The sequence below is a fragment of the Rhipicephalus sanguineus genome, chromosome 5 (assembly GCF_013339695.2).
Source record: "Rhipicephalus sanguineus isolate Rsan-2018 chromosome 5, BIME_Rsan_1.4, whole genome shotgun sequence".
Taxonomy (NCBI): domain Eukaryota; kingdom Metazoa; phylum Arthropoda; class Arachnida; order Ixodida; family Ixodidae; genus Rhipicephalus; species Rhipicephalus sanguineus.
Window position 1 is genome coordinate 128,448,278 of NC_051180.1, and position 288,358 is coordinate 128,736,635.

General features: G+C 47.1%; 1 protein-coding gene and 1 long non-coding RNA gene across 3 annotated transcripts; both read left to right on the forward strand.

Moving 5' to 3' along the window:
• Positions 1–11,657: 11,657 nt before the first annotated feature.
• On the forward strand, positions 11,658–40,206 carry LOC119394236 (uncharacterized). The gene is made up of 2 exons (XR_005184079.2): positions 11,658–11,921; positions 39,339–40,206. It is a non-coding gene; the product is annotated as an uncharacterized LOC119394236 (long non-coding RNA).
• Positions 40,207–104,529: 64,323 nt separating this feature from the next.
• LOC119394238 (uncharacterized) lies at positions 104,530–227,940 on the forward strand. 2 transcript variants are annotated; one of them, XM_037661523.2, is made up of 6 exons: positions 104,530–105,211; positions 194,353–194,502; positions 209,653–209,719; positions 210,293–210,376; positions 222,394–222,502; positions 224,260–227,940. In XM_037661523.2, the coding sequence occupies exons 1-6, from the start codon at positions 104,971–104,973 to the stop codon at positions 224,557–224,559; spliced, it is 951 nt and encodes a 316-aa protein (XP_037517451.1). In that variant the 5' UTR covers positions 104,530–104,970; the 3' UTR covers positions 224,560–227,940. The 2 variants fall into 2 exon arrangements, with proteins under 2 accessions (XP_037517451.1, XP_037517452.1); XM_037661524.2 differs by lacking the exon at positions 104,530–105,211 and adding an exon at positions 185,955–186,307.
• Positions 227,941–288,358: the final 60,418 nt, after the last annotated feature.

The window sequence follows — 288,358 nt, forward strand, 5'->3', positions numbered from 1 at the left end:
GTCCCAGACTGCACAGAAGTCCCTCTATGATAGCCGACATAGGGATGCCGATTTCCCTCCGGGCTCTCTTGTTCTACTCTGGCTCCCATCTCATCGTGTTGGCCTGTGCGAGAAGCTTCTGTCGCGATACGTCGGGCCCTACCGAGTCTTGCGCCAGGTGACACCTGTCACCTATGAGATTTCCCCGACCACAAGCTCATCGACTGCTACACCCAAAACTGACATCGTGCACGTTTCTCGCCTGAAGCCCTACAACGGTGACACGCCCTTCTAACCATAACAGGCACCGGGACGGTGCTTTGCCGGCCGGGGTTTTTTGTCAGAAATACGCTCGTTCTTTCACAGATCCCAACTGGATATGAAATGAAATACTCAAGTGGCAACACACTGCGCACAAACCGGCGCAGCCTCCGCCTCGTCACTATCTAGCCCGGTGTGACACGGCTTCATGCTACACCACGCCTCCGATAAGGGACAGCGCCACCGCAGCGTCACCGGAGGATTCCGTCACCGACGGTGGCTTTAAAAGCAAGCTGCCAAGCTCGGAAGTCATCATTCCTTCGCTACCCGACTGAGCGCAGCGTCGGTATGCTCGCCCCGCTGCTGCTACTCCGTTATTAAACAGTTGTTACGTTTTATACTGGGATGCGTCCTTCCATCGACAAGGCATCCCACATCTGGTGACCCGGAAACCGAACAAACCGCACCGCTATGGCCAACACGGAAGCCCTTGCCGCGCTTCGGCAGCAAGTGGAACAAATTCAACAGCAACTTCAGGAACAGCAGCAGCGCATGCAAAACGGACCGCATTCGCCCGGCGATTCGGCGCAGCCTCTTGTGGACTACGCCCCCCAAAGCTCCGTTCTAACGGTCGCTGTCAACGCAGATGCTGCTACCACTGCGGCCGCTACCGACCTGGACGTCTGGCGTGTCTCTGTCAAGCTTCCACCATTTTGGGCGGACTCGCCCGAGGTATGGTTCGCCCAAGTTGAGGCCCAGTTCTCCCTGGCGCGCATCACACAAGACCGGACCCGCTACGACTACGTCGTCGCCCACCTGGACGCCCGCTACGCCAACGAGGTCTGGGATATCCTCGCCAACCCACCAACGCCCAACCTGTACGAATACCTCAAGACCGAACTCATCCGCCGGCTGTCACTCTCGGAAGACCAGAAAGTGCGACAACTTCAGTCCGCAGAACTTGCCGAGCGCAAACCTTCGCAGTTACTCCGCCACATGCGTGCTCTCGCGGGTAACATGGAAGTCCAGGAATCTTTCCTGTGATCACTCTGGCTCCAACGACTTCCACTGCACGTTCAGGCAATTCTGTGGGCTCAGCTGACGCTACCTCTCGACCAACTTGCCGAGGTCGCTGATTGCGTCATCGAGGTCTCCTTGCCGCAGTTGTCGCCCACCATCCAGGCTGTCGCCGCACCGCTGAACACCACCGAGCTTGCGCGCCGTATAAACGACATCGACCGGCAGCTCACCTTCATTGAACAACGCCTGGGTGAAGGTCTTCCAATGCACCAGCGCCGCCACTCGCAAAGCCGCGACTGTAACACCACTTCCTCGCGGCAACCCGACAACAACGGCCGCCAGTGTTACTACCACCGACGCTTCGGGGACAGAGCCCGGCAATGTCGACCACCCTGTTCCGCTGGGCATGCGGAAAACGCCAACGGCAGCTCGTAGAGACGGCCGCAAGCTGCCAACCCAGAGGCCGTCGCATCTTCGTCACTGACCAAATCACGAAGCAGCGTTTCCTTGTCGACAGCGGTTCCGACATTTGCTGCTACCCGCGATCCCATCTTCAAGGTCCTCGTCCGCCGACGTCTTTCGAGCTCAGTGCGGCAAACCGCTCCACCATCAAGACGTACGGCTCGCTCCGCCTGCACATCCAGCTCAGAAACTTACACCGTGAGCTTCACTGGAACTTTGTCGTCGCCGAGCCAATCATCGGCTCAGACTTTCTAGCCCACTACAACCTCCTTCCGGACTGCCACAACGACCTCCTCATCAACGCGACAACGGGACATTCCACACCAGGCCAGCGAACGACCGCCCAACAGCCAAGCATCAAGGTACTCAGTGTTGACAACCATTCGCCATACCACGCCATCCTCTCAGAATTTCCCGGCTTGACGCGCCCCAGCGGACTGCCACGCAAAGTGCAGCACACCACCGTGCACTACATCCGGACCACTTCAGGCCCCCCCGGTTTTCTGCCGCGCCCGTCGCCTCGCTCCGGACCGCATGCGCATAGCCAAAGCAGAGTTCGAGGCCATGCTCTGCGAGGGAATCGCCCGCCGCTCTGACGGTCCATGGGCCTCGCCACTTCACCTTGTTCCAAAGAAGACCGAAGGCTGGCGGCCCTGTGGGGACTACCGTGTCCTCAACGCACGCACCATCCCGGACAGGTACCCCGTCCACCACATACAGGACTTCGCCCATCGCATTTATGGCTGCCACGTGTTCTCCGTACTAGACTTTGTGAAGGCCTACACACACATACCCGTCAATCCGGATGACGTCCCGAAAACCGCAATCATCACTCCCTTTGGCTTGTTCGAGTTTCCCTTCATGAGCTTCGGCCTGCGGAACGCTGGACAAACCTTTCAGCGCTTCATCGACGAAGTCGTCCGCGGCCTCGAGTTCTGCTTCGTTTACCTTGACGACATACTGGTATTCTCCCGCGACGCCGAAGAGCACCACAGCCACCTTCGTCTGCTGTTCCAACGCCTCGATGACCACGGTCTACTCGTCAATACTCAAAAGAGTACGCTAGGCGCTTCCGTCGTCCACTTCCTCGGCCACGAAGTTTCATCTGAGGGAACTCGGCCCTTACCCGAACGCATCTCGGACCTGCAAAGTTACCCTCCACCCACCACCGCTAAAGACCTTCGCCGTTTCCTTGGCATGCTGAACTTCTACAGGCGTTTCTTGCCACACGCAGCCGTCTACCAGGCTCCCCTCCATGACGCTTTGGCTGGGCTACGAGGAAATCAACCTGTTACGTGGACACCGACGTTAACGAAAACTTTCGAAGAATGCAAAGCCGCCCTCTGCACCGCCACGCTCCTCATCCATCCCGTGCCAGACGCTCCCTTGGGACTCTTCACGGACGCATCTAGCTTCGCCATCGGCGCCGCCCTTATGCAACGCGTGGGCAACACCTGGCATCCCTTGGCGTTCTTCTCCAAGAAACTCGCAGCTCAGAAAACGACCCCTTCAACCGCCAATTCCACTGACGAAACCACGACTACCGCCCCGACAAATTTACCAGCCTACTACAGAGAACTTCTGGCGATATACGAAGCAGTGCAACACTTTCGCCATATTCTCGAAGCACAGAACTGCACCATCTATACAGACCACAAGCCCCTTACCTACGCCTTCTCTCAACGTCGCGACAAACTCCCGCCTGTACAGCAGAACCAACTCTCGTTCATTGCACAGTTCACCACCGACATCCAACATGTCAGCGGGAAAGACAACGTGGTCGCTGACGCGCTTTCACGTGTAGCAGCCATCAACTCGGTGCAGATAACAGCGGACGTCCTCGCCGAGGCTAAGACTACAGACGCCGAACTGCAGGAACTTCTCAAGGGCAGGTCCTCACTACAGCTGCAACAAGCCCCCATGCCAGGGTCGACAACAACAATCTGTTGCGACATGTCGACAGGACGAAGCAGGCTCTATATGCCCCTGTCTCATCGTCGTGGTCTTTTCAACCAGCTCCACAACCTCAGCCATCCCGGCATACGCGCCTCTACACGCCTCGTGGCTGGCCGCTACGTCTGGCCCTCCATGCAGCGGGATTGTCGCACCTGGGCGCGCTCCTGCATTCAGTGCCAACGCGCTAAAGTCACCAGGCACGTCACGTCACCACTCAGAACATTCCCTCAGCCCTCTGGTCGGTTTGAGCACGTCCATCTCGACATCATAGGACCCTTTCCCCCGGCTGGCCCCAACCGCTACTGCCTCACCGCTATTGATCGGTACACTCGATGGCCCGAGGCATGGCCCCTCGAGGGAATCACCGCGGAAGACGTCGCCTCGGCCATCTTCACCGGCTGGATTGCTCGTTTCGGCGCCCCCCGCCGCGTAACCACCGACCAAGGACGACAGTTCGAGTCGCACCTTTTCAGGCTTCTCGGGCTGACCGTCGGTTTCGAACGCTTCAGGACCACCAGTTACCACCCCCCGGACTCAACCTGGCTCGAGGCCATCCCAGCCGTCATCCTCGGTCTTCGCGCCACCTTCAAGCCGGACATCCACGCTACACCAGCAGAGCTCGTCTACGGGGAACCACTCCGTCTCCCAGGTGAATTTCTCGCTGCACAGCCATCCAGCACTACGACGTCAGATCCCACCGACTTCGTCGCCCGGCTCCGACGTACCATCGCCGCCTTACGCCCGTCACCTGCAGCCCACCACTGCCAGCCTACACCTTTCGTCTTCAAGGAGCTAGCATCGTGCACGCACGCTTTCATCCGCGACGACACCGTCCGCAGGCCTTTCCAGCCACCCTACACCGGACCCTACCTGGTCGTCCATCGCGACAACAAAAATTTCACTCTGCGCCTGAACGGGAACGACGTCCGCGTCTCGATTGACCGGCTCAAGCCCGCATACATCGCTGCGAACGAACCGAACAGCGCCACTCCATCCACAGGCATACATCCACAGCCGCCGACGTCGCAGCCCGCTCCGATCACGACACGCTCTGGACGTCTGGTACGCCTCCGAGATTTCTACAGACCCTGAGGGCTCTGTACTCCGCGGGGGGGGGGGGGGTGATGTGGCAACACACTGCGCACAAACCGGCGCGGCCTGCGCCTCGTCACTATCTAGCCCGGTGTGACACGGCTTCATGCTACACCACGCCTCCGATAAGGGACAGCGTCACCGGAGGCTTACGTCACCGACGGTGGCTTTAAAACCAAGCTGCCAAGCTCGGAAGTCATCATTCCTTCGCTACCCGACTGAGCGCAGCGTCGGTATGCTCGCCCCGCTGCTGCTACTCCGTTAATAAACAGTTGTTACGTTTTATACTGGGATGCGTCCTTCCATCGACACGGCATCCAACACTCATATCACTTTGCTTCATACAACGTATACTACAAGCTTCGGCGGTATGTAGTATTTAGCGATTGTCATAACAGCCATTATTTGCTGGTTTAATCGACATTTGCAGGCCCTCGAACAGTCTTACAAGTTATGCCCCTTTCAGAAAATGTAGGTATTTCATAAATATGGTACGACAGAAAGTCAGCTGTCACCTCCGCAGACGAAATCTACATTGAGACAGCAATACTTTGTCACTGCTGAAGTTACTTTGAGTATGCTCATTAACGAATTCTTCTTAATTAACCTTTTAATATTATCTTGAGGGCTTTTTTAACACATCTATATGAAAAGCTGTAAGGCGTCACAAACTATGGCGAACTCATTTTATTGAGCTTAGCAATTATATTGTGAAAAAGAACACTCTCGACGGGTTTTGGCAGTCGCCTTCATGTACAGTATAAAGTCGAAAATGATAACATAAGGGCGCTCGAGGGGGCGACGAACGCGGCTGGAGCAGAGATCAAACGAGCCGGCCCATCTCCGTCGCTCGTAGGGCGCATGCGATAACATCACCCCGCTCTCGGGAGGCCTGCTGTCGAAGCAGTGAGGAAACGGGGGCGCGCCCGTCTTGAACGAACATGAAAAGACGCTAGGGGTGGGGGGGGGGGGCGCTCGAGCAGCAACCTCCAACTTTGATTCTAAGGGCGTGGTCGCGATCGCCGGCGCGCGCACTATCTCGACAGCCGCCAATGGGCAGCTCGTATACCCTTCTACGTGCTGCGCTCTCAGCGCGAAGAGATTGTGAGGAAAGGGCATCTGTCCCTGCAGCGGCCGTATTTTCTTACACCAGCGTTTTGCAGAGTTACGCGAGATCGGATCCATAACAGTTAGCTACAAGCCTCACTTCGTATAAGATTACAATTTGTTACTACCGCATTCATTGCTTCGCCCTTGCGGTGAAACTGTGACTTTTTTTAATCTAAGAAATCGCGCGTAATTTTAGACATTCATCACAGAATTTTAGGGCTCTGATCTAGGCGATAGTGAAACTGAGCGCTTAAAAGGAGGCCGCTTTTTAAGTCATACGGAAAGGCCCAGTCAGGAATGCTGGAAAAATTTGAATTAATGCGCATCGCAGCACAACCTGGTCTAAAACGAAGGAGGAGGAGGAGGAGGAGGAGGAGGAGGAGAAGGAGGAGGAGGAGAAGAAAAACGGAAAGACAGGGAGGTTAGCCAGTTCTCAGACCGGCTGGCTACCCTGTGCTGGGGAAAGGGGAAGGGGGAGTGAAAGATGATAGAAAAGAGATGTTACAAAAAAAAAGAAAAAAAAAGAACACTATTACGCTAAACGACACTGCTTAAAGTATGTCTATGAGACTAGTTTTGCGCAAAAAGCTCAATAACGCTTTCAAAGCTTTCTGTGCCGAGGATGGTTTCGGCCAGTGTCCTAAGATCTTTTCCTCCGACAGTGGACGATTGTCAAGTCTATTTAACACTTTGGACAGTTCTTCTCTTTGTGCACTGAAGCGAGGACACTCACAGAGAAGATGGGAGATTGTCTCCTCGCAGCTACAGTTATCACATGTTGGGCTGCTGGCCATTCCAATTCGAAATGAGTAGGCCTTCGTGAAGGCCACCCCGAGCCACAGGCGGCACAGGAGCGTCTCCTCAGCTCTAGTTATTCCCGACGGAAGACGGAGCTGTAGATTCGGGTCCAAGTTGTGACGACGGGCGTTGGTAAATTCCGTCGAGTTCCACTGTGCCAGTGGCAGTTCACGTGCATGGGAGCGAAGCCTTGTTCCGGCGTCCGTTCTTGACAGTGGTATAGCTGCACAATGTAGAGCATCATGGGCAGATCGGGCAACTTCATCAGCACGGTCATTTCCGTAGATACCGCAATAGCCCGGTATCCACTGATAGATTAGGCTGTGGTGCTTCTCAGTGGCGCGGTGATGAAGCAGTCTTATGTCAGCGACTAACTGTTCAGTCTAAAACAAAACAAAACAAAAAAACACGGCAAGTCGCCTGGAATACACAAATGAACCTATTATCCCTTGCGTGTGACCTGTGGTGCATATATGTGTTCATTTTTAATGCATAGGTTAGCGCGAAACGTTCCGTCACCTTTCGCGCTGTCTGCAAAAAAAAAGCACCGCAATGGCTGTCCCTGGGTTTTAAGCTCGAATTGAAAGAAAAGATGTATCTTGCTATTTTTATGCACACATCACGAAAGAAACATATAAGCACCGAATATCCCGTGCAAAGGTAAAACGATAAGCTGCCGCACTGGAATGAATTGCCGCTTTTCCCGACAACTTACTTCCGGGGTGTGCCTTTATACAAATTTCGTCACTTATCGTCGCAACAGTCACAGCACTTTCCTGCATGAAATAACACAGCTGCCACGTTTTCGGCGCTCCGAATGGGCTCGGAGCATCGAAATTTGATTTTGTATTTATTTGTTGGGGTTTTACGACCCCAAATCACGATATGATTATGAGAGACGCAGTAGTGGAGGGCTCCGTATATTTCGACCACCTGGGGTTCTTTAACGTGCACCTAAATCCAATGTGCGCGGGCCTGTTACGACCGGCCATCGCACTTACGAAACCTCGGGAGGACGATGCAGCGGCTGGATGAAGGGACTAGAAAGGAAACTTAACAGCTGTTTATTTCCGTAGTTTACATGACGTACATTTCGTGTCGAGACTGAGATCATTCGCCCATTATAAAGGGTATCTTCTCTCTAGATCCTTAGATGGGGAAATTCCTTTAAGTTGGACAGTTCGATCACATAACACGCACACCACTTCCAAGTGTGCCGCTCACACATGCCCAGGTCAAGGTCTCTGACGGGGGCGTAACGACCGCACTCTCCACTTGTGGCAACAAGGGGTCCTTCCTTGGCCCGCGACGTCCGCAGGGCGTTGGAGCACACACGCCGACATCCGGGAGCTTCAAAAGGTCCGCCGCCGTGAAGTACCTAACTGCTCGTTTAGCGGGAACGGGTCGTCATCCATGCTGACGCCGTTGTCTCCTGAAGGATGATGTGGCGACCTTTTCCGGTCGCCACTGACATTACGGTCTTCTGGTACCACCTTGCTGTGTCGGGCGGCATGGCGCCTCACATAAAGGCTCGAGAGGGCAACGCGCTCTCTTGAATATCTGTCAGCCTGGCAAGCAGATTACCGGAAGCGTCGGTAAAAAGTCGTGTCCTACTGGTCATTGCCGATGACGCACAACCTTGGGTTCACGCACTCGTTCTTCGGTGCTTTCTTTCTGGGAATACAAATACATACACCCAATCACAGGCACAGGAGAGCGCCCTGCCCGCACTTAGGCACAACAAGTCAAAGAAAAATTCATAGAAAAAAAAAACGATTTTCTGTGGAGACGGCACGGACCTTAGTGTCAAAGCCCTTTGATCACACTTCCGCTTTCTCTAAAAAAACGGTATATTAGCGAGAGCTTTACTTAAGTGGATATGACCGCGGGGGTCATTGATCTCATGATTTTTCATGGTCGCAGACGCGTCAGTTCACACGGACTAAAAAAATAAGTTTGGACAACGCACGGAGCTGACTTTAAGCTCAAATAAATTTCAGAAAAACAAAGTTTATAAAGAACTCCAATCATCCGTCGTTAGCTCCTGTGTCTACTGAAATGACTTCTATAAAGATATAAAAATTCCTCAGGTTTTTAAAAGGCCACGAACTCAAAAAAGCGAGAAATAATAATAACCAATAACGAAGTGAGAAACTACATCAGTAAGGCAAACGTATAAATATAAACACCACTAGAGCTAGGCGTATCACGTCAACCTTTATCGCGAAATGCAACTTCGCCCCTATTCTTCTAGCGATATGCATGGCAGGCTAATACATCCCGTGCCTCCCTTTCTTGTATGGTAAGTTTGCATAATTTCAAGTGTGGTTTTAACAAGGTACTTGAACACTACAGGGGCGCTACCAATGACCGGACAACAACCTCAATCAGGACAACGCATAGACAGGTGCGAGTGCGCGAAACCGTCAAAGGAACTGTGGTGCTTGCTGTCTTAGCCTAATATTCGAATACCGTCCAGATTGCCCTCTGTCCTGAAGGTGGCATGAAAAGGGGATGGAATACACAAAATTTTCCGCAGCTGCTACAAATTTTTAGACTGGGTTTCACATCGAAGATGTATATGTCCAGGCGAAGCCAAATTCTTCCGTCTATATTCACGTGAATGCCAGAACCGTGTGGGGGATGGTGAGGGGGGGGGGGCATTGACCTTAGAAAGGATCCCTTGACAACGTTCCATGAGATTACGTCTAACTACAAGCTGGGTAAGAGCCGTTTTCCCCTTCCTAATGCTAGGCTCAACAGAGCCCAAGGAATCACTTTCAGGCTCCTACAGACGGGTACATATCTCTGCCCGCGAAAGTATCGTAGAATAGAGCCGGACTTTCAAGAAGAGTGTCTTCGTAGTGGCCTCGAGAGTTGCTCGCTAACTCACATGCTCTGGCAGTGCACCGCGAACGTGGGGGCGGATTTATGTGACGAGGACTTGTGGCGGCGGAGTTTACATAGCCCGGACCTGGGTCTGCAACTACTGGCTGTCCGGAGGGCCCGGCCCATTGCGGAGGGTCCTCACCTTCCGGTGCCGACCTGGGTGGAGCCGTCGACTGGTTGAGGGGGGTCCTAGGACTTCCTTACACTAGTCCTTCTGGTCTTTTAATAAAGTTCTTTGTATGTATGTATGCGCAAAAACTCCTAGCGCGTACGTGTCACACAAATTGGGCAATCCCCGATACTCACCACTTCTTCCTAAAAATGAAGATGCGAACACACGGGCGGCAAACACCATTTAAGATTTCTTGACAGACGTAACCAATTTTTGAGAAAGAACTGAATGAGCCATCAGGACACCAGTGATAAACACCGGGCCGCACGTTTCAGCTTAGATGGTTAACCATCTCTGAGGAGTGCTTGGAGTGGCATGGCATGGCATCGCAAGAGCTTTATTATGGTCCAGGGAAACTACGGCCCGAGGGCAAAGTCCCCAGGCTAAGTCGGTGGCTCCGCCCGCGTCGGCATCGGTAGGCGAAAGGCTTTCCCGATGGCGTGAGCTCTCCGGACGGCCAGGAGTTAACCTTGGAGGACTTCACTGGTTGATTTTCTTTTGAAATTTTATATCGTTCTGTTCCTGTAAAAATTGTTGAGCGCACGCTTATGAACAGAGTCACAACTTGCCTTCAGCTTACTTGACACGAAATGCAATGTTAACCTGCAGCGTCGATGTCCCTTGCGTCAATCAATTCGAGAGGGAATGCGTGCACGTAAAGGATCACAGTAACACTCTTCCGCGTTCATCACGCTTTTTTGTCCATATGCCCCTTTCAATTTTACAATGAACTCGTCGCGAGGTCAAATAAATAGCAGGTTGAAGGTATCCTCCTTTATTCAACCTGAACGCCTAGCTGATTAGCTACGCGTTCCTGCATCAGGTGATGAGAGCTCTTGATTAGTGTGGCTATAACGGAGCGGAAAGCAATGCCATTCTTAATCAGCTAAGAATGACTGGAAGTGAACTTTAGACAAGACTTTGTCGCGCTAGGTTCATGTCGTCAACAGACGAACGTTAGCACATATTAAGGTTAACTTATTATACTTGAGCAGAAACTGGTTATCATCTGGCACTTCGAACACGACGCTGATTCCTTCTCCTTCTTGTTTAAGTAATTCAACAATGTGTATCAATGCTGTTGAAAAGCTTTCGTTTTGCATAAAAATTACACAGTCGTCGACGCATCTCAATGTTATAATATTCGACTCAAGTTTCCATCAATTTTTTGTTGATGCATGCTAGCATATTTTACTGACTATTGGTGCCACATGGCAGGATCTCCGGAAATTTTTAGTTTTTTTTCCTTCCAAACTGATAATAATATTATCTTTTCACGTACCAAAGCCACCAATGTTTATGAGGCACGCCGTAGGAGAGGGCTCCGGAAGTTTAGACCTTTTGTTGTTCTTTAAGGTGCACTGACATCGCATAGTACGCGGGCCTCTAGCATTTCGCCTCAGTTGAAGTTCGACTGCCGCTGACGGATGGAACCCCTGGCTGGTAAGGTTTTCTCGAAGCTGTTCAGCGTCATTACTAAGCATGAATGGGGAAGCTCCAAAAGACGTCATGCCCGGATTTTGCGTCTTTCTGCAAAAGTCAATTCGTCGGGCTAACCACGGATACACTCTTTACGCACTGCCTGATTGTTAGTCGATCGTCTGTAAATAGCCTTATTTTGACTGATATTTGATAACTTATGCCATTTTTAAAGTCACATAATACACCGGTTCCAGTGTTGACCCTTGTGGAACGCATTTTTGTACAAAGTTTGACTATCTATACCCTCTCCTAAGATTTGAGTTATTGTGAAAGGTCCTCTAGCCCATGATACTCTTTCATTTTTTTCATTTCTTGTTGTGATGAGGTTCGTGACTTCCAAGGCCAACGACAGGTGGTGACATTTGTCTAGGCGAACTAAAGCAGCAGATATAACTGCCACGAATCTGCTCTTTTAAGAAAAAAAATAAACTAAAGTAACATATATGCGCAGCTGACCGTAGAGTAGTATAGTTGTCTATCGATGCCTCGCGTAGCGAAGTGCGCACTTCGCCCTTAGGTGTGTGCGAGCAAAAGGGGAACGGGAGCCAAGCGTCTGCAGCGCACAAGTTGCCTCTGCTGCAAACATTCCGGCATTGCAAACTGCATTCTGGATCAGAAAGTGCGGCGTGGTTACGGCTGTTTTCTGATAAGCGGACCATGAAAGTAATACTGTTTGTGCTGCTGCTGATTTCGGCAACTGGTAAGAGCTACAGTTAATTACTTGTATTTCCTTACGCGTTTGTTTGTCTCTGCTAACTGTACACTTTTTTGTGAATAGACTTATTCTCTAAGAGCTCATTCCCACTGGTGATTGGCAGAGGTTCGACGATAGATCGTGAATGATGACCATGAAGCGACTGACTGTCACCGATGGTCGCACCAAGTGCGGCCAGCCTGTCGCCACACCGATATACCTTGCGACTAGTGTCGCTGCGTCTGCTCACGTCGCCATCACCTCGTAAAGAAACCAAACGTCTTGTTCTTTAGCATCTGATTGGTTTACAAGCTTTTCGGCAGTATTCGCTCGACTGTAAAATCCAGTAATGAGCTAATGACACAAAGCAGTCGCTTTCCGACGAAAGCTATCATTTGTGAGTATTTGCAACCGGTCGCCTCGCGAGCAACTTGGTTGCGCGACTATTTCGTGCAGAAGCTGCAAACGAGCGTGAAGTAGCACAAGTTAACAAGTGTCAACAACGTACGGTTTGGCTTTTATAAATAAAAAAAACTTGGAGTACGCATGCGCTTCGCCTTCAAGAGTAGAACGCGGTAGCGTGATCGGGCCCCGTGCTCATCGCTTTCAGCCGTGCCGTAAGGAGAGGAATGTTTGTTCGTGAACCATTCGTCGTTTCAAATTATCTTAGGATGTCTACTGCAAGGACTGTTGCGAAGTGCCTACTACGCCATAATTCTACATTTTTCAAATTGGCGAAGTACCCGCAACGCGTCCGTAAGCTGCCACGCGCCCCTGCACATCTGCACGCTTTGTAATAGATGGCCAGCTTAAAGCACCCACTCGGTGCGCAATTTATATATTTTTGACGCCTGTTGCGATTCTACGATTCTGCCACGCTATATTGCATGTGTGTAGGAGGCTCGTCCCACTACATGGCATTCTTATAGCGTTTCTTTTTCTTCCTTTTTTTGCGAAGCTGTTTCAAGCAGTGGCGTTGCAGAGCGCGCTCTTGAAAGGCTCATTATAATTACAGCTGAATCGGTTCCCTAGTAGCAACAAACGTTGACACAACGTTGGCGCCACGTTGAGAAAGTTGCTTCAACGTTGTGGCAACATTGCGCGCTACTAGGATTTTTTCCCCCTTAAAGGTCACTTTCCATTATAAAACTTGTGAATAAAGATGTAAGCCATATATGAGAATGTACACTATCAATCAGAGTTAAGCAGTGCAGCCTCAAGCTGCTCAAAACTTCAATGAAGTCTCAGAAAGTGCGGAGCGCTGATAGAAAGGGCAGTGATCCACTTCGCAGAAAAATGCCAGGCAATGGGTACAGAAATACCAACAGTCAATGAAGTCTCCCATGAAAAATAACAGCAGCGTTCTCCCCACCTTCATCAGACCGGAAATGTTTTCGTGGAAACCTAAGATTTCGCGGGTTACGAAAGAAGTGACGTCGGCTCCCTGCGACCCTTCGTCTGTTCTTGCAGGTCAGAGCGCCCAAACATTTTAGATTTCTCTCTTTCTCCTTTATGTTATCTGTTTATCTATCTATGCTTGTGCTGTCGCCCTTCAGAGTTATTGGATCCCACGCCGGACAACCCGGCGGACGTGTCCTGGGAGCGCAGCAGAAGAGGGTGAAGAGAGCACGTGCCGGTTCATGATGATGATAATTTTCTATCTGAGACGCACGGCAAACCTCGAGCACAATATCTCTGATGTAATAATATTTTTGTAGGGTTTTACGTGCCAAGACAACGATATGATTATACATGACGCCGTAGTGAAGTTCTCCGGTAGTGCAGACCATCTGGTGTTCTTTAGCCTGCACTGAGCTCGCACAGTGCACGGGCTTCTAGCATTTCGCCTCTATCGAAATGCGACCGCCATGGCCGGTATCAAACCCGCGACTCTTGACATAGGGGTAACGTTTCTTCGAAATTGATCTGCGCCATTAGTAAGTAGGAAGGGGGAAGTTACAAAGGACGTAATATCGGAACTTTGTGTCTTTCTGCAAAAGTCTATTCTCCGGGCTAACCACGGATACAGCCTCTACGCACTGCCCGATTGTTAGTCAATCGTCTGCAACTAAGTTAATTTTGACGCATATTTCATAAATTGTCTCATCTTTAAATACACGAAATATAGTGGTTCCAAGATTGACCCTTGTGGAACGTACGTACAGCTCCGGGGGTAGCACCGACATCGATTAATGAATACTATTGTCGGAAGTGAAAACAGGTTTGTGTCCATGACGGTAATGCAGTGAAAATTCACTTCAATGAACTTCAAGGGGCCTCGGCAAACCTTTGTTAAATTGAAAGTTCGCTTAACTGAAACATTTATGTTCTATAATTTGTTATTTTAAACCATTAATTTGTCATGCTGCTCATTTGCATGTGAATTTATGCTTGCATAAAACATCGTGAAGAATACAGTAATATTTTGATATATTTGTGCACTTAAAAGTGCAGTGATCACAGCCTGAGTTACTACATGTATGATCAAGCTCTCATGAACATTCTCTTGACCTCAATTCCTTTGCTGTCCAGCAAAGGAGCTGAGTTTCTCCGAGCGTATCAGTGATAAGCAAAACGTCGAGCTTTTCGTCCAGAGATATGCGCTTCCATTCGGCATGCAGTTGCAGGGCCAAGGCTAAAGCTATCGCTGCTGCTATGATCCCGGCTGGCCACGAAACTATGTAGGCAGCCAATAGAGTTCAAGTTTAATGGATGCACTTTTCCTAGCTTGGTAATGAAGCACCGTTGTAAACGTAAAATCGCGGCCTCTGTGATTAGCTACGGTGGCGCGCCTTTGGCGGGCTACTCGCAGATGTCACGGTAAAACTATGGCACAAAAAGTGCGGTTGTACATGTTGGAGTGACTAACATGCATCCCGGGAGGCATTGGATACTGGTACGTAATGTCTTCGTAGAAGTTAAATACGCGCTCCACTGAATTTTGTTCTACTGAAGTGCGTTAGCCATTGGGTTCAATGGCGCTTCGGTGGCGGATTTTGAAAAAGTTCGTACAACCCAATAGTTCGTTTAATTGGCGTTCATTCAAGTGGTATTTTACTGTATATTATTTTCTAATAGATTCGCCTTTACAAAACTTTGGTATTCTAAATACGATCACATGCTTTCTGGAAACCTTAATGAAGAAAAGAAACTTAAACGGACATAAAGTTTCATTCTGCAGGCTGTCTGGGCTGTAATCTCGTTAATAAAAAATAATCACAAATGGGTGTTTTACTCGGCTTTCTGCTTTTCTGGTTGTTTCGTGCGCTTGTTTTCTATACTCTCATTTACAATGTGCGTCATTGTAAAATGTCGACTAGCCGCTGCTACTCTTTCGTATTTTTCATTTCTGTTGTCATGAAGGTCGTGATTTCCTGGGCCGATGACAGACGTCGACATTTGACTAGGCGAAGAAAAGCCACAGGTATAACTGTCACAAATGTGCTCCTTTTAAAAACACAGTGCGGTAAAACAATATATAGGTAGTTGAGAGCAGAGTAATATAATTGTCCGCCGATGTCTAGCGTCGCTAAATGCGCACTTCGCCCTTACCTGCATGTGGTTAAAGGGGTACGTCAGCAAATCAGTATCGCACTCATACTCATACAACGCTAAGCGATTACAGTACACAAGTTGTCTCTGCTGTAACAGTTCGTGCATAGCAAACTGAATTCTGCAACGGAAATTACGTCTTGGTTCCGCATTGTTTTGGGATAAACGGACGATGAAAGTGATACTGCTCGCGCTGCTGCTCATTTCGGCAATTGGTAAGAACTGCATTGACGCATTCGTACTCAATTTGACCTGTATTTGTATTTGCTAACGATACAGTCTTTGTGTGACTAGGCTTCTTCTATAAGGGTTCACTCACGCTGGTGACTGGCAGAGGTCCGGCGATCGAGTGCGAATGACGGGCAAGAAGCGACTGACAGCGACCGATGGGCACGCTAATTGTGACTTTACCGTCGCCACACCGAACTCGTCAGGATTGGTGTCGTTCACGTCTACTTGCGCTCGCCATCATTTCGTTAAAAGCCAGGCGTCTTCTTCGGGCATCTGATCCGTTCACAACATTTTCAACAGCATTCTCGCGACTGCAAAACCAAGCCGCGAGCGCTTGACACAACAACCGCTTTTCGACAAAAGCTATCCGAGTATTTCCGAGCCTTCCAAGTATTTGCAATCGGTGGCTTTGCTAACAACTAGTTTGCGCGACCGCTTCAGCGATGTGAATGAGTGTTAAGAGCACAAGCTAAACAGGGGCTCACAACGTATCGTTTGGTCACTATAACTGAAATATCTAAGGGTGTGCATAGTGAATCGAAGAAGGTTTAAAGGAGAATCACCGTCTGTGGTTAGTTCTTGTGTTGTCTCCTTCAGTTCATTGTGCTTAAATGTGGGCTCATTACAGTTTTCTCGTGTGTACGCGTGAAAAGATCACCTCAACCCGAAGATTAAGCATTGTTGCATACTGGTAATATTGTCACGTGGTCGTGACGTCGACGAAGACAGCAGTCGGCGTTTGCAGGATGAAACTGTTTATTTGGCCGAACTTGTGGCCGGAAAATGAGAACTAGAGCTACAGCAATACACGCTGTACAATGATAGCGGCGAACAGGGCGTCGTCCGTCGATCAACTGACAAGCGGTCAATCGCGTCGGCTTTTATACAGGCGGTATCGAACTTTCCAGCAATATCGCTGGTGGCGGCGTTATCTCTAGACAAAGCTGGAACATTCGCGTGCGGGGCGCAATCTTAACAGAACGATCTACTATAGACGTGAAGCTTCTCGAACAATGCTTCGCGGACAGCGTCGAGCGTTGATAACCGTCCCTGCCGGTCAAACCCGAATACATCAAAACAAGACAAGAAGTGGGCGTGGCATTGCCTCCCTCTGAAAGAGCATCGTCCCGATGCTTCTGAAAGAACATAGAAGAGAGAGAAAAAAAACAAGTGCACACAAAAATAAATTACAATAACAAAGGAAGAAAAATAGAGTCTTCAGGTTCGCTAACGCGCAAAAAACGGCTTAAGGCGCACGACATGGACGACTTCAGGTCGTGCGCGGCGTCGCTGGGAGTTCGTAATGCCGTCCGGGATCACCTCGTAGTCAAGAGCGCCGAGGCGTCGAAGAACCTTGTATGGCCCGAAGTATCGCCGAAGGAGTTTTTCGCTAAGCCCACGTCGGCGTATCGGCGTCCAGACCCAAACACGGTCGCCGGGCTGGTATTCCGCGAAGCGTCATCGAAGATTGTAGCGACGGCTGTCGGTGTGCTGCTGGGTCTTGATGCGCAGGCGGGCGAGCTGTCGAGCTTCTTCGGCACGTTGTAAGTAAGCGGCGGCATCGAGGTTTTCTTCGTCGGTGACGTTGGGTAGCATGGCGTCGAGCGTCGTCGCCGGGCTCCTTCCGTAGACCAACTTGTACGGCGTCATCTGCGTCGTTTCTTGGACGGCCGTGTTGTATGCGAAGGTCACATACGGAAGGATGGCATCCCACGTCTTGCGTTCGACGTCGACATACATGGCCAACATGTCTGCGATGGTCTTGTTTAGCCGCTCGGTCAGGCCATTTGTTTGTGGGTGGTACGCTGTGGTCCGGCGGTGGCTTGTTTGGCTGTATCTCAGTATTGCCTGAGTTAGGTCAGCAGTAAACGCCGTACCTCTGTCGGTGATGAGAACTTCTGGGGCGCCATGACGCAGGACGATGTTCTCAACGAAGAACTTCGCTACCTCGGCGGAACTGCCTCTAGGCAGGGCCCTCGTCTCGGCGTAGCGGGTGAGGTAGTCTGTAGCTACGACGATCCATTTGTTTCCGGTATTGGACGTCGGGAACGGCCACAGTAAGTCCATCCCGATTTGCTGGAACGGCCGTCGAGGTGGCTCGATAGGCTGCAGAAGTCCGGCTGGCCTAGTGGGCGGTGTCTTGCGTCGCTGACAGTCCCGGCAAGTCTTCACGTAACGAGTGACGTCGGCGGAAAGGCGCGGCCAGTAGTACTTCTCCTGTATTCTTGCTAGCGTGCGAGAAACACCCAGGTGTCCAGCCGTCGGGTCGTCGTGCAGAGCCTGGAGGACCTCTGGCCGCAATGTCGAGGGTACCACGAGAAGGCAATCGGCTCGAAGCGGTGAGAAGTTCTTCTTTAGGAGAACACCGTTGCGCAAGAAAAATGACGCCAGTCCCCGCGTGAATACCTTCGGAACAACGGTGGTCCTGCCCTCGAGGTATTCCACAAGGCCTCTGAGTTCTGGATCCGTTCGCTGTCGTTCGGCGAAGTCGTCGGCACTTATGATTCCCAAGAAGGAGTCGTCCTCCTTGTCGTCCTGCGGCGGTGGGTCGACGGGGGCGCGAGACAGGCAGTCAGCGTCGGAGTGTTTCCTTCCGGACTTGTAAACGACCGTAATGTCGAATTCTTGAAGTCGTAGGCTCCACCGTGCGAGGCGACCTGAAGGGTCCTTCAAGTTAGCTAGCCAACACAATGCGTGGTGGTCGCTCACAACTTTGAAGGGCCTGCCGTAGAGGTAGGGGCGAAACTTGGATGCAGCCCAGATGATCGCTAGGCACTCCTTTTCTGTTGTGGAATAGTTCGTTTCTGCCTTTGATAGCGACCGGCTAGCATAACTGATGACCCTTTCCTGCCCGTCAGTCTTCTGCACAAGGACGGCGCCGAGTCCTACGCTGCTTGCGTCGGTGTGGATTTCCGTATCGGCGTATTCGTCGAAATGTGCTAGTATCGGAGGCATCTGAAGGCGTCGTTTCAGTTCTTCAAATGCTTCGATTTGCGCCGTTTCCCACTTGAATGGCACGTCGGTCTTCGTGAGGTGAGTTAGCGGTTCGGCGATTCGTGAAAATTCCTTGACAAAGCGCCTGTAGTAGGCGCACAAGCCGAGAAAACGGCGCACGGCTTTCGTGTCGGTGGGGGGCGGGAAGGCAGCGATGGCAGCTGTTTTCCGCGGGTCTGGGCGAACACCACCCTTGCTGATCGCGTGACCCAAAAACAGCAGCTCCTCGTATGCAAAGCGGCACTTTTCAGGCTTCAAGGTGAGGCCAGAAGTCTTGATTGCTTGTAGTACAGTGTCAAGGCGCGGGAGGTGTTCGTCGAAGCTTGAGGCAAACACAATGACGTCGTCCAAGTACACAAGGCAAGTCTGCCACTTCAATCCAGCCAGCACGGTGTCCATAACGCGCTGGAACGTCGCAGGTGCCGAGCAAAGACCAAAGGGCATAACCTTGAACTCGAAGAGGCCGTCTGGTGTTATAAAGGCAGTCTTCTCTCGGTCTCTCTCGTCGACTTCGATTTGCCAATAGCCGGTCTTGAGGTCCATCGACGAAAAGTACCTCGCGTTGTAGAGTCGATCCAGGGTGTCGTCTATCCGTGGGAGAGGGTAGACGTCCTTCTTCGTGATTTTGTTCAGGCGGCGATAATCGACGCAGAAGCGTAGGGTTCCGTCTTTCTTCTTCACTAACACCACGGGTGACGCCCATGGACTCTTCGACGGCTGGATGATGTCGTCGCGTAGCATTTCGTCGACTTGTTTCTTTATGGATTCGCGTTCTCGCGTTGAAACTCTGTACAGGCTCTGCCGGAGTGGCCTGGCATTTTCCTCTGTTATGATGCGATGTTTTGCGACTGGGGTCTGGCGGATTCTTGACGATGACGAAAAGCAGTCCCTGTATTTCAAGAGCAGGGTTTTGAGCTGTTCTTTTTTATGCTTCGGAAGGCTAGGATTAACGTCGAAAACTGGTTGAGAAGCTTGGTTCGTCGGTGTTGGCTCGGAAGAATCGGCGATGGCGAAAGCCATCGACGTAGCCGTGATTTCTTCGATGTAGGCGACTGTCGTGCCTTTGTTTACGTGCTTATACTCGTTGCTAAAATTTGTGAGCATCACTGTTGCTTTGCCTCCCCGCAACTCTGCTATTCCTCTTGCGACGCAAATTTCGCGGTTAATCAACTGGTGCTGGTCGCCTTCAATGACGCCTTCCAGGTCTGCTACTTTCTGAGAGCCGACGGAAATGATGACGCTGGAGCGAGGGGGAATGGTGACTTGGTCTTCCAGCACATTCAAGGCATGCTTCCCTGGCGGCGTGTACCGCGGTAATGCTTTTTCTGTAGACAGTGTTATCGACTTCGATCTGAGGTCGATGACTGCACCATGAAGGCCTCAGAAGTCCATACCAAGGATGACATCTGGGGAGCAATGCTGAAGGACTACGAAGCTTGCGGGATAAATCCGGTTGTTGATGGAGACCCTCGCTGTGCAGATTCCTGCCGGCGTTACTAGGTGACCTCCCGCTGTGCGGATTTCGGGGCCTTCCCAGGCGGTCTTGACTTTCTTCAGCTTCGTCGCGAACGGTCCACTGATGACAGAATAGTCGGCTCCAGTATCGACGAGAGCGGTGACGTTGTGGCCGTCGATGAGAACGTCGAGGTCACTCGTTCGTCGCCTACCGTTTCGATTTGGTCGCGGCGTCGGATCACGGCTACGTCGGTTTGTCCCGCTGCTTCGTCGTTGTGTCGTCAGGTCTTCTTCGGGCCGTGAAGTTTCGACGTCAGGGCTTCGTTCGGCTTGCGGCGTGTTCTTTAGATGTCGTTGCGGCGTTGTCGTCGGCGGCGGAGGATCTTCGGTATTTCGTCGTACAGCAACCGCACCTCCATCGGTTGCTGCCCTTAGTTTTCTGGATACGGGCTGGGTGACCGGCCTCGCGTTGGCCAGTGTATGGTCGGCGTTGGGGGGAGACGTAGCGGCCTGGCGACGGCGAACGGGAAGGTTGTCGGGGCGTCCATTGCGTTCCCGCGAGGTAGTCGGCGATGTCGTGTGGTCTTTCCCCTCGCTGTGGACGCGGCGCGTCGATGGCGAACCCACGCAGTCCCATCTGTCGGTACTGGCAGCGGCGGTAAGTGTGGCCAGCTTCCCCGCAATGGTAGCAGAGTGGGCGTTGGTCGGGGGTGCGCCAAACGTCGGTCTTTCTCGGCGTGTATAGCTGGCCGGCTGGCGGGCGGTATGACGTCGGTGGCGGCGGCGGTGGCGCCTGGCGGCGGAACTGCTGGGGTGGCGCGGCGTCTTGACGTGGGCGAGGAGGGGGGGCGTTGCGTCGGGCTGCAGCGGCATAGCTCACTGCTTGCGGCTGTGGCTGCGCTGACTCGGGGGTGCCCAGAGACTGCTGTATTTCCTCTCGGACGATATCAGCGATCGAGGCAACTTCAGGCTGTGGTAAGGGTAAAAGCTTGCGCAGTTCTTCCCGCACGATCGCTCGGATCGTTTCACGCAGGTCGTCGGAGCCGACGGCATGAACAGCTGGCCTGTCTTGAATCGATCGGCGATTGTACTGGCGGTTGCGCATTTCGAGGGTCTTCTCAATCGTCGTCGCCTCTGAGATGAATTCTTGGACTGTCGAGGGTGGGTTCCACATCAGCCCAGCGAAGAGCTCTTGCTTTACCCCTCGCATGAGCAACCTGACTTTCTTGTCCTCGGGCATGGCTGGGTCAGCGTGGCGGAACAGTCTGGTCATTTCCTCTCCAAAGATGGCAACACTTTCATTTGGAAGTTGGACCCGCGTCTCTAGCAAGGCTGCGGCCCTTTCTTTTCTGACGACGCTTGCAAACGTCTGCAGAAAAGCGCTGCGAAAGGTGTCCCAAGTTCGAAGAGTGGACTCCCGATTCTCGAACCAGGTCCTTGCTGCGTCTTCGAGGTAAAAGTAAACGTGACGCAGCTTGTCCTCGGAGTCCCAGTTGTTGAATGTTGAGACCCTTTCGAAAGTCTCGAGCCAGGTGTCCGGGTCTTCGAATGACGACCCGCAGAAGGTTGGCGGCTCCTTGGGCTGCCGGAGTAGGATCGGCGCAGGCTGCACGGGGTCGGTCATCGTCGCTGCGGCGGGTGTTGGGACCTTGGGCTGCCTGGTTTGTTCGGGAAGGAGCCCGTGCTCTGGCTGCAGTCCCTTCTGCCTGCGGCTTGTTCGACGATCCGGGTATTCTTTGCTGTCGTCCTCCTCGCGGCTTGGACTTGGGTCAGCGCTTCGCGGGGGCGTCCGGATCATGGAAGAAGCAGCACCTCCACCAGATGTCACGTGGTCGTGACGTCGACGAAGACAGCAGTCGGCGTTTGCAGGATGAAACTGTTTATTTGGCCGAACTTGTGGCCGGAAAATGAGAACTAGAGCTACAGCAATACACGCTGTACAATGATAGCGGCGAACAGGGCGTCGTCCGTCGATCAACTGACAAGCGGTCAATCGCGTCGGCTTTTATACAGGCGGTATCGAACTTTCCAGCAATATCGCTGGTGGCGGCGTTATCTCTAGACAAAGCTGGAACATTCGTGTGCGGGGCGCAATCTTAACAGAACGATCTACTATAGACGTGAAGCTTCTCGAACAATGCTTCGCGGACAGCGTCGAGCGTTGATAACCGTCCCTGCCGGTCAAACCCGAATACATCAAAACAAGACAAGAAGTGGGCGTGGCAATATTTTGAAGGCAAGGCATTGGAAATTTCGGTATTTCAAAAGTAGAGATTTTACGTTTCCTTCACCAAGTTAAATCATAGCACTTACATCTCAGCAACCAATGAAGACGCGTTGGGCAGTGGTCAGTTCGTCGTGAAGGGTGATAAGGTGCTTCATGAAAATGGAGAGTCTACAATAATAATAAATGCTGGGATTTTACGCGCCAAAACCAGGATATGATTATGAGATACACCGTAGTGGTGCAGTCCGGATTAATTTCGATCAAATAGGGTCCTTGAACATGCACCTAAATCAAAGCAGACGAGTGTTCTTTGCATTTCTCTTCCATTGAAATGCAGTCGCTGTGGTCAGGTATCGAATCCGCGCCCTCGAGCTTGTCAGTGCGACAAGTTGCGTGCTAAGCTACCATGGCAGGTATAGGAAGTGTACCATCAATGTAGAACTGATGATGTGAGAGCGTACCACAAGTAACCGATATGCTGCGCTTGTTCGCTGTGGTTGAGTCCGGTTGACTAGGATTAGAAGACTTGACATAGACCCCGAACAGTGCCTTCACATAGTGGCAAGTGCTGCACTACTTGGCGATGAGTGTTCTTTCCAAACCGCTTGTGCCAACCAAAGTACTGTCGAACCCGGTTTTAAAATGCATGTTTTAACGATACCGGTTTTAACAATGTACAGTCGAACCCGACTACATCGAACTCCAGTAAATCGAATTATCGTCTATGTCGAACCATTTCCGAACACGGCAATGCTTTGAAGTCTATGCATAGGAAAATCTACAGTTACATCGAAAGAAAATAGCCTGAACACTACCTATATCGGACATATCGAACCGTATTTGCCAGCGTATAACCAGCTCTTGCAATAACCCCCCCCCCCCCCCCCCCCCGCTACAAAACACCGGAAAGTAAAGGCTAAAGAAAAAAAATGTTGCAGTGGCTTAGCTCGGCTATGCCAGGATAACGTAGCGTTAGCAAAGGTTCACCTAATTATTCTTAGCATTCCTGATTGTCTAGGATTACCTTCATTATCATGCTTACTGCTGCTCCAATGACACACACACGCTATACGTATTATGTGGCACATGTATATTTATTTTGCCAGGCAACTACTTCGGGATCCGATAAGTTAAGCTTCTCCGCTCTTATGCGCCGTTGAGCAGCATTTGCGCTCTCCTTCTCCATGGCTATACCACACTGGCGTACGCCAGTCAGAGGCCCAATCAAGCGGCTCCTGCGCAGTGTCAGACGGCGACTGCACAGCGAAGGCGAATAACTGCGCGCGTTCCGGCGCCAATACGTCTGCCACGGCTACGACGCCACTCCTCTGGAAAGCGCAGACCGGCGGCAGAGTGCGTGGGAGGTGCCGGCTCCGGTGTGTGACATCACTGATCCTCGCGCATGCGCAGCACGGTTCTTGGGAATCCACGCGAAACTGGCTCGGCTAGGCCAGTGTAGCTAACGCTACAAAAATAAAGCCAGTTCCACGCCTGTGCAATCTGTGTAAACAGCGGGGCTGGCAAGCAAGAGCCACCATCTGGCGAACGCAGATTGCGTTCTTTCTTCATCTTTATTCATCTTCTGCTTCTTTCTGTCCAGTTTCTTTCTTTCTTCATCTCTTTCAGTATTTCTCTCACTTCGTTTCCCTCCTCTTAACCCTCACATCACTCCTACTCACCCTCACTTCTCTTTCCCACCCCTTGTTATGCTATACTGTACATGGTTATGCTATACATTCTCACCTCCTCCAATTGGAGCGAAAGCCGTTATCAGATAACAACGGCAGTAGGGGGGCTGTTGTCCGCCGCCACCGCCGGTGTCCGTATAGCCACTGTTGTGCGAAATTAGAAAAAAATGAAGAAAAAAAATCCAGGATCGGATGGTATTTGAACCCGGGCCCTCTGCGTGGCAGTCGAGCTTTCTGCCACAAATCCCCATTATGCTTTTTTTATTTTTTCTTTATTGCACAAAGCCACGTTGGCCTTTGAAACTTCTTTGCAAAGAGACCCTATACAGCCGTCATGTCGGGAAAGTAATCGCGTTAACATGTGTAATATAACGTGGCAGAAGAGTAAAATAATAACCAGGTGTCACACATTCTAATTGCGCAATGAGTGTGTGGTTTAAAGCTTCCCACCCACCACAAAGTGCTCAACCATAATTCTTCATCGTCATCAGCAACATGCAGCATCAACAAAACGCGCATATGCCTCACAGATGTGTAGCGGGTACCTCGCTTGCCCGCACAAAGACGAATAATGGCACATTGGGTGCTTCCCTACTTCACAAAAAATATGATTTGTGGCGTAGTGGATACCTTGCATGCGTACTTGTATCGGTTTCCCCAGCATAGTTAGAACGGGCTCTAGAAAATTCACTCTTCCAGCTTTCGCTGCGACTGTGCTGCGCGCTCCGCGCAGGCCTGGCATTGTAAAGACAATAGTCTTTCTTGGGTTAATTGAACGCAGAAATTTGTCTGTTTAGAAAAATGTATTGCATAAATAGACGCTACGAACACTTGGAAACACTCTCTATGCAAGAACGACATTAACATACACAAATGACTAAACACATGACATGAACACAAATATACATGAAACGTTTCAACAGAAATGTCCAAGTCCACGGGGTGTCTGTCTGTCTGTCTGTCTGTCTGTCTGTCTGTCTGTCTGTCTGTCTGTCTGTCTGTCTGTCTGTCTGTCTGTCTGTCTGTCTGTCACAAAATTCAGCCACACGGCCAAAGTTTAAGCACTTGCTGAACGCTCAGCCATCTTGAACTGGTAGCGGCGTTCATACTTGTGAATATTGTCGATCAAAAAGCAAATATTACGCATATCTGAGGCGCAACATCGATACGTAAGTATTAGGTGGTGTGTTCCTTTACTAGAAAATACATAGATACGTAATTATAAAGACCGTAGTGTTTCTTAGGGTGCGCTAAAAGTGCGACGCTATGCACAAAAAAAGCCCTCTGCCGACGATATGGTGCTGCCACCTGGCAGTGGTCCAGGGTTCTGCACAAGCTCATGTTTCCCGACGCCAGTGCTAGATGGCAGTGGCTAGGCTCTGCCCAAATGGTACGAGAACAGCATCACGGGTGGCTGCGGATGAGACCAGGACATGTAGTACGGCCGGCAGAAGACTGTCGTCTTTCGACGACATTTGCAGCGAAGCACGCAGACACGTGGCCAATTTTTTTCACCTCCCTTCCCTCCTCCTCGCCCTCACTTCCTTTTCCTATCCCCTTGCTAAACTATACTGTGCAAGGCTATACAATGCTTTGCCCTTTATTCTCCCTCTTTCCTTCTTCCTTACCCTCCCTTCGCTTTTCAGACCCCTTACTATACTGCACTATGTATGCCTTTCTAGCTCTTTCTTTGTTTCTGTCTCTTTCTCTTTCTGTTTTCTCTCCTGTTCTTTCGGTCTTTTTTGTGTCAGTTTCTATATATCGCTTTCTCTTTTTGTCTATTTCTTTTTCTGTCTTTCTATATTTCTTCTTTCTTTCCTTTCTTTATCTCTTTCTCTCTTTTTTCTGTCTATCTCTTTCATTCTCTCCCTCTCTCTCTTTCTTTCTCTCTGTCTCTCTCTGTGCTCGTTCTCTCACCCATTCGGCTTATTGCATCCCACGATGGACGATTTGGAGCAGAGGGAGAGCTCACGCCGGGCGCACGTGTTAGGGGGGCGAAGAAGTTGAAGAAGAGGACAAAGAGAGTGCGCGCCGGCCGAATTATCGCGTTGCACGCCCTAGGCGCGGCTGTGCGTCAGGTAGAGGCCTTTCATGTTGATAGTTTCTTGCCGACGCGGCACGGAATTTTTCGAAGCTTAGACAGCACCGCTGTTAAAGTTGAAAACCCTGCGTGCTGTCGTGAAGCCGCGTTATTTGCATTACCGTGAAGAAGTTCCGTAAAGCCAACGTGGACATCGAAAACGCGGTAAATGGTTTAAAAGCTTTATACCGAATTATACGATATATCGAACTAATTGCGTTTCTTTTTTGCGAGTTCTATACATGCGGGTTCAACTGTATTTCTTGTAGAAATGAGGAACGGATGCACTGTCAACTTTTGTATGTTTTCTATGGTAAAATAACGCACTTACTGCAGGTACTCCTATGCTATATTTTCGGTTATAACAACGAAATATGGCTGCTGGGGGTCCCTGCCGGAAATTTGTAGAGCGCATAATCCTTGAAAAGAAAGAAGAAAACAAGAATTCTGAACCGTTGCACCCCCGCCCGCCAACCAAACAGCCGCTGCGTGCCCACACAATAGGGCCAGTTTTCTAGCCTCGGTATAGCCACCCTTGCGCGCCTTTCCCGTTACGCTCACAGCCCTCCGAACATGAACAGGCCACTCCGCACCGCCTACCACCCTCCAAAACACGAATGCAACGCCACAACTGCGCTGACAGCACTAAAGTGAACCAGAAGTATCTAGTTCTCTAGATACTTCTAGCGTTGCTAGCGTTGCCCCGGAAGCAGCCCCCAGTTTGCTCGTTGACCCCTGATTCTGGGCAGTTCTGCCAACTAATTTTGCCAACTGGTTGCGCTTATCTTAGTGTGCTGGTCACAAGAAACGCCTCTTTGTGGCAAACTTAACGGTCTCGCACAAAAAGGCATCGGTGCACGAAAGATTTGGGTTGTCGTGCAGTACACTTACAACTGCGCTGGGCCACGTGCACTAACGAGCAGATAGCCGAAGATGCTTATCATAATAGGGTTGCCAGCGATTAAGTCGTACTGGCGAGTTCGCCGTCTGCCGTCATCACTCCTCCCTGTATTTCCGGGGCTTACCCGTAAAAGGATCGCCGCACTCGTGCTCCGACAATAGCCCCTTCGCATTCTTTATATGCTTCACCGCACACTGAGTTAGCATTCCGGCAAAGCTAGCCTTTAGAATCCGCTCCGCAATGGAAGGACTCGCGAAAGCACTGATTCGAGCCTGCGAAGTATTCGACGAGGCACTCGTGGTGGCTTCAGTTCTTGCAGCTTCAAACCTGAAATTTGAGCAAAAAGTCCAAGAGCTCCGAAATTTCAAACGTTCTTGTACAGTGACTGCATGGGGCTTGTGGCGGTGCCGCGAAAGCGCCAGAATGTTAAAGCATGTCCGAGGAATCGGCACTTGATTGTATTTTTTGTGTCATCCTTATTACAGAAGTGCACTGGCATCTCCCATCATATAAATATGCTTTTCTCAGAACAGCCCGCTGTCCCATTTTCTTATTACTGTTTTTTAAATGCGAATGCATTTCTTAGTCGGGCTATGTAAGGCATCCGGCGTTGTCCGCGCGCCTCTCCGCTCTCACTCCCTCTCCCATAGCAACAGCTGCGGGCGCGCGCGCTTATCCTCGCCCCTAGCAACCGGAGCAGGTGGTGCGGGCGGAGTAGCGGAGAGTCAGTGGAGAGGACGAGCGCGCTCTGGCGTGTGTGGAGAGAGTGTAGGAGAGGGTAGGTGCAGTGCTTCGCCGCTCCTTCTCTCGCCGTTCGCTCTCTCTCCTCCCTGCGCCACCGCCTCAATGCAGTGCGTTTGAAACGCTTTTGTAGCGTTTGTGCTGCCTTGGCACAGCCTGAAAACAGCGAGTTCTAAACGCGTTTGTGCTGCATTGAGGGCGGTGGTAACATCCCTGAGGTGATTACGAACGCACGTAGGAAGCGTTCGTTGAAAGATGATGATGAAAACATTCCTTTATTAAAATTCAAAGAAAACGGGGAGGGTCCATATTCCGGGACTCCTATGGCAACCTCTGCGATAGCCCGGGCCCGCTGGACGAGCGCCCGACAGACCTCGGGAGCGCCTTCGCGAAGGATGCCTTCCCACTGCTCTGGGGTACGGGTGGACCGAAGGATTGGTGGGAGGGGAGGGAAGTAGGCAGCGGTGCACTCTGAGGCGCCCAAAAGGGAGACACTTGAGCGCGTCGATGTGTCCAGCTTTACGCCATTAAAATTACTACGCCGTGTACTCTCGGCGCAAGAAATACATTCGCATTTCCTCACGATTCCTTTCGGGGAGGTGGGGGCATTTTTTTTTTTCATACAACCCTTTTATAACAATTATCGGTTATAGCAGTTATATATCGGTTATATATTCTTATAAGTGGGTTCGACTGCGCACAACTTCGATCAGGTGTCGGAAGTTACATCGCAAGCTAAACTACGAAGTAAGCCATTCTGTAGTGGTAAAGTAAGCAATTCAGTTTTAGCTACGGCAGCTGCAGCGGGCTATTCACAATAGAAAGCGTAACTGACGTAAATGAGCACAAAGCATTTTTTTAACTTAACATCTCGGCCTCCCACGCAATATCGTTTTTCACAAGCTACGCGGGAAGGAAGGAACGAAGAAACAAGCAGAAAGACAGGAAGGTTAGCCAGTTCTTAGAACGGCTGGCTACCCTGTGCTGGGGGAAGGGGAGATGCGAACAAAGCTCCCATGGGGATATAAAAACTTCGTCGTTTAGCACTCCCCATTGAACAGTGTCTGTTTTGTTTTCCTCTGGTCCTGATGAGATTTCATTAGGGCCGTCGACTTCTTTTGGCTGTCATCTTAAATGTTGTGGCTCATTCTAAGCAGCAGCAGTGGTCACGTAGGACAAGGGCCTTGACAAAGTTTTGACAGTTAACTTTTTCTCATGAGTTGAATAAAAAATGGACCCGAGTCAGGTTATCCCAACCAAGCGCGAATTGAGCTTATGAACTAAAGTACTTGGGACACAAGCAAATTGGTATTTTATTGCGACAGCAATTATATGCACATTTTCGGCTGATTTTTGCTGTCGCTGTCCATCGCCGTCATGTCCCGTACAAAGAAAAACAAATCTGAATTTTTTTCCGAAACGCGGAATCGAACGGGCGACCTCTCGCTCCGCAGCGCGCGGCGTTAGACGGCTAGACCACGAGGCGTGCGTCTTACAGCATGGTAGCAGCGAGCTATTTATATGCACCATTTATTTCAGCGTGCTTTCTTGGTCAGCAGCGAGATGGCGCGAAGGGCGTGAGGGGCGTGCTTTAAAGGTCGTCGCCCCGCTCGTTGCGATGCGCGTGCGCCTCCTGCCACTCTAAATGCACTTTGCCCTACAGGGCCTGGTCGCCTGCGCGCGCGCTTATCTTGTGAGGGGGGGGGAGGGTGGTTTGTATGTCTTGTGCTTTCGCCTCGATGTCCGCGCTGAAGTTACAGAGCGTACGAAGGTCACTTCGCTTGCTGCAGCGGCCGCGTTTGCGAAAGGAGCGCACTGTTCAAACAGAAAGAAGTAACAACTGTGAGGATTGTTCGCGCTCGTCCTGTGTATACCTGTGCGTTCGTTTTGTGCGTCCTTCTTTATGGTTGAGCAGCGCGCTTTAAGTGTCGAGCTGTGACACTTGATAGTTCACGCTGGTCCTGTCTGTGTTCTTTCGTGCGTCCTTTGCGCTTGAGCGACGCGCTGGAAATTTTGAGCTGCTTTCCGTTCTTCGCGTTACATTCCAATCTGTTGCTATCGCATTCATTCCTTCGCTGTTGCGGCGAAATTGTGACTTTTTTATTTATATTCATTTATTCGGCCGATAACTTAAATACGTAACACCGGCCCACAAAAGTAAAAATAGTGTAAAAACTGTGGTTTTTACATTGAATACACCAGCATATTCGTAGGCATTAGCAATCTGGGCTGAAAGTACAATGTGAGGCAAACCATGGCAATTAATAAAACACAGTCAAAGTCATGCAGCTTTTATCTTTACGGATTAAGCGCATTGTACAATGGGACCAAAATGCTATGTTCGTCAATGATCTCGTATAGAGCTACAAAGTTAACAAAGTTGTAAAATTATAAAATCTTAACAAGGAGCGACAAAGAAACAAACGCTTTTATCTACCTGCAAACGTTTATTCCTGCTTACATTACAGGGAAGGCTAGAAATTAACGCATATTCTGTTATCCACCAAAGTAAGCTGTAGTGCTTTAGCTGTAGTACTTTAGCTGTATATTGAATGAAGTCACGCAGTGAAAGCCGACATATTCTATCAGGTGTGAACTCAACGTGCCAGAAAAAGTTGTGGTAGCTAGAAATCCTTGAAATGAAGTCTTTTAAACATACAAGGCTATTCTTCTACGCAGTCAACCTTAGCTCAAGACCGCAAGATGGCTGTATCTGTTCAACGAGTCATTCTGTAGATATATCTCCAGAGAGGGAGAAAGATTTATTGTGGCAGAAAAGCTGAGGTCGGCCTGAACAATCCTCTGGCCTGCTACTCAGCGTTAAGAAAGGGGAGGTGGTGGGAAAGAGAGGAGAGAGAAGGTGTTGATGATGAGGAGGAGGAAGATGGTAACGAAGCAAAAGCTTGAAATGTACCGAAACCATCTACAGTCTCTTGTCGAGTTCTGTATCGCGCAGAACCTTGTTCAGCTCTTTCAGAATATCGCGCTGATGACAAGGCGGTGGTCCCAACAGAACTTTTTCTTAAACTTGTTGTTTCGTAGATTTCAGCAATACGGTGGCGATCAGATTTCTTTGCGTGATATATCGCGGGCACACGCACAGGAGATGTTCTGTAGTCTCAGCAGTGCCGGATACCTCGCAATTCGGACTGTCCGCAAAGCCGATAAGGTGTAGGTAACGACGAGTGAACGCCACATCTAGTCGTAATCTGTGTAGTAGGCTTGTACTGCACCCTTTCATGATTGGCGGTATTCTAACTTGCATGTCTGGATCGAGTTCGTGAAGACGGCGGTGACAATAACTTGGTGAAGACCAATATGCTGCAGTATTTTCGCGGAGGAGTGTATATACAACGTGTGTGTAACCGGTCGTGAAAACGGAATGGCCAATAATGTGGCGTTATCGTAAACCATCTTTGCCTCCGCATCGGCATGCTCGTTTCCGTGTAGGCCGCAGTGCCCTAGAATCCATCGATACCTCATTTTCAAGGCTACATCGTGTGATTCGGCTACTTCTATAGCAAGAAGACCATATGGCCCTCGTTTAAGCGCCGAACTTATTACTTGAAGCGTTGGTTTGCAGTCACAAAATATAGTCCACTCGCGAGGAGGCGTGTACTAATTACTTCGCGAATGGCCACAGTCTCTGCCACCGTCGATGTTGTTCGGTTGTGTAGACGGAAGCGTTCGCTGGTTTTCAAACTTGGTATGATGAACGCCGCTGCTAAAGCAGTGGGTGGCACAGATCTGTCAGTAAACGCATGGATAGAATCGATATATTCTGTAGATATGTACGATAACCTTAATTGTTTTAGGCCACGTGAGGGTATACGTGAGTTTTTACCCACTCCGGGAATGGATAGGCGCACCTCAGGTCTTGATAAAGTCTACGCTGGTACTTCTGCAACTATTGCCGGAGCGAAGGCTCAGCGAATGATGCTCTCATGGCGTGAGATGGATTCTGCAAAACTGCTGTCCGGTTGGTGGGTTTGGATCGTCGATAGGGGATGACGATCATGACGGGTCAACAGCCGGAGATATAGTCTTAAAGGTTCGCATCAACGATAACTATCTATGGGAGCTATGCGTGCTTCCGCAACAACTCTGATCGTTGAAGCACAGCGCGGCAGCCCAAGACATGTTCTGAATGCCTGAGCTTGCAAGCTTTGCAATGTACGCCGGCAGGACGGGCGAAAGCTGGTCATAATAGGTAGGCTGTATCGCAGGTAGCTTACGAAAAGTGCCTCATAAAGTTAGAGCAATGACCTTTCTTATGGGCCCCATTTCATGCCTGCAATATATATAAGCATGTGTATAAAGCTACTTAGTTTGGACCTAAGCATCAACACATGCTTCGACCAGGAAGGGCAAGTTTCGGTCAATCATCACTCATCGGAATCGTTGATGCGTTATATATGGTACGAAAGCGCCCTCAATAGCAATCTGGTAACGGTGCATCGCTTTGCGCGTAAATGCAAGGACCGCACACTTCGCAGCCGCCAACTGTAGACCTCGCAAACGCAAATATTTAGAGGTGATCGACACTGCACGTTGTAGTCTTGCACAAAGCTGTGGCCAAATTACCTGCGTATTACTGACGATTGTTGTTCGCTTCTCGTTTCACATTTGTAGAAGAAGGAGGAGGAAAGGAAAAACGGACGGACAGGGAGGTTAGCCAGTTCTCAGACCGGCTGGCTACCCTGTGCTGGGGAAAGGGGAAGGGGGAGTGAAATATGACAGAAAAGAGATGTTACAAAAAAGGAATAGAGAAAAAACAATAATACGACAAACGACACTGCTTAAAGTCTGTCTCTGAGACCAGTTGTGCGCAAAAAGCACAACAATGCTCTCAAAGCTTTCCGTGCCGAGGACGGGTTCGGCAAGTGTCCTAAGAGCTTTTCCTCCGACAAAGGGCGATTTTCAAGTCTATCTAACACTTTGGACAGTTCTTTTCTTGATGCACTGAAGCGAGGACACTGACAGAGAAGATGGGCGATTGTCTCCTCACAGCTACAGTTATCACATGTTGGGCTGCTGGCCATTAAAATTCGAAATGAGTAGGCCTTCGTGAAGGCCACCCTGCGCCACAAGCGGCACAGGAGCGTCTCCTCAGCTCTAGCTATTCCCGACGGAAGACGGAGCTGCAGATTCGGGTCCAAGTTGTGAAGACGGGCGTTGGTAAATTCCCTCATTAGTAATGCCCTAGCCAATAAGTGTGCTGTTGCGCGAACGTAGGCTAATAAAGAACGTTACTAACTCACTCCATTCCATCGCCGACCAGGAAAAAGAAAGAACAGTTACGCTGAAGTACACTTTCAGCCTAAAAACCTAAAATGACTTTTCGTGACTGATATAAAACATCTAGAAGATTGCAGAATGAACAACTGTGCGGCAAAATCAAATGGTGAACACAAAAAGCGCTAGGCGACTAATATATACGTCGCTTCCGAAATTTGCGACAGTGATGTTTCTCTCCGAGCTTCCAGCGTACCTCAAGCGCGCACAGACGCCATATGTCTCAGTTCAAGCCAATGCCTCCGCACGAAATTCGACAACATCGCAATATCTGCTCTATATTCTGCTTTGACGTGAATTTCCTTGGGGCAGTTGCTCCTGACATGATGCATCACGCGGAGGGCATAAGTTCACGTTTCACCGTCTCACTGGTCACTGAACCTGAAGTCCAGAGTAGCGTTGAGGCCAACACCAGTTATCTATCTGCGTTGCCTGCCCATTTCTTTTGCGGCGTCTCTATACAGGCACGCAATTCAGTTATGATCATTTCTGACAATTCAGGACAATAAAAATGTTGAGCATCGCGTTGAAAGGCTAGGCCTTTCGATCCCAACGTGGAAACGGCCCACTTCGGGCTAGGAAACTAGCGCGACCTAATGGACCTCAATAAAATTTTTCCATCTACCCATCCACTACGTTGATTGCAACATTAACAACATGCTATGACAAACAATATTAGCGCCTTCTAACTGAACACATGGTCAAAATAAATGTATTTTCAAGAGATGCACCATAAGGTTTGATGAGAAGCTCAACGGGTTCCTCTGTGTCACTCCTGTTAGTCATTGTTTACATTTTACCAGAAGGTCCCCCAGCTCAGCAACAACCATTGCTTGAACTTTAATCAAATGTTTTAGGACAATTTACTATGCATTACGTATGTGCAAAAGATCGGTACCGGTCCATAATTAATTTTATAAGTCAGCCACTCACAGCTTATGGTTATGCTTATGCACTTTGATGTTTACTCTTCAGTCGTCAATCTCCTCCACAGCTATGTTCTTGATAGATCGTGTCATGTTGGCGTAAATGACTAAACGTATTTGTATAAGGCAACTAGAGGAGTCCCTCAAGGGTCATTATTAGTCCCGCTCCTTTTTTTAAGTATTGTTAATGACTTTTCTTCGGCCATTCAGAATTATTTCCTTTTGTGTGCGGACGACATGACGATATATCAAGAAATTCATACTGTTGATGACTGTAGCATCCTAGAGTCCGTGTTTTTCCTAACTGTGCAGGATATTAGCTGATCCTTAAATACTGCGAAGACAAAAGTCCTGACCTTCACTCGAAAAATCGCAAGCATATCGTTTTTCTAACCTGTTCATTTCATATCTATGTATAAGGCTCTGCGATCAATCCCCTAGGTGTTCTTCTTTTATACAACCTCACATTAAAGTCTCTCAGCAAGTTACGGAAATACAGTAAGCAAATACGGCACGGGATTACGGTACCGCTCGTCCTTTCGCTCTCGTTTTGCTTAAGCCGCTCCCACTTCCAGTGACAGTGTGTCCCCGCCTAAATGACAGGTGCATCGTTAACAATGCGTAGGTTGACAGGCAACAATGAGGCGCGACACCGCACAGTATTTTTGAAAAAGCTTTTGTCGTGTTGAGGTACCTTTACTGGAATTAGGAGCGTCAAAAGCACAACGAGCGAGAAAGCAGGAGCGACACCGTAATATCCTACCATATTTGCGTACCGCATTGCCGTAACTTGCTAAAAGACTCTATTTTTGGTCACACTAAGCGCGTCACTATGCGAATTCTTCGCTCTCTCAGCACTGTTTCTAGAATATCGGCAGAATTTACTCCTGTGACACCTTTCGCGAGTTCTTCACAATTCGTCTTTACCACTTGAACTGGCGTCGATGATATGGCATGAAGTTTATAAATCTAGCAGTCACACGAAGAGGAAGTTGAGAAAAAATTCCTTAGTATATATACTTTTCACTTTGCTAGGACTGACAACATGTACCTTGTTCCAGCACTGCTGAATTGTGGTAATTGTCAATACTCCATCCCCGACAAAATAGCATTCATGCATTCTTTTTTCAAACTTCTTCACTGTGCCATCTTGCCCCGCCATGGTGGTCTAGTGGTTATGGCGCTCGACTGCTGACCCGAAGGTCGCGGGATCGAATCCCGGCCGCGGCGGCTGCATTTTCGATGGAGGCGAAAATGTTTGAGGCCCGTATACTTAGATTTAGGTGCACGTTAAAGAACCCCAGGGGGTCGAAATTTCCGGAGCCCTCCACTACGGCGTCCGTCATAATCATATCGTGGTTTTGTGACGTTAAATCCCAAATATAATTATTATCACTGTGTCACCTTCTGCTCTGAACTAATCAGTTGTATTGTTTTTGAATTCTAAGCCAGAGAGCATGTACCTTTCATGTACTACATACCTGCAACATTCAGCACCCTACAAAATACAATAATGCTTACTTTCTCCATCTCGAACATTTTCATAGGTTGCAGTCAGTGTTATTTATAATGTTTTAGGCTATTTTACCATAGATTCACACAGTGTCCAAGTCATTTTCTCCTGTGTGTTGCCGGATTACCTTACCTGTGTGTGTGTGTGTGTGTGTGTGTGTGTGTGTGTGTGTGTGTGTGTGTGTGTGTGTGTGTGTGTGTGTGCGTGTGTGCGTGTGTGCGCGCGCGCGCGTGTGCGTGTGCGTGTGTGTGTGTGTGTGTGTGTGTGTACGCACGCACGCACACACACACACACACACACACACACACACACACACACACACACACACACACACACACACAGCGCGCGCGTTCGTGCGCGCGCTTATGGAAAAGGGTCTCGAGGTGAAACGCCGGTTTGGAGTACAAAAAAACCACATGAATAACAAAAAAGATAACCGCGTACCTCATGGCTATGGAGGATAAAAATATCCATGTCAACTTTTCTTCGAATCCGCTACCAGGTCTTCGCGCACAAATCTAGAGTTCCTAGTATGCTCCTGTTTCATCTTTTTAAGGCTCGGCTTCAAGATTGTTACATGAACCGGGCGCATCAAAAGCTTCGCCGCTCCGAAGTACCTCACCCCTCAATTAGCGGGACGGGTTGTCGCCTGCGCTGGCGCCGCTGTCTCAAGGAACGTGTCGCGACCGGAGACCATTACAGTCGCCTGGTCGAACCTTGATGTGTCGGACTGCATGGCGCCTCACTTCCCATCTCGAGAGGACAATTCAAGTGCTTCAACGGCTGTCAGCAGGCAAGCAGCCCTTCGGCGCCTTGTTTCAAGACATGGGACGCCGCTGCCCCTTCGACGCAGGTGCCGATCGTACCAGTGGCACTGCGATACTGGGCAACGCTAACTTCTTATAGCTTCGGCTTCTATGTCATACTGGACTAGACCTGCGCTTAAATAACCTTAAATCTCCCCAGATTCTCCACTGGTGAAGAGGGACCTCGATATGTGTCCAATCACGCGCACTTCATAGTCCCCAAACTCCGCCCTAAAATATATTTGCCGCTCTCCTTTTAACCAGAGGCGAGAGTGATAGCTGTGTTCCTCACGTCACCGGCGTCTAAAGAGTTCGTAAAAGACTTACTCCGACTTAACAAAATGACAGACGTTTCGCCATATATGCAGGTGACATTCTTAGTATACAGGGGGATCAACTGAGCGGAGATAAACCAGTCCACTAGTCACATACGTCTTCGTAGAACGTCTTGTAAGATGCCGCGGTTGTTGTTGCAAGCCGATGCGTCGCGCCGATTGCACCACGACTACAGTTTTCCTTTCTCCCACCTTCGTTCACGAGCCAGTGGTCGTCGCGTTGCTTAGGTCGAAGCCATGCCCTGTACAAAGGTGGGCATAGGTGCATAGGTGGCGAAACGTCTATGCCATTTTGTTAATAATTGTTGCGTTAAGTCGGCGTAAACCTTTTACAATCAAGAATTCACCCGGATTTTGAAACATTTTTGCGTCTAAAGAGATGTATGCATCATACACCTGTAATTTCCTCACGAGAACGGAGCGATGTCTTCTTTCCCAGCCTGCACACTGGGAATGCGCGGTACACGGTCATGTCATTGTTTTATACCGCTGACAAACGGGCACTGTAAACTCCCTTACGAGAGGCGACATCTTCCGGACAGAAGTTCACGTGGAGCCACACACGGCAAAAGAGTACCGCCCTCCCAACAATGTTCCATTTTGCTAAAGCAGATTACTCTACTTTTCGAACGTAGATAGTGCTCTCGCACACAGCATGCACCAATCAGCAATGCAGCCTTTCAACGAAGGCTCCCTGGGTGCCACCGAATCCCCTCTGTGATGTTGTAAATATGCGCGACCCCCAAAAAATACACTGCCGAGGCAGCGACCTCACCCTTTGTACGCACGCGTCACGTCGCTAGCGCCGCCATGTTTAACTCGAACATTGACCTTTGCTTCTTAAACAGTGTGGTGCATTGTAGTTTGCACGGTGGACGCTGTCAACAAAAGCCTTAACGAACGTGTGGTTTTGTAAAATGATTTCTCCCCTGCTGATTTACCGAGCAGCGCCTTTTTTTTCTTTTCTCTGACTTTTTTTCTTCTTTTCTTTTGGCGGTGCTTATTTGAGAAACCGGAGATAATCGCGGAGCCCACGACCCACCTGAGGAACTCAGTCTTTTGCCGTGTGTCATCGGCGCAGCTTCTTTCTGCAAAGGATCCTTCAGAGCAACTAAAGGAGCTTGCTGCAAAGTACTGTACTTTTGACCGTGGTCAGGTGTACTAGGTACAAAGACGGCCGTCTCTGTCCGTTTTTGAGCTATCCGCAAGAAAGATATAACCCTTTCACGTTCAAGGCGTCCCGCCGCAGAGGCCTATTTACAATGCCGTCTCTACAGCTTAATCCCGAGCGTCCGGTTAGTCAACAAAAATCACAACATATCCACGAGGTGAATGATGATGAGTGGGGCGAAGCTCCGGAGGGAATCATCGGTAAACCGTGAAACTCTTCCGTGAAATTCGCCCAGTACATCATATAAAGAGTGTGAAACACTGTGTATATATTAAACATCAAACTTTTATTGTACTGTTGGTTTACATGGTCCCTTCATTATCACCTTCTTTGTGACCGGTGAAATGCAGGGAAAGTGTCCGCTCCCGAGCGAAAGAGAAAGCGCGCCAAGAGCGACCGCGTTCCCCGCTCGCCCTGTGAGAATAACCGGCAAGGCTAGAGGGAAGACACGACGCGCATAGCGTTCCTCTTCGCGTTCGACGACGCGAGGTCGGTGGCATGCCCAACGAAAGCCAACGGAACGCGATCATGCAAGTGTTCCGGCTTCGCATCGCCTCATGGTCCCATTTAGCGTCCCAAAACAAAACATCTTGCTCAAGGTGTGCTTTGCGTTTTTCGTAAAACTAATTTCTTTGTCATGTACATTAAGATGAAAAGTTGAAAGCTCACTAAAGTATATCGCCCGCAAAGTATGTCTTTTAGTGTGATTTAACTCTCGCACGGCAGGGTCCTCGCGCCGTTGCCGATAGGCGCTCGCTCGTTGCCGATCCACCTCACCCGTTTCCGATAGGGCGAGGTCGCTACATACTACTACTACTACTACAGAGGAGGGAACGACCCACACCCTAAGGAGCTTCGCCCCTTATAGTTACTCCTTCGCGGTAGCAAAGCTCAGCTTGGGAGAACGGAGTCCGTTAATCAGTGTGTCGCTGCGTCGCAATATGACAATGCGTGGCACTAAGGCTCTGTTTGCAGGGTATTTCGGACGGTCTTGCGCTGCAAAACCACAGAAAGGGCCGCCACGGGTCAGCAATGTCCGCCCCAAAGTGTATTTTCGACTTTGCAAACGAATTCTAAAGAAGATCCTGGTGATTTGCTGCGCAGGTTTTGGTCGGCAGTATATGACAGTACAAAAATATTTTGGGGGGGGGGGGGGGGAGGTGGGCTGAAGCTTTATAACCCCCCCCTTACGCCCCTTCCACAGTTCACCATGCAAGTGAAAAGAGAGACGGGAGATCTAAAGTAGGTAAAAACGCCACAAACGAACATGATACTATACACTTGTCGAGTACGACATACACAATGTCCGCAAGCGATCTTCGTATATTTAGTCATAGGAATCTTGTTACATAGAGCGTGTAGCGTTCTGGGCATGGTCTTGTCTTCAAGACTGCGGTATACAAGTTACTTTTATTTAGTATAACGTACATACCTTCATTCAACCGTGCGAAACTTCTTCATGCTTTGTGCCATTTCTCCTTTGTGATGTATTTTTCTTTTTTTTTCAGAACTCACAAAAGGGTCAGGGACAGAGAGCAGCGGTACGCAATGCACTGATAACGGTCAATGCAATTCCGGCAACGAAACTAAGCGAGTAGCTTGGTTCGCGAATTATAGCGACACATCCTGCTATAATATTTCTGTCGCCGGCTGTCCTGGAGCTGGTATGAGGAGTCTTTATGACTGTTTGACGTTTTGCTTTTATAGCTAATAAGGCGGAATTGCTGAAACTTTCCTCGTCAAGCAATGGAGAATGACTCCTCCATGCCGTATTCTACGTATTCTTCAAACCGCTAGGTTCCAGACTGTATAAAACTTCACATCCAATTTCCATTTTTTGTCTTGCTCTGTTTCTGGGCTTTTTTCATCAGAAACTGACAAAAATAATTTTCGTCGACTACTCATTATTTTGTGTTACCCCTTGAAACGCTTGCGTTGAAGCAAGATACTTTGGTATGATTTTTGCTTCCTCTCATTATCTTCCATTGAAAACTTACGTGTCACAGCTGTCGGCATGCTATGTATGTAGTACATGCAGCTAATGTTTGTGTTGAATCCTTAGTAATACGTCCACCTTTAGTATACTCGCTTTCCTTTTTTTGTGTGTGTATGTGTTCTGCTTTGTTCCTTTATCAAAGAAAACCTTTTTGATTTCCTTCCTTCCTTTTATACATAATTTTTACTGATCGCAAAGCACAAGAGAAGGGACAAAAGAACGAGGACGCCCTTGTCACTTATCTTATGTATTGCGCTCAGTGCAATTAAATGTGGTTTGATCCAACTAGCCCAACTCGCAACTCTATTTTATACCCAAGAAAAAAACGAATCGTATTTTGGCAGTCATATGAAAATAATAATAAATGGCATTATAATGAAGTTATGCTGAGTCATGATGGAATCGGAGGAAGTGAGTGACTTGCTTAAGTAGCTACCCGGCCAACTATACGCTGCCACAAAGAATTAAGAAGGAGTAGGGAAATGAAGACATTTAGTTCTGTATGTCAGAGGGAGAGAGATATATATATAACCCTTTATTAAAAGGTAGAGAATTTAGCCTGCGTATAGAAATCGCTGTTATACTACTCTAGATGGGAAAGGAAAGTGCGCAGAGAAAAAGGGAAGGAGAGAGTCGCGAGAGAATAAAATTTAAATGTTATTAGAGCGAAAAAAAATCAGACGCTGAGCGTTATGGCTCTTGGGCGGGGAAGCACGCTGGTAGGGTCCTTCATTGTGTGCATCGTCCTAAATTTAGCGTTCATTCTTGTTGGTACCCATGGCACAAAAGTGCGGGAGGAGGGGATCTATAAGAGAAAAAAAAAGACAGTGAAGTGATATCAATAGGGAAATAACCGCTCTTTGTCCCCTTCCCTCTAGTAGGCACACCACGAATATTGCACCGTAATGAATGAGCTATTAAAACTATTACTATTAAAAGAATTCAAGACGAGGCGCAATTGTACTTTGGTTTATTGCGTGCCTTTTGTGTCCCGACACGGCACTTTACCTCCTCATTTTGGAATGCATAGAATTGTTACTCCATAAAAAGTCACAGTTTCGCCGCAAGGGCAAAGCAATGAATGCGGTAGCAAGAAAAGCGGCCCGTGATGGACGTGCTGCTACGCTACATAAACATCTGCCCCCCCCCGGCAGCAACTATACTCGCGGACAACTTTTCTTGGCAATGAAGCGAAGGCTACAGAGCCGCAATGCACGTATCCTACCGCTAATGAATGTAGTCCCACAATTTCGTCCGTATTTTCTGCGTGAGATATATAAAATACTCCTTCATTTTCTACATGTAGCTTTTTGAGACGGAACGCAAGCGAGATATTTGTATTCCTTTACTTTATACGCTGTCACTTTGCGTTTTTGCGTGCGTGAAAAAGTCGCGCCTTTTACCCACACCTTAGACGCTAAGCAGCGTTTGCGTCGAAATGCAACGCAAGCCATCACTTTCCACGGCGTTACGAGACGCGCGCCAAACCGGACTGCTTCGCGTAGCAGTGCGTGTGCAGATGCTCCGCCCCGTAGCTTCCCCTTAATTGCCAAGAAAAGTTGTCCGCGCGAGCAGACAGCCGAAGGGCAAGGTTTTCCCTGCGCAAATATTAGAAGAAGCAAGCGAGCTCGCCGACGACTTTTAAAGGCGCCCGCTTAGGGAGCCTTCATGTGCGCACCTCCGTGCCCCCGTCGGAGGCACGGAGGTGCGCACATGAAGTCTCCCTAGGCCCGTTTAGGCCCGTTGCGCTCCTCGCGCCATCTCGCTAGTAATGAAGAAACGCTGATACGCGCCTGCCGTCTCTGAGTCCTGCAAGCGGTCAAGGGTGTGTATATAACGCTCGCCGTTAGCTACCTGAAGGATTTGCTCTTGGTGGCGTAACGGCTAGCGCCACGCGCTACGGAGCGAGAGGTTGCAGGTTCGATTCCGCGCTTCGGAAGCATTGTTCTGAATTATTTTTCTTTGGGACTTTATATATATACATACGGTGCATGATGGCGGCGACGGGGACGGCAGCAACCAGCCGAGACTGTCCATATAATTGCTATCGCAATAAAAGAAGACAGCGCTATCTTGTGCAACTGGTGCAATCGAAACAGCAGCTATACTGTCACTTGCAGTTAGGGCTGAATGGGACATTAAAGCAGAAAGAAAAGTTAGTGCAAGCCCAAGTGACAACGATGAAGAACACGATCACACAAGGGTTTAATAAGGCTTAATAATACTAGATATTACATTGCATTAGTACCAACAATGTGGCTTATCATATTGCGTTCGCATGAGCCAGACAATATGCTAACACGAACGGCAAGTGGCAACGCCACCTCGACGTTCCAGTGCCAGTTCGCCGTGTCTTCATTGATTGTAATGGTACCTGTCTAGGCGTACTTCACTTTTTCTTTACAAGGCGCAGTTAATCGTATTCGAAACGAGCTGCACGCTGAACTTCGCTAGTTTTAATACCTTCATGCGGCACAGATGTATGGCTGAAAAGCCACGCCTACAATTGGGAACTTGCCAAAGATCTTGAAATTTTACATAAAAACGAAAACATATAGAAGTTTAGAGGCAACTTACGCGTGGAGGAAGTAGATATTCGGAGACGTGGGAAATCACAGCATGTCAGTGCACGCTGTGATTAGTAATACGTTGTAATACGCTGTGATTAGTAATAAAATGTGATTACGATTAGTAATTATACTTAGCATGCAATACATGCTACGTATGATTTATGATCGCAATATAGTGCCCCGAAGGGTTCTTGCAAAATAATGTGTAGATTTCCTTCGTTATCAGAGTCGTAGCTAGGGGGGGGGGGGGTGGAACCTCCCCCCCCCCGAAAATTTTCAATTTTGCTTGCCTATATATACACGCACACATACAAACGCACACACGAACATACATGAAGTATGGTTGAACCCCACCCCCCAAAAAAATTTCTGGCTACGCCCCTGTTGGTTATTCAATAAAACGCTGCTACTCTGCTACTGTGTCCGTATCTCTAGCTCTGCTGCAGATTTATTTGTCCTTAGAATGAAATCTGCATCTATCAGTATAAACGAATGCCACACCACCAATCAATCAATCAATCAAGTAAAACTGGCAATAGGGCGAGTTCGTATTGATTCATAACATAGTTGTAAACGTTACAGAAAAAAATAACCGATTACAATTACTTCCTTAAAATGTAATTGATTACAGTGGTCAATTACAGCACCAGAAATGTAATATAGTAATTGCAGAAATGTAACCAATTACTTTGGCGTTATTCTCCTTCAAAATTTTATTGCCGTAACACAATAGCACATGTTCCCTCAAACTACAACGAACTACTGTGGCTTGCATGGTAGAGAGCAGGCTGGAGGCTTGCGTGGAGGCTGGGAGGCTTAATGTGGCTTCTGTGATACGGTACGCAACTAATGAAACCGACAGACAACTAAGCCGAGGAAAGCATACGGAAGATTATTTGTCGTTTCTTAACTGTAGTGTAAGAATTCTCACTTAAATTGAAAATTATTAAAGTGGACGAAAAATCACCTTTTCCGTCGGTGGGATCCGAACACACAACCTTCGAATTACGCATCAAATGCTCTACCATTTCAGCTACGATGGAGGGCACTCCCTCATCCACTTTTTGTGGAGTATTTGTGTGCTTAATACCTGGGAGTATTAGCCAGCGCCACTTGAAGCCCAAGCGGCGAGTGTGGAACACTCTTTCTTTTGCCAGAGGGCGTCGCGGGGCACGTGATCTTTGCATGAGGTGGCGGCAGGCCAATAAGCCCTCGCATGCTACCTAAGGCATCAAATCTGCTGAGACGAAGCCCTCGTTATAAAAGTACGAAAGAAGGGGAATTCACCTTCTTTCGTACTTCTGTGATATGGTGTTACACATTAACACTCAACAGCAGTTGTTCTTCAAAGTTGTCGTCTGGTTCTTTCACATTTCCTCGTTAAGGGGTCAGCTACTACACGGAACACTGTCTGAATGCATGCGCTGGAAGGAATGGCGGTATTATAACGTAGGGACACCTTGCGTACCAGCTCGCAGTTGCGTAACGCTTCGATGCTAGTGTCCATGTCCTCTATAGACCTTTTTTCCGTGGGCGCCGCCATATTGCCTAGCGGGCGGCGCCTTCCCTGATCTGGCAACCCACTGGCATGTGCGAAGCTCCGGGTTTGTATGGAAGGTATGCGTGCGGCTGCAGTTGCAGTCGGTTTTTTTTTTTTTTTTCGTTCTGGCGCGCTGAATTTCGTATCAAGAGATGCGGTCTACGTAGGAAATGAGTCTGTGAGACGTATTGAAAAGGTTTGATCCGTTGAGGATCAATGACGCCGCCGTTAAAATACGGCGGCGCCAACGTGTCGCAAGTAGTCGACAAGGTCTATCCAAATAGGTCGCGAAGCTTCGGGCGAAAAGCGGTTCAGATCCTATTGTCAGCGACATCAGCATGGGGAGTTATGGGAGTAGCGATTAAAGCGCGACTAGGTGTGGTGGGAACAAACACTAATAACAAAAAACCTAATTTCATTCAACAACAAAATAATATTTATATTTTATGACCGAGATTTATTTCAGAATAACATTTATTTAGATCCAGTGTACAAAGAATTCATGAAAATGTATATGCATTATCAAAAATCTTCTTATTAGCGCCCTCTAAAGAATGACACATGCCATTGCTATGCGACGCAGTCCTTGTAGTGTTCGGAAAGGCGCGCGTAAAGTTCGTCTGCGGCGACACGCCCCCTCAGGTGTTCTGGTGTTTCGCACTTGCATGCGTTCTGTCAATTATTTGGTGAGAACTTTATTTTGGTGTGCGCGAAGTTGCGAGGTGCGTTTCATCGTTGGTGAACGTGTTGGCTACGGTGTTCAACGGACAACGGCACGAGGCGGCTAACATTTCACGCCGAGCGCTTTCCTCGGTACTCGCGGAAACGACGAAACGATGTGGTATTCCAAGGATGCAATAGCAACACGCGTACGCCTGGCGAGCCCTCGCTTCTAGATAAGACACCGGGGCAACGGTTCGGAGTAGTGCGCTTGCTGGACTTTCATGAATCAGTATTTCTGCTGCCCGGTTTCCTCCGTGAACACGCCGTGCGTATTATATTTCCTGTTATCGGTGAGCAGATCGCTAAGTTATTTGTCGCGCTACAATCACTATAATTCGCATGTCTTGATATGTTACACGTAAGGTTAATTTATCGGAACAAAAGGCAAAACATAGTGCACGTAGTCTACGCACTTTTTGTACATATTATGACATTCCTTGCTCATTGTGTAGAGTGTGTAATTGCGTTATTGTGGCCATTGAATAAAACTGAAATATCATTATTTTGGCGTGACCAGGCGTCACTTCTTCTCGTTGGAACTGAAGCACACATGCAATGCGCTCTTTAAGTCCCCTGCGCATGTGCGAAGCAAATAAGCAACGCTGCAGACATGAGAGGTACGCTGTTGCCTACATTATTCACGCTGCGGAAGATGACACGAACGCAGAATAAAAGCTCAAAGAATAAAGTTTCCTGGTAAAACCAAGGCGAATTGCATGACGGTACACTTAAACACCGCTGTTTAGTCACGGGTCGATATTAGTTTAGCTAGCGTTGACTTCAAGCGCATTCGCCAAGGGCTTGCCGGCTCGCCGTAGCGCGACCCCTTAGCGATCAGGGGCCTAAGAAGAATATTTTGAGGTCAAATTTCGCGCTAGGGCCAACAAAATGACGTCACTTTTTTACCGGATATTGCGTCACATCCGCTTTATTTTTTGTTCCGCCGGAAGTGTTCCCTCCTCACACAGATGGCGCTAAGCCCCATGAGCAGCTGATGAGCAGCCATTTTCTGAACGTATGGGTTTCTATGGAAGCTTCGCTACCATTTACATTTACCTTGTAGTCGATGTCATATATTTTAGGCACTATCTGTTGTCCGGCGGGACCGCGGAGTGGCAGATAGGCTGAACCTGTCTGCCCCAACGTGGGACTAAGCCGGGTGCGCGGCTTCGTCGCGCCCTGCTGGACCTAATAAAAGTTGTTTTCATTCATTCATTCATTCATTCATTCATTCATTCATTCATTCATTCATTCATTCAGTTGGAAAACCACAGCATGCATTCATTCATTCTGTTGGAAAACAACCCCTGAAATATTTTGACTCGTTCTAGCAGGCCAAGCAAGTTCCGCCACTCTTAGGGTATACAATCAATTTTTTTCTTCGACTGTAATCATTTAGTTTTTTTTTTTTTATTCACGGCGTATTTATGCTGCCGCACCGACTACTGCTCGTACATGCGGCCATGCGTGAGCACGCAGTCTCGATTTCATGGCGCGGCATCTGTTTGTTGCTCACAAACAGGTGCCTATCTTTTTTCCCAACTTCTAAGTGACCGCTTATCACTCGCCCGTTTATTGTCCACTGGTGTGGACGAAGTTGAGAGGTGCTGGTACATAAAAACGATGCTGATGTTGACATGCCGGCGCGCTTCTTTTTAAATGCGAAGCATTTCTTACCGAACTTCTGCGACTTTGAGCGTATCTATCTGTCTATCTATCTATCTGTCTATCTATCTATCTATCTATCTATCCATCCGCCTACGACTTTGTGCTCTCCTGCTCGTTTCGTTAATCGAATGTACACCGAAATTGGTATGGCATAACATGACTGCATGACGAACATGAATGACGAGTCATAACATGAAAATCATGACATGTATGTCATGAACGACATGATATAGATGTCACAGTCTTGGTGCTCTCACGGCCGTTTCGTTAACTTGATATATACCAAAATTGATACGGCGTGACAAGAGTGTATGACGAACATATAACTGACAGGTCCTAACGTGCAAATCATGACACGCATGTCATGTACAGCATGATATACATGCCACGCTCATGGTGCGCTCGCGGCCGTTTCGCTAGCTTGATATATACCAACATTGGTACTGCGCGACGTTACTTTGTAACGAACATAAATAACATGAGTTAACATGAAAATCATGACACGCATGTCATGTACAGCATGACTTACGCGCCACGATCATGGTGCGCTGGCGGCCGTTTCGCTAGCTTGATATATACCAAAATTGGTATCTTGCGACATGACTGTATGACGAAAATAAAAAGCATGAATTAACATGAAAACATTACACGCATGTCATGTACAGCATGACTTATGTGCCATGCTCATGGTGCGCTGGCGGCCGTTTTGCTGGCTTGATCTACCCCGAAATTGGTATTGCGCGACGTCACTGTGTGACGAACATAAATAACACGACTTAACACGAAAATCATGACACGCATGTGATGTACAGCACGACTTACGTGCACGATCATGGTGCGCTGGCGGCCGTTTCGCTAGCTTGATCTACCCCGAAATTGGTATGGCGCGACGTTATTGTGTAACGGACGTAAATAACACGAGTTAACGTGAAAATCATACACACATGTCATGTGCAGCATGACTTACGTGCCACGCTCATGGTGCGTTGGTGGCCGTTTCGCTAGCTTGATCTAACCCGAAATTGGTATTGCGCGAGGTGACTGTGTGATGAACATAAATAACACAAGTTAACATGAAAATCATGACATGCATGTCATGTACAACATGACTTACGTGCCCCGCTCATGGTGCGCTGGCGGCCGTTTCGCTAGCTTGGTCTACCCCGAAATTGCTATTGCGCGATGTTACTGTGTAACGAACATAAATAACATGAGTGGCACGCATTTTCCTCAATGACAGACAAGACGATGTATGCAGCTCTTTGCTGGCTGCTTCGCATTACATCGATTCCCACAATGCGTGGGATCTGGCGGCTTTTCTTTTTTGTTTTAAGAGTCGTGATATTTGATTGGATTTCGGCGGCGATAAGATGAAGATTGTTAGAGAGTTTCTTCTGCCGGTGAGGCACGAAGCGCGCCCGGGCTCGAGCCTTTGATCGGCATCGGAGGTGATTCGCGTTGTTTTTTTATAACTTCGTATACCAGGTGCACTGTTCTTGCGAAATTCCTGCTGTCGTGCGCAACGCTAAGCATCAAAAGTGGCAGTTCAAGAAACACTAGACAAGAGTAACATCGCGGTTTTTTTATCGCGCTTAGAAGAGAATTAGCTATGTGGTATATCATTGCGCGACTTGTCGGACACGGTTCTTGACCACGTAAAAATTTGTCTTCCCGAGGTAATTATTCTACACATGGAGCGACATATATCTTTTCATTTTTTTTTTTACTATTCGGCTTTCATATCGCGCATCGTATACGATACACCTCGCCGTCTTACGGAAGTTGCAACCTCACGACAAAGATCTCGCCACGTCCTTTTGATGAAGTGTTCATTGAATGTTCGGGTTTTACAAAGCTGGTACGAAGCAATAATCAAATGTATGATACCGGTTACCCCGCAGCGAACTGAGGCATTTTTTATCCGTGCTAATACCGGTATACATCAACTGCGGCGATCTCCGTGTTGAGCCGAGCTACGAAGCTAATTGTTAGACCAAACACATCATATTAAAATATAATAATAAAACGAAGCGAAAACAACTCAGGTGGCTACTCGAGTGGTACTTTGATGTTTTGCACTCTACCGGACAGGGCCGTACTTGACCGCCTATGTTTGTTCGCAAATCTGGCCATATCCGTTTGACATTTGACTGCGTGGAACACTGGGAATTCCTGATATATTGCGGTACTTGCCGATTTAGAATATGTAACATAGCACTAACGATGTACAGGCTGTTTCACACTTAGGGGAAAACTCGGAGAGCATTGCAATGTGCTTCGAGTTTTACCCTAAGTGTAAACAGCCTGTACTTTGAAGAGTTTGCAACCACACACACTCCGCGTTTGGTGATGCTCGTCGCATACTTATGCAGAGAGCAGTTTCGTTTTTTCAGTAGTTGTTAGAGCAACCAAAAACGGCACAGTGGTTTCCCTCACCGTGTGGCTGGCGCAGCATAGCCTTAGTCGCTTTTGCGCCATAAAACCCAACATAAACAAACAAACAAGTGGTTTCCCGTTGAGTTTCCCTGGCTGAAATCGCAATAAAAGAGAACAAATTCCGCAGGTCGACCTGAAACACGCAAAAATTATTCGAAAACGCCACTCATCCAAGCACCAGCCCGCACACTGCGCGCCGTCGCGCACGAGCCAGAAAGGAGGAAAACGCTTGTTGCCAGTCCGGTCCTCCACGCCCGATGCAACGTTCTATATGAAGCGTCGCGCTCCGCTGTTGCTAGCGCTCAGGTCAGGCGTTGCAGATAAGGCCAAGAAAAATGTGAAAAATAGGCTTGTAGAGACCATTCCCAATTTTTCGGTCGTTGTGGAATTCATCACGAACACCAACCCACTTGCAGTGTGCATACACCAACGTCAACAGCCATTTCTTGTGTAAATGCGAAATCCAGGTGGATTCGTTGCCCTCTGCGGTTCAGCCAACCCCAGTTTTGTAGTGGGGCCTTCGATGAAGCGTTTGGCGTCAACTGACAGGTACAGCAACGTTTAACAATACCTTCATTGTCTTGGGTTAACTGAGGCCACCAGACATAGCTGCGCGCGAGCATATTCATACGAGTCAGTTCGGGGTGACCTTCGCGACACAGCGTCAATACTTGCTTGTGGAAGCAGCGCGGAGCAATCACACGATTTTCTCGCGTAACGCACTGCGGATCTATAGGTATAGTTCAGGCCGGCAAACAAAGTACGGGGACACTTCGCTATCAGTTACATGCATATGCCCGCCATTTCACGTGTATACTGCAACATTTACAACAGCTGGATCATTCGGCGACGGCAATGGAAACTGCGAAAACGCGTCAGCGTTTCCCATGTGCTGCCTTTACGATACACCGATCTGTAATCGTACGCCGCTAGTGGCAAAACCTATCGTTGCATGCGTGCCGCTGACATTACTGGAGGCTTGCCGTGCGCCAGATGGCTAGCTAATGGCTGATGATCTGAATAAATGACAAAACTATGCCCAAACAGGTACATGTAAAACTTCTTCGGTCCAAAAACCTCAAAAACCACGACCCTTTGGAAAACTGGCTACATGCGAAACTTCTAGGAAAGCTACATGTGAAATTTCTTCGGCCCCAAAACCACTACCCTTTTTCAATGTAAGCATAACCTTGCTCTGCTTTACTGAATGCCCTACACGTAGAAGGCAATAGGTTTTACCTCTCTGCCCATCTTATGTAACAGAACTGCGTCAACGCAATACATGGATGCGCCACACAGAAGCCATATCTCTTTGGTTTAGTCGTAGTATGTCAAAAGATTTTCTTCCGTTAGCCGCGTTTTACACTTGCTCGGTCTGACGTGACCACCTAAAGCATTTTGCTGGGTTTACCACGCCTGATCTTGTGCCCCGGATGGCAGCAAATTCTTCATAAAAGTTAATCAACCCCGCGTAAGCTCTCAACTGTGCCTCATTCTTTGGTGCAGGCGCCTCCGTTGCACCCTTCGCTTTTTTTTTTCATCTGACGCACGTATGCCTTTTTTGTCCAGAACTTGCCCCAAATGCAAGACAGATGTATGAAAGCTTTTTTTATCTTCAATCGAATGCGTCTTTCCTGAAACCGCGGTTTTGTAAAGTAATGTCATGTCCTGCGGGAAAGCACACTTTTCAGTTTAAGGAAACGTTCATCAAATGTAGCTCCTGCTATCAGCATGTCGTCCAGATAGCATATACCCAATCAAATACTTGCAACACGTCATCCATGAGTGCTTGAAAAATCGAAGGTGTGCTCATAATGTCACAGGGTAACCGTGTGCACTTGAATAACCCCAAATATGTGTTGACCAAAACTAGCGACTGCGCCTGGGGATGCAATTCCAGCTGCTGATATGCAGTAGACGAATCTAACACAGTGAAACATTTGCACCCGGTCATTTTTAAAAAGACATCCTCAGTAACGGGAAGGCGGTAATGATCATTTCTAAGGAATGGATTAAGCATCACCTTGAAACCCCCACACAGCCTGGCCTCGTTGTTTGGTTTGGGCACAACCACTAGTGGCGTCGTCCATTCATTCTGCTGAACAGGTATGAACACTCCTGCCTTTACGAGATTCTGCAATTCCGAAGACACTGCTTTTCTAACAGAAAATGGTACCGATCGCGCTTTACAAAAAATCGGCATACTACCCTCTTTCACCACTGATTTAATTGCATTGATCTTGATTAGGCAAAAGGCTAAAAATTACACCATCTCCCGCTAAAGGGAACCATGTGTGGATGCGAAGCAGCGGGGAAATGGTTAGCTTGAGCGGGAGATGGGGTAATTTTTTTTCTTGCGTTCTCGAGCCTGTGCCTTCCTCTAGCTGGCGTAGTATCAGCACTGTCTTCCAGTCTCCATCCAGCTCCCGCTGCGTGGAACTGCCGGCGTCCGAGGTATTCGACTCCCGCAAAGTCGCAAGATCATGTACGTCTGCCTCTCTGCAGTCCATGCCATTGGTGTCGTCGTGGGATTCTTCAGCGAGGGAAGGAGAGCACGAGCGCCCCGCGTCTAGAGCCACAGAAGCAAAGGCGGCCATGGGCCGCTTGTGCCACGTCAAGACGCCGGAGGCGTCGCTGCTGGCTACTCGTCGCAGGAGAGAATGAGGCTCGCGAGAGGGGCAGCGAAGAGGGGGAGAGGGGGAGTGGAGAGGATGTGTCCGGTGAGGAATTGCGCATGCGCAGTAAGGGTGGTCACGCCGCACACCACCACAACCACCGGATTGAACTCCGCCATAAGATGCTTCGCATCTAAATGATCTTAGCATATTTTTCGAAGCAACAAGGCCACTTTTTCCAAGCATACCCCGTGCAAACTAGCCCATTCTAGCTTAAATGTCGACAGCCAGTTCCGCCCCAATCGCATAGTGCTGGTACAAGGTTGGTACCCTCGTTCGTCTTCACGACAGTTAGCGGGAGTTGCTTGTGCTGACCACTGTGCTATACGCCTTGTGCACCGCCTATGGAGGCGCCACTGATAGCCACCTAGCGGGCGCCGCCGACAGTACGTGCGGGAAGCCGAGCAGACGACAGCGCTTTGCACAGCTTTGCTGTGAGGAAATGAATGAAGTTCGCGGCTGCTATTTCCCCTTCGTGCGGGTGCCAGACAACTAATTCTGCACTGGCAGCTGCAGGAAAGGCGCGGGCCTCTACGAAAGTGGACTTGTGCACGATGTTTGTCACGAACGAGCGCTTAACTAAGCGCATGTCGCCGATTTCGAACGACGGCATGAAAGCCTGGCGCCGACGGTTCGTGCGCGACCACGTGCGCGACAGAGCGCGCGCATCGAAAAAACAAGTATAAAAAATTGGCCGCGTATCTGCGTGCTTCGCTGCAAATGTCGTCTAAAGACGATAGAAGAGGCGCTGCGTGAGATATGGACGCCATCTGGAAACACGTTGGGAAACATCAGTGCTGTGTTGCGGGCTGGTAGTCCCGGCGCAGCAGCAGGCGAAGACCGGCGGTGACGAACACGACCGGCGGGGACGCCAGCCAGCCCGAACACGCGGTTTGGCGCGAAGCGCTGAAGCATAAGAAACGTCCGCACTCAACGAGTACTCTCCACACACTCTTTTATTTACACGTCGCCTGGGTGAAAGGAATGCCAGAGCGGCGCCCCATGGCATTAATACAGTGCAATACAGAACCGAAACCGAAACACAGCAATGAGCTCGTGCAGAGGGCACGGAGGAAGTCAAGTTTAACGCGCAGTCGCATTTTCAGTGCAGCTTAAGAAACTAGGTTCTTTAGAATTACGTATGTATGCATTTTCTATTAAAGGAACACACCACCTAATACTTGCCTAGTGATGTTGCGCCTCAGATATGCGTAATGTTTGCTTATTGATCAACAATGTACACAAGTATGAACCTAGTCAGCCGTTCAAGATTGCTGGCCCTTGGGCAAGTGGTTCAACTTTGGCCGGGTGGATGAATCGAGGGACGTGCCGACAAACAGAAAGACAGAAAGACAGACGAAAATTTCTCCGTTTAAGTATCCCAAGAAAGACTATCGTCATTAAAAGGCGCCGGGAGCGCGCCCGCGCGCCTCTTACCCTCTCCGCAGAAGACGCCACCGACACAGCCAACGAACGCGACAGATCGGCATATTCGAGAAAGCAAAGCCGAGCCAGCGGCGCCGTCTGATTCCGCAGACGAATCGGTGAGAGGATCTCGCCCTTTCTCTAGCTTTCGCTATGCTACGCACAGACGAATCATACGCACCTTCCCGAACCCAGGCGTGAGCCGATACAGGCAATGCAAGCGCAGCAAGCGCGCGGGGGCAGTGTCAGGAGTTAGTCGGCGATGAAGTTATGTCGTTCTAGTGATAGCATCGTTCGCTCGACCGCAGAAGACATGTTGTATGATGATCTAGTGCTGTGAGTTAAGTATCAAGAGATGACAGTGACAAGTTTTGAAGAGGGTTGCCGAGAAGACATGTGATGACCGACTGCGGAGGAGAACGAACGTCCGCGTGGAGTAATCGTCATGCCGGTGAATATCAAAGGTGCGTCGCGCAGACCAGCGTAACATGATCCAGCTATGAGGTGCAGCTCGTGGTGAACATCCGCTTTGTTTTGTTTACAAAGGTGACTTCTCAATCACTTCTTGTTCTTTCTGAAGTCAACCATTGCTGCATTTCTGTTTCTGTAAATAATAAATATAGAACTTAGCTTGTAACAGCGCGGTACATGTACCGCGCTAGTACAAGCTAAGTTCATGGATGACCAACTCGCCCGAACTACAACACTTCTTAAATATAGAACGTTTGAGAGAAGTGCCCTGCACGGCGGTCGAACCAAACCAACGCATGCTCAGGCTGATAACGTTGGTCGTCTACCAGTGTCAACATGATCGAGTGCATCCATCGAGCACCGATATGACAGAACGAGAGCATTAGAACAAGAAGCGACGCGTTAACCCGCACAATGACGAAGCGGCTCGTCTTTGCCAACGAACAGCGGCGATCCATTGCTTCCGTCGCTCTTGCTCAGGAGGCCTTGCGGTAAGTGAGTAAAACCGTGTTCCGGGCGCGTTTTTGTAGGTGTTTGAGCACTCCACTCCACAGCAATTGTTATTCGACATCCCTTGAAGTTTCGGCCACCACACATACGACGAACGTTGCTTATTTCACTACGGAAACGTGAACAACGCGGATACACACGTACAACGACGTAAGAAACCACGGCGGCCGTCTGCTTGCTTTCCCGAGAGCAATGATTGAGTTCGCCGCCTATGGCGCTTCCGTCGGCGCGCACTAGGCGTATACCGAAACGATTAGCTTTCCCGTTACCGTCATTGGAGTGCCTCCTAAGTTTTCATAAACTGCATGGCTCTCTGGGTAAGCCGGGTCAGTATTTCTTGCACAGTGGCTCTGGTACAATTGATACAGACGCCCCCGTGTCAATCTGCATACGAACACTTTTCTTTTCTAGCTCTGGGCACATTTCGTAAAGTCTGGTGCGCCGCTCACAGGAATAGATATTGTGCAGCATAAGTTCACCCGCGTCACTGTCCTCATCTGTCGCATTCGCAGAGTCTACTTCTGTCCTTGCACATCTTCGCTACGTGTCCAACACGTTTACACAACCGACAACGATACTTGCGAAATTTGCAGATAGATGTTTCATACCCTGAGCCGCGTCGGTAACAATCTCGATTCCGTCGCCATTGTACCATCGTTAACCATAGCAGTTTCTTCTCCCCAGCATAGTAGGCGTTTCCCATTGTCTGGTTTCCGGCCAACAAATGTGACGGCCCCTCGCGCCACACTGGGCTGAAAGTCCTGGCTTTCCTAGCGGGCCAACTCGATACTCCTTACGATATCGCAGGCATTTTAAGCGGAGCTCCTCAAGGTTTTAGTTGCTCCGGGTAGTGCGAACAGGAATTATCATCATCATGGATCGGTACGCGCTCGCTTCATCCTCTTCAACTTCTGCTTCGCTCCCACAACACGGGCCCCGATTAGTGCGGCATAGAATGCAATAACTGTGTAGGGCGAGTCTGTTACGTGACTCAAAATCACGTAACCTCACGTTACAACTAGTCACGTGACTAAAAACCACATAATATCACGTAACAAGTAGTCACATGATTAAAATCGCTTATTATGACGTAACAACTACTCACGAGACTAAAATCACCTAACATCGACTAACATTTATTAACGTGACTAAAAATTACGTAACATCACGTGACAACTAGTCACGTGGCGAAAATCAATGCAACATTGCGTAAAAACTAGTCATGTAACTAGGAATCACGAATACATCACGTAAAAACTAGTAACGTCCCTAAAATCACGCAACATCGCGTTACAGCTAGTTGCGTGGCATGTTCCCGCCATAAACAACTAGTCACGTGACTAAAATTGCGTAACATCACTTAATAGCTAATCACGTGCCATGTTCCCGTTAAAAACCACGTAGCAGCTAGTCGCCTGACATGTTCACGCCATAAACCAAGTAACAGCTAATCACGAGACTAAAATGACGTAATATCTAGTCACGCGACTGACATCACGTAACAACTAGTCACGTGACTGAAATCAAGTAACATCATGTATCAGCTAGTGACGTGACTAAAATCACGTAGCATTACATAACAACTAGTCACGGGACATGTTCCCGCCAAAAACACGCAACAGCTAGTCACGTGACTAAAATCACATCATCACGGGAAAGCTAGTCGCCTGACATGTTCCCACCATAAACCATTTAATAACTACTCTTATGACTAAAATGACGTAATCTGACGTAACAGCTAGTCACGAGACACTTTCCCGCCAAAACCCTGTAACAGCTAGTCACGTGACATGTTCCGGCCAAAACAACGTAACAGTTATTCACGTGTCTAAAATCACGTAATCACACGTAACAACTAGTCGCTCGACTAAAATCGCGTAACTAGTCACGTGACATGTTCCCGCCAAAACCACGTGACACGGGCGCAGTGTGGTTAACCGATCAAAATAGGAGAAGAATAGCAAAGTCTAGCCATACTTAGTACTACTAGCAAAAGGTTTACATCTCTAGCGAACGCTTGGCATTACTAGCAAAACTTAGCTAGGTTGAGGAATAGCTCCGCTGTTGCTTCCAGCGCCACTTGTGCAAGCTGCGAGCTTTTTTTAGGGGCGTAGCTCCTCTTAGTCTAACCTTGTCCCATGTAAGGCGTAACCGCGGCAGTATCTCCCGATAGTATAATAGATGGCGCTGTCCCATAGAGATGCATGCAAACTGCAGTTGGGTGACGATATACTAGATGGCGCTGTCCCATAGAGATAGAAAATAAATAAATAAGAAAAATAAAGAATACATAAGAAATAAAGACAAAATAAAAAAATAAAAAATAATAATAAAAATTAAAATAAAAATAAAAAGTATTAAAAAATAAAACTGGAAAAATAAAAAAGAAGGAAAAACGGAAAAAGGAAAAATAATCAAAGCGGCGTATCGCTTTGATTACTGCTGGGCGAAACCACTGAACATTTCCCGGTGTACACATGATTGCTTCAGGAGCTTCGCCCAAGCTCCTCATCATTCACCCGTGGATATGCTGTAATTCTTTTTAAACGTGAACTTGCTGTTCTTTAGCAGCTCTGCTTGCGTTTGTCACAAAGTCCTGCCCAAACCGGTCGCTAAGAGCCTGGTTCAAAAACACCCTGAAGTCGCAGGACGTCGCCAGCCGCTTCAGCTCTACCGCGAAAGCTGCCAGCGTTTCGCCGTCTCACTAGAAACGACGAATAAATTTGAACCACTCTACAATTAGAGAGGTTTTTGGGAGGAATTGTTCTTGCAGGGTTTGCACCAACTGTGCGTACGTCTTGTTTTTGCATTTTCTGGTTCCAGCAAACATTTAGAGTTTTGTAGGTTTTCTTGCCTATTGTCGTTATGAGCATGCACTGACGCCTACAGGTCGTCGCTCAGCTGAGAGCGACAGAAATATTTCTGTGTAGTGGGACCAGGACCATACACAACTAAAGCTCGTCGCGTAACCTATAAACGACAGTCCCGAAGTTATACACCTAAGCACAACCCGCAAGTGCATGAGAGCCCTTTTTTTTACCACTGAGCCGCTAAAAGGCTATATTCACATGAGATTTAAAGGGGTCATGAAGCACCCCTTGGGCTTGTTGAAAAAACACATCCTGCGGAAAGCTGACACGGCTATGAACTGCTCTGCCAAATACTACAGTCGTGCGCGCCGCGTAAAGGCCACAAGCGGAGCGCGAAGTTGCCGTTTCCTCAGGCACCCTCTTTTCAAACAGAGGCCGGTTCTCACTCTCGTCGGTGGGCGGGGCGTCTGTCAGTTTACGTCGCGGATCTGTCAGTTTACGTCGCAAGAGACATAGGATGCTTATTGGCCGATAGCCGACGTAAATCGAGAGCGGCGTTCGGATGAGATGCGCTTCTTGCCGCGGGGTGCCGCCACTTGCCGGCGCCGCACTCCTCAGTACACGGTAGCCGCACTCGCGCAAGCGAATCACAGCGGGAGAGCGATCGCGTTTCATGACGCGCACTGACGTAACTTCTTTCCCCCGTGTCATCCCTCCCTGTCTAGCTTCCAGTGCGCTCGTCGGCACGAGAAAAGAGAAAAAGCGCTGGGAGCGTGCGCCAAACACCCGTAACTCCGCTGATTCTTGACGGATTCGAGAAATTTTTGCGGCAATCGATTCGGGAGGCAGTAAACTCCGATACTAAGGTCATTAGATCATTACTTGGAAAAGTGGTTCATGACCCCTTTAATACTTCTCATCTTTAGGACAACGCCAAGTGCACTTTGCACTGCGCTTGAACCACAGAGCGGCACCTACACTGATATAACTCTCGTGAACGGAGGGTACGACGACCACACACAGCACTCTTGACAAGTGCACTCATTGATCTTATTGCAGTACATATACAGCCGATCAAGGCCAAATGCTTCTTTGCGTCGCGTTAGGCATACGTACGAGCGGTTAAAGTTGCACAAACGCAACGGAACAAACCACCATTTGAGGACCCGCATCACGTACGCGCATATGCAAACACAACGTGGCTAGCAGACGACGCATGGAGCAATCCACACTAGGCGCGGTTCAGTCAGAAGCCGCCAGGTGGCGACTCCGCTCGATCTCGCGGCCAATAGCTACCAAATACCAATAGAGATTGTCCAAACTCTCATACATCAACGTGGAATAAACATTCAACTACTTTTGCAAGGGCACGGTTCACTTTCATTTCATTTCATTTTATTTCCTTAAAGACCCCTTTTGAGGGTGTTACATGAAGCGCCACAATACATCGCAAAAGGCTGATTGAGTTACTTATGAAATCCAAGAGTGGTCGAAGCATGTGCCTGTGTTGCGGCTCGAGGTTTTTAAGTTCTGCCGAGAAAGGGTGTCCTTAGAAGTAAAATTCAGGCATGCTTATGAGCTCGTGATACCCTTTTATCACTTGCCTCCTTTTAACTGGAACATTTTTCTGCATAAATTATGCTGGCCCTTTTCAAGCACAGAGTACGAGGGTGCGGTACGACAGAGATAGGCTTTAAACACCAACAGGTGCTACTGGCCCTCACGGCAGCGTATTCAGGCGAGTTTCTTGTCAAGCATGCTATCCTGTCCTTTCTTGTCTAGGCTTCCAAACACTTTCGTGTTTTACTGATTCCTATGATGGAGGAATCAACCACGTTATTTTTATTCTTAGGTGCATTAGAGTGTTGCCTTCCTAGACCTATATTACCGCCCTTTGGCAAGCAAATACCGACATACAACGCAAAGGCGGCTTTTCTGAAAGACAGAAAAGGCTTGCAAAGAAACTATAAGTACGTGAAAAGAAACTGAGTTGCAAAGAAAATATAAGTGGCAATTCATCGCAGTGCGCCGCGGGTAGCAGCATTTTTAGCGGCACCAGAAACGAGCGACACTTTCGCTTCTCTTTCAAGCACTTCCGGTCGAGCATTTACTTCCGGTTTTCCGTATATTCAGAAAAGATCTTGTAAAGAATAAAAGTGGTACGAAATCGTTGCTTCTGCTTCAAGTTACGAGATACATTGAATACACGTGATGTCGGAACGTAAGTTTACTTCAAATAAGGGCCATTTAACTGTTAGCATAATTAATGAGAATTAATTGAGTGAAAATATTGAAAGAGCAGATGGATGTCTCGTGGACAGGTGGTATCGTTGTAGCACCTGGCGGAGCAGATCTCAACGACGCGGCTCAATCTACATGGCCTCCGAGATTCGCTTTGGCAGTGCGACGAAACAAAGTTAACACAAGGAATAGACCAGGGCACACGAACGCTAAGGTGCCACTACGAAGCACCTATGTTAAGGAATAGGGTCGCCTCCAAATTTTTAAAGTATACGCCTTCAAGCTTGTGCTTGTGCTTTCAGCTTCACAATTGCTCATGCCTTTAACGCGCCCTTGGTTTGAAGGTCGCAATTCCAATTAAGGGTGCGTTGACTTCGTTTAGCGAGACTTATGGTGTGCTGCCGATATGGTACAAAGCCATATACTCGTATGTTGACAGACATTGAGGTTACCAGCCAAGAGCTCTTGGCACTACGAGTAGTTGTGCTTCATCTTCGCGTATGTGAATGTACCGCACTGCCAGAAATACAGCTTTATTTTACTCCCGTAATAACTTTTCGCCACGTCCGCCTGACATGCACGGGGGCGCTTACTGTGGGTACAATGTATCCCTTTCACATATAGTTTCCCGAGATGACGTCCCAACATCCTGCAACTTCCACTTCTTCATCGGATCAGTGTAGCCTAAAAGCCTGCTACAGGGAAACTATTGTGGTGGACTAGAATATTCGAATCCGACGGTGTCCAATAAAAGGGAGCTTCCCTTAACAGCATGGGGACAAATAGTCTCTTTAAAGACGCACCGCGATCTGCATGCAGTTATCAAGTCGTGAAGGGCACCTTTCAAGACGGCATTCCAAATGACTAAGCCGGAAAATCCTGGAATAAGGGATTATTCCTTATTACAAAAATTATAAATTTTGTCTGTAACTGTTGAGTTTTTAACACTTAACTATTGATCCGAGTCGGCACAGAGTGCTATATTAAGGCTTCAAAACTCTGCATTTGAGAATTCCCAAGTGTTCATATGTCATGCCCTTTATTTCTCAAGTCCTTGCTGTCGTAAAAGTGATGCTAGTGTTCAAGTGCCAAATCTGACATTGCCGTCGGAAGCCCCCTGTCATCGTTTCAAAGTTTGCCCCACGGATTTGTAATCCCGCACCGAGTGTGCTTTCCTTTAACTCAGCACCCGCACGCCCGGCCACGGTGGTCTAGCGGTTATCGTGCTCGATTGCTGACCCGCAGGTCGCGGGATAGAATCCCGGTCGCGGCGGACGCACTTTCGATGGAGGCAAGAATGCTTAAGGCCCGTGTACTCAGATTTAGGTGCAAATTAAGGAACCCCAGCTGGTCGAAATTTCGGGAGCCCTCCACTACGGCTTCTCTCATATTCACATAGTGGTTTTGGTATGTTAAACCCAATTAACAAAAAAAAGAAAAACACCCGCACGGAAAATCACTAAGGGATTGTGGGATTTTGATTATGGCATATTGGGTTTTTTTTTTTTTTTTCACTGTAAAACGGGTACTTAGCACTGCGGAAGATGCCTTCAGAATTTCTCTTGAAAAGGTGCATGTTGTTGTACTCCCTCTTGGGCTAGTTGGTGAATGTTTTCTATGCCCTGCGTCTGCACCCTCGTACCCCTGCTTGCAAAGGTCCGGCATAATTTATGCAGAAAAATGTTCAAGTTAAAAGGAGGGAAGAGTTAAAAGGGTGTAACGAGCTCATAAGCGTGCCTGAATTTTACTTCCGAGGACACACTTTTTCGGCAGAACTTCTGTAGAAAGAATTCGGCAGATCCCACGCGTTGCGGAAATCGGTTTCGTGCGAAGCAGTCAGCGAGTACCTCTATGCGGTATTTTATGACTTTGAGCCAAGCGTTACAAGGTGGATCGACGTGTTTTTGTAAGTGTAGCAGCTGTATGCAGATCGTGGGCTCACCAGGCACGTCGACAACACTGGCGTTTAAAGGGTAACTGATGGTGCGATGTAATGTCAGCCCTCACGTTATAATTCATGCGTCAGTATTATTGAAACTTAGTGCACGACATGGTGCAATAATGTGAATATCATACGTAAATTTCGTTAGTCTCTTCCTCCGGGATAGAGTAATGCTTCAATATAGCTTGCTGAATCACAGGAATAAACATGCAATGCTTATTATAAGACTGCTATAAAAGCGGAGCCAACACTGGAGCCACTGACGATAATCTGACACGACGCCTGTAGGTAGGAGTACATATGTAGTGTTTATTGCTTTCTTGTAGAATTAGGCCCCGCCGCGGTGGTCTAGTAGTTATGGCGCTCGACTGCTGACCCGAAGGTCGCGGGATCGAATCCCGGCCGCGGCGGCTGCATTTTCTATGGAGGCGAAAATGTTTGAGGCCCGTGTACTTAAATTTAGGTGCACGTTAAAGAACCTCAGGTGGTCGAAATTTCCGGAGCCCTCCACTACGCCGTCTCTCATAATCATATCGTGGTTTGGGGACGTTAAAGGGGTCATGAACCACTTTTCCAAGTAATGATCTAATGACCTTAGTATCGGAGTTTACTACCTCTCGAATCGATTGCCGCAAAATTTTCTCGAATCCGTCAAGAATCAGCGGAGTTACGGGGGTTTGGCGCACGCTCTCAGCGCTTTCTCTCTTTTCTCGTGCCGACGAGCGCACTGGAAGCTAGACAGGGAGGGATGGCACGGGGGTAAGAAGTTACGTCAGCGCGCGTCATGAAACGCGATCGCTCTCCCGCTGTGATTCGCATGCGCGAGTGCGGCTACCGTGTAAAGTTAGCGGACTGAGGAGTGCGGCGCGGTCAAGTGGCAGCACCCCGTGGCAAGAAGCGCATCTCATCCGGCCAATAAGCATGCCATGTCTCCGCGATGTCAACGTGCAGACGCCCCGCCCACCGACGAGAGTGAGAACCGGCCTCTGCTTGAAAAGAGGGCGCCTGAGGAAACGGCAACTTCGCGCTCCGCTTGTGGCCTTTACGCGGCGCGCACGACTGTAATATTTTGCAGAGCAGTTCATAGCCGTTTCAGCTTTCCGCAGGTTGTGTTTCTTCAACAAGCCCAAGGGATGCTTCATGACCCCTTTAAATCCAGATATCATTATGAATTATTGTAAAATTAAATAGCCAGCAACACAACCACAATCGGCGTTGCACCGCCGTTACGCCTGCATAGGCTGTTTTTGCAAACCAGTTTATAGACCTGGCGTGGCTCTGTGGTAGAATACCTTGTGGCCACTCAGAATGCTTGGCTTCGATTCCTGCTGGGTTCCTAATGTTTATCCTTTCCATTCATCGGGTCAACGCTGCCGATGTCGGTTTTTCTTAACGCTCTCGCATTTAAATTACCAATGTCTGTTCTCGCCGTTCCTAGGCAGATATAAACTGTCAATCACCTGTGGCACATACCCGTACTCCGCAGCCCGTGGTAAACGGGTATGCGCCACACGTGCCACAAGGGTTTGACGACGTACTCGACAGGATTTTCACGTTATTGATGTCAAGACCCGTCAGTCACATTTGTCAAATCCTCTTACCCTCCCGTGCCGATTTTGGTCTACACCAAGTTAAGGAGGCGATCATGAGAGCACCCAGACGTAGGCGGCTAGATAGATAGATAGATAGATAGATAGATAGATAGATAGATAGATAGATAGATAGATAGATAGATAGATAGATAGATAGATAGATAGATAGATAGATAGATAGATAGATAGATAGATAGATAGATAGATAGATAGATAGATAGATAGATAGATAGATAGATAGATAGATAGATAGATAGATAGATAGATACAAAGAAACGCTCAATGTGCCAAGGGTTCGCTAAGAAATGCTTCGCATTTAAAACCTAAACAATATCAATCAGCCGATCCACGACATGCGACAGGAGCAAAATATGAGACTGGGTGCCGCAGGAACTCAAAATAAGGGTTATCGCATTGATTGTCCATTTTTGAAATGCATTCACTTAATAATGACATTTCGCGGGTGCAAACTTTCGCTATTGGCTGTGTAGTATCCCGGAATTTTAACGGTAGCAATAATTTGCTCTGTTAAGAGTTGTTAAAAGGCCGTTTAAATGAAAATCATGCAAAGGTGCAGTTTCAGAAGTCCGCTTCCAATACTCCTGCACTACTTCATAAATACTGTTCCGTATTTTACCAGTACTCTTTGTTTCTTCATTTCCATCATATCATTATTTGTAGCTCTCAAAAGTGCTCGTACAAAACCTTCAGAGGTATTCGAAAACGCGCGCTGCAGAACGCGTCTCGACATTTACACTCGCACGAAACAGAGGGCGCTAGTGGTATTCGTTAGGTGGCTGTTTTGCTTCGTACGCTTCGACCTGGTTTCGCATTAGAAATCAGCTAAAGCTGGAATTATTATTCAAGCTGCAATGCATACGTCTCTGCTTTGCTGACGTGAACCTTTATAAATCTACGCAGAAGCGTAGCCAGAAGTCTTTTTCGGTGGTGGTGGGGGGGGGGGGGGGGGGGGTAGGGTTCAACCATCCTTTTTGTATGTTCGTGCGTGCGTTTCAGGGGCGTAGCCAAGGTGGGGGTTGGGGGGTTTCAAACCCCCTCCCCCCCGAAATTTTTCAGTTTTGATTGCGTATATATACACGCACACATACAAACGCAAGTATGGTTGAACCCCCCCCCCGAAAAAAATTTCTGGCTACGCCCCTGGTGCGTTTATATGTGTGCGTGTATATATGCACATGCAAAATCGATAAATTTTGGGGGGGGGGGCGGATTCAACCCCCAAACCCCCCCTTCCTGGCTACGCCCCTGAATCTAGAGGCCGAAGTTTCATGCATTCTTGGAACAGGCATTCACGCAAGATAAAAGAAAGAACCAAGACAGAGCGACCATGCGAACAGAAGGACGAGGAATAACCTTTATTCTAAAGAGAGAGCCGGCAGCGGAGTCGAAAACAGAGTTTATCCCTCTCTGTTGTATTTAGCACTTCAACTATTACCATGAAAGAGCGTATGCTTGGGCATGCTGGTAATTCATGTTTTAACTTTTTGTGCGCTCAAAAAGTGAAACTATTACCAGCGAGGCTCTTTAAGCTTTGCAAAACCCCGGGTGGCGTCATGCACAAAACTGGGCGAGTATGGGCCACAGAAAGCGGGTACGTGCCATTCAGCTCCTAGCATAGCATATCCGTGCATAGTATAGTATAGCAATGGGATGGAAAATGGAAGTGAGGGTGAGGAAGAAAGGAGGAGTGGTGAGGGTAGAGCATTGATTAGCCTTGTATGTACAGTAAAGCAAAGGGAAATGAATGGGGGGAGGACTGATGCCAGGGTACAGAGGAGGAAAAAGAGGAGGAAAAGGAGAAGGTGAGAGGGTAAACCATAGCATAACCATGTACAGTATAGCATTGCAAGGGGTGGGAAAGAGAAGTATGTGCCAAGCAGCTGCTAGCATAGCATAGCCATGCATAGTATAATATACCAAGGGGCAGGGAAAGGCATGAAGGGTGAGGAGAGGTGATGTGCGGGTGAGGAGGAGGGGAGAGTGTAAAGCATAGCAGAGCAATATATAGCAGAGTACAGCAAGGGGTGGGAAAGGGAATTCAGCATGACGAGGACGGAGAGAAGGAGTGGAGAGGGTAAAGTATAGCATAGACATGCCTAGTATAGTATAGAAAGAGGGTGCGAATGATAGTGAGAGGGAGGAGGAGGGGAAGTCACCAAGGACCGCTATTTCCTCACTCTTCACACCACTAGTGCATGGCTGCCCCAATTTTTTCTTCTGCTTCCAAGAACGCCCATAATTCTTACGGGTATATTTTTTATTTTTTTGAAATATGGTTACCGCTAAGAAACACCTCATATATATATATATATATATATATATATATATATATATATATATATATATATATATATATATATATATATATATAGTATGTATGTACACTTGTAGTTCTGTAAAATTCAGAACACGTTATGCGTAATGTGTAGACAATGTTCAAAGTTCTGTTTTCGGCAATAAATTACATACGCAGGTATTCCAGAGCGTTACGAGTTTCTTTCACCAATGGTGGAATATGTAGTCCAGAGTACTACAACGATTACCAATGCCATCATGATCAAATGCAGGCAGCATAAGGAGAACTCCATGAAAAAATTGTCTGCGAAGTGAAATCTGTATTGCAGACTTCGTAAAAAGTGCTCTAGAAATTACTGAAAGCTTCGCGAGACCATATAAAGCTTTGTTTGAGCTTTAGGTTGAACGAAGTTTGTATATCGCGTAAACAAGGCGCGAGTCCTAAGTAAGGTGTAGCCAGTTACGTTTGAAGTGTATGGTATATCCGTGGCCTTCGTAAGACTGCTTATTCGGGAACCCAAGAGCGTCATAAAGGAATTGGTGGTGGTGGTGCTGGTGGTTCTTGCTTCCGGCTTCGAACTTGCGGTTTCGTGCTTCGTGCTTGCGGCTTCGAACACACTTGTGGCTTTTTTTATTGTTGTGTTTTGGCGTTTGTCTCGGATAAAAGAATCGATCGTTGAGAACTTGGTGAGTCGATTTGAATGGATGAGCTTAAACAGGTTAAGGCGGTAAAGTGGAACTGCTGAACTTCGTCTTGCGACAAAGCAAATGCAGGCCACACGGAGCCAAACGGAGCCGAAAGAACGGAGTTGAGACAAATCCGTGCACTACCCATCATTCTCATGCTGGCTGAAGCGTCGTGCGTTGCAGCTCCCATAGACACCAGCGTCAAAGTTCCCTCTAGTGTTTTATTAGGATACTCTATGGCCATAATCCGTGACGTCACGCGCGAAGATTTCGGCGCGATGCCTAAATATAGCACTTTTACCTTGATTTTCTCCTCTATTAATAAACTTATGATGTTGAAATTAACGACCATTAGAGTTCTCAAAGAACACTTTATCAATCTAAACAGATTCATTGTTTCACTTTAGTGCCCCTTTAACGTGCACTGACATTGCACAGTACACGGCCCGGGCCTCTCATTTCGCCTCCATCGAAATGCGACCGCCGCGGCCGGGTCGAACCCGCGACCTTCGGGTCAGCAGCCTAGCGCTGTAACCGCTATACCACCGCGGCGGACAGGGCGAGAAAGAGAAAGAGACAGAGAGAGCAAGGCAGAATTAAACAGAGACGAAAAGGAAGAAAGGAAACAGAAAAAGGAGAAGGCAGGGAGGGTTAACCAGAAACACTTCAGCTTGGCTACCCTACACTGGGGGATCGGGGAAGGGGAATAGAAAGACGAGAAATAGAGAGGACGGAAGAGAAAAAAAGAAGAAAAAGAGAGAAGAGATGCAGTGAATTAACTGCAGCCCCGTCCACACCTCTCGAAGACCCACAAGGTAGCGAAAGCACTCTTGTGCTTTTTCAGAACGACAGGTTTGTGCGAACGCCTCTGACTTGTGGTGCAATCGCGCACGCAGAGACGAAAAAGAGATTTAAAAAACAGAGAGATAGAGGAAAGGAGACACCAAGAGGGGAAGAAAAAAAGAAAAAAGTAAAAAAACAAGGCAGAGAATGGCTTTGAAGTAGTGCAGATAAATATACAGGTAAACAAAAAAAAATCAGGAAAGGTGTTCCTGATAGATGTTCACACAGGCCGGTTGATGGCGATAATCGCCATCAACCGGCTTGTGCTGCAGGGCCGCTTAAAGAGGCCCTGCAACACGTTACCAAATAAGCATCGAATGGCTTCATTAAAGGGAGTTTATTGCTTCACAAATACACTGCGGCCAAGTTTTTTTTACTACTACTTTTCTTTCCTTCCTTCTGTCTATCGCCTTACGGAATGCTCCCTCCTAGCTGTTTCCTTGCTCCATGCCGCGGCAATCGCGCCGTCATCAGGAGAGCAACACTTCAGTTGCTACAGGCAACAACGACGGTTATGCGCTCATGGGCAACAATGAAAACTGGCAACTGAAATTGACAACTCACCTTAAGAGATCGGAGTGCCGTATTGGAAACTGCTTGGTCGCCCAGAAGCCTACGATAGGGAGAACATCATGCATGGGAAAACGGCGCAAAGAAATACGCATGCGACCGGCGCACCACGAGGGTCGCATTTCTACGCGCTCGCGGACGCCGGGTTTTCTTGCGGTCACACCTACGATGCCGATGCCAACGACACTAGTGAGGCAGCGCAACCTTCACTTTGAACATTTTCAAATGCTGCGAAAGGTGTCATTCATAGCCTAACTATTAGAAAAACCCAGGTACAGTGTACCGCGTATAACAAAAAAAAATGAAAACAGAATGCAAGATATGTAAATTTTATTCAGTCCGCTCAGAAGTCTGGTGACCTGTAAAGAGACACAAAATAGCATATAAATAAAATAAAGCGGACTCCTAATACAAACTCTCAACAAGTACATCTACTTTCAATTTGGCAAGCTTGCGGGCAACAACAAAATTATTCTGCCGGTTGCTGCCTTCACATGAAGTCATTGGTAGGCACATTACTACGTAGCAACCTGTAAAAAGTGTTTAAGAAAGGACAAACTTTTCAGAGTGGAGTGAATGCTTTCTCATCGCTCAGTTTACAATGACAGCCAAAATGTTCAACAAGATCGAGATGGTATTTTATGAGAAAATATTTGTAAACACTTTACAGAAGGCTGTTCAAAGTGTATTATTCAATAAAATTGCATTTTCGGCAATAAAAACTGATGAAAAGGTGAGCAATCGAGCCTCAGCGAATGAATGAAGTTATTGCAAATAAAATACGCGAATATCAGGATTTTCTCTTGGCTATGTATGCCAAGAGACAAACGCCAAAACCACGTTGACTAAGCTGCATGGCTAAAGTGAATGTAGGTTGCACATCTGTCACAAACTCTGTTTCACTGTGCCCCGTTAAGGGAGTGTTCCACAGATGTGTAATCCGGTTGTAATGCAACGAATCCTTATGAACACAAGGACAGGCACGTAATAAACATGGACATCTGGGATGCACTGGTAACTGATAAGTCGGGCTTGAGTTATGTAAAGCCACAAGTCATGCTTTAAAGGGACACTAAAGAGCAAAACGATTTTTCTCGCATTAGTAATGCAGTCTTCCACGATACCAAAAACAACACGCTTGCTGCGAGAAGACGCTTAATAAGCGATAAAACGCGCAAAAAGAAAACACAGGTGGCGACGCCACTTTGGAATTTCCGCACCATTTGCCGTGACGTCACATATTTTTGACGGCGCCTGCTTGGGCCTACGTAGTTCCTAAACGGTTAAATCGAAGTACATTGTCCTCTGAGGGGGCCAGAGACTTGACATAACGGGTTTGTGGAAATTTCGTCGAGCCAGTGGCGCCAAAATACGTTAAATGCTCTTTCAAATCTTTTACGTCAAGAATTACAAAGTTCGGCGCGAAATTTAAAAATGAAACCTTGAACTTGGTTTTCTCCGCTAATAATAAACCTATGGTGGTGAAATAAACTGCACAAGAGTTCTACGATCACACTTTATCAAGCTAAGCCAATTCATTGTTTCTCTTTATTGTCCCTTTAAGGCATGACAAACTACCTGAATGAATCAAAACGTTCCCACTACCAGGGTTGCCACTGACTTTCGAGTAAATGTCGCCAAACGAAGAGCATAAAGTCGCCAAAAGTCGCCATTTTTTTACAAATGTCGCCAAAGAAGTCGCCATTCTCGATATGTGCGGCATACCTAGTAATAAAAGTTTCCACTCACGTATAGCCCCGTAGAATACAGTACCATCCAAGACCCTGAAATTATGTTGACGTTTCTCAATGCCAGTCGTTTCGCCCACTTTACCATGGGAGTGCATAGTGCTACTTCGCCGACTAGCCGCAAGATGTGCGTGGTGGCGCAAGGGTGGATGAATAAAACGCTCATGATATCCTACCATCCCTGTCCGCTCGTTTCAAAGGTAAAAGTGTGGTAAACCTTGGGCAAAAACCGTGAAAGCGTTGTTTGTAGACAGCTTTGCGTATCCTTATATGAATTAAAAGTATTAAAAGGTTTATTGAAGGTAACATGACACAATTCTTACAGGAACCGATCATTAATGAGTCTTACACCTTTTCAGTGTGAACTAGTATGATACCGGACGCCACTGACCCTTTCTTATAGTCACCTATATCTACACGCGGCAATTTGATGCGTTATTAATGATCAGGTAGACAGTGTAAACGTTACATAGCAATTGTTTCATTGCACACGCTCACCGAGAACAGTGGAAAATGCCTCAATAAATATTTTTTTATTGCACGAATAGCCACGTATCCGCCTCTCTTCGCTATTCCAAAACAGTCTTTACGAGCTGAATTGGGGGTGCTGCAAAAGGAATAAGTCACCAAGCTATTCAGAACAGTTCGAGCTTTGACGGAAGACATGGTCGGAACAGGCGGCCAACCCGTCGTCTAGCCCCTTCAGAAGCGAGCTTTAGAGAAGCTTAAAGCACCTAGCCATAAACATATAGTCAAACACTGCCCCCTCGCAGTTTGCAAGGCAGTCCGCTGACTTACATTTTGCTAGAATGTCGCTGGGGGACTTTCCAGAACCTCCTGCATCTAGATGAATTGAGGAGATACACACGAGTTACAGGGCGGACATACCGAATGACGCGTAATGTGCACATACTACTCGTGGGTCTAAACCCAAGAAAAATACAGAGAATGTTGCCGCTCAATCGTTGGGAAGACACTGAGCTTAGGTTACATAACTCAGTGGAGACATAAGCCGAAAATCGCCAAAAATTCGCCATGTCGCCATTCATAATTTTAGGTCGCCACGGGCCTCTAAAATTCGCCAATTTGGCGAAAAGTAGCCATCATTGGCAACCCTGCCCACTACTACCCGTTTTCGCCATAATGTCGGCTCACCGTTAAACTGCTTTCAAGGCATGGCTCACAAACAAATCAGCACTTTTCTTCGAAGACTCATAAGGATATAGCGCCGCGGCCTTTGTCGTGCCGTACGGCATTAAAAGACATTTGAAGTCATAAAAGCCCACGCACAAGCTCACGCACTAAGTAGCGCACTTAATACACAACCGACGGGGCATGGCAAGTGCGGAGTATATATGGTACAGTGTAAATCGCACGTGTCTAGTGTCGCCAGTACGGCGCTTCAGGCGCCGTTTTGTGCAAAAAATAGACAACGACGCCGTAATGATAACAAGCATAGTCATACCGCATGCTAGGTCCTTGTGCTGTAATTCAAGCATGAGCGGAAGCTTGCGGCTAACGCGAGGTAGCAGCTGCGGACAGCGCCAATGTCCACAGCCATGCTCTAGACAAGTGTGATCGAGAGTGTAATACGGGGCGGCCACTGGAAGTCCTAGTAATCGAATCCCGACAGGGAGCGATCAGCTTTAAGTCAGGTTATTTATTTATTTATTTATTTATTTATTTATTTATTTATTTATTTATTTATTTATTTATTTATTTATTTATTTATTTATTTATATTGGTATTGGTATACGAACTGAGAGGTCAACCTCAGTCAAAGATGTATGACATGCTACTCGGCGTTGCAGAAGGGCAATGTTTGCAGAGAGCCAGAGAGAGAGATTGCGAGAAAGTGTTATTATATGGAGTTTTATCTTCTACGTATACCTTTTAACATTACCATGTTACCGGAATACCGGTTTGCGTTTACCGTGTTTCCGCAACGCATGTTTTGGAAGTTTTAGCTCCCCTTATGTAAACGTTTTCGTACGTACGTAAACGTATAACTTTACGTTTGCTCAAACCACTAAATGATGATGGCAACTGCACTCAAAATAGATTTAATGTAGATGATATTGAATTACCGCTGCGTCAAAATCATATGAGAGGCTTTAAGCGTGTGCAGTATACCGGTATACGCAAAGGAGAGTAGGAATACCAGGCTACCGGATGATGGTGTCGACATCTTGTGACGCTTCGTGCAACCACAGTAATGGAAACGTTTGTTTTCGCCTAGTGTTCTTGAGGGGAAAATTGTTAAAAAGGTAACTTATTCGTGATTATGCCGCTGCAAGGCATTTACATTGGAAGTCGAATGCACGATGTTTCTGCAATAACAATTTTGTGCCTGCCTGGTTCATCTTGGCCCCGCTAGACGGCGCCACCTATCCAGCTGATTTGAAGCCAGATCGGGTTGCCTTAGAACGCGTAGTTATAAAGCAAGATTCAGTAAAGAAGAAGAACAATGCACATTCTGCGGGGAAGATAAGGAAACGGCGGAGCATGTTTTGACTGAATTTGGAGATATCCACCCAGGTGTACGTTTGGGCACGAGCCTACATGAAGCCTTGGGTTTTAGGGACAACAATGTAAAGCTGAAAACACCCGCGATTGAAATAAGAGACGGTTAGAGTACTAGTGGCAGAAAATTAGAGAGAAAGGACAAAAATAAATATTGGAAAAAAAGGACATTCTGCCGTAAAGGGCGGAGAACTGGGCGGAGAATTTACGTTTTTTTTTCCTGTAGTAAGATAGATTTAATTGAAGTAGAGATATTGGGCCAACATTAAGAAAAAGAAGAGAAAAGGTAAACATTTTTTTTTTAATCGAGCCTGGCGGCACACTTGTCACCGCCCCGTTATAATGAGGTCGCTCATAGCATCCCTCCATCCATCGTCAGGGGCTTTGGCCTCTCACGTTTACGGCTTCGGTATTCTAGGTCGCTCTGGCTTCGGTAATCCGACTGAAACAAGGTGATCGCAACTGGCGCTCGCACTTCGGCTTAATTTTAATTTGACTCGGCGGCTAGAGTCTCCGCAAAGCTGATATCGCGAATAGCCATGCACGAAGGAGGATTTCCGAGATAAGGCCGTAAACGGAAAGCCTATCCGGCGAGTAGTTTACGTTCCGTAATTCCGCAAAGGTATACGTTCCGTAAAGACCCACGCATGCGCAGATTCCTTCTGGCATCCGGTAATACGGTAACGTAAAGAAGTTAGGTACAAGCTAAAACCCCCTAATTATGAGGATGAATATGGTGGTGAATAAAGTTGAATCCACAAATATTCTTCAAAGACTGCAATCCAGACCGCTCTCATAACAAAATTTGATGACAGCTTTCCAAAAGTTGTGTGTATGAACAGCGCACTGTTTTTTTGTTTGTTTGTTTGTTTGTTTTTCACTATAAAGTATACATACTATATTAAGGCGTTTCCATTGTTTTTTAATCACAAATAGCTTTGAGAGTGTCCGATTTGAAACAAGCCCTCAGTCAATGTTACAATACAACCTTTTGAGATAATAGTTCGTGGTTAAGTTTTGTCAAAAATTTCATCATTGATTGTCCTTGCACAGCATACCCGCATGGCAGACGCACAAGACCTGTTCTGCAGTGTCAGGAATGTAGCATTCGTCGCAGTCCGGACTGTCTGCACGGGCGATAAAGTCTATGCAGTGCAGTGAACGCCCCTCCTATACTAGTATTCTGTGCAGGCCGCTTGAGTTACACCTTTTCATTATGAACGGCATCATCATTAGCATATATCTGGGTCGAGTTCGTGAAGACTGCGTAGTGGATGACGTAGCTGCGTCCACTATATTGCAGTATTAAATGCAAAGCATTTCTTAGCGAACCGCGGGCACTTTGAGCGTTTCTATCTATCTATCTATCTATCTATCTATCTATCTATCTATCTATCTATCTATCTATCTATCTATCTATCTATCTATCTATCTATCTATCTATCTATCTATCTATCTATCTATCTATCTATCTATCTATCTATCTATCTATCTATCTATCTATCTATCTATCTATCTATCTAGCCGCCTACGTCTGGGTGCTCTCGCGATCGCCTCCTTAGCTTGGTGTCGACCAAAATTGGCATGGGAGGTTAAGAGGGTTTGGCGAATATGACTGTCTGGTCATGACATGAATAACGCGAAAATCCTATCGCGTACGTCGTCAAAACCCTTTCCTCCAGACACGTGTGGCACATACCCGTATACCATGGGCCACGGTAAGCAGAGGGAGATAAGATTCTTTAATGAAATGCCCGGGGCGGTTAGCCTGGTTTATCGCCTGGCTTGCTACTCCAGGTGTCGGGGGATTATGGTATATACAATGATCACATATACACCATATACACACAAATAGTACATACAGTCACAAACACAAATATATACATAAGAAGAGTCCTTCACAGGCTTTGGTTAAGCTGAGTGTCCCTCAAGAACGCCAACAGCGCTTTTGTGCTGCGCATCGCACAACTACTGTCTTGCCACGGGCCGAGAAGGTGCCGCAGCTCCAAGCTCGAGCCGCGTTGCAAATGAAGTGCCTCCTTCAGAATCTGTCATTCTGCGTCGTAAACGGTATGCGCCACAGGTAATTGACAGTTTATGTTTTCCCAGGAACAGCGAGAACAGATATTGGTAATTTATATGCGAGAGCGTAAAGAAAAACCGACATCGGCAGCGTTGATCTGATGAACGCAAAGAATAAAAATCCCGATCCTAGTAAAAATCGAACCCAAGCATTCTTCGTGGCAGTCAGGTATTCTACCACAGAGCCACACCAGGTCTTGAATCTGCTTTGAAAAAAACACCCGATGCAGGCGTAATGTTGGTGCAGCGTTAATTGTGGTTGCAGCGCTGGCCATCTAATATTATAACAAAGCAATAAACAATACACTAAGGCGTGAGCCCTGGTTAACGACAACTGTGGTTCCAGTGTTGGCTCCGCTTTCAATGAAGACTAATAAACATAACGTTTGCATTCCTATGATTCAGCAAGCTACATTCAAGTGGTGCTCGACCCCGTAGGAGTAAGCTAACGCAAGTTACTTATGATATTCACATGATCGCACCATAAAGTGCACTTCATTTTGATAATACTCACGTCTGTGCTCTAAAGTGAGTGCGGACGTTACGTCAGACGATAAGTTACCCTGTTATCCTGCCAGTGTAGCCGACGTGCCTGGTAAGGCCACGATACGCACACAACTCCTCCATTTCCAAAAACACGTCAATACACCTCGTACAATGGCGTAGCCAGGGGGGGCACACCGGACCCGTGCCCCCCCCCCCCCCCCCCCCCCCCGAAAAATATTTCTGCCTGCGCCACTGACCTCGTAATGTTTGGCTGAAAGCCAAAAAATGTAGCATCGACAACTACTTTCTGATCGCTTCGCACGAAACGAGTTCCCACAAGGCGTGGGATCTGCCGAATTTTTTTCGTGCAGAAGTGTTCAGTGTCATTGGTGCGTCGTCAAGAAAATGAGACGGACATTGGTGTGGCGTTTTTATTGCAATAGCAATTATATAGGCACCGTCGACGGTCTTTGCAGTCGGTGTCGGCGTCGCCGTCATGTTCAGTACAAAGTCCAAACTGATAACATACCCACGTGCATCGTATGCTCTACCCGCGGGTAAACGCGCGTGAGCGTGGATGATGAACGCGGTTGTGGGTGTGTTTGGGTGTGTGTTCGCGCTGTTACTTCCTTAATCTGCAATGAACGAACTCGCCCAAAAAGAAGTATTAATGAAGGTCTGAACATGCCATGTGCACATTTTGCAACAAGGAATATAAAACCAGGGAGAATACCCACAGGCGTGCGCAGGGTTCCCCATCAGGGGGGGGGGGGGCTGTGCGAAGGGTCATCGCAGCGCCCCCTCCCCGTATTATGTCAATGTATGGGGCAGATTTCGCCCCCCCCCCCTTTCTTAGGTGACTAAGGGGGCGCCCCTCCTGCCGCCTCGTGCGCACGCCTATGGGAATACCTCTAATTTAAGGGACTACATGAGGCGGTGCCACGCTAAAGTATTATTTCACGAGGATCCAGGACACTGCGAAGAAGTGGAAGATGCATGTAAGGATGCAGCTGGCACTTCAAGATCAAAGCAATTCAAGTTGGATTTCTTTATTTCTGATATAGGAGCTAAGCATGGGAAGCAGCCCGAAAGGAAAAAGAAGCTTGACAAAGCTTCTTTTTCACCCAGGCCTCCCGCCAGGCGGCGCCACTCCAACTTCTCGGGGCTAATACGAGGTGGTGCTAGACTCCGTTTCCACTTCACTCATTTAATTTTTACAGCACAGCTGTATACAACGACGCCATTCGTAACTCCGTTAACGATTACCTACTCAACAGAAAACTATCAGCATCAAATGATTAAAAAAGCGACGGTGGCCACCCAGACTGATCTCCAGCAACAGCTGGCAAAGTGGGAAAATTAGTTGACGTGAGTGTGACACTGAGAGTAATATGTGATACAAAGACATCGTAACTCCGCGAGTTACCTGATTAACAATAACCTAATTAACAGTAATCCCCGTGCAGTTATGTGCAGCAGAAACTCGGCAACCGCAACTCACAACTGGTCAGAAATAAACAAATTAACAAATAAATAAGTCAATAAATAAGCAAATGCGTAATAAATGTATAAATTAAATAAATAAATCCATCATTTTTTTTTCTTCTCCTTCACTGCAGGGCACCTATACTAGATATCGAAACTTATCTCATGGACAGTGAGCACGGTGTTTGTCTTCGCTCAACCATTCAACCAAGCGTGCAAGGAATATGAATACATGTGCGTGTAGGGGGAAAGAAGGTCCCATATGGAATTTACTAACAATGACCCGATTTAGGCGGGACATTATGAAGACCCACACGTGTGGACACGGACGGTCGGAGAATTACTTTATAGATATTGGATATTTTCGACATATCCTCTTCTAAGTATGGGAACGACCATGCATCTGAGAATTTTATACACAATGCAGACTTTTTCTGGTTTTGTCCTGGCATTTCCAAAGATCAGTGAACAAGACCTTGGCAAACCTTTAGGGGACATACAAAATCTGACCAGTCGCACACTCGCTGAAACTAGGGAATTGATATTTCCAAAACAATGCATGATTTTTGCTTGATCTTCTCGGAACATTCATTGATGATAGACACAGGGCAGGACGGCCCTTTTCTAGAACATCACCCGCCCAACTTTGATGAAAATCAGTGACCTTTATGTTTTGGAAGCACGTGTTTTGCTGCCATTAAAATGCCTTTAAACGGGCTGAACGAGTTCAAGTGCACGAATTCCAAGTTTTATGCCATTCACAACTTGTGAGGCTGCTCTCGCCGAAGTTATTATTTTAACCGCCTCACTTATTATTATTATTATTATTATTATTATTATTATTATTATTATTATTATTATTATTATTATTATTATTATTATTATTATTATTATTATTATTATTATTATTATTAGTATTATTATTATACCACAAATCTTGCTAGTTTCATGACGCAGATCTCCACACCTATTTCTCAGCGAGGACAGGTTGACGTAATCTACTGTGACCTGAGCAAGGCTTTTGACGTAGTCAGCCACACACTGATTATGGTTAAACTTGCGAACTTTGACGTTGACTTGTCGATTGTGAATCTCTTGCACAGCTATCTGCTCAATAGATCTTGTTATGTTGCCATAAATGGCCAAACCTCTTCTTTGTATAAAGTGACTAGTGGGGTCCCTCAAGGGTCGGTATTAGGCCCACTCCTATTTTTAATTTACGTTAATGATGTTTCTTTTGCCATACGTAATTCTTCTTTCCTCTTGTATGCCGATGACATCAAGATATTTAAGGAAATTCATTCAGTTAACGACTGTCGCTTGTTGCAGTCAGATTTGTGTTCTTTTTCCGAATGGTGCAACGGCAATAACCTTTCTCTAAATACCGCAAAGACAAAATTCATGTCTATCACTCGCAAAACATCTAGCGTGTCATTTCAATACTTTGTCAATTCTGTGCCGTTATGCAAGGCTTATGAAATCAGTGATCTTGGTGTTGTTGTTGACAGCGCGTTAAACTTTTCTTCTCACGTTAAGCGTGCTGCTATGCGGGGCCTTCGTTCTCTCGGATGTGTTTGTAGAATATCTCGAGAATTCAGGTCTCCCATGGCCCTACACAAATTGTACACGGCAATATGTCTTCCGCAACTTGAGTATGCGTCCGTGATATAGAATGGCATTGCTCAATCCAGCGGTAACACCATTGAACGAGTCCAGAAAAAATTCCTCAGCATATATAACCATCGCTTTGCTAAAAATGACTCTGGATCTCGTTCAAATACTGCTGAGTCATTATCACTGCCATCACTTCACTGCCGACGAAATCGTTCTGATCTCTTATTTCTCTACAAGCTAGTCCATGGTTTCATATCCTGCCCTGTACTTCTCAATTGTGTTAATTTTCGAATTCCGCGTAAGTTAACCAGAGAGAACAGACCGTTTCATGTACCCGCCTGCTTCTTCCAACACTCTACCGTTCACAGAATACAAAGTCTTTATAATATTAATTTTCTTGATCTTGACGTTTTTCATAGTCCACAATCACTGTTTTTATCCGAGCTTTGCACTGTTTTGACATAGTATGGCACAGTGTACAAAGTCTTCCCTTCTCCGTCTTTCCGCATAGTTGTATATGTGCAATCTAATTTTTTATTCCCCTTCAATATTTCTCATATTGTCTTATTTTACTCCTCCCCTTTAGTGTTCATTTCTCTTTGTCTACGTGTTTTTGCTCTTTTTATTTCTGAAGACTGTCTGTATTGTATTGTTTATTTCATTGATTTTATTTTTGCGTGCGCCTGCACAAAGACCTCACGGTTGTTCCTGGGCACGTTAAATAAATGATTGATTGATTTATTGATTGATTGATTGATTGATTGATTGATTATTATTATTAGCACTAGTAGTAGTACTTGTGGTGGCAGATATCGACCTACTTCAGTGTTACTCATCTTCTCACAAATTATTGGTAATTTCCTAATAAAATGCATGGCAACATTTCTAGAAAAATGTTTGGTTATTTCCAGCCCCCACTTTGGCTTTGCGGCAGGACGGGGCACTCTTGATCTTCTCGAAAAATTCTCCGAGGAACTGCATGAGGCTTTCAAACATAATATGTGCGCTTGTGCCCTATTTCTTGACATCTCAAAAGCATTCGGCGTGATAATCCACTCTGTACTACTTAGAAAACATATCGCCTGGTTTTAGGGGTCCGTTTTAAGACTCACCTAAAAATTAGCTTCGTGAAACTACCTTTCAGTAATAGGCTTTTTGAGACTCGTGTGCCAAGGAGTCTATTTTCTCGCCTCTTGTTTTTACTTTATTAATAAATGATTTCGCCTTCGCTGTTCCTAAATGCCTTGAATTCCAGTATTCGGACGACGCCTTCCTGTTAACAATACACGTCTTTTATCCTAAAGCGTTATCACTGTTATAAGAAAGAATTCTGAACCTGTTACTTGGTCTACTGATAATTACTGCTTTTGTTCAATCAGAAAAGGAAAAAAAAAATATTCTGCTCTAGAAATTCTGTGATATTAATTATCGAAAATTTACTCCTACTTCTGCATTCTCGTGATTGAGCCTCTTTTAAGCGTACTCCCGTTGTATGTGTGTTTTTTTCATGGCGACCTCTCCCGGAACGGTCATCTGGCATACATTTTTGGCAGACTACGAAAGATTGCATGGTTTACATTTCAATATTAGATACATGGCACCCTCTAACATAAACATCCCTATCAGGCATAATTTCGCGTGCAGTGTCCTGCGATGCGGCATCGCATTATTCTCTCCCTGTTCTTCACGATGGCGTTGTCGTGTTGGCAAAATCTTAAAAAGCAGGCTCAGATCAATTGTGTACAACTCTTCATCCACTGACAATGCGAATCTATGCCCTCTACTTTGTGTCGGATCTTTTAAATCCTTTTTCAATCAGAACTGTTGTGTTACGGCACTTCTGATACCATCAGCTCAAATACGAATATATTTCTCCTCGAATATTATAAAGAACTTCTTGCTTTGCTATACCGTTTTGCAAAACGAGATTTTTTAAAGCTATTAAGCTCTCTGTGTTCTTCTGACTTTTAAACAACTCACGGATAGCGTTTTTTTTTTCTGCAACCACAAAGTGTACTTTAGCAAATATCCTTAAATGACTATATTATTTCATTATTTCTACTAACATTTTGTTGATCGTTTGTTCCTTTCCGTGTATGAACTTTCTAAATAAGCTAATCTTTATGTTCATCTTCTGTGGTTGTAATATTCATTTTACTATTTCTAGCTCGATTATTCTTCCTTAATGTGTTTATATCTGGTGTGAATAACCTACATGTCTGTCTGTTTTCCTAATAATAAGCAAAACACTTTTCACAGTACATTCATGCTTGTCATCTCTCGTTCGCCGATGTGCCGGGCCTAGTCCTGCAAGCCGTTTTGGCTTTTATGGGCCTTTTAACAATGATGCATCACTCAGGATGGCAATAAAGACTATTATTATTATTATTATTATTATTATTATTATTATTATTATTATTATTATTATTATTATTATTATTATTATTATTATTATTATTATTATTATTATTATAATACGGCGTGCAGCGATGAGCCCTGCAGCTGCTCTCAAACCGGTTCCGTCTCCACGTGTGCCCCTCCGGGTGGTGACCTCGCCGGGCTGCGCCGCCTCCTCCTCGACGCGTTGGAGGGAATCTCGTTCCTCAGCGACGAGGTATCCCAAGTTCCCAACTACGCGAAGAAAACGAGCGCCTCCGCAAGGATCATTCCCGCGGTGTTGAACAACAAGCCCGTGTGGTCGCCTCCCTTCGTGCAGAGGTCCGCTTCTTGCGTGAGGAGCTGACGCGCCGCACGGCCGCCGTGTCAGTGAAGGCACCTGTGATCCCTCCAGAGCAGGTGACCGTTGGCCGATCTGTGACCTCCAAGCAACCTGCGTACTCTGAACAACCTCTGTCCAAAATTCTTTCATCTTCGAATTCGCCGCCATGTGACGTAGACACGTCCGAACGTGTCAGTGTGTTGCCTGCGACAGCCTCTTCTGCAGCGGTAACTCAGGGTGTAAGAAAGAAGAAACCCGCCTCGTTTGGAGCATTGAAGACATCCACTATATCTGTAGCTCAGCGGCCACAACGGCCACAACGGCCAAAGGCCATTTTTGTTACGAAGCTTAGCCCGGACACCACTGCTGCTGACATCAAAAAACATATTGCTTCATTCGATATGTCTCCCATTTCCTGCCGGCGACTTCAAACAAGATTCCAGTCATATTCTTCATTCTATATCGAAGTTGACGAGGAAACGCTACAACGCCTGAATGACCCTTCGATGTGGCCCCTCGGATGCCTCTTCAAGCCATTTCGTGGGGAGCTGCGCGATGACATGCTTCATCCCTCTGAGCAAGTGACTGGAATCGAAAGTGCCGTGTAACGTAGACATATTCTACCAAAATGCTCGGGGTCTGCGTACCAAGACACTGGAGTTTTTCTCTAATGTTCTTTCGTCTTGTTTTCCTATTATCCCTATTTCTGAAACCTGGCTCGGCACTGAAATTCCCTCATCGGACTTTTTTCCCCCGACTTACACCACCTTCCGCCGTGACCGAGATTTCAGTGAAACCAAACAGAAAGGCGGTGGCGTGCTGATTGCCATTGACAATTCACTGAAATCCGTTAGACGGAAAGACCTAGAAACTATCGAAGAATCGATCTGGCTAGAAATCAACCTTGAGCGCCGTGAAAAATTGTTGATTGGATGCTTCTATTTACCGCCCAGCATTTCCCCTGCCTCGTTTCACGATGTCATGTCTTCTATTGAACTTGTGATATCTTCTCATAGTGGGCACAGAATTATTGTTCTTGGGGATTTCAATGCACCTGGCATTGACTGGAGCACGCTTACGTTTTCTCATTACAATTATTTCACAGAGAAAAAGTGCAGCCTGCTCTTGGGCTTTCTGGCGTTTAATTCCCTAGTGCAACATAATTCAGTCGTCAATTCCAGTGGCAACGTCTTAGACCTGTGTGTGTCAAACGATCAACCCCTTGAAGTTTCCCGCTCCAACATCTCTCTTGTACGTCCGGACAAATTCCACCCACCACTTAACGTAAGATTATCTGCATCAGCCGAAACAACGAGCTACAGCAGTTACGTAAACAAATCTCCAAGATTTGCGTTCAAGCGAGGTGATTACACGGGCCTCTATCATCACTTGTCCACCGTTGAGTGGTCACAGGTTACTGACAAACCTAACGTTGATGACCAGGTTGATCGGTTTACGGAGCTTGTACTGAGCAGCATGCTTAATTTTATTCCCCAGTATACACCTAAACAACGTAAATATCCCCACTGGTTCTCATCTGAACTTATCAGTGCACTGAAGCATAAAGATCACGCACACAGGAAATCTAAATGTTCTCCATCCAGCGAGTGGAAGGAAGAGTTCAGCTTTTTTCGAACTCTCTCTAAACGCCTATATAAACGGGATCATAGTTCGTACATTCAATTCTTAGAAAAAGCGCCTCTGACAGGCCGGCTGAGTTTTGGAAGTATGTGCGTAAACGGTCTAGCAAAAGCGGAGAGTCCTTCAGACTACTAGACTCAAATGGAGTAGAAGTGCATGCCGTCGCTGACTGTTTTGCCACACATTTCTCATCCGTTTATAAGGCCTCAGACTCCAGCACTGATATCAGACAACAGCCCAAGGCAGTTAGCTCATCCAGTGCTTTGTCGCTGGATGAAAATCTTATCAGCGAATGCATTAAGCGCTTAAAACCATCCTTATCATGTGGCCCAGATGGCATCCCCTCCGCCATACTAAAAGCATATGGTACTATATTTGTCCCAGTACTGACTACGATATTTAATAACTGCCTGGACACTTCCACATTTCCTAGCATGTGGAAAACTGCTCGTGTTTTCCCAGTATTTAAGTCGGGCTCTAAGACAGATGTTTCTAATTATCGCCCGATTTCTCTACTATGTGCCACATCAAAGATCTTCGAACTGGCTCTTCACAAAATATTGTCTTTTAGTGTGAAAAACTCACTGATTCCAAATCAACATGGTTTTCTTGCTGGCCGCTCAACTACCACAAATCTTGCTAGTTTCATGACGCAGATCTCCACACCTATTTCTCAGAGAGGACAGGTTGACGTAATCTACTGTGACCTGAGCAAGGCTTTTGACGTAGTCAGCCACACACTGATTATGTTTAAACTTGCGAACTTTGACGTTGACTTGTCGATTGTGAATCTCTTGCACAGCTATCTGCTCAATAGATCTTGTTATGTTGCCGTAAATGGCCAAACCTCTTCTTTGTATAAAGTGACTAGTGGGGTCCCTCAAGGGTCGGTATTAGGCCCACTCCTATTTTTAATTTACGTTAATGATGTTTCTTTTGCCATTCGTAATTCTTCTTTCCTCTTGTATGCCGATGACATTAAGATATTTAAGGAAATTCATTCAGTTAACGACTGTCGCTTGTTGCAGTCAGATTTGTGTTCTTTTTCCGAATGGTGCAACGGCAATAACCTTTCTCTAAATACCTCAAAGACAAAATTCATGTCTATCACTCGCAAAACATCTAGCGTGTCATTTCAATACTTTGTCAATTCTGTGCCGTTATGCAAGGCTTATGAAATCAGTGATCTTGGTGTTGTTGTTGACAGCGCGTTAAACTTTTCTTCTCACGTTAAGCGTGCTGCTATGCGGGGCCTTCGTTCTCTCGGATGTGTTTGTAGAATATCTCGAGAATTCAGGTCTCCCATGGCCCTACACAAATTGTACACGGCAATATGTCTTCCGCAACTTGAGTATGCGTCCGTGATATAGAATGGCATTGCTCAATCCAGCGGTAACACCATTGAACGAGTCCAGAAAAAATTCCTCAGCATATATAACCATCGCTTTGCTAAAAATGACTCTGGATCTCGTTCAAATACTGCTGAGTCATTATCACTGCCATCACTTCACTGCCGACGAAATCGTTCTGATCTCTTATTTCTCTACAAGCTAGTCCATGGTTTCATATCCTGCCCTGTACTTCTCAATTGTGTTAATTTTCGAATTCCGCGTAAGTTAACCAGAGAGAACAGACCGTTTCATGTACCCGCCTGCTTCTTCCAACACTCTACCGTTCACAGAATACAAAGTCTTTATAATATTAATTTTCTTGATCTTGACGTTTTTCATAGTCCACAATCACTGTTTTTATCCGAGCTTTGCACTGTTTTGACATAGTATGGCACAGTGTACAAAGTCTTCCCTTCTCCGTCTTTCCGCATAGTTGTATATGTGCAATCTAATTTTTTATTCCCCTTCAATATTTCTCATATTGTCTTATTTTACTCCTCCCCTTTAGTGTTCATTTCTCTTTGTCTACGTGTTTTTGCTCTTTTTATTTCTGAAGACTGTCTGTATTGTATTGTTTATTTCATTGATTTTATTTTTGCGTGCGCCTGCACAAAGACCTCACGGTTGTTCCTGGGCACGTTAAATAAATGATTGATTGATTTATTGATTGATTGATTGATTGATTGATTGATTATTATTATTAGCACTAGTAGTAGTACTTGTGGTGGCAGATATCGACCTACTTCAGTGTTACTCATCTTCTCACAAATTATTGGTAATTTCCTAATAAAATGCATGGCAACATTTCTAGAAAAATGTTTGGTTATTTCCAGCCCCCACTTTGGCTTTGCGGCAGGACGGGGCACTCTTGATCTTCTCGAAAAATTCTCCGAGGAACTGCATGAGGCTTTCAAACATAATATGTGCGCTTGTGCCCTATTTCTTGACATCTCAAAAGCATTCGGCGTGATAATCCACTCTGTACTACTTAGAAAACATATCGCCTGGTTTTAGGGGTCCGTTTTAAGACTCACCTAAAAATTAGCTTCGTGAAACTACCTTTCAGTAATAGGCTTTTTGAGACTCGTGTGCCAAGGAGTCTATTTTCTCGCCTCTTGTTTTTACTTTATTAATAAATGATTTCGCCTTCGCTGTTCCTAAATGCCTTGAATTCCAGTATTCGGACGACGCCTTCCTGTTAACAATACACGTCTTTTATCCTAAAGCGTTATCACTGTTATAAGAAAGAATTCTGAACCTGTTACTTGGTCTACTGATAATTACTGCTTTTGTTCAATCAGAAAAGGAAAAAAAAAATATTCTGCTCTAGAAATTCTGTGATATTAATTATCGAAAATTTACTCCTACTTCTGCATTCTCGTGATTGAGCCTCTTTTAAGCGTACTCCCGTTGTATGTGTGTTTTTTTCATGGCGACCTCTCCCGGAACGGTCATCTGGCATACATTTTTGGCAGACTACGAAAGATTGCATGGTTTACATTTCAATATTAGATACATGGCACCCTCTAACATAAACATCCCTATCAGGCATAATTTCGCGTGCAGTGTCCTGCGATGCGGCATCGCATTATTCTCTCCCTGTTCTTCACGATGGCGTTGTCGTGTTGGCAAAATCTTAAAAAGCAGGCTCAGATCAATTGTGTACAACTCTTCATCCACTGACAATGCGAATCTATGCCCTCTACTTTGTGTCGGATCTTTTAAATCCTTTTTCAATCAGAACTGTTGTGTTACGGCACTTCTGATACCATCAGCTCAAATACGAATATATTTCTCCTCGAATATTATAAAGAACTTCTTGCTTTGCTATACCGTTTTGCAAAACGAGATTTTTTAAAGCTATTAAGCTCTCTGTGTTCTTCTGACTTTTAAACAACTCACGGATAGCGTTTTTTTTTTTCTGCAACCACAAAGTGTACTTTAGCAAATATCCTTAAATGACTATATTATTTCATTATTTCTACTAACATTTTGTTGATCGTTTGTTCCTTTCCGTGTATGAACTTTCTAAATAAGCTAATCTTTATGTTCATCTTCTGTGGTTGTAATATTCATTTTACTATTTCTAGCTCGATTATTCTTCCTTAATGTGTTTATATCTGGTGTGAATAACCTACATGTCTGTCTGTTTTCCTAATAATAAGCAAAACACTTTTCACAGTACATTCATGCTTGTCATCTCTCGTTCGCCGATGTGCCGGGCCTAGTCCTGCAAGCCGTTTTGGCTTTTATGGGCCTTTTAACAATGATGCATCACTCAGGATGGCAATAAAGACTATTATTATTATTATTATTATTATTATTATTATTATTATTATTATTATTATTATTATTATTATTATTATTATTATTATTATTATTATTATTATTATTATAATACGGCGTGCAGCGATGAGCCCTGCAGCTGCTCTCAAACCGGTTCCGTCTCCACGTGTGCCCCTCCGGGTGGTGACCTCGCCGGGCTGCGCCGCCTCCTCCTCGACGCGTTGGAGGGAATCTCGTTCCTCAGCGACGAGGTATTCCAAGTTCCCAACTACGCGAAGAAAACGAGCGCCTCCGCAAGGATCATTCCCGCGGTGTTGAACAACAAGCCCGTGTGGTCGCCTCCCTTCGTGCAGAGGTCCGCTTCTTGCGTGAGGAGCTGACGCGCCGCACGGCCGCCGTGTCAGTGAAGGCACCTGTGATCCCTCCAGAGCAGGTGACCGTTGGCCGATCTGTGACCTCCAAGCAACCTGCGTACTCTGAACAACCTCTGTCCAAAATTCTTTCATCTTCGAATTCGCCGCCATGTGACGTAGACACGTCCGAACGTGTCAGTGTGTTGCCTGCGACAGCCTCTTCTGCAGCGGTAACTCAGGGTGTAAGAAAGAAGAAACCCGCCTCGTTTGGAGCATTGAAGACATCCACTATATCTGTAGCTCAGCGGCCACAACGGCCACAACGGCCAAAGGCCATTTTTGTTACGAAGCTTAGCCCGGACACCACTGCTGCTGACATCAAAAAACATATTGCTTCATTCGATATGTCTCCCATTTCCTGCCGGCGACTTCAAACAAGATTCCAGTCATATTCTTCATTCTATATCGAAGTTGACGAGGAAACGCTACAACGCCTGAATGACCCTTCGATGTGGCCCCTCGGATGCCTCTTCAAGCCATTTCGTGGGGAGCTGCGCGATGACATGCTTCATCCCTCTGAGCAAGTGACTGGAATCGAAAGTGCCGTGTAACGTAGACATATTCTACCAAAATGCTCGGGGTCTGCGTACCAAGACACTGGAGTTTTTCTCTAATGTTCTTTCGTCTTGTTTTCCTATTATCCCTATTTCTGAAACCTGGCTCGGCACTGAAATTCCCTCATCGGACTTTTTTCCCCCGACTTACACCACCTTCCGCCGTGACCGAGATTTCAGTGAAACCAAACAGAAAGGCGGTGGCGTGCTGATTGCCATTGACAATTCACTGAAATCCGTTAGACGGAAAGACCTAGAAACTATCGAAGAATCGATCTGGCTAGAAATCAACCTTGAGCGCCGTGAAAAATTGTTGATTGGATGCTTCTATTTACCGCCCAGCATTTCCCCTGCCTCGTTTCACGATGTCATGTCTTCTATTGAACTTGTGATATCTTCTCATAGTGGGCACAGAATTATTGTTCTTGGGGATTTCAATGCACCTGGCATTGACTGGAGCACGCTTACGTTTTCTCATTACAATTATTTCACAGAGAAAAAGTGCAGCCTGCTCTTGGGCTTTCTGGCGTTTAATTCCCTAGTGCAACATAATTCAGTCGTCAATTCCAGTGGCAACGTCTTAGACCTGTGTGTGTCAAACGATCAACCCCTTGAAGTTTCCCGCTCCAACATCTCTCTTGTACGTCCGGACAAATTCCACCCACCACTTAACGTAAGATTATCTGCATCAGCCGAAACAACGAGCTACAGCAGTTACGTAAACAAATCTCCAAGATTTGCGTTCAAGCGAGGTGATTACACGGGCCTCTATCATCACTTGTCCACCGTTGAGTGGTCACAGGTTACTGACAAACCTAACGTTGATGACCAGGTTGATCGGTTTACGGAGCTTGTACTGAGCAGCATGCTTAATTTTATTCCCCAGTATACACCTAAACAACGTAAATATCCCCACTGGTTCTCATCTGAACTTATCAGTGCACTGAAGCATAAAGATCACGCACACAGGAAATCTAAATGTTCTCCATCCAGCGAGTGGAAGGAAGAGTTCAGCTTTTTTCGAACTCTCTCTAAACGCCTATATAAACGGGATCATAGTTCGTACATTCAATTCTTAGAAAAAAGCGCCTCTGACAGGCCGGCTGAGTTTTGGAAGTATGTGCGTAAACGGTCTAGCAAAAGCGGAGAGTCCTTCAGACTACTAGACTCAAATGGAGTAGAAGTGCATGCCGTCGCTGACTGTTTTGCCACACATTTCTCATCCGTTTATAAGGCCTCAGACTCCAGCACTGATATCAGACAACAGCCCAAGGCAGTTAGCTCATCCAGTGCTTTGTCGCTGGATGAAAATCTTATCAGCGAATGCATTAAGCGCTTAAAACCATCCTTATCATGTGGCCCAGATGGCATCCCCTCCGCCATACTAAAAGCATATGGTACTATATTTGTCCCAGTACTGACTACGATATTTAATAACTGCCTGGACACTTCCACATTTCCTAGCATGTGGAAAACTGCTCGTGTTTTCCCAGTATTTAAGTCGGGCTCTAAGACAGATGTTTCTAATTATCGCCCGATTTCTCTACTATGTGCCACATCAAAGATCTTCGAACTGGCTCTTCACAAATATTGTCTTTTAGTGTGAAAAACTCACTGATTCCAAATCAACATGGTTTTCTTGCTGGCCGCTCAACTACCACAAATCTTGCTAGTTTCATGACGCAGATCTCCACACCTATTTCTCAGAGAGGACAGGTTGACGTAATCTACTGTGACCTGAGCAAGGCTTTTGACGTAGTCAGCCACACACTGATTATGTTTAAACTTGCGAACTTTGACGTTGACTTGTCGATTGTGAATCTCTTGCACAGCTATCTGCTCAATAGATCTTGTTATGTTGCCGTAAATGGCCAAACCTCTTCTTTGTATAAAGTGACTAGTGGGGTCCCTCAAGGGTCGGTATTAGGCCCACTCCTATTTTTAATTTACGTTAATGATGTTTCTTTTGCCATTCGTAATTCTTCTTTCCTCTTGTATGCCGATGACATTAAGATATTTAAGGAAATTCATTCAGTTAACGACTGTCGCTTGTTGCAGTCAGATTTGTGTTCTTTTTCCGAATGGTGCAACGGCAATAACCTTTCTCTAAATACCTCAAAGACAAAATTCATGTCTATCACTCGCAAAACATCTAGCGTGTCATTTCAATACTTTGTCAATTCTGTGCCGTTATGCAAGGTTTATGAAATCAGTGATCTTGGTGTTGTTGTTGACAGCGCGTTAAACTTTTCTTCTCACGTTAAGCGTGCTGCTATGCGGGGCCTTCGTTCTCTCGGATGTGTTTGTAGAATATCTCGAGAATTCAGGTCTCCCATGGCCCTACACAAATTGTACACGGCAATATGTCTTCCGCAACTTGAGTATGCGTCCGTGATATGGAATGGCATTGCTCAATCCAGCGGTAACACCATTGAACGAGTCCAGAAAAAATTCCTCAGCATATATAACCATCGTTTTGCTAAAAATGACTCTGGATCTCGTTCAAATACTGCTGAGTCATTATCACTGCCATCACTTCACTGCCGACGAAATCGTTCTGATCTCTTATTTCTCTACAAGCTAGTCCACGGTTTCATATCCTGCCCTGTACTTCTCCATTGTGTTAATTTTCGAATTCCGCGTAAGTTAACCAGAGAGAACAGACCGTTTCATGTACCCGCCTGCTTCTTCCAACACTCTACCGTTCACAGAATACAAAGTCTTTATAATATTAATTTTCTTGATCTTGACGTTTTTCATAGTCCACAATCACTGTTTTTATCCGAGCTTTGCACTGTTTTGACATAGTATGGCACAGTGTACAAAGTCTTCCCTTCTCCGTCTTTCCGCATAGTTGTATATGTGCAATCTAATTTTTTATTCCCCTTCAATATTTCTCATATTGTCTTATTTTACTCCTCCCCTTTAGTGTTCATTTCTCTTTGTCTACGTGTTTTTGCTCTTTTTATTTCTGAAGACTGTCTGTATTGTATTGTTTATTTCATTGATTTTATTTTTGCGTGCGCCTGCACAAAGACCTCACGGTTGTTCCTGGGCACGTTAAATAAATGATTGATTGATTGATTGAAATGATTGATTGATTATTATTATTATTATTATTATTATTATTATTATTATTATTATTATTATTATTATTATTATTATTATTATTATTATTATTATTATTATTATTATTCTCTCGGATGTGTTTGTAGAATATCTCGAGAATTCAGGTCTCCCATGGCCCTACACAAATTGTACACGGCAATATGTCTTCCGCAACTTGAGTATGCGTCCGTGATATGGAATGGCATTGCTCAATCCAGCGGTAACACCATTGAACGAGTCCAGAAAAAATTCCTCAGCATATATAACCATCGCTTTGCTAAAAATTACTCTGGATCTCGTTCAAGTACTGCTGAATTATTATCACTGCCATCACTTCACTGCCGACGAAATCGCTCTGATCTCTTATTTCTTTACAAGCTACTCCACGGTATCATATCATGCCCTGTACTTCTCAATTGTGTTAATTTTCGAATTCCGCGTAAGTTAACCAGAGAGAACAGACCGTTTCATGTACCCGCCTGCTTCTTCCAACACTCTACCGTTCACAGAATACAAAGTCTCTATAATGTTAATTTTCTTGATCGTGACGTTTTTCATAGCCCACAATCATTGTTTTTATCCGAGCTTTGCACTGTTTTGACATAGTGTGGCACAATGTACAAAGTCTTCCCTTCTCAGTCTTTCCACATAGTTGTATATACGCAATCTAATTTTTTATGCCCCGTCAATATTTCTCGTGTTGTCTTATTTTACTCCTCCCCTTTTGTGTTCATTTCTCTTTGTCTACGTGTTTTTGCTCTTTTTATTTTTGAAAACTGTCTGTATTGTATTGTTTATTTTTATTGTTCTTTTTTTTGCGTGTGCCAGCACAAAGACCTTACGGTTGTTCCTGGGCACGTTAAATAAATAATTGATTGATTGATTGATTGATTATTATTACTATTACTATTATTATTATTATTATTATTATTATTATTATTATTATTATTATTATTATTATTATTATTATTATTATTATTATTATTATTGTATTGTTGTTGTTGTTGTTGTTTGTCACGGATCTCCGGATAACCGTCGACCAGAAGGAACGGACGAGACGAGAGCGTTACACACACCTATTTTAATTACACACAAAAAGAAAAACACACATTGTTACCCCAAACCACTGCAAACATATAAAACATACCGACACTAAATAAAGCTATCATACAGAGTACAAACAAGTTATAGAAGTCGCTAAACCGTATGAAGCGTTCGTCGCTTAACTCACAGCGTTCTGTGGCGATGCGAGATGAGTCGAGGCGTTGCGTTGGTCACTGGAGTCAACGTCGGTGTACAAGTCGGTGACGAAGGCGTTCCCTGTTGTGGAACGCGAGCTGGCGTCGTGGTTGAAGCTGGGAGGCTCGGAGTCAATGACCTCAGCGTCGACTTGCGCTGGTCAGCATTTCTCAGGAACAGGACTGGCTCAGGCGAGGCCTACGGAGCGGTGCCGTAGGACGAAGCGCTCGGAACACAAGCCGATGACGCTCCCTGGCCTCTGCAGGTGTTCGCGCCTGCCATCCATTTCACAGGACGTGTCCTTGAATGGCCGGTGACTACGGTGCGATGCCGTAGAGCGATGGAGCACGAGACTACGGTGCGATGCCGTAGAACAAAGGGAGCCGGAGCGGCCGGAACACAGGCCGGCGACGCTCGTGCCCGCCTCACGCGCTCACGATCGAACACCCAGGGCCCTTCTGCCCACGTCATCTTCCTCTTTTATATGTTCGACTTCGTTTTTCTCTTCTTCTCGTCGTGCGGTTATACGTCAGGCTAAGCTTGAGGTCTTCCTCTTCTTCTATCACCTTTTCTTTGTCACCTCTGAATTGTGACAATGGCCCCCTTCTTCAAGAGTTTTCTCCGGAAGAAAACTGCTCAAAACCTCCGATGTCTTCAGACGAGCCTCAATCCGACGTTTGCAACTATCAGTCTCATACTGACCCTTAAGCCCCATCACACTCGTCCACCAGTGCCATCACTGTCTTGAATGTACTCAGAACACCTCACTGATCACCAATCAAGGCTCGCAGAACGCTCAGCACAACAGTTTCAGGAACACTACACAAGGCATTTCATGTACTCACATTTCCAATTGTTGCACATGACTATTTAACACACTTTTGACTTTCACCGTTAAACTGTTTGCTCTATGCGCTACGCATTTTGTTTAATCACAATCCCTTTTCTAGCGCATGAGAAGTATCAAATTCCAAATTCGTTTTCTCCTCACGCTGCGCGTCTTTTGCAACTTTCTTCCGCGTCTTTTTACTGTGCATCGTCGCGAACGTTCAATACAAACGCTGCCTTTATTCCTGCTCCTAACGATCATGGAACGCCTCATCCACACGACTTTTCTAGGGTGCGTCCTCACTACGTAACCACGGCCGAGCTTCTGCACAACTCTCTTAGCAACCAGGTATCTGTGATTAATTTTCAGGGCGTTCTTTCTACAATGCTTTGACTGAGCAACACCGCACGTGTCAGCCAAGCCAACGAAACTCTCACTCTCCAGTACTGCTATGTCTTGCGTATGCCCTGTGCTTTTTTCTTCAAGACGCGTATCTTTCAGCGAACTGCTGCTCTCGATTTCTGCGACCCCAGTCAAAGCAGCGACCGTTTCTTGAGGTCCCTGGTCATTATCTTCAGCGTGCCGTTCACTACCCACTTCATTGCTCGATCTACAAGCCACATCTGAGTCCACTTCTTTGTTCCTGCTAATTACTAGACCCTTTCCATTTTTACAGTCTCCACCGTCGCTAGTCATCTGTTCTACCGGACCACAGCTGTGGGCCTCAGGCTCTGTAAGTTCCCGCAGGAACTCTACCCTTGGATTTCCTATGTCCGGTCTATCGTCTGTGGCCTTTGCCAACCTCACTTTGTGCTCTCCACCTTGACCTAAGGCTGTCCGCTCACACCAATGCAAGTTATCATCCAGGTCTTCTCGTCTGTCGTCTAAAGGAGCAATCACTTTTCTGGGACAGACTCGCGTCGATCTTGGAGGTTCTGTCTCTGCTGTGGAGCCCCTATCATATGTGCTCCTCTCACTACCTCGCTCTAAAGTCCGCTGTTTCCGCAGAATTAACTCCTTCTCGTGCTCAATCCTCCTGATTTCACGTTCCTCCTCTTCGCGCATTTTCTCGCGCCTCTACTCGCGTGCCTGCGCTCGTTCATCTCTCAGCCTCTTTGCCTCGCGATCATAGAGGCTTATGGCTTCTGCACCCGACAAACCAAGCTTTACTGCTAACTCTAAAATCTTCGTCAAGTCCATCCTCCCTGCCGAATAGAAATCCGTGAGACCCACAACAAAAAATAAGAAAATAGGATCCTGGCAGGCTCGCCACTTATTTTTGTCACGGATCTCCGGATAACCGTCGACCAGAAGGAACGGACGAGACGAGAGCGTTACACACACCTATTTTAATTACACACAAAAAGAAAAACACACATTGTTACCCCAAACCACTGCAAACATATAAAACATACCGACACTAAATAAAGCTATCATACAGAGTACAAACAAGTTATAGAAGTCGCTAAACCGTATGAAGCGTTCGTCGCTTAACTCACAGCGTTCTGTGGCGATGCGAGATGAGTCGAGGCGTTGCGTTGGTCACTGGAGTCAACGTCGGTGTACAAGTCGGTGACGAAGGCGTTCCCTGTTGTGGAACGCGAGCTGGCGTCGTGGTTGAAGCTGGGAGGCTCGGAGTCAATGACCTCAGCGTCGACTTGCGCTGGTCAGCATTTCTCAGGAACAGGACTGGCTCAGGCGAGGCCTACGGAGCGGTGCCGTAGGACGAAGCGCTCGGAACACAAGCCGATGACGCTCCCTGGCCTCTGCAGGTGTTCGCGCCTGCCATCCATTTCACAGGACGTGTCCTTGAATGGCCGGTGACTACGGTGCGATGCCGTAGAGCGATGGAGCACGAGACTACGGTGCGATGCCGTAGAACAAAGGGAGCCGGAGCGCCCGGAACACAGGCCGGCGACGCTCGTGCCCGCCTCACGCGCTCACGATCGAACACCCAGGGCCCTTCTGCCCACGTCATCTTCCTCTTTTATATGTTCGACTTCGTTTTTCTCTTCTTCTCGTCGTGCGGTTATACGTCAGGCTAAGCTTGAGGTCTTCCTCTTCTTCTATCACCTTTTCTTTGTCACCTCTGAATTGTGACATTGTTGCAGCAGCAGCAGAGAAAGAATTGCTGTAACTTTGTGAAAACTAGAAGAGGTAACTATCAATTCGCGCTATGAAACTGTCCTGTGCTTTCAGATGTGCTACATGTGTCTAAAAATGCGTATTAGTTCCAATGTCTAACAGAGCTGCTTTCCGTCGTGAATGACCGCCGTGACATTATACGACATACTGAGAGTGCAGCAACGACGAGAGGTGCAAATCGTAGGCTACCTTTCTTAGAGAAAAATATGCAAAGTTCGTGATCAGAGTGTGAAGGGGGTCTCGAATCGCTGCATGTACAACTGCACTGCACTAACATTTAATAGTAATTATGGAAATTTTGACCGCTACCTAGGCTAGGGATCCTATGTCACGTATAACCTCGTGATCTCCCTTTGGCATTCCTGTCATATATGAACAAGTCTCCGGGTACGAGCCGAAATGTCATATTTAATCATTTCATCGCCTCGGTTGGCATCTCTCCTGTTTCTTCATTAAGCGAGTCCCATGTGGGCTAGGGAGAACTTGGCTTTGTCCCTCGGTAGCTCGAGTTCTATATGCGCAGTGCACTAAGCTGTGGTCGCACGTGTGGTAGTAGGTCGGTGGAAGTATCGGTAACTGTTTTATGGGCAAAGCAAGGCCACTTCACTGGTCAAAACAGTAAGATTACAGCTAATATACCCCAAGTGGAATGATAAGTTTCTCGAAAATGGTTTGTTTTTATTAATACTACACACATCCGCCAGTATATTACGCTAAAGTTTTACCCGTTCAGGTGGCGAGCGAACTGTGGGAATGAAAAGAAACAGCTAGAATTTTTTTAATGACGGCATCTGGTCTTGCGCTCAGAATCTACAGAACCGGGGTTGGATCAGCTGAAAGTTACAATTCCACATAAACAAAGGAGGAGGTCTCGCATGTAGCGAATGCGTGTATGGGACCTCAAATCCTTGACAGAAGTAAACTATGGTGAAAACTGAATTCGATAAACTGAAAGCGCAGTTTGACAAAAAAGTATCGAAAATATTGTTGGAGCAAAGGAAATAAAGATGTGAGTTTCATTAAATTACGATTACTGTAAGACACATTAATACCTGGAGAATGTCTGACGGATCTTGAGAATTCAATATTACTGGATGTAAAACCAAAAACGTCAGCAGCTAATTTTTATACAGTAAGAGTAGGACTATAGATGCAAAAAAGCATTAAAAATTTTTGAAAAATTCTGACGAGTCCATTGTTAGGCAGGAGTACCGGTAGTAATGAGAAAATACTTCATCGCTGGTGCACAACGAGCCGTCACGTGTGATTCTGCACAAACTGTCTTCATTCGCTCTCACTCCGAAAGAATGCAAATCTTAGCGCATAATGACAGAATGTACAGCAACTGTTAATAAAGCATGCCAATAATACAAAATTATTGGAAGTAGTTGTAAATTCTCACCAAAAATTTAATTTACATGCACGCAGTGTTGTTCAGAAAGCCCCTTACGGATTGCGAGTCCTTTGTAAATATCGACACTTTCTTTTTCAACAGAAATGCTAAGTATATCTTTATTGCGCATTTATTCCTTCCCACATAAACTACTGCATTGCTATATGAGATTGCACGGACATATCACACCTGAAATCCGTCTTAACTATGCAGGAAAGAGCTATTCGCGTAATAACGCCGAATGTTGATATCAGCGGCGACCACTTCTTTGAATACGTTAGTGTATTAAATGTGCACAACCTAGTTACTTAAAATATTGCTTTCATAAATACAGAATTTTTCATGCTAATTTCAGCTTATTGTCAGTGTCCCTTCTTCAGCCAATGCGTGTTCTTCACCTCCAGCGACTTTTACTACCTAAAATAAATACTAATTACGGTCGTCAAACTGGAATTCAGGGGAACTATGCTTTGGAACAGTCTTACTGCCAATCTAATGATAGCCCTGTCTCTTCACTTTTTCCTGGCACAACGAAAGAATTCAATCCATATAAATTCATCCATTCCATAATATTTTGCAGCCATTATTTACACATTTGTTCACCGATTCCTAACCTCTACGTCCGTAATACATGATAAATTCCTTTTGTATTAATTTTATCAATTTATCGCGTCATTTATCCTTATATTGCTAGATCGCAGTGGTCATTTGGTATCATGCCATATTACTGATTGGCATCTGAGTGTACTTGTGATTTTCTTAATAATTCTGAAGTATCCTCGTTCCGCGTTGTGGCCGTTTAGTCTTCTTGATGTACTGATGTCCTTAGGGGCCCTTTAACAATTCTCTTCGGCCCCTAAAAGAGTAAAACGCATTGTATTTCACAAAAGACTTCAACGAAATTGAACTTAAACTTCAACCTTGACCACCACTTAATTTGGAGGTGGAATACCGAGGGCAGGACCAGCCTACCCTCAGGAATCGTGTGTTGATTCGGTTGTCGTGCTATAATGATTTGATTGCTGAACAAACTCGTGGAGGCATGCAGAAACGCCTTGCTTGACTATGATGTTTTGTAAGAGACAGTTAAATGGTGGGTGCCCGAATTCAAAGGCTGTTGAAGGTCGCACAGAAACGAGATATGCTTTGAACGTCCACCGATTGGAAGGTGACGAAAGTGCTCGACATGGTCACAATGGATCTCTGAGTGACACAAAGTAGCTGCAACGCGTCTGCGCATGTTGAACACCCAAACTTTTTGCACAGACATTGCAAAGATGGGACGTAAATTACGATACGCTGAAGAAAGATGGAGAAAAGACACACATTTCATTCACGTCTTAAGGGGTATTCAGACGGGGGAGAAATGCTCGGGGGAGACGAGGGTTTGCAGAACACGTGACCGCGACGTCACGGATTAGCGAGTGGGCGTGACCCCACCCCCGCGCCTCCTAGGGGGAGACGGGGACCATTTCACCGAAAGGACAAACAATCCCCCGGCGGTGGGGGATATAGCGGAATTGCGGGCTCTTGTTTGGTCACATTGTTGCACTTGCTCCTGCAGAGAGCGGCAGCGGGTGTACAGTCTGCAGCTGCATGGCCGTCTGCAGCTCGTCGTAAGCAGCTCGTCGGTGCAAGCCACCAGAGTAGTCTAGTAACACTGGTCTCCCCCTCCGTTCTCCTCGTCCGTGTGAGTGGGGGGCATTTGTGGAGACTTCTCCTCGCGAGCTAACGTCACTTGGCTCCGCTTTATCCCCCGAGAATTTCTCCCCCGTCTGAATACCCCTTTCGGCGCATTCCCATCTTCCTCTGCGGTTTTCCTTTTATATTAATAAATGTAGTCACTCACTCATGCTAAACCAACTCACCCAATTGGATGTACAATGTATCAATGTCGAAATCAAAGGCGTAAATTAGGGGAGGAGTGGGGAGGGGCGGGATAAAGGCAAGGGTGCAATGCGATCTCCCCACTCCCCGGCCGAAAACCTGAACACTCCCATTTACCAGCTGAATTAATTGGAGTCGTCTACCATACTGTTAAAATTAAAGGGGTACTGACACAAAATTTCGCGGCCGAGATAGCCTGCTGGATCGATTTCCGTGTACGTGCGTGTATCATCTGCGAAATATCGACAGCGAATAAAGCTTGGAAGGTATTTTATATGAATATTGAAGTTCGCGTGCGCGATCCAGCATTATAGGGCGCACCTATTGCATTGACACCCTCGGAGGTGACCCGAGGTGACCCCCCTACTTCCCCTACGTAACCGTTGTAGCCGGTACAACAAGTTGTGATGACGTCGTAGCCGCCATTTTTGTTTTGACGCGCTCGCCGCTGCGCTGTTGGTGTCTCAAGGAAATCGTCGCCAACAGACGACAATGAGGAGGACGACGATAACGAGGACGATGATGGCGACGTCATCGCGCAGCACGTGCGGCAAGCGTGCGAATGCGAGGAGACGACGCGAACAGCGCGGAAGTGCGTCACACTTCTGTGTGCTGACGTGATCGAGCGCTGCAGCCGCTAGGTGGTGATAGTTGCACCCGGAGGCTTGTCGTTTTTGAAACCGAAACTGACACTGGTCGGTAATGAGGAGCCTGTAATTAATTATCTGTCGCGCGCTGCAGCAAACGATGTGCCGTGTTATGACTAACAGGCCCCCAGCAACACATTGCAGCAAAAAAACGCGAGGCCAAAATTTTTGTGTCAGTACCCCTTTAACCTCGCGTAACTTATCTTGAAACTTTGATCCCAACAACCCAGCAGTGGTTTATATTGTACCTTACTCTAAACACAGCTACTTCGGCTTACAGGTTTACTCCCTCCCCCACCACCGCTGTCTGGGTTACATTCACCTCCACCTCTGCGCTGGATATTCGGGCAATGTACACCTCTGGTCGTGATGAGACCCTATATTAGTCTAAAAAATTTCCTTACTTCCAAAGGTTTTGTCTAAGTATGCGTAAGCACTGGCGCACCGTTCAAAAGGGGCGACCCACACTATCGCACGACCTCTGTAATGCATCTGTGCGCACTCTAGGGTATTGCATGACATCTGTTAGCGGTTAGTTGGTATAGCATTTAACGTTAAAAAGTGACTGAGGTTACAAGAGATTCCTTAGTGGATGGATCCAGATAACTTAATCCACCTGGAGTTCTTGAACACGGACTGACATCGCACAGTACACGGGGCCCTAGCATTTCGCCTCCATACAAGTGCGACCACCGCGGCCGGGGTCGAAATCACGTCTTTCGGTTCAGTAGCCGAGCACCGTAACCACTGCACCGCGGTGCATCATGCGTGTTAAAACGTGAAATGCGAGGTCACGTGTACAATTGCGGTGTTTAAGTGTCGAATGCATCCAATCCTGTTGGAGTGGAGTGCGCTTAAATCCTCCCTCTTGTAAATGTTTTCGATCGAACTGAATCTGGCCCTTATTGAACTGGATCGAAAACAATAGGGCGCAAGTGAATCCGATCAGACCCGATCCGAGCCCCATCGAACCTCATCGAACGCATACCAACCTTATCAGCCCTTACCGGACTTGTTCCAACCGTTGTCAGACTTAGTAATTTGAAAACTTGGGTGAGTTGACGACGCATGGTGAACCACAGCGCAGCTACTAAGACGAGGTGCAACTATGCCACTATATTTTGCTGATTTATCGTGTGGCTTTCTTTCCATTGCTTCCATGTTGTTTTCTTCTTCAATGCCGCTTATATATGCCTGTTGCTGAAGAAAATAAACCAGTTGTAAGCCAGCGCCTTGTTCGTCCTTCGTTTTTCTCGTCCTTGTCTCGGTAGTTGCGCAGTGGTTCACCACCGCTGTCAGACCTTATAAACATTACCGAACTATATACGACTACACAAATTTTTCCACATATATTTACTACTGAATATATAGCAATTAATTTAGTGACCTTTATCTATGACTGACATTTAGTTATTTCTCCTTCAATTATATCATTCTTCTTCAACTTGCAAAAATGTCAAATTTTTAAAGTGACTGACTAATTATCAGTTAGTTCAGTAACGACTACTTTTTATTAATTGCTTACCGCATCTTGTCAACCTTATAGAATGCGATCCAGTTGCACCAGTTTTTTTTCTATTATCTTCATTAATCATTGAATCATTGAATTGTTATTAAACAGTAATGTTAAATGTTGTCTTTTGATTTCTTCGCTACTGACTAACTAGGAATTCTGCAGTTAAATATTACCCAATCATGGATGATGTGGCCTTTTTTACATCATCACACCACCTTTTCGAATTATCTTCATTACATACTTAACTTGTATACTTTCTCCTCCATTGCTCATTTGAAAATACCCTTGTTCTGTGGTTTTCAAACGCGTCGCGTTAGAGACACAGTATCCTCTCTAATTTGGCCAGGGAAAGGACCAAAGTATGCTTACGGGCACTACAAATCGAACAATTTTAACCAACGTACAGTCGTGTGACGTACAGTAGTTCTGGCCTACGATGATGACGTCGCAATCCTGTGACAAAACAATGACTGCGGCATGCAAGTTGCCATGTTTTAACCGAAATAACACGCTGCCGTCGAAAATATGGCATATCATTTGTGCTTCACTACTCGCGATGTAAAATTTGAGAATTTCATAGAGTTTTTTCAAGGGCTGTGTGGAATTCAAGGACGGGCGATCAAAGCAGACTGATATCTTCATTAATGTAGGAGAATGAGGGCTTGATTAACTGACTTGTTCTTCAAACGGGTGGCAAGCTGTTTTAACATTTTTTTAGAAATCCGCAATATCATTTTCATCATAGGCACAGCCGAGTAATCTTGACGGCAGCGAAGCCATAACTTAGAGTGTACGTCGTGCAAAACGTTCTGTGTGTGTCCCGTTACCATATATATTGTGTCCGCCTATGCTTTTGATCCACAGATTTCTGTTTACACCAAGAAACCACCTGATCAGGCATCCGATAGACGTACTGTACCTCCTCCCTCTTCGTAGATTTGTTTTTGTCTCGGGATAAAAAATGTGATGCCACGAAACACGTCGGAAACGTCACTTACTGCAGGGTTCAATATATCTTTCTTTTACTTTCGTAATGTCCAGAGTCTGTGAGCAGTCAGTTAACTGTATTCTTATCAGAAGACAAAAAAAAAAATTAGAACATGACCGTTTAGAAGGGTCATAAGCATACACTACTTCATGTACTATAGATTTAAAGCAGTTAAAACTCTTTCAACAGCGAGCCTTGTGCAGGCTCTTGTTTCAGTGACACGGGTTCAGCGGCAGAAGTTGTCGTTTTGTATTGTCCTTAACAATCCCTGGATGCGCAACGGAATAAATGCAACGCACGAACAAGACAATTTAAATTTTCTAAACGTATTGCCCCCAATTGCTTTCGCAGTAACACACCTCGGTGTGCAAGGCAGGTTTGCCCCAATCTACTGTAGGCTCAATTCTGGTAAGCTATTAACTTGAATGCCAATTTATATTGGTATTTTTAAGTTAATGTCAACGTGCCTTGCCAATGTAACAATATTGCAAGTTAATGCCAATATGCATGCCAACGTAGCAGAATTGAAAGGTCGCATATCTCGAATGCGGTTGTAGTGTTTAGAATCACGCCAAACAGGGGTAGTTTTCAGTGCAAATGTCGATTTCAATTTCGTAATTAATCTAGCCCCTGAGAAAATAATGTGGAAGTAAATTAGCATAGTTGATTGCGAAATTATCGCTCAAATCTTTCTTGCTGCCAATGCCTGCCTATATATGTAATGTACATTATAAGCGTGAACGAAGGGGGCCTACAGACATGACAGTTCATAAAGCAAAATGTTCAGCATCAAAAGGAGCACCTGGAATGAAGACGCGAGAACTAGTCGCCCTCGCTAGAGCATAACGACACAGCTCCAATAGCATTTTATTAGGGACAGATGAATACACCTATGCCATCGAAATGAAACAGCTGTGTTAGAGGCATCTTTATTGCGCAGCTGCTTTGAAGTTTTATGCCTCGCTCATGTAATTAAGTATTCCTAATAACTGATCACATGAACTCCGCGATTGCGTACACTTCATAATATGCACGACAAAACGGGAAGTTAATCCTCATGCAGCTTGCCATCAGATGTAGCGACCGATGATTCAACGCAATGATTTCCTAAACAGAAAATTACGAAGATAGATAGATAGATAGATAGATAGATAGATAGATAGATAGATAGATAGATAGATAGATAGATAGATAGATAGATAGATAGATAGATAGATAGATAGATAGATAGATAGATAGATAGATAGATGATAGATAGATAGATAGATAGATAGATAGATAGATAGATAGATAGATAGATAGATAGATAGATAGATAGATAGATAGATAGATAGATAGATAGATAGATAGATAGATAGATAGATAGATAGATGTTGTCCACAACTCTCAATATACACTAACATTACCATTACATAATAGAATATCTGTCACGACTACGCTTGCGCCTATAAATGCCTATAGAAGGGGTTGCATATGTACGAACCCTGCCTATCTGCTCATTACGTTAAAAGGACACTAAAGTGAAACAATAAATTAGTTTATACTAATAAACTGTAGTTTCAAAACTCTAGTGTCGTTAATTTCACCACCATAGGATTATTAATAGATGAGAAAATCAATATCAACGTTTCACCTTTAAGTTTCTCGTCGTAATGTGCGATGGTGATGTCGCGGATTTTCAAAGTGGCTTTTTTTTATTTTGGCCGCATTGGCTCAACGAACTTTCCTGAAAATTGGTATGTTAATTCTCTGGCTCCCTCGGAAGACAATGTACTTCATTTTTACCGATTAGGAACTACGTAGGCCTTAGTAGCCGCCGTCAAAGTCTATGACGTCACGGCGACTCGTACGAGAACTTCAAGGTGGCGTCGCCACCTGCTTTTTATTAGGGGCGAAGCTCCTTAAGGCGGCACCCGTTCGTCCCTCGTAGTTGTCGTAGTCGTAGTGCGTAACCAGTCGTAACGCTAGTACCAGATCTTGACCTCCAAGGTGGTGCCGGTGGGAGATTTTTCCTGTGCGTTGTTGAACAATAAAAAATTCGCAGCGTGCGCGTTAACTAAAAGCCGAATTCTTCTGTCTCTCATTCCCCATTAGCAGCCATTCGCATGTCCCAGTAGGAAACGTTAGTAGAAGTAGAAGTGTAAGTGTTAGCTAAAAGCCGACTTCTTCTGTCTCTCATTCCCATTAGCAGCCATTGTTTACCTCCAAGGTAGTGCCTGGTGAGATTTCTCCTGTGCGTGATTAAACAATAAGAATTTTGTTCAAAACGCCGTTGATTGATGAAATAAACCAACGAAAGACGCTAGATGTTTTCTAAAAGCAAAACGAAAAGACGCCAGATGTTTCTAAAGCAAAACGAAAAGACGCCAGCTGCTTAACGAAAGACGCCAGATGTTTTCTAAAGCAATGGTTTTCTAAACAATGAAAATTTACGGCGTACTAGTAAAATTAAAGTGAGCTGCAAGTCGTCATAACTCATCGAACCTTTAGTATAAACGCGCCCGATCTCACGTCGGTGATGATGTACTGGGCAGAATTCACGGAAGATTCACGGTTTACCGATGAACCTCCGCAGCTTCGCCCACTCATCATCATTCACTCCGTGGATATGCTATGATTTTTTTTCCTGTGTTTTCTCGCTTACCAAGCGTTTTCTTGCAGCAAGCGTGGTGTTTCTGGTATCGTGAAAGAGTAATTTACTAATAAGAGAAAACTCGTTGCTCTCTTTAGTGTTTCTTTAAATGCTGTGACAATATGAACTTAGAGTACCAAAGACGAACACAGGGGGCGAGAGTAGCATGTGCGCAATCTAATATTTTATTTATGTATTTATTTACACATACTGCAGCATAAGTGAGTCGTTTGCAGGAGTACAAACATGCGAACATTCACAAGCAAGCTTGCGCGAATTCTTTCAATGGTGGTGAACAGTTGTTTTGCGATAATCAATTACATGCTTCAATCTTACACTTCGTGGTAACGTTCCTCGCTTTTGCCACCATTCTGTGTGTATGTGTTCGAATTGCATTTCCGGAAAAAGAAAGAACAGCTGAAATTGCGCACGTGTTCGTCTCCTCCCATTGTTCTTCTTTGGTCGATTAAGTACAACGCAATAACCAACTAACCGAAATTGAAGCGTTACTGACAATATGAAGCCCGTCAGCGCACACATTAGTCTCATTAAAGATTGATTCCGCTCATCGTTTTCTGTTTTACCGTAAACTTTCACGCTGAAGATCTGATTAATGGATTACCACTAACTAGCCCGAACAAACGCTCTGATCAGTTGTGTTTCAACACGAAACCAATGCCTATTAACTGCAGTGCGAAGACATCGTCAGCCAAAGAGCCTCGTCTGAAAAAGTAGTGAACGAGTTTGCCCCACGCGGTGCTGCGCTGAGATGGCATTTGTGAACACGGTTTCACTGAACTGCTACACAAAACCTCAGTTGTTACGTTAAAATTTTCTTGTGGACTATTCGGTTCATAGTGAGTTAGTAACGTGGTGGGCAAAGTGCGAATACTAAAAAAGTATGGAGAGAGGTAGAGAGATAGACAGGACTGCTAAGTTGCTGTCCTGTCTCTCACTAAAAATCGTGGTGCACTTCACAAAGAAAATCACTGCACAGGCACTTGTCCTTCATAGAAGAAGACAGCATGACGGGGCAATCGCACTTTCTTTTCAGGCCTCCTTAATCGCGTATCCCCGCTTTCTTCTCCATTCTTTCTTTTTTTCTTTTTTACTTTTCAGCTCTCCTGAATTGTCAGCTGCTTTCTTTGCTCCGACCCGGCACGCGCTGTTGCCTCTGTCAGGAGAGGCTAGAGCTCTTGGGAGCACGCGCGATGACATATGAAACCGGAAGAGAAAAACGCAGCAAGACCCCTCCCACGCCCACGCGCAGGCGGAAGTAGACAGAACTGAGAGAGGCGCACTCCCCTTCCTCCACAGCCAGGCAAGGCGTGATCGATCTGAGCAGAGCACCGAGAGCGAGGCCTGTGCGGCCCGCGCAGATTACAGTGGTCATTGCACTGGCTTTTCTTGCTTGCCTCGCGCTCTCGTCTTACTCTCCTCCTCACCGCAGCGTCAAAGCGCTTGCCCCGCAAGAACAATGGGAAAACCGAGAACTAGCAAGGCCGAGAAGTGGTTCTCTTGCTCGATGGAAAGGGGATGCAGCGACGAAAGTACCGAACATTGCAGGGAGGGGAAGGACGTGGGGAAGCGGCGCGGAAGGCAAGATAATAGTTGCCGGAGCATGTGGTTCAGAGAACAGGGTAGGGTGTCTTCTATCTTGCCAGTAGTTGCGGGGTCCCTTGGTTAGCCACCTCCCTGCGTCGCCCTTCATGTATGACTTTTTTTCGTTTGTTTCTTTTGGTCTTTCGCGTTCGACGGTGCAAGCTAAGCTGAGACTGAATGGGCGTCAGCGGAGAAGACGGTGAAAAAGCGGGCGGGTGGGCCAGCAACGTTCTTTCTTTCCCATTGCTAGCCTCCAGCCTAGCGGTCTGAACACATGCGATGTCACAAAGAACAGAGAAAGAAAAGAGCGAAGGGGAAGGGAAGAAGCGAGAGAACTCGGCGGCCAGTCCAGCGGCGTGTCACTGCGGTTTCCGTGAAGAAGGATCATCAGCCCGTCGGGCTGCCGGGTGTGGAGGGAAGGGAGAAAGCCATCATTCCGCCGTGCCTCCGCTCGAGCGGATTGAAAGGGCCGCCCTCGCCGCCGACTGCTGCAGCCATGACCGCTTGCTCCAGGAGCAGCACAGCGCGGCGGACGCACGCAGGACGCCAGCAGCGGCCTCCTCCTTATCGTCTAGTCGCGTCTGGTCGATAATAATAGTAATAAATAGAGAGCGAGGAGGAACCGGGCTTCCTTCCTTCTCTTTCTCCGGCTATGACGAGAGGAAGGGTAAAAGGGAGAGTGGGGCGCAGTGCCGCCTGCAGTGAAGGAGGCAGAGAGCGCGCGCGGGAGAAGCGGCGTCGCCATGGCAACCATTGCCTTGAACGTCGTTAACGTGCGCGCAGGCGCACTGCATCCGCTCCTAATGATAATTAAACGGGGCTGTTGCGTGCGGCGGCAACCGTCGGAGCTGCGCCGCTGCTAGCTGCGACAGGGCGAAAGGAAGAGCCTCGGCGGAGAGCGTCGCCTGCTGCGAGCGCGGCGTACGAAGAGTGAAGCGGCGCGGCAGCAGCAGCAAACGCCGGGCGCTGTCGTCGGAGGCGGCGTCGTTTGAGTGCGGCGCTCGCGCGGTCTCTCTTGCTGCTCGTGTGTGTGTGCGCGCGTGAGTGCGCCAATGGCCGCCGACGCTCCTGCTTCTTGCCTGTGACTATCGTCGACGTCGTAGGGTGGTGGTGGCGTCGGAGGCGAGGCCAAGCGACTGCGGCGCCGCCCTGGTGCTCACTGTGGGCGACGTCGCCGAGCCGCCGCGGCGATCCAATATGGAGCTGGTGCGGCGGTCCAAGAATTTCAGCGTCGCCGAAAGCGATGCGCTCATCACGCTGTGGAGTGACCCGGAGACGCAGAAGAAGTTCGACTCGGCCTACCGGCACTCGGTCATCTGGGAGATGATTGCCAACAAGCTGCGCATGCACGGATACGAGCGCTCCTCCATCGACTGCAAGACGAAGATTAACAACCTCAAGGCGACGTACTTCAAGTTTCGCAGGATCTACAGCGCCGGTGAGTAGAGCGCTTCCGTACACTGTCCACGCCCACTTGGTTCTCCTTACGGAGAACCTCGAGACGCAGCGAGGCGCGCGCGCGCGTTGACGTTTCCCGCCCTGGCTCTTAATTTTTCTCCATTGGGAGCTCAGTGAGAGAAGCGCGGTTTCCGGGTTAACCCTTCGGGTACGCGCCGAACGCGCCTCAGATTGAAAGAAAAAGAAGGGGAGGGAGGGAGAGAAGGAAGGAAAGGAGGATCGGTGAGGGTGCGAAAAAGAAGAAAAGCAAAGCCAGGGTGTGTAGTGGGAAAAACGTTGGGCAGCGCGAGTGAGAGGGCACACACCACAACACGGAACGGCCTCGGTCGCTCGGTGTGTCTCCAGTGCCGATCGATAGCACGCTGGCTGAAGTCAGCCAGGCGGCAATGTTTTGATTTGCAAAGGCGCCAGCCGGGCCGCCCGCGCTTTGCAGGGGGCGTCGGAGTGAACGCGGCGCCACCGGCGTCGCACGCTGCCGTGCGCAGCCGGAAATCTTCCGGCTTTTCCACTCCTCCGCCGTTCCTTCCTTCCGGCCCGTTTGGGCTCGGGCTCGCGCGCTGTGTTTGGGCGCTCCGGCTGTGTTGTCGATGCAGCGTTGGCGATTTCCGGTATCTGTCGCCGCCGTTCGCTGACTTGTTTTTCACTCTACGAGATTTCATATTTTGATACTTGACGTTACTTTCAAAAAATTCAATCCGAGTCGCTCTAAAAAAATTTGTAATTCTGTCGTGTAGCCGCCTGCCCATTTTGACAGTTCGCACTTCTGCGAAATATGACTGAGCCATGCGATACGATTGTTCTTTTCCCGACTGCTGGCCTGTCAAGCGTTTTCGGCGCGACGTTGATCGTGCTTTCGCCATGTCTGACGGTGGTATCGCGTGCAGCAGCTTCAGTCGAGTATGACGCAAGTTTTCTTTTGAGCCACAGTTGTCGTAGTCACTTGGTCGATCATTCAGGTATAGTTTTTCACAGCTCGATTTTGCGCTGTACGTTAACCATATGCGTATCTTTATTTCCGCTGACATTACACGTATTTCCTGCGCAAATTGTCATCCGGTTGATCTTAATATTGCCCTAACCGGGAAGGCTTCGTTACCACGTTGTCTGGAAATGACTGGGCTTCGGCTCATTTAAAATAAGCGATGCTGTAGTTGTATGATATATGCGGTGTGTTCTTGTCTTATTCCTTGATAGTATACAGTGAACATTCCTCTGTTTAAACTCGCCCTTCTCAGACCTAACTGCGAGGCCGCAAAAGTTTTACTTGGCACACTGTCGTTGCCGTGGTAATGGGTCTTGCATTTAATACCTTGTTCTATGACGATTGTTCTGTAATACTTGAATCAAGCACAAACTACCTTTAATGTGCCGTTATAGCGCAAATGAAATGAGGAATTCGGGAACACTGGATGATTGAAATTATCTGATAAAAGGCACAAATCACAATTTTAACAGAACCGTACACGTTTTATGTTGTGTTCGTTTTTTTATAGATTGATATCGCCCAGAGTGCTGGCGGATATTTCAAAAAATCATTATTTTCGGTCGCATGCAAATGGATGGGAAGTTTTGTAGTACGTGACCACAGCTGCCGCTTTTAAAATGTGTACTGCGCTTGTCGAATCGGTGGAAGCCGTCGCATGAATAAACAGACCTGTCATCGGTCCCCATATATTGGCGTCCTTGGTGGAGCTTTTGTTTTCTCAAAGGCCAATGGACTGTTGGTAGATGGCGTCACGGGTGGTGTGTCGTCATCGAAGTTTCTGACAGAAGCTGTACGTATGGGTTTTGTGATTTGTTGACTTCTTTCTCTGGAAGGGGTGAGCGTGCGAATTTGGTCTTTTGCTCTCACGTCAGTGTTTATCGCAGGTGCAAGGAAGTCAAGCGTAAGACAGATTCTTTACGTACCAACGTGTATCGCCATGTGCAGCCAGAACAAAATGCTTTTCTCTCTCTCTTTCTCTTTGTCGTATCTCTTTACGTCACCATATGAGGCTGACTCGAGTATATTGTTTGTGCCTTGTTTTCGTACAACAGAGATGCTTAACCTCTACCTATAGAATTTGTTACTGTTAGTATTTTATTGTATGCTGGCTTTTCAAAATGGTGATGGCTCTCACAATACTCCACCGCCAGAACGACGGATACGCCAACGGTGACAAAAATAAAGACGTCACTAACAGGTCGCTTCGTTTTGAGATTGGAGATCAAGAAAGCGACTGTTTACTCCAGGCACGGAAGAAAATGCATGGTGGGCGTGCGTTCCTGAATTTCTAGCGTGTCTTGGGCGCTTATTGAAAGAGCAGAAACAATACATTGCAGTTCATTCTGCCCTTCGTATAAGAGCCAGTCGATTGTGTGCGTACTACACACGGTTGGGCAGCACGGTACAGCATTGCTAAGTGGTACTTGCATCTGGCCATGTTGGTACAAGTTTACCTTGGAAGTAAGGGTGCAGGACAAAAGACAGACAGCAGTGAAGTCCGATCTTGCTTTTCATTTTTATTTATCGTCTTTGTTCGTGGCATTTCTTTAAGTAATTTTCCAGTGCTTACAAAAGGATATCGGAGTGTTATCGTAGACTTATGTGGAACGCCGTAAGTTAAGGTTTCAGACTAATGATTGCTTGGGGCTCATTAGTCTGCCCACAATTACGGGTTTGTGATCGCTTTCTGCATATCGCTGTCATCGAAATATGCGACCTCAAATCGCATGAAGAATTCGGTCAATATCCAATATACGCGATATATGGCTAATAGTGACCAGAGATGGGGCAGGTTATCCGGAAGGGCAGCATTTAAAGTCCTGGGACTGTCGAAAAGCAGGCAAGTCGGCTAACAGCACTGAAGTTAACTTTTAGAAGGGAAATACTGATATTCAACGAACAACAACTAAAGGAATATAAATCCGGAATACAAATGTACTGTGAAAAGTGATGTCGATTATGGCCTGCGTGGACATGATCGACATAAGTGGAAGAGAGCAAGCTTTGTGGAATGTATGAACATAGAGAATTTATTTTTACACTAAATAAGATTCAACTGAATACTCACCCTGTGTAACCCCAATGGCACAAATAATCGTTTAACAATGTGACCTGTAGGATATGAAGAGGGAGTCCTTGTATGACGGAGCAAGCAGCGCTATGGTTAGATCCGAGAATCGAGAAATCGAAACGGAACACACATGAACCGTCAAGCACGTGAAAAAAGAAACGAAAAAAAAGAAAGAAAAAGAAGAGGCACGTTTGTATTCTGTTCTAGAATCGTAGTAGCTGCGGCATCATCGAAAGCATACGTCAGCCAGCTGGCGTATATTTTCAAACATTTTCGAACAGTAGACGGGTACGTGGATAGCACGTGCATTTTGTTTCGAAGCAAAGCGATGGCAACCGTGGGATCGGCACTTTTCCTGTTTTGTTTACACCACGGCGACAGGCCAGTGCTGCATCCTGCCTTTCACTCTACCCAGCTGGTCCTTATTTTTTCCTGGCTCTTCCAAGGTTTCCCAGCTAATGTTTTCTGCAGCCGGAACCATGCATGCAGGGCCTGTTTGTGACGCGCGACCTTCCTCTAGATGACGCTAACGTGAAGTGGTCTTCCTCGAGTTTATAAAGTAATCTTGAGCGGCGCCGCCTGCGGACTTCTTCCTGCATGGACAAATGTGTGGTATAGTTGCCAGGGCGTCGCTTTACTGAGCCTTAGTGGTGGTAATAATAATAATAATAATAATAATAATAATAATAATAATAATAATAATAATAATAATAATAATAATAATAATAATAATAATAATAAATGTTTATGTGTGTGAGGAGGACACTTTGAATGCTGCTCTTTATCTCGAGGTAGTTTGGCAAGAGCCCTCAGAGATATCTGTATCTGCGCCGGGTTGGTCGTCAACACCATGCAGTTAATGCGCGTTTTTCGCCGTGTAAGCTAAACGAGCCACAGTGAAGGTGGATCTCCAGGGTGCGGGATGAAACGCGAACTGCGATAGATTTGTATGACAAAAGCATCAATTATGAAATACAAAAAACAACTATACTATGCCTAGCCTGAGAAGTAGATTGGCGATTTAACGAAGGTCATTATATTCCGGTGCATTCCGCATGCGCGAGATGATACTGCTTTCAACTGCAACCAATCCACCGGCGTCTGTAGTTCTTCTTGCTTTTTTTTTCTTTTTGAATTTATGTCGCAGCGAAGCAGATTCATCCATCGTTTGCATGATTTGTTTATACATGGTGTCATCCAATTGTGGAGGCCCATTTTTTAGAACAGCTGACAGCGTAGTATGCCTGCAAATTCCCTGATCCCACAACATATATCTATAGATGTGCCATTCTAGGTAGCGCTTTCGTTTCCTTGGAACCCATTCTTTAATAGGTAACCTATATTCTCTATGCATAAATATATGTTCCTTATAGAATGCGTTACGTGTTACTCTCGTTGCTAATGTGTATGCGCTGTAGCAGCTGCCAACAAGAAATCGTAGACTACCAAACGAACTTTATATCGGCATTCGTACTCATGCTTGATGTACTGAAGTGCATATTTCAGTACACTATATGTATGCATAATGCACTTTTCGAAATCAAGGTCAAGGCTGTAGTGTTTCAGTACTGCTGGGGAAGCAATGTTATAGGTGCAAACGCCCTTCCCGTGCTTTTCTCCGTGTGTTATTGTACTTTGCGTTGAGTCATGAGTAACTACATCCTACTTGCGCGCTAACGTGAGCCTTAAGCCTTTGTTGTGGACCTTAGGTGGTTCAACGCGGTGTCACTGAAATTGTAGTGAGTGAGCCTATACGCGGCCGCAGTATACGTCGTGTCGCTGCACTGTCTGCAAACGGCAGGCAGCTGGGACTTGTCCTTCTCGCGACATTTTTTTTTTTTTCTGCGCTGCACTTTCGCCCGTCGTGCTGTCTCAAAAAGTCAAACCCTGTCCTTAAAGAAGGGCTTCGCTACCATTCTGCGCGGCGCGCCGGTATAGCTTAGCCGAGCTAGACGATGCGCGTTCACTCGCCGTGGTGCTCTATAGTGGTTACGGCGCTCGACTGCTGCCCCTTCCTCTGCCCCCAGCCCTCTACTTGTTGTGACCTTCCCTTCCATCCCTCCATCTATCTCCTCCTTCCCTTTTACCCCCCTTCCCCTAAAGTGACGCGGTTGTGGTGTCCTCGACTGAGAGACAGTTATTGTGTCACTCCCCCACCTTTCTATTTTCGTTTTTCCATCAAGAACCTCTTCTGCTGACCCGAAGGTCGCGGGATCGAGTCGCGGCAGCGGCGGCCGCATTTTCAATGGACGCGAAAATGCTTAGGTCCCGTATACTTAGATTACCGGAGTCCTCCACTACGGCGTCCCTCATAATCATATCGCGATTTTGGGACGTAAAACACCTACAAATATTATCATAGGCGTGCGCACGGGGGCGCCCCTCCCCCCCCCCCGTATTCACCCAAGAGGGGGGAACGCAGTCAGCCCCACACATTGACATAATAGGGAGGGGGGGGCGCAATGTCAGCGCCATACATTGACATAATTCGGAGGGGGGGGGGCGCTGCGACGAACCTTCGCCTCCCCTTGAAGGGGAATCCTGCGCACGCCTATGAGTATTGTTAGTATGAGGAGGCGCTCTATTCCCGGCTACGGCGGCAAGCATTTCGTTGTGAAAAAAAAAAAAATGCAAAGGAAGTCGTGCACTTAGATTTAGGTGCAAGTTAAAGTGCAGTTAATGTTATCTTAGTCTAAATCACGAAAAGGTAATGGACAGGGAATGTATTGAGACGCCAGGATAACCGCTGGTCATAAAGAGTAACAGACTGGATTCCAAGAGAAGGCAATCGCGCGAGAGGGAGGCCAAAAGTTAGGTGGGCAGATGAGGTTGAGAAGTTTGCGCGGATAACGTGGCCGCAGCAAGCACAGGACGGGCTAGAAACATGGGAGAGGCCTTGGCGCTACAGTGCGCGTAGTCAGGCTGCTGCTGCTGCTGATGATGATGATAATGGTGATGACGATGATGATGAAAGTCTTGTACAGAGCCATACTTTCGGGCTGCTACAACTTGTGGAGAGATAGATAGGGACGACAGGAAAGGCAGAAAGGTTTTCAAGACTGCTGTGTTTGCTATTCTACACGTAAGGAGGGGAATGAAGGTGGAGTGCAGAAATAAGCAAGGAAAGGCGGGGAGGTTAACCAGAGGCACGTCCGGTTTGCTTCCCTCCACATGAAGAAGGGATAAAAGGGGCGAAAAGAGAAAGAAATTGAAGCAAAGAGGCGGACAGAATCACGAACGCACTCGGGGGAGCACACCAAGTCTATAGGCGGTGCCGCAGACCTTTCGACTTGAAGCACTTCGGCAACGATTTTGTTGCCTTCTACGCCTTCCAGGAGCGTGTCTATCGTACTAGAATCTCGGCTGTCGAAAATCATCTAGAGTTCAGTTGATTCAGAAGCATCCGGAGCAGGTACCGCTGTGTGTCATAGCGAGCACAGCTGCACAGGACGTGTTCAATTGTCGGTTCTGTCCGAAGTGTTCTCGCGACTGTGCGAGGTGGCTTCTGATGAACTGACAGTTAGGAGAATGGACGCAGCGAAGCGCTTTCGCGCGACATCGAGGACTGACTTGAACTTCTTTTTGTGCGGGATCAGTGCGACTTGGCATGCCAGGTTCATACATGTGGGAATGCTACGGGGATACTGACACCCGCGCCGCTCGAACGTTTTCGTTCGTGTTGCGTTGCATCGTATCGCCAAAACGGGAGAAGTCTTTATCTCGTCAAACCTGCTACTAACTACGTAGAACAACCATTCTTCGAGGTACAATAGAAGTGAGGTCGTGTACGATAACATCGCGAAAAAAAATATGGTCCTGTTTGTTTCACGTTAGAAATATATCGGAAGAGAAGCGACACAACTTAACGGTTATCTTTATTTTATTTGTCAATAGTTCCGACTCGTTGAAGAACTGCTGATGAACTGAAAAGGGGATATATATATACATACATACATATATATATATATATATATATATATATATATATATATATATATATATATATATATATATATATATATATATATATATATATATATATAAAATAAAGAGTAACATCAATACAACAGCACGCAAACTAATTTCTCAGTTACGCATGTAGGCGACAGGGCAAGTGACGTCATTCCTACGTCATTTTCTGGCCGTTTCTGCGAACATTTAAGGGAGCAATAAAGAAAAATATATAGAAAAAAAGCTGAAGACACTAAAAGAAGCTCAAAACACTGAACAAAGTAAGAACCTAGCAAGTTCACTGACTTCTTCTTCCGCTAAAGAGATCGCAATGCGCGAAGTTCTGATGTTGATCACGCCACAACATTATATGGATCACCCCTACCGTTCAGGCACGGCAACTAAGAAGGAAAAAAAAGGCGTTAATATCTCTGAGAAACATTTTGACCGAAGTAGTGATAGCGTAGCACTAAATCAGGTATTGTTTTTCAAACCGTTAACATTACCACATACACATTTTATATATATATATATATATTTGATAGGAATACCGCACCGCCGTTATTCAATATTACAGCTTCATCGTTGTTGCGTTCGTGATGCATTAGCGATGTTAATTATATCTTTACGGGGGGTACGGCGTTGCTAGGGCCCTTGCTGCTGCGGTTTTTGTTTGTTTTTGTTTTGTTTTATCGCATTTCATTGTCGAGATTTTTCCTGTAATCATGACGCCGGGCGCGTAGCAGCTGGTGAAATAGGCTGCGCTTGCTGCTGATAGCTGACACGCCTTGGCGCTTCCTTTCCGAGTTTGGCTTAATTGCGCGTCACTTAGCGAGACATGGGAATCGTGCTGCCTGTTTAAGCTCTATTTACGCTGCATTATCTACGGATATATTGGGGAAATAGGCCACGGAAGTGCTTGCTATATCCCATCCCTCGCAGAGCATGCAGCTCCAGCGGCCAAGGAACTTCATTAAAACTCAATCAATCATTGGATTGATTGAGACAACGCATTCATTTGAATAAAATAGAATGAAGACAATGTTGCGGCTCGTAACGGCGGATAGCCAATAGCTGAGAATATTAGCCAACGGTAGTCAAGAATGGCGAACAGTAATTAGCCAACGTACATTAACCAGTGCTAGTCAGCATTAGTCAGCGCTTGTGGTGTGGGAAAAATACGATAATTTAATTCAGTAAAATATGATCGTTATCAGACATGACAATACCTTGTTACATAAAGTAGTTGGGAGTGGACCAAAATGGCGTTGGCTTTAAATAAAACAACTCACACGGTATGCACTCGCCTAAGGCAGGCGAAAGCCATGTTTTTGTCCTCAGTCATTGTACCGATCCTGCCCTGCCATCCTCTGAAAGCTTTATGAAACCTAACGCAACCCTTTGAAACCCAGCGTGGTTTTCCACTGCCTCCAGGATCGGAGGCACCTCACCTGGTTTTGCACTGCCTTTTGCACTGCCTCCGTGATGGGCCCACCTTTGACCAAGCTGCGATCTCATGTGATGGCGTCATCATGTGGCGTTAAGTCACGTGACGTCATAATGATGTTACTAATTTTGGCGTCATGTGACGTCATGATGCCGTCTTATGGTGACGCCATCGCGTGATGGTGATTTTATGCATCACTCGAGGGGTGTTGGCGCCGCCGGCGGGGAACTCCGACGCGGGACGCCGTTCAGTTTCAGCGTTTGGTTAGGCATCTAAGGCTTTCTCCTTAAAAAATAAAAATAAAATACATATAGAAAGGGAAATTGTCGGAGAAGTGAAGCGCGTGTCATAACGTCGGGCATGATCGCTTAAATCCTTGAGTTCCGGAAAGTTGAGCAGAACGACAAGGCTGTTATTTAAGTGTCCGTACTAACTGTAATTACTTCTCGGTTTGTTAAAACACCCAAGAAAGCCTGGGATTATTCGGAAAGCTTAAGGTCGCAGTATGGGGATCATCATGTTTGACGTAGAGTTCACGCTTGTTCAGCGGAATTATATGAATGCTATGGTATATGACTTCTGCGGAACCCCTTGAAGTGAACGAAGGTTCATCCCGGACGTAGACGTATTTTTCGTCAATTGACCAGCGTTCTCTTCTGGGAAGACGTACGAGTTTCCATTGTATTTTATCGTGCTACAAACAAGTGGACTACAATAGTACCTTTTCGAGGAAGCTAGCAGTTCGAGCAGTAAGCTGAATGAATCGCGGGTTGTTCAAAACGGATGGAGCTGAAAACATGTAAACAAGAGAAATGAAAAAAAAAAAAAGGCAATGAAAGCTCCCGCTGTGTGCGTGTTTGGCGGGTTTAGGGCGCTGTCTTCGCCATATAGCATGCGCAGTTAAGTGTGTTTCGTGTTTTTCCCTATCCTCGTTCGCCGCAATATGACCTTTCGTGCCGATTGTAGGCGTTTGTGTTGCGGCTTTTTATTTCCTCGTGTTTCCGTGTTTTCTGTACGCTTGGCTTTTAGAACCGTAAATGCTAGTTAATGTTATTTAAAAAGGGAAACGAGAATGCGAGAGGGCGCGTCTTGCATGGTTTCTTCCTTCCTGCCTGGCCTTCTCCGTCGGAATGTTCGCCATTTTTGAGTTCTTGAAATTTTTTCGCGCTTGTGTATGCGTGTGCGCGGGCGAGTGCGCTCAGCGTCTGTGTCCTAAAAAAAATATCATCAGTGGTTTCGAAAGCTCCTGGTTAGAGAGAGAGCACCAAATCAGTTGCTGCAAATTGATCATCATGTCGTGCCAACATAACATGTTCTTTGCATCCGATGCATGCAGTTCTGAACACGGAAAAGCTCTCGTTTCGCCGAAAGAGAGAGAGAGAGGACACTTTTCGTTTGAAAGCGGAGAGGTGTCCATTAGAAAGTATTGCCAGCGCGTACAAGATTAGGAAACGGGACAGAACAAACAGAGGCAAAGAGTGCCGAGAGAGAGAGAGAATAAAAATAAAAGAAAGGCACGGGGGTTAACCAGGGCTGAGCCCGGTAGGCTACCCTGCACTGGGGAAGGGGGGAGGGAGAAGGAAAGTTAGAGAGTAGGAGAGAAAAGTCACTCTTCCAGCCGACGTATCAGTTCCGCGTTTGACACCACAAACGGCGAATCAGTCCGGTATCCTTGAGAAAACGCAACAGCGCTTTCGTTGCCTTTCGGAACTGTGATGGGCAGCCCGATGGTCCCAATATCGTCTTGACAATGAAACCGCTTCCGTCCAGTTGATTTAGTGCAGTGCGGAGGTGAAGCCTCTCGTTTGCGTAAGTCGGGCAGTGACACAAGAGGTGCTCAATAGTTTCACCAACGGCACAGTCGTTGCACTCGGCGTTGGTGAATGCTACACCCAGACGCCCAGGTAGTAGCCGCAGTTGTATAGATGGGTCGCGAGAATGCAGTCGATGGTGTGTGAACTGTGATGTTTGCCACTTTTGCAGTGTCATGTTCTGCGCCAGCTTACTTAGGTATCGAGCCGCGTCAAAGAGCGCCGAGTTCCAACTAGACATTATTACGGTGAGAAAGTGCGTATATATACTGGGCGAGGGATGGGGATCAAGGCAAGAAGATTCACGCACATCACTGCCACACTTGTCCTAAAGCCCGGCTAGTTAATACTGCGCTCTTAACGCTTCCTAATGGATCTATACCAACTTGTCCAAGCTTCGATTCTTTCGGAAAAGTGTGCTGGTGTAGATGCATTGCAAGTCTGTCGTATGTCCATCGGTAATTAGGAGCTTCTCAGCATCGAATCTGTCACGCTTTACCCGAGTCCTGAGAGTTTTAAGTGTCCTCGTCGAAAGGTTTCCTTCCCCCTGTGGGAAGTCTCACCTAAACGTTCGGTCGAGTCTTCTCTTTTTAGGATCGAAGAGTGAGGTCGGGAGCGGAGCGCGAGCTAAGCTAGCCGAGTCCATACACTATGCAGCCCTGTCAGTGGCGCGGCAACTTAGTACATTACCTCGCGGCGGGGTTTATTCTTTCTTTTTTAATTTAGCGCAAGGTAGCCTTACAGCTGTAACGGTCAGCTAAAGCGGGCTCGGATACGAAGAGCTACGTCAAAATAGAATAAAATCTACGCGACAGACCAGGAACTCGTCCGACGTGTACATATGTACACAGTGTGCACGGCTTCGAGACAGCGTGAAGTACACCGTTAACATTTCTTTTGCCGGCTTCCGGGTTTTCTCGCACCCTCTTGCAGAGCGAAGAGCGTCAAATGATCGGCTCTGTATACCCTCAGAAGCGAGACAGTAGAAAATGCGCGGCACTATAGATAAAAAGGAATGAACCAAAAGGAAAATAAAGAAAAGGAGGACGTGGAGGCTTTCTCTTCTGTACCGCGTGGCTCCGAGCCCAGTCACGATTCTCTCCTGGCGCGCACATATCTCCTGGGACGCGAGCGTGCGTGCGTCCTTTCTCCGAACGACTGGCGAAAGCTGATGGCGCGCCGACTTAAACGTATACTGTTACGCGGGCTGTGCTAACGCAGCTGCGACGGAGGCCGCCGTCTCCTTTTCCTTACAGCCTGCGCCGCAGCGCTTTCTTCTCTACTCGCTCAGAATAATAATGATAGTAATGACGATAATGGTGTTTGGTCGGCAGTGTCGTAACCCGCGCGTCCATCAGCGAAGAAAATCAAAGGATACCCGTGCACTCCTTCCGCGCTGCGCATGCAGCTTGCAGAATGCGTTGTTGCCTCCCTTCCCTCCTTGCGTCTCACGACGACGACGACGACGACTAGCTACGCTACAGGGCCGAGTCTCTCGCATTATTATCCGTCATTATGGCCTCGTGGTTAACGTGCATGCGCACGGTCGTTAGCAGTCTGCTGCGCCAAGGCGGCTTTATTGCTTCGTGGCCCGGCGTTTTTCTTTTATTCGGGCTCGGCGTTTGCATGCATGCAATGACATTCACTGGCTGGTGTGGCGTTTCAGATGCAGTTCCTTATTGTGCAGGCGCACGGCATGACTGCGTTTGTTTCGTGAGCCGACGCTCTTGCGTGCCTTGCGTGCGCTGGGCGCGGCGAGCGCTGCGTTATGTAGGTTTGGCATAGTTAAGTCTAGGAACGTATAAGGGAAGCCAGGTTTGATATACGGGCTGCTCGTTCTGTAGATTTGGGGAGCAGAGTAGAGGCTTCTCTCTTTGTTTTTTTTCTCTGTCTCCTGAGGTATATATATACTGTCATAGCGACCCAGTCAAGGTTTCCAACGCGGGAATCTTTCAAAAGCAGTCATATTTCAGCTGGACAACGGTCCCCAACCTCTTTTGTTGTATTCTTACGTTCACTGTTAGTTATGCGTGCTCGTCGATCGGTTTTCAGCGTGTTGTTTACTGCGTTCAACAACTGGCGATCTTTGTCCGTGTTGAGCCATTGCACGAAAAACTAGTTATTGTCATCATAATTCACAAAGATTGCCGTGTTGGCATTATTCATAGGGGAAAATGCGAACCAGTTGTGATGTTGGAGACCATCATTGTAGAAGATCGGTCTGCCTAGTGGCAATACAACACCTACGGACGAGCAGGGGTGAGATCACTGATTACTGACGTAAGGTCTCAGCCAGCAACAAAACCATAGGTAGATAATGAGATCTCGCTGACGTAGTCAAACGTCTGGCGATCAGTGCTTATCAGTCGCTCCTCGCCAGTGACTGTCCAAACTGTCGCAAGGACACGAAGTGAAGTAAAGCCAAGGTAAACCGGTTCGTTCATATATATATATATATATATATATATATATATAGACTCTTGACAAATAAAGCCTTACGGGACGATCGCTTTTTCATTCAGCGAGTTCTGTTGACGTACTGGTACCTTTCAATTATTCACATTCTAATAAGTGTGTAACTACAAGCAAGAAAGATTGGATGAGGGATGAAGGAAAGGCAGGATGACGTCAGGACGCCGTCGAGCTGTCTCTCGATTAACCAGCGGTTGACTTCCCGTGCCTGCATACTCGTTGCGGACGCTGAACTTCCCGTCGCAATGCGTAGTAAAGCACGTTTAATGAAAGAAACAATAAAAGGACAGCCTGCGCGAGCTCGGCGAACGCAAGACTTACGTGTACGTACACCTGCGTGCCGTCGCGCTCTTGCGCCGATCAGGCGAGACAGCGTGTGTGCATGCGCCGTTCACACACCTCGCGTGAGCACGCACACGTAAGCACATGCGCACGTGCACGCAGATAAGCAGGCACGCAGCGCTGTGACTCGCTTATGCGCCCATAATCATGTTGCAGGTAGAGCCCTGGGTTGGAGTGTATAGGCGGGCTCATGATTAATTAGCTCACGCTGTCATGTCAAAAGCAAGCGAAGATATGCCTGCGGCGGCTGCTGTCGAGACCAGGAAGAATGGCGGCACAAAGCTATAGATACAGAAAAGGGGAAAAAAAAAAGTTGCGCGCAGCTGTTGTACATGAGCGCCTTTGTACTCTCGCTCCTGGCAGTTATGGTTTTATCTTTCCGGTGCCGGTTAAATGAGTGAACTGAACTGCCTTGTCAAGAGAGGCAGTTTAAGGGACCCCTCTCCTGCTCGCGTGTAGGCACGGCGAGAGCGTGCAGAAGAGAGTTCCTCGAAGAGCCCTTGTCTAACTTCTTTTTGTACTTCGCGTAAGCGAGGCATTAAAGTGGCACGCCAGAACGGTGGCAGACAGATATCACACACGCCCACACTCGTACGATTTTTCTCTTCCGTTAAGTGAGAGAAAAGAAGAAAAAGTGTGGTAGTGTTTCGCTGAAAGGAACTAAAAAGCAAGGACAAGCGCATATATCACAGAAACAAAGCCGGCGGCGGCGAGCGAGATAGATTGATAAAAAAGAAAGAAAAAAAAATGTTCGTTATTCTTGCTCTACGCTGCGCGTGTTGTAGAATTCTTGTTGCGTCGAACGATCTCGTTCCAGCTGGTCTCGAGTGTGCGACGGCATCGCAGACAGCCAGCTTTTTCTCTTTCTTGCCTTGCTGCGCTTGTGTGTGTATGTGCTTTCTTCGTTCATGGCCGTTCCAACAGGCTCACAATCGCCCCCCGTCTGTGGATTGTTTCGAAGAACCCATAGAGAAGAACCGCATGCATGGGGCACTGAAAAGAAGGCTTCACTGAGAAGGCTGCACATCTGGACGAATCCCATTGATGCAGCAACGTAACGTCCACAAGTAAAAAAGAAGGCAAAGAAGAAGAGAAAACCTCACAGTGTCCCTTACGCAAATTGACTGCAGCGCATGTGAAGACAACAAACACACAGACCTACGAAGACGAGCGCTGTTTGTTTGTCTTCTTCACATACCCTGCTGTCACATCCATAGGCGTGCGCACAGGAGGGGGGAGGGCGGGGGGGGGGGGGTGCCCCCCCTAATAACCAAAGAGAGGGGCGCGAAATCGGCCCCATACATTGACGATTCAGAGCCTGAATGTCCAACGAGACGGAATGTACAACGAGACGGAATGTCCAATGGGTCACGTGACCGGCGAGACTGAATGTCCAACGAGACGGAATGTCCAACCGAGACGGAATGTCCAACGAGACTAAATGTCCAACGAGTCTGAATGTCCAACCGAGACGGAATGTCCAACGAGACTGAATGTCCAACGAGTCTGAATGTCCAACCGAGACGGAATGTCGAACGAAACGGAATGTTCGATTTAGAAGAGAAGAACTTGTCCTAGTTCGAAATTTGCCAGAAAACTGATTCATTGCGTTAAGATAGCCGGACGGAAGATCGCATTTTCTTTGTGTTTTGTAAATGTTCACTGTGGCGCCGGGCATCCTATTCTTCATTGTTTAAACAGCGCAAAAAGACGAAGGTACGAGAAGGGGGACTACACATGACAGGCGCTGACTGACAACTGTTGGTTTTATTGAGCAGGAAGGAATAAATACACGTAATCCGACTGCGCGCGCATCATCGCATTACAGAGAATTGTCACTTCTTTCAAGCAGGCTAAATTCACAATCATGAAGGCAGATAGATGGGGTGGAAATGCAAACATCATGGTTGTACCTAACGTGAAAAGCTTATGTGATTTCACGAGAGCTTGGGTCAACGTGCCTGAAGATGACATGCGTGCGATTAAACAACGGTTTACAGCCAAAATAACGACAATGAGCAGACAAATGTGAAGTAGGCGTGCCTTTTAAAGTGTTATTGTGCTGGCGTAGTCTATCGTTAAGGCAGACACCCGTCTGTCCAATATATTTCTTTCCACAAGTGAGCGGGATGTCATACACTACACCACATGCACATGATACAAAACGGGTGCGATGATTGACGGAGCACAAATTTCCCCGTGACTGGCCATTCTTCTTCCTGTTTATCGCAGCACATGCTTTTCCAACCTTACCACGAGCAGAAAAAACAACATTTACGTCATAGCCCTTAGCAATCTTTTTGAGCCTATGCGAGAGCCCATGGACATATGGGATCACGGCAACATTCTTTGGCTTTTTGGTGGCGTTGGTGCGCTGACCCGTTCGAGAGGCGGACAGTTTTAATGATTTTAGCAACCTCAGCGAAATGGACGATAGGGTTGAGACAGGAAAGCCAGCATCGTATTCTTGTTCCCTTATTAATTTTCTTTACTGCATTTATCATAACTTCAACTTTTGTTTCATTTATTTTTCTTTCCTATATTTAGTTTTCAGATGTATATTTCATATGTTATTTTATTTCGTTTAAATAAACCCTCACATGCTGCATCACGTCTGCCGGAACGAAGCCCTCGATATGAAAGTGCGACATAAGGGGAATTGTTCGAGGGGCTCTTAAAAAGAAACAACAGCCAATAAGTCAAACAAAAGCGAAGCAGAGGAACATTATTTGTTGTCTGTAACTCTACTCTAATGATACTATAACCCAAATTGAAGGCAATAAAATGGACGAAAGAACACCCTTTCCGTCAGTGGAATCCAAACTCGCAGCCTTACAAATACGGCTACGAGTTGCGCTGGCTAACACTCCGAGGATGAAACGCACATAAATACCCAACGGTGTGGACGACGGAGCGTCCTCCGTCGTAGCTCAATTTTTAGAGCGTCAGACGCGTAATTTGAAAGTGTGCGTTTGGATCCCACCGACGAAAAGGGTGGCACCACTAACTAAATGCTAGAATAGAGCGCTCAACAGAAGGCTGGTGTAGCAAAGTATGCAAACTCGTTGCCCACAATATTGTGGCTACTTTGCCGGCTTACATGTAATCTATTACGTACAATTCGGTTCCTCCGACTGGCGACTCATTTTAATTTTCCGACCGAGACCGAATGTCCAACGAGACGGAATGTCCAATCGAGACGAAATGTCCAACGAGACGGAATGTCCAACGAGACGAAATGTCCAACCGAGACGGAATGTCCAACGAGACGAAATGTCCAACGAGCCTGAATGTCCACTATTGGACATTCCGTCTCGCTGGACATTCCGTCTCGTTGGACATTCAGGCCGCAAGCGTACATTGACCCCAACCCCTATAGTCACCTAAGAGGGGGGGGGGGGCACAAAATCTGCCTCGTACATTGACTTACAAGGGGGGGGGGGGCGCTGCGATGAACCTTCCCCCCCCCCCCCCTCAAGGTGAACCCTGCGCTGCGTACGCCTAGGGTCACATCTGAAATAGAATACCAACTAATACCCAAACCGTGCCTTAGACGACCCGAAGGCGAAAGCCATCCAGAGTGGCTATTTTACCGTGTTTATGTGCGCGTCCAGCGTTCACTAATTAACTATCACTGGTTAACTGTGACTCATGTCGATCTCACTAATGATCTTTCGCTAATTAACTATGACTGGGTAACTGTGACTAATGTCGATCTAACTAATTGTCTTTCACGAGTTAGCTATCGCTGATTAACTTTAATTTGCTTTGGTTACGGGGATATAGTTAGTCTTCATTAAATAACTCACTAATGGCGTTTCGTTATTGGACTTTGCTAATTATCTATCGCTAATTAGTTCTCTGCTCGCTTAATTTGCTTTGTTGGTGATCATATGTCTAAACAGTCATGCTTGCATTCGCTTTTCTATGGTTTTCGCTGTCCTGTACACGCCAGTAAGCCGAGTAGCGCGAACGCCGCCCTTTTTTAAAGCTTTGCATGACGTTTGCTTTGTGACGCTTTGCATGACCCTGTTCTGGTAGATTTCGTGAGAGAGAGAGAGAGAAGTGACGCTCATGCAGTGGTCTCATTGCGCACAAACACCGGATACACTGCTGTTGATGTGAGTATTGAAAGCATGGAAGTCAAGTTAATACGAATATACGAGAGCGATAGACAGAGGGAGGTACGAATGAATTGGTTGCGAGTTCGTACTGCAGGGGTTAATTCTAAAACAGCTGCCAGGATAGCAACTTGCTACCGGTCAGTGAAACGTACAAGCTGTATTACTGGCAGTGTTGGGTCTTCGCCGTGGCAGTAGTAATCGTACGAGTTCGCTATAAAAATAATGTTCTCTTTTCCAATGGTTACAGGGTTTGACATAGAGAACGTGTGTTAAGTGTGGAGGTATTTGACCGAACAGTTAATGTGACCTTTGTTAGGCCCCGAAGACACGGCGAAGCGACCACACCCAAGCCACAGATCACAGACGAAACGAGTCCCCACAACCAATGACGATGAAGAAAACCACATGTTGATGAACATGTATGGAGAACGCAGGTGGGCCTTAGCACTTGAAGAACTTGACTATATATGATTCGCCCGACTCTTGCCCGATCACCACTGAGTGGGTAGGTGCCAATCCTCCCAGGAGCATCAAAATATTGGCAGACATGGATTTTATTGATTTGTGGGTGTACAGCGCGAACACTTGTGCGATACCGTGGGTTGTGATTGCCGTGATCGATTAGTGTCGAGAAAAGCTACGAGGTCTTCGAAATGGAAGAAACGGCGATTGTATTTCCTCGCCTGTTTATACGCACGTTTGTTCGACCTTTGTTCGGTAGCGAATTAAAATGAAAATAGATGCTGGACTCCCAGTAACACGCGAGCCACGAGTGACGTCATTGTCGAGAGCGCTGGAATAAATTTTGCACGCCGCGCAGCACGAACGCAGTGCGTTTGCAAGAGCGCTTGCGCGTTGCGCTGCCTTCGGATCGAAGTTGAGCAGTTGAACTTGCGACATCGGGGCCGGCCACACTTTAAAAAATTAAAGAGAGTCATTTGACTCTTTTCCGTGACTTGCCACCTAGATGACTCTCTTTACAGAGACACGTGAACTTTTTCTGGAGATCATTACATTCTCGTCGAAGAGTCGTGTGACCCAAATGAGAGTTAACGTGTTTCTTTCAAGAGTGTCATGTACATGGCAAGCTATAGGCCTCACTAAAAAGTGTAACACATACCCTTTTTTTTTCCTTAGAGTGCAGTAGAACGCCCCACAATACGAGTGAATAGGCATGCAAGGGGTTGCAGATTGGCGCACTGTCTTCGTCGTGGGGTCGTTGAGGTAAAATAGGCTGGCCAGTTAGCCACAATAATAAAAAAAATGATCGTACTTAAGGAGCTGGGGAGATTCCAAGATAAGTAGAAAGCACAACGAGAGACAGGGAGCGCGGAGCGCACAGGCTAGTGATTGTCGACCGCTATCATCGCAGCCTATCACGACAAAAGATGACATCATCGGATTTCGCCCATCAGTTGAGAGGACGGAGACTAGAGTTAATTTGATTTTGCGAGAGCATGGCGGAAACGCACAAAGTGGTCCCATTGCTCAACGGTCGCTCGGGTGGTTAATTCGATTAATAGCTGCGGAGATGCTCTAAGTCGAGCATACGCCGTGTGCATGCCTGTGTGCGGTGTCGCTTTAAGCTGTATTCACACGACGGACGAAATCGCGATTCGAGCCTGCGGATTGCCTACTACGTCACCATACGTCAGCCGTTCCCGCGTTCCCGCTTCGGTTCGCGCGGAGCGATTCGTGAAACGACGGAGGCCCAAATCACAGTTGGGGTCCTCGGGAAGCAATGCCGAAATCCTCGTTTGTAGCGTGAATTCTCCCCTGTCGTGTGATTGCTGGCTGCGGAGAGATCCGAAAGACGTAACATGCCACGTGACTGATTCGTCCGCGATCACGTCCGTCGTGTGAATACAGCTTTAGGGGCAGGTTCCCCAAATCAGCACTAGAGGCGCTCAGTGGGGATGCTGATGTTCGAAGTAATAATGCTGATCCTCAAGGAAGTGATGGCGGTTACGCTCAAAGTGATGACACACGTGATCTCATCAGCCAATCACATCACTCGCGCGCTGCAGCTTCGCTATTCGACGGTTTTCACGGCGTAGAAACTGGCCGAATTTTTAATTTCATTTCTTTCTTCCAGCGATACGCGTAAAGAAAGCCGAAATATACTCAACATGAGTGAAGTATATATGCTAAGCGTGTCATTTGCATTAACGCATGCCCGTCTGCGCAGTGCATATGCGATAAATTTCGCTTCGAGCCATTGAAGCTGATCGTTTTGCTTTATTCGTCTGCATACGCACAGACGAATGTGCACGCATATGGCTTCATACGTGCCGCCGGTGCATGCGAAGTGAGACGCGCTTTCCGCACGCGTAAACATCCCGTTTCACAGGGAGCATGCGCATCCCCCCGCTCTCGCTCGCTCGCTCGCTCGCTGGGAGAGCAGCGAAAATAGGCACGAATAAAAGCGAACGAAAGCGAAGCTCGGGCAGGAAGCAGGAAACGATCGACCCCGGACGACGCAGCGTGCCGTCGTCACCTTTCTCGCGTCCACATTGAGGTCGCTTTAAACGGCGAAGGTCGACGATCGCGGTTTTGATTCCAGCTGGTGCTCCGCGCGCTCTCGTGCGTCGGTAGCTGCGTGAACGCTGCGCAGACAGGCGAGGGAGGATTTGCGAAAGCGTGTATAGGGTTATATAGGGAATGTTTCGAGAAAGCTCTAAATATCAGCTTGCAAGTATTCAAGTGCGACTGCTCATTCACCGGAGCGGCGTACACGGACGAATGATAAATCGCGGCCCTGTGTGACACGTACGAAATGTTTGTCAAGGCGGTTTCATATTTTTTGGAGGGCCTCTTGTTCTTGTTATAGGACAAAGAATCATGAGTATCGCCTTCGAATTCATATATATATATATATATATATATATATATATATATATATATATATATATATATATATTATATATATATATATATAGTCAAGTAGATCCTCCTTGAGAAGTCACAACGTTGTTTATTTCGACGTTTCAGCCAGAGTCTGATGAAGGCCAGCTGAAACGTCGAAATAAACAACGTTGTGACTTCTCACGGAGGATCTACTTGACTACTTGCAACGCTACGGCCACTCCACCACGATGCCTGCATATATATATGAATGGCTCGAACGCGATTGCGCGTCTTTCACAGAGGATCATGTTATGTGTCCTCATATGACCCGAATTTTGGAAGTATACATGTTCTGTAGCCTTATTCAATATAGTGACGCGACCGGTCGCAAGCGCGGACTGAAAGACAGGGCAGCTCCATTATTTTGTCGTGAAGCTGAAGTGACCAAATTCTGCCCCGTTTCTTTCCGAACTTGAGGGTTTTCTTTTTTTTTTGTACTCTCATAATTTGTCCAACAACGTAGCACACTTCGCAATGGTGCCTGTTCGGACTCATACTCGCGCTGATTGTGTGCGACAGATCGTGTAGGCGCTTTCTGCGGACGTAAGTATTTTCCAGAGCAGCTGCTAACGCGATGACGTAAGCAGAAAACACTTTCATCTACTTCGTCTCGACTTGGATCACGGCATACGGTGACGAGAGCACTGCGATGACGGCATGCAAGAACAGTGCTTAATTAGAATTAGGTGCGCGTTGAATTCTTAAAACCCCACTGGGTCAAACTTATCCAAAGTATCTCACCACGGCGTGCCTTACGTAGTATTGTCAGGTTTTTTCGCAACGTAAAAGCCTGTGATAATATAATAATTTTCGTGGTTTTAAGTCCCAAAACCAATATATGAGGAACGTCGCAGTGGAGGGCTCTCTCCGGAAATTTTGACCATCTGGTGTTCTTTAACGTGTACCTAAATCTAAGTACACGGGCCTCTAGAATTTCCCCTCCATCGAAATGCGGCCGCCATGGCAGGCATTCGATCCGGCGACCTTCGGGTCAGCAGTCGAGTACCTTAACCTATATAGATTGATGATATCTTAGATTGAGGCGTTTGGACGTGATTTGTCGACACCCTCGAATGCAATGAAATCCCCATTCCGCAGCGCACAGCCACATCTGCATTGGCTTTCTGACCATCCTAGATTATATGCATTAAGTGTCAAAGAAACTGGCTTAGCGTGATAGCTCAATAGATATTGATTCTGTTGAGCATTTCTTGATTAAGCATTGAATTTTTCACGAAGCCGAGTGATTTCTTGTCGCCTTCGGACTACACGCAGTGTCAGATTACAGGGATCGCTACACGAACAAAAACCCGCTCATATTGCCGTGACCCTTAAGCAGGTTGGGTACGTCTTACAGAGGTGATTTCGCGAGGTCGCCGTTATCTCACGGCGTGGCTGTGGAAATGAATGATCTCCGAGAACTTCGGTCAGTCTATATGCGGCAGTTCTACACAAATGTAGCCTCTATTCAGTCGAGGGGACGCGCTGAGCTCAACTGGGGGAAATGTTGGAAGAGCAACAAGTCGACGACAGTTTTAGCTGAATCAAGGTGTGTGACCGGGCTAGTTGGTATTCCATAGCTACGTGAACAGCGCGGGAGAGACACAAAGATGAGGATGATATATGTTGTTTTACGGCGCAAGGGCCATTTGATGGCCAAAGAGCGCCAGGACATATCAGATGTGATATCAGAGAACACTGGAGGAGAGACGGTGACTTTTAAGGGCTCGTTTCTTAGTTAGACGCAATAATAATGAGAACTAACAGACAATAATGCCAAAGATTATGCCAAATAGTCCAAACTCTGTTAGTTCTCATTAATATCAGAGAACACTGTTTCATCATCGTATTTCAACTTCTGAACTTCAATCGCGAGCCATTTTGCTCGGACCTTGGGTAGCCGTGTTAATTATTCAAGCGCGACGCGCAGTAAATGGCTTTCGCAGCTGCCGTATAACGTTGGCCGACTCTAAGAAGAAAGCGCAGGTCGCAGCTGCAGCTGTCACAAAACGTGTCTGTCGGCCGTTCCAGTTATAAGCGTGCGTGAACGTTAGCGCGCGTGTGCTGTACGAACAATATGCAGAAGCAAAATACTCCGCATTCTCATAAAGTGCGCGGCAGAAATTTCGTTTCTGAATAAACTTCGGCATATTAGAGGGCGCCTAAACCACTTAGAGTTAAAGATGAAAGAGATGTTTGTTGCTCTCCTTCGCTACCATTCCTGCAGGCGATATCTATTCCTCGCGACTTATTTCTTTGCAATACATCTGGGCAATGTCAGCACCATGCGCTGGGCCTATCAGGATTTCGAGCTTTTCGGCTACACGCTGTTGTCTTCTCTTTCGCAGTCGAAAAACGCTCAAAGCGAAGTGAAATCAGTTGATCGCGCACGATGGTCATACGAGGCAAGGCAGAACGGACGTGCGACTGCATGGCAAAGCAGGGATAGGAGGCAATTCACGACCGATATCCCTCGTATAATTGACCACTCGAGAGCTTCTTTCCTCATGGCGTCACGTGACTGCTGGCGTCAAGAATTGTGCCGAACAGGCGGGAAGCGCCGGGAGACAATAACGCACACGCTCTTCGTGCTTTTTTTTTTTAAGCATTAAGGGTATGTAGATTTGGCTAAAATCAGCCTATTTACTCGCTGGCTGCGATTACCTATCTGTATAAGATATCAGGTGGCGAGATACGTGAGTGGCGCGTTGTATGTGACCGCAGAGAACAAATGAAAGGTCGGAAAAGTCGGGGCTGCGGTGATTCTGCGTAATGGAACGCGCGGATTGCGCAAGCAGCGATACGGGCTTCCCAGAAACTGGATTCACAATTCCTTCGACTGTAAAGCCGCCCACTTCCGTTCGAAAGATACTGTAAGCTCAGGCGCGTTGCCATATATCGCATTCGTGCAATTCTCGACAGACGTCACTTATCGCTAACTCGGGCGCTGCAGAAAGTCGTAAAGGACGTAAAACGAAGGGTTTTGTCGGTTGCGAAGGTCTCGTGGAAAGTCGGGCGCCGATTGGATCCATTCCAGGCCATGGAGTGTGGCATAACCACGAGTGCATGCTACAGCTGGTTTGTCAAACGAAAATAGCGGCATTGCGTTAGAATGTAAACACAACTTAACGTGAAAACTACTGGGGAAGTAGACTTTGAGCTGAGAAACCGCTTACACCGGTTGTCCCTTGTGGTCCGTAAGATGCATTACAAGTGTAAATGATATTTTAAATATTGGAAATACTCCTCCTGCAGTTGTCGCGCTTAGTTTCGTTTGCATTTTGAACTCCAGAACGGGGCAAACATTGATTTAAGGGCTATTCCAAAGGCCGAAAAATAGTGGAACACATGGATCGGACAGTCTGACTCGGTGCTACAGTGGGTGCGGTGCTCGGCTGCGGGTTCGATATTGGCCGCTGCGGTCGCATTTCGACGTAAGCGAAATGCTAGAGGCCCGAGGACTTAACGATGTCAGTGCGCGTTTAAAAAAAAAAAAAAAAAAAAAAACAGATGGTCAAAATTTCCGGAGCCCTCCACTACGGCGTGCCTCATAATCATATCGTGGTTTTGGCACGTAAAACCCCGTAAATTATAATTATTATAGGGATCGGACAAAAACTATCATGAGTCCTACGGTCGCGATCGCGACCGCATCACAGCGTGACTGCATAAACCTTCCTGCAACGAAATCATCTTTAGCACGTATGGCAAGTCCCGGCTGGCTGCGAGCGCTTCTGCACAGAGGCACGTTCCTTGCGATTCTGAGAACCGAGACACTCGTATCTGTATGGCTCGTCGTGAGCTGCAGGACAGGACACTCGTGCGTTGTCCGGCAGTGTCGCCATTTACTCCCAGCTTCTTGCGGCGTGGCCCCGCTAACCTTATCGTCAGTCCTCGTAACGTTTCGGTATACAGCGCTGCTCTTATCATGGCCGTGTTCTTTTGTCCACACGTGCAAATACCTGACCGCCGACAGTGTTTACGGTTGCTCTAGCAGGAAGCAGCGGCAATCTTTATCGCTTTATTAGATTTTTTTTTCTTTCTGAGGGCTGACCTGAACTGCAACGCTACACGTACGTGTGGCGTGATTCCCAAGGCGCCAGCCTGCAAGTCTTCGTTTGAAGGCATCTTCGTAAGCATTGATCCATTTAGTCGGTTTCTCATGACGAAAAATATGTAGTGCTGTCGCACAGTCACCTTTTTTTAGCTGAAGCAGAGGTCCATATGACCGATATGGCCGGGGAAGCGGGGGGCGTGAGGTAGAGGGCATGGGGGCAAGCCGGACTAACGGTGCCCTGAGAATGCGGCACACAGAAGAGCGTTGTGATCAAAATTTGCATGTTTGTTCAAGGTTTATTCCGGCATTAGACTACATGCGCAGAGCAATATGCCGCCGCTAATTGGTTCTGCCAAGGTGCGTTACCCGGGAGGGGAGGTGGAGTGCGAAGTCAATCGTGCGTGTTTCTGACGCAATTAACAGTAAGAAATAGATTCGTTAAATATTACCAAGCTACGGCTGCAACAAGGTGAACTCGGAGACACGTTTACAGTGCGTATACCGTGTAGACTTACTGTTATTATATTTCAGCGACTAAGCCTCGTATCCCATTCGCAGCTCACAGAAGTTGCTTATTTATCACGCGAGTTCTCGAACCGCCAAGAGTGTCGTCTTCCTGCGAGTTCAAAGCTACGCGACAGGGCTTATGAGCTCTTTTTAAATCTGCACGTTTAACAAGCGCGCACCTCATAGATGGGACAGCCGAGTATGCAACATGAAACACGATTACTCGCGGCTGCGAGCTAAGATTTATTGTGGTCCTTATATTTCCTTTCTTTTTCGCTCCCCTCTCTCTCTGTCTCTCCCATCTTTCCACTCCCCTTCCCTTTCCCCCTTTTGTATTCCTTCCTTCCTTCCTATTAATGGTCATCCATTATGTGCGCGAATGGGTTGGATTTGGGAAAGGGTTGTAGCTTGGCTGTCCGCGGTCAAAGCGGGAGACGGCGGCAAAAGAAGGATGAGCTTCGTGTAATTGCGCAGCTGTCGGAATGCATCCCGCTGGGTCGAACAAACGCGCCCGCATTGTCCCCTTGACGTGCTGCCGCGAGGGTGTGCACCGAGGGATCCCGAGCATTGCAGTTTGCGCCGTTTGTGATCAGGTCGTATAACCTCGGAGACGTTGAGTTCGTTGAATGAGTCGGTGTATTCTTGAGCTTCAATGAGATCGCGCCCTTGCGTAAACGTGAAGGGGTGACGTACGTCGACGCCTCGGACAGACGCAGAGTGGGCTGTCTGTGCCGGCGTCACGTTTGTTATTTCCATTATCGCTTGTTTTCATTGACTCATCTGTTTTGTTAGTTATTGTAACATTTAACAGCGGAGCAGTTTAAGCTCGACGTTAGGCCGTGTAGAGCGAACGAAAAGCTATCATCATCATGATCGGCCCTCTAGCTTCTGGCGCATTTCTCGGCCAGCGCTCTCTTCATCCTCTTCATCTTCTTAAGACAGTGCTAATTAAGATTAATGAGTAGTAGTGCTAATTAAGACCTCGGTAAGTAATGACTGATAATCAAGACATTGCTAGTTAATGTATTGCTAATTAAGGTCATGTCTATTAAGTACTCGCTGAATATGAACTGGCTAATTAATAACTTGCTGATCAAGATCATGCTACTTATGGTCTTGCTATTTATGACATTGCTAGTGAAGACCGAGCTACTTAAGAATATACCAAGTAATCGTTCACTTCGCGAAGCCAAGACGACACTTCGCCAAGCAATATAGTTCTACGCGTATACGCTCCATATAGCCAAGCCTTCCAATGCCTAGCCAAACCTAGCAACGACTTAGTTGAGCTTGTAGAAGCCGGCAGAAGCTAGGTCGGCCACGAGCTCTGCTGTTAGTCCAGTCTTGTAACCGTAGTGCAAGCTGCCCACATTATTTACTATGGAAGTTCGAAAAATCTTTGCGAATTGAAACAATGCAGCCGCCTCATCGTAAGTTGAGTGCACGAAGGGGTTGCCGGAGGCAACAACCTCTTCTTTGTGAGACGTCCACTTGCGAACTTCGGCGTGCGCGAAGCTAAGTGCTCTGGAATTGCGTGCACTAACGCCGCAACACACGGATATAGAGACATAGGATTTGTGTTTGCTCATGCTTTTATTGCGATAGCGAATATATTGCCACGCGCGTTTCTTTTGTAACTGATCCGCGGCATGCGTAGCCGCTGCCTTGAGCAAGCCGCGCACTAATGTCTCGGAACCTTCCAGATTGTTTTAGAATCTTCTGATAGGCTTGAGCGCGAAAACGCGAACAGTTGAGTTTATTCTGGAACTAGCGCTGCCCTAGCGATAAGACTCGAATGTTTGATGCCACATGCATCAACACAGACGCACCTAACCGCAGATCGGATTATCGACGGCCGACGCTCTGTTCGCCGCTATCAGTGTACAGCTTGAATTTCTTGTACTTTGCTTCCTTTAATTTAAAATAAATAGTTTCGTGTCGAACACGCCCTGCTGCCTTCGTCAACGTCACGACCACGTGACACAGGGGTTGCTGAGACAGCGGGTTCCTGAGAAGCGCGCGTGGCAATATGGACACTCTTGACCGGCGCACGCGGCCGAAGCAGAGATGAAACTAGCCGGCCGTCTTCTTCGCACCAAAGGCGCATGCGTTAACACCGCGCCGGGTGTCGTAAGGTTTATGTGCGAGTGAAAGCGTGCGAGTGAAAGCACACGAGCGCTGCCGGCAAACGCAGCTCAAGTATAGAGATGACGGGCGCCGTCCGTCGGAGCGCTGCATGGCTCCGGCTATAAAAGCGTACTTTGACTGGCCGGGCGGGTTCGCCCGCGGTCGTGCGCATCGTATATCTTTAGAGTGTATCAGCAGACGGGTCATGATTACATCGCAAAGATTGTGTTGAAACCATAGACAGAACGGTTGTCGCTTCGCTCGCTGAAGGGGCCGCATTTAAGAACACACGTGATATACAATGGACGTGTGACGCTCGGCATGTTTGCAGGAAGGTCGGGATGACTAAAGCACACACTCCTGTAACGGGTGAGGTTCGTGGCACAGACCGAGCAATGTATAGGAAAGATTATCGCTGTTTTCACGAATATGGGACGTTTTGCGAAGGCCCTTGTAAACATTGTATAACAGCGCGTCACGTGAGTTGTAAATTCGTGTATCATTTTTTTCTCCCCTCTAGGAGCTCTAACGGGCGCGGTTTACAGGACTGCGATATCCGTTAGTGGAGAAGGGTTATAAAGGTTACTAAACCTCGTGCTTGTGTGTTTCTTTTTCTTTCTTTAACTTGCCGATTTTCCCGCGTGTTCTTAAAAAAATTCCCGCACTGTAAAAACATTCAGCATGCTACTGCCACTGTAATTTATCTTGCTCTCTCACGTGGAACGAATTTCTTACCGCCACAGGAATAATTTCGCGAAAACATTTCTGTGTTCCACATGCGTACGAATTGGCTGGCATCAAAATTTAGCCCCGAGCGAGAGGTCTCTCCATAAGGTAACGCTAACATCCGGGATTTATCTTTTATAGCCCGTGTATATACAAAGCGTCCAGGCCTTTAGTGCGTGTTCTTTGATGCTCACAGTATATCTACAAGATTTACAGTTGATATTGGTGCTTCCCACGTTATATGAATGACGAAAAATTTTGAATTTTCGTGAGGCATCATACTTTGATGAGCACCTCGGCGTCATCTGTATGCTCCAGCAAAACGTGCGCATTGGGCAAAGTCAGTCGCATGTGCTTATCGCGCCGTGGTTCTTGCGTGATATTTTATGACACTTCCGTGTTCGTATTTTTTTTAACGCTGGTAAGCTATCATTTCTTGCTTACGAAATATCAATAGAGCTTTGACGGAGTCATCCATAAAAAGCTTTTCGTTGTCTCTCTTGTACGCTCATATGTTTCACTATAAACCTTACCGACATCTTTCGCAGCTTCGGGACTATATTCTTTACTGATACCACGGAAATATGTAGGGTATTCCTCCCGCTATTTCAGATCTAAAAAATTCGCAGTCGCTGGGTTTAGCATCAGCGCCTGCTTATTTACTGCATACTGCAGCTTCGTTGAAAACGACACCACGTCGTAAACAAGCCGTCAAAGGTGCAAGAAACAGAGATTGACGACATGTAGCGAGCAATTTCAATTATGCGAGGATCGTTATGAAAACAGAAAGGCGTGGGCCTCACATTCTTCATAAGGACGTGCGTCATTCGTCGCATCATTGTTCCTTTAGTTCGTCACTGCATTCGTACAAGCGACTCAAAATACGTCATAGAAACGAGAGTTAGAGACACAGCGTGACGTATTAGCCGCTACCTGTGCCTGCGTGCAATACGTAAGCGTCCAAGCGCTGGTGACGTCTCTGAGTGTTGTTTAAGACGACGTGGAGAAATTCCATAGAGCTCAAGCGGCACTTACATGGTCTGCGATTAAGCCTCGGCTAAGCGATGTTTCATTCCTATGTTAACGACTCGCGTTTATATAAACGCAAACGTGCTATAGTCAAACTATCTGTTGAAGTGCTTGGGACTTTATAGCGTTTATTCATGGAGTCCATTTCGTTGTTCGAGTCACTTCGCTATAAAGGCCCTCTTCGATGTAAACGTCGCGCACCACAATGCTCACAGTACAGCCGATACATAATTAATACTCCGTTAATATGTAATGACGTATATCGTGCCTGTATTTCTCTGCGCTTCGTTCCTGTGACTTCAGGTCTTCTTGTAGTGCTTCTCACTCTTTTTTTAGAATTTCCCCTCTAAATTTGTAGGCAGTCGTACTTTTCTAAACAACAACAAAAGTATTAACTATCTACGCGCAGGCATAATCATTGCGAATCGTTGCACTTGCAACGCGATGTATTGCCGAAAATGAGGATTTGGTAGATCCCGAACCCGGCTGTTTCGGAGCAATGAGCGCAAAACTCCTAGGCGAAGCCATGCGCTGGCCTGAATTCCCTGGCTGGCTTGACAACCATACCCGCTGTTCGAAAAAGTATCACAGCGAATATTTTCTAGTAATTCAAGTGAACCTATGGCGTAGCCAGAGTTTCGGGTGTCTGGGAACGCGTTGCCTTTTATCGTCTAACGTTGGCTCCAACCCGATTATTTAAATCCCATACCTCCACTTTCGAGTCTACATGTTCTATTCACTTTCTAAGCTCTCTGGCCAAGCGGTGCGCGCAAAAGTACACACCACGTGTTGTTCACACTCGAAGAAAGCCACTAAAACGTGGAAATAGGAAACAAAAATCGAAAAGAAAAATTTAGACACAGTGACACAGAAAAGCCACTTCACTGTCACCGCACCTACTTTACGCCTCTCGGTTTTTCCCGTTTCCACTTTTTAGGTGCTTTCTTCGAGTGCAACCATCTACCATCTCGCCCAACAAGCGACTCCCTTGTAATAATAATATCTGTGGTTTAACGACCTGAAACCACGATATGATTATGAGAGACGCCAAGCGACTCCCTTGAACGCGTGTCCTTTGCGGCCTGTTGAGCTGTTACACGGAGAGATGCACACGAAGAGTGTTACACGGAGGGATGTACACGCTGAAGCGCCGTGACACTTAAGTCATGCACCTCGTAATCATGCCACACTGAGCCATACAAGCGGCGGCGCAACAGTGTCGCAGCAGAACAGTATTTCATAGCCCCTGTAGCTTCAAAGGAAGAGATTGTGATAATGATGATTATGATGTTGATGATGGTGGCAGTCTGCACACGTACAGGGGGGGGGGGGGGGCAAATCGAGAGCTTAAGAGCAGGTCACCGAGTGTGTGGTATATAGAGTTCAAAGAAAACTGTTGACATAAACACGGGTTAAGTTCATCGGCTGTTGAGAATTGGCATCAAATGCCTGAAGCTGACATTACTGCCGAGGTTAAAACGGGGCAAATGTAGCCTGCTTAAGCTCAAGGACGACAGAGTCGCTAAATCTGAGCGGTTGTAAGGGTTGACGTCCTTCGGTTGAATTGCTGCCGAAGCAAGAGTTCATTCGAGATCGTGCGCCTTTATGTTGCCAGAGTATCATCGGCTTGCGGCTAGCACTTGTTGTGGGCTCTAGACCTGTCGAATCATGAAAAACTATCAAAGCTGACGTGGCCACCGTAGAAATTTGCCTCTTGGACAATTTAGTCATGGTTTTGCCGGGGTTCAAGTGTGAGCGAAATACACCTGGACCAGCGCTGAAATACATTCCTCTTGCGTATATTAGAGCCAATATAGAACCGACCGTCACATATATACTGATGGCTCTGTTCCACATGCATCTGCTATAGGTATGTCGATACCGCCGGCGGACGCGACCATCTCTGCCACTCTGAGTCATCGTACTTCAGCAATATAGCTACCGAGTTGACTGCACTAGGGAAAGCTTTTCTGTGTATTTTGTATCAGATACCTCATTCTTGGGTGACATTTTCCGACTCAGTAGCGGTATACGTACTGCAATCTCAGACGTCACCACGCATCCAAGAGCAACTATCTAGTCCTGAACATCAGGCGCATAGGAAATTATGCTTACGAACTCCACCACCAATTTTTGCTGCTGTGGTTATCAAGCTCAGTGCGGAATGCAAGACAACGTTTGTTTCATCTCAGCTGCTCCGGCAGCTGATACACTACAGAAAAGACAGTTGATATTCCTTTCTCAAAGAAGGGACGCGGTGACCCTGGTGCCTGCGCTTGCTTAGCATCTGCACTGATCTTCATGGCGGGACGCAAGGAACCAATACTAACCAATGCACAAAATAGACCGATCATGCAGCTTTTATATGCCGCGAGGTTTTGGCTGGGGCGATCAAGCAAGCATTCACCGGATCGGACTTTGATGTAGCGTGCGCGAAGTGCATTTAACATTAAAATTCGATGGACAGATCAACTTTCTCGTGTGCTCTATGTCCAATTCTCAGGAAGAGTTGAAACACGTCCTGTGTGATTGACCGACACCGCTACTGACCAGAGCGACAAATTCTGAAGACAACATCGCACTTGCAAGGAAGGGGGCTCGAGCTGGAGTTTCGGCACCTTATCGTCCCGCGGCAGAATACAAATTGTGCGCTACGCAGCACTAAAACGCAGCAAACCTAAATGCTGCGTTCTTAAACGCAACAAATCTAAATGAAACACTATCACTGACTGTTTCTTCTGTACATATATAGGTAAGTCACTGCGTGCGTTATTTGTGTGTACATATATGATCACTGCGTAAATATGTAGTCATCACTTGACACCTGTGGTAGCAAGCCAGGTAATAAACATGACTTACATTTTCGAGTATGTCATTAAACATTGGTATCTTTCGCTCTAAACCGGTCATTACTTTATTAGTTGGCGATAAGAAATCGCGTCGAAAAATCACAATATACGAAGTAGCGAAGAAACATCCGAATAAATCCGCATTACGGAGACCCGCTTTACTATAGCTAATCACCTCTCCGGCAACAAAGATGGTGCCTGCTAGGATGGTGACGCATAATAAAACCAGGTGAAACCTGCCGGGCATAAATTATCGGGTGAAGCCGTATGATGCGTACGAAACGCGAGCGCCCAAACGTCGGTCACGTAGACACACGTCAGAGGAAGTGGCGTTTGTGCGACGAACAAGGCAGAGTTTTGCTATGACGCGAATGCTTCGTATAACAGTCGTAACGGCTCGTTTGCGAAACGGCTGCGACTGCTTTCTCGTCGGCGCGTATGTGGAACTGGCAGGCTGGCAGTTGTAGCTGTACCGCGCGTATGTAGATTTTGATGTACGCCGGCGATGCTGCATGCAGTGTGTGCGCGCGTCGCGCGCATGCTGCTCGTATACGGAGTTCACCGGTGCGCTCTCTCGCGGCGTCGAGGGCGCTTGGTGGAAACAGCTGCATTGCTTATTGTTCATTCCTTGTTTTTTTTTTTGTGTGTGTGTATGTGTTTGAAATCGTGGCATTGATGCATTGTATGTTGTTCATCATCACTGCTGTGTGTGTGCGTGAGCGTGTGATCGTGTGCGTGCGTGCGTGCGTGTGTGTGTGTGCGCGCATGCGTGCGTGCGCCGCGGTATGTAGTAAACCTCGCATTGCACTGTAGTTTTGCAATACTCTAGAGCAATCACAGTGGTATCACGGCGGGTTATGCAATCACAGTGTAATACTCCAGTGCGAGGGCGGCGACGTTGCCCGAGGAAAATTCACTCGCTCGGGACACGCTTTCTCACAGCTTTCAATGTTGGCTGCTTTCTTTTTTCGTTGATTGGTTCGTTTAGGTGTTTCCTGCAGGCGGGGTGAGCCTTCCTAAGCTCACTTGAAAGCAGCCTCGGACGCTAACGTTATTCCGGAATGCCTCTACAGCGTGCCTCGTAGCTGGATCATAGCTTTTGGGACGTAGAACCACATACTGTTCTTTTTCCGGCTCATGACAAGAGCATAGGCGATATAGATGCACAGAAGGAGCGGGGGGGTTTCAACACCCACCCCCCGGCTACGCCAGTGGTGCTCGGATAGCATATGTTCACTGTGATCGTCTGCGTACCAAGATAAGAATTATGGTGCACGGTAGTCGGCCGCTTAAGTTATAGCGACACTATCCAACACTAGCCTAATATATCCATCGTTAGGCCTGCATTGGCCAACGCCAGTCGACCTTAGGCATACGTTGCCTTCGGTTGTTATAGAGCGCTTGTGTGTGCTCTTTGGCCGAAGAACGGGAATGAATTCATAAGCTTTCAGCTTCAAAGAAGAAGAAGAGAAGAAATAATAGAGAAGGAGAGGCAGGGAGGTTAACCAGTATAGGACAACCGGTTTGCTACCCTACACATGGGGACAGGGTGGGAGAAGAATATAGTTAGAGAAGGGAGGAGAGGTCGGCCTGGAGAGCCAGCCTCTAGCGTGCTACTCCTCGCCGGGGTAAAGGGAAGCTTCATAGTTACACGGTCAGTGTCCCCATATGCTTAAAGTGCAGCGGACAAATTTCTGAAGCCTTGGAGCGGTCATTATTTGCCTGGTTAAATCGATGGGAGAAAAAGTGTGTTGCAATGATCATATACGTCCATGTTCGCTCGGATAGCATATGTTCTACGCAAGTAGTGGAATTCGCTTCGTATGAACGCATTTGCAAACAAGGCTCGTCAAAGCTTGCTGTTTTCGTTTAATACAGCTGGGTTGCTCAGCAGCAGCCCGCACTGTCGTTTTCGCGTATAGGTTTCGCCTGCTTCTTCAAAAGAGCATCTACGCTAATATAGCAAATCGTTTGAAACTTGGTACGTACAGGTTCGCACTGCATAAACCGAAGTCTTAACGTCAGGCACCCTATCTGTTCAACAAGGCAACCAACCGAAAATGATTAAATCTGCGTTAGCTCCATAGAGTCAGGTATGTCATCTATACCTAATCCGAGCTCAACGATGTTGCCCTAATGCGTGCCCCTTCCCCGCATTATTAACTCGTATTAAAGAAAAATCTCTCAATGCAGTTTTCTATATTTGATCGGTCACGTGATAATAATAATAATATCTGGGGTTTAATGTCCCAAAACCAAGCTATGATTATGAGAGACGCCGTAGTGGAGGGCTCCGGAAATTTTGACCACCTGGGGTTCTTTAACGTGCACCTAAATCTAAGTACACGGGCCTCAAAGATTTTCGCCTCCATCGAAAATGCAGCCGCCGCGGCCGGGATTCGATCCCGCGACCTTCGGGTCAGCAGCCGAGCGCCATAACCACTAGACCATTGTGGCGGGGCCGGTCACGTGATATTAACACCCTTATATACTTACTAATAATATTTCATAATTGTTGGGGTTTAACGTCCCAAAACCACTGATAATATTTCAACTTTGAGAGTATATTTGAGAAGGTTCTTTTATCGGGATTGACAGAGAGAACATCGAAGAAAACTTTATCGCGATCGTTTTCATTGTACGACTCAATACTCACTTGCACATTCGTACTTCTATCTTGGGTCATTTCCTATCATCCCTCTATTCTATCAATTCATTCCGCTGTTCTCTTTCCTGTGGCACTTAGCCGCGCTCCATTTTGCAGCCGCAGAAGAGGACGCCACCTTTGTTTTCCAAACAATTACCGCCTTTCCTCTATTCCTATAGCATTTTCTTACTGATTCAAACAGCGTCTCTTCTTTTTTTTTTTTTTTGTAATTACGCTCTGTGCCGGGTGGAGTAGTTTTAAATTCATGCCGCAGTGTTCAAGAGGCAGTGCGTGCAGTCGCGGCGTTCGCCGTAGACCCTTGTATTCTTCGAAGTCGTGTGTGTATTGCATTGGTAAAACGCAGTGCCGACTTCGTTCTTTGTGATATATACGCACCGCCGCGTTCAGCTTGCGCTTTTCGTTTTCGCCTCCTCCTCCTCCTCTATCGGCCTCGTGCGACTGTTTAACAGAAACCGGCTCCCCTTTTTGTGGTGTTGACCCGAGCACGAACGTCATTAGCGGGCAACGGCGATATTAATTGCACATTAGGCCTGACCGCAAAGTCATCCATTGGCGCCTCTCTGAAGTGAACCGCCGGGCACGATTTCTATAGATGCGTGCACGAGATTCGTCTGGTGATGCCGTCTGTGTGTGTGTCCGTTCGCACCACGGGTGGTCCGTAATAGGCGGATTTGGTTGGCACGAGGTACACCGGAATCGGCTTACTATTATTTTCCACGTTTCAGCTTCTGTGTTGTTTGCCGTATTTTATCCTTGTTATGTTACGGCGCTGGTGCACGGCGGCGTTTTGGCTGCAGTTTCGTTGGTGGCGAAATGCGTTAGCACTCGTGTACATAGATCTGAGAAACTCGAGGTAGTTATAATTAATCGCAGAGATTTTGCTCGCCTCGTGGTTTGTAATGATGTTGTAGTTCCGGCACGTAAAACCGCAGAAATTAATTACTTCTTTGACTTTAGCGCTGCAGTGTGCTCACATCTGTGGAGCAATCGCGATCATGGCAGTGCAGAGGCTTGATTTGACTTAACCGCTTCGCTCTTATTTGCGCTGTATTAGCGGGCGCGGTTCTGTTATTATTTTTTTTTTCGTACTTTCGGGCATTTAGATGAAACGCGGCGCATTTTTGCATTCGTAAAAGCTCTTGCCGTTCGTGAACGTGACCATTCTAATACCCCTGACACACGGCCACTATAAAGTCCTTTAGAAAAGGGGACATCTTCCGGAAAGGCGTTCGAGCGCAGTGACACACGACAAAGGCGTAACTCCCTTCCAGAAACGATCCTTTTCGGAAAGGCAGATCGCGCATCTACTTTTCGGCCAGGAAGGGAGTACTCTCGCACACAGTGTGCAGAATTTATGAATAAAAGAAAACATGTTGCAACACTAAGGTGCCTAGTGACTGTCTTTTTTGCGAGCGAAAATGTTTTAATTTTCAGCAGTAGAACGATTTGTCGAAAAGCGAACGTTTATACTTCATAGCTATACATACTCTGAAACGCCTGCACCACATCACTAGAAAACCGCCATGCCACCATTCGCTGATTCATAACAGGACCACGAGGAAACACGCCTCGCCTTCGCACAGTCAAGAAAAAGTACAGCAAAAGCAGGAACAGCAAAACAACTGTTCATAGTTGCCAGACGAAGTTAAGTTGCTGCTAAAAACGGAAAAAATGAACGGAAATTGCGAGTATGCGCGTTATAAGCCGCCAGACAATAAAAAAAAAGTTTTCATGCTTTAATATCGCGAAATATGATGTACATGTGCATTTTTTGAATACATTTCCTATTTTGTTGCTTGCACAAACAGCGCCATTTTTTCTACAGCGTTTTTCTGAGGAACCACTTAAAGCAGTTGTCCGGTGCCGTGTGTCATCGGCACAACTCCTTTCTGCAAATTGTCCCTTTAGGCGACAAAAGGGGTTTACCTCAAAGTACTTTACTATTGCCCGTGTGTCAGGGGTATTAAGCTCTTAGGGATGAAATAAAAGGCCACGGTTCTTTGTGAATATTAGTCAGCCTGATACGGCGTTTGAGTGTGCGCCATCATTTTGTTGAATACTTCGAGCTGCTTCTTGACTTTCTTGTTGTTGTTTTTTTCCTTCGCCACAAAGGGCTGTACTAGATCCAGCGTATCGTGGTGCCTTCGGGCTAAGCGAGTTAATATTCAGGCTCTCATCTATAGTGGCGTATATCTTAAAGGAAGGAGCACATAAGCAAGCTGCATGCATGCACCCGACGGTTTTGCTCTGCAGCGACGTTAAGAAAACAAGAATGAAACAAAAACCAAGGGGCGGTAATGAACTGCCTTCACACAACGTGCTCGTAGCGGCGATAGAATTTGCATAATCTATCGATCGACACATATGATTGCTTGCCTTTTTTTCTTCTGTCTAGTTTTTGTCCTGTAAGGTTGCCGCGGTCTTTCTTCAACCAGTATCCTTTATTCAAACGGTAATGAACACGTGCGTTTTCCACTCGCCTCATTTCGAGAGAAAGCGCGGAGTTATCAAGACGAGAGAAGCACGAGGAATTAACGTTGCGCACATGAACTTGGACACCTAGAGGAAGAAGTGCGTACTTATTTTTGATAACGCGAATCCACGGTCTATTTACCTTCAGATGGATGCAGCCAGCGGTGCGCACGTGTGGTTGGGGGTAGCGGCACGCTGCCAGTAACGTACGCTCTTAAGACAGGCGACGATTGCGAAGAAGGTGCGCGGCAGATGCCTACATTAGCGAAAGACCTTAGACGACCCGAGGCGTTACCCACCGCTGTTGCCTATAGTTGCCGTTGTGTTGGCGCTGCAGAGCTCTAGGTCGCGCGTCCGATCACAGTCACTGCGGCTGAATTCCGATAAGGACGTAATGCAAAAACCGTCGTGTGTATGTAGGTGCACGTTAAGGAATAATCGCAGGCAGTCAAGCAATATGTAGTACGTGTCATCGTTTTGCCTTTCCACCCTCAATCTGAAGCACCGAGCTGTGACGTGCCTCAGTATTATGAAGCATTTTTTGCGCATGAGACCGTAAGCCGACTAACTCAGCATACTTCGATAATGCTATGATATTCACCAAGTCAGGATCGTAGTGGTCGTTAATAATAATATCTGGGGTTTAACGACCTCAAACTACGATATGATTATGAGAGACGCCGTAGTGAAGGGCTCCGGAAATTTCGACCACCTGGGGTTCTTTAACGTGTACCTAAATCGAAGTACACGGGCCTCACACATTTTCGCCTCCATCGAAAATGCAGCCGCCGCGGCCGGAATTCGATCTCGCGACCTTCGGGTCAGCAGTCGAGCGCCATAGCCACTAGACCACCGTGGCGGGGCCGTGTAGTGCACGTTCACCTTCTGTAGGAGCGCAGGTGTTCAAAGCTGGTAGAAGCGTTATCCAGTTAGCATTCGAGATAAAGAAGCGACGTCGAGGCGCAGTTGAACGCGGTGTGGAGCGGGACGCTGTCGGCCGAGCGTTGTAACGAGGACAGTGACGTAAAACGCGGTCGCTGACCTCCCCCCACTGAAGCGCGCTCATCAGCAGTGCAGTCGGCGCGTCCCGTAGCGGAAGGCGTAAAACCCTGTCTAAATAAACGACAGCGTGAACACCTGAACCAGGTCAGGTTATGCTCCGTACAAACACTTCTCATGTCTAGAGAGCTCCAGAAGCACCTCTGATGATTCAAATAATCGCGTGCGCCTTTTCGGGCTTTGCGAGTATTTTCTTCGCACGCCGTGACGCGAACACGTGGCGTCACTTACGTAAAAGCTGCCGATTGGTCCACATATAGGGGGCAATATCATAGCATGCCCGGTTCATGCCGTGGCGCCCGCCCGCTCTGTCTCTTCTCCCTTGCTTCTCCTGCGCGATCAACCGATTTTATCTGCTGTAACGTGCTCGGCAGTGCATGGACGGTTGGCAGAAAAAGGGCGAATTTGGGTTCGTACATGCAGTGGCGATACCTTCTTCGTGTACTAATTACATTCGAACGAGCATTGTTAACAGGTTTCGCGCGCACTCGTAGTCGAACTATACAACACGGCAGTACCAACGCTCCAGACCATTGGCATGCAGCCAACAGCCTAGCAACCAACACGAGGCGGTTTATAACAGCCTTGTGGGCAGTCGTCATAAAGATAGGACAGGCAGTGCCGGTCGAGTCCAGAGCTGTGGTTGCTTTGAAGTTCTTATGGTAGAACGTTATTTGCATACCTCTTCTCGCCGCCTAGATAAGGTAATGCGTGTCTGCCATGAGGCATGGAGTCATACAGTAATGCATTTTAACGTGTTACTTTTTTTTTTCTACGAACCTGTTGTTTTTAACCTAGGCGTAGTCACGCCCTGAAAGACCAGCGCTAACGAAGGGGCTCTCCGGAGGTTTAAGCTTGCTGACATCATCCTGCAGACATCATCCTGCAGAAAAGCAACGAAAAAAGTCACTCAAACAGCGTTCTGAAAACGTGCCAAGCGTCTCAGCAGGTTGGCTTGTACGAATCAATGGCCGAAAAAAAAAAAAAAACTACTTCTGCGCCACAGCCTGCTGACCTCTGGTTAGTCAACTACCACTTCTCATCCAACACGTTTCTAATGTGTTTAATGAACACCTGCTGCAGAATGTTAGTTGAACGGGGTGTTATAGAGCGAAGCAACTCCGTGCAGGATCGTGGTAGGAAGTAAAGGAATAGTAAAGTTTATCTGTGTTGCGTCTTTTTCTCGCATTCTTCAAATATGAATTTACACCAACTCGCCCAACTGACGCTATTAGTTCACTGTAAGGCATAGCTATACATAGCGTAGTAGGTGCAAGTATTCTGTGCAGTTTGAGCTTCTTGGAACGCCCTAAATGAAGCGCAAGGAAATCGCAGTTTTGCCGCAAGGGCGAAACAATAAATGCGACAGCATCAAATTGGAACGTTATATGAGGTAGGGCGAGCAGTTTACTTCTTTAGCATGCGACCTGGCATAACTCAGCGAAGCGCTGGCTGCAGCCAGTGAATTGAACTTCGTGCTCTCTATTGTTTCAGCGCAAACTTTGCGATGAGAGCACGTGTACGAAGGTTTGGACTGTACGCTCATCCCTGAAAGGTACGGCGCGCACAACCATGCCCGGGCGGTCAGAGCACACAGTGCTTAACATTAACATTATTGTTCATGTTTATCCGGTGTGCATATGCGCTGCGCTGACGTAACTCGCGTGTGTTGGCGCTTGTGGATGTCGTCACACCAGAAGCTGAATCGCTCATACATCTGGAATGCGTCGTTCTAACCAAAGCAGTGTCATTCGCACTTAAAGGAAAGGATCTGCTGCAACACAATGGAGTTTATGCATTTTCCTTGTGAAGTCTACTGTCTCGATTATAGCTGGCAGTATTGCTCCTGCCATCAGCGAATCGCATTCGAAAGTCGCAATTAAGACAATCGCTGTCGCGATGCGATGCTTACATGCGAATCTCTTCCTCAATCCTGTGCCGAGTTCTCTCTTTCTCTCTTTTTCCCACACGCACTGCACAAATCGCGCCTCGAATATCGATCGGCTGAATTGCACACCTTTGCTCAGACGCGGCGGGGGTGCACACGCGCGCTATGCGTGAGCCTGTAAAAGGAAGAAAAAAACAATAAAGGTAAACGAAAAGAAAAGCTTTGAACACACACCCGCGTCTGCCTTTGACGTCAGCAGAGACGACTCGTGTGCACCTGATTACTCAACCGACCACAGCAGCACGCGAGTGGCTTTCCATTCATCGCTTCTGAATGGAGGAAAGGGAGAAGAAAAAAATAATCGAACGGCGCGCACAGGCTCTTTGATGGCGGAAGCCGTGCGGTGAAGTGAGCCGACAAGGTGGTGGCGGAGGAGGTACTTGCTGCGTGGGCCGAGGGCGCGAACCCGGAAGAGGAGCCCGCAAGGAAACAAGAGCGCAGTCGGTGGAGCTCGGGAAGGGAGATTAAAGCCCAGGGCCGGAAGAAGGCAAAGCGGGGGAGCTGGCGTGGGCGGGTATAAGGGAAGAGAAGGAGAGGGGGAAGTGTTAGCGCAGGTCTTACGAAATTCCTGCGGGTATCCCGGTCGATATTGAGCGCCTCCCGTCGCCCCCTAGCGGCATCCGCAGCGCCTTCCCTGGGGGGGGGGGCTTGCGCCGAAGTTTTTGTTTCTCCAGTGTGCGGCATCCGCGTCGTTTTCTCTATGCTTTTTTAAGGAGTACGCCGCTTCCACCTGCTTCCTTTTCTTTCCTGTTTCTTTCCTTCGTCTCCCCTTGTTCTTGCCGCTACGTTTTGGAAGGGACCGCTTTGAACTATGGCGTCGAACCGGGAAGAACGTGCTCCTCTTTGTCCCCTTTCCCCTGGCCGCCGCTGTCGCTCCATTGAGCGATTCAGTTTCGCCGGAAGGCTCGGCGCCCGGTGCTAGCCTGCTGCGGGTTGCCTATATTAAGCGCCCTGCTGACACCAGAGGCCGTAGAAACAGCAGAAGAGCAGTTCGACGGCCTTAAGCCCAGTTTTTTTTTATACATATATAATTTCCCCCTCGCACGAAGGTCGACGCTCTTGCTCTTAAGCGGAAGCCGATGGCGTGTGGGTGGAGGAAGGGCGATAAAAAATATTAAAAAAGACCTGATCGTAGAGCAAACAAAAAAAAAAGCGTGCCGGGGAAGTTTCCGGCTAGGTCGGTTTTGCGAATGGTTTTGATTTGTGACGATACGATTTCATGTAAGCGCAGAGGCTGGAGACAGAGATAGATACGTTTCGTTGGCCCCGCTTCCTGGAGGCACCATGTTGACCTTCCTCTCTGCTTCGAGCCTCCGTACGGTCTACTTGATTCGTACACTGCCCTTGCCATGATGCGATATCATTGTCTGCTCGGAAATAGGTGACAGCATACGAGTTCAAGCGATCCACTGCACCATGCTTAACTGTAAGCTAAAACTGTGTTCTTCGGTGACATTGAAGCAAAATGAAAATAGCGAGTATAGGAAATGTTTAGACCTATATGGTTCGCAGCAGTTGCCCAAGCGTGTTGAGCTTGCTGTGGTTCCAACGTTCACAGTGACTTGAGTATGGACGGATATGTTGGCCCACTCGAAACCGAAATGAGCAAACTAAATGAAATGAAAGCGTGGCGATTATTCAGTGCAACAGTGCGAAGATGATGGGATACTTGAACATTTTCTTTTTTTTTTTTTGTTTAGAACGTAAGCCGTTGGCGCATAGCTAATAGCCATCGCTATTTGGAGGCTAGTCCTGCTACCTGCTTGGTATCACCGAAGTATATAGCTACACGAAAATAGGAAACTGGTATTAAAAATGCTGCAGTAAGTGTGGCATATCTGCTTCCTGGTTCCGAACATCGGTGTCTTGAAAGAACCCAGCTTGCTTGCATGTTTGCTTGCATGTTTGCTTGTTTGTTTGTTGGTTGGTTCGTTGGTTTTTAATGAGTTATTACTACCTACTACCGTTTTTTGATCCTATGAGACCTGCGTCAGGAACGGCAAGGACCTCTAAGCATTCAGTGACATTTCTTGCCATGGAGCAACAGAGGAATACTCGGCGGTTGAGAAAGGAGAAGTGCCTGCCTTACAGTGGCGACGACCGTTAAAGCTTCGCGGCTGAAGTCCGCGTATGTTGTGGGCCCGACCATTTATTTCTGCGTTTAAAAAACGCGCGCACGAGGAAAACGCTGGCAGTTGGTGTGTCCTCAAGACTCCGTGCCGTCAGCGCACCCGAACTTTTATAACCATATATATTTTATTATCAATGCTGCACAGCCTAATTTTGAAACTCATTTTCAAAGTCTCACGCCACCTTAAAGCACAAATGCCAGAATTTATATATATTTTTTAAAGGCGCCGTTAGATTTATGTGCACGTTAAAGAACACCAGATGGTCGAAATTTCCGAAGTCCTCCACTATACGGTGTCTCTCATAATCATATCGTGGTTTTGGGACATAAAAGCCCAACGATTATCATTATATTTAAAAAAGCCCGCCGCGGTGGCCTTGCGGCGGCGGCGCTGCGCTGCTAAGCAAAATACTGTGCACTCAGCTGCGATAAGGGGACGAAATTCAACATGGGCCGTTCGCTCGTTTTTCGTGAAAGAGCGTGTTTGTTTGTTTTTCTAGTTAGGATTTTGTTAAAGAATTCATTGGTGACCGAAGCTACAGACCACAATGATATGCGTCGTATTGTCATATTGCGGTTACGGTGCGTGGGATCGCGGAATTTTATTTCTCTGCGCGCCGAATTATTTTAACTGCTCTAGTAATCGCTGCAAGGAGTTCTGCCTTCGAACTTATCGGCCAGGTTGTCAGGTGTCGCTGACCAGGGCCTTGCGTCGTGTGGAAGGTTTTTGAAGATTTAAGATCACGCTGGTTGTTAATCAACGACACCAACCATGCTAGTCGTGACGTTGCGGTCGTTTTCCGTGTCTAGTAGTCATAACGTCCATTCGAACGACATTAACAGCAGCAATCTACAGACAGCTTTTGACGCACGAGACAAACTCACAAATGTTATATAGCGTGTTGCGTCGCGCATTCATTATAAATCTTTTAACTTGTTCCAGCGAAATATTTGCCAATAAGCGGTATACCTTTTGCAAAGCATAACCAGAACGTCAACGCAATCACCGTTGTTACTATTATGACCCTAAATGCTACATTTAAATGCACAAATAAAACTCACAGGGTCCCTAACGCGTTCGCCTAAGGCGACCCGTAGGCGAAAGCCATCTTATATTCCTTCTCAGTGAATGTATTGGTCCTGCCCCGCCACCCCCCGAAAGATTTCCGCACCTAACGTGGTTTTGCACTGCCTCCGCGATCGGCCCACCTTTGGACAAGGTACATTGTCACGTGATGACGGCATCATCTGACGTTACGTCATGTTACGTCACAGTGGCGTCATGATGACGTAACAACCCTGCTGAAACGTTCCTAAGCCATTCCAATAATTCCATATGTTTCCACATGGAATCCATATGTTTTCCGTATATTTTCCGTATGTTTTCCATGTATTTCCGTAAGATTCTTACGGAAACATACGGAATTGTTGCAATGGCGTACGGAACGTTTCAGTAGGGAAGTTCTGGCGATCAGGGACGTCATAATGACGTCATATAGTGACGTCATCGAACTATGATGATTTTTTCCATCACTCGTCCCCGACGCCGCCGGACGCCGACGCTGGACGCCGAAGGTCAATTTTCGCGTTTGATGAGACATCTAAGGCTTTCGCCTTATAAACCAGTCTGGCTCGAGCGATCGACCTCCTCCATTCCTTATTGTATTTATTGATAAAGGCTTCGCACCCCACAGCAACAGAATGGGCTGTCAGGCTTATGATTTATTTTGAACACCGCGTGGTTTATATGCAGTGTTATCTAAAGCTGCTTATCTAAGCGAGCGTTCTTGTCCTCCGACCTCGTCGCAGTGCCGGCTTTCGAGGCCGGGAATCGAACCTGCGACTTCGTGGTCAGCGACAGCAACTCCGTAACCTTTCGAGCCGCGACGACGGGTTGTATTTCTAATGTGCAACGCGAGTGCGGTAATTTGTCAACGCAAAACGCTTGTTCCATTTCTCAGACACGCTCAACGTAGTCTTGAATGCTAGGGCACGAAAGTTAATCACAAGGTTTCGCTGGTACCGTTTCTTCTTTTTTGTTTTTCCACGTATACCTTGGTCGCTGCACGCCGGGCATAACGAAGTTCTAGAGCCTCGACGCGTGTCATTTGCGAAACACGCTTAGTGACTTAGTGATCATTTGCCATCGTTTTAGGAATCTGTGCATCGTTTTTCTTGGAAAGCAAATTACACCACATTTTTCTGTGACTTCCACGGGGTATGCGAAAGCCCACGACTATCTAGTTGTTGCTTCCGAGAATAAATGTTTACCTAATCGTAAGTTCCTCAGGTCTAATGTAGGTGGGCGGGGCTCTGCGTCCAGCTCTCCACTAGTTGCTTTCGAGAAATAGCGCATACCGCTTAAAAAGCGCCCTTAGTATTTAGACCACGCGGTCTTTTAGTGCTTTGTTTTTTTTTATATATAGGCTCGATGCGAACTCGCGAAGGAGGGTAAAATAACGGGTAGGGATGCAACAAGACAAGAGCCACAAAAGTGGCAATCAACAATCCCCTAAGCACCGCACGATGCACCCGACGAAAGAGTGCGGAAAGAGCGCTCATGACGACACTAAAGACCATCCGAATTACATTAAGGACACGCAAAAGGTGATGCGAAGAAAATCGTTGAAGACATTAACTCCCTGCTGAGGACGGCGCGCGAGTGTAATTCCTAGGTCCATGGGCTCACCGCTTCCGTGACGTGCAGTAAAAAAAAGAAGGCGTAATATCCGAGTTGAGGCCTTAATAATCGCCATCGCTGAAGCACGTAGTTCTTTAGCAGAGGTTGCAATTAAATCGCGCATAAAACCCGCGTTTGTGAGAAAAAAACTTCAAAACTACGGAGGAGGCTTCTTCATTTGAACGAATTGAAGTGTATCCGCAGCCTACAATGTTTCGTATGTCTGAATGCAGTAACTTTCTTTCTACGCATATGCATGCATAACATCAAAGTAAGGCTGCTGATTTTAGTGCACGGGTAATTATACTATATTAGGGCGAAATGCAATGCGACTCAATGCGAATCGCCTACAGCTCCGTTGGGAATAATAATCAATGAGGGTGTGCGCGTCCAGCCGAATTTCAACGAACGTTGATTTCGGAAAAGTAAATTACTATTGTCTGAAAGCTCTATGAAGATTTATTAGAAACACTGCGACTAAGGCCGATGGTGTGGGGATAGCTTGAACCACTAGGCTTTATAGTTAGCACGCTCCCAAATATTAGTAAAGCAGCGTTTGTGCTTTCTGCCAGTATTGAAAGGAACGCGGCCCGGGGTCCAATCGCCAAACTAGTTCTCACTGTGGCATCAGGGTGCATGTACTGAGCCACCGCGGCGTGTATGACCGCTATTTCTGGTATGCGAGGACGAAGCAGTGCGCGAAAAATGGCGACTTAACTGTAAGTCCACAAGTGTTGAAGATTGGACGAGTTGGTTCGTTGTACTTGAACTGGTATAGCGCATTACGGGGAAGAAGAAACGGCCGAGCAGACCGACACAAGCAGACCGACACAATCTTGGCGTTGCGTTAGGGTGTTTTTTGTATGCTTGCGCAAGTCTACATATTTGATGCATTTTCGCAATAAAGCTCAGTTGGAAGTTAGCGCTCTGTCCTCTTGTGTCGGTCTGCTCGGCCATTTCTTCTTCCCCGTAATGCGCTATACCAGTTCAAGTTTAACTGTAAGTGTTGCTAGAATGTAGGAACAGAGAGAGAGAGAGAGAGAGCTCACTATTCATTCACCATCAGAGAGGTTTGTCGGCGCAGCAGTATCGCATACGTGCTAACTATACAGGTGAGGAGTAGAGAGGGAGTGGAAACCGTAGAAGGGGGAGGGTAGACGAAAATGAAAGCGGTAATAATGAAAAAATGATATACTACTTTAACTAATCGCAAAGGAAATTAAAACAGCCCAAAGCTTTTGAACCTTTCTTTTGATTACGGCATCCGTCATGACGCAGCGTTTTCATAATGGTAATCGAGCCTGTTATGCTTACGTTTGTCTGTGCGCGCGTAGTACCGTGCTTGCTAATTGAGATCTCCTGCGGAAATTAAGTGCAATTTATACGGGCAATAAAACGACGGTGCCTCACTTATTGTGGTTGTCTGGTACATTTCTATTCCTAGAAATACTGCCCATAGCGGGCGAGGCTGCGGCATTTTTATTTATCGATTTGTTAATCTATTCATTCATTAGTTACGTTTTCAGGTTCTTTTTATTTTTGTTCTTATACGTGTACTGTCTGTGTACAAGTTAGATCTATACGTGTAAGTTTGTCTTTTATTTTTCCGTATCGAACGTTTCGTTGCGATCCCGCAAACAGAGACGAGCGGTTTGCAAATCCCGTTGCTCGTTCCGCAAACGGCGTCACAGGCGCGATTCTCGCGAATAGCGATTTCTCCGAAGTATGCGTCGAAAGGGAGGGGAAAAAATAGAAGAAATCGCGCTTGATATTCCTTTGTTTCGCAAACACGCGTGCGCCGCATGCTCCGACGGAGGCTCGGACCTGTCGGCCTACATGAAAATGCCAGCGAACGTTGTCATGTACGCGCCGACACGGAGGCGTTGACACCTGCAGCTTATACTGTCGTCATTGGCGACCCCAAAGAGCGCGGCGGGATATTTTCCGGTTAAAGCGACAGGCTCATAGCGTAACCGGCTTCGAGTTGAATGTGTGTTCAATTTTCGAGCAAGCGTAAGAGAGAAACAGAGATTGAGAGAAAAGTTCTGGCTTTAGTCATCAGCTGTCTTTTTCTCGATCACTTAGCCGAGCAACGTGGTTGCTTGCGCTAGACTGTGAGGCATCTTCGAGGGTGCACAGCGCTATTGTAACGGGCTTAATTATATAGCCATCACTAGGCAACGCAAGCGAGGGTTAGCTTATATATGGCGTAAGGTTTCGAAACAAGAAAGGGGGCTTAGCGTTCAATTCCGCTACTAGCAAGGAGCCTTTTAGTATGAAATTACCGGCAGTACAAATTTCAAACACCTATCCATCTAAATTGGTTTAGCGTTGCTGCTGCGTCTCGTAACCTTAGTAAGTACCGAAGCATTCAAAGCTTCTTGTGTCAGCCCACTCGACAACCTCTAAGTGAAGCCTAAACCTCGACAATGAGCACAAGAAGGTGCAAAAAAAAAAAAAAAAGAAAACCGTAAAAAAAAGAGAGAAATGGGCGAAAACATGCGGCGACACCACCTATACACTCCTGCACTAGTTTCCCAAGATATAATTCAATTTTCGCTGCGTGTGCTGGCCAGGTTAGGAAGGTGATATTCAGTTTTAAAGCGAGCAAATACAAGGCCTGTCTCGCAAATGGTGCTCGTTATGCCGATCGGCAGATGGTGCTCCCACCCCAACTCCGTCCCTCTCTAGTACGCTACAATTTCCTCAAATACAAATGATACACCACACTGCCTTTTCCCACACTTTTCATCGTTTGCTTCCACGTTTCAACTAAACCTATGGGATCACGTTTTTGTTTCCCGTGCGCCTTCTCTGGCTTCTTTCCGCTTGGTGATGCCATAAACCGCACAACACTGCCGCTCTGTTCTGTGACGTTGTGTATGTGTGTGTGCTCCCCTTCTCTTTCTGTCTTTCTTTAGTCTTCTTCCAATCTCTCCCGTCCCTTTCCCCTGTACAGGGTAGCATACCGGTTACGCTAAACTGGTTAACATCCTGACATGAATATGTGAGCGCCCGTGAGACCTGTTAACGCGAGCTCCCAAAGCTCTCCAGCACACCCTCCTGTATAGTTTGAATATATAAGCGTAACTAACAAAGCGTCCTTTCCCGCTCAATGAGCCAATCAGCGCGGGACGCTGAACGTTGCAGTGAGACATTACACGTAGTTAGCGCCAGCGGCGGCTGCTGCTGCCGTCTTTCGCGGTTGCGGCGGCGGCCTCGAACAAGGAAGAAGCCGGCCGCGCCTTTCTTTCCAATGTGCGAGCCCCCATCGTGCACGGTGCCCGGCGAGCCGTAAATCAAGCGAGATTTACGCTCGCCAGGCAACGGCGGCGCCTCTCTTGAAGGGCTGCTTGCTTGTACAAGGCGGCGGCGGCGGCGGCAACCAGCGCGGCCGACCGTTTCTCTTTAAACCCTCCGGCGCCCGGTGATAGTTACCGTGGGCAACGCCTTCACAGCGCTTCCTGCGTGTCTTGTTCTGGCGCAAGCGCTCCGAATTTTGCGTCGCTGGGCTGTGACGCAAGTAGGAGGAGGAGGAGAGTTAACAAGGAGTGGGTTCGAGCTAGTTGGTACTGCGTGATCAATTGCGCCCGTCCGTGTCTGTTTCGTCCGTTGTCTGAGAAAATTTTGCGCAAGAAGTGTTGATCGAGGAGGAGAGGCTGAGGAGAGGAAAAAGGCGCTATTTCCGCAGCCCTAGTTCGAAACAAGTATCAGATTACGCCTTACATTGTCACAGTCGTCATCTGGTCAGCTTTGACTGACTCAGAGAGCTTCCATGGCTTATGTGATTGGCTCAGCGAGGGCATCGCCACTGCCAATTTTCCCACCGTCGCCGCGGGCTTTGACAATGTCTTAAATAGGACAGCTTCCGGAAGGTAGACTGTTGCGAGAAGTTTGTGAGTGGTGGAGAGAGTGAGAGGAGAGGAACCGTGAGAGTCCGAGCAGAGAATACAAGTTACCATGGTAAGCATCCACCGCGCCTCATTACGTGGCTTAGGTCGCTCGCACTAGGACACTCCGTCGAGCGAAAGTGGTTTGAAGTAATTTCACACCTCTGCGTGGAGCAGGAGGACCCTTTCCGAAAAGGAGTTTTGCCGGTGACACACGGTATACACTTCTTGGTTTCTTTTAAATCCTTTATTAGGCGTCGCAGCAAAACGTGACGCGCTGCTTGTTTAAACTGACGGCTTCAAGTGACAAGATGCTAAATAATTGTGCGTGCTCTACAGAAAGCAAGAAAAACAAACAAAATAATTATCAGTACGAATCGTAAAGTATAAAACTGTGTGGGGACTACGATACTTGGTTGATATTTCACGAATCCATGCTGCGTGACATGGCAGAGAGCGAGCACAGCAAGCTGCGCCGGAGAAATTGTTAGGTAAGAAACAAAAAAAAAAAGAAAAAAGAAGCGGATGAAGGTTCTCGATGCGAGTAATGAATGTCTACTAACTGTCGCAAACGGTTTTGCGACAAGGTCAGGACCTCATGACTATAGAAGGCGTTTCGACAACTTTTCTTTTGGTAATTGCCCGTAAAGTTCTTCGGATATTTCCTTGGAAAGGATCTCTCACCAGAAAGGGTAAGATAGTCCTTTGTTGGGCGTCACCTCGTGTGAACTCCTTTCCACTAGATGTCCCTTAGTTCAATGAACTGTACGGGATGCATGTGCGTCACAGCCATGGCAGTGCTAGCGAAAAGGGTAGGTCGCCCGTCGTAGCACTTTATCGCCTCATTTACCCATCCTATCCTCCTCCTTATCCTCTTCCTCCTCCTCACTCACATATCACTTGCATGTGAAGCTATGAAAGCGCTTGTGCTTGCGTTTTCTTTATGTGTGTCTGAATGTGTCTTCTGTGCGCTGCTTCATCAATATGGAGGTTCAGCAACTAGCCCATTTAGTATATAATATGGAAGTAACTTTGAGGTCTTGTGCTAACTAATCACTATGCTCTGCTTTACATGGGTTTGTTATCATTATTTTCTTGCTTTTTTTTTCTGCTTTCGTTTCCACGTGTTCCGAATGGAGGCTGTAGCTATCTCTTTCCGGTAATTTGGCGTTTAATTTTGTGTGGTGCTGTACTCTGCGTCAGGCATCAGTTGCAATCTGCGCCTTTCGGTATAGGTGCTTGATCGACAGCGCCGCGGTGTCCCATGCTAATGGAGAATTGCAGCTTTCTCGCTTACGGGCCGACCTTGATGAAAGACTCCTGTGGCTTCGGAGCTTGTCATGTGTAGATTAATTACCTCTCGTAACGCCTCCCGTTTGTTTCGCGTAGAGGAGCAGGCAACTGTTTGAAGCTGATACCTGCAGTACCGCAACGAGGGTGAAATAAATAAATAAACAAATGATCTGTCATTGACGGCTATATTAGGCATTTATGCCTGTAAATGGCTGCATAATTGCCCTCGCTCTGCGATCAATGAGGTCCGTTGTTTTTTTCTTTTTTAGCGACCGCTAGACGATCAAATGAAAGATGCAGCCAAACTACTCCGCCTGCTTAACGTACAGCTGCCGCCAGATGTTCACCCAAACAAATGAGGCACGTCTATAACGTCTCAAACAAACACCCGATGTAGCATCGAATATTTTGCAAGTAAAATGAACTTCGCTGTATACCACAATCAAGGCACCCGAACCAAAAAGCCTCAGAAGAAGCGCAAGTTTGTACGCCGCGTTCAGGTTAAGTGCGACGGTGGCTGCACGTTTCTAGCGCTGGCGGCGCGCTGTAGAACAGACCTGGGTGCAGTGTTCTTCATCACGGGGAGCCAAGTCTAACCGCTGCCCCTAATATTGCGGATATAATAATGTTGGCCACTTGGGGGTTCTCTAACGTGCACCTACATCTAAGTGCAGGTGAATTCATGCATAATAATAGCACAGACTAACGTGTACATCTACCCGTGGCAACAGACACAACAGGAAATTTATGGGCCTTTCTCATTAAAGACCAAACAGGAGGTGTTACACAAGAAAGTGACGCACTTTGCATAGCAGAATTAGCATTTGGTGGAGCACAGTTTATTAGGTAAGCGTCATTGTGTTGAGGAAAACGAAGAGGAGCCAACCGACCGCTGATAGATATGTGAGGAATCTTTCGTCTTTGTCCTTCGCGCTCAGTATTTTTATTTTATTTTTTTCCCTTCGCCCGCGTGCGTGCATTTCAGAGAAGGCCTCTTGCATCACGCCGTTCTATTCTGCATCTGCATGTGCCTCGTGTCACCCGATTAAACATCGCTGACAGTCAGTGTCTGTTGGCGTAGTGCTCTGGGAAAGATGCAGTAGACGTGTAGTAACACAGAACCAAAGCATAGGCATGCATGTGCTTTAAAATAGTAAACTTCGTGGTATGCGGTCGAACAATTTTCGCGAAGGGAAGCGCTATAGTTTTACGGAAAGTCGGCAGAGAACACGAACAGGAAATACGAACTTGGCGCAGTCCGCCCTCTTTCCAACGTTCGTTACAAGATTATATATGCGAGCTGTTTATGAGCGTATACAAACCATAGGCGCTTGATCGAGGAGTGAAATTTGCGAATCGAATACAAATATTATTCGAGAGAAATGGCCGCCGAATATTGCTCATTTGCTTTAACATGCCCACTAAAATATCAGCATTATATATCTAAATCTGGCATGTAATATAGCGGTGTTCGCTTAATCTGGCCAATTATGTACCACGAAAAACAATTAAAAGAATCCCCTGATTATTCACACTACGGGACTTTGTTCATGCTTCGTAGTCAATTCTTGATCTCCGTTCCCGGCGCTGTGCTTTCTGACGTTGCTTTGAGGCCGTAAAGTCGCGCTGCGTCAAAGTATAATGTGGTATTCGTTTATTGGAACAGGTCTCACGTAAAAACAGAGAGCGGGACGTCCTGTAAAAGAATATAAGCACAATATAGCGTGAATTCGGCGAGTAATACAATATATCAGCAGATAAAGTACAGTAAGTATACGTAAGTGGAGACAAAATATGCAAGCAAAAGATACATGGTATATGTATACATATATAACGCGAGCGAAAGCGAACGAAGAGAAAATAATGGAATTAACATCGAAAAACGAACGTGTCGCTTTCATTACTTGAGAAAAGAATAGCTTCCTTGGCCTGGTATAATGTAAGGATTCCTTTCGTTCCATGATATTCTCTCCTTATCTCCCGCCGCCCACGAACAGCTGATCCACCTGATAACGTGGACAAAGCACCGCGCCGACCACCGACGTAACGCGTGAAAAATAAGAATTGGGAATGCGTAAGTATCGCTGCATTATCTGCATTCCGAAAGCACATCGTGTCATGAAAAGCTGCGGTGCAGCGCATATCTCAACCTCCCGCATTTCAAGTCGTACGCCTCGCGCTGAATGAAGCCGTCTCTGAGCGAGACGGCCCGGTTTCTTGCTCAGCTGCTTGCATGCGGCAATGGCCGCTCCCTAGACGGCGGAGGACGACCTTCTGTTATGACTGGGCGGGAGAGCGCGTTGCGAGACAAGCGGCGAGGAGGGCTAGCGCCTTATCGCGACGCAAGCGAAACATAAAAATAAAACACGGCGAGGCGACGTCGGCCACCTGCCTAGAGACAAGCGTTGCCCCCCGCCTCCTTTCTAGCTGGTCTGAGAGACGGCTGCCGCAGCCAAGCGACGCCTGGCCTCGCGCCGCCGCCGACGATGCAGCTGGGCATCTCCCGAGCCAGCCGTCGCCGCCCCGCGAAGCGTTCCTCTTAAATCCGTGCAGCACCGCGGAAGCTGCGCGACCAGAGACGGGTCATTATACTACGCTGTAGGACGTAGCGCGAGCCATTTTCGTCGTTGATAGTAGTCGATGTTCTTGTCGATGCGTGGACGGCGCAATCTTGAACATTTAAGTGCATGGCCCTCTAGGGGCCCGGCTGGTACCTGCACCGCGCAGTGGAGGGCACGATCACCTCGGCTAGCGCGCGATTGCCGAGGGAATTACTGGGCTGCCCGGGCTACGCGCTTCTTCAGCTTTCATGGTAGTGGAGCTGCATTAAGCGCACGATTTAGGATTACACAAAGAACTGGACAAGAACGACATTTTTTTCGCGAGCAGTTCATAGGTTTCCTGTGATCATCCAATCTGCGAATGACGTCAAATTGACAGGATCGTGAAGCAGTCTATTCATTCGCACGGAACCATACGACTTCGCATGCGAATTTATTTTATAGTACGTTGCACTTTTTAAGAGGGGGAACCTCAAAGGAGGTGGCTGCACTCTGACGTCAGAGAACTGCCGCTGCCCTGTGTTGGTAACTCCGCAATCTCGCTAACTGTTCCGGCAAATTCACGATTATCGAAATAAGGCGGACAATGACTTAGACACGGCGCGTGACGCCATTGCATTAAGTGTGCGTCAAATCCCGTGAAACGGCGAGTGAACATTCAAGAACTGCGTAACAGCATATCAGTAACCACTCACAAAGGCGCCTGTGCGCCATGCGATGTTTTTTGTAGTTGCAAGGATGTGTAAGCCGCAGAGGAAAACCGATGCCTTTGTGCTTTGTCGCTGACCCAATTGTTGACAATGGGGAGTCCCAAAACCAGCGTCCTGGAATTTGGATCACCGACCATGACTCACGAAGGCTTTACGCATCCGGCCAGCGTTCAGTCGCTCATTTTCTCCGCCTAAGCTGCCGAAATTTTGGGCATCCTTAAGTATATGCGTTCCCTTCCCATTCAAGATACCAGTGCAGCACGCAGGGTGAATGTGCTGCCATATATGCAGCGCCAATTTCTGACGTGTTCTGACGTGAGCTCGGACCGTTTACTATCTGGTCGTTGACTGCTGTCCTCTGGCCTTTTGCATGGAACGCTCCACCTATTAGTAAAATTATCCGCTCAACCAAGGTTTTACACTACTTACAGTAATTGCTCGTGGTACGCGATTTGCACGGGACTGAAGCTTTCGCAGGACTTCTCAATCATGTCACTCGGAAGCGTACCTCACAGGAATTTACCTCGGCAATCGCTAAGATGTAATCTTGAGGTACCTACAGGTAAAATATTTCCTGCTGAGGCTTAGGGCTGACGGGCAGCTCTACTTTCTATTGCGCTGCACCATTTTACTAGGACGGAGCGCACGGCTGCGGTCCTGGCGAGGCAGCGCCAGACGCTGGCTGACTGGCTGCGTGGCTGGACGGACGGGTCGCCGCCATTCCTGCCCGGCCACTCGCACCACTGTGTTTACCCAGCCGCTTCTTCTCTGCCCTCTCCCGCGGTTTCTGCTGCGGCCTTTGTCACTGCACGACCCATTGTGAAGCGGCGGCGACGACCCGACCGCAACTATGGTTCGGCCCCCTCCGCCTCTTCCTCGGCATCGGCTCGCTCTATCTGTCTATCGGTGTCTCTAGGCGCTGCTGCGCTGTTGCCACGCCGCCGCCTTGTGCGAGGTCGCTTCGAGAGTCTCCATCGTGCTCGGGAGTTTGCTGTTGTCTCTTTCCCCCCTCTCCCCTCTCGTGCGCTGCCTCCCGACGCCTTTGTCAAGCCTGCCGCGCCGCCCGTTGCCTCTGGGCATTCCCATACCTTCGGACGTGCCCCACATTTCACTCGTTGGCTTACGTATGGTTACTGTGCGTGCTTAGAAACCTTATTGCTGCATGGAGGGCCAGGTTGTCCGAGATGCGGGATGTGGCTGTAGCGCTTAAATCTTTGGAGAGGTTTGGAGTGATTCCCTGGCGCCTCTTGCAAGTATTGAAAATGCCACCGAGCGAAAAATAGATATCACGCGTAGTACACGCCATCTTAAGAAAGCTTTCACAACGTACAAGGTATTTCAGTATTTCACGCGGTATTTCAGTGGGTTCGAGCCGTTGCGGTATCGAAGTAAATGAAATGACCAATGAGTTGTCAAAAGCTGGTCATCATTACTTCCAAACTAGTCGTATTCCCATGTGACAGTGCGACATACGAGGACTAAAACGCGAACTGTATTTGCCCACCTGGTTCACAAAGACAGAAAAATCAGTCTTATACGCAATTGATCCCAACCTTGAGAGCCCTCAGCTCCCACGACGTATCGACACCCTCATGCATCGCCTGCGACTCGGAAAAGCAGGCACAAACCACTTATTAATCCTAATGCAGCGTACGCCATCTTGAACGTGGTCGTGCGGTCATGAAGAAGAGGATGTGCATCTTCGGGTGCACACAGACAGCGACTCGAACAGGAACTCCATAATCGGAGCGATTTTTTTCATACTAGGCCAATGGCCATCAATGATGAATCACAAACCATTGAAAGTACTTCAGCCTTTTTTTGTTTTTTCACAAGACACTGATATTTGTGATAATAAGCGGTAAGTGATATAAAACGAAAGTGTGCGTTGTGCTTGCGTACAGGCGGTGTTACAATGAGAACTTTCGAAGCCACCAATTGCAGGTCTGCGTATATATATATATATATATATATATATATATATATATATATATATATATATATATATATATATATATATATATATCTTAACTTTTAGTTTTATTTAACAGCAAAGTGTGAAGGGCCAGCTGTCGCCAAGAAAATGGCGACAACTCCTTCACTTATTTTTATTTCAATAAAACACATCCAGTGCATCTGCTCATATACTGCTCTTCATGAGCTGTCTGTGCCTGGCCCGACGCTCCCGTCTAGTCTGCCGCCCAGCTGCGCCGAATTTACGGTCTGTCGTGTCTGGCTCCGTGAAAAGCCAAAGAAGTTATCTGCGCGCTCGGAAGGTTAGGTGTCTGTCAGTCGAACGCTGTTGTGTCTCCGCTTGTGACGCGAAAGCTATCAAATGCGTATTCACCAAATAAAAGGGAGAACTTCATCTCAGTAGGATGTCATTGGTGACCTGGGAAGGGCAATATAACGTATAGACACGCGATAAATTAACGTTGTGTGTAATTCGAACTTCCGGTTTGTTCGAACAAACATGAAATGTCGGTGTGTCTGCAGTGCTTTCAGTGCATTTTGGAGCCTCTTAATGCGAAGGAAGTCACTTATGTAGAATAAAAATAAAAGGCTGGCATTCGTGATATTTCATAAAGGTTGTATATGCAGCTTAAAGGAGCCCAGCGTTTTTCGAAATTTTATGTTTGCGGACGCAGGCATTGGGATTTTTCTGTACCAGGGCTATGCGAAAGATGTCGATTTCTGTGAACTTTTGACACGGAGCTGACTAACACGGGCGACATTATTACTGCAGCTTTCTATGGGGCAACAAAACGGCCTCACTGTAAAGGAAATCATTTAGGTGAAGTATTCGTTCGGCGTTATGATTTCGGGGTGTTTATCTGGCTAGAAAACGGATGTTTCTTCTCTCTATGTCTGCTTTTTAAAAAGGAAATTAGGGCCAACGTTTTTCTAGTTTCCATCGTCGCTGTAGCAACAGTAGCGCAGGCACTAACAACATCGTAGCGCAGTTAATATGACGTCACAGATTTCAATGTATATTTGCGTCTTCGAGATGTCCTCATCCGGAAAAAATGCCCCCAGGGCACTGCATGCGCACTCAGCCTTGGGTTCCTTCAGAAAGCGGCGACGCCCTTGCTCGTTAACTGCGTGCCGTAATCTCCGGCAAGCCCTGTTATATGGCTCCGTTATCTCACGAGGTCATAATGTCAGAACTTCACGGTGGCGTCGCCACGAAAATTTGGTTTTGCCGTCTATTTTGGTAATATAACATTTCGGACATGTAATTTACCAGTTAATTCTGTATAGTAATCTTTCATATTCCGTTAAAATCAACGAAGATTGAAGAAAAACTCCGGCAACTGGAGTGTTCGATTCTGTTAATCGCTGCGGTTGATTCATACGTGCTCGCGCAACACTTTCGTGCTTATGCAGCAATGTGATTATACTATAGCCTCATTTATAAGCTGGCGACATCAGTAAGCATAGCTCTGTCTTAACGTCAGGGTGCATTTCGACCTCAACTTTAGTATTGAACTGGGATATCATTTTGGTTTTTGCCAACGCTGGTACATCCAAAACTTTGTTCTTTCACGTTATGCACGTGTTTGGTATAGAGATTGCACAGCTTCGAAAATGCGTGCTTATTGAAAGCCTTCAAATCGCTCGAGCTCGCATACTAAATCTCGGGTAGACACAAGCCGCTCAACGATTTCGTTTTCGGAAGTGGCAACACTTTTTCTGCAGTAGCTAAAAAGATGAAAATTAAGGAAAAACAGGGAAGGGGGGTGGGGGATGGCTTCTGTTTCTCTTTGGATGTACATTCATGTAGCTTACGTCATTGCTATACCTCCTTGCCACTCGCTGCTTCCAAGTTCTCTTAAGCTCATAGCGCACCTCTCACTCATAACAAACACATGTTGACTACGTGCTCATCGGTCGTTGCAAGTCATGTTTTCCGTTAAACAGTAAAATGAGTCACCGTTATGTATATACAGAGCGTTCCAACAATCCACGGCTCGAGTGTTATGTTGGGCCTTCGTGACGTCAACGCTTTACGTGTGCGCACACGTGCATCGTGCGTAGCATGTGTACGTGCAACGCGCGGACCGAGTGCCCGTGTTCCCAGCTTCATCACACGCGTCACGCTGTTCTCGTAGTCGTCGTAATATATATATATATATATATATATATATATATATATATATATATATATATATATATATATATTGTTGTATTCCTAATTGTAGTAATGGTGTCAATAGAGAGCGTCTGTTTACAAGATAAAGTATTTTATTGTTTTAAACCTGTGCACTCATTAACCGCGCGTAGGTAGTTCTCGGGTGGTCACTTGAGGTCGAAATCGCAGGTTTTTATTTCGTGAAAACTATTGTCATTGACTGTCCTCATTCGTTGACAGTGTAATCGTTATCACAGTCGGCTAGGCACCATAGGCGCTTGTATGTAGCGCATATATTGTCCCCAAAGTCTACAAAGACTACACTTGAGAGATGGCGGGACCGGAGCGCGCTGTTTAGATCTGTTTTGTGGAGGGCAGGCGCAAAGTGTACTATCGTGTTCTGTATAAGCCGCCACGTGCGAGGTGTAGCCCGGGAGCGACACTCTTAAAAAACGTCAGGGCTGCGCGGAAAGCGCAGCACATCCACAGCGAAAGCCATGTAAAACTTCTCTGCTTTCGCGTGGAGAGGGCCCACCCCCTCTCCACGCGATAAACAGTCGCGATAAACAATTCAATAAATAAAATAAGACTAAAAGCACGCGCCCTGTCTTAATCTATATACACAGAGTGAAACGTTTTGCGCCTTGATCGTTCACCCTACTCTCAGATTCACCCGACTGGACGTGTCTTCCCTGGCCACTTGCTGATGAGTCGTGTGATGTCCACGTTCATTTCTGACCTGACTATTGGCCTGGTGTGCGACCGATGGCGGCGCTGCGAACGGCGCCTGTATGACATCAGAGCGGGGATTCGCGCGCTTTCGTCTGCTACGTAGGCCCAGCGCCGTGTTGAAACCACCGTTGTGGTAAATCTCAACAAAAACGCTGTTCAATTGGTTATCTTGCGTATGGTGACTACTGACGCTGTTCGAACAACCGTGGGACTGCTTTTAACGTTCACTTAGAACTACAACTCTATGTTCTTTAGAACTGCGGCCGCTTGTCGCCGCGGCGAGTGCTGCGCAATGGTGAAGTACTGCTCTGTGCCTCACAGTGTACTTCGTCCGCTCGTGAAAAAGGCGTTAGCTTTCACAACTAACCTAATGACCCAAAGCTAAAGAAGTGCATCGCAAGCTCAGAATGGGAAAGCGCTGCACGCCTTCATCAACCGTGTGCAGCAAGCACTTCGCGGACAGTGACTTCTGCTACCCACCGTACGCGCGACTCTTAGGTAAACTTGTGACCGTGTTTAAGCGCCCCGCCAATACTTTAGGCGTTTATGGCACGCAGGCTATAAGCATAGGCGACTTACACCAGGTGTGGTACCGTCCCACAACCTGCCGCGAAGGCCCCTAGACAAAGAGCCGACGACGCGGCCTCCGGATCCCCTCGCAGGAAAGCGCGCCTCGTGAGCTCAGCTGACCGGCGCAGGATATCTGAGACTACGGCTGCATTTGGATGGCGTACATACGTATTTTACTTATGAAGGCAAGCGCGCGCCTAGCGGTCTGCTTATCATAACATCATAAGCGAAACCTGTTGCCACTGTTTAGTGCACATTCTCTAAAAGTTTTCACCTGAGGCAGTGCAGACGCTTTTTTAAAAGCGGAGCTCTTTAAGCTTTTCGTTAGGCTGCGTGGCGTGAAACTGGACCCAGCTTGCCTTTGCCACGTTAATCTCTGTGGCCCTGTGCGTGGTATAATCAGCGATTAACTATTTGTTATATTCTAATACCCATGTGACGGCGCTGTGCGGTATTAATAGGAACTACGACGTAATATCGTTCTCACTGAACCAACATTACGGGACAAACTGCGATCATGGGCATCGGCAGGGGGGTGTGCAACAAGGCGGCACTTGCGCACTTGTTTGCAGGACGAAAGCAGCGGCGGTGATGCGATCTCCGTTGACGGCCTCGACCGCGCATTCAACAACGTGGCCTGCGTCGTACACTGTCTCACCCTCGATGAGGCGCCGCTACCTTTCACAAGCTTTATCTACATACTTGTAGATGCTGGAGAAGGGCACGCTTACTGAAATATCGAAAGCACCACCCAAACTAATAAGTATCGTACGGCGGAAACAAGATAACGTGCGAGAACACTCACACATAGTTTCACTTTCTAACCAGCAATGCGGCCGGTGGCGTCGGCGCACTCGTCGACCATCCGGGGGATTTCTTGGCCCTGTCGATTGGGCCGCAGCTAAAACAACTTCAAGATTACACTCGAAAACATTCGTTGCAGGCGTTAGTTGACCGTCGCGAGGCTGTTCGTTCGACAAAGTTCCCGCCTGAAGCAGACGATCCGCATACAGGAGCAGCGGCTGCTGCAGCGTGGTTGAGAGCGGAGCCCCCGCTCTGACGTCACACGCGAGAGGGCGCCACTCCAAGATCTCGAGGCCAATAGTCTCTGATGCCTTATAACCGGAAGTGAAATGTATACAGGACGGCAGTTATGTATAGACCAGAAGCTGAAACTAGAAGTGATATAAACTCCGGAAGTAGAGTCCGGAAATGAACGAAAAACCGACAGAATGAACCTAAAGTCACTTGACTGAGCGGAAGTGGCGTAACGGAAGTTAGGAGTGACCCTTCATCCCTGTGGGCAGTGAGGATGGCCGGCGGCAGTGGCCTGTTGGGCAAGAAAGCAGCAGCCACGGCATCGAAAACCTGGAGAGGTTCACGAATAAACCATCCCTTCGAAAACGAGAATAGTTACGCATCTACTATTGTATATATAGGCATGCATGTTATATCGAACAACGCCGGCTTGGTGATGTTTGCATGTGTTGTCATCGCGTGCTGTACGACGATTTGCATGTGCTGCGGCTCATTCAACAAAATAATTGCATGACACAGGCAAAAAAAAAAGGTTGTGAGAGAAACATTTAGTATTCGCTTTGAGTGCAGCAATAACAAAAAAGGGGGGAAATGTTGGTTGCGCACGCATGCAACGTCGGTGCATGTCACCAGCCGTAATGTGTGTGTGTGTGTGTGTGTGTGTGTGTGTGTGTGTGTGTGTGTGTGTGTGTGTGTGTGTGTGTGTGTGTGTGTGTGTGTGTGTGTGTGTGTGTGTGCGGGTGCGTGTGTGTGTGTGTGTGCGGGTGCGGGTGCGTGCGCTGTGAACTATATTTTGACGGTATCGATTTTCACTCGTCCAAAAACTGCGGTGTCTGTGGCTTGCCGGCATAAATAGGAAAACGTCACTGCCTCATTGCTTGGCGTGGGAACTCAATTACATGAATGTTCATATACACAAACAGCCACCGTAATGTAATCTTATGCGCATTTAATCACCAGTAGTTAGGATGCCACGGCGCGCCACTCACTGGGTGCCACTAACGCATATCAAGTCTGCTCTGCTATTTCCTGTTTATATACATTGGACATCTTGTGGGATACCGATGGCGTGATTCAACGCAGAGATCAGTGGCTGTTGAACCAACATGATATGTGAGCTTTGTGCTTCCGTACCGCCTCTTTGTCCTACAAAGTATCAACGTGTAACTGAAATCGTACTTAAAGAATACGACCGCTATTTTCAAGGCAACTACTTCCGGAAAACAGGTTTGTGCGCCGTAGGAGAATGGTACATAAAGTGAACGAGAGAGAAACACGGCCAGAAGAAGAAAAAAAAAAAACGGCATTTATTGCTTTGGCGCTCCTATACATGTTATTGCAAGCGAGATGTATTTCATCCGTGGGAAATCGTTCCATATGGCTAACCTGGTACAGTCGGGCAGTGTTAAAAAAAAAAAAATGAACGCTATTCAATATAAAGGGCAGCGAAATTACGTGGCAGAATGGCACCTGCATTGTTATAATCGTCTTATATATCCTTCTTGAGCTATTTATTGTTGCTGAACGACAGCCTATATGTCCCGGGCTGATAATGGCGCGTTCGACAGGCGAATGTTTATAAAGACACAGCTGATGTCCAAACGCTAACCGTACGCGTTCAGACGCGTGCGCATGCGCCGGTCGAGCTGGGTGCTTCGTCCGCCTCACCGGGAACGGAAACTCCACTCGTCCAGGTGTGTCGAGTTGAATCATCACTTCAGTGCGCCTTACGGAATCGTCTTCAACGTAGAACACGTCGCGTCATACAGGCCGCTGCAAGCGCGACAACGACCGCCACCGAGCGCACAACACGTACAGCGCATTCGCCCAAGCCAGCATGGCGTCTGAATTATGCCTAGTCATAGATGGCGCCACTGCCTGCGCAGTATGGCGGTGTACGCGATCAAACGGTGCGTACCCGCATTTTTGTACTGACGAAGAGTAAAGCTAATCGAGGCATAATGCGCACAAATAAAGGTCCTACTGGAAATAGTTCCACATTGTCGTCCACTGAACTTTAAGCTGTGAGAAAGAAGACACGAATATTTAATTTACCACAGCAAAATGGTGCAAAATGTACCGCTTAGGGTGGAGTCCTGCTCAATTTTAAGCATGAAATGCTTTTAGCTGCCGTTATCGGCGATCTTTAAGTGACCGTGAGCCAGAAGCCAGGGCTGTTATCCGGGCACTAAAACGAGAACATCCGGGCAACCAACCAGTTAAACGTTAAGAAAATGCGGTCTCCGGCACCCAGCCCTTTCTACTGGACTGCACTGCATGCGCTAGTTACTACCCGAAGGAGTTACAAAAATATTTTCCGAGTTCTTAATTTCCTTCATGCGCGAAAGCATTTAGCGGGTTACGTCCCTTCTCCGTTTGCAAACAACCTGTTGGACTGCCACCGGTGGGCGGCGTTGTCCCTGCCTACAGTATTTAATCGTTTACTACAAGCTCCCTGTCGCATTTATCGTGTTCGAAACTGGGAGTTGGCGTGCAAGCAGGGATCCTGGTAAGGGATTTGTTATGTTCAGCACGAGGGCACGCGATATCGGCATGAACTAAGTTTTCATTTTCTAGGTCTCCTACGGTTGCCCTTTGTACGCTCGGGTGACAAAAGGCAAATTCAAACAATCGATGCCTCGACAGCTCGAACGAAAATAACGAAAAAGAATGATTCCATTATATTCGGAACCCTGGAATCCTGCGTCTTCGTTTTCACTCGGATTGCCCAATATGCATATTCACACGGGACCGACGTATGACGTGTTTGTTCTATGCTTGATCTCCTTGGGCTACGACAGGAAGCATTGTCATTTGTACAGCGCCAGATGCATCGGGATGCCCTTCTATTGTGTACGTAGCAGTGGTAAAACACGTGCGCTTGTCGGGCGCTTTCGAGCGCGTCCGCATAAGAAAGAAAAATCGTCCGCATTGCCATGCGTCGCCGTGATGAGCACGCCGCCGTGCGTCGTCCCAGAAAACAGTGGGGACACTTTGAGCGCGAGCTAGGTGTGGATATGAAGGTCAGACCACGATATAGCGTGAACGTGCAGCTCGCCGCCACTGTCAATAACACGACTGTGAATTCGCCGGAACGAACTCCTATGCCTCGTGTTGACGGAATGCGGCATTGTAAACATATGGCTCAACGACTCTCTCTCTTGTCTCCTTCTGTTATTTTTCTTGGAATATTTGTTTTCGAGGTCTTTCGTGGAATGCTTCCGTTATACTCAAACTGCGTCATTGAAGAAACATCGCAGCACACTGCGTTTGGGCGGAAGAATGCAAGAGAAACCACTCCGTGACAGGAGTGAAGCCAGAAAGGGTATCGATCGAACATGTCACCGCCAACGGCGTAGCGCACTTGCAGTGAAAAAACTACTGGTGCTCTATAGCCGAAGAAAGATTTCCCCCCAATACGGTGTCCCTCCGAAGTCTCGTGTTAGGCTGATATTTCGCGGGACATAGCGAAGAGAGATAGCGGTTTGGGGTTAAGAAAGACGCTCATTTCAGCAATCTACAAGGGAGCACGGCGCATCGTCGTTGGGGGCGGGCAAGGGGAGTGAAGGGGAGGGCAGAAAGAAGCATCCACCTTGTCGAGACATGAGTACTCCAGGCCAAGGTACCTTTCTCCCCACTAGAAGAACCGGCGGCTCACCGTAGACACAATCCAGCTTAGTGCCACCCGTATTTGACGCGGATGCCTTAAAGGGGAATGGCTTAAGACGGAGAGTTCTCTTGTCGAGGCTGGCTGTATGGCGTTATGCTCTCCCCTAGTCTTAGTACTTTCTCTATGTGCAGGCTGTCATTACTTGCCGGCTTGCCCCCATTCAGGGAAGTTAACGACGCTATTGGAGATATTCGCTCCAAGGTCGTCGATAATCTGATCTCTCCGACGATTAGACTATCGACGACGAGCAGCCGTGCTCGCCGCTGTCGTTGCACTGTGAGTGCTGCTTCTTTTGCGGCGCAGATGTTCGCCCAATAAGAAGTTCAATCTTCACTCTTTACCGGCTTGAGCTGTGCGTACTTCACCGTCACAACCACGTGAAAATGTATGGCGATCTGGGTGCTGGAAACGCGTCATAGGCGCCGTATTTAAGGCCTCATCTATTGAAAAGTGCAGACTTGCACTTTGCAATATCTATATTTATCTGCTGGTTTTCATTAAAGTCAACACTTGTATATATGGCGCAGGAATGACCTTTCATCGGTCGTTTCTCCTTTGAGTAGCTCGCGCTCTGAGGCGGTTTAAGCGCACCCGTTTCCACCCGAAACGCACGTACAGTGGTCAACTCTCATGTCTATAACGCCGGAGCGCCGTGCTCGGAACTGCATGAGCGACATCTACAGCTTGAAACGGGCCACATCAGAGCATGCGCAGTGTCACTGATGCGCTCGCCGTGTAATTTTCGTCCTTGTTATCGCCGCGGCCGCGACAACTGATTTCGCCGTCAGAAGCGCTGTCAACCGTATAGCGCCTAAAAAAAGAGTGTGCAATCACCGGATCGGCGTGTTTTATACTGCGCACTTATTCTCGGTTCGCAGTATCATATCATACCGACAATGCGCCGGACAATGGATAAACTTATAAGTGGACGCAAATCTGCTGCTGGGACAATGTGACCGCGAACGGCAAATCAACACGCAGCATAGCTTTCATCGCGCGCTGACAACGGTTTGCTTCGCTTCGCTTCGTTTCCTTTTTTTCTTTTTTGTTTTTGTGATAAACTGTTGACTGCGCTTCCAACGGCTAAAGCAGTTGTTGCTTTCGCGGTGATAACCAACGATCGAAAATGCAAGGTAGGCGCATCAGTGGGGCTGCGCATGCTCAGAGGTGCCCCGTTTTCAACTGTAGATGTCGCTCGTGCAGTTCCGAGCACGACGCTCCGTCGTTATATATATGAGAGTTGACCACTGTACGTGTAAAAAAACGCCAGGCCTGCGCTGAAACCGCAGCACAGTCACAGCGAAATCTGGAAGAGCGGCGTTTCTCGAGTCCCTTGTAAGCTCTCTTGGGGCTGTAATACAAGCACACTAGAAGGGTACCCACTACGCCATAAATCACAATTTTTGTGAAGTTGGGAAGCACCTACTAAGCCATTATTCGTCATTCTGCGGAGAAACGAGGCACCAGCTACACGTCTGTAAGGCATTATGTGCACTTTGTTGAAGCGGCGACTGATCACGATGAAGAATTATGGCTCAGCCCTTTGTAATGGGTTGGAAGCTTTAAACGACCCACCAGGTATGTAATTTGCATTGGGTGACGCACGGTCGCTATTTCCCTCTCCCGTCATGCTGTATAACATATACGTTGACGTGGGAGAGAGACGGGGGGGGGGGGGGCGAAGAACTTTACTGAGACCCCGAGGAAATGGATCATGCGCTTATGGGCTTCCTTGGCAACCAATACAAGTGCACTTGCGAGGAACCCACTACGCTCTAAATCATTGTAATTTTACTGAGACCCCGAGGAAATGGGTCATGCGCTTATGGGCTTCCTTGGCAACCAATACAAGTGCACTTGCGAGGAACCCACTACGCTATAAATCATTGTAATTTTTGACAAGTTGGGCAGCAGGCACTGTGCCATTTTTCGTCATTCTACGCAGAGCCGTGGTACCTGCTAAACGCATGTAACGCATTATGCGCACTTTGTCGATGCTGTGCTTGATGACGACAAAGAATTATGGCAGATCCCTTTGTAATGGGTTGGAAGCATTCAACAACCTACTCGTTGCGCAATTCGCGCTGTGTGACGCCTATTTACAGAATTCGCGTTGTGCGACGCTTGGTGCTTATTTTACTCTTCTACCACGCTATATTGCATATGCTAATGTGGTTCCTTCCCGTCATGAAGCCTGCATAGGACCTTTTTGCAAAGCAGTTTTAAGCACCGGCATGACTCAGAGGATGAATACTGGGCTCCCACGCAGAGGGCGCAGGTTCGAACCTCGTTTCATCCTGGAATTATTTCGTTTTTTTTTTTATTTCGAGCGATACTGGTTACGGACACCGGCGGCGGCGGCGGACAACTACGGCGCCAAAAACGGCCGGTGAAATGATCTCATAACAGCTTTCGCTGTAAAAAGTGCACTGTTCGTGCCACAGGCTTGTATTGGCGTTATGCAGCACGCGTCGACACATGCACTTCCCAGGCTATTGCGTTGACGTTCATGGGCGTGAGATCCCACAATAGAACCCTCATTCCCTTGCTGTGTATGATTCTCTGACCGCAGACACATGCCAATCACAAAGCAGTTCAGCATAAGACTACGGTGGCAGCCCATTAGTTTGTCGTCAGTACGTATAACGTTGCGCGTAAAATACAACGATAGCTGCAAGGAACAAACACATACACGTGGCTCTGTGTGTGTTTATCTTCGTTCCTTGCTGTTGTCCTTGTCTTACACCCGCAACGTCACTTGTACTTAAGTCTAGTAGAGCGGCTTAATGAGCCACGTGACTTCAACTATCGCATTTACTTGTGCACAAGCGGAACTCGTTGGGCTGATGTTCGCCAGTATACTGCCTAAGTTATGGCTAATGCCGGTTACTGTTGGCTAACGTTGGCTAAAAATGTCTAAATGGTTTTTTATGTTGGCTATCCGCTCTTTTAACAATAACATTGGCTGAATTCAACGCTAACCTAATAATTGAGTTCTCCAGCACATTTTTTTTCTTATTTAATGTATTCTTAAGCGTTACTTCCAATGAAACCAGCTTCACTACAGCATTTCGCTAAAATGCAAGCTGCGAGCAGTGCTCTCTTGCACGAAACCGCACAGTGTACTCCAATCTCGAAAACCACTAAGCAAGGAGCGCCTGAAAATAGTATTCTAAGCTATACCCATATATGCTTGTACACGTAGCGCATTCTCTGCTAAAATGTCATTGTAGTCCCACAGTTAAGCTCCCAGTGACACACATTGTCTAGGACCTCAAGGCATACTATTTGGTCGACGCGGACACAGAGTTTACATATTAAACAGTCTGAGAAGCCGAAAAGCTCTGGCATACGCGTCAGAAGCTCACGCAGGTGCATATCTAAATGCATAAAACAGAAAAGCAAGAATGAAAGAATAGTTAAACAAAAGGGGAAGCCAGTCTTCGGTATTGGCCTTAGAGAAGTTATGGTTTTGTCGCTTTCCCTGAAAGTCTTTCGGCTCGCTTTTTAAGGCTAAATGACGTCGCTCTGACGTAGTTTTTGTCGGAAAAAGGTCGCGTCGACAACCGGACACGAATGAAAATGGATGCCATGCCGCGCGAATTCGCCAAGTGAGTTGCATTCCTCAGCTGGCATCGCGGTCGAGGCCCTGTGCCGATGCTTACAGGAATTTTTCACGCCGTGCACGAAAGCCTATATACAATTTGAAGGCCTTAAGGGGTTCGCGCTGGCGATTTGCAGAGGTCGCGCGAGCGATTGCGACTCAAGGCGTTCAAGCAGCGACTCGAGGCGATGATAGGTTCTTGAGCCCTACAACTTTCGTACATAAGAAAAATCATTGATTGATTGATTGATTGATTGATTGATTGATTGATTGATTGATTGATTGATTGATTGATTGATTGATTGATTGATTGATTTTCTCGGCTGCTGAGCCAAAAGTCACGGATTCCATTCCGCACGCGGCGGTCGCATTACGATGGAGGTGAAATGCTAGTCCCCTGTACTTATATTTGGGGACACGTTAAAGAAGCCCAGGTGGTCGGAGCCCTCCATTAGGGCGTTCCTCATAATCATATCGTGGTTTTGGCATGTAAAACCCCACATATTATTATTTATTGGAATTGCCCCCAGCTTGCTGATTAAAAGTTAATTAACAAGTTTTCGTTAAGTAGTCATTTCAGGGTAACTTTGGCAGCGGCGAAGCATTTTCGCCGCGGCCTAGAGTTCGTGTTTTAAAACGACAGGTGCCTCATTGTCTTGGCGTTCTTATTTTAAAAAATCTTTATGGTCTAAAAAAAGAAGGAAAGAAAGAAACACCCCGGACAAGATGGTCTAGGATTACAAGACTAAATCTAAAGGCTCATATGCTTAGCTTGAAGTGCGTACATGTATATGTGGAAATGTGAAACGGATAGCAGAAATAACACACATTAAAAAAAAAAGCTGAGCTCGAACTTGAACTCAAATGTAGGTGTATGCGGGTTAGTTTCCTGAACCGACTCAGTACGAATGGAAAGTGCTAGGAGCGAATCGAGTATTTTTTTTTTCAGATGGTTTGGAAATAATATACAGCCTTCGCGCCGTCGTCCATGTTATTATATTCACAGCAGTGTAAAGATTATGTTATACGTGCTGCATTTTAGAAATCATTCTTTATTGAAAACAGAACTGGAGCTTGCGATTAACTATGCGGTTCGTTCGCTTAAACAGGTTCTTCACAGCAACTGGTCATTGGCCAATTAAAGTCTACACGGGTGTTCGCTCTAACAAAAAAAGAAGAAAAAAAGGTGGCATGGCGAAGCGAACTGCGGAAAAACAAAGAACGTATTGTTCGCTTGCCTGGCTTCGTATGGTCGCGGCAGACGGCGCCAGTATTCTGTGAAATATGTTGCAATGAGACGCTTTCGTATTCATTCTGCTGAGAAGACAGTTCCTGCGTGTTTAGCTAGACAGTACATAACGCTGTTCATTTGCCGAAAAAACGCGCTTAACTGACATTTTGTACGTGTTTGTGGTATTCCGCTGGAAAAGCCTGATTCTTTGATCGGCAATGCGCAGGTGTCTATTGCACTGGTAATAAGGTCACGCCGTTAATAGGATAAAGTTCACCGTTAATAGGGTGAAACGCACCGCTGTCTTGTGTGTTTCAATTTTATGTTTGATCCGGTACAGTCGACAACGACATAAGGTATTCGAAAAACTATTCGAAATAAAAAATACCTACGTTTTTAATACCGACCATTCCATTTGAGAAGGGACTATTCGGTTTGGGGCCGAATCGAACAGCTCAGTATTCGACTGCTAGTTTCGAAAGTTTGGAATATTCATTATTCATATTCAAATTAAAAAAAAAAAGAGCTAAGAAAAATACGGTGCGCAGGCACGGTCTCAAGGGTATGACAACGGACAACACAAACATCGCCGTATATAATTCTTTTTTTTCTCTCTCTCTCTCTGGCATGACTGCCTGCGAAACTAGTTCCCCTTTCTTCAATTCTTGCAAGTTTCGAATATTCGCCTCACTACCGCCAGTAAGATGCCTCATTTAACTCAGCGCACCGAAGTTGATCTTTTAGCACCAAGCGCCGCGCTAAAAGGCAAGCCTATAAACGGGTCGTCAGATATCGAAGAGGGCCTCTCGAACAAGCCGTATCCTTTTCCTAGTCTCACCTTTTTTTTTTTCTTTTTTTGTCTCTACTCCGCTTCCGGCGAAACCGCATAATTGGTCTCCCGCAGGACAAGGAGGAGCGGAAGAAGAGGAGCGCGTGAAAAAAGAAAAAAAAATCAATGAAAATGCCGCATGGTTGAGAGCACTACCGGCTCGCCGCGCAGCGGCCGCTGGCGCGACATAAAATCGAAACCTTCGCAACAGAAGCAGCAGCAGCAGTGTCCGCTGTAGTAGCAGCAAGACGACGAAGAGAGCCGACTTCCTGAGTGGAGCTGTGCACGGTGCTTCAAGCGAGACCGAGAGAAAGGGCGCATATTGAAGAAAAAAGGCAAAGCGCAAGAAACGAAAGGAGGTGTCGAGATCGAAGAGCAAAAACCGGGGCGTGTGAGAAAGAGAGCTCCGGGCCGGCGCGGCCAACCCCTGAGATGCGGTGGTCGTCCTCTTCTTCTTCCTCTTTGGCCGAGCGTTTCCGCGCTGTGTGCGGAACCGGAAGAAGGCGCAGTCCGGAAGGAGCGGAGAGCTTCTTCCCCGATGGAGATGTCTCTCTCGCTCCTCCCTTTTCTTCCAGAGGCAACGGACGGTTGGTTCCGCGTTGTATCGATCCGCGTCCTCTCTCCCTCCCACTCGTTTCCACCCCTCCCCCTTTGTCCACTTCACGAAAAAGCTGCGCGCTTCGGCGTTATGGAAGAAGCTGCAGTGAGCGAGCGCCCTCCTGCGGCTCCGTTTCGAAGCGCATTGTTTACGTTTCCGCGCTTGCTGTGTGTGGCCGCAGTTGCGTGCAGTAGATGACACTGTGTTACGGCGCAGTATCCTTCAATAATAATAAAAAAGAACATTATATCATAGAAAAGCATTATTATATGTGTATCTAGCACAACGTGTTCCATTATGCCTAAGGGCAAGCTTTCGAAATTTAACAAAAATTCTGGCTCGCGATATCTCGGTGGGCATCGTTTTTCACGCCAGCACAGTACTTCGCGGTGGCGTCTGTACCGAATTCACTTTTAATTGAACTGAACAAGAACAATAGCGCACAGCAAGTTCTACGATCGGTGCAGGAAAGGTCCGTAGACCAGTCAATGAAACTGCTAAACAAAGATAGGGAAAATGATCTTTCCCTATTCTATATCGCGGCACAAGTACTCTAGCAAACGTCATTTTATCCTACATGAATGCGTGAATGAGAGAGCGCGGACGTCATATGTGGCTGCGCGATAAACAGCCACTTCACTCTCAGAACTGCCGCCAGTTTTGGCACGGCAGCACTGATATCTAGCGCCATGCTTTCTCTACACTCTTATGTACAATTACGTTGCCAGCTTTGTCGAGGGATGGGATGATATCTGAACGATCCCATCTGCCACCGCTCAGCGCGTTGAGAGCCTATGTAGTACGGTTGCCATGCGATGTCACACTCTCGCTCACAGCTATCCGCGGGCCACTGTATTTCGCGTACGTGCTGTATGTAGGCCTCACGTTTGTTTTACTGCTAGTCCAGACCGCTGCAACTTTGCCTGTACGGGGGTCGAGTGGTGAGAGGCAGAGGAAAGGAAAAAGAAAAGAAAGTACACTGGACAGGGGAGCGATTTCTGGCATTTTAACCCCTTTCGTACCAATGTCGCAACGCCCCATATTGGGCAGCCATTCATAGTGGCGTTGAATCTGTTGTTTCCTTGTCTATTCTTTCTGTATTTTGGTTAACTGACAGTTCCATGCGAACCGAGGCCTCGTTAGGGATTGCGTGCATGTGTGACTTTGCGGTGCAGTTGTTCGTATTTCCTTCTCTCAGTCGCATTGTGCATCCCTCCTCGCTTCGCATTGTCCCCAATCGGGTTCATTCTGCGAGCTCATGAAGACCCGCCCAATGTGCGCAGCGTATGCACAGTAGCGCGCTTCTCGCTGCGCACCGCGCTCTCCTTGGCTGCACATGTACACGGGCGCTGCTCCTCAAAAGTGGGCCGCTTCGCGCACGTGTCGTCGTCCTCCTGCTAGAAAAAAAGTAATTGTGACGGGGCCCTGAACCGGCCATGCCCCGATGCTGGCACCTTCAACTGCATGCTGCTTGTAGTCGCATCCGCAACGCCAACCCGCATCTATGCCCCCCCCCCCCCCCCCCCCCCTCTCTCTCTCGCTCTCTCTTCTGCCTTCGGCCCACGCAGTGAGAATATTGCACAGAGTTATGTTGCGACGGGAGTCGACCTGCGTTAACGAAATAGAGAGAAAAAAAATATATGATATCGTGCTTTTTCGTGAGCGCTGTTTCTAATGTTCCAGTTCTTGGCTCCACCAAGAACTGGAACTCGGAGATCAAAAGACACCCCGGCAGGCCACGAAATTAAATTCGAGTAGATAAAAAAAAAAACGTGAAATATTAAGTACGCCAGACGAATTTCAATGCGCATTTCTTCTTCAGCATGATATCGTGTGTGAGTCGTGGTTAAGGCAAGATTCCACTTCCAGCTATACGCTGCGCCATCAATTTGAGTAATCACCGTACGTAAAAGGCATTCTATGATTCGTGTTTTAAGTGTCTCCGTTTCGCTTTGTCTACGTATCGCGAAACTAAGTTACCGACTACTACACGAGCTCTCATGCGCTTGAATTTCATGGTGACTGTACGAGTTGTGCTTCCTGTTTACGAATGGCGAACATTCTTTTATGAGGTTTATGAAAATATCCGAGACGCTGCCAGCCAGAAGATAACACTGGAGGAATCAGTCGTGTAAAAGGTGATTTCTTGAGCGTCTCCGCATGTACTCTGATCGTGTGCCTGAGTCTAGACCCCCCCCCCCCGCAAAAATAAAAATGGGGGACCCTTAAGCTTCGCCTTTAAGAGTTGAACGCAATAGCGAAATCCGGCCCCTGGTGCGCACTTCAACAACTAAGTGCATACTTATTAATGTGTATCGTTACACACACACGCACACAGACACACACACGCGCGCGAGAGAGAATGGTACATACAGGCTTTTGATCTAAAGCAAGAGTCGCATGGCCTCCAAGATGCACGCCGCGCGCTTGCCATCTCGGAGGCCATGAAGAGTCGCACAATGCCTCACAGATAGCAGCACATTATCTAGCGTTTGCTGTTTGCTTGATCAACGCCTCCTCTGGAAAGGCGGCTTTGGCTTGATATGTTTTCCGCTAGATGGACATAGTTGTCCATTTCCTTTCTCGATTTTTCGCTCACGGATGATTTTTCGCTCACAGCCAACGGTGCCGACACCGACGACGGAATTTCTGCGACACGAGCTCTCTAACGCTATCGCGTTAAAATTCCTGGGTACGGGCCTGGTGCCTATTTTATTGAGATGGGAGTTCAGGAGTGAGGAACGAGAGCCCGTGAAATAGCATGCACTTCAATGAGCGTATGATTGTGTGCTTGTGGCATCAGACCATGCCGAGCGACATCGAGGACTGCCAATGTGCTACCCTTGCAGAGTATTGACGCAAATGTCGTCCGAAGGTGTAATGAATTTTATTTTGTGAGCACACGAATGCGGTTGCCCCTATAGGTGTGCGGCACCGTCAGTGCAGAACAGCGTTTGTACAGGATAACGTTGGCAGAGGACAGCGTTCGTGTACGACAACGTTGATACAGGACAACGTTGGTACACGACACCTGTTGCCGCAGGACAACGTTGGCACTGTGCAGCGTTGGTACAGGACAACGTCTGTACAGGGCAAAGTTGATGCAGGACAACGCTCGTGCAGGTCAGCGTTGGTACAGGACAGCGCTGGCACAAGACAACGTTGGTGCAGGACAGCGCTGGCACAGAACAGCGTTGGTACTGGACAACGTGGGTACAGGACGCCACGGTCTCTCGCTGCACGTAGCACTCTGTCCACCAGTCGAAGCTTATACTCAAGGCAAGAGCTGGTGAGCAGTGAAGCGTAGAAAAGAAAAAGCACAAAGCTCGAAGAACCCCTCGCGACAAACTTGTCTGTTTTAGAGGGGTACCGCCAGTTTGTTCTCAACAGCGGACAAAGACACACGAAACTCATTCATACGGCAGAGACCACAGAGCAGGGAAGGAACCAGGCCCGTAGCCAGGAATTTTTTCGGGGGGAGGGGGGGGGGTTGCTGAAAACCCTGACTCTTTGAGAAAAACACCTGTTTTTATTCTTTATTTTCGGTAAAAACACCTACTTCACGAAAATTTCAAGGGGGATGGTGGTGCCCCCCCTCTGGCTACGGGCCTGGAAGGAACATTTTCCAGTACGTGATGTGGAGCTAGGGTGGCGACGTATTCCCGACAAGGAAGCATTGAGTCACATCTGTGAAATGGGGCTATCGGTCTATAAGATATGGACGTTATCGTGGTAGCCGCCACGGTATTTCTGTAAGCTTCCAGAAAGCCCTCTTATCCCGTATCAGTGCGGTGCCGGAGCTGTCAGACACCGGGGCAATTGTTCAACAAAGACGTTTATCCCCTCTGTCGAGTTGCCATAGTGCACGGTACTTCAATCTATCGTGAGGATTATGATTGACCTAATATTACAGCTATGTGGACTTGGTGCCTTCTTCTTCTTTTTTGACAGTAAGAACCATAAGGTGTACCCGTGACGGCATGGTACTATTAATCGATGTAAAACGATCGCTGCGTATGCAGTCTAAGAAATGGTTCGATGTATGCACTCGTCTTAGGAACAGCTGTGTGCTATGGGATGACAATGAAAGATGGACGTTGCAAATGCACCTGGCGAGTGTTTTTTTCTGCTCGCGTGAGCAACATCGTGTATTTGCATCAGCCATTGATGCATCAAACCCGGAAAGTCCAGAGAAATTTGATGCCGGGCCGTTTAACCCTTTTTTGGGAAAAATAATGAATTATAGGCTTAGCTGGGTTCAATAACATTTTATACAAAGCTCTATTTCGGCCCGAATACATGTTCTTTCGTGTTTTTAGTGGCACGAGCACCGACTGACCCTCTTACTTCTCTTCCCAGCGTATCCGGTCGAGCGCTTCCAGTTTTAAGAATATTAACAAAAAGCATTTTAATATAGATCGATGGTCCTGGTTCAGGTTAAGGGCTATATTGGATACATAAGACATCAGACCATAACTTTACTTAACATAAGGGTCAATCAATTGTCACGATAATTGATGAGGATTAATTAGGTTCACTGAAAGATTGTGAGCAGCTGCGATCGTTGCGGCGCCTGGCGGAGCAGATCTCAACCACGTGCATCTTTCTACTTGGCCTCTGTGATCCGTTTCGGCAGCGCGCGAAACACAAAAAGCTAACCCGAGGAATACACCAGGACGCAGAAACGCCGACGTGCGAGGGCCACCGCCTGACACGTAAGTCAAGGATTACGGTCGCCACCGTAATTTTTAATATGTATATATTTTTTTGTCATGGCGGTTCATCAAGCATCAGCCGTGCTCGAATACGTCGTTCGGATTTCGGCACTATATATGCACAATTTTATTTTCGATTCATGGGCGCCGCCATCTTGGACTGATAAGTGATTGTTCTGCCTGCTTTCTATGTCGTAATATGAAATGATCATGGTCATGAAACGTTGAATGTATCGGCCCAAGCGTTTCCGTGCGTGCGAGTTCACCGTAGCGCTGTTTGTTTATTTGATACGGATATAAAACTACAACGTTATCAGTCCAAGATGGCGGCGCCTGTGCGTGTCCGGAAAATGGTGTTATATATACGCGGACGCTGTAGTAGCGCTTCCCTCGAAGCTGTCCGCTCGAATAGCATATGGGACGGAAAAGTACGACGCATGGCGACCACACCATCGTATCATGCAGACATTTTCAGTCACCCGACTGACGACAATCCTCGGAGCCGATTAGCACGAAAGAGGAACGACGTTCTCCGGTTTTCTCGGAGAACCTTCTCCAGCGCTTGCACTTTTCCGGTCTCCCCTTTTCGTGATCTATGAGCTTCCGTCCGCGGCATTCCACGAAGGTCGCTTTGCTCACCGAAAGTGCACGTTAGCCTGTATAGGAGCTCCGTTGACGTTATTCGTTCTCTACACCCTTCCCGACTCCCTTGTCTCTGTTTCATTGTTTTTGTACGGCTTGTGTGTGTTCTCTGTGTTCCTTGGTTCAGCCTTTGCATTCGCTGTGAAGCGAGGGCTGTGATCGAGCGTTGATTATGCCAGGCGACGCGTTCGTCGCGTCGTCACATCTGACGGTTCGCTTCGAGTCCAGAAAAAGAGAGAGAGAGAGAGAGAAAGAAACGAACGGACAAAATTCCATAAAGCCGAGGTCACAGGTCTGTGTCCATTTTGAAACAAAGCCTCGGAGAAGATCTGGAGTCGCGAAAGGAGTGTGAAGAAACCCTTTAAAGTTTAAAAAAAGGTCGCGTAAAAAGGGGTCTTCGGCCCAGGTCTGCGGCATTTAGGCGCGGCACTGCGGAGACGTATACGTAGTGTACGCTGTCGGCGCGCGGTCGTTAAAGGACAAGCCGAGCTGCACTTTCGCCGGAAAAAAAAAAAAAAATCCGGCGATATTCGAAAACAGAAGCTATACCATTCGAGTGAAGGATTAGTCCGGACGACATTCCGTGATGCCGATGGGAGTCGCGCTGCAAATTCTCCATAAAGAATAACTTGTTCGGTGATCAGTTCATTATGACACGAGGTGATACGAAAAGTGCTGTGGTAATGAAACACGTATACGCTTAAAATAATGTTGTTTTTGAAGGAAGAGACCAGGATATGCTGCCATCTTCCGCCGCCCTACCCGGAGCACGGCTGAGTGTGTGTGTGTGTGTGTGTGTGTGTGTGTGTGTGTGTGTGTGTGTGTGTGTGTGTGTGTGTGTGTGTGTGTGTGTGTGTGTTGTGTTGTGTTGTGTTGTGTTGCGTTGCGTTGCGTTGCGTTGCGTTGCGTTGCGTCGCGTTGCGTCGCGTTGCGTTGCGTTGCGTTGCGTTGCGTTGCCACACAAATTTAAATGTATAGCTGGAGATAGCCTGCTTGATCGCCTGGCTTGCAACTCCAGGTGGCCTGCTGAGAACTATGGGGTGTATACAGTGATCAAAATGAGGCACAACACCCATGCAGGTCGGATAACCAATAAGTCAATCAGTCAGTTGAATGAATGAATGAATGAATGAATGAATGAATGAATGAATGAATGAATGAATGAATGAATGAATGAATGAAAACACCGAATGCGTGTTCATGTAAACACGAATTCAAGCTCCTGTCTTCAGGATGTGTGGATTTGAACTCCTCGGCGGCTGGATATGGCTATGGTACCACCGCATGCTGCTGACAGAGAGGTCGCGGATTGTATTCCACACTGCAGTGGCCACATTTTGCCATAGGGACTCATTACAAGTTCGCCAGTGTGCTTAAATTTCAGTATCACGTTAATGAGCCTTGGATAGTAAAAAAACCGATCGCGTGTTCTACATCTGTTCAGCGTCCCTCGTCACCCACTGTTCATTTTTTTTTTGGTCGTTTATTCATATAGCTTAACATTGCAAGCGCACTCGAATCTCCATACGTGTTAGCACGCTAATTGAAGCTTACCCACTGAACATTTATTTTCATTAAGCACGTTTATGCGGCCCACGTTTAATCGGTCGCCAAGATCATTTGAAGCGATTGGTACGCTATATGAAGTAAGGTCCCACTGCGTTGTTTTTTCAGCAGCGCAGCAGGCATCTGCATGCTTCTGTCTGATTCCATAGCGAACGAAGTAACACTGTCGGATAAACTGACCGGCGTCAGCTTTTTGCACATGCTATTGGCTCGAGGGCGCGGGTTCGATTCCCGGCCACGACGGCCGCATTTAGATGGAGGCTAACAGGGGCGTAGCCAATGGGGGGGGGGGGGGTTGGGGGGTTCAACCCCCCCCCCCCCGAAATTTTTCAGTTTTGCTTGCGTATATAGGCACGCACACATACAAACGCACGCACGAACATACATAAAATATGGTTGAACCCCCCCCCCCCCCCCGAAAAAAATTTCTGGCTACGCCCCTGGTGGCTAAAAGCAGAAACACCCGTGTACTTAGATTTGGGTACATGTTAGAGGAACCCCTGGCGTTAAAAATTAATCTCCAGTTCCTCAGTTTCGCGTGAGTCATGATATGGTATCGGTTTCGAAACGCAAAACACCGGAGTTAAGTTTAAAAAAAAAATCGATATTCTGCCGCGCGAGTTTTTCGCTCTTTCGAGTCCTCTTTCTTTGGCTTTTTGGCTCAACCTTTCTTCTCAGACTTATAAAGCAGGTTTAGAAGGGTTCCGCGGTATTCAGAAATCATCCTCCTACGATATGAAAAGCTTATTGTTTACCGTCATCAACACAAACAAGCAAACAAACAAAACTGACAAATTTGTTTTCTTTATTTCGTAGTATTTGCCCTTGTTGTGTTGTCCCATGTGTATATGGCAGGCTGCGTGTGCCACCTTGGTTCTTTTTTGTTTTGCGCAGCTTGAGCGCGCGCGTCACGGTCTGCGTGTGAAGGCATGCTTTGCGCGTATGCCGTTCGTTCGAGAAGGTGATTTATGGGGTAACGTTCTTCGTAGTGTTTACGATACCCATGTAGAATTTATACGGAAGTTCACGTTGGCCATTCGGAAGAACATACGCGGTCCGCGCCCTTCTGGAACGGACCTGTAATGAGTCTTTGCCCGCGCATGACATTTTGTTCCAGTCGTGTTCTTGGAAACTGGGTTCAAGGAGGAAGGAAAGCGGAGAAGGGAAGGCGGGAAGGAGGCAAGGGGGGGGGGGGGGGGGAGTCGTGTAAGGGTTTATTGAAAAGAAAAGCGACTTCGTCGTTATTGGCGAGTCACCCGTTGAAAGTACCAAAAGCTACCGCTATTACCTATATGAAGCGCATGGTAAGCAACGAGAAATCGCGTAGAAAGAGAACGCTGGTGGCGATGCCGTCTTATTGTTCTTGTACCAACGCGTCGTGACGTAATAAATTTTGACAGTCTCTGCTAGATCCTACGTCATCGTTAATCGGTAAAAAAAAAACAAATTACGTCGTGTTACAAGGGAGCCAAAGCTTAGCATAGCAAGTTTCGTAAGATTTTATTCATCCAACGTGGTCAAACAAAGGAAGACTCTGAAATCCACGACGTCGCACCGACATTCAGCTGTTGAAGTTTCGGCGAAAAACTTAGAAATCGTAGTTTGAGCTTCATTTCCTGTTCAATTAATGAACCTGTGATGGCGAAACAACGATTATAGAGTTAGTAAATAATCATTTATCAGTCTAGACGGATTTAATGTTTGACATTAATGTCACTTTGAGACAAATATATGTGTATGCACTGCCTCTGACGGTTCCTCAAGTCAACCATGCACCAGAACAGAACGGGTGCACCAGCTTTTATTTCACAAGTACGCGGCGTGGGCCCAGGAGCGTTTATATGCAACAAAGCTTAAGTTCGTGGCTGCAGGTTTTAGACAAGTGTTGAATACGCAGCGGGTCGTAGTTGCTCCATACATATTATCTCCATTGTATTAACATATTTTCTTATGAGAAACGCAAGGCACGTTGAGGTTTCGAAACAGCGACAACCCATTTGGCTGTTCGGCGTGCGTTCTTTTGTTTTAACGTCTCACTTTTATCGAAGATAACCGACGAATACAAGTGAATGTACAGTCGGAGCCGGGTATTTCGAATCTGTAGGGGATCACGAAAGAGTTTTGTATATAGGTAATTCGATGTATAAAAAATAGGATAAGTTTGCACTAAGTTGCGTGAAGCGTCGCTCAGCGAAGCTGGTTGACCCTCAGCTCGTCGTGCTGCAGCACGGGAATCACAATGCCGGCGGCGATTTGATCCAGTGTGCTTGCCCGAAGAAGCGGCAGCCAAGAAACGGCGACGGCCGGATCCGGAATACGCGCAAAGCTTGCCACTCTGAATGTGTTGAAATCGCTTTCCCTGAGCCACGGTGTGACGAACTGTGGCGGTTGCTATGGCGACGACGGATGCTCCTCGGCGCGGCGGCTGCTTGGCTATTTTTAGCAACGGCGTAGCAGGGGTGTTTTGTTAACGGACGTCTTATCGCCACCTTTAACGGCTTCGCTGTTAAGATACTTTATATACCGAAAATATATCCAAGGCGATTTTATAACTGTTCGATATACACAGTAATTCGGTATATGTGGGTTTGACTGTATAAGAGTATAGGTGATCTTGTTCTCAGAACATAACGGTGTCATGGTGTTTTGCGAGACATTGTGAAAGCGACTGTACGTAACGATGGCATCACGTACCGTCGTCGTTAGCTCTTCGGTGGCTATCCGTTCTTCACGCTGCGATATCGCACTAATAAGTTAACGCTGTAGAACGCACACATCGGGGCAAAGCCGATTGCTCATACTCGTGAGAAATATTATGGTCGTGCGAATATGCATTGTAACGTGTGATCCCTAATTCACAGGTGTGTGCGAACAGTAATGTCCGAGACTGAATCGAACTCGAGTCGAATACTCTTAACGGCCGTTCTTACAATTATTATAAAATTATGTTCGCAGCCTGGTGTTCATAACTTCAGCATTGAAAGCACGACTGGAGCACTACTAACGAATAAGCGGACTTTTCGCATGCACACATCTTTTCACAGAAAGTGCATGATCATTGTAGAGCCACATCCGGGTCCTTGAGAGACGCAGCCCGCCGCGCTTTGTAAGCTGACATAGTTCATGACTATATGCCCTGTGCCCGCATCATGGAAGAAATGTTTCGTACTTTTGCGGCGCTTTTGCGTTTATTTTGGTGCAGTTAGTATTTTGAAGTACTCGTAAACCATTCGAAAAGTATTCGTGTTTATAAAAAAAGCAGCTGTTCGATCCAAAGACTCTGTTGGATACAGCATTCGGAATTTTCGAAAACTCGCGCACCACCGTTTAAAATTACTTCCACTGGATGTTATGTTCAAGCACAGATGGATGACTTGTATGAGCAAGAACAAACACGCGGTCTCCCGAAAACAAAAGGTGCGGGGAGTCCACATACATTTCCCACTTTGCTTCTAATTTACTTGATTGTACTATTCAAGAATATTTACTTACATACGGGAAAGTTCGTCTAACGGGTTCTAAACTGAATTGTCAATGCTCACGTTACGCGCTACGTGCGAGAGGGTTTTGAGATGCCGGTTAATACATTAATACTGCTGTAGCAAAGCACGCGGGCCTGCTCGGGATTCATTAATACATTCCTTCAGCCAAGCAGCTGCGGTAGTGTCTCGTTTTGCGGCGATAAGCGAGCATTTATACGATCATACCGCATGCCTGTACGACAGGCCACCTGAAGTGAAGTACACAAAGCGGATAAATGTGCGACTCGCGATCTCCGTGGAACGCATTCATCGCACCGTTTTGTTTTTCCTGGAAAGGAAAACGAGACAAAATCAGTCGTAGTTCTGAAAGGTCGCGACTTCTGTTGATATTCTTGGAAACATCCGGTATGGCAACGAAGGTTCCGAACTCGCTCACAAGAATCAGTATATATATATATATATATATGGAGAGAGAGAGAGAGAGAGAGCGCCTAGACGTAGTCGGCTGAATAGATAGATAGGTAGATATTCTTCGAGGGTATGCATTTAAGAAATCAGAGTCACAACATTGGGCGTGTGCACAGCCGTAGCATATGCAGCTGCGCCGTCTTCGCTTTCCAGCTTCTTCTACGCATTCTGTCTTTTCTTTCTTCTTCTTCTTCTCCTGACGTCTCTCTTGAAGGATCTGTGTTGTGCCGTAAGACGAACACTCTCTCGTCGTCAAAATAATAACTAGACGTGTTCCAGACGCCGCGAGCCACGACGCGCTGCCGCAAGCTCGCGCGGAAACAATCGACACTTCTTCTTTTTTATTCTTTCTAACTTTCGTACCAGCGTCGGCTCTCTAGTTTCTCTTCGTTATGTGTGTGTGTGTTTTTTTTACTCTCCCTCCTAGATCACAACGTGCGCGCGAAAACGGACACCTGCGCCTGAAACAGCAGCAGCCGCTGCAGTGCGCGCGCGCGCGCTAGAAAAGTATGGCGTCGCCGGCCTACGGCGCTACTCTACGCGACGAACCTGTAGCCGCCGTCGGCGTCGCAACCTCGCTCTCTCCCTCCCTCTCTGCCTCCAACCCAACCCGCCTTCCCTCTGCAAAGCCAGAGAACGCCTCTCCCGTTAGTTCGAGCCCAGAGAGCTTCGGCTTAGCTCTCAATCTTCTAAACCGCCGCCTGCTTGGCATGCCGGCGCGATCCAACACGGCAGCCGTTCTTTCTTGCTCCCACGTCGACGAAGCGCCTCTTCGAAAAGCGGCGCTGTATTGAACATCACAGCAGACGTGACACGCGGAGGCTCCCGTGTTTGCACAGTGCGCGACTTGTGGCGCCTCGTCACTTTGGTCGTCGTCGTTGTCGCTGTCTCGCCGTCCCAATGATGAGCCTGGGGCCTCCTCCTCCTCGTCCGCCTCCGCCTGCGATGATGCACCATGCACAGCAGCAAGGATGCGCGAAAGGTCTGTTGCACCTCGATACCTGCCTGGTCCGTTGAGCCCGCTTACCCGCAGCGCAACGTTCCGCTGTGGTAGGCGTCGCTGTTGCGCGCACTGCCCTCTCGCGGAAGCTGCGCGCGTGTCACCCTTGTTGTTTCTCTTAACCTCCTTTCCTTTGCTCTCTTCCGCTTACATGTCGCGAGGTGGCCGGGAGCCTGTGACGTACACCCGTTGAAGTCGAGGGTTCGCTTGTCGTTTGTAGTGGCTGCAACCGACGCAGTAGTAAGGAAGGAAGGAAACGGAAAGCCAGAAGGCAGGGAGGTTATTGAGAGGCGTCCGGTTGGCTACCCTACACTGGGTGATTTGGAAAGGGGAATAGAAAGATGAGAGAGAGGAGGAAAGGAAAATGAAAGAGCAGTGAGCTTACTGAGAAGTGCTAGAGTACACCACTAGCCGAAGGCGTTCGCAAAAGCCCGTCGTCCTCAAGATGCACAAAACTTACTAGCAGGTGTCTTAGACATTGCAATCGTTCAGCTACCGCGGGGGCAAGTGCGAGCACTTGTATCTAATCCTTGCCTTCGTACGGCCTTGGAGCGTTGCTTACTACGTTTATCCTTATAAGTTCCCGAGCAATCAGTGCTTTCGGAACCAGGGAAGGGGATAAGCCTCGGTGCCCCATGCGTTATTTCTACGGAGTGTTGGGTTCACGATGTAATATTTTGCTCAGAATGAACAAAATGACAAGTCTCAATGTTTCACAATCCTTTCGAAGCTGCAATGACGGAGTTTAGACTAATCTATGTACTATGTCGTGCATCTATTCTCTACTGTACGCACTGTGCTATACTGTGCATCTGTCATCTATATTACATACATGCTTGCTGAACCGCCGTGCCTGCGGCTTCCATACACACCAGATTCAGGGTTAAAGCCTTAGCAATCCTTGTGGGATGCTCTCTGGCAGGCAGGCATACGAAAACGCTCGCGCACACGAACTTCCTGTTAGCATTAACGCGATGTCACAGTTTTCCTTTGTATACCGTGTGTCTGTTACGTCTTTCGACGCTCCTTTCTACACAACTTGTTACGGAGGGAGAAAGGGTTCACTCGCAGAGAGGCAAAGAGGTCAGCCTGAGCTGTACCTTTCTCTTGCCTTCTACTTTACTCTGGTGAAGGGGTACAGGGAAGAAATGGAGAGATGAGTGACGATGCTCAGATAAGGAGGTTCTGAGTGTCTAGCGCAACTCATACAGAGTAAAAGGGAACAAAGGTAGGGGTAGAAGGAAGGACATGACGAGATCGTGACGCCATGGTATATCAACTCGCCCAAATTGCTACTCTTGGGTACTCTTAAGATAAGGAGGTGTGTATATACAAGTACACAACGTCTTGTCACTTCTAAAGCTGCGCGTCAAGTTCTATACCTTGGAAACAAGGCTAGAGGCGCTCGAGCGACATTTGCCATAAAGGCAGAGATGTGTCGCATGCGGTTCGATCATCCGCATGTAGGAACGACATAGTTAGCCTAGATTGGAGCGCACGCGCGTACATATATGTATACTTCGCGGCGTGAAGCTGAACGCATCGATTCCGGCTGACGGCACTCCAGAAACGTGCCGATAAATAGTTCCATGTGAGTGACGTATTGCGAAGCTCAGTGCAGCTGCAGAGCGAACCTGATGCCTCCGACCAAATCAACAAAGTCTGTCGCGGACCTTAACACGTTGTCGAGAACGTACAAGGCGTCGCGTGTATCAATCATCCTTTCATTTTGTTTTATTTTTCGCAGTTGCTGAAGTACTTAATGTTGTTGGGTGCCTACGCGATCTCTGTGCGAATACAGTTGATTCACTTTGGCAGGAAGAAGACGTCATATGCGATGTTTATATTTTTTTGTTTGTTTGGTTGGTTGGTTATTTGTTTATTTCACGCTGTCATCAGTAATGACGCGCCTCAGGCAACAGCCGAGCTACGAAGGAACAGAAGCGCGTTAAACTACCACTGATATATAATCCTGAACTGATAATCGAGTACGTTTCGTAACTGAAACGAGGACGTATTACGAGGACTAAAAGCTTTATTTGGCTCTTATTCCTAGTGCGTTATAGTTATCCTAGGTATAGCACTTACTTGTAGACGGTAAACCGGCGATGGTATTTGGCGACGGCAACCTTCGCAATTCGCCAATAATAGTTTTTTTTTTTTTTTACTGGGTTTATGAGCCGGATGTCAGCCAGTTGCGGGTGTTTGGAATGTCGTGAAATGTGTGAATTCTGTAAAATATGACACCGTATCCGATGGCTGCTGATTATTGTGCACTGGTAGTTCTTTCTAAAACTGCCGAAAATTCCTATGTATAGAACTGTCAGCGAGTGTTAATCCGCGCCGCTCGTATAGCCATGGCGGCGAGTGTTCCACACCCGCCGTCATGGCTACGAGCGGCGCCGATTAACACCCCTAGGTTTAAATGCACAGATATACCCGATTAAGTGAGCAAGGGGACGACCGCCGCCGTAGCTCAATTGGGAGAGCATCGGGAATGTAATCTGAAGGTTGCAGGTTCGCTCCCTGCCGGTGGCAAGTTGTCTTTTTGTCCACTTTACTTTCTTCACACCTTTACCGCAATTACTACAATACACTTAAAACAGTACGATTAACATGCCCAATACGTTCCTCGCCTTCATTATCGGCTGGTTTTTCATTAAGGTTGTGTCAAACAAAGAAGCGAGCCCTGAAAATTTTCTTCGTTCATTCTTGCAATGACTTCATGGAAGACGTTCCTGCGCAAGTCACGTGACTACTCCGCATGGGATAGCGGCCGCAAGCTCCGCTACGGCGCTTTTTGGGGATATTAGACAGTTATAGCTCAGCGCTATAGCGTGATAGCGGGGGTTAAGGGAATAGCGATACCGTGCCGCAAACGTTGGTTGCGGACAGCGTGGTTTAGTTTAGGGGGATAGCGTTTACGTGCCCAAGCTGGGATGGTGGCGTCATCTACCGGAGGGTGAATGCGTTAAAAAAAAGTGAGAATGCTCGCCTGTATTCCCGCACGCAGCAGTAATACTACATCTTTAATAACAACAAAGGTAAATAAATATGAACCACGCACGAAAAGCGAAAATTTTTATGTTGCAGATTTGTTTGCACCGATCTCCTAGTTAGGCCTAGGGCCGTTCGAAATGGGAAGCGATCTCAAAAACTATGCTGAATTATCCGTAATACTCGGGAGTCGAAGCCACCTGAAGACAAGCGAAGCCATTCTACACAGTCCCTTGCTGTGAAAGGAGTGAATCCGTCCACATGAACGCTAAATTCAGTTCGAAGTGGGCGTCTAAAACCGCCGCCATGTTTTACGTAACACTACGTTAACTACGCAAACACGGTAACGCTAAATCTGAAAAATAGCGTGCGTACACGGTAAACGCCACGGGTCGTTTAGTGTACTGCGTATGTGCATTTAGATCCCGCTACTCCGCTAAGCCCCCTATTCCGCTAAGCCCGCTAAACAATAACTGTCTATAGAAATGCGCGTGCGTAGCGCGGCCTAACGAAGAAGGCACACGAAGGCACCGCCATATGCGCACATTTTTTATGTGACCGGTTTTACAAAATATTACAATGCCGACAGTTGCGCATGCAGCAGTATATTACCCCCATTTGCGACAGCCTCGTATGCCCTTTACGTGTTCTGTAACGTGACCGAGATAGGAACCAACAGTCACACTGGTTGTCATCACGAAGGTGACCTTCGCGGTATACTCGACATTTAGGGCGCTTGCTCGCAGGATAGGAAAATTTCAAAAAAGTAATAACCTGGACCGAATTCGCAGTGTGTCGTGTTTGTGAGTTCTGTTCGCCATTAGCGGACTACACCTTTCGCTGCCTCGGACATCGCGTTTTGCCCGACACCTGTTGTTGCGAACAGTTCTCGCGCAAGAACTTCGCGAACGTGGGGAACAGATGTCGATCTTTTGACGCCTCTTATAATTGGATGTGCGTCATTGTGAATGCGCTTGAATAACGCTAGTTGTGACGTACAAATTACGCAGATTTCGTGTCTGTGGACAAGGTTTAATCTCGCGTGTGTAGGCGACTGGGTTAGGAAGCTCGCGTTGCAGAAATTCCGCTGTCGGCGTCGGCGGCGTTGGTTTTCAGCAAAATACAGGCGTTTTCCATGAGCGAAATATCGTGGTGGATGCAAAAAAATAAAGATCTGGGTTCAGAACCGGAACCGAACCCAGGCATTCTGCGTGGCAGTAAGGTGTTACACCACAGAGCCACGCCGGTGTTTGAAACTGCTTAGAACAAAAAAAAAAAAAAGAAGACTATACAGGCGTCATGCAGTAGGAGGAGTCGCGCAGAAACATGTGATAATGCGTGGCTGAAGCGTAGAATCACACCAGACGTCACACACTGGTAATTTAGCTACAAGTTTAATAATAATCTGGGGTTTAACGTCCCAAAACCAAGATATGATTATGAGAGACGCCGTAGTGGAGGGCTCCGGGAATTTCGACCACCTGGGGTTCTTTAACGTGCACCTAAATCTAAGTACACGGGCCTCAAACATTTTCGCCTCCACCGAAAATGCAGCCGCCGCGGCCGGGATTCGATCCCGCGGCCTTCGGGTCAGCAGTCGAGCGCCATAACCACTAGACCGACGTGGCGGGGTATTAGCTACAAGTTTATAAGCCACGAAGCGCCCAGGCATGATTGAGTATAATCATCGTCAGCCACACCAACAGAGTGTGCTGCTGCACACAGGCGTGCGCACGGGAGGGGGTCAGAGGGGGGGGGGGGGGCGGCCGCCCCCCTTTAATAACCTGAGAGGGGGGGGGGCGCAAAATCAGCCCCACGCATTTTCATAATAAGGAGGGGCGGCGCAATGTCAGCGCCATACATTGACATAATTGGGCGGGGGGGGGGCTGCGACAAACCTTCGTTCCCCCCCCCACCCTTGAAGGGGAACCCTGCGCACGGCCTATGCGTCTGCATATGTGCGCATATTGCCTTACGGGTGGGTACTTCGCTAATTCGCAAAATGATGACGTGGTGGGCACTTCGCCCCTCTAACATTTCCTCCTGCCCCCCCCCCCCCCCCCCCCACACACACGCAAACACATACATAATCAACAGCAGCAAACATGCACAAAACACGGCGCATATGTTCCCAGCGTCACTGCCCCCTGAAGAAACTCACTTGTCGTGAGTGCACCCCCTGCCCTCCTCCAAGTAAAAATATCCTGGCACCGCCCTCGCTCATGCTCGTCTTGTGTCTCTTCATTTTGGATCACGTCGTCTTGGGTCTTTTCACAATTTTGCTTGCTAGAAAGTCTCTGCCTTCCGGCACAGTTTATGTTCGTACAGCTTCACACAACTTATGGTTTGTAGCTATATACCGACCTTTTCCGGATCTCATAAATCTTGCCGGGACGTTCGGGCTTTCATTGCCGGGCGTTCGGGCTTTCAACCAACACTGATCGGTGGAGACATATTTTTCTACGGCACATTTACCTATCTTTAAAATGCAAAAGCGTCGCGGAAATGTGCGAACGTGATTGGCTCGCGCATCTTGGCAAAGTACGTTTGGTTTCGACAGCTCGTCCCACGCTAATGAAGAGTTCTGTTATCGCTGACCACAACCGTTTCTTTAGGCGCCGAAAGAACACCGACGCTTTTCACTTGGAACCATTTCGTGTACCATATGTGTGTGATGCCTGTGACTCTATGCTGACGGCGCTGCTCATCACTTCAGCTTTCCAATACGCATTTAGTGCCATGCTAAGCCTTGCTATCGATTTTGTTCTTAGTCTTCAAGTATAAATGCGATTTTTTTTTCATTTTTTTTCAGAGGTGCTTTACTTCAAACGGCGCCTCCACATGTCGCATGGTCGGCAGTTCGAAAATTGCTGCCGCAGGATTAGCAAATAACGTCGTGTAGCGATCATCTTATGGCCGAGACAGACAGGCAGGAAGTTGCTGCCAAAAATGATAACGACGTCTACTGGAGGCTCAGCAGCGTCTATTGTATTTAAATAGCAACTTACACACGTGCTTGCACACCACTGAGCAATAGTCGATCATGCAAGCGTTGAGAGTTGAAGTCCGCGTTTTCTGGAACACACAGCGGGGGTGTGGCACGAAAGCGCTTGTCGACGGTGCACGAAAGGTCCGCCTCCTGCTTTACACCCTCCGCTTGACTTTTTCTTTGTTCTGCGCTTCTTTACGAGAAAATGCTTTTGCGTTCGATGTGTGTTTTGGTTCATCGAGGTCATTTTGCGCGCGAAAAAAAAAAAATTGGTCTCTGTAAACGAACGCCTGCTCTACCGCCTCGCAGAGGAGAGTGGGTAATCACAGGTGTTTCTCCCGAGGTCGCCAGTTTGCAGGCGTTTCCTTTATTTTCGCATAACCGTGTGTTCTCGCGCACTTCTAAGAAAGAAACAAAAAAAAACGATTATGTGTTAGTTTTTTCGTTGAGTTCTAACTTGCCACGTATATGACTTTGTTTGAAGAGACACGTTAACTCTTTTGGGTCCCACGACTCTTCAATGAGAGTATAATGAACACCTAAGAGAGTTCGCGAGTCTCTTCAAAGAGAGTCCTGTACGTGGCAAGTGAGGACTTACAAAAAGGAGTCGAAGGACTCTTTTCTTTTCTCGGAGTGTGGGACAAAATCAAGCAGTAAGCGTAGATTACTTTCTGCAGAGAGATGTGCGCCGGAAAAATGAGGATGTGGGCCTTTATGAAACGGACCGCACCTGTGCCTGGTGCCGCTGCGCGTTGTGTGTACAGTGGGCAAAGACAGTGTCATGAACGGTTATCGTATACCCGGTTTGCAGTTATAGCGCACTACTTGGGGGCTTATGCGCGGGAAGGGCACTCTCCAGTCGTGCTTATTTCACATTATCGCCGCTGAAATGTTCATTAACTCCCGCAGAACGAATCTCAGTGGCTATGCGTTGCGCTGTCAAGCTCGACGTCGTGGGTTCGATGCCGAACGTGGCAGCCGCATTTCGATTGAAACGAAAACTAGGCGAGTGTAATTGGGTTCCTGTACACAATAAAGCAAATGCTAGTTGGTCAAAATTAATTCGGGGTTGGCCAGTATGGTCGGCTTCTTTTCAGATGTTTTTCTTTTTTGTGAGTAAGATCTATACATTTACGAAATAAGGGGAATGGATAGAGGCGCTGGTTTCAATGTTAGACACAACCCATTGAAACCCAACAGGTAACGAACCGAAGAAAAGCGTAGGGGACACTATTTGTAGTTTTAATCGAGATGAAGCAGTTATTGCATAACGGGAAGTGAATTAAAGGCTACGAAAAGAAAGGGAACTCTCCGCCGGTGGGGACCGAACCTACAACCTTCGAAGGAGACTAAGACATAATTAATGTCTTACGCTGGCTTTCATTATGTATACGTCCAAATGTTTCAATCGTTGAAATAAGCCTCGCTTCCTACTTTACGCTATGTTATCGCGAATATTGTGTGGTTGTACGCTGATCACGCACTTTAACTCGACTCGGTGACAGCCATTGTGGCGCCACCGAAACATCAGACAGTCGTGTGCACCTAATGGGCCACCCACTTTTCGATAAGATTCCCGCGTGGGAGCTCACAAGTGGCACGTTATCTTGTTCCAACTACTGGCTGATCTTCGCGTGATACGACGGCGCGTCAGGTTGCGTATGCCCAAGAATGCCCTGCGCCGACACACTTTTTAAGCGCAAATAGAAGGCACGTTTTTTTTTTCTTTTTTTGCGACTTCGTCTCTATTTGCTGTAAGCTCGGTATGTCGTCCTTTCGGTCTCAGCGCTCTGTGTCGCTCCACCTGTACTACATTCATGTTCATCCTGCATGTTGCTGCTTTGCTGCCGGTGGGCACTGCGATGCCGCCTTATCGGCGTAGAGATGACCACTGCAGCGACGGGATTGTGCGTGTGGCGGCGTCGCAGGTTTGCCTTTGTGTCGCCGCGCTGAATAGCGGCACGGCGCGAGAGTCGCTGTATTTATCTTGCGTGTCTTGTCCCCATGGACGCCTCTGACCGGAGCTTCGTTGACCCTGCAGGCTACCCGGTGGAATGGCCCCACTGGCAGAAGCTGCATGCCATCCTGGGCAAGAGGCCCGTGCCCCACTCGTGGAACAACTATTACGACGACGAGCGCACATCGGAGAGCAGAATCAGCCGAACTGAAAATGGGAGCATGCACTACGATGGTGAGTGTGGCCGAGATCATCCTCTCTCTCTTACGTTGTACGCGCGTTAGCAATGCGCGCAGTAAATCGGCCTGTGATTGATTGATTGATTGATTGATTGATTGATTGATTGATTGATTGATTGATTGATTGATTGATTGATTGCCGGATGAGTGGTTCGATGACTTGGCGAATGATTTGTGCACGAAAGTAGGTGGGCCACGTTACCTGCGGCTGCGCGGCTGTATGTGTGACCGAGCGACACTGGCATGTGCTGTTACGGCGGGCAGTGGCACGTAAGCCCTCTACAGAGGCTATGCGCATATGAGTACTCCAAACACAGGACAACAAAGTACAACAAAAGCGTGACGTCAAGGGTACTAAAATGTTTGCTCCTTCGCGGAGTGTGTTTTCTTTTTTTTTTTTTAAGGAAGAGCTTTCTATGGGTAGTCCAAACTTCTAGCTTTCGGTTTTTCCGGGATGGGGATGCAGTCTTTCTTTCGCGACAAATTCCTGGAAAAATTCGAGTGAAGCCAACTGACATCAGGGCGAGCTAATGCGGGAATTTGGTCGCAGTCGTGTTTTTGTTTCTTGAAGCTTTTGTGTGACACTAACTCCTGGCCTTGTCACGCTTAGAGGAACCGTTTCGCTGTTTCACCAGCCACAAACGTGTTATTCCTACCATTCACGAGCCCCTTAGATGCGTGTTTCTCCTATCTTTAATGTCTCATTGTTTTGAAAGAACGCAGCTGTCACACCATATACCACCTGCTCAAAGTGAAGAAATGTGGACGACTATTCGAGCCGCTGCTTGTTCTATCCTGTACCAGTGACGTGGGAAAGCACACCTGCGCCGCCTTTCGTAAACATGCACCTGCTCGGCGTGCGAACCGTGCACGTCTGTGTCATGCGCGCCACCTGGGTGTTCTTGATTACAACCGGCCCCGCCACACTTGCTCCGTGCCGTATCCGTATTATGAGATGATCACGATTTACCCGGAAGACCCGAATTTTTAGCAATCCTCCGGATATTACGGGATTGGACATAGGTCTCCCTAGAAGCAGCCCGAACCCCATCGTGAAAAAAAGAAAGAACGAAAGAAAGCGGTTCTAAAACTTGTGACCTTGTTCTATAGCGTTCGAAACGCCTTTTGTCACTTTCACCGCAGTACACTATTGTCATGCGGAAAAACGTACTGACATTGGGGACTGGCTGCACTAGGTGTCGCGACTCGCGGGACACAGCTCATTTTGTTTCTTGCACACGTCTTCTAATTGATGGTACTAGTGTGGTCGCTGACGTCTAAAAAAGTCACTGGCAATAATTGAAAGCTCCCTTTGATGTTGCTGCGGCACTGAGAAACAATAAATAAAAACTTACGCCAGTTTTCTCTTTTCGCGTCCCTGCATCGTCCCCGCTTCACGAATCTCCCGAATTTCGGGGTCGCCAGGTTGGCAGGTATGCATTCGACAACAGTGTCACTTTGCGTAACCGTAGAATCTCGCGTGTTCTAAGGCTGCAGTGCCGTATCTCGGGATACGGCTCCTGTACTCACAAACCGCACAGTGCCATCATTTGTTGCCGCAGGGCGAATTCCCGTTAAAGAATATATACATGTATATTCGAGATCGTGGCACCATCTCTCTTCAAGTCAAATGTATGTCTGTATTGTAGTCCTGCTGAAGACTGAAGAGTACGCCCGATATTTCAGCAGTACGCGCTGATTGGCGACACTCGACTGGCAAGTCGCCACCTCTTCTCGGGTCCAAGAATTGCTGCTCAATTCGGCGTCGATCGCGTGACCGCCACGCGAAGCCCAGTAGTTTTGTCTCATAATTGTGTGCGTGTGTGTGAAGGGGGGGGGCGGGGAGGGGGGGGGCGAAGCATCGCTATATCACTATATTGCCTAGCTGTGTGTCGGAGCTTCTTCGGGGAAAGGAACTTGAAAAGCAAAATGGGCCGGCTATCTGGAACAAAGGCCGGAATCTTATCTCCACTATATTGGCACAGTGGCGAAGCGAAAATTGCACAATCACTTGATTCGCCTTTTACTTGCCCTCCATTCGTCTTGATTCTCTCAGTCCTCGTTAGCCTTTATTGTCTACAGCGTCATGGGCTCGTTGGAAGACCCCCCCCCCCCCCGGCCCGAACCCCCTGTACTTTTCTTCAGCCTTCAATATCTCTAAAACCTTTCTTACCTTTGGATAGGAGGGAACCGCGTACCTTTGTAGGGTAACGCCGCCCTACAAGTCGCCGCTTCGTGTGCAGTTATTAATACAAGTTTAGACGGGCGTTAGAGGCTTAAAGGGAGGCTTGATTGTGCTAAGTTTTGCTGCTGCGATTTGATGATCGGTGTCTCGAACACAACGGTATCGTGCGTAGTCCTAATTATACCGAGATCGAGACAGTTGAGAAATCTGTCTCCTTCATTATTTTTTTTCTACTATGTAATCGGCATTGTTGCTCCAACTGGATTCTCCTCCTCCTCCTCCTCCTCCAGTGTTTTCTTGCGTAGCCGTTTTGCGTTGCGACGTGGAAAGAGAGAAATAAAAAAGTGCAATTTTCTTGTGCGTCACGAGGAGCTTTATTATGTCTCGCCCTTGCTGCCGTAGGTGTTTGTGAATTTATGTCTCGTGTATGGTCGTCCGTACGACTCTAAATCGCCAAACAGGTTCGTTGCCACACCGGCGCTGACAGGTGCTGCGCGCATTTGTTTTCGATGTGTTCCGGGTCTGAGGCCTGCCCGCCGTACGATTCATGCAGCGAATGTTTGTAGGCGTAGGCGTATTTGTTCTAGATCGGCGTATTCTAAATCCCGCGCGGCTACGGCCGTTTCGATTGGGCTTCATGAAGCGTACTGACCACAGTGGTGTATCGGCGCAAGCTGCTCATTCCCAGCCATATGCTGCGTTATCCGTTTTAATATAAACTGGACGTATCGAAAATCTCCGGTGGTATAGACATCGTACTTCTCTACCATCACTCTTGTTGCTCGGAAGAGGCGGACTCAACTCGCAACACCAGTTGCGGTTCGATGATAGGCAATTAATGATATTTCATTACACAACTCTGTATTTGTTCGTCTTAGGTCATGTGTCTCGATTCAAGGCAGTTGAAATGGAGTAGTAATTTAAAAATGCATTACTCTCGACTGGTACAGTCGAAATGAATGTATTGTAGCGGAATGAAAAGGAATACCGAGTTCCTGGTGCTGTTTTGACAGGAACATAACGTATTGATTGGCAAGAAGTACGTGTCCCCTTGAAGCCATGACCTCTTGAAGGCAATTTAAGGGTTCCTTTTCATATTCGTCACGTCTGTACGTACTCGAAGTATCCTGAAAAAAAAAAAAAGCCTTTACGTGCCATCTAACACTCTTCAGTGCTGGGCTCATTGATAACACTTATTAGCTCTCCCTTTATTAGCACTTATTAATCACATGTGTCTCTGCGCGCATACACACACGCTCTCTCTCTCGCTCACACACACGCACACGCACGCACGCAATCATATAGGTGCCTGAGGTATTGCGCTGAGGAACACCTCAGAGGAACAGCTTCACAGAAATTCCAACATTGCATGCCCGAAGAGAATTTTGCTTTCTTTCATTCTTTTTCTTTGGGGGAGGGGGGGGTCAAATGACGGTAGAAGGCTAGCATAGCCATGCCCGAGAAAATGAATAAGACAATGGCTCGCAAGTGCAGCGAAGCGGAAACGGCGCGTCTTCGCTACTGCAGTTTAATGTGCGTTTTACATCTATCCGAGTTCAGTGCTCGGCGAATTCCGCGAAACGAAGCGAGCTGCTCAAACAAACAACTACAGGCTCTCCTGCTTCCTTGCCGTCACAGTTCAGAAAGAGCGCCTTTCGTGGCATTTAACCTTTCGCGTGTATATATACAGTGGCTGCGCATACCCGTACTGTGTGCGCCACCGCGTAAACCTCTTAATTTGTTTTAAGCCATCAAAAAGTTTAGAGCGATAGCTGCTGTAAGAATGCGTCTCGAGGCTCATAACCTCTGAATGCGAGTCTGTGTCTTTAATCGCGATGTCGCTAGACATCTCTCCTAATGTCCCGATAAATTGCTGTTGTATGGAATTGTGTCACTGGCAGAGCACTTACATTGAAAGCAAGGTGCAACGCAATACAGCTGCACGAAGTGCGGTTTGTAGTTACTACCGGCTGCAATGAAATGCTGTAAACATTATGTCAGGTGCGCAGAGACGAATGCGAACAGATCTCACGCGTTGAGCGCGAACAGCCGCTGTCGCAACTCTGACGTGATGAATACCACAGGCAACCAGCGATGAAGATCTTGGGACCTCTGACTTCAACGCGTCTCCGAAGCTTGAGAATTCGCAACTTTCACGGCCTATAGGTGGCGCGACTTTACATCCAACATAGCGGTCGTTGAGATTATCGGCCTGCTACAAACGGTTTGGAATGCGTATGTTTGGCGAAGAGTTCAGTTCTTCGCGCTTCGGTTGCACTCCGATTTATGTTTTTGTGAAAGCAGGGTTGCGGTAACATATTGTGATAAGTAAAGGAATGTCGGGTACGTGATTGCAACCACATTAGGAAGATAAATATGCACACAATTGTAAATAAAGCAAACACACTCGTCGCGTTGCTTGCGGTGCATAATTGCGCTTTGCAATGCCTGCCGTGTGGCTATCACAATATGATAGTGGGAGACTCAGTAAAGATCTCTCAGTAATATCAGACATTCTCGGACACGTGCTTTATCTCATTTTTGCTTGCATTGCATTCTGCCGCGTAGCTTGCTCAGCTCACCTCAAAGCACGAAGTAATGTAAGTAAACGCAAAATGAAGTGTTGCCCTTCGAGACCGAAGCACAAGAATCATTTGAGGCATGTGCGATTATCCGAAATATGACTTTATTGCGCTTTCTTGATTAAAAAAAAAGAACAAAAAGACAGCGGAATGTCACAATAGATCGACAAGCAGCGAATGGAACCAGCGGCAAGACGCAATTTGCACGTTTAAGAAGTGACGTTCCTGTTATCATCCTACGATTTCGGTGTTTGGGGAAGTGCAATAAATAGCATCGTATGGGGCAGGGACGAAGTAACAGCGCCATCAGCAAGTAATACCGAACAAAGAGTGCTGATGTGAAGGTCACGGAGCCACTTCACAGCCACTTCAGACGTGGAATGATGCGATGGACACTCTGAAACCGGACCTTTTCATACTCTACAGGCAGAGTGCATTCCTAATCAGTTCTGGTGCTGGCATGCACAGCGACCGTGTCGAGCGGAGGAAGGAAGCGCGAGAAATGTGATATGAGGTAGTAAACATATACTCGGACGCAAAATAAGATGCTGCATACATTCATGGGCCTTGGTTATTTGCTTGCGAAGTTTAACCCGCTTAACCACTCATGGCTTTTTGAGGCGCTAGTCTGAAGGGGAGGCTTGCTCTGCCTCCCGCTGTAAGCCGTGAGCATCGAGGCCCGCAGTAAAATCAGTTGCCTTTATATTTTTATTTTCCGTTCACATTGAGAAACCGAACGTGGCACGGTAGTATCGAGACCGTGCGCACCGGCGAAAACGACCCCAAACGAGACGAAACAAGTGGCAACATTCGCTGGCTCCAGCGGGTCCAACATTTCAATAATCTCTGCAGAGCTTCCGCCAGCCACCGCTCGGCGGTGCCACGGTACGTGAAAGTTGCCAATACGGGGCATACCAAGATGCAACAGTGTGTGCGGTCGGCTTTCGGGGTAGAGGAATAAGTTCGCCCGATATGTGCGAGTGTGTGTATGCACACGCACGCCTCCTAGTGTCCTCTAGGAGTAGTAGAAAACTTGATGTGTATGGAAGCATTCAAGTGGAACCCCTGGCGCCCTCCATGTAGTCGCGGAAGAAACTATGCATTAGCATGGGGAATAATTTGTTTTACTACTTCTGGGGTTTGAACCGCGCCCCCACGCTGAGAAGGCAAGTGTCTAGGCTACACACCTACTTCTGTTTTTTGCCTTTATTTACTAGGCACTGGCGTGGTTCTATGCAAGTAGTAATCTACTCACCACCCCCGCTGGCAAAATGTGACTGTATCTTAATTATATGAATGCCTGGTGTTCAAACGATTAGTAGAATGATAAAAGAAAGGGTCCTAGAGAGCCTTAGTATTTTTACATAAGACGGCTTATAGTCTCCCTGGAAAAGTAACTTCTCGGCAATGCACTTGTATTTGAAAGTGAAGCCGGGTTTAAGAGGATTGGTTGTTTTCGAGCAAATCACGAAGTAAAAGACATAATAAGAAAGAGGTCTGACGGTTTTCATATATTCATGCAACATGGCTTATATTGCCCCTGGATAAATGTCTTCCCAGCAATGCATTTGTGTTTAGTAAGTGGTCTACCACCCACCATACAAGGTGGTCAACCACCTTTACCAAATGTAATGACGAAGGAGATTTTTTTTTTTTTTGCATTCTCCGCATTAATGAGCGCGCTCGCCGCGTCCATGAATTGAACACTTACGGAGGCGACTCGGTGGCATCTTGAGGCAAAAAAAATAATGACGACGATGGCGTTCTTTATTGGCATTCCCTTTTAAACGATAGACAGCAACCATACAGCCACCATAGACATCTAGCAGTACCTTCTTTTCAATTCTTGTTTCAATGAGGTGTTGATCTTTCTGTTGTACTCCAGCTTCTTATTTGTTTTTCGTGTATATTATTTTTTCTTTCGTCACAGAAGCTTCTTTTATATGATGAGTTGCTGTCAACACCTGTGACTAGTCCGTTTCTGTCGAGCTCGTTTCTGCAGTTTTTTTTTTGTTTTACCGCTATTCTAGTAGTCTCTTGCTTAACTAAGCTTTGTGTAAATTAATACTTCCATCCGCATTGGAGCTGAGAGCCTCTGAACGATACATGCTTTCCCCAGGTCATGTTGGGTGAATGTCGAAGCATTACATAACATTTCGTTGAATAGTTTCTGGCATAGACGCCCAGTTTTTAGTCTACGGGGGTTGTCAACGCGGACGCAATTTATCTTGGGAAAATGTAGGGGGGAGGGGGGCTCCTATATTGGTGCCTATAGTTTTTGGAGTTCTGTAGAAGCTGACGCATGCCTTATTCCGTTTTCCGTTGCGTAATTTGCTCTGGTATGTTTTTTGACCTCAGGCAGCCAGCTCGCGGGCTTCAAATAACGAAGCGCTGGTCCTTATGAAGTACTGCGCCCTTGTTTGTCATACCGGTTTTTCTCTCTTGATCTTGGTTTTGTCGCCTTGTAAATTTCAGTTGCCTTTTTTTAGTTTACATCCCTTGCATTCATTTCTGCGTCTCTGCTTCTCTGCGTTTTCTTCTTGCGACACCTAGTTGTGTATTTCAACTCCCAATCACAATCTACTTGAAATATTAGGTGCCTCAAGCGCCATATGCTCTTACCGACCAACTACAATAGAGATCTCAGAAGTTTCTACAGATAGACACGCGTCAGCACTCGCGGTGTGCGTATACACTGTTTCGGCGCGGCGTGAGCGGGCAGCGCAGCGTTACAGACCGCAGCTGCTCCACCGTTCTCAACTTTTTTTTCCTGCGGCACCTCATCTCGTTTTTATCTTTAGTCATCTCTGTTCAAATTAGCTAAACTGACTCACGCAGACACCTGCTCCTGCCATCTGTATTGCGCTCCTATTTAAACTCGCCTTAAGCCGCATATGCCTTGCACTGTCTCCTTCGCCGGCTTCCACCTGCTGCCTGGGTCTTTTGTAAGACGATATATAAATATGCGATAATCCTAGGCTTCGTTGCATGAATATTTCGTCATGTACGAAGCGACCTCGCAAGGTTGGATGTATTGTGCTGCTACGTCGTAGCGTGCCAGCAAACAGTAAGACAAAAAGAAATGATTCCGAGTACTAAACAAAATAACAGAAAGGGTCACTTCGTCAGCATCACAGGAAGACCCTTCCTGTCACTTCGTCCCCTGATTACTCGGGGTTTGTTCCTTTTTGTTTTTCCTTACCGTTCGCTGGAATCTTACGGCGCCATAATGTGCCAACTCGTTCAACAAGCCAGTCTTCTGAAATCGTCTTGCTGAACAGGCAAGCTTTTGCATGCAATGCAAGGAACATAGTTGGAGCGTTTGTCAGTACGAATAAAGAAGAAAGGCGGGGGGAGAGGGGGGGGGGGGGGCTAAAGAATTAGCAGGTCCATTTTGTTGCCGTATGTTAAGATGCGAATACTATACAGTGTGGTGCGTGCTTAGCGTATTCTTCATCTGAATTATACAAGCCTGTGTCGGCGCTCCTCGTTGATTCGAAGCGCCAGCGAGTAGGCAGCGATATAATCCGGCTCGGACAGCGTGCATTGTATTACCGTGCTATCTCTACCACGCAGTGCCGCTTCGCTTGCGTCGCTGCTAATCTCTATGTAGGAGTGTGTCGCATACCACGGGAAGCTATGTGATGCAATTCATGCAGAAGCGTAATCCAGCGTGCGGAAGGACCAGTACTCTCCTGCGGCATGTGTCTCGCTGTGTCATCGTTACGAAAATTTTAGACAGCCATGGAAGGTATATAGATGCTCGCATACGACGTCTATACAGGCGATGTGCTTACGAATTAACGTTTGCTGACGATGTTTGGCTATACACCGACTTTCTGAAAGCCGCAAACAGTTAAGGCACGCGTCGAAAATGCACCGAAAGGTGCGCACTTCCTGTCATTTTTTTTAGATGCGAATCGTCTTGTAGCGGAGTTCAAACCGATGATGGTGTGCGGCGTGACCACTCTTAATGCGCATGCGCAATCCCTCTCCACACACCGCCTCTCCACTCCCCCTCTCCGCTTCCCCTTCCCTTTCCCCTCTCCACTCCCCCTCTGAAACGCCGGCTCGACATGCCGAAACGCTGCTTCGCATCGCCTCATGGTGCCCTTTAGCGGGAGATGGTGTGATTTTTCTTTTTGAAACGGACGATTGCACGTGGTGGGAAGTACGAGTTCATAAGAAGGCTGTTTGAGTTAACACAGTGAAACATTGAATAATTTTCCACGTTAAATATCATATGATACGTTCATTTTTAAGCGCACTAAACGAACAAGGACGGTAAAGAACTAAGCGGACTAGCGCTGTGTCCGCGTCGTTCTTTCCCGTCGTTGTTCATTAAGTGCCCTAAAAAAAGTGAATATGAATTACCAGCATGCCCAGGCATAAGCGCTTTCAAGTCATACGGCAAGCTTTACCGATTTTGGAAACCACTACCGCGTAAGTTTAATGCTTCTTCGTGGAAACTTCCAGCGAATAAGGCCGTTCAAGCAAGACGATACAGAATATGGGAAAAAAAATCTAGATTGAGATAGACTGCTCTACACTCTGAGAAAAAATCGATTATTTGGGGAGTATTTCGTCCAGACAACTATAATCGGCATCCACCTCGCGTACTTTCCTCGCGTTATCACCGCGGTCCCGGCACTTCCCGGTCACGAACGGCGCGCGCGTTATCAGCGTGACATAGTATTCCTGATAGGAAAGTGTCGAGAGCCGGGTTTTCAAGAAATAATTCTTGTGGTTTAACGTCCCAAAAGCACGATATGCTTATGAGAGACTCTGTAGTGGAGGGCTGGGAAATTTTGACCGCCTGGTCTTCTTTAACGTGAACCTGCATCTAAGTACACAGGCCTATAGCATTCTCGCCTCCACCGAAAATGCTGCCGCCGCGGCCGAGATTCGATCCCGCGACCTGCGGGTCAGCAGTCGAGCACCTTCACCACTAGAACACCGTGGCAGGTCCTGCTTTTCAAGAAAGGAAGCGCTAGCAGCCAGATGACGATTGTTATGTGGCAGAAATACTCCCCAATACTCGATTTTTTTCTTAAAGTGTGTAGTATATTTTTAGTTGAAAAGCATGCTATCTTGTAAGTGCCTTTCGCAGTCGTGGGAGTTTTTTTCTAGTATGTGCACATACGTGGATTTGGGGAGAAGTAGGTTGGCTTTGCCAGGCTATATCCTCCTATGCCTAACGCCTTCCTTATCATCCGCCTACGCTCCAATGCCAGAGCTTGCCTCCAAGCTATCCTGCTGAGCGCCTTGTCATTGTGAAACAGTGCACATCACTAAACAATTGTCATAGAAATTTGACGCACCAAGCGATGCTTACGACAGCGCGCGCCGACGTGGGTACAAGAGGCCCTGTCAGAATACAAATGAATGAGAGAACTGCGAACCTTCGTCTGCGTCTTGCGTGTTTTCAGCGGAAACGCCTACGAGCGTCAGCGACTTGAGGAAGTGTGGTGTGGATGCGTGTGTGTGTGCGTGGGTGTGCGTTAAAAACAGATTGTTATACACGGCGTACGGCGCTTTTCGACATCGACTAGAAATGGCATTCTGTCTCTTTGATTTCTGCAATTTTTTTTATATTTGTCATTTGTATTGTCTTTCGGAAGAATTATTGTATTCGTTTTTATTGCACACCCACGGTATGCTTCGTTGTTACAGAAAGAAAGAAAGAAAGAAAGAAAGAAAGGAAGAAAGAAAGAAAGAAAGAAAGAAAGAAAGAAAGAAAGAAAGAGAAATGATTGCGGTCCGTTCATCTATCCTTCATGCCAGTATCGCTTGCAGTTTTTATCTGGACCGCATCGCTTTTGTCGCGGCATATAGAAGCCACGACTCTGAAGTGCCGGTTGTTGATGAACCAGCCAATTACGTTCGTTCAATGTTTTGACGTCATTTTGCGTCGATGTGAAACAGCGCTACTTTAGGCGCGGATATAAATCATAGAGCAGTCTGAGCGACAGAGTACAGCCGTCATTTTTATGAAGGGAACACGCGAGCGCGTGGCAGATAGCCTAGCGCCGCCTATGTGGCGCGGTGCAGTGGCGAATATGAAAATAAAAGGAGAGAATGGTGTCGCTCCCGACTACTTCCTACACTCCCGTCACGAACGTGGGTTTATTTTACGCTTTCTTCTTGATATCTATGTTCTGTTGGGGCATTTCAGGCGAACAATCATTACTTTCGATAAGGATTGTTGCTATCGTAGCTTCGGAAGCATTCGGGAGAAACGAAAAGCAATACAAATTTTGGCGCAGATCAGACTTGCACAACAATATGAAGCGGTAAAAGAGAAGGAAAACTGCAAGAAGGGGTGCAGGCAATACACGGAACGGCACCGCTCTCTCCTTTCAGTATTGACATTTCGCCACGGCGCCGCACCACATGTGCGGTACGAGGCTATTCGCCACGCGCTCGCGTGTTCCCTTTCATAAAAAACGCCAGGCCTGCGCTGAAACCGCAGCACAGTCACAGCGAAAGCTGGAACAGCGGCGTTTCTAGAGCCCGTTAAGCTCTCTTGGGGGCTACAATACAAGTACACTAGAAAGGTACCCACTACGCCATAAATCACAATTTTTGTGAACTTAGGAAGCACCTACTAAGCCATTATTCGTCATTTTGCGGAGAAGCGAGGCACCAGCTACACGTCTGTAAGGCATTATGTGCACTTTGTTGATGCGACGACTGATGACGATGAAGAATTAAGGCTCAGCCCTTTGTAATGGGTTGGAATCTTTAAACGGCCCACCAGTTATGTTATTTGCATTGGGTGACGTCCGGTCGTTATTTCCCTCTCCCGTCATGCTGTATAACATAGGTTGACGTGGGAGAGAGACGGGGGGGGGGGGCGAAGAACTTTACTGAGACCCCAAGGAAATGGATCATGCGCTTATGGGCTTCCTTGGCAACCAATACAAGTGCACTTGCGAGGAACCCACTACGCTATAAATCAGTGTAATTTTACTGAGACCCCGAGGAAGTGGATCATGCGCTTATGGGCTTCCTTGGCAACCTATACAAGTGCACTTGCTAGGAACCCAATACGCTCTGAATAATTGTAATTTTTGAGAAGTAGGGCAGCAGGCAGTGTGCCATTTTTCGTCATTCTACGGAGAGCCGTGGTACCTGCTAAACGCATGTAAGGCATTATGCGCACTTTGTTGATGCTGTGCGTGATGACGACGAAGAATTATGGCAGAGTCCTTTGTAATGGGTTGGAAGGATTCAACAACCTACTCGTTGCGCAATTCGCATTATGTGACGCCTGGTTACAGAATTCGCGTTGTGAGAAGCTTGGTGCTTATTTTATTCTTCTACCACGCTATATTGCATATGCTAATGTGGTTCCTTCACGACATGAAGCCTGTATAGGACCTTTTTGGAAAGCAGTTTCAAGCACCGGCATGGCTCAGAGGTTGAATTACTGGGCTCCCACGCAGAGCGCCCAGGTTCGAACCTCGTTTCATCCTGGAATTTTTTTCCTATTTCGTTTTTTTTTTTATTTCGAGCGATACTGGTTACGGACACCGGCGGCGGCGGAGGCGGCGGGCAACTATGGCGCCAAAAACGGCCGGTGAAATGATCTCATAACAGCTTTCGCTGTAAAACGGATCGATCGACCGTCCTCAATTGTGAACCAGCGAACGATGCCAATGGGGGCCCGGGGTTTTGCAGTGTTCGCTAACGACCGGCGTATCACTGCTGAACAAATACTGTGTCAGGTGGACGCGAGTGCAATACGACAGCTAAATGTCACCTCGACATTTTCACGAGAGTACAGAGAAGTGCAGTTGATTATGGTGTTTAACAAATACCAAGTGGTCAGTATTAGTGCAGAGGCCTCCACTACCGAGTCTCCAACAGACCCTGTGTTGGTTTATGTCAATCCCAATCAATCATTTAATCAATCAATCAATCTGTCAACGACACGACCGGAGATCTAGACGCTGGAAAGAAAGATGGTGTTGGAGCCAGCTCAGCTGAGACACGAGCGGTTTACGCGTGTGGGTTCATAGGAAACAAAAGAAAAATAACGGAATGCACTGCGAAATTGTTGGCTGGCCCTACCGAAGGGACACAGTGACACAGGTGAACCCAGACGAACTATGTGTATGCACGGCAACACTATAGTGCCACCGGTACGTCAAATATTGATGGATGACTTGTAGAATTAAAACTGTCTAGAACAGGAGCCGAACCTGACAATACAATAGTTAGATGTTATATAGCTGCCACTAAGCGACCTCCGACGCGGTAATGATATGTAGACAACATGCTACGCTGTAGAAAACTACTTGTATTCTACATTAGTGCGTTACTGTCTTCTTGCATCACCTCTTGCATCACGTGCTGCGTGGCGTCATCCTCAGACAATATACGAAATTAACCCGATTTTGGGTTCTTCAAAGGTTACATCTGCAGTATTGCGCAAGTTCACAGCTCATCATGTCCAGTCACTATCCACGCAGGCCAATTGTTACTCGAACACACTTCGCGTAACGTGGTGACACCAATTTCTGAAAATTGACGCCGTTCAAATGGCGTCCCCGTAGCAAGCATTCCGTGCCGAATGCGCAGCCAAACGTCCGCGCACGGTCAAGGAGAGGACTTATAAGGTTAGAACGTCTTCGTTGTAAGGACAGCTGCGCGCGTATCATCGTGCAAGACTCCGGTGCGCCTTTGTAATGCCTGAATGTTGGGTCTGTCACGACAGCTACCACAAAAGAATAAAGGACGTTGCTTCGGCTCTGGGGTACTTATTTTTATCGCCGATTCAGAAGACAACTCACAGAAAAAGGTGATCTGTTAGCGCTAAAGAGCGTTAAGAAAGAATGGATCGCACTGAATGCTCTCGCACGTTGCTGCTGCTTCTGCTCGCATCATCGCTCCGAACGGAGCGCGCCTTGCCGCAGTCGCTGCGCTCGTACACGTTCTCGAGAGACGACCAGGCGGGGGGTGCGCCGCGCTTATCCCCCCCTCCCCCGCCCCCCATTTTTGTTCGTTCGATCGTCTTCGATCGGGCCGGCCCGCGATCTCGGGCTCGATAATTGCTCGCCAATTAGCACGCCGGATGGCATCGGCTTGCGGCCAGTGCGGTCGATGCGGGCTGGCCAGCTGCCCCGCGACACTCGCCGCTTGCCCAAATGAGTCTGGCCGTCTTTGTCTTTCTTGTTAACGCGAGAGAGCGCTCCCTCTCGCGGCAATCCTCTTTTTTTTCTTTTTTTTTACCGGCGCCTCGCGGTTGCAGTTTCTGTTTCTCTTCTTGTTTCTTTATTCTGCCTTTTTGCTTCCGGTGCAGTGCGCACATACGCTTTTTCTCTACGCAATCTTCGGCGATATTTTTTCGAAGCGTGCAGCGTGTGCTTTCAGTGCGGCAACCGCTTGTTTGTTTGTTTGTTTGTTTAATAGCGCGCGCGCGCGCGCGCGCGCGCGTGTGTGTGTGTGTGTGTGTGTGTGTGTGTGTGTGTGTGTGTGTGTGTGTGTGTGTGTGTGTGTGTGTGTGTGTGTGTGTGTGTGTGTGGACGAGGAGGATGATAATTAAACGAAATACAGGGGTGTAACCAGGACTGAGCCCGGTTGCCTCCCCTGCACTGGGGAAAGTGAAAGGCGAAGGAAAGCTTGAGAATAAGAGGAAGATTACTGCTGATGCCTGCATTGTAGTAACAGCCAGTTTTCCTAGGCAACGGCAACGACAACAACAACAGTCCTGTGCTCAATCAGTCCGGTGGTCTTCAGATATCGCCGCAGCACTTTTGTGGCCTTTTGTAACTGCAGTACGCGAGAGCGCTGTTCCAATGTCTAATTCCTGACGAAAGTATTTCCTTGCAGCTTGTGTATAGTTGTGGGGAGGTCAAGTCTCGTTTTTCAAAGACGGGCAGTAACATAGGAGGTGTTCGACAGCCTCCTCGACAGCGCGGTCGTTGTATTCGGCACTGTCGGACGTTTTAGTAGCAAACTAATGCGCATAGGTGATCGCAACATCTAGGGTAAAAGACAGCACTAGATATATAATCACATCGGAAAAGACTGGCTGAAAATAAAAGAAATACTTATGTCCTCCAGTGATGACGGCTACGTATTTTCTCGTATTAGTAGTAGTATTACGGAAAAGTTTTTTAAAACTTATTTTCGGGTATTAGTAGTAGTAGTACGGAGAAGTATTTTGAAAGACGTTACGTCGCAAGTTTATAAGATCCGTTAGGCTGGATTTGGACAAGAGTAAATGTTTTAAATTCTTCGTTTGGTACGTCACAAAACATGATGTAGGAGAATGCCCCTCCAGGGTGCGGGGTTGAAATACAACCCACTTGTGGTGGAAACATGGACACACGCAAAATTAGTGCGCGTATGTTTCTTATTACATTTGCAGAACCGGAGATTGAGTTCCCAGAGTTCCGTGCCGGTGACTTGCAGTTCCAGAACTTGCAACCGATCAAGTGAGTACCCACACAATTTAGCGAATATCGAAGGATTCCGTAAAATTTTGTCTGATTGTTTCTTTCTGTGTGTTCAAGAAGCGTGTTTTCCTGTTTATTCGGTTTCGTGTTCACTTGGCACACGTTTCGTAGTAACTTCTGCTCTAAATACACAAACGTGTAAGAACAAGGGATAAGGTTGTGGCGGTTTGGATGGTCATCGCTAAGCAAATACATAGCGCATAGACGCACTTAGGTCCCCTCGACTTCTTGTCCGTTGCTCGTTTCTGCGCTGTGTTTTCTGCTTAACGTGTAACAAGTCTTGCTTATCTTTTTTTTTTTGTCATTAGTTACGTGGTCTATGCACAACAAGTGCGTTCACTTGCGCAGGCTTCCGCGGTGCTGAGGAAAAAAAAACTTTTTATTTCCTTAGTTTGATTTTCTCGACGAAGCCTGAAAAATGTTCATGCTATTGCTCGTTATTGATCTATCTTAAGGTGTGCTCAAATGAATCACATTTTTTTTTTCGATGACCAACTGCTTTCTTGCTTCCCGGTCTTAATCTGCTGCTGCCCCTTGATGGTGTACTTGCAGTAGGCTTCCTATCGCACCAAAGAGAGAGCCCATCGAAGACATCACCCTAGAGCCTGAAGTCAGCATATGCTACGATAATGACAAGTGAGTTTTCAGCATGTATTGCCATTCGACTGCGTTGCATTTGTCTGTTGTACGCTGTTATGAAAAAAGCGCTGCGTTTATGCTACGGTTATATTCACAGGGTCGGACGCACTTAAAGGAAACACCTTAGAAGTATTCAGTTTGAGTTTGAGTTCGTTTATTGGTTCCATGTACATCAGTTACATAACACTTATAAAGAGACGAGGGACCCTCTGTTGGAAATTAAAACAAAATTGAATTCTATGATTGGCAGAAGATAAGCGGATGGCTACTTGGCAAAAGACAGTTGAAAGGTAAAATGAAATGATGGGCATATAATAGAATACAAGGCAAAATACAATACACAATACAATACAATGCAATACAATGCAAAATCCAATTCAATACAGTCGAAACATGAAAAATGAAAACAAGAACGGAGAAAAAGAAAGAAAGAACGAAAGGAAAGAAAAAAAACCGCAAGTCAGATGAAAGAATAGCAGTTTATGATGAACTCAATTATCACACGGCGTCGTATAAGGCACATTTGCGCCACGAAGGGAAACTACTGTAAATTATGCCGGATTTTGTGCCGAGGCGTTTCTCCTACAGGTGGACGACCCTGCACTTTGCAATCAAACGGAAACGTCAGGTGCGGGCTATTGCGATCTGTAGCGTTGCAGATTCTGGGACGAGATAATGGTTCCGTCGTGTGATATGCGGTGGGGAACTGGGCACATGGTCTACTCGTGTGTTCTCTCGTTCATTTCCCGTTTTGTTTTATTTCCTTGGTTTGCGGGTCAGTCGCAGCAGTCAGTTGAAATGTTATCGCGCTGAAATTTGCCGTTGTGCACGCGTTGTCACTGTTGACACGGTTACAGATTCACTGTTTGCGAGTACCAAAACTTCATGGTCTGCTTCTCATTAACGATCATTGAATGGCTCAATCAGGAAACTTTATTCCTTTAGAAATTTTTTTGCTGGATGTGAAAGAGATGCCAAATCACGATTTTCACAAATGGACCGTGTTTCAATACTGAACGTGTCATACTTGTGACGTTAATGCAGGATGCGTTTAGAATATTGAACTATTTAAAATATACGCATTTGAGGACGCTTACGTTCTTTGGAAACGTCATTATCAGGGGCACAGCCAAAAACCTTTTTTTTAGGAAAAGAGGGGCGGGGGGGGAGAGGGTTTCGAACCTGCCTGGCTGTGTTATTGATCATTATGACACTGTTTGTTTAGCTGGCCATTAGAAATTACAGTGCCTCTTACACAAAGCCTACGTAGCGTGCTGACACTGCGGGCAAATCGGGGAATTTACACTCTCGATCTTGGGGCCCACATACCTTATGCCAAGCTGAGATAAGGTATGTAGGTTCGATGCACTGACTACGCGGCAACGTTAAGCTACACTTAAAATATTTAGCAAAAGCCTTCGTCCTTATCGTTCCAATGGTACTTTCTAATGTATTATCGGAATTATGTTAATTGCTAGTCAAGGAAAAACAGTTGCAAATATCTTATAAGGTAGGCTTTTCCAAGTTAGACACCTTAGTGCCTAAAGCATGGTGTGCATTCGTGACCTGTGTGTCCTCTTCGCTCTCCGCCACCTCAGTGAAATATTCTCAGCAGGAAAACAGCTATACCGTGTAGCAGGTTAAACTTTGCTGTACATATGTTTCTTTGAGTTCAACAAAAACAAGCGACCATGCGGAATATTTATTACGCACGTAAAGTCTACTGACTTATGACCTCCAGAACTCGAGAAAGGATACAGCCCGGAGCATTCGAGCTGTAAGATTTTTTTAGTGTCCTTCACTTTTCTTCACATCGTATGCTAGGTTCCCTTACCCTTCTCTTTTCTGTGTGCTCATTGAGAATGCGGAATACTTGTTTGTGCGTCCTGGTTTAAAGAAACACTATGAAGTTATAATTCGTCGAAATTGGCCTAGAAAATTTCATACCAGGATGGCTGCACCATCTTTCGCTAGTTCAATGCCCGTGTCGTTTGAAAAATAAATGTACAAAAAAGCAGAACAAAAATGCGAGGAAACTGCGTTGTCATTACGTTGTGTTGTGGGGCACCGCAGGCCCGTGTCGCACAAGTGTGGATTATAATAGCGATCAACAGCAGCGTCAGTGGCGGTGTAAGCCTCACACCTGGGTGGCAGGGGCGTAGCCAGGGGGGGGGGGGGTTGGGGGGGTTCAATTTCCCCCCGAAATTTTTCAGTTTTTCTTGCGTATATATACACGCGCACATACAAACGGACGCACGAACATACATAAAGTATGGTTGAACCCCCTTCCGAAAAAAATTTCTGGCTACGCCTCTGCTGGGTGTCTTTTACAGTACAGCTTCCTATGAGTACACTAGAGCACTAGAGGGAAATATGGCGCTAGTGTCTACGGGAGCTGCAATGCATGACGCTTCAGCCAGCCTGGGAATCGTGGGTAGTACACGGATTTGTCTAATCTTCGTTCTTTCGGTTCCGTTTGGACCCGTGTGGCCTGCATCCGATTTGTCGCAAGACCAAGTTCAGCAAACGTTCAGCAGTTTCACTTCACTACTTGACTTTTAAATGCGAAGCATTTCTTAGCGAACCTCTGGCACTTTGAGCGTTTCTATCTATCTATCTATCTATCTATCTATCTATCTATCTATCTATCTATCTATCTATCTATCTATCTATCTATCTATCTATCTATCTATCTATCTATCTATCTATCTATCTATCTAGCCGCCTACGTCTGGGTGCTCTCATGATCACCTCCTTAACTTGGTGTAGACCAAAATTTGCATGGGAGGGTAAGAGGATTTGACGAATATGACTGCCGGGTCATGACATGAATAACGTTAAAATCTTGTCGCGTACGTCGTCAAACCCTTTCCACTAGACACGTGTGGCACATACCCGTTTACCACGGGCCGCGGTGTACGGGTATGCGCCACAGGTGATTGACAGTTTATATCTACCCAGGAGGAAAAACGCCAGGTGGCGTCGAGCGGAGCAGTTGGGCGTTCTTTCGGCTGCCGCTTTCGCAAATGATTTTTGTGGTTTTTCTTGTGCTGTGCCTCAGGATTTTGCTACGCATCGACGCATAAGCCGCCAAGGATCACGTCGGTACCGGACTTTCCCCGGTAGGTCGATCTTTTAGCATTTTATCGGACTTTTACCTCTACGGCCTCGCCGCGCCGGCCAAGACGAACGACCAGAACGCATTGTTGGCGTCTGCCGGGCAGGACGCGTCCTTCGCTCCTCCGGCTTGGCCGATATGATGGAGGGTGCGGCTGTTGTTATGGAAGGCGACGACCTTCCACCGGAGGATTTTGGAGAAGAGCACGGCTGGCGCTCCGCCGCGGTCAAGAAACACTCTAGGCGCACAGACGCTAGTGCTACAGAGCGTGCCACGACATGCGGCGACGCCGGCGGTTATTTCAATGCAATAAGAAAGGACCTAAACTTGAACAAGGTTATCAAATCGTCAAGAATGCCCCGGCTGCCGAGCGAGCACTGGAAGATTATCGTTCGCCCTAGAGGTGGCTTGGATGTTCAGCAGACGGGCTCGGCTAGACTAGGCCGGGCGATCGCGGTGGCGGCCGGAATTGCGCCTGAGCTAGCCGGTCAGGATGTTGTCTGCCCGAATACAATGCAAAATATTATAGTTATCAGCACGGCGTCCCGGGCGAACGCCGACTCTTACCTCAGGATGAGATGCCTTACATTGGGAATCAAGCAGTATGAGATCAACACCTATGAGGCTGCCCCGCATGCGACATGTAAGGGGGTCATTCGAAAGATTGATATATCAGAGAGCCAGACGGATCTGGAGAAGAGTATCCTCACTGACAGAAACCCTTCGGCTTTGGGAGTGAAGCGCATCAAGAACAGTGAAACGGTGGTTATCGTCTTCGACGGCTACAAGGTGCCAAATTTTGTTTATTTCGGCACGGCGCTGGTCAGATGCTCGCTCTACCATCGTCAGCATGACTGCTGCTACGCCTGTGGCAGACTGGGGCATAGGGCGGATGTTTGTCCGACACCGGACGAAGTTGTGTGCAAGCAATGCGGGATCAGCAATCCTGGTGAGAACCATACGTGTTCCCCGAAATGTGGGCTCTGTGGTGGTCCGCACGCTACGACTGACAAAAGTTGCAAGCAGAGGTTCCAACTTCCTTTTATTGTGCGATGGCGGAGAAGAGAGCGCCGTGCAGAATCCGAGCGCCGTAGCCAGCCATCGGAACCTGCCAGCGCCGACGTGGGTCTGACCCAACACGCTGAAGCCCAGGCGGATGACTGTGACTCGTCGCAACGGCCACGCAGCCCATCCAGATCCAGCGCACGGTCCAGGAGTCGTTCTCGAGGCCGGAAGGATGGAGGCTCTTCTGAGGGCCGACCCCGGTCCCGATCCAAGAGTCGTCGTCGGTCCAAATCGAGGGGCCGATCTCTCTCGAGGAGCCGGACTGGGGACCCGCAAGGAAAGGTCCATTTCCAGGGTGAATCCGAACCGGCGTTGCAAGGTGGCACTTGGGCTGATCGGGTGCGCAGCGGCGGAAGACCCGGCGGAAAGGTAACGGGGGGCACTGCGCCAGAGCAGGGTCTAGAGGAGTTAAACCAACTTCGGAAGGAGAATGCTGAAATGCGCAGCATTATTGAGTCACTGAGAGCCGAAATGGCTGAGTTAAGACGTACCAGTAAATCTCAACCGACTCCATCATCCGCTTCTCAGCTCTCAGGTTCTCCCTCTCCTCAACCCACGGAGGTTCCCATGGTCGTGGAAGCGGGCCCCTCCGGCAACCCAGCCAAGCGAAAGGCTGTTAGCAGTTCAGCCGAGAATGTGCAGGCTAAGGCTAAATCTGAAATTAAGGAGACTCTCAATTCAATTTGCCTTGAGATTCAGAGACTTAATGAGCGCCTGTCGGTGATGGATCACCGTCTCACGGTTATGGACCAAAAGATAGATGCTCAAAATGTAAGGATTCAATGCGTGGAGTCTCAATTACAGAACGCCGACCCTATGGTGCAGAGCCCCGATATCAGAGTAGCAACTAAGGTCCGCCCGGATTTCTTTCACGAGGGAACGCCATTGTCGACGCCATCTCTCGTGGGTATCCAAAGTTCGAATAGTAGCCCTCCTACTGTAGAGAACCTGACCAAGGGGTCAGGGAGCCCCTCTAATGATCAAAATGGCCTCGCACGCTGAATTTCGTATATGGCAATGGAACTGCAGGGGGATCCTTAGCAAAAGGGGCACCTTGCAGCAATTTGTCCGCGCTCACAGCGAGAAGCCACAAGTGATCCTACTGCAGGAGACGCTGTCCGATAACGTAGCCCTCCCGGGTTACAAGGCACACGTAATTAAAGGGGAAGGTAGGGGCATTGCAACATTGGTCAGTAACAGATTCACTTTCGTAACACATGATCTCGGGGTTAGGCCTAGAAAAACGGAGATCTCCTTGGTTGAGGTCATTCCGAGCGCTGCCAACCTTTCCAGTATCTTTATATTGAATATATATAGTAGCCCTAGTGATCACAGTCAGCGTTTTAAGACCATCATAGCTAAGGCAACGAGAATGGCTGGGCTCTCCCCTCTGGTTGTAGCGGGGGATTTTAATGCGCCTTTCCATGCGTGGAACTACCCATATGATTCTGTTAAGGGTAGGAGCTTGTGGCAGGAGACGGGGGATGTGGGTCTAATATTAATGACGGACCCGGCATTTCCTACTCGACGCGGCACATCCACCACCAGGGACTCTACGCCGGATCTAGTCTTCGTCAAAAATGCGGGCTCAGTCGAGTGGGAAAACCTTCTGACAGATTTAGGCAGCGACCACTATATTAACGTCACTAAATTACAAATGGAGGCAAAATATAGAAGAAAGTTCTCCTATCTGGACTGGGATAAGTTTAGAGAGTCACGCACGGCTCGAGCTGAACGAGGGGAAACACCAGAGTCTCTGGAGCAGTGGACAGAGATGCTGCTGCAGGATGTTAAGGCAGTCACTAAGACGATTGAGACAGAGGTACCGACCGACAAAATGGACAGTAGACTTGCGCATTTATTGGAGGCCAAGCAGTCACTGTTGGAACGATGGAAGGGCCAGAGGCTTAATCGTAAGCTTAGGAAAAAGATTGCAGAGATAAATAAGCAAGTTGAAGAACATTGCCAAACATTATCCAGGCAGCAGTGGGATGAAATTTGTAATTCAGTCGATGGACAAATGCGAACGAGGGGTAAATGGAACCTTCTAAAACATCTTCTGGATGAGTCGGGCACAAAATCTAATCAAAGGGGGGTCCTTGCTAAAATACTCCATCTTGCTCAAAAGTCCTCCTCGGGAGCGGAGATATTAGAGCAGCTATCTAATAAGTATCTACCGCTAGCTCCCGATTTCAACATGCAAGCCTATCCGGCGTATGAAGGGACACCGTGTCCTCATTTGGATGAACCCTTCGGAGTAAGTGACGTGCGACGAGCCCTGCATGAACTCAACGGCGGATCAGCACCGGGTCCGGATAGGGTTAGCAATAAAGCACTTAGAAACTTGGAAGATGACTCTGTTGAATATCTCACTGACGAGATTAATAAGATTTGGAAGGGAGGTGATATCCCGGAGCAATGGAAGCTGGCCAAGGTGATACTCATACCCAAGCCCGGTAAAGCGCCGAGTTTGGATAATCTCCGTCCCATCTCTCTCACGTCATGCGTGGGAAAGGTGGCGGAGCACGTTATCCAGAACAGAATTGCGGCTTACATAGAAGACAATGATATCTTTCCTCACTACTTAATTGGCTTTAGGCCGGGCCTCTCCACCCAGGATGCTATGAAAATCATTAAGACTCAAATTTTAGATAATCATACTAGGGATACCAGGGCGATCCTGGGCTTGGATTTAAAAAAAGCTTTTGATAATGTCCGTCATGATTTCATTCTGAATGCAATCTCTGGTCTCAACCTAGGTTCCTCGTTTCATGCGTTTGTCAGATCCTTCCTGAGCAGTCGGAGAGCCATTCTTAAAGTTGGCGATCTGGAATCGGATGTGAAAGTCCTGGGCGATAGGGGCACCCCGCAGGGCTCTGTTCTTTCACCCCTACTTTTTAACATTGCCATGGCTGGTCTCTCGAGGCAGCTTAGTGGAATTCAGGATGTTGGTCACACAATTTACGCAGATGATATCACCATTTGGTGTCCGGGAGGTAGTGATGGCGCTGTAGAGGCTGCCCTGCAGGAGGCAATCGACACTACCGAGTGCTTTCTGGAGGGCACAGGTCTTTCCTGCTCACCGGAGAAGTCTGAACTTCTCCTGTATAAGCCGGTCAGGAGGGGCCCCCGACCGAGAGGCTGGGTGCCACCACTAGAGACCGACATCCACCTCCGTACCAAGAGTGGTGGGTTAATCCCCAAGGTCGCTTCCATTCGAATCCTAGGTATGACGCTGGAAGCGACGGGCACCAATAACATCACGATTCAAAGATTAGCGCAAAAGACAGATAGTGTTATTAGGCTAATTAGGAGGGTGGCTAATCGACGGGCAGGGTTATCAGAGGATAACTTGGTCAGGCTTATCCATGCCTTTCTGTTGTGCCATTTTACATATGTGGCGGCAATGCACGTTTGGAAGAGAGTGGAAAGGGATAAGCTTAATGCGATGATTAGGAGGGGGGTAAAGAGTGCCCTGGGGCTCCCCAATTATACCCACACGGATCGTCTCCTGCAGTTGGGAATTCATAATACATTGGAGGAAATCGCGGAAGCGCAAGAAAGAGCACAGGTAATTCGACTCTCTGGCTCAAAAGCAGGCAGGAGAATTCTCGCGGATATAGGTACTCCACCGGCTCAGGTTGATGCTCTGTACCAAGGGTTGACGAGAGATCAGAAGGAGAACATTATCGTCTCGCCTGTCCCGAGGAACATGCATCCCCAGCGAAATGTAGGCAGGAGGAGAGCGCGAGCTCTGGCCCTTCTCCGCGACGTTGAGGGTCTCCAAGGGGGTGGCTGCTTCGTAGACGCGGCACAATATGACGGCAACAGTGGCAGGTTTACGGTAGTTGCAATTAACCACCAGGGGGTTACCATTAATGCGGCGTCGGTATACGCCCAAACTGCTAATGCAGCCGAGCAGGTTGCCATCGCCATGGCTCTCCTCGATGAAAATCACGAAAATATATATAGTGATTCTAGGTCGGCCATTCGCGCTTTCACTGTTGGTGCTGTGTGTAAAGAGGCCAAAGCAATACTCGGTGAGAGGTCAATTAGAACTCATACCCTTACATGGTTCCCTGCTCATATGGGCTCCATGGTAGGGGGGATTATCAATCTCAATGAGCTGGCCCACTCCAGGGCGCGAGGGTTAACTATCCGCGGCCATGGAGGACTTCTGGGTCAACCTGGAGGATTGGTAAATAGGGATCAACCGACCACGTACAATGAAATTACTTTACATTTCGCTATGAGTAGGAGAGTCTTCCCGCCTCCAGCTCGGAAGTTAAACAGGGCGCAGGCTTTGACACTGAGATTGCTGCAAACTGAAACATATCCTAACCCTGCCTTTCTGCACAAGCTTTATCCTGATGTTTACTTAACTAACTCATGTACGAAATGTGGCGGTTTAGCCACCTTACACCACATGCTCTGGGAGTGCCCCTCGGTACGTGGCACTGATACAGCATCGGCCAGCAAGTGGGGCTCCGCTCTGAGGAGTCCGGACATTCAGTCACAACTTTGGGCTGTCCAGAGGGCCCACGATGCGGCGGTAGGTCTCGGCCTGACTGTCCCGTCGTGGGAGCGGCCCGCCGCGTGCTAAGGCACACGCCTCCGGACTTTGTTAATAAAGTTATTCCAATCCAATCCAATCTACCCAGGAACGGCGAGAACAGACATTGTTAACTTAAATGCTATAGCGTTACGGAAAACCAACATCGGCAGCGTTGACTCAACGAATGGAAAGAATGAAAATTAGGATCCTAGCAGGAGTCGAACCCAAGCATTCTGCGTGGCAATCAGGTATTCTACCACTGAGCCACGCCAGGTCTATAAATTGGTTTGTAAAAACAGCCTACGCAGGCGTAATATCGGTGCAACGTCAATTGTGGTTGTGGTGCTGGCTATCTAATTATACAAGAAAGCAATAAGCACTACATGATACTCCTACGATACAGGCGTCATATCAGATTAACATCTGTAGTTCCAGTGTTGGCTCCGCTTTTATAGCAGTCTGATAAACATTACGTTTGTATTCCTATGATTGATTCACCAAGCTATACTGAAGCATTGCTCGACCCCGGAGGAATACATTAACGAAAGTTACTTATGATATCCACATCACCGCACCGTAAAGTGCACTTAGTCCGCCAGAACGACGCAGTGTCCCCTTCATTTCTTACGAGGCTGGGCGATGGCCTCATGCTGACCGAGGATGATGCCAGATTGATTGACAGCCGCTTTGTAGACTAGGCTACGTAGGCCACATACGCCCAGGTAGTCTACAAATACGACAAACACCATCCACTGATGTTGGTCTACGTAGCACTATCCAGGCCTACCAGCCTCGACGGCCTGTACCTCACCAACGCAAAGGGTGGCTTCAGGTTCCGACATGTCGCCGGCTCTGTCGACAGACAATTTGTCGACGAAATGACCGAGGCATCCACGAATTCCAACAGCTCTACTATACCACACACTTCACTACACATGGACCCCTCGTCGCCACGATCACGACCGGATCCTATAACAAGTCATGACCAGCTGCTGGTGCTCAATGATCACGGTGATGATGCCCTTGTTCAACAACTGTCAAGAACTACTTGCACACATCACACGGGTTCGTGAAACGTGCGTGCGTTCTCGGGACACGTACTCTACATATCAGCTTACCGCTTCTGGTGTTGGTCATACCTACGTTGCCATTGGCAGCGTTACCCAACCGTAAACAACTGGTTATATAACACATATGCGGCTCTTCAACATATATGTGTGCGTATAAAATTTATACAAATCTTTAGCACCATTTTGTAACGTGTCGCTCAGCAAAAAAGTTACGCCACAGTCATCTACCCGCCGCATGCTTCGCATAACATCGACTCCCACGGTACGTCGGATCTGCCGAATTTTTTTAGGCTCAGCAATTCAAATCTGGTCAGGGAGTTCGCAGCGATCCATTCTTTTACCAGAAACAAAACCAAAACACAGCAATAAACACGCGCGTTCGAAGCCCGCAAGCACGACGACTAGATAAATCCATGTACTACCCGTCGTTCCCATGGCGGCTGAACGATCGCAGCGCCAGAGGTTCCTTTAATTAAGCCCCGCCACGGTGGTCTAGTGGTTATGGCGCTCGAGTGCTGACCTGAAGGTCGCGGGATCGAATCCCAGCCGCGGCGGCTGCATTTTCGATGGAGGCGAAAATGTCCGAGGCCCGTGTACTTAGATTTAGGTGCACGTTAAAGAACCTTAGGTGGTCGAAATTTCCGGAGCCCTCCACTACGGCGTCTCTCATAATCATGGCATGGTTTCGGAACGTTAAACCCCAGATATTATTATTATTATTATTATTATTATTCCTTTAATTAATATTGGGAAACTCTGTGGCTTATACTATACACGAAATGAAACCGACGGCAAAGCTGCAGCACTCTGGAAAACGCTCCAACGTCTGAATATGCCTTTAACCGCACGTGTTCAGTATTCTGTCCGATAAGGCAATGTGGCTGTATCATAACGGTTTGAACACCGGTACTCGGCACCAGAGTGTCATCCCCCGTGTCATCTTTCCTTGCTTAGCTTGCAGCGCTCTCGTCGGGACGAGATAAGAGAGAAAGCGCTTACAGCGTGCTACAAATCTCTACAACTCCGCTCGTTCTTGGCGGATTCTAGAAATTTTTGCGGCAGTCGATTCTTGAAGCAATGAACTCATATAATGAAGCCGCTCGAAGATTACCTGGAAAGGTGTTGCAGGGCCCCTTTCACTTTGGTTCTGGCAGCATGGATGGCAAAATTAGGTTCCTTTAGGTACACGCTTGTCCTGCATGTACCTTAATAACTGTAGTGAGAACGATTCGGATTTCAAGTGTTAATGCTGCACATTGCAACTGGATGGCGCTGTAGTGGAAGGCTTCCTTTTAGGCTTTCGTCATATCTGGCAGCTTATTCAACGCCGAAATCTGAGTGAACGGGAGTCTTCAGTACATTGGGCTCGGGCCAGTTTTACCGCGAACAGAATATGCGACGTTTCGCACAAAAATTGTGCGCACCAGTATCAACCGACACTTCGTGCTTTTCTTTGTCTCTACGTAGCATGCATGAAGATAATGATGATGTGGACATAGTTTAAATGCCCGCCAAGCATCGTAAAGGGAAAATATTCAATTTATATTGATCAAATGGAGTACCTAATCAAGCAGAACCGAAAGTGCGGGGGTAAAGAAACGCTGCTTTCTTAAAGACTGCTTAATCCACGGCTTGCATTTATTTACCGTAAATATGTTACTAGCAGTAGATACGAAGGGAATATTTGAAAGGCGGAATTTCGCATTCCGCGCCTGTAGTGCTGTTACGGAGTTTTATGATAACGTCACTGATTTCAAGTTATTTCATATACTTGGCTCGCGTTTGCGCTGAGAAAGTTACAAAAAGTATGTGCAGTCTATGGTTTATTTGCAGCGCAGTTATGTCCTTCGTCGGTAAGCCACTAATGCCGGACGAGGGACGTCTCAATATCATGGTGTCACTGGAAGCAAACGCGGGGATTTTGCTTCGGTTATTCATTATTACAAATTTTTTTGCTTACCAATTGGCTCGTCCAACGGTATGATGGTCAAGGTTACGATATTCCATAAGTAAGCGTTATTTATTGGCGTCGCTTTTGCTGAACATGACTTTTAGTGCCCCTTTATGTACTTACTCGGAAAAGATAGGAAGCCAGCTTAAGCTGCAGCACAGTGTTGGAGCAAGGTTTCAAATGGAGACATGGCAGCTCTTAAGGCTTCTCTTTAGAGTGAATGACATCAATGCGTTTTTCTGTACTTCACTGCAGATGCAACAACAAGCGCAAGTCGCGAGATGATCCCGATGAAGAATGCGATCAGGATCCACGGAAGAAGCGCAAGGAGGACGAGTTGGAGCTCCTGCGAAGAATCTTGAAGGTATGGCTGCTGCTGCTGCATGCTGCTTTGTGAAAGCCCAGAGTTCGCTAAAGTATACTTTCTTATTGTAACTTGACGTTGAACATTACTAATTGTATAGAAGTTACGGCTCCCACACAAAAGTAAGGATGTTTCCAGCCCTTTCCCTTCACTCTTGAGGAGGAACCTCTGCTTGTATGATGTCAGATGGAAAGAGGCGGAAAAGACTTGTTTTGCTGCATCAGCGCGCCAAAATGCCTCTTTGATATGAATTCATTCAATGTCAGTTATTTCTAATTTATATCACCAAGAAAACGCCCAATAGCTTTTGTCTTAGCATTTCTAACTTATTAAGTGCGCCTGCTCTGGAACTACCGTAAGAAATTTGTTGAGCTTTGTTACATTAAAGATACCAATATCTAGTAGGCGTAAAAAGCCTAATTTTCATTCAAACCACGGATCTTTTTTTTTTTACGATAATTGCGATAACAAATGAATCTTCAATGTTTACAACTTTGTAACTCAGCAATGCAACGTGATCTCAACTTTAGAAGATATAAGGCCGGGGATTTTTCACCTGACATTGCGCTCAAAGAGCGCAGTGGGCCATCCCGTTCTGCCGTCTTCCCGTTCCGCCATCTTCTTCTCGTTTGAAACAGCGCGCTGCAAGCATTAACCATTGCGCCCTCGCCACTTCAGTAATACGTGACACTTTATAAAATAATATGCTTTGCTTTATATTTTGAAATATAAATTAATATAGCAGGAGACTCACAGACATCGCGCTGCGAGAAGATTTCTTTCTACGCAATCAACTCGTGCTGTTAGTGGTAGGCCCACATGGGTTCGCACGCGCCATGTTGGCCGAAACTGATGCATTGCCTTTGCTTCGGCAAGCCACGGGACGCGCCTTCTCAAGCAGCAACTGGAGTCAATACTGACATGACGCCAAGAAAACTGCAATGAAATAACTTCATCGTTGTTTCTTGCTCCACGTCGAGCACGGGGGCGTTGTGCCCGCGCGGGGAAGCCAACTTACGGCAATTAGGCGGAAATCGGTATTCCAAGGGAGAATGTTTGGATCCATACATCATCTTATGTCTTCTCATTGCAGATTTACAACTCTTCAAACTTCTTCTAAGTGATAACTTACAACTTAGAACTTCGGTTTGAGAAAACCGCTAATGCAACGGTCGCATTGAAAGTCAGCAAGAAGTAATTGCTCTCTGCAATTCCACTGTGGTATTAGACAGTACACAGTGCTATAAGAAAACAATGAATGAAATTAGCAATTTCTATAATGGTAGCCCTGCACCTGCTTAAATGAATAAGCCAGGTATGCAAAGGTATTACCGTTTGATAAAATCGTACGGGAGTTTATGCAGCACTGTGTGAAGTTGCTGACTGACCGGTAAGGTAGGATGACTTTATACGAAACTGGTTTATGACAGGGAATGCACTTAGTTTTTTTGGGATGATATGTTTTATTCCTATTAAGTTTGGTCAAGGTTTCATTCATACCTGGAATAATATGAGCTCTTGTTTGTAGTATCGATGGGGCTCTCTTTTTAGATGTAAGCACTGCAAATGTATTAAAGTGCGTTAGCTCTTGTTCACTCAATTGCATACACTGCCTTTCCTGTGCTGTAAATAATTTTGCTTAACTTCGAGTATGGTTTGTGTGCTGCATATAGCCATTTCAATACCTTCTAACCTTGGTTGCTATAATCGAAGCTCTATAACAAGCTCTAATCGAAGCCATATTGTTTCATGTGCAGGTGGAGGAGGAGACACTCGAGTTGGAGAAAAAGCGGGCTCAGGAAGAGGCCGAGATCATGAAAGCTACAATGAACTTCCTCGAGGCTGCCACCAGCTTTATGCAGCGCGAGAGAGCAGAAAGGCCCCGTGCAGCGCAAGCAACGCAAGGCCCTTCTTCAGCTCGGCCCCAGACGTCATCGGGCTCTTCCTACTGCAACGGCGTTGGTGGCTTGCCCGTTGTGGGTGCGCCACTCTACACTACACAGCCGTCCTTCTACTCCTCGTCTCCCGTAGACTCGCCTGGCAAGAATGACCCATGAGTTGAAAGGGCATGGCACCGCTCCCAGGGGTGACAAAAAGTAGGCGGCAGTTTTTACATCGTAAAATGAGATAAAAGACTGCGGAGCAGCGTCAGCTTTCTGGCCGCTCAATTCTACCAGCCGCGAGATGCGCCGAGGATGAGGGATATCTGTGAGAGTGCCCTACTCACTCGCCCCCCACCGAAGGCTCCAACGAACAGTGCTGAAGGAGGCGTGTGTGGAAAGATGGTGATGAAGGGTTACAGGTCTCCAGTTATCACCGGTTCTTCTATAACCACCACCACAACATATACATGGTCGAAGAGGGCTTGCGTCGATCTTGTACAGTGACTCTCGCATTTCAGGGACACATGGACAGTCTCTTGAGATGCCTTCCAGTCATACCCATGTGGCCACTGCGGGAAGCAGGGCCAAGTCTGTGCTGCAATGGTCAGGCGAAGCAAATATGGCAGCTTGTGCGTTGACCCATCGAGTCGTGGATGACTGCACATTGTGTGCAACAACGCGTGCTCTGCCTTCCTATTTGTTTGTTTGTTTGTGATGTATGTTTTTGATGACAACTAAGGCATTCATTTGTGTCTCGTTTGCCGAATCAGTCTGCTGGATTACCAGTAAGAGCGTTGAATAGTTCCTGAGTATGCACATTATCCTATGGATATTGCTTCGCTGTGACCATCGTGATGTGACCATGTCAAACTGGAGAGGTTGTCAGTATGATGAAAGTGGGTGGTAACGTCTAGCGTAACTGTACTATGAACATGGGTTACTCTCTCTCAATTGTGCAATGCTGACAGAACTCTCCTGACAGAAACTCTTTAATTAAAATGGTGATATTTCCACTTCAATTGTGCCACTATGTAAGCATGGAGTTCACTAAACATGAGCAGTGCAATTTTTGTAATAATTTATTTGCAGCTGCCAGTTCAGCCCCGATTTCATGAAAAAACGGCTATGGGAATGCAGTATTTTATCATTTAAAAGGCATTGGTTGTTGAATGCTTCTCAAATGTTCCTCATTTTGTTAAAGAAGCAGTTAAATTTCGAATAACACTTTGCCATTCCCATGCAATTCAATTGTTATATTGAATGAACATATGAACTCTTGCTCCAGGAAGAATGAATCGACACTAGAAGATTTTGCTTGTGAAGTCACTATTCCGCCTTCAGTTATGAAAGCCTTTGAGTATGATATGAAAAGGAAAACTGAAAGTGCCCTCCCTTAAAAACGAGCTAAGGATATAGGAACATGCACAGTTTATTCATGCAGCCAATTTTTTTCAGCCTCATAAATATATTATTTCATTGATTTTGCTTGTCGGAAAATGAGTTCCATACTAGTGGTCTTATTTTCACCATTAGTGCTTCGAGAAGTGGCAACCAATGTTTGAAAAGTGTGACATTTTTGTGGATGCATAAATGAGCGTACAGCTTTCAGCTTTCATCTCTTTATGATCACTCTTGATTTGTAAATTTCAAACGTAAGTAATATTTTGGAGATTGGTGAAATATTAGCAACATTCATGAAATTTAAGGCATACCATTAAGCGTAGACTGTACATCAAATGCACCCTGTAGAGGACACTTTTAAAAGTGAATGTTTGTTTTTTTTAACTTCGGGAAATACACCTCATTTCAATACATTTAATTTTACAGGAACTTCTATAGATTCTGCTGAAAAAATGAGTAATGTTACCACATAAACCCGTTTCCGTATGCTGTATTGACACCTTTTGACAGACTGTTTGGTCTCCTGCTGAATCTAGTGTTTCTTGAGAGACAGTAACTGCCACAAGGAGATGCTGAACATGTACATTTTAATCTGGAGTGAGAACTTGTGTATCTATTGGGTAGATAAATATGCAGCATGATTTAATTGATTTCCACAAACAGTTCGTTGTGATTTTGAGAAGACATGCGTGAGAGAAGCTTTTGAGCAATGATTCAATGTTGTTAGGACTGCCAAACTCTTAAGCAATGTCTTGTATAAGCCACTTGCTGCACACCAATCTCAGTGGCTGGCGCTAGGTGTTGTAGGACTCTGGGAGACCGTGGAAAGACTGCCTTGAGTGTGTGGTAGCTTATCTTACAGCCAGTAATTTATATTGGGCATGTCTGCTTCCTAACAGGAAGCACAATGGGATTCTATTTCAGTCCGCCACTCTAGCATACAATGAGAAGTTTGGAGGTGGGGCGTTTCTTTCCTGATGCTCTCAGAATAAACATTATATATATAAATAGCTATACATGCAGTAAATACTTATAGACGATGATGTTATGTGTCTGCTTTAGCTGGTTTTAGGCAATGCTTTTTTCCCCGTGATTGCTATCTGTAGCTTGCTGCTTCAGTGGCAGGCTGCAGTGGTCTGTATCAAAATATGCTGTTGCCATTGTTGTAGAATGCTGTTGACATTGTGTGAAAGAATGACATTGAAAAGTGAAGCCCCTGAGCAGGCACTCTGAGTCAGTCTATTGCCAAGCTACCAAATGTCTTCTTGAGAAAGCCTGTTGACCACATGCTGCCTAATATGCAAAACATATTTCGGTGCAAGAAATCTGCACGCAATATTGCTGCCGTTTCAACAGTTGCATGAAATTTGACAATTTGTTCCGTGAAAAGGAGTTTGTATTACATGTTTCGTGCTTGTCAGCGTTTAACAGCAAGGTCCAGCTTTAGCCTATGTGAAGATGCCCCATTAATATTAGTGTAGAATTTGCTGCCACAACAAGATATAGGTTTTGAAAGTGGAAACAAAGTACCGGTTATCTGTAGTTCTCTTACTAGTTATCATTGTCGCATCAGGTTTTTCTTTCTTTTATATTCGCAGTTCGGAAGCCCACTTTAACTTCTTTTGTCTGGTGGCTTTACGGTCAGCACAAGCCTAAGAATGTTTTCATCTACCTTTGGGGGCATCTATGTTCGATGCTAACAGTTGTGTATGCATGCTGGTAAATGTTTTTAAGGCATTGCAATGAAAAGCAACATTGCATTGCATTTGAAATTTTTTGAAAGTAGTATCTCGGAATAAAACGTGAAATCAGATATGTGGTTGCAAAGGCTTGCAGTATGTTAACAGGATGTGTAAATATTTATTAGAGATGTAATGTGCCAGAAAAGTTCACAGTTAAGAACGGCAATTTCTTCCGATCTTCATTCATGACAAAGCGTTTTGGAGTCTGTATAACCAACTATTTCTTCTGCCCCTGTGAACAATTTATGTGGTTTGAAAGTTGCGTAGTGTCCAGTGGTCGCCTCCAAGTCTGCCCATGCTATTCTTGAAAAACCCTGCTTGCGTCATTGGGCACTAGACGAACTTGCACTTGCGCACACACCTGTATTGCTTGTTTTATGCTTCCAATAAGTAAACAAAGTTCTCTTTGCAAGTGTTTATGCGTTTAGTTGTGCCATTCATTGCATGTGTCCACCACTGTGATATATTTTACCACTCATACATACAACAGTTTGAATGAATGCACAAATTTAGCTTTCTCTCTTTTTCACAACTGAGACAGTTTACACATGGTTAACCCACTCGGAGAACTGTCATTTTGGAAGATATGACATTTTTTCCACAAGTACAGTAAGGCAGAGTGCATCCATAGTTTTTCATATAGTGTAAATTAATTATGAAGTTTTGAACAATTTAGTAAATAATACTATCGCATCTTCCAAGCCAAACATTTATTGAATGTCATAGGGAAGGACACAAGCCCAACTGAGGAAAAGCATATTGAGATTCTTTTGATAGCAGTGAATTGTGTTGGCTTTATGTTCTATTTAGGGGACTGAGCTTACACTCTGCAGACACTGCACAATAAGCAAAACCACTCAGCATTACTAAGTAATTAGTTATGAAGCGGTTCTATTTTATACCCTCTTTTCCTGCAGTCTGGTGAAGTGCAGTTTTTTACTCTGTTAGCTGTGTCCTGTAGATGCACTAGCAAGATGGGATATGTCTCACCAGATTTTGTAGCAGGAAGTTTTGCATCAAGATAAAGCGATAGTTCAACTTTTATCCATGTTAAGGCCTTTTGTGCCAATCAACTAGTCTGTCTATATCACGTCTCTCGGCTTTCTGCAGCCAGGACCAGTGTGGTGCTTGCATGTTTAGATGAACTGGAGATTAAGTAAAGTCGAGGTTTTGACGGAAGCACATTTGGTCGGGAAGTAACATCATAAAAAGTAAAAGAACAACATGGAACACAAAAGAATAAAGAAAATACGTTTCGGCTCTCCTGACGAGAGCCTTATTCACAATCTTGATTACGAAAAAGGCTTTCGTAAGAGATGTTGATACGTAGTTTTCTTATTTTGTGGTCGGTGTTTTTCTTTGAATTAGAAACTGAAAATTCTACGCATTTTAAAATGCCCTTGCAAGAGCATTTTTTGTGTCTGAAGGCACACCACTTGGTCACCACACATGCTTGCGAGGAATATTTAATAAGGGGATAACATATTTTATTATGTATGCCTGATATTTTCCTTAAAATTCACGGATGAAGCATGAAAATATTTATGCTGATATAAGTACTTCAACATAATTCAGTCAGGATCACATACGAGCTGTGCAACATTTCTAATGTTGCACTTTCCTTAAATTTTCCTTGCATTTGATCATAAATATTTCAAACAAATTAGACATATCAGAACTACTGTAAGGCTTACAGAACAAGAATATTCAGAGCATCTCACTTGTATAAACAAAACTTCTAAATGTATGTTCTATATGAATGCAGCAATGTTTTGCACTGTGAATTGCATTAACATTTCCACAGTGAGAGGTAAAGCAATCATGAGTGTGACCAAAAGAAACAAGCTAGTGAAAATACAGATACACACATCCACAAACATGGTCAGGCTTGTCATCTTGTGAATAAGCAAAGGCAGCTCAGCATGTTTCAGAAGTACCTAATGAGGCTGCTTTAAAGTAAAAAAAAAGCATGTGCGATGCAGTCAGTGCATATTACGTTGTGTAATGTGTACCAGCATTTCAAATTTTTACAACATTCATAATATATGAATGGAGAAAAGGCTTGTACTTCTAGTGTTTGCCATAAGCCTTATTAATACAAAGAAAAGTTGATGGTGTGTTGTAACGCTTTAATTGAAGCAAATAGATCATGATGGGCAAGCACAATGGAAATATAAATGGAAATAGAAGCATCAGTATGTCACATACTGGAGGGTATCGCTTATTGATATGGGAAAAAAAAATCTGATGCTTGATGTATTACATATTGCAGGATGTAGCTCGGCGTCTGCCTGATTTCTTTTCTACTACATTGCTCAGGTATCCCAACCAGTGCACTGATTAAATGCTATTGCACATTTACGTCACCACACATACTACAAAAGTGTAGGAGCTCTGTGCATATAAAAGGGTCATTGCATATACTGCATTCTATTGTTAACGGAGGCTTTATTGTTCAATTCTTTAAATAACTGATTAATCTGGGAGCATTACACTATTATTTTCTTAACGTTTCAGTTCTTTTAACCCTTCTATGAACAAAGATAAGAAGCTCGGACGTACCTACCTGAAGTCACGTGGTTTGTTCTATGGATGCCGTAAAGAAGCATTTCTGACGCGCGGATGGTTGTTAAAAAAAGTCTGCAAACAAGCCAGCATCGTCACATTCTTTCCCCAGAAAAAAGTTTAATGCTGCCTGCAGCTGACTTACAGGTGGATGGTAACATTGCTGAAATAAGGGGCATAGATTCAGGGTCTTGTTTCTTTTTCTTCTGTTTTTTTTTCTTTTGTTACACAACGCTTTCTTTGGCTGTTACGCTTTCCTTGGCTTCACTGTCTGTGGACTTCATACGGTCGCGTACGTGTGCACGGTGAAGAACGCAAAACTCAAGCTAGTAAGGATTAAACTCCTTTTGAGCAAAGTACCCAGGGATATTGGTAAAACTGCTGACTATAACACATAGACACATTATGAGCAAAATAGATCACCGTCACTTTTTTTTTCTGGACATACGGTGTATACAACCATACATCACATGGAAGTCATTTCAATGAATGGCTCTTAGGTGGCTTTTCATGAAACAAAGAAAAAAAAGTAGTAAGAATGGCTGGGTCGGCCCATGCTGTTAATGTTTTTAAGGACAACAGCGCAATAATGTAACCTTTTATGAAATGATTTGTGCACCATCTGTCACAAAATGCGTCTAATATGGTGTGATCTCGGCTGCTGACCCGAAAGCCGCGGGTTCGATCCCTGGCCGCGGCGGTCGCATTTCGATGGAGGTGTAATGCTAGAGGCCTGTGTACTGTGCGACGTCAGTACACATTAAAGAACACTAGATGGTCGGTATTCCCTTCACTACGGCGTGCCTCATAATCATGTCGTGGCTTTGGCTCGTAAAACCCCAGATATTTCGATGAATCAGTCAATCAGTGCGTTTATTTTTCACCAAACAGATACAACGGTGAAAAATGGAGAGCCGGCAAAGAAGCTACAGTTAGTGCAGCTTGACTAAGCATTGTCCACCCTGTAGGAGCAGTGACAGGGTAAAAACGAAATACAGAGGTACAAGTAAAAGCAAGTGATAATACAAGCAAAAATCGAATTGAATGACGGGTTAAATATGCAAGCGAAAAACGAACAAGTGATACACTACTTGTATACATTTAGTAATAGTGCATATGGCATCGCATTATTAGCGTCGCATTATTAACATGGTGTAAGCCCCCATGCAGCCGCCACGCCTAAAGTTTCTTTTTTTATCTCTTTTCTTTTTCCTCGCATAGTGCCAGCATATCTGCTCGGTGTCAACGACGGCTGCGCCATGACTCTGCTATCAAACTGTTTCCCGATACATGTTCCTCAATCAAAACGCATATAAAACTTCAGCCTGCTGTGACACCAGAGTTATGGACGTTTAAGTGAGTTGAAGAAAAGAACACTCGCCTTTCCAGAAGAAACCTTGTGCGTGCAGTCCGCGAGACCTCTGATGTGAATCCAGAGTCTGTGCAGTACTCAAGGATTGAAACGCGAAAAGCTAGTTCTAAGCAGTGCACGTACTTTAGTTTCCAGAATCTACAGTTCGTGTCATATCGGCGTAATTTCGACTGGAACACTTCCCTAAGAGCCAACATTAGCTTCAACAGCCAGATTTGGAGCGACTTGACGCGGTTATCACGAACACTTGCTCACAGCAGTCGTTATACTAAGAAAAACGATGTCGCGCTTTATTGAGTGAGTTCTGTACTTATCATTCCTATGAATGTCAGTGAACCACCTATGCCAGCTTTATCGTGAACGCGTATGGTTGTGCTTAAGCATAAAATTACAAAAGAGACAGAATACTTTCACTTGCGGCCACGACGAAGGAACTACTATATCTTAGCCAGGACGAGCGCTGCAGTGTAGCGCCGTCTTATCGACGAGCACCCGTCAGGAACGTTATCAACCATTTCAAGTTTAAGCCTAAAAGGTGAGTGCCACAATTCTTGTGGCTAATGTGATTCTTACAGCGGGCGTGACACTTCAGAAAATCTTTCGTGAAGAGTAAGACTTCCTAAGTGAATCGCATCTTCGTTTCATCATTATTGCGAAGTCTGTATTCGGCTGCCCGTGTTGTGCTCGAATAACTCGCAAAGCGTGAAAACATTGTGGTAGGCCACCTCACAGATTTCTGAGCGAAGCTTTCTAGGTTAACCCTGCCGTTCTGCTGCACTCTGTGGCTGCTGCAGGTGACGAACTCTCCCGTTCACCAGGCACAAGAAACAGGTCCGTAAAAATAACTGCGATTAACAGTATCATCCATAGGATAGCGTGTAACTAAGTTGGGTTATCTAAGTAAGGCAGGTGTTCAGGGGAAGTTGGAAGCGTGAAGAGATGAAACATACTAGAACAGGGTGTGTCGCTTGTGCCAACGTTTCGGCAACTGGCCTCGTATCTGTCGAGGCTGCAACTGCCTTGCCGCACAACTTACTGTGAAGCCGCAGTCGCCGACTCCGGCGTACCTCATAATTATGTGGTCTTTGGTAAGACCACAGAATTTAATTGATTAACGATATTTGCGATTAACGAAGAGCCGTCATATACCCCCTTGTTAAGTATTCGTCTTGAGCTTGCATTGAAGATGGCAACATTGTGTCTTATTGTGACGTATAGGAAAGATAAGTTAATTTACTCCTTAAACGAAAAGCCGTTGTGCATAATTCCGCCTATGGAATTGCGTAATACAACTTCAGGTGACCGTCAGCAATAGGACGTATAGATGCCTTGCACTGACGTCGCTGCAACAGCCAGGTTGGAGCACCAACATGGCGGGACGTGAACTTTGTGACGTCATGTTTGTGCTATGAATACCTCGCATGCTGGTTCCTTCGTTATTCAAGCACAGAGGCCCAATAACGTTCGACGTCGTTATCACACTGAAGCAGGTTAATCCTCGCGTGCTTATATTGCTTTGACGTCATCAAAACCGCCATGTTAGCGCCATGTTGTGCGTCCATGACGTCACGTGCAAGCTATGATTATAGTAGATATGCACACGCTACAGATATATGTAACTTTCCCCGGCTCCTGATGAATGCGACTTTACATTGTGCAAAATGGTTGATTTCTCCTAATTGCTTCGATCTATTTAAACAGGTTTCTGTACTCTTCAAACAGTTTGCGCAAAGAGAGTGGTGCCGCCCACGCGCAAACAAACGGATTTCCGCAGTCATTTATCCTGCTTTAACGTGGCAACGAAAGGAACCAACTCAGCGTACAGCCAGGCTTTTCTATTTACGTCGTCGAAGCAGCGCGAATAGACGTAGGCAAGGAAAACACCAACACACGGAACAGCGCTCGCCATGAGTGTTCGTGGGCTCCTACCTGTATTCGCGCTGCTTCGACGATGCATTTGTACCAACTAACCCAACTTTCTATCCTGTTGTTTTCTATTTAAGATATTACCATGCGCTTCCCCGCTTTGTGCCTTCTGTGGTGATATCGGTGTCATACAACATTTCATCTATGCCTACGCAATTCGACAAGGAATATAAAGTGCTGTTCCACGGGCTGCAAAAGGGTGGTTTTAGGTACTGAAAATGCGAACACGTCGTATTCACCCGAGGGTCTGCGACAACCAGAGTTCAGAGGCTGCTGATTGCCGTCCTTCGAGAGATGGGTCCGGCACTCCTGCTGCCTACGCATGAGTCGCAGTCCGCACGATTGCCGGCTGTGTATTCTAGGGTAACCCAAGGTAACCTTGCATTCTGCCAATTTGAGTGTAATTGAAAAATGTGAGTCAGTTTAGCAATATGGAGCAAGAACAACACAGACATCGGTATCTTCGCGTAATTCATTTTATTAAAACATAAAAAAAAACAGTGCCGTCAAGTGCTTTTTGTACAGTCGGTGCTAACATGCAGACATCAAATAGCACAAATAGGTACCCAGAGGCGCACGTAGTCTTTATGAACAGTAAATGCAAGCTTGTGTACATTCTTGTTTTATGGACTTTCGCATCGAGTCGTGGCTGTTCTTGTCGTCACCACCGCATTTTGAACAACTTATTGCAAACACGCTCACACACAAAGAAATAAACGTTATGAAAATGCGCTCCTGAGGTTCTCTGATAAGCATGCACACAATCTGATCTACAGCCCCTAAATCCCCAATAGAAATATTGGACACAGCGACTTGTCTTTTGCATTTGCGACAGTTCACCTTTGGAAATTCTGTTGTTGATCCTTCGTTGTAATATCTGCTGAGAACTCTTGATCAAACTAGCCACCATTCTTACCGCATCATTCTTTGTGGTAAAAGGAAAATTGTGTCACACGAGACCGGAATTACCGATAGACCACTCTACCGGTTCACGAATCTACAGGAGTGTCTTCCGTGACCGGTCTTGCACAAAAGTCCACAAGGACTCGACGTCGTCTCTCATGACACCGAACGTGTGAAGTCCAGCTTCAACGATCGTGGCAACCATGCGAGCAGTATCTTCTGTCGAGATAGGAACATCTCACCAGCCTCCCTCTTGGGTCAAGTGCGTCGTGTGTCCTGCAGAGTGGGTCACAATGTGGTGGTGGTGGTGCACGGGCACAGGCACGGGAACAGGAATGGGCACTGGATGGGGATGCACTGGTGGCGGAGGGTAGTGCTGCTGGTAGTGTTGCTGTGGTGGAGGCGGCGGCGGCGGTGGTGGAGGGTAGTAGACGGGAGCGTGCCCTCCGTAAGGCACGGGTATAGGAACGATCTGGGGTGCCAGAGCCCTGCCGATGATGGCCAGCTTGGCGAGCTTCTTGAGGCGTAGCATCTGGAAGGCCGACGTGGTCGCATCGCGCCTTCTTAGCGCCAGTAGGAGCGCCAGCGTCACGATGACGGTCCACACACGTCGTCTACCCATGCTGAAGTCCTGGTGGCGAGCAGCCTTGTAAGGCCTGCCTCATACGAGCAATGCCTCGTGCAGCGCGCTTGTGGTTTTGTGGCAACAGTTTTTCCCTCGACGCTGGTGCGAGACATCTTTTTATACTATCTCTGATCGGCGGGCTAGTGTCTCCACCCCACTCTCGACTCTTTCCCAGAACTGCTGCGCCGCCAATTGACGTGCAGTGTGTGAGCACCCTCCTGCTGCTCACGTCATTGTTCCACAATTGTTATTGTGCGTAGTTTCTCGTCTTTCTCTTTTTTTGTCAGCTGTAAGAGAAACAGCTACGGGCCAGTAAAGATGCAGAGGAAATGCCAGTTGGCCAAGTTCCTTGTGTTTCTTCGTGAACCCTGTCCAGAAGGAAGACTGTGCGATTCATCGAGGACCCAGGCGCCCACAGGTTGTCCGAGTGTCTCTCGCTCTCAAAGCCCCGGTCGGTCGTTGGGGACTAAAGCAAAGAAACGTGACAAAACAAAACACACGGATACGATGTTGGGCCAGAAACCAGAGTTCGATGGCTCCTCAGTCAGGACAGCTGGGGTGGTCTTCAACCAACCGCGACAATGGTAACGACCTGCGTTCGGATTAGCATCGGCCGCGCTGCCATGTTTGCCTCCGCTTTACGATGCATCAACGGTGAAGGCGCCGCGCGCTGGGGAAAGTTGCGGTCGACGCCATGCGCAGCGGGCTTTCGGCACGTTGCCCGCCTCGCTGAATTCGAAATCGGGCAGCATCGGCGCAGAAAGGAAGAGTCCGGGCTTCTGCGCGCGCTCGGTTGTTTCGCCGACGCGCGCCTCCGCTAGATTGATGGAGCGTGGGCGATAAAGAGTTCACGTGCTGGCGAGAGCGAGCGAGGAAGCGAACGCCCAGTCGCAGCATTCATTGCTCTCGCCGCTGTCACTACGCCACCCCTAAATTCACTCCCACTTTCTCAACACCCCACTTTCTCCAGCTTCTTAACACCAGCCCACCTCTTCTCTGCCAGGACTCGCATGGCTGCGCACTGAACATTCTCTCCCGTTCATGTCGGAATCCGTGTGCGGCGGGCACTTTCCTTGGCGGCCACGATAATTAGGCAGCCCTTGGACACGCCCTCTGGAGCAAGTCGTCCTAAGCAAGCAAGCAAGCGAGCGAGCGAGGGAGGGAGCAAGCGCGGCATAGTGTTCCCGCAGTTGGGGCTGGGAAATGTGGCTGCCTTTGAAGTGTGCGCCCGCCGTGTTCTCGCGATGGCGTGATTTATGCAATGCAAATGAGTGGTGGCAAGTGAGTGCGGGAACGAAGAAACCGCATAGCGGGTTGTTCCTTCTCCGCACCGCTGTTTCCTTAATTTCTCAGGCCTCTGTGTTCGGCCTGGCCGTGGCCGCGTTCAGAAAGTTGGGCAGTCGCAGTGACCCAAAGTAGGAAGCGGACGGGGTTTTTTCGACAGTCTTAAAGCTCCCTGAAGTCCAGGCGTCATGATCATAAATGCTTGCATTTGTTCCGGCATTAAGATAGCCGCAGAAAGTATCAGCGGAAGTTTTCTGGATACTGAGAAGAAAGAAACGCCGACTCCACGCCTGGCGTCCTGAGCAACGCGAGATCTTTTTGCTTTCTTATTTTTTTCCAGCTAGCAAGCAGTGTAGGATTTCTGTGGTCTCACGTAGCTACTTCAATTTACGTGAGGCTGCGCCTCTATAGTATAGCCTAAGACAAGTGTTGGCGATCGCGAAATTAGGTCAGTACATTTTGCAATGGTTAATTTTGCCATACTTGACGCTGGACTCGCTGTTATCATTGAATGTTGCCATGTTGCTCGCGCTTGCGTTTTCTTACACGACGAAATGACGCTAACACACACAAAAAGAAAAAAAGAAGACGTGTGTGAAACAGGAAAACGCTCGCGACAATGACGTAGTCATAAAATGAGTTGAAGGTTTTTGAAATTTTTGAAGCACCCATTGTTAGTGAGCATAATACCTCATGCGACGTATACAAGTGTATCACCTTTTCCTTTATAACGCGTGCAGTGGTCAACACTCACGTCTACGACGACGAAGCCTCGCACTCGTAACTGCACGAGCGACATCTGCAGTCGTAAACAGGCCACATCTGAGCATGCGCGGTGCCAATGACGTGCCTGCCTTGCATTTTTATCTTTGTTTATCACCGCGGATGCAACAACCGCTTTGGCCGTCGAAGGCGCTCTCAACGGTCTTCCGAAATAAAAGAGCAAAAAAAAAAAAAAAGAAACGAGACGAACCATTTTCGCCACCCGATGCAAGCTGTGCTGCATGTTCGCGGTCTCATATTCCCAACAGCAGATTTGCCCCTACTTATCAGCTGAATAAAGTTTTCTGTGGTTTCGGCGCTGTAGACTCGACAGCGCTTCGGCTAAAGCAGTTGTCGCGGCCGCGGCGATACGCAAGGACAGAAACTGCAATGCATGCACGTCATTGGCGCCGCGCATGCTCAGATGTTGCATTATTGTGTTGCATAATGTTGCAAATGTTGCATTATTGTGTTGCATTTTTTCCCTGCAATTTATGTACGAAAAATGCTAGATTAACTGAATTTGTATCGTACTCACCAGTTGTCCTAGGGTTGATGTTAATAATTGTTCGAGTTTTACGTCCCAAAACCACGATATGATTATGAGGGGCGTCGTAGTGGAGGGCTGCGGATACTTTGACCACCTGGTGTTCTTTAACGTCCACCTAAATCTATGTACAAGGGCCTCTCGCATTTCGATTCCATCGAAATGCGGCTGCCGCGGACGGTACTCGATACCGCGAAATTCGGGTCAGCATTCGAGACCACCGTGGCGGGTTGAGGGTTAACATTGCACTCGATGTCACCAGGAAGAATTTTGCATGATTGTGGCTCAATTTGAGACGCATTCAGCTTAACATATATTGCAACGCGTACTTGCAGTTCGCGTTACCTTCAGTAGCATGTCTGGCAGTTTGAAATTATATTTGCTGTGTATGAGCGGTGTTCGCGATACAGTCATCGGCGCATTGTGTCGGGATTATGTCTGCATACTTTTGCGCGTATACAAACATTGGTGCTGCTGAAAAAACACATTATGTACCTGGGCCTGTATTCCCAAAAAAAGTGTTACACTAAAAGGCTTTCTAAGAGAATATTTCGCCAGTCACGATATGGGACACATCATTAGCGAATCCGCCTGCCCAATGGGAAAACGCACTTACGATGTAGAAGTTTTGTGAATTCGGGCCCTGATTCGTCCCTACTAGACGCGTCTAAGCATCCCTATAAATTGGCAGAAACTAGGGGAAATGTCAGACAGTGCGCAACAATTATTGGTAATTACATCATTTAACCTGCACACGGCAACACCACCCGACATTAGCTATTATTTATCCAAACCCCGCAGACATTGGCCATTACTCTCCAATAATAGCCGGCATTAGCCATATTGAGCCGATACTATAGCCAACAATGACCGTGAATGTAGTACTACTAACTGACAATAGCCGTCAGTGGACAGCGCTAAACAATTGTATTAAGCATTCACTTTGCACTACTTACCTGTTTTGGATCCACTAACACATGCTCCAAACTGTTCGGATTATGATGTAAGACCCCCCTCACATAATGTTCCAATGGGAACCTGTGATGTACTTGAATAATAAATAAATAAATAAATAAATAAATAAATAAATAAATAAATAAATAAATAATTTAGCCAACATGAGCAACGATTGGTGCAGCAGGGTGGAAGCTACGAGGTGTAAAAAAGCCAAATGCTTGTGCCGGAAAACATGGTTCTGTTGGTAATTGCATTATAATTGGAGAAGGCCAAGACAACTGCTCTTGCCTTGCACGTGCTGCGTCACAGCAATACGTGATACGCTAATCACGATTCGTATGTACGTCATAAGCATTTAATTGTATCGGTACTGCCGAAAATTGTGATGACGAAACAACATGGCAGCGCCCATGCAGACGCGATCGCCCGCTTCGATCCTAACTCGCTACTTGTCCATTGTCCTGACGGCAATAAATAAACGGTATCTAGAATCTGCTATCGCTTTGTGTTATTTCACGCCGAGGATGAATAATCAGGTTCGTTTTGTCCTTATTAGAGATCAGCTGTTTGTTCAGCCATGCCCGCTAAGCCATCTCCCCGAGAATTTGAGAATGAATCTTGGAAACAGTGCAAAATAGACACGAATACATTGCTGTCGAAGCGTTAGGACGCAAATATAACGCAAACACAAGCGTCGTCGGTTTAGAATTTACGGGCCACACAGCTGACGACGGCGACTTCATAATTTCGAGGCGCAAAGAACCAGCGTCGACATGTGCTGCCATGTCGTTGTTTATTTTTCCCCGGCGCTACCGTTGCTGCCCTACGCTAAGAGCGTTGGTTGATGCCGTTTGCTCGCGCTAGTCACCCAATGCGTGAGCGCGAACGCTACGGGGACGCTGAGCAGACGACGCGACGCAGATGAATACATCATGAGAGGTGTTTGCTCTTCCCATTGGCTAAGCTGCCCCGTAGCTTCCACAGTGCTGCAATCAGCTTGGGTGATAGAGCGTATATATGGTCGAGTCTATTAAAGTTGTGGGCACTCGTTCGGTCAACACGGTTCCGAATCACGAAGCGTAGACGCGCCTAGCGTCTGTCAGCATCCTGCATCGTACAGCTACAGGCAACAATGACGGTCATGCACTAGTGTCCATGTCGAAATGAAATGTCTCTAAGCGGACCCATTACACCGATTGTACCCGATACTGCTTACGCGACAGCAATAAGATTCCGAAATGCGTGTCTGCAAAATGAAATAGGCAAATTTTCATTGGATCAATTCAGTGACTTCGCACATCTAAGATTTTGCTGGAATAAGCAGTGGTGTGTATCACGACAATTAGAAGTTGCTTACACGAGACTACGCTGCAGCATTCCGAAGTTGAATTATTACTTACATAAAGCTGGACTCAGCGCGTCACCGTTACGTCAGTTTTGCGGTGAAATAGAGACAATAGAGCATTTCTTTTTATTTTATCACCGGTATTCTAATCAGAGAAAAAGACGCCTCGTCGCTCCCCTTCAATCGTTAGGATTACAAATCAATGTTGCGCAAATTTTATCATTTGGTGGCATTACATTAGGTTATAGCCACAGGGAGGTCCACTCTGCTGTGTTTGATTACATACAGGAAACAAAAAGATTACCATGCTAGTGTATATTGGCTTATTTTCATTATTAAATACAACCTGTTCTTACATCCGTCAAACATCACATCTGATAGTCTGACTGTTTGCTCTATGGAATTTTCAAGTATTACCTATGTTTTTTTTTTCTCTTTGAGTCTAAAGTTACAACGTTTGTCTTTAGCTTCATGAGTATATACCTCAAAGATCCTGCCGCCCGGTTCTTGGCCCATTCCCCTTTGTGTGTGAGCGCCATAAGCAAGAGGTCATCATCATCGTCATCATTATTATCATCATCATCATCATCATCATCAATGTGGCAACGTGTAATGAAAGTGACCTCTACAGAAGATCAGATTGTCATATCAGAAACGGCCGATCGCCTACAAGCCCACGATCGAGAAAGCATCAATTATTCGAAAACGGCACATACAACGCATGTGGCTGGCGCACCTTCGTGGGTCTCATTTCTGTACGCACGCCGGCACCGGGTTTTTCGCGTACGACGCCGAAATTTGTCAGTTATAGAAGTTTCGCTTAAAATGAATATCCAGCAGCGCTGGCACCTTAGACGGCACTGGCACCTAGGCGGCGACCTTAGAAGAAATAACGGAAGTAGTAAAGTCACTGCCAGACTCAGCACCGGGCCCAGACCATATAACTGCAGCCATGATAAAAATTACGTTTGATTTATCTCCCAGCACGCCCGTGAGGCGGCGTCGAGGCAAGCCCTTGACGTCCCCTCATGGGAGGCCTAGGCCCGGCCACTTCAACCTGCTGGTTTCTCCTAATAAAGTTTATTCCTCCTCCCTCTCCCATCGATCACTGTAACTTTCTAAATTTTTCTATAGAAAATGCCTGGATTCACCCAGATTGGAAAGTTGCCAAAGTAGTACCGCTGCTTAAAAAAACAGGGCGCTGGTTATGCAATAGCTAACATTCGGCCTATTTCCCTCACGTCGAATCTCGTAAAACTAATAGAGCGATTATTATATAGACATCTTGAAGAATGGATTGAAGCAAAACATATACTGAATGAATCGCAAATTGGATTCCGCCCTGGAAGCTCTATTTGGTGAGCCCATGTGGATTTGGAAAGTAGAATTAAACTTGCACGGCACAAAAAACAGTATGCCGCCCTAGTGACCTTAGATATTGCGAAGGCATATGACAGCGTAGAACACGTCATCTTGATTAGTAAACTCCAAAGTGTAAATGTTCCTGAGTATATAATTGCATGGATACAAAATTTTCTAAGTGGACGCACATTCTATTGCTCGCAGAATGGGTTTTCTTCTCAAAAATACAAACAAACAAGGGGAGTTCCTCAAGGGTCAGTTCTCTCGCCCATTTTATTCAATATATTACTAAGTTCGATTCCTTCGCGCAACGACGTGCAAGTGTATGTATACGCGGATGACATTGCATTCTTTGCATCTTCCAGTGATATACATTCGCTGTACAATATTCTTCAGTCATATTTGAATGAGATTGAAATATGGCTTAATGACCTGAATTTGTCTCTGAATGTTAACAAAAGTGCTCTTCTTGCTTTTCCATTGACTTTTCCCGTGCATATCGCACTAATGTACGGCCAGGCCTTTATTCCACAGGTCGATTCAATAAAATATTTGGGCATAATATACACGCCTAATCTTAACTGGAGCTCGCACATTGAGTACATTGCAGCTAAAGGTGTACGTGCAATTGGATTATTAAGACGAATAAGCAGCACTCGTTTTGGAATGCGTAGAAAAACATTGTTAATGATCTATTGCATGTATGTCCACCCAATATTAGAGTTTGGATGCATTTTGTTCTGTAGGGGACCTGCTTATAAATTACGCCCTCTTCTAACTATAGAACGTGAGGCGTTACGTTTATGTCTCGGACTTCCAAAATTTGTAGCTAATAATATACTTTACCATGAAACAAACCTGCCATGTCTTCAAACTAGGTTTAGAATTTTAACAGTTCAAACATTTCTAAACATATATGCCTCCCAACACAGACGCTCCCAATATGTATTTCTTAGAGAGCCGTCCACATTTTTTGAAAGTGAATGGTCTCGACTACATCGCCCTCAAATAATTTTCGTGCAAAAGCTCCTGGAGCCATTACAAGTGACATTTAGTGAGATAATCTACCCAACCGCACTCAAACACACTGCAGTAATAGAATATGACGACATATTTCCAAAAAATGCTAAGTTATTGCCCATTAGATATTTGAATGGGTTGTTGGAAGACCACCTTAAAAACGTACGGATAAATTCAGTAATAGCCACAGATGCTTCTGTTACTGATGAGAAGGCAGGGGTGGGAATTTTTTCAGCAGCACTAAATTGGTCATTTTCCCTTCGTTTGCCCGACTTCACACCAATATTCCAGGCAGAATTAATCGCAATTATTGTTGCTCTGCGGAAACTCCCAGCACATATCTCTTCAGCAGTTATATTAACGGATTCCTTGTCTGTGTGTACGGCATCAACAGTGCCACAGCCATCGAGCTGCCTAACAGAATTTTACTCATACATGCCCAATCACGTACGGCACGTCCGGTTGGTTTGGGTACCAGGCCACACTGGACTGATATTAAATGAAGCGGCGGACACTCTGGCGGCAGCATCCCTTAAAGGACCGGTCATAAATGTTCTGAGGCCGTCTTCTAATAACAAGATCGCACGATTCCGAAATTTTTGTCTGCAAGAGGAACGTACTAAATCTTCTGTCCTAAACAATACATATTTTCAGCACCTTAGGTTTTCGTGGAATAGCACATGGTGTAGTACAAGGCAATTGGAAGTAACGTTAACTAGACTGCGATGCAGAATACCGTCACTAAATTTTTATTTACACAGGCCTGGTTTCGTTCCTTCCCCTAACTGTAATTATTGTAATCAAGCAGAAACAATAGAGCACTACTTCACAGAATGTCGAAGATACCAAAACATAAGGCAAAGATTTCTAAAACCTCCTTTTCAAAAACTTGGCCTGGAGCTTTCAACATCAGCATTACTCTCCCTGGGGGCGTCGGCACTAGGGCAATGCAACAGGGGCATATATGATGCCATATTCATTTATATTAAAGAAACAAAGAGACTGCCATGTTAATATTATAAGTAGAAATATATCTTTTCATTCCCTTACTTAAATTTCTGTAATTGCTTATTTATTTAATTCTATTATTTAACAATCGTTTAATTAACATTTCATTAAAGAAAAAAAAGAACCAAAATTGCCCCAAAATTTTGTTTCTTTACTATAAGTTATCTTTTCCGCATATTAATTTTAATTTATTTTTTCACAAAGTCTACTGCCGCACGCTTCGTGGCCGATCCCCCGTAGTGGGTGGGCTATTCCCCTAAGGAACCAACCAACCAACCAACCAACCAAGCTGGCACACGCGCGAGCACGTGTGTTTCTGCATGTGGCACGGGCTGCTGCGAGAAAGAAGAAGAATTGCTTCGCCGCATTCACACGCCGAACCGGAGTCTGAGGATTCATCGCGACAGACAAAGTGCCATGGAATGTAAGAGCAGAGCGCCTGTTTCTACCGAAAGACAGAATACCGAGTCCTCAAAACGCCAGCAGCACGGCGGAAGGCGGTCTTCGGCTGAAGGTCAGGGTACAGCCGTTCCCTCGGACGAGGCACTACTCCGTTCGGCTCCCAACGACGTCGTCGAGCCGCATTCTGGTGGAAGTGGGGTTAAGGAAGCGGGCGCCGCTGTCAGTTCTCGCCGGGCTAAGCCAATCGTGGCCTACGTGCGGGACCTTCACGATGAGCGCCCATGCCAAGCGGAAAGAGAAGCAGCGGCGGCCGTTCCGACGCCTCTATCGTCGCGTCCCGCTAAAGGTGTACCGCGTCGTCGCGGCAAGAACTCCGAAGCATGGAGAGAAACGACGTTCTCGTCGTCGGAGTTCGACTTCCCGTCCGAGCTACCACTCCCAAAGCTGTCGTCTCGGCGTGACCAGCGGGAATCTCGGAGCGGCGTGCGGAACAAGGAATACGATAAAGGCGCGAATGGCCGCGCGGACGTCGCCGAGCAAGGTGCGACGTCAACACATCAGAGGGCATCCTCTGCCTTTCACGTAAAACTGCGGGAGCATCCCCGACGGAACAGCGGAGTAGAGGACGTAACTCTCATGGATCCAGGAAAAGCCCAGGTCAACGCGGCACTCCATACAGTTGCAGATGCAGCGACGCCAGCGCGGTCTGACGTGCCCCCCGACGTTTGTCCTCCCGCACTGGTCCAGGGTCAGGCAACGGATCGAGTGGAGTCTCACAAGTTTAACAGCGAGGAGGCACAGTTCCCGCCCAACGACTTAGAAACAACGTCAGGTCATCTTCAGTTCACTCTAGCCAGTCTGAGCTTAGTCCCGCGCGGGATTCTCAGTTGCCAGGTAAAGGTCCGGGCGCACAATCGAGGACGTCCAGGCCGCGGTACCCGGTGGCATTTTCGAGCTACAGCTCGGAGTCTCTGCGCAAGTTGGCTAGCTCGCGGGAGCGTAGGGGCGCCCTGACGCCCACCCGCGACCAGCTTCAGAACCTCTACAACACGCTCATGATGGCCGAGCATCCGCCCCGGAGGGAACGGCTCAGCAGGGAGGCCTTCAGGAAGAAGTTCTTCCTCCCCAAAGGCATGAAGATGGATTTCCCCTCTCCTGGAGTTGCTGGACATCCTGCTGGCTCGTCGTCGAGCATGGCGAGAATGAAGGCAAGTGATGTGCGAATGCTACGGCCCCCTTTTATATAGAACTTGTTTAATAAAACCTTAAACATGAATGGCACAAGAGTAAAAGAAAAGGTATTGAAATACTCGGTTCCAGCAATATGTGTACGTTCTGTTGGATTGTTCTTTTTGTTCTGTCAATATGGATAAAAAAAAGCGGTGCAAAACATAAGTAACAAGGAGAAGAAAACGACGCTAAAAGCTTGCACTTACAACTGAATGTAATCTTGATTTTTGTGTCTTGCGCTGGTTTTTATGCTTATTCACAATGTACCAAATAGCCCAGTTCAACGCATTCTTATTTTTCACTGTTCACCATAAACCCTTCTCACTGTCTAGTAACCTGATTGAAACGAAACTTTTACTCTCCACATGGACGGTATGCCTGGCTCGCTATAGATGTTTTTGTGGGAACACTACTGGGTCGCAGATGATGCACATCTAATTAACTTAAGGAAAGATGTTTGGTTGAGACAAGAAAACACAAGGACGCTATGCTTGATCTCGTCCGACATCACTGTTGCGCTGATATGTTCCAAGTCTGCAATGCCACCAGATCACAAACTTCCTCTCAAATATACTATGTCACTCTTTATGGAAAACATGGACCGCGTGCCGTAACCGAGATATGTGTAAACGAGCAAGGTGCTGCAGCGCCAAACTGTATTTTGTTTTTCATGATATATAGGATTGAGCACGGTTCACTTAAATCGTCCTTCTTTGTATATGCGGCATCATCATTTTATTAACCACACAAAAATGCTAGTGTTCTTTGCACTCGAGGAGAGTAGTATCATTGTACTCCTTAGTCCTTAATTTTGGGGGCCGGTCTACATGAGACAGAAATTGTGCCCGCACAGTTTTTTCTTAAATCTATGCTGCTTCCATATACCGACAACAAATGGTGCTTCTCCTACGTCGAATCATTCATGATAGATTTACATTTGAGACAAAGAAGTCATTCTAGCTGCATGCGTGTTCCGTACAGAGGCAGAGTCAGACCTCTGCATTGCTAATACAAGGGCATAAAGAATCATACCGTAAGAATACACAGTATCCATAAGTAGAGCTTCAAGTGGTAAACATATGCCGGAGTTAACTGGGGAAGCTTAAGATATTCCATTCGCTGTTATTTGCACTTCTGACTCCGACAAGAAGGCGGGAGCGTAAAAACTTCAAAATAAATTGGAAAATACATATCAAGAGTACGCCTGGGCTGGCTTTTGTATTAGTCTGCGAGCGCGAAACAATGGTCGCATTTTACGGCAGGTAATAATACTCTGGTGTTTTACGTGCCAAAACCACGGCATGAGGCTCGCCGTAGTGGTGTGCTACGGAAATTTAGACCACATGGAGTTCTCGAACGTGCACGTTAACCTAAGTACACGAGCCTCTAGCATTTCGCTACCACTGAAAAATTACCACCGTGGTCGGGATCGAACCCGCGACTGTCGGGTCAGGCACCGTAATCAGGGCAGGTATCTGCTTAGCTAACCGACGGTAACTCATCCAATGTCTTGTTGAAACATATTTCGATGTTTTCCGTCTACACGCTTTTATCTCCGCTTGCGCTGTCGAAAACCCACAAAACGAAGTGAATTCAGTGCATGACGCACGATAGTCATGCGAGACAAGGCAGAACGGGCGTGCGATTGCACGCATGAAAAATCAGGGTAGGAGACAATTCACAACTGATATTCCTCGTATACGGACCAATCGAGATCTTATTTCCTCATGACGTCACGTGAACAGACTGCTGGCGTCACGAATGGTACTGAAAAAACGGGAAAAGCCAGGAGAAAATAGTGAACTCGCTCTATGTATCTTCAGAGATTATTTAGGGGCCCTTTAAGGGTAATCCAGCAGCTCAGTGAGACTGTTGACCACATAGCTAAATCTGCATTGCCATATCACATGGGAAGGATGTCTGCGTTGAATTTATCTGCTTGAAAAAGAAAACCGAAATGCGCATTCAGCGAGAACCATTGGGGGACAATTATTCGAATAAAAACGAAACAATAAACGTAAATGACACTGAAATAGCCACTGATATATAGTCCTCGTACGTAGGAAACTCTCAGAAGAAGTTTTTTTTTCTGCAGGATAAGAACCCCGCCAGCCGTGAGTCGTACCTGGAAGAGGTCGTTTCGTCGAGGCTGAAGCGGGCTACTGTGACCGCGTGCGTAGTCTTGGCCATAGTCGTAGTCATACTGGCGGCCTTCCACGCTTTCCACTCGACGCCTCCTGCTGGCCGGCCGAGGGCTCTGCTGTGTGTCACCGATGACTGCCGGCTGCACGCGCTCTACCTCGACTACAACTTAAACGATGCCTTCAGACCGTGCACGGACTTCGATGGTCACGTTTGCTCCAGCTGGACGCCGTCGCAGACGTACGCCGAACTGGGAGCCACGGCTCTCGGTGAGCTGACAGTCAAATGGGTTGGCAACTTGCCGTCCCTCCTGCGACGCGCGGTCGACGCGGACAAGACGGCCGAGAGGCCGCTTCTCATGTATGAAGCGTGCGTCAAAGAACGCGACCAGGCTACGTTGCTAGACGCAGCTTTGTTCGTGGCCTTTCTCAAGGAGCTGAACCTCGGGTGGCCCGAGGGGTCTCCGAGCCAGGTCAGTGCGCTAGAAGTACTTGTCGACCTGGCCTTCAGGTGGCAGATGACCTTCTGGCTCAGTTTCCAGCTCAGGAAGGATGCGTCTCGGGGGGCCAGGCTTTACATCGAGACTGGGGACCCTGACGTCTTGTCCCTGTTCGCCATGAACCACCGCTACGTGATGCAACGGGGCAGCTACGTCGAATACTGGATGAGTCACTACACGGCTCTTTACGGTAACACCACACCTGTCCCGGCCACGTCGCAGGTACGAGAAAGCGCTGTGCAGCAGACGTACATCATCAAGGTACTCACGGACGTCCGGACAAAAAATGCCAAGTTCGTTACTGTCCTTCCAATCGCACAAGTCGCAAACCACAAGGGCAGAATAACGTCGTCCGAGTGGCTGCGACACCTCGGGAAGTATCTGTCCGGAGAGGCCTTTAAGTCCTACAGTGACCAAGTCTTTAGCGACAGCTCCCTGCTCGACGCCATCAACCTGCTTTTCAACACATACGACGACCAGCAGCTCATTCACCACTTTTCCTGGCAGTTTGTCCAGATGTACTTCTTTTTGCTCGAAGGAACGCCATTGCAGATCGTCCACTGGGGCAAGACTTACTCTGCGGCCTATGTGCCCGTGTACTGCGCCATGTACGTGGAAGAGGTCTACAGGTGGGAATCCTACTTAGACGTTTTGCATTTCTTTTAATGCCTGTGAATCGTTTCTTTTTAGGGGTTGAGACTTTGTCCATTACTCTTTCGTTTTCTCGGTGTAAACATTAGTGTTCTTCATTTAATCAGTAGCTTTACTAGCTGCAACATTTGCTATCAGCCAACTAAGCTGTGGATCCATTTTCTTATTTGCTTTAAAGGAAACTACTTAATACAGTGATGAATAAAAAAAGTATAGTTTGAGAATGTCGTTCTTATGTACGCAATACCATCAAATCATGCATATCCCCGGACTGACTGAATGTACCTAAATGTTTGGCTTTAGGTATTGTGGAATATTAGTGTATGATGTCGTCCTTGGGCAAAAAAAATTTTGACAAGGGACGAAATAATGAATGCGACACAGAGTTGTGTGCCGGACTCTTTTCGTCCCTTGAAGAAAATTTTTTTGCGCTAGGACGACATCATCGACTGCCACCTAGTTCGATCATGTCTTTTGATAAGTATAGTGTAACAGAGAGTGCTTAACTCTTACAGTAGGGGTTTGTAAGCTAGAATAGAATAGAATAGAATAGAATGAATAGAAAAAGAAAAAAATCTGGTTTAGTTTCATGCTAATTGTTACCGATTACTTTGTACCTTGTACTGGGATGAAATAAATTTAATTATTGTAAAATTCATGTACATCTGCACAATTGATTCACCATTGGCAAACGCAAGTAACCGAGGCGTAGTATGGACGTGACTATACTTACGAGCGGCCTAATTCGCAAAGCCGACCATATGCAGCGTTATTCACTATGCAGTGTTATTGCAGAAAACGTATTTCGTCTGGCACCATTCATACAAAAGGTGTAGGCCGTACTACTCCTAAGTTTTATTTCTCGCTTTCCTATATCTTAAACGCTCAATATTCTGTGACCTTCTGCGCAGGCCGCTGTTAGCAGCTGTTTCGATCGAGCTGACCATATCTCCGAGCGACATCAGCCGCCTCAACTTCGCACTCGGCAGCCTCATGGACAAAGTAGTGTCGGCGCTCAACGCCTCGCAGCTTGAACCCGAGGCGAAGCGCGCGGCGTTGGCACGGTACCAGTCCATGCAGGTGCGGATATGGCCTCCGGGACGATACTACAACGTGGACGAGATCGAGAGCGCCTACCACTGCTGTCCCAAGAGGAGCGACTCGTTCGCTCGCCACTGGACCGAGTGCCGCCGTTGCCTGCAGCGAGTGGCGGACGCGCCTTTCCACCGCGAGTCGAGCGGCATGCACCGCCTGCTGTCTTCGTCGCCCGTGACCTACGACCCGGTGGCGAACGAGCTCACAGTGGCCGTGAGCGCCCTGGCTCACCCTCTGTACTATCCGCACGGCACACCGGCCATGTTCTACGGCGGCCTGGGCTTTCTCTTCGTGGCGGAGACGCTCAAGGCCCTGGGTCGAGTCCACGTCGCGGTCCTGGCCAGGGTGAGCGCTTACGCTCGACGCGACGAAGGGTAGCCGCACCGATGATCGCTGCTTCGCGGTGCAGGAGAACGACACCCGGGCTACCTACTTCGCGGCCCTCAACGTGGCCTACTCGGCGTTCGCCGAGGACGCGGCCAGCGAGGTCCAGGAGCGACGACGCCCGATCAGCCGGAGGCACAGCGAGGAGAGCGTCTTCTTCCTGACCGCGTGTCGCATGATGTGCCGGACGGTCGGTTCGCAGCCTCCCGGCGCGATCGACTGCAACTCGCTCTTCAGGAACTCCCCCCACTTTGCGAAGGCCTTCGCCTGTCCCCGGGAGTCGGCGATGAATCCTAGCCAGCGCTGCGTTTATTTCGGCGACAGTCGCGGCTACACAAGTTGATGGATTCACCGCGTCGCTTGTGTTCAAACAAACGAACGCATCGACTGTTGTTTTTCTTTGTCACTTAAGCTGGAAAATATTAGCACGCACATAATGGTGTTTATTGGCACGCACAAAAGGAGTGCAGTATATGATTTCGACACATATTTTGCTTCTCAGAGCTTTAGCAAATTTCGTTGTTATAGTGCAGGCCAGTATTGAGAACTTCATGTTTGGCTTATACATACATGTCCTGGTTACATAGATGTTGCTTTTTTCACTCGCTTTTCAAGGAAGGGAAACCCGCAATTTTCGTTTTAACGCGCTTCTGACGTGTGAGTATATGGGCTAATAGGTTGATTTGCGTTGAAAGCATAACGAATAAATATTCGGCAGATACCACGCATTGTGGGAATCGGTTTCATCCAAAGCAGTCGGCGAGTTGCATTTTTGCTGCATTTTTTGGCTTTCAACCAAGCGTTACGAGGTGGATCGACGTGTTTTGCAAGTGTAGTAGTGTGCACATCGTGGGCTTACCAGAAACGTCGATTACACTGGCGTTTAAAGGGTAACTTACGGTCTGACGTAACGTCAGCACTCACGTTAAAGCGCACACGTCAGTATTATCGAAACGAAGTGCAATTTACGGCGCGATGATGTGAATATCATACGTAACTTTCGTTGGTGTGTACCTTTCGGGTCGAGCAACGCTTGAATATAGCTTGCTGAATCATAGGAATACAAATGTAATGTTTATTAGACTGCTATAAAGTGGAGCGGACACTGGAGCCACAATTGACGTTAACCCGACACGGCGCCTGCATCATAGGGGTACGTATGGAATGTTTATTACCTCTTTATAAACTTGGATAGCTAGCACTGAAACTACAGTTGACGTTGCGCCGACATGGCGCCTGGATAGCATCTTTTCCAAAGTTTCATAACTTGACGTGGCTCTGTTTTAGAATGCATGACTGCCACGCAGAATGCGGGGGTTCGATTCCTGCTGGGATCCTGATTTTCAGTATTTGCATTCGTCATATTAACGCTGCCGATTCCGGATTTGCTTAACGCTCTCGCGTTTAAACTACCCATGTCTCTTCTCTCCCGTCCTGGGCAGATATAAACGGTTAATCACCTGTGGTTCATACCCGCATACCGTGGCCCGTGGTATACGGGTATATACCGCACGTGATTGAAGGAAAGGGTTCCATGACGTATACGACAGGATTTTCGGGTGATTCATATTATGACCAGACACTCATGCTTGACATACGGTCGTGCCCTTCTACGCCTGGTTTGGTCTATGCCAAGTTAAGGAGGCGACCACGAGACGAACTAGACGTAGGCGGCCAGATATGTAGATAGAAATGCTCAAAGTGCCTTTGGTTCGCTAAGAAATGCTTCTCATTTAAAAGGGCTGTTACACGATGCGGTAATGAAGACTAAGTTGATCTGCATGTAGAGCTACAGGGGCATACTCTGTCAGAGGCGATTCAAGAAGTTCTTGAGGACGTCTTTTGCGACTGCCCGATTTTATTGATGTTGCCAGTCGTACCGATGCTGAGCCTCTTGTGTAACAAAAGACAGTTCTGTGCACGTTTGCATTTGAATTAGGTCATTTCACACAAGCGCACCCTCATTCGTGCGAATGAATGTGATGTCCACATCCAATTAACTTTACCATTTCTTGTCGTTGCATGATGTTTTGAATTAACTATTGAAATTTTTTTTGTGTTAGCTATGGTGATTTATGCAGTTTGATGTTTTCACTCTGTGCCCATTTAGGGAAGTTGCAGTTGTGTGCTTGAAGATGGTACAGTAATGTGTATACAGTGAAACCTCGGTGATACGAATCTCACGGGACCACCAAATATATTCGTATCACCCGAAATTCGTATCACCAGAAAGCATGGAAAATTAGCATGCGACAAAAAAACGCTGGCGTACATATTCATTTATTGTTTTTCAGGGCCGCAGTAACGTCAGGAAGAACCCTGAATGATTGTCAGTTAAGGTTTTAGTTGTCGGCAATCGTACCAGCACTCGCAAATATACGGCCCGTACGCGCGTATTTAATTAATGAACTTGGTGCGTTGTGACCCGCGACAGCAGTAGCCCCTCCCAAATTTTAGTATGCTTTCTTGCATGACACCGGAGTACTGCAGCAAAAGAGACAAAAGAAGCACTTTGACGCGATGGATAAAGGCCACAAAATGACAGAACCACGGTTCTGTGTTATGATTTTGTTATCGCGGAGGTGTTGGGGTTGCTTTTTTTTTTTAGATTTACGGCCGGGCCCGCGCAAGTGCGACCTCAGCAGTCGCGCATGTTGACGTTGTGAGGCCTTACTCCTTCGCCGAGACCGTCCTCGCCTTCTTTAGATCCTCGTCCACCTTTCATAGGATGTCTGATGCACGAGGCAGGCACGCGTAAACACAGCACAACGACAGCAGCCCGCGTCGACGCGTTAAAAAAAAGCATGGCGCTAATGTTCTCTATAATCTAAACGCGAAGGATCACGGAAGCACATAAGAGCCTGAAAGATTCGCGCACACAATCTCAGAGGCCGTGACGCGTCTCTGAAGATTTATTCTGACCGTAAGAAAAGTGTTTTTCTTATACCGTCATTCTGACAATTTGGCGATGCGGTGCGCATGCCCACGCTTGCGTTCCCGCGCTCGCACGTGCTTGGCGCGTCTTTGGCGACCGCGCGGACAGCACCTCTTCGTACCTGGGCGATAGCCCTTTCAGTCACGGTGTGTACATTTGTACACATCAACTTCGGAGTCGCATCACGCACCGCGTGTTTCTTCAAATGGCCTGAAACTTAGTGTGCACATTGGTGCAGGCTTCCTGAGTGGACAACTGCGGTTATTTAACTTCATTATGCTGCTTATAGCTGCAGATGATCACTCTGCTAGAGACACTACCATGTTCGACGATCGTTCGACGTGCGACGTTCCAGGACCGACGTCAAGAGTATTTTTTTTCTTCGCTCGAAAAGCATACAACCAAAAAACAAACAGTGCATGCATTTGGGCCTAACATTTGATTCATTTTCTGCAAGGATTGAAGCTGACTGATTGCAGAATAATTAGATATTTAATTACACGCTAATTCACATTAATCGCTAAAACTCACACAATACAGCACATTACTTTATTTTATTTCTTGGAATGTAATACTGAGTGCCTTGAAATCATGCCATGCAAATTTGATGCATTTGCATACAGTGCATCATAATTCGTGACTGAAAGGGGTAGAGTACGTTCGTATCAAACGTCGCTGGGTGAAAATCGGTTCGCGACAACCGTACTACATTACATTGCAGGCCAATGGGCCTTGGCCGGGACCAATGAAAAATTCGTATCACCCCGAAATTCGTATGAGCTGTGATTGTATGACCGAGGTTTCTGTACTATGTTTTCGGTCGAACGCTCCAACCTGACCTTATTAGGGGAGAAATGGGCAGCGGGCGTAGAGATACGGTGTAAGAAAATAATTGTAGAGATATTGTCGGGGGGGGGGGGGGGGGGGAGAAAGCGTCAAGGTGATGAAAAAAAAGAAAAAAACTGAGCACTCGGGTTTGTTTGTATAAATATGCGTAAGTAGGAGTTTTCTCAGTAGATCGATCTCGTGGATATGCGACGATCAATCGTTACGAGTTCCTGCATTGATAACGCAATACTTTGTTGAAAACAATCAACCCGCTAATTCCCGAAGTCGTTTGAATCCAGAGGAACAAACGTCGGGTGCCTCCATGTATTGTATATCGTAACCAACAAATACAGCGCCTGTTGTGAGTGAGTGAGTGAATAAACTTTATTAAAAGGCCGGACGAGGCGAGGGGAAGAGCGGAAACCCTGTCCCGTCCCACTCTCCGTCGTCATAAAATTATTTATTAGGGAGTACCTGTGCCCCTCTACTGGACAATAACAACTCTTAGCAAGAATGCGTCTTGCTTGCTTGCTTGTTCCTTGATTCTTGGCTCCTACCCACTACGAGGGTTTGGCCATGAAAGCGGAGGTGAAAATAAGGCCGTGGTTATCAAATCAGGGTCCGCAAAACCCATGCCTGAAAAAAAAAAATCTGCAAAAAACTTGTTCCCTAAAGGCACACTGTGTCTCATGACAGCGGCCCCTTCTGATTTTCGGTATGCTTCACCGCATATTAACTTTGCACAGCAGTAGAGCTGACTTGCGTTCCTCCTCCATGAGATGGCTGGAAAGTTTTCGTGGCAGTTTTCTAAACAAATGCATGCCAGCATGCTTTTTCATGGCTTATATATGTGAAAAACAAATATAGCTACAAACAGGTTGATTGTGGCTGCAGACCGCAGAACTTATTGGCAAGCTGTTCAGATCGAATTGACGTGGCACTTTTGTCTGACCATTCTTTGCCCCCGCCCCTCCTCCCCCCCGGTTTTCTGTCACTGTAATGAGTCCCCCATCAGTCCCACCGGTATACAAAGAGTCCCCGAAACATCCATGGCTGAGAACCACTGATATAAGGGGAAATTTTTTTTTAATTGATGCGAAGGATGAGGAATAAAGCGATCGCCCAGGGTATAAAACGAAAATTGAAGAATGACTATTTTATATAGCAATAAAGATAAGAATAATACAATATTATGAAAAAAAATCAACTAGTGAGAGGTGTTCGGAAGTACTACATTTTGATTCGGAATAAATTAACAAGGAATTATTTTAACACGAAAGTGTTTTATGCCGGGGTCCACCAAGTACATCCGTCACGGATATGACGTTGATAAAATGGACGCCAACGGGAGAGAAAGAAAGAAATTAAGAAAAAGATACCCCGCTGGGAATCGAACCCACGACGTTGCGGCCGCGACGGCAAGCGCCCGACGCCCTACCGAAACTCGGCGCGAACGCGCCTTATATCTTACACACATTCTCTTTCGCGGCAGGCGGAGCGGGTCGGTGCCGCCGTCTGTGAGATGTGAAAAGAAGTAATGCTTCAAGATCGACACTTACTAGCGCTTACTCCGAGATTGTACGCGATATCGGAGGTCATGGTTAAAGCGTCTCGATACCAGAGAGGTAGACTGCCGCGCTGGCGTCGCCGAGGCACCCTCGACGCAGTTACGCTCTCTGCCTTTGGCTTCGTTTTAGCGTGCGTCGGCTCATCGGAGTAGTGCAGCTTCCACGTGCACCAACGGGATTCCTCGGCCGCCGACTGCTTCAATTGCGAGAGCACCGACTAACAAAACTGCTGCAATATGCGTTGCAGTTGCAGAAAGGACACGATTTCGACGGGCGAATGTCGTGCCTTGGTGGAGCGAGAGCAGCGCCTGCAAGACAGGCCAGCAGGACGCACGCGTTTGCGGCTCAGGCTACGAACCTCTACCTCCCGTGTTGCTGAAGCGCAGTGTGTGTTATGTGTGCATGAGCACAGGCGTCGGCTACCCATTACTAGAAAGCGCACGCCATGCCGTTTCTCTCCTTAACTGACGACGCTTTGAAGCGTCGGGTACCGGGTATCATTGTTGATTATGAGCTTGTCGATATCATCCTTACTCGGGATTCACGATTGGCTGTGTCCAAATGTATGTTCACACCGTCAGCTACCACAACGGTTTAATCATGATCATGGGTGTTAGTCGTCGCGAAGAGACATGCTGTCAACATGGGTGCATCCACGTGAAACGGTGCTATCCGCCTCGTGCGCTGCTGCTTTCAGTTGTACTGGTGGCGCCACCAACGGCGAACGGTGGCGAAAGGTGGATACGCGCGGCTCATAGAAGCCGTGGGCAAAGCGCCCGTTACTCGCCGTTTTTCTATTCATTTTTCATTCTGGTTTGATATTTGCACTGCCGACGCTGCTCCACTAGACAACCATGCCGTCTGTTACGTCGATTGTTCTATATTATTTGTTTTAAAATGACAGGCCCGCTTTTTATGCGTGCGCGCGATGCACTGCGTACGTTTCTTACGTGCATGTGTCCAAGTTGTTTGCGTGATCTGTTAACACAGATGAAATAAAAACTGTTGCAGTACAAAACAACATTCTTGTTTTATTGAACACCCCAAACAGTACAACAACAATGACTATTACGGCTGTATGCCTGCTTAAGAAACGCACATAAGACACGCGTTTTTATCTTCGTCCAACACTCGTAGCACTCAACTAGGCCAAGAAAACCAAAATCTAACTTGCTCAACGTTTTAACAGCCGTCACACAGCTGCATAATAATGCGTGAAAGTGCTTTAGCAAATGACCAACAAACATTCATACAGCGTTTTTTTTGTTCACAGACCGCGTTAACATATGAGAAAGTTCTAACTGCATTGCAATCACATATTTCGGAAAATCTAATCACTTTCACCATTGAAGCCACAATCCTCTAACACATGCGCTTTAAATTGAGCATGGCATTACTCAGACGTATATAGGAAATGCGCACGCGTGGCATTACTCAGATTTATACAGGAAATGCGCACGCGTGTAATGTATCTCGTATGCTAGATTCTCCTTTGGTACGTGCAGCTCAACATAAAATGTGATTCTGGAAGTAATGTTCGTGGAGTAGCGAGCATATAGAAGGGCAACTACTTACAGCTTCACTTACCTTTGCAAAAACGGTATTCCAATTGCAATTCCATATTAACCGACGCAACAACGATAACAACACACTTGTTGCACACAGGCGTACCAGGTTGACGCGCGAGGCCAAGCGCGGTATTTTAAGTGTAACACAATCGTGCGCGTACAGTACGCTAGAATATTCTGGCACAATGTCGTCAAGCTTGCAGTCACTTCAGCGGTTCCCACGATGTAGCACCAGTTGACGTCCTCGCGTCATCAAACTGCTACGACGCCGAGAACTACACACACAGCTGACTTGGAAAAACGCGGTCTTGCAGGAGGCCATCTTGTCCAGCAACCAACGGACAAAAGTACACAGCTGAGGCGTCTGAAACATTGCTGTTGATGAGATGGCAGCTGAACAAAATCAGGGCTCATCGTCCGACGTGTGGCCACCGCCTTAACACAATATTAACTTTGCAACGTTCAAGGAAGACGCGACGAAAGCGACGAGCCCAGCCGGTCTTGTCGGGTGCGCTACTGCACAGTGCAGAGCGCGCGCTCTCACGGCCACCGAAAGAAATAAAAGAAAGTGGAGAGAGGAGTTAGCTTGGAGCATGGCCAGTCGGTGGAAGAAAGAGGACGTGTTGCGTCGTCGGTCTGGCGTATTGTCGAGAGATGGTGCTAGTTTGTTTTTGCGCAACGGAATCGCAAACTTCATTGAAAATGCATGGAATCCTATGGGGGTTTGTGAGAGGGTACAACCGCCTGAGCCGAGTGGTGGCGCCACCATACCGATGCACGAGGCGGATAGCTGCCGAACACGAATAGACATTGTACAAGCTCTCATGTATCACTACACAATAAGCACTACTTCTGTGAAGACACGTTTCACTTTCGTGTTATACCGATTCCTATGACGGAGGGATCAGCCATGTTTTGTTTGTCACGTCGCATATGGCAGACGTTCTTGTTGCTGTAGGCCAAAAAAGACGCCCCAAGGGAACCAGCTGCTCAAACTTCGTCGATCTCTTCTGCACCATACCTGCCACGTGAGGGTGACGTTACGTGCCGGTCACGTGACGTAGTGCGGTGGCACGCGCAGGCCGGCGTGGCATGGTGCACTTTGCTCGCCCGTTGTGCGCCGGCTTTTACGAACACAGGACGCGGTATGCGTCTTCAGCAGATGTCACACAACTTGTGGCAATATTATTCTCGTGTCATACACCTATTCATACGTACCGTGAAACGCCGTGGAAACTACGCAAGAAGTTCGGTTATTTTAATGTGCAATTCTGGGTGCATTCTGGACGGCTTCTGAAGCTGGAAATGCTCGCGCGAGGTCACCGCGAGCTGGTGGCTGCTTAGAGCGGTAAGGCGTGCTAGTTGGTTGCATTCACATTCATTTTAATAGCGAAAATTAGAAAAATTACACCATCTCCCGCTAAATGGGATCATGAGGCGATGCGAAGCGGGAGCACTTGCACGATCGCGTTCCGTTGGCTTTCGTTGGGCATGCTACCTACCCCGCGTCGTGGAACGCGAAGAGGAATGATACGCGCGTCGTGCCTTCCCTCTAGCCTTGCCGTTAATTCTCACAGGGTGAGCGGGGAACGCGGTCGTCAGGCGCGCGAGGGGGGGAGCGTAGGAGAGCAGAGAGAGGGGGAGGGGACGCGCATGCGCTGGCACTCATCGCAGCGTTGCGCAGGAGAGGGGCGATGCGAGAGAGGCGATGCGAAGCAGAGTTTCAGAGGGGGAGAGGAAAGTGGAGAGGGAGAGGGGTGTAGGTGTATGGAGGGGAGGTATGTGGAGAGGGTTTGTGCATGCGCAGTAAGGGTGGTCACGCCGCACACCATCACCGGTTTGAGCTCCGCTAAAAGATGCTTCGCATCTAAAAAATTATATACGCAAGGAGAGACATGTACACCAGATGAGCGCTAGAGATATACTGAGTTATACACAAACATATATGAACCAGCGCGCACGCGCAACCACTACGCAAGCGAGGGCGTTCACACACGCTTCACGATATTACCACTTTTTTTTATTGGCGCCAGTATGCCCTACGGCATAAGTTAAATAAAAAGAAAGAGTTCAGTTTCGCTGATAAAGGCCAGGAGCGGTCGATGCAAAGGCCCGTGCGTCCAGCGCGTTAAGTCGGGTGGTCGACCGGGGCGGTAGTCAAGGCCTCGTAGGTGGCGGGTGCGAGCCTTGTGAAGGCCCGGACAGGTCCCAAGTAGGTGATCGATCGTTGCCTCTGTGGCTGGAGCAACGCAGAAGGGGCATGTCGGTGGGGGAGGCTGTGCACCGGATGTCCATGCAGCCCGGATGGCAGGAGTCAACTTCACGTGTGCGAGATTAGCGTTAATGCAGTCGAAATCTTTCTGAGACAACGCTACGGACAGAACGCTGACGCATTTGTTTTGATTATTGCTAATAGCTAAAGCTACAGTTTTCCGGGTTACTTGATCCTTGCCATTGCGTAGCACGCGTGTAGCATTAAATGCTGGAGTAGACACGCACTTATGCGGCAATGTTCAGCCGAATTTTCCCCGCTTTGTGCGAGTCTACTGCCGCACGGCGCTCTCGCAATCTGTCATTAAGAGAGTGCCAACTTTGACTAATGTAACCGCATGGAAGCAGCACCTTGTACAGCTTCCATTCGGTACAAGGTAATCTGAAACGTCGTGCTTTTATTTGCTTTTAATCGTGGTCAGAGTGTTGTTTTAATTGTCTTCACAAGGTAATTTTGCAAAGGACAAACCGAATCGCATGCTTCTGCGCCCGTTCACCATCGGGCGAATGCGGGCCAACTTATCTGGGACGGGAAATACCACAGGCTGTCCACATTATTGTTGTTGTACCCTCTGCCACATGGCTAATACGCACTCCGGGGTATTGGCTGTCCGCATTTCATTGCCGCTTCTTCTTCTTCTTCTTCTTCTTCTTCTTCTTCTTTCTTCTTCTTCTTCAGGAAATGTGAGAAGCGATGGATGTACAGTCGTCAGCAAGCTTAACTCGAACACTCCATAGCGTGGCCTGGAGTGGTTTGACTGATGCCAGCCGCGAAGCGCTGGGCGTTGTTGCCGAGATAATAAATACCTCGGCATGCTTGGATATTATGTGGCATGCACTGGTAAAATCTCGACAACAGAACGCGAAGCTACGCGGCGCTGGCGACAATCAAACCGTTTCAGGATACGCTGGGGAGCGTTCGAGTGAAGCTTGCTGACGACTGGATGTCAAGGCCGCACACTCGGCTTAAGCTGCAGGACATACAGAAGCCAGCACGCCCTTCATTCCTCACTTCAGTTGAGAGGCCTTCAACTGCTGAACTTCCTTGGGAAAACCAGCATTCTGCAGGCGTTCCACTTAGCGCTGCTCATTTTGGCCGTTAATGTGGTCACATGACATGATTGGCAGCCCTAAGGCAGTTGACGGCAATACCCCTTTTTTGTTAGTTTCGAATGAACTGTATCACACATAAGAATTTCTTTGTTTGACCGTCACCTGCCTTTTATAAAAAACGATACTCTTCATCGTTTATTACTCGTCCTACACTTAAATGACAATTCCACGTACTTGTGTTAATTAAGAACAATGAATTATTTATTGATGCGAACGCAGCTACCGCAAGAACTCTCGCCAGCCTTCACAGCGTTGCAAGCCATCTATGAAGCAGAGTATGGCTGAAGTGAATGCGAATTCACTCACTTAGGCATTAACTTTCTTTAGTAATTTTCGCAGAAACCTACGCAGTGGCAGTCTCTTTTAAAAGGTATAGACATAGTTAAGTTGGAAATAAGCCCTATGCTCAGATCACCGCACTGCTATCATACTGACCTGTAGTTCTGTTACTCAGTCGATGATCACTTGATAACATATCGAGGCTGCTTGTTGAATCTTTACGTCACTTCCTACCAATCGTCAGTGCGTAGTAGGAGTAGCGGTGCCGTAGGAGCCCGTGGATACTGCAGATTCGCTTTGCTTGAGCGTTCCAAAATGGCTTGCCTTCGTTGCTTCGCTATGGACGACTTTTACGTGCTCTGGAAGGTCGGATGTGTGGTGACGAACAATTTTTCCTTGCTGAGTGCAGCTGGACATTGTTGATCGTGGTGAAGGCGACAATACCTTCATCTTCACAACGAGGGCATAGGAGGCACCACAGTGCACGAAGGTAAGACACTTCCAGCACTCGAGTAGATATTCCAGCGCTTCTAGCTTGTTTTTTGATGGCAGGGTCTTAAACGGGGCGCTTGAAAATACAAACGTCGTATCGTACAAACGCAGTGGTGATGGTACTTCTACTCAATGGGACGCTTCATTTTCATACGCATGTACTAGTTTTATGTACTATCGTGAGCAATATGAGCTCGAACACGCGAGCGTGTGGCGAATAGCCTCAAAACCGAGCGTGATACATGCATGGCGCTGCCGAAACCGGAGGGGAAAGGAGGGGCGCTCTTCCGCTGACTGTTGGCACACCCGATTTGCTAGCGTTGCTGCGAAACGGACTGCGTGCCATCGGCCTCTAGCAATGAAAACGCAAAAAAAAAGATTGCACGAAAAATAATAATAAATAAAAGAGGCGTAGCAAAACGGTCAGCCAACACCACCTATATATAATACAAGCATGGCCTGTGCATCACGGCAGGCTACATCACAGCCGATATCTCAGCAGCTACATAGTCTGATGTGTCATTGGATGTGGCTGTGCGTGTTGATATGAATACATATCACCGCTAGCAGTCACTGACACACTACAAGCTACAGTTTTTGCAGCAACGATATTGAGGCAGGAGCGTCAACAGCTAGCGGAAGCGCGGCGCCCTTTCCACTTTGTTTCCGACAGTGGCCGCTGCTGGAGTGACCTAGAATAGGGGGAGTGTCCAAAGCGCCGGCTCCCGCGTGGGCCTTTTGCCGTGAACTCCCGCGCCGCGCCGCTGCTGCGCCGGACCCGTGGGCTTTCCCCGCTCGGGAAGCGCGCGGAAAGCGAGGGGCGTCTGCTACACGCTGTAGTTTCTTGCGCCGCGTTTCCACACAGAGCACTTGAAGTCTACTTAACTTTAATAATGCGGTGCGGAATGGAGCTTATCCATCTTTAAGCGTTGTGTTAGTGCTGGGGCAACAACAGAATGCAAAAAATCATGTGTCAAGCGGCATCAGCGTGGCCTAGTTCCGGTCACAGAGTTCGAGAACGTTGGTGCGTGCGTAAAAACGCGTAAAACGGACAAGCACAAGCAAAGAACGAAAAAAAAAACTTTATTCGGACGAGTAATCGGGCAATAGCATCACGCATGCTCGAATTAAGAGTAATAAAAAATGTAAATTGCACGCGCAGTCAGCTGAAATACTTGCGCGCAGTGACCGCTTCACACTACGAGCTTTTTACTTATGGTCGCCACTGGTTTGCTAGCCGTATGCACACCGCTTTATTCGACAATTCATTAGCCTCCACTAGGTCTTTATTATGGACGGAGCACACTGGGAAGACGCAAGGGAAACAAAAAAGAAAAAAAAAAGAGTAGAGACGGACATACGACCGCAACGCTGTTGGCTTATTTTTGCTTCTGAGGTAGCGTACAACAAGGCTCACCGTGCGCAAACATTTGAAAGAAAAGCAATGCCAGGTAAACTAAGCTTATTCCAGAAGTTTTTGCATGAAAGGCATAATATAGAGAATGCTTTACAAATATCCAGATATCATGAAACAACGTTACAAATGCCCCCATTCTTGCTGTACAAGCTGGCTGAACGAAAATACAGTAAGAAATTGACAAATAGAAGTGTAATATCTCAATCACTTCAGAAAATTGTTCAAATGGAGAGATCCCGTAAGTACCTAGCCTGAAAAAATGCAACATGCAATAATATATATATTATCGCATGTTGCATTGGATCGCTGAACGTCAGTATGAAACGTTCGCGCGAGATGCGTGCATTGCTTCAAGCCTTCACCATACGAAATGAAAACAGTTTCAAACAACTCATTCTCAACTTCAGATGTTTCACGTTCTCGGAGGTTAGTGTTCGTCCGGTTCAGAGACTTCACAAAGAGCGGTGGACGAGTAGTTACATAAAATACAATTGTTTCCGAGGCAGTTGAGTGCGCGCCAACAGGGCACCCGACCGCAATTTCCCGCTTTTTCCTGATGACCTCAATATAGCGTCCACCACAATTTTGTGTCTCGTCACCTCTTGAATAAATATAAAGAGATGACCAGACGAGTAAAGCAAGCCTCTTTTGTCCCGCAGACGCGCGCAATCAGCTGCTCTGAACTGAGAATCACGTTTGTTTTCGGGCGATCGCTCGTTAACATGAAGTGAGGCATACACGATGTTGCACTGTTATCGTTTCATTTACTTTGATTTGTCTTGTTTTTTTTTTTAAGGTAGAGCTTTAGGTGCCTCATCAAACACGAAAATTGACCGTCGGCGTCCCGCGTAGCCAACACGAGTGATGCACAAAATCATCACGCGATGATGTCGACAGAACTTGTGACGTCACTATGACGTCATTCAACGTGACGTCATATGATGACGCCATCACATGACATGGTCGCTTTGCAATGCCTCCGTGGCCAATGTCTTGCAATGCCTTCGATCCTGTGGGCAGTCCGAAACAACGTTATGTGCAGAAAGCTTTCGGAGAGGGTCTAGGGAGGATCAATGCATCGACTGACGAAAAAGATGGCTTTCGTTTTCGAGTCATCTCAGGCGAATGCATGAGACCATGTTTTTTTTTTTCATGTAATTTTTTCGCATACATTTTACCTATGCGGTCAGTTCTTCAAAATGTATCGGTAAGTCTAACATGTTTACATCGATTTTGGTGACCATCACGTTTTTTATAACCTGACGGAAATAAGTCGTCAGACCACACATCGTCAGAATTATTTGTGGCTACAGAAAGCGGGTTTGCGCGCCACACACCATAATATTATTCTTAGTCGTTACGCGAATGGCAAAGCATCTCAAGTTAGTGATGCCATGACCTATCGGTCGTGTTGGGCATACGTACATTCGTGCCCCTCCGTGCCAATTTTCGCGTATACCTCGTGTACGAGACGCGAGTAATTTTTTACTTTTGGTAGCGCGGCCACGCCGACTGACACATTAGGCTTCGCATGAAATGCCTTGACACAGCAGAGCGCCGGAGAAAGCCTTGTAAAACAAATTGAATGCGCGAGATAAAAAATAGGATATAAAGGATGCAAACGCGTTAGCATGCATGAGCTAGTTACTACGTGCATTATGTGCTACGTTCTCCTGGTTATCTCCAGTTTATTCTCTCCTGCAGCAAATTTACGTTCGTCATTCCACACGAAAGTAACTTAAGCGCCTTTTCTCACGATGAAGTGCGCGCAGGATGCGTTCCTCAAACAGCCGCGGAAGTGTGGACCAATGCGGTGACAAACCAGCTGAAAGGATATATACAAAATCCCCGTTTCACAACACACAAACTAACAAACGCGTGCTCTGTGTGATGAGTCGCTGCAGTATTATGTTGCAGTGACGCAGTATTAAATATTGCTCAAATTTCCGCAATTTTAGCTAATAGCGGCCAAAATATTACGCGCGTAGCAGACACTCGCCGCTTTGACGCGGCTTCCGCCGCGGAGAAAGCCTACGGGTCCGGCACGGCAGCGCCGCGGCGCGGAAGTTCACCGCAAAAGGCCCTCGCTCCTCTCATGTATTCGCGCGGCGCTTTGGACACTCCCCCTATTCTAGGTCACTCTACCGCTGCGAATCAGCCGATGTAGGGTTTGAGGCTATTCGCCGCGCGCTCGCGCGTTCGAGCTCATATTGCTCCCGATAGTACGTACATACATGTCATGGAGTTACGTTCCGGTTCAAAAGCAATGGTTAGTGGAATAACCTGCGCAATTGCTTATTGCGATGCGCTGAAGTTACTGTGCTCGTCATCGCATACTCTTGGGGAATACTGTAGGCACGGTAGTTTAAGGACTCGCGAGATGAGGCCGTGTTTCGCGCCGATGCTCATTCGTTAATTATGAATTTAGACGACGGTTTTTCAGAACCTTTGTGTCCATGTATTGCTGCTGTGGTTCTAAAGTACTGACGTTCTCGAAGAAACTTTGTCACAGACGAAAATGTGCACACATTTCGTTAAGATACTGGCCAAAATAATGAGATCACTTTGCTTTCAAGCTAGCTCAAGGGTTATCACGATTCGTGGAAGTGTATCTATGGATTACAAAGCCATACGTTAAAGTTGATATTAACCTGAACAATTTGCGCAAGCGAAATAATGACCTTACACGTGTTGAGACCGAAGGACAATGCAAACAAAAGAACGATCCGTATATTATTGAAGACGTACCTAATGTTATTTCCAAGTCGGTGTTTGTGCAAGTAATATGACATCTGTAACGACGCACGTGATTCTTGGAAATACCGCACATTAGTGTTGCGACAATGTGGATCACACCATTCGTTTTAAAGGTACCCATTGTGCGTATACGTTGTTTATTTTGCAACGTGCGTGGGTTAAAACAACTACCCCCCTTGCTAGCTTAGCACGTAGGTTGTCGCGTTACTAAGCTGGAGGGCGCGGGTTCTATTACCGGTCGCGGCGGCAGCATTTATGTGAGGGCGAAATGCAAAGAACACCCGCGTGCTTAGATTTAGGTGCACGTTAAAAAACCACAGGTGGCCAAAATTAATACCGCACCCCTCACTACAGCGTAGAAGAACTGAAAGCTGGGCCAGTTGGTGACAGTTCTTGAACATATTGAAACACAGTGCAACCACGACGCAGACATAGAGAAAAAAGGACAAACCACAGAGCTGACACGCAACTGAATGTTTGTTGAAAGCACATGACAGCAAATATTACTACTACCCTCACACCCGTGTCACCACTTTAAAGCAAAAGGCGGCAAACCAGCTTACACCTTAAATACGAAAATAAAACGCGAGAAAGACCACGTGTGCACTCAAAGACTACACGGTGGCGAGTTTGGTTTTAAATGCGAAGCATTTCTTAGCGAACTCAAGGTAGTTTGACCGTATCTATCTATCTATCTATCTATCTATCTATCTATCTATCTATCTATCTATCTATCTATCTATCTATCTATCTATCTATCTATCTATCTATCTATCTATCTATCTATCTATCTATCTATCTATCTATCTATCTATCTATCTATCTATCTATCTATCTATCTATCTATCTATCTATCTATCTATCTATCTATCTATCTATCTATCTATCTATCTATCTATCTATCTATCTATCTATCTACGTCAGGGTACTCTCGTGATCGCCTCCTTAACTTGGTGCAGACCAAAATTGCCATCGAGGGGTAAGAGGGTTTGACGAATATTACTGTCTGGTCATGACATGAATAACGCGAAAATCCTCTCACGTACGTCGTCAAACCCTTCCCTCCAGACACGTGTGGCACATACCCGTATAACACGGGCCGTGGTTTACGGGTATGCGCACAAGTGATTGAAAGCTTACATCTACTCAGGAACGGAAGAACAGACATTCGTAATATAAATGCGAGAGCGTTAAGAAAAACCGGCATACATGAAGCAAATTTGTATGTGTATTTCTGAATCAGTAATTATTATGCCTAAGGGCAGACTTTCGAAAATAAAAAAAAAAAAACGGCATCGGCAGCATTGACCCGATTAATACAAAGAATAAAAATTAGGATCCCAGCAGCGATCGAACCCAAGTAAAACCCAAGAATCCGCATGGCAGTCAGATATCCTATACCACAGAAGCCATGCAAAGTCTAGAAACTGCTTTGGAAAAACGCCTTATGCAGCGTTGTGTCGGTGCAACGTCAATTGTAGTTGTGGCTTTGACTATTTGAGAAAAACACCTATTTTTATTATTTATTTTTGGTAAAAAACACGTACTTCACCAAAATTTCGGGGGAGGCCCAAGCCCCTAGCCCCCCCCCCCCCTCCCTGCCCCCGGCTACGGGCCTGGTACGAGCACACCGCTGCGCTATCGAGTGGCTTTTGGGCATCAGCTGCACCCTCTAAGAGACTGTCCGGCCAGAAAATCGGTCTGCCACTACTGCAGAAAGTTGGGGCATTTTGCCGAAGTTTGTATGAAGAAGAACAGAAACGACCGGCTCGGTTCCATCGAACTTCACAACGTGGATTCACGCCGGGCAAGGTACACGGAAATACTTGTGAACGGGCACCCGGCCGAGTTTAACATAGACTCTGGTGCAGAAGTATCTATAGTCTCGCCGTTGTTCCCAGGCCGACCGCGGTTGCTAGATGCCGTTGAAGGGGAGGTCTTAGGCCTGGCGAACAGAGTCCTCACGTTCTCGGTACCTTCAAAGCAACTTTACGGTGGCGTGTCATTGCCACAGTGCAGATCTCGTATGTGGTTGACCGTCAACGTACATACTCCATTGGGCTGCCTGCAGTTGAAGCCCTTGGTGTCGTTCAGTTCGTGAATTCTGCCGAGATCGTTCATTCCCCTAAAGCGAAAATTTTCCAAGGACTGGGAAAATTTCAGGAAGCCGAATAGCGCATACGCCACAAACCAGGCGCTCGTCAATTTCCCCTGAGTGCACCAAGGCGAATTCCAATTCCGTTAAACGACGTTGTCAAGAAAGAGCTGGGTCAATTGGAGTCGCAGGACGTCATAAGGAAGGTGAAGACGCAAAGGTGGAGCACGGGTATTCTCCAAGTTGGATGCGCGGTCTAGCTTCTATCAGGTGAAGCTGAGTGCCGACAACCAGGAACTCACTATTTTTAATCACGCCGTTCATTCGGTATTGTTATAAGATACTCCCTTTTGGTATTGCCACGGCACCAGAGTTCTTCCAGCAGTTAATGTCAAGGATCCTTGAGCGTTTGCCTGGAGTCGCGAAGATTATTATCGACAGTCTAATCTTCGGAAAAGATTGTCAGGAGCACGACGAGCACCTGAATGCCATCCTGGCCCGCCTGGAAGAGGAGGGTTTACGTCAACGAAAAGAAGTGCGCGTTTCGGGTCAACCCAGTGAGATTCCTTGGTGTAGTGGTTGGATCGGACAGGATTTCATCAGACCCAGACAAGGTTAAGGCTGTCAGGGACCTGCCGCCGTTGACCGACGTCAGTGGAGTACGACGGTTACTTCGAATGACCAACCACGTGGCACGCTTCATACCTCACTTATCCGACGTTACGGAACCCATTCGTTCCCTTTTGAACAAGAACAGCACCTGGACTTGTGGTCCCAGTGAAGAAACGGCCTTCTCACGATTCAAGTTACTGCTGAGCTCCGACATATGCGTGGCATAATACGATGCCTGCTACCATACAGTAGTATCCGCGGATGACAGTTCCTACGGTCTGGGGGCGGTACTCCCACAGGACCAGTCTGAAGGTACTCGACGGGCTGTGGCGTACGCTTCAAGCGCGCTCACTCCGATGGAAGCACGCTATATTCAGACAGAGAAGGAGTGTCTCGCCGTGACTTGGACCATTTCACGATACGATCAGTTCCTTTGCGGCCTCACCTTCGAAATAGAGACAGACCATCTTCCTCTGGTCACCCTTTTGGGTAACAAAGACCTAGAGCTCGTGCCACCTTGCATACAACAAATGCGAATAAAAGTGATGGGTCATTCGACGCCAACTGTCCCAGTCGGGGCGCTCGACAAAAATCAGTTCCTCTCAAAAAGTGTGAGAAAATTACACACATATAGGCATTAGTTCTACAGTACTTTCCCAAAATAATTTGAGCGGCAAACAATTTTTGGGCACGTGAGCGCCATTTGACCTTCACGAAACGTTGGAAAACCAGGTACGAAAAAAAAATTCCCTATAAATCGACCGTTCCAGGCAATCTCTCAACACTTGCTTTTTGCGCTTTTCGAGCATCGTGATTTCATTATATATAGGGCAGTTCCTTATAGGAGCTTTATATTTTCTTACTCCTTAGCGCGTAGGTGAAGTTGAGTAAATTGTCGTGTTGTCGATAATTGTCTGTCAAATGGAGCAATTATTTTTATAAAACTCGCCATAAAAGGTACTATCTGCTACATTTTTTGTTTTGCCTGTGTACGGCCCATAGGCTCTAAAATTAAATCCTGAGTTTTGCAAAAACGCCACATTGGCTTATGTTGAGACGTCTGCAGCAGTCTAAGGTGGTCCAAGAAAAAATAAGCGGAAAAGCACATACCATTGAGAATCATAAAGACTGTCCAGAGAAAGTTTAATCGTAGTTTTTGTTTTAGTTGAGAAAAAAAAAATTTGAAGTTGAGTCCCACCATTGCATTGTTTTGCTGTGGGGACAATACAAACCAACTGAATTTGCTGCATAAAAAGGTATAGTGTATTTTTAGCACATGATTTTCAGTTTCTTTTGTTAGTACGTTATATTGTTTATTACATACGAAAGTGACAATAAACAGAGGAAAGAATATAAAAATGTCATCGGCTTAGATATGCCACTATTCCTAAGCAATGCTATAGCAACACCACTCATTATTGGGAGAATTGTGGCATATATAAGCCAATGGCATTGTTATATTTTTACCTCTATTTATTATCACCTTGATATGTAATAAAAAATATAACGTACTAACAAAAGAAACTGAAAATCATGTGCTAAGAATACACTATAACTCTTTTTTATGCAGCAAATCCAGTTGGTTTTCGCAACTAAAACAAAAACTACTTCAATTAAACATTCTCTGGACAAAGTCTTTATGATTCTCAATTGTATGCGCTTTTCCGCTTATTTTTTCTGGAAAACCTTTACAGACATCTCAACATAGGCCAATGTAGCGTTTCTACCAAGTTCAGGGTTTAATTTTAGAGCCCAAGGGCCGTACACAGTCAAAACAAAAAATGTAGGAGATAGTACGTTTTATGGAGAGTTGTATTAGTGTAATTTCTGCATTTGATCAATAATTGTCTTTTGTAAAAAAATTCCCGAAAACACGACAATTTACTCAATTTTACCTACGCGCTAAGGAGTAAAAAATTATTAAAAAATATAAAGCTCCTATAAGGAACGGCCCTATAATGGAATCACGATGCTCCAGACACGCAAAAAAGCAAGTGTTGAGAGAATGCCGGGAACGGTAGATTTATAGCGAATTTTTTTTTATGCTTGGTTTTCCGACATTTCGTGAACTTCAAATGACGCTCACGTGCCCAAAATTTTTTTGCCGCTCAAATTATTTTGGGAAAATACTGTATTACTAATGTCTATGTGTGTAATTTTCTCAGATTTTTTGAGAGAAATTGATTTTTGTCGAGCGCCCCGACTGGGAGAGTTGGCATGGAATGACCCCTATGTGTTATCAGTATGTGGTGAAATATGTGCCTGGAAAGCACTTGGCTACGGCAGACACTTTGTCACGAGCTCCCTCTGAATAGCCGGCTACCCGCAAAGTAGACACGTTGGAGCTTTCCGTCAGCGAAGTCTTTAAAGAATTACCGCCTCTGGTAGCAAGACGCCTAGAGGATGCGCGCATGCATCAAGCCGAAGATGGAGTTTACTCTGCCGTCATGACCTACTGCACGAAATGATGTCCAGACAAAAACAAGGTACCTCTGCAGGTCACTCCGTTTTGGAAGAAGAGACAGGTTGAACATATACAACGGCATCCTTGTGCTGGACCGACGACTTGTCATTCCTTCAGCCTTGCGCCAGGACATTCTCGCCCTCTTACACGAAGGGCATCAGGGAGTGCGCTGCTACCAAGAACGAGCCAGGGAGTCTGTTTGTAGGCCTAACGGTAATATGCATGTCGAGTATATGGTGTCGCAGTGTGCAGTATGCGCCGAGACTCGAGTTCAGCGGTCCGAGCCTATGTAGCCAACGGTTACACCTGACAGTCCATCGCAGAACCTTGGCATCGATCTGTTTCAACTTAAAGGGCGCGATTACGTCCTGATTGTTGATTATAATTCCGGGTTCCCCGAGGTAGTCTCCGTGGGGTCCACCACGGCACCAGCAGTCATTACGGCAATCAAGAGCTGCATTGCCCATTTTGGCGTATCAGACGTTGTGCGGACCGACAACGGGCCGCAGTTTCTGTCTTACGAGTTTGCAGAGTCTGCACAGCCTTTGTAGGTCTTGGGGTACCTTGGGCTTCCGTCACGAGACCAGCAGCTGAAGGTACCCCCAGAGCAATGGAGAGGCGGAGTGCATGGTGCGCACGGTGAAAGACTTGCTCTCCAAAAGCCCTGATCCTTACCTGGCTTCACTGTCATACCGTGACACGCCCAGTCCGAACCCAGTCTTCCCAAGCCCTGATTGGGAAGAAAATTGCAACACGTCTCTCGCGTCTATCGGAGCAACCAGTGCCGTCATTATCATCCCATACGTATATGCTGACTACCATACCATACCATAGAATACCGTAATCCATACCATACCATACCATGCATGCCATAGCATGCCATACCAGGCTGACTGTCGCATTCAGTGATGACCAAAAAATCGTCAACATATCGGAATACCCGTACGGCCAAACTACGTAAGCTGTGGGCGATTGCTTTATCAACGTGGCTAAGGAAAATATGGCTTAGGATCGGGGCCACCCTCAACCCAATACAGATTCCTGACTTCTGAGCAAAAACGATCCCTCTCCATTCAACAAACATGGATAGCAAATAAAACGACAGCATTTCCAAAAAACTTTGCACAGAAGTACCACATTTGTCAATAAAGATAAGCTCGCCATTATCGTCAACAATACAAGACTAACCCCCCGCATGATTTCACTGTGAGGTATCGAATAAAACATATCTTCAATATCTATGCTAAAAGCGGGGCGGGAACCAGGGTTATGATCCTTGACAAATTCAACGCTGCCTTCTGAACTCTTCACGGAAAACGGGTCACGGACATTCAAGGACTCAAGTTGTGTTTGTAGGTAACCCGGCACTTCGTGCTGCCATGTTCCTCTTTCTGAAAATAATAGCCCTAACCGGGGAATCTTGTTTGTGGGATTTTACTGAGAAAAATATCTGTATTCTAAGCCATATTTTTTTAGCCGCGTTGATAAAGCAATCGCCCACAGCCTAAAGCAATCGCCCACACCCCGGTGTGTATGTATTTATTCGTGCCCTTCCTTCCAATAAACTTTAGTTGAGAGTCAGCGCTCGTGTCGTCACATCCTTGGTCCACGTCCTCGTCTTTTTATTGCGCTGTATGCTGATCGAAAATAAACTATAACCAACTAGCCCAGATTTCCCTTCTTGCCCCCTAACTCCAGCAATTATATTGGGCTTAAAATTATTTTTTAAAGTGCGAACTACTACTGGCTCATTTCAAATTGTGATTCTGCATATCTGCAGATGTTTCAAAAATTTATGAAAGCAGATAGATTGCACTGCCTACTTTTCCTGCCCAGAATAAAAACATAAGGTGAGTGAGGCGTACCGGAACGCTTTATTTCATTTCGTTTTTTTCATCTTAAAGGGAGATAAGAGGGACAAAATTTCTCGTGTTATACAATTACCCTTTAACAATACCAAAAGCACACTTGGTAAGCTGAAAGCATGTAAAAAAATGCAGGAAGCGACGCCGCATTTGCGGTTCGCTCACCATCTCACCGTGGCGTCAGATTTGGCGGCGTCTACCAGAGCTTGCATAATTCTTTATCGGCAAATCTAATTGCGTTGAGTTTCAGTGGAGCGAAAAGCTAGACAAAGTGGGTTTCAGAAAATTTTGTTGAGGCAATGTGAACAAAATACTAAAAAAAACCCAGATCCGTGACGTCATCCTGGCACGCAGGCGCTGTTATTCCGGGAAAATCCAAGGGTCAGTCACTGACGGACATCTTCTCTTCTAATCAGGGGCATAGCCAGAATCTTTTTTCCGGGGGGTGGGGGGGGGGTGCACATCCTTGATCTGAAGAGGGGGTAGGGCAGGCAGATGTGATTGAGTGTCATTTTGCGCTCTGTATGCCTTGGCAGAAAAAAAAAAAAAAAACGCCAGTGCTTCTAATGATAAGCATATGACGGTAAATTTAACGACAAAAGAGTCATCGAAGAATAACCAGTCTAAACTGACTTATTCAAGCTTAGTTCACCCTTAAAGACGCCCTAAAACGGGGATTTTTCGTAGGGGGTTGGATATACAGTATGAAGAAGATATCTCTAGCACTCATGAAACGCACAGAATGTTAGTGGCAGCCGATAAAAGCGAATATTGCCAGGTGATCGCGAAAATGTGTAAGGGCAGTGCTGTAGGCACTTCAGTCAGCTTAAAAAATGTACTTGATTATAAGAGAAAGAAAGTGCGCCTTATGAAGATCTGAACACATTACTCGACCATTGTTCCAGTAAAATTCATATGTGAATAATAAGGCAGATGCAAGCGTAGCTGCGCGGTTAGCACATCATGACGTGTTTAAATTATGTTGCTTGGGACGTGGGCCTGGTGAAGATATCTAAATTATCTTGGCGTCGGGGCACAAGGCAGCATGGCATCACTGCGATGCTAATAAAATATTGATGGTCCATTACCATCAAAAATAAACTATTGCTCGTTTCAGTACGAAAGATAATAAACACACACACAAAAAAATGTTAATGAGCTTACGCGCAGGCTATAAGTAAGCGTTAAGCAAATCACTGTCACCCTCGAGAGTCATGAAGGCGACTTACGTCTTCTGTGAAATGCGATAAATACCGGAGAGGAGGAAGCTTATCCCTGCGAATTACGTAGTGCGCTTGAACGCAGTGTTTTTGCGCAATGTATCTTCGAATATTTCCTTCAAACGCACTGACTCGTTATACAATTAATGAAACATTGAAGTACCATAAGACAGAATATTCCAGGATTAATTGCCCGTTCAATAATAATAATATCTGGGGTTTAACGTCCCAAAACCACTATATGATGATGAGAGACGCCGTAGTGGAGGGCTCCGGAAATTTCGACCACCTGGGGTTCTTTAACGTGCACCTAAATCTAAGTACACGGGCCTCAAACATTTTCGCCTCCATCGAAAATGCAGCCGCCGCGGCCGCTGCCCGTTCTTTCATAATCACCACATAGTTTGAAAATATGAAAAGTATGTTCACGAGCTAAATATAAATGTTACACTTTGGCATGTAGCTCTATTGAAGCGCGCAATAAAGTGAGCCAGATATTCTGATTGCATCGCTAAAGTATGCCAGAAGTTCTGCATTTATTAAACAGCAGTCATGTCGTTGCACCATTGCTGGCGCCTTGTCTGTCCAAGTTCGTTTATGCTTACGCAACAAGCAACTGTTCACATTCGGCCGCTTTAAAACTTGAAGACGCAGGGCGCCATCGCGTAGCGGACTTGTGTACGAGCGGGCGTGCCTGTTCTCAATGGCTGCGCAGAGATGGCGCGACCCTTCCAGACGTCTCCGACGAAATTGCGGTTGACTGACGAAAAATCTTTGAGAGCGACCGGCCTAGACTCGTGCACATGACCATGATGACCAGCAGTGTATTAGGCAATAGTGCCGAACGTGCGAAGTAGACTGACAATAAGGGAGGCCATTTCACACGCATATGCGGGACCTGAGTGGGCTAATCAAGCTATGTAACTTATTGCTACAGCATATCAAAATATTTTTCGGAACTCCTAGGGGACGGGGGGGGGGGGCGGCAGCTGCCCCCGTTGCACCCTCCTCTGGACGCCGACAAGTACTACTACTACTGCTACTACTACTGCCCCACCACGGTGGTCTAGTGGTTATGGCGCTCGACTGCTGGCCCGAAGGTCGCGGGATCAAATCCCGGCCACTGCGGCTGCATTTTCGATGGAGGCGAAAATGTTTGAGGCCCGTTTACTTAGATTTAGGTGCACGTTAAAGACAACCAGGCGGTCCAAGTTTCCGGAGCTCTCCACTAAGGCGTCTCTCATAATCATATCGTGGCTTTGGGACGTTAAACCCCAGATATTATTATTACTACTGCGCGCGGTTTGCCTGTGTCCCCTTTCATAGGCGTGCCAGGCGTGCGCACGAGGAGGGCAGGGGGAAGAGGGCGCAAGTTCTGCCCCGTACACGTCTACTCAGTTATGGCCACGCATGTTTTTGACGATATTGGCGGCCGCCGGCCCCTGCTCTTCATTTCAAGAACTCTTCACTGCCCTTCTTTACTTCAGGATAGCCAGGGACCAAGGTCAGCAAAGTGAGGAATTGGGCTAGTTGGTTTTGCATGATTAAAATACTGCGCTACAGCCCTTACAAAAAATGGGTTTAGATAGTCTATAGACTGTCTAGAACCATTTCTAGGCAGTCTATAGACTGTCTGAATAGAATTTTGTAAGGGAGTAACTGAGACAAAAGAAGTTAGGGAGGACACGTGTACGAAGTGGACGCGACAAGCGCACACTGCGCAAACTATCAACTGAACTTATTGAAAAAAGCATGAAGGAACTTACTCTGGGAATGGGAATGAACAGTTTATTTTGGGGGAGGGGACGAGACAATCTTGCGGAACTGTCTTCTGATGCTACACGTCGGTTGATTACTGGATGTGGCGATGACTCATGAAGTTCTTTCCCGTGTCGGCTGGCTCAATTGCTACGTGTTGCTTCTGATAAATTCGATTTCTTCCGGGGTTAGCCGAATGGAGCTTGAAATTATGCATGCGCGTTGCTGGTTCGATATGTGGAGAAGGCTTCCCATATTTCGCGTGTGGTTTTATTCTTTTACTTTGTTAAACCTGGCGTTTTGTCGAATATTGGGCTACTGCCACATTCCCTGCAGTGCATGGAAACACCGTAGACTGTTCATTCCCATTCCTAGACTTATTTTTTCTTTCATGTTTTTTTTAATAAATGAAGTTGATAGTTTGCCTTGTCGTGTCCACTTGGTAACGCGTGTCCTCCCTAACTTCTATTGTCCCAGCAACTGTAGCGCAGTATTTTAATCGACTAAAGGCAGGCCATTGTGGGAAGCAACGTCATCGCTTCATTTTCATTTCTTATTCATGCATTCTTTACGGATCATGTTGTCCTTTGGATTCGATCAAAGAGGGGGGGAGGGTCGATGAAGCCTTGCCCATATGCGGAACCCTGCTGTCCCTTGTCACAATACGTCACCCTGTAAAGGAAGGGTGCATTTAAGGCGTCTTTATGTCTCGCAACGATGATCGTCATATATATCGCGCACTCAGCTGCTGACGCGTAGGTCGTGGGTTCGATCACGGCCGCGGCTGTCGCATTCACATGGAGGTGAAATGCTGAGGCCCGTGCATTGTACGATGTCAGTACACGTTAAAGAATACCAGATGGTCTAAATTTGCCGAGCCTCCCACTACGGCAGGCCTTATAAACATGTCTTTGTTTTGGCCCGTAAAACTCCAGAAATATTATTATTATTATTATTATTATTATTATTATTATTATTATTATTATTATTATTATTATTATTATTATTATTATTATTATTATTACATCTCGCGTGCCTTTTCTTGCTTTATCGCCGTGCGCCAGGTGCTTTGAAGTTATGAACGGCGTGCGCTCTCAGCGTGACGTTGCATTCTTGATGGGAAATTGGCGAGCGCCGAGCTTACAAGAAATGAAGCGGCAAGGAAGCGACATGACGATTATTTTAGTGGGACGAAATGACTCCCCAAATACGCCGGTTGTTTTTGTGAGAAACTGCTCGCGGGGCGAGTTTTGACTGGTGGCGCCTTCGTTCGGCGGCAACGCGAAAGTAATGGCATGGGAACGCGGAAAAGGGGCGCAGGCGCTAGCTACACGGCACCGGATAGTAGCTGCGTTGTTTGATTTTGTTTCCCCGTCGCCTCTGTTCTGCTATGCCGATATAACTCGAGCGTGAAATTAAGACCAAACAGACATTCTCCTTATGGCAGAACGTTAGGCTCGTTGTAACTACTTTTACTGCCCTCCCAAAAAAGAAAGCACTTACATGTCCCGTGTAAACTAGAGTATTTCCACAGCACCTGCCCTGGCACTCCACGCCCTACATCTATCCGTGGAAAACATATGGGTAGCAGAGACGAAAGATTACTGGATTTGGGTACGTGTGTCGAACCGCAGCGCGCACTGGAAGACGACACTGCTCAGTTCCGCATTAAAAGACCAACTCTAGGCCGTCCAGTCAGAGGAGCAAGCCGCCTGAGCCAAAGGGCTCGCGGCCGATGCCTAGGCCGGGGCTGAGGCCCACCTCCTTTGACTTCGCAAGACTGTAAATTAAAAGTTCATTCATTCATTCATTCATTCATTCATTCATTCATTCATTCATTCATTCATTCACGCCGAAGCAGGTCATGCTCGTAGTCACTTGTACAGATGTCTATCACGCAGGAATGCTACGCATAAACTCGTTCTCTTTTACGTCGAAAAGAAAGAGGCAGTGCTAATTATTGATCAGAAGGAGGGGGAGGGGGTTGGTGAGAGCACGAATGGAGCAACGGCCTGCGTTGCTCCTTCAGAGCAGCGACTTCCTTCTCTGCACAAGCTTTACACGTCACGCCTTCTTGCGGCAATCGCAAGTAAAGGAACGTTTCTCTCCGAACCACGCCCCACCCCCTTAGCTTTTAAAAGGGGTCTGAGATTCCCCTCGCTTGAATGCAAGGACTGAAGCACTAATTCGAGGCGGCTAACCATATATTGTTCTTCTTGTCGATGATGACTGGAACATTTTTTTCTGTGTCCCTTCGAAAATTCCACGATGATTATTAGCAAGAACCATTGTCATGTTTTCTAAAACCGGGATGGAGCAAACTACACGAAAGTTTGAAGAAAATGGGAAGGCCTTGCCTCAGTCCCGCTCTGACCATTCAGCTCCAAATCTACACAACAGCAGGAAACACTGTGCATAGTCTCTACTCGCCAACATCCAGGAGCAAAAATAAGTGTCCAGCCTCCCCCAAAAGAAGACGGTTCAGTCGCTTAGGAACCGAAAAAAAAAAAAAAAAGGTTTGAAAATTATTTTGCCCGTTTGTAAAAATGCGTCTAACAAACTATTTTTTTTTATTAAATGTATATAAGGAGATGTTGGTGCCAATGCGTGGCGCCGGCTACCCCTCTTCTCTTGCACAGCGGTTGTCGTGGCGAAGGAGAAAATAAACGCAAGGCTATAAGTTGTTTTCTCTCTCTCTCTTCATTTCGCTCTACACCTTTGCTCGAATCACTAGAGACTCCCTTCGACAGAGCCAGACTGGAATCACGTGATTTCTCTCGCGCGGGACAATTTACGCCGCAATACCATGCTGCTGAGAGATGTCTGTTGACTTCACTAGGTTTCGTGTAACAAATAAACGACTACCCTCGGTCCATTGCCCTTTCGTTCTTGCAGAGTTGTAACGTGATTATAACTTGTTCATTTCCCTTCACTTTGTTCTCAATCGGCAGTCTGAGGCCATCCGACACTGCCAAACGTACGCCAATAACTTATCGTGAAATCGTGAACACGAGAGTGCGTGCCGCACGGTGCTATCAGCGACGCCTACCTGTATTAACACGAAGCTTTGCGAATACGCACTTCCTTTGCGGCGTGGTCAACACGCCATGGTGATCTAATGGTTATGGTGCTCGACTGCTGACCGGAAGGTCGCAGGATCGAATCCCGACCGTGGCGGCCGCATTTCGATGGAGGCGGTATGCTTGAGGCCCATGTACTTTGACTTAGGTGCACATTAAAGAACACCAGATAGTCAAAACTTCCGCAGCCTCCCCCCCCCCCCCCCTACGGCACCCCTCTAATCATATGGTTATTTTGGGACGTGAAACCCCAACAATTATTTGGCTATGGTTACATTATCGACGAAGGTGCGCTCAGATGACGCGGTGCGCATGGTGGAGCCTCTTTTTAGGCGTCAATGATAGCACCGTGCGCCACGCGCTCCCGTGTTATGCACTGAGCGGGCTCACGACTGCGCATAGAATTCACACGATCCCATGGCCTAGTAATGTTTACGGCTTTATTTCATTTGTTTGGTAATGTTCGTGTCGTCTTTTTAACGCGCTGCCGTCGCGTGATACACTTCATATTCTTCTTGCGTGCGTCTCGCGTTGTTTGTATAGATTTGCGCGTAGCCTTTCTATGAAGAAAAATGCAGTAAGTCCAGCTTCAACACGGAATATTCGTCTTGCATTATTGAACACCCTAGATAGGACAATCATAATGCTTTTTTCCCGTGTTGAAATGCTTGGCAAATGCACGCGTTTTTAGTTTCGCATGACCCTATAGCACTCATCTATACGACAATCAAATGGAAAAAAAAAAAAAAAACGCCAGGCCTGCGCGGAAAGAGCAGCACAGTCATAGCGAAAGCTGAAAGAGTGGCATTTATAGAGCCCGTTATAAATTCACTTGGGGCAAGTACACTAGCAACGTACCCACTACGCCACAAATAATAATGTTTGTGAGGTTGGGCAGCACCTACTGCGCCATTATTCATGATTCTGTGGAGAAGGGAGCTACCATCCGTAAGGTATTATGCGCATAGAGAGAGAGAGAAAACTTTTATTTGTGCAGGCCTCAAGGATCATCCTCGTTGGGTGGAGCCCTTAGTTCAGGGCCCCATTGGCTCGCGCCGCACCACGTGCCCGCTGGATCAGCCGACGCTGCTCCTGCGGCTCTGAGCTGGTCAGCGCAGTCTCCCAGGAGGATTGTGAGGGTGAAGGAATAGGGCGGCAGCCCGGTGGTTGAGGATATTCCCAGGTGCAGTGATACACCATGGGCTTCGCTCCACAATAGGGGCAGTATGAGGGATATTGTGTGGGGTGGAAGAGATGAAGGTGCACTTTGTTGATGCGACGGCTGATGACGATGAAGAATTATGACTGAGCCGTTTGTAATGGGTTGGAAGCCTTAAACAACCCACTAGTTAGGTAATTCGCATTGTGCGACTCCAGGTCATTATTTCACTCTTCCACCACGCTATATAACACATGTTAACGTGAGAAAGAGAGAGAGAGAGAAATAATTTTATTGAGACCCTGAGGAAATCGATCATCGGGGTCTTGTGGGCCTCCTTGGCAACCAATAGAAGTGCACTTGCGAGGAACCCACTAGGCTAGGAATCAACATAATTTTTGTGTAGTAGGGAAGCAGCCACTATACAATTTTTCGTCATTCTGCGGAGAACCATGGTACCCGCTAAACACCTGTAAGGCATTATGTGCACTTTGTTGATGCTGTGGCTGATGACGGTGAAGTATTATGGCAGATCCCTTTGTAATGGGTTGGAAGCATTCAACAACCCACTTGTTTCTTCAATTCGCATTGTGTGACGCCTGGTTACAGAATTCGCGTTTTGTGACGCCTCGTTGTTATTTTGCTATTCTCTACCACGCCACATTACATATGTTAATGTGGTTCCTTCCCGACATGAGTGTATAGCGTCTCTTTGCAAAGCAGCTTAAAGTACCGGCATGGCTCTGTCTTAGAATACTGGACTCCAACGCAAAGGGCCCAGGTTCGAACCCCGTTCCATCCTGGTAAGTTTTCTTATTTCGTTTTTTTTTTCTTACATCGCGCGATAGCGGTTACGGACGCTGGCGGCGGAAAACTACGGCGCCAAAAACGGCCTTTGTTGTGATCTCATAACAGATTTCGCTGTAAAACAACCGAAGCTGACTTCGTTTAACGTTTTAACAAGCGTGAAACGACTGTACAATGCAGGAGTTAAGGTACAAAGGCAAAGAGGCAACAAAGTTTCACACAGCGTCTATTTCCAAGACTATACTGCAATCATCAGAAAGTTAAATTGCATTATAAATGGGTATTTTCAAAAGTAAATTAACGACTTCTTTTTGATTATGCCACGCTCGTCAATCGCATGCGTTTTCAAGCCCGCGTGGCATCACTCAGAAATGGGACGGAATTATTCGCGCGTGTGGTATGTATCTCTCGTTTACAACATCCTGCTTTGGTGTGGAAACTCTGCATAAGACGCGCTTCTATAAGTAACAGCTGCGCACAAGCATGACAAGAGCTAATCACTTACTCTCACTCACCTTTGTGAAAGCAATATTCCAAATACAAAGCAATAGTGACCAGCACAACAACGACAACATTGTTGTCGCACAGTGCCCGTTAATTGACATGCCAAGCAAATACATCGATATAACTGTAGCAGAGTAATGTGGGCACAGCGTACTAAGATATTCCAGTGCACATAGTATGGGTTGTGGTCATTTCAATGGTTACCACGATGTAGCTCTAGTTCCTCCACTCACGTACCTGCTGAACTGCTGCAACGCCAGGAGTTACTGAGATCACTCACAAAAGAACGCTTTCTGGTGTTAGGCCATCTTGTTTTGTTTCTTCTCTCGACCCGCGGAGAAACGTTCGCACAAAACTGAGACCACCGTCGCCGCATCAAAAGCATTGTCGTTGACGCGGTGATAGAACGGATGCGGTGACAGTGACAGTCTAAGGACGTTGTTTACATCGTCGGTTGCATGCTCATGAATGAACTGCATGTTAAAGTGCGTGTGCTATGCGCGTCGATTCTGAAATACCTGTAAACCTTGTGAACGCTGATGCATAAGCAAGCTTGTGTATGCTCTGCATTGACCTTGCTGCGGCCTTGCGTCATTCATGTAAGGCACCGCTTATGTAATACCCCCTTGTGCGGTCTTTAAGGAAATAAAGTAATGTGGTGTGATGTTATGCATGTTTTTAATTGTATACGCGTGAATAATTCTGAAATGTGGGTCGTTTCAACCCTGTAAATGCGTATGCATAAGCAAATTTGTATATGCTCTGCATTGACGTTGCGGCTACCTTGCGTTATGTTATTCATTAATGACATATTGTGGGTTGTATGCTCATGAAGGATGGTGAAGTGTGGGTCCTTTCTGAATTACGCGTATGCGTAAACAAACTTGTGTACGTGCTCTGTACTGACCTTGCTGCGTCCTTGCGTTATTCATGACAGGCATGTTGTGGGTTGTGTACGTGTGAATGAATTGTTTATTGAAGTGTGGGTAGTTCCCGAAATACGCGCATAACCACGTAAAAGCGTGTCTGCATAAACTTTTGTACCTGCTCTGCATTGACCTTTTGGCATCCTTGTATTACTCATGCATTACCTAGCCATGTAGTCAAAAGCCCCTTTCCCCTGTACACTCGCCCCCCGCCTCGGCGTTACATTGTACTAGAATGGGGAGCGTGCTGTGCGCGGTGCGTCAACGGAGGCGTAGGGGGCCGCCGTAGCGTTGAAATTGCGCAGATGGCGCTGTTGCCAACAGGAGCGCGGCCCTGCACGTTGGTGTGAGTGTGCTTGCAGGTACAGTTTTTGTGTCAGTTAACGTGCGTGATTGATCAGTTCCTTGCTACCTCTACCTTGTATGTGCCGTAGTGGAATACAGATGATGATGTGCGTGTGGAACGGAAAGCGTGCATGTGCTGATAGCGTTCGTGGCAGGAACTTTCATTTTGCGGTTTTCTAAATAATGACGTCGCGTGTAGCATCAGTAGCCTTAAAACCATAATCCCCTCATACGTTTTGGTAAGCTCCCAAAGTTTTCGAACGATTGCGGACACTTTTGCGAGTCTCAAGAGAAAGATCTTTGAGCAGAATTACTGAGAATGTCTGCGTGTGACATTGAGCTCGAACCTTGTGTTTCCTGAGTAACTGAGCTGTAAGTGCAGTATCAGGTGTATTCTAAGCTGTAGGGACAAAAAAAAAAAGGAAGTTAGAAAACTTCTTTGGGGTCGTTCGACAATGTGACCATAATAATGATCACTCAAACATACCGAATTCATGCTGACCACAGTTGACTTGTTGAATTTCTTGTACTATATTTCCTTACCTACGCAGCATCGTTGAACCAGGAGCGCAGCTCGTAAGTGAGAACAAGTTATAAATCGGAGGGTGAGGACGTGTAATTAAGCAGTTTCTAATTATTAGGATATAGATGCATGCTGTTGTACATTTGGTTTTATACGTCTTGCAGCTTAACTGCATGATGCTTCCTATTATCTGGGCTAACTTCGTCCTTAACTTGCGAATATAATTAAGGTCTGAAAATACTAAGCACGAATCAGTTAGTATACATGAATTGTGACGAAATTTAAGCCTGTAATATAAAGGTCACTCAGCAAAAATTCATTTGTAATTTAACCCCTCAGGAATTTCGGGCGGTGAAACGTAGCATAAAGGAAATAACGCCCTCTGTTTTTCTTTTATTTCCACAGCAATTATACATTCACTTCAGTAGCATTCTTGCCGTCGTCGTCATGTTCCGTATAAAGTCCAAATCAATAGCATCGCCACGCGCGTCTTATGTTCTATGTGCGGGTTAGAGAGTGCGAGGGCAGCCGACGGTGGTGGCTCAAGCAGACGTTAAACGTCGCGTGAAAGGCGCATGGAGAGATGTTCATGGAGGACCTGCCCGGCTCCGGCAGGAAGTGCGCACTCTCACCCGCAGGGCGCGGTCACCCGCGGTCGCACGCGCAGCGCCGCATCTATATATATATAGAGAGAGATGATCAGCAGACGGCTTATACCTTTGTACGTATTGTGCTCTCATCGCAAAGTTTGCGTTGAAGTCATAGATAACACGAGGGTCACCTCGCTCGCAGCAGCGGCACCGTCCCCTTACGCCATCGTTTTGTTCTGTTACTCCATATCGCATGCTAAAGGAGTGAGCTTCGCCCTTGCTGTAAAACTGTGTCTTTAACCAATGACTTATTCACTGACGTTTCTGTATAAGGGAAGGACATTCCGCAAATGGGACATAATATATTTCACTGACACCGCAAACAATTCTTGCGTATTCGCCAAGATTTTTGCACGCAACAACGCCAGGCCTGCGCGGAAAGCGCAGCACAGTCACAGCGAAAGCTGCAGCAGCGGCATTTCTAGAGCCCGTTGTAAAATTTCTTGGGGCTAGTAATACAAGAACACTTGCAAAGTACCCGCTATGCCATAAATTCTGTGAAGTTGGGAAGCGCCCACTACGCCATACGGTACGGTACGGAGAACTTTATTTAAAGATCCGGAGAAGTGCCACCCCTTAAGGTACATTCACACCGAAGGCGGGGTGGCAAAGCGGCCAAGCGGGCTTTTCAAGGCGGCGAGGCGGCGAGCGCGCGTACCTGTTCAGACCGCATGGCTCTCTTGGCTGCCCGCGCGGCCGACGAGGCGGGGCCTCTCGCGCGTTAGCGCACGTGTCGCTATCACGTGGCACGGCTTCTCCCAAAGAGACACCCGCACCACCGCCGCGCCATTACCGCAGCGCGTTCTGATTGGCTGCGGCAAAGCGGCGAGTAGCGGCGAGCGGCAAAAAATTGGTCCGAGAGCGATCGGACCTGCCGCCTCGTTTTCCGCCCCGCTTTCGCCGCCTGGAGAGGAGGTTTTCCCGCTTTCCGCCTCACCGCTTTGCCGCTTTGGCCGCCCCGCCTTCGGTGTGAATGAGCCTTTAGGGTGACACCGCGGGCCGCTCCCACGTGGGGACAGTTAGACCATATTCGTCATTTTGCGGAGAAGCCAGGTACCCGCCACACATCTTTAAGGCATTATGTGCCCTTTGTTGATGCGGTGGCTGATGATGATGAAATATTATGGCTGAGCCCTTCGTAATGGGTTGGAAGCTTCAAACAGTAATTCGCATTGTGCGACGCCCGGTCGTTATTTCAATCTCCCACCACGCTATATATTGTACGTTAACTTGAGAATGAGAGAGAGGGGGAAAACTTTATTGAGACCCTGAGGAAACGGATCATGGGGGTCTTATGGGCTTCCTCGGCAAGCATACAAGTGCACTTGCGAGGCACCCACTACGCTATAAATCACTATAGTTTTTGTGAAGTAGGGAAGCAGCCACTATGCCACTTTTTGTCATTCTGCGCAGAACCGTGGTACCCGCTAAACACCTGTAAGTCATTATGTACATTTTGTTGATGATGTGCCTGATGACGATGGAGAATTATGACAGAGCCCTTTGTTATGGGTTGCAAGCATTCAACAACCCACTCGTTGCGCAATTCGCATTGTGTTACGCCTGGTTACAGAATTCGCGTTGTGTGACGCCTGGTTGTTATTCTACTATTCTACGACGATATATATAATACATATGTTAATGCGGTTCCTTCCCGACATGAAGCCTGTGTAGGGTCTTTTTGCAAAGCAGTTTTAGGCACCGGCATTGCTCTGAGGTAGAATACTGGGCTCCAACGCAGAGTGCCCAGGTTCGAACCCCATTCCATCCTGGAAATTTCGTTTTTTTTTCTTCCTTCACGCGATAGCGCTTACGGACACATGCGGCGGCGGCGGCGGCGGGCAACTACGGCGCCAAAAACGGCCCTTCTTGTGATCTCATAACAGCTTTCACTGTAAAAATATTGTGTGGCGTGTTTCGTGTTACCAGAACGGCAAGGGGCGCCCAGTTGAGCCCACCACCGCCGTGGCGACGCCAGTCGTCCAGCACTGACCAGGTTTCGTAATATACATTTCTTGTGTTACTGGTTTTCCTTAACCTTTTCACTACCGAAAAAAAAATGTTGGCATGAAAAAGGTGCATTTCGTAAAATATTATTTTAAATGGTTCTACAAGTGCAAAAAAAAAAAAAAAACATTGCGACTAAAATGTCGTTTTCAACGGAAAAAAAAATAACGTTGTGGATTGCAGGTGGATCTAGCCTTTCAAGTTATCCAGGAAATTGCCCCACGCGATTGCTCCGTTTCAGAGCATGAAGAAAACAAGGCCATTCTTTAAAAGCGCAGCGCTGGCTGGTGAACAAGACAACCTGCGCCCTGTGATGTGGTGACTGTTGGGGAACTCCGCTACCTTTGAAGCTAAATATCCGCAATAGGCAGCGAGGAAATGGTGAAATATGGACACAAAATTGATCACGGCAATACTCACCGTGCAGCCGGAGATATTTCCTCGTGTTGGCGACACCACAGGCGACACTTCGACACTTTTCCTCTTTATTAAACGAATGAAAGCTCTTGCTTGTATGTCTTTCGCTCAGATTATTCAGGCACCACTTGTTGCTTCACAGTGTGGTTGTGTATAGAACAGAACAAATAACAAGCAAAACTCTAATCGTCCTTATGAATTCATCATTATTAACACATTTACGTTCACTGCAAGATGAAGGCCTTTCCCAAGGATCTCAGCTTGAGCTTGTGGGCTAGTTGAGAGGGTGAAACATCAAACGTCGTTGCACGTTTTATTGCGCACATTAAGTAGAACTAGCCGGGGAAATAAAATTTTAGATTTAGACAAGTGTCCGTATCTTTCTCAGAAAAACCTCGCGTATCCTTTAATTACGCGACACTTTCCAATGGGAAAAGTTGCGTACATGAAGTGATTCAGGATAACAGAGCCTTTCAAGTTATGGTCAGTTCCTTGGGCCAATGAAACTTCTAAAGTGTCCCAATGGCTTTTTAATGAATGTTATGGTAAAAGGAGCATATTGTAATATTATAACTGAGAAAAAGTGTGTCAGTTCATCCTGCTCTATATTTTCTTACCTTGCCAACACCCTCTTGCGCTCGACATCTTGATTGATGACTCTGCTAAAAGGAGACCAAGACATACGGAAATCAGTACAGTTACAAAATAAGACCTTCATTGAAAAATAGCTAAATAGTTTGCGCTGCTTTGTGCTTCGTGACTTTCTAAACATGTCTTTTCAAACGCATTAAGGGCGCGGAATATCAATACGTAATCATTACCTCGTCAACTGTGCATGAAAAACTTGGACATGGTTATGCAAGAATGATTTCCTCGCACTTGTGAACACTTGCGGACGTTTAGTTTTAGATGCGAAGCATCTTATGGTGGAGTTGAAACCGGTGGCTTACTGCGCATGCGCAAACCCTTTCCACACACCTCCACTCCCCCTCCCCCCTTTCCCCTCTCCACTCCCCTCTCCCCTTTCCTCTCTCCACTTCCCCTCTGAAACGCGGGCTCGACATGCCGAAACACTGCTTCGCATCGCCTCATGGTCCCCTTTAGCGGGAGATGGTGTGATTTTTTGAGAAGTTGTTGTTAATTTGAGCCCTCAAGCAGTTTTCATGTGTTTTTTCTAGAGGACTGCTCCAAAGAAATATTTCTGCTGAGCAGCACAATTTACCAGCCCCGAATTTCTACACGGAGATAATTTGAGAAACAGCGGCAACACCATAAGGAACGCAGTTCCATCACTTGAAGCTTCAGGCCACGAAGGGTATGCCACAAGTATTAGAGAAAGGGAATGGCGCATCATTTGGGGAACCACTGCCGGCCATCTCGAAAACCCACTGCCGAATCTGCAAAATAAAACAACTTTACGTTAGGCAACAACATTTACTACGTGAGCGCGAAGGAATGACATGCCTGTCAAGTACATTCAAAAGCGTGAATAAATACAAGACGACGAAGCATAAGCACTTCGAAAGGTTTTTCGCACAGGAAAACGTCACCAGTCTGCAGTTGCTTGTGTGACTTATTTAATATGCCTCTACTGTAAAATCCCGAAAGTTGGCTCGCCTAAAATCAAGAGAAAATAGAGTGAAAATACGAGGTGGGCTAACTTTCTATGTGCAGTAAAAGAAAAGTAAAAAAAAATATCGCACAAAAAGAATGAGCATGCGTTCATTACCACTGTTCATTCGTCGTCAAAGCCGTCGAACGGAGATTCGTTCTCACTGTCAAGCACAAACTAGACAATCTCCCAAGGCGCGGTTTTCGGCATGGTTGGTAGGGCTGCGCAACGGTGGACCGCTGAAGCAAGCCTTGTATGATGCTCTCCGTCTTCTGATCCGTGGAATATGGTTGATATACCGGATCGCTTCAAGAAGCGAACGACAACTTTTTCCCTTACTGCCGCCCAAGCCTTGGAAACAAAGTCGACGACATCTAGTCCCGATGGCTGCTTGGGATTTCTCTCAGACGTCACTATTCCAGTTATCACCGAAAGGGACTGTTTTTCAAAAGGGACTATCTATCGAAAAGGATATCGGAAGCGGTGGGTTATCTATCGGTGCTATTGAAAAAAAAAGCAGGGGTGGGCTTATATTACGGGCGTGGAACTCTTCTCGGGATTTTAGGGTAGTTAATTTTACTTCAGTAAACTTTTTGTTCTGAGGTCGTTACTCTTTACTGAAGCAGGCAAAGTGTAATGACTTGGACAATAGATCAATGAACACACTTAAAAGCGGCACTGCAGAATATGTGTAACACCACTGCTCGTAATCAACATCCAGCGGCGCTTGTCATAAAATCAACGCCACTGGCCACACTCTAGTATTCCTGTGATTCGCGGAGACTGAAATAAAGAAAAAAAAAACAAGAAAGTTTTGGCTTCCACATCAGCTTCCCTGTCCCCTTGAGACATTGTCTCATACTGACTTTGTCTAAATGCCGCCATCACCTGTATCACCTTAGTGCAGAGTTCAACACACTTGTCTAGAACATTGGAACGGCGCTCCGGACTGCACTGACGACGTTTGCCGATAACACCTGGTTTGAAAGAGCTCAATTTATAGCATGCATGGCCGCTTAGGGTGAATGCTCAAGTACGCCCTATCTCAAACTACTTGTTATCGGTATACACGGCGCCGCGGAGCGTGCTGGGACGTGCAGGAGAGTGCCGGAGCGTGCGGTTCCAGCGCTCCAGACAAGTGTGTTGACCTCATTACCACCCCTAACCTGTAGTTTATAACTGCGGTAGGTTACGAACAGCGGAACGCTTCGTGTTGCAATGCCCATGTTACAGAGAGGAAACTCGTTTACTCCTTATAATAAGCTCAACAGCGCGCTGAAGTGCGCATCACAAGTAGCGTTCGTAGGCGCATTCCTTCGTGGTCGACCAACGCTAGACTGGAATTGGCGAAGTTTTTGTACATATGTAATATTTTTAACGTGTCAGCGTCAAAGAGCTCATTTCGCACAAATTCAGGTGTCGACCTCGGCGTCGGCGTCGTTGCTTGTGAGCGAAAAAGCAGCGTTACCCGCGAGCGAA

Bases quoted from the DNA above. Each gene is read 5' to 3' on its own strand.
- LOC119394238 (XM_037661523.2), top strand. From the start codon at position 104,971: ATGGAGCTGGTGCGGCGGTCCAAGAATTTCAGCGTCGCCGAAAGCGAT. The intron at 194,503-209,652 runs GTGAGTGTGGCC...TTACATTTGCAG, and splicing joins TGGGAGCATGCACTACGATG to AACCGGAGATTGAGTTCCCA. The intron at 209,720-210,292 runs GTGAGTACCCAC...GTGTACTTGCAG, and splicing joins CAGAACTTGCAACCGATCAA to TAGGCTTCCTATCGCACCAA.